The sequence below is a fragment of the Liolophura sinensis genome, chromosome 13 (genome assembly GCF_032854445.1).
Source record: "Liolophura sinensis isolate JHLJ2023 chromosome 13, CUHK_Ljap_v2, whole genome shotgun sequence".
Classification (NCBI taxonomy): domain Eukaryota; kingdom Metazoa; phylum Mollusca; class Polyplacophora; order Chitonida; family Chitonidae; genus Liolophura; species Liolophura sinensis.
The window spans coordinates 19,065,392-19,307,780 of NC_088307.1; the positions used below are offsets into that span (position 1 = coordinate 19,065,392).

The 242,389-nt window shown below is 38.7% G+C and overlaps 3 protein-coding genes across 3 annotated transcripts; 1 reads left to right on the top strand and 2 right to left on the bottom strand.

Annotated features, from left to right (window-relative positions):
* Nucleotides 1–3,636: 3,636 nt before the first annotated feature.
* LOC135480952 (nucleoporin NUP188-like) lies at nucleotides 3,637–49,388 on the bottom strand. Its single transcript, XM_064760883.1, has 52 exons — nucleotides 49,336–49,388; nucleotides 46,683–46,740; nucleotides 45,899–45,972; nucleotides 45,391–45,475; nucleotides 44,725–44,805; nucleotides 44,024–44,161; nucleotides 43,127–43,183; nucleotides 42,492–42,560; nucleotides 41,820–41,867; nucleotides 40,523–40,609; nucleotides 38,228–38,304; nucleotides 37,040–37,111; nucleotides 36,783–36,825; nucleotides 36,362–36,562; nucleotides 35,734–35,857; nucleotides 35,504–35,586; nucleotides 34,371–34,559; nucleotides 33,730–33,862; nucleotides 32,841–32,897; nucleotides 31,984–32,085; nucleotides 31,229–31,361; nucleotides 30,191–30,278; nucleotides 29,819–29,895; nucleotides 27,868–27,982; nucleotides 26,671–26,791; nucleotides 25,818–25,899; nucleotides 24,288–24,413; nucleotides 23,669–23,912; nucleotides 22,931–23,020; nucleotides 21,917–22,033; nucleotides 20,942–21,007; nucleotides 19,829–19,932; nucleotides 19,477–19,549; nucleotides 19,046–19,119; nucleotides 18,830–18,905; nucleotides 18,030–18,158; nucleotides 17,708–17,782; nucleotides 17,076–17,161; nucleotides 16,678–16,826; nucleotides 14,807–14,958; nucleotides 14,156–14,287; nucleotides 13,427–13,495; nucleotides 12,947–13,054; nucleotides 11,381–11,539; nucleotides 10,560–10,697; nucleotides 9,903–9,977; nucleotides 8,816–8,946; nucleotides 8,149–8,227; nucleotides 7,131–7,262; nucleotides 5,913–5,983; nucleotides 4,784–4,913; nucleotides 3,637–4,391 (listed from the first exon to the last, which is right to left on the bottom strand). The coding sequence occupies exons 1-52, from the start codon at nucleotides 49,341–49,343 to the stop codon at nucleotides 4,182–4,184; spliced, it is 5,397 nt and encodes a 1,798-aa protein (XP_064616953.1). The 5' UTR covers nucleotides 49,344–49,388; the 3' UTR covers nucleotides 3,637–4,181.
* A 1,381-nt stretch (nucleotides 49,389–50,769) lies between these two features.
* Nucleotides 50,770–159,264, top strand: LOC135480201 (heparan sulfate 2-O-sulfotransferase 1-like). Its single transcript, XM_064759972.1, has 8 exons — nucleotides 50,770–51,098; nucleotides 84,441–84,514; nucleotides 103,870–104,040; nucleotides 105,411–105,496; nucleotides 141,296–141,434; nucleotides 153,915–154,012; nucleotides 155,082–155,239; nucleotides 156,343–159,264. Exons 1-8 carry the CDS (start codon nucleotides 50,963–50,965, stop codon nucleotides 156,561–156,563), a joined length of 1,083 nt encoding a protein of 360 aa, XP_064616042.1. The 5' UTR covers nucleotides 50,770–50,962; the 3' UTR covers nucleotides 156,564–159,264.
* Nucleotides 159,265–170,668: 11,404 nt separating this feature from the next.
* LOC135480953 (uncharacterized) lies at nucleotides 170,669–191,217 on the bottom strand. The gene is made up of 6 exons (XM_064760884.1): nucleotides 190,867–191,217; nucleotides 180,024–180,065; nucleotides 175,657–175,744; nucleotides 173,187–173,339; nucleotides 172,280–172,402; nucleotides 170,669–170,913 (listed from the first exon to the last, which is right to left on the bottom strand). Exons 1-6 carry the CDS (start codon nucleotides 191,215–191,217, stop codon nucleotides 170,669–170,671), a joined length of 1,002 nt encoding a protein of 333 aa, XP_064616954.1.
* Between the last annotated feature and the right edge of the window lie 51,172 nt (nucleotides 191,218–242,389).

Below are 242,389 nucleotides of genomic sequence, written 5' to 3' on the forward strand. Positions count from 1 at the left end.
TTTAATATATATATACTGTATAAATTGGAGTACAGGGATATGAATCTGTTGACTTCCTTTACAATGAGCAGTGAAGATAATTTGTTTGTGCCATGTTTGAAGTTTTAATCTCCCATTGTCAAATCAACAATTTTTGGTCATGCCAAGACTCCAATGACTTGGCTGCAGCTTTACATCAGCAGACTTGTCAGGTAGCTTTCCTCAATCCCATCAGGTAGCTTTCCTCAATCCTGAATCCCATCAGGTAGTTTTCCTCAATCCCGTCAGGTAGCTTTCCTCAATCCCATCGGGAAGCTTTTCCTCAATCCCGTCAGGTAGCTTTCCTCAACCCCGTCAGGTAGTTTTCCTCAATCCCATCAGGTAGCTTTTCCTCAATCCCATCCGGTAGCTTTCCTCAATCCCATCAGGTAGCTTTTTCTCAATCCTCAATCCCATCAGGAAGCTTTTCCTCAATCCCATCAGGTAGCTTTCCTCAATCGTCAATCCCATCAGAAAGCTTTACCTCAATCCCGTCAGGTAGCTTTTCCTCAATCCCATCAGGTAGCTTTCCTCAATCCCATCAGGAAGCTTTTCCTCAATCAGGTCAGGTAGCTTTCCTCAATCCCATCAGGTAGCTTTCCTCAATCCTCAATCCCGTCAGGTAGCTTTCCTCAATCCTCCATCCCATCAGAAAGCTTTTCCTCAATCCCGTCAGGTAGCTTTCCTCAATCCCATCAGGTAGCTTTCCTCAATCTCATTCGGTAGCTTTTCCTCAATCCCATCAGGTAGCTTTCCTCAATCCCGTCAGGTAGCTTTCCTCAATCCCATCAGGTAGCTTTCCTCAATCTCATTCGGTAGCTTTTCCTCAATCCCATCAGGTAGCTTTCCTCAATCCCGTCAGGTAGCTTTCCTCAATCCCATCGGGAAGCTTTTCCTCAATCCCCTCAGGTAGCTTTCCTCAATCCCTTCAGGTAACTTTCCTCAATCCCATCAGGGAGCTTTTCCTCAATCCCGTCAGGTGGCTTTCCTTAATCCCATCAGGTAGCTTTCCTCAATCCTCAATCCCGTCAGGTAGCTTTCCTCAATCCCGTCAGGTAGTTTTCCTCAATCCCATCAGGTAGCTTTCCTCAATCCCATCAGGAAGCTTTTCCTCAATCCCGTCAGGTGGCTTTCCTCAATCCCATCAGGGAGCTTTTCCTCAATCCTCAATCCCATCAGGAAGCTTTTCCTCAATCCCATCAGGTAGCTTTCCTCAATCCCATCAGGTAGTTTTTCCTCAATCCTCAATCCCATCAGGTAGCTTTCCTCAATCCCGTCAGGTAGCTTTTCCTCAATCCTCAATCCCGTCAGGTAGCTTTCCTCAATCCCATCAGCCTCCGTGGCTCAGTCGGTTAGCGCGCTAGCGCAGCGTAATGACCCAGGAGCCTCTCACCAATGCGGTTGCTGTGAGTTCAAGTCCAGCTCATGCTGGCTTCCTCTCCGGCCGTAAGTGGGAACGTCTGCCAGCAACCTGCGGATGGTCGTGGGTTTCCCCCGGGCTCTGCCCGGTTTCCACCCACCATAATGCTGGCCACCGTCGTATAAGTGAAATATTCTTGAGTACGGCGTAAAACACCAATCAAAAAAAAAAAAAAAAAAAAAAAATCAATCCCATCAGGTAGCTTTCCTCAATCCCGTCAGGTAGCTTTCCTCAATCCCATCAGGTAGTTTTCCTCAATCCCATCAGGTAGCTATCCCATCACGTAGCTTTCCTCAATGCCCTCATTGCTGTTGTATTCATGAAACTTGAATGAGTAAAAACAGCACAATGATCCTGATGCAGACAGATTCACAGTGCTGCCTCACTGGAAGGCCATGCTGAAGACACCAGGCATGGTGTCCAAACTCAATTCCTTCACCCATAAATCTGCCTGCCACGATATAAATGAACAAGAGTTCAGGTGAATGCAACATATGCTCCAAACAATGCATTTGTCTGAAATATATAAAATACCAGCAGCATTGTGGTATAACCCGAAGGAAGTCTTCATGGGTGTTGATGACAGGTATGTAGTTACCATGACTCTGCGCAAGTGGACAAGTGTGTCCACCACAAATGAAAACTTTGTGCCGAACAGAGTTAGAGTGGTAGCCCAGACACGAAATCATTTCTATTTATACAATATATGTAAGGAAAACAGCTACCCGGTTACCATGACAACTGTGGGTTTCCCCCGGGCTCTGCCTGGTTTCCACCCACCATAATGCTGGCCGCCGTCGTATAAGTGAAATATTCTTGAGTACGGCGTAAAACACCAATCAAATAAATAAATAAATAAACCATGACAACTGCGAAACTAGACAAATGTGAGTCGTGACACATTGTTTTCTGTGTACTTATGCATCCACCAAAACTCTGCTTGGAAAACAGCTGATGTTGTAGCCGGGACACAAAATTGTATATATGTATATAGTATACATCAGGGAAACTATATAGCTATCTGGTTACCATGACAACCACAAAAATGGACAAATGTGAGTTGCGACACTGTATCCATCAAAAATTAAAACTCTGTGGAAAACTGTAGGAGTTATAGCTCAGACACAAAATCTTATCCATTTATATAGCACATGTATACCTAGGGAAGATGGCAATCTGGTAGCCACGTCAACCACAGGAATAAACAAATGTGAGTCGCGACACAGTCATCTGTGTATGTATGTACCCACCAAAAATTAAAACACTACACAGACACCAGTTGGAGTTATAGCCCAGGCATGAAATCATATCTATTTATATAGTATATATCAGGGAAACTATCTGGCTATCTGGTAACCATGACAACCGCAGAAATGAACAAATGTGAGTTGCGACACATTGGCATTTGAGTGTCTATGTATCCACCAAAAATTAAAACTCTGTTGAAAACTGTTGGAGTTACTGCCTGGACATGAATACAGAAGTACGGACAGACGGATAAAATCGCTGTAACATAATTTGCTCCGTCTGTTGGCAGGGGCGTATAAAAACTCGTGAGTACGGCGTAAATACAACACTCAAATAAATACTTTTCCTATCCCTTTCTTGTCATCACCTTCATCACCATGAAGCAACGAATGTCTCAATATTGTTAGTTTTAAAGTCTTGTATTTTAAAGGCCGATGCTGGATACGATCCTGAGCTCCCTGACAGTTAGCATGGTTCTAAATATTCAATGGGGAAAAAAAAACTACTTGACTTAATCTTGATTTACTCCATTGGTGTTCACAGTGAGTTTGGCCAGCATTATGGGAAACCCACGACCATCCGTAGGTTGCTGGCAGACCTTCGCACGTACATCTGGAGAGGATACGTCTGGAGAGGGAAAGGCAAGAAACAAAGACTCACAAATACAGTTAATTTACAGTAAATTTCTTTCATTTCTTTTAAATTCTGAACACTTTACTTACAACTATGAACAGACAGGGTAATCAAGGCCTACTTTTTGGGATAGTACCCTCAACAGAATAGTATCCAAAAATAATTTTAAGATTACCACTAACAAATGCACTTTTGTGATTTCCTTGGATGATTTAATGTCCCAATGAAAAATAATGGGACTGTCCTGATTTGCACACAACCCTTTCCTGTCTTTCAATCTGTTTTATTTATATATATATATATTTTTTTTTTGCTGCAGCAGCAATGCCACCACATTGTCACTGTAGAATGGCATGACCATGTGACCCCAAGACTGACAAGATTAGACCCCTCCTGGGTGCTACCTTGCTTCAGGTATCCATCCACTTGTGTCTTTACTGGTAAAACAGCTGGTTTGGAAGATTCCTCAACTTCAGTCAAACACTTCCCGCACAAATGTTTCCACAAGTTTGCTGAACGTTTATGACTGTAATGTCATCTAAATGAATAATCCAAAGGATCATTAACTTGATCGTCACAGATCAGAAGGTCAATCAATAGGGTAATTTTTTGCAAAACTTGCACCTTTACTGGTAAATGTTGTTCCACAGGGCTCTTCCCTGAACGTCCCGCTTGAATGCCTTCATAAGTCTGCAGAAGGTTTATGACAAATACTGAGCGAACAATCCAAGTGATTATGAAACTGATAATCACAGATCAAACTGATCAACTGTGCTGAGTTTTTTTCTCTTCCATATGCTAAGGAATTTTTCTCAGAACAGGACCCTTCATTCATAACACACGTAGCTTGATGGATTCTAGTTCAGCCCAGAACTTTCCGCACGAATGCTTCCACAAGTTTGCAGAAGGCTTGGTCTTGCGCCATGGTGAATGTTGAACTGGACATTGAGCGACTGACACTAACTCCACTCCTAGAGGGCGCTGTACCTCCGGGACTAACAAGACTAGACCCCCCTGGGGACGGGGGACTACCTCGTTTCAGGTACCTATGGTAACTCGTCAGGAAACAGTTCTGAAAAGAGTAAAATATCAACTACATATAAAAAAAACACTATGACAAACTGAAAACTTCATGACCCCTAGATTTAAGTCATTTTAAGTTTTCAATCAGACAACACAGTGTAGTACACATATACGGCTTGCGATGTCAAGGTACAATTTACACTGGCTTACAGGCTGTACACACCGCCTGGGAAATTGTTCACTCAGAGAGTGGCAAATGTCTCATTTGGTCACTTGACTAAACCCATTAAGACAACCTCATTGTAATTTTTATCATATAATGTAATTTAGAGATTCTACAAACTGTCAGTGGCCCTTGAAATCATTTCTGACACAAAAGATTTTAAGCCCTCTTAAACTGGGCTGTGAAATTCCTGATGCTAGAAAAAAGTTCTAACTTACCAATTCTGTGCTCAGTTCTCTCTTCAGCAGTTGTTTATCTCGCGCAGCTAATTCTGGCTCCTTCAAATAGCGACAGGCTTGAGACAGGACTAGATAGAGGTTGTTCTCCATCACAAACTGTACAAGGTTTCTGATATAACAGAGAGTGAAATACACTCCTGAGAATGCTGACAGTGAAACGTGCTTCTGATCAATAGATAGTGAAACATGCTTCTGATACAACAGACAGTGAAACATGCTTCTGATACAACAGACAGTGAAATGTGTTCCTGATATAACAGAGAGTGAAATACACTCCTGAGACAACTGACAGTGAAACATGCTTCTGATCAATAGATAGTGAAACGTGCTCCCGATACAACAGACAGTGAAACATGTTCCTGATACAACAGAGAGTGAAATATACTCCTGAGACAACAGAAAGTGAAACATGCTCCTGATACAACAGAGAGTGAAATATACTCCTGAGACAGCTGACAGTGAAATAAGCTCCTAAGACAACAAAGGGTGAAATGTGCTCCTGATACAACAAACAGTGAAACATGCTCCTGATACAACAGACAGTGAAATAAGCTCCTAAGACAACTGACAGTGAAATGTGCTCCTGATACAACAGACAGTGAAACATGCTCCTGACACAACAAACAGTGAAACATGCTCCTCACACAACAAACAGTGAAACATGCTCCTGTGACAACAGACAGTGAAATGTGCTCCTGATACAACAAACAGTGAAATATACTCCAGAGACAACTGACAGTGAAATATGCTCCTGTGACAACAGGCAGTGGAATGTGCTCCTGATACAACAGACAGTGAAACATGCTCCTGAGACCACAGACAGTGAAACATGCTCCTAAGACAACAGGCAGTGAAATGTGCTCCTGATACAGAACACAATGAAATAAGCTCCTAATACAACAGACAGTGAAACATACTGCTCTGATAACAGACTGTGAAATATGCTCCTGTGACAACAGACTGAAATATGCTCCTGATGCAACAGATAGTGAATCTAGTAAATCCATTCCCTTAAAGCATTAAAATCTAGAAAAAGTTCATTTCTTAAATTCCTAAATTTATGGGCAATCAGATTCAGTAGTCTCAGATGAGTATTTTTCTTTCTTACTTTGACGGGTAGTTTCCATGGCTATGATCAACAGCCGGTGACTTTTGTGGAGATCCCACACGTGGCTCCATCTGGTGACAAAAAGCATTATATCAAAAGCCGATTCCGCAAAGCCATTTCTGATGCAAATTAAAATTTGAAATTCCAATTTTAAAGTTTACTTTTAATCTCTATAAAATGAAATTTTAACAACAATCATCAATATTATCTTAAGTTTTCAATTTCCAGAACCAAAACTAAGCACTGTGAGAAGGTTTTAAATTTTGACTTAAGCTAGATATGGACTGACTAAAATGGCTCAAGATTTGTTTTGTAAACATAGATATTAACCTCTTGACACAGACACCATAGTCACACCCAATGAATATGGCTTCATTTATAGTCACATGCTGGATCGATTCCTTTTAGGTTTAATGGACACGGGACACTCTTCATTCCACATAGGATATTAGGGCGTAAGAAGTGTTCAGGTGAACACAACATACTCCCCAACAAATGCATTTGTTTGAAATGTATTAACGAATACCCTTAGCATTACGGTGACTATAACCCCTTAGGGGAATCTTCATGGTTGTTGATGATAGGTATGTGGTTACCATGACAACTGCAGAAGTGGACAAATGTGTCCACCACAAATGGAAACTTTATCAAAAAAAGAATTAGAACTACACACAGAAAACATGAAACATGAAATTATACCTATGGCAATCTGGTAGCTACGACAACCGCAGAAATAAAAACATGTGAGTCGAGACACATCGTCATCTGTGTATGTATGTACCCACCAAAAATTAAAACACTATACAGAAACCAGTTGAAGTTATAGCCCAGACATGAAATTATATCTATCTATATATTATACATAGGGAAAACAGGCAATCTGGTAACCATGACAACCGCACAAATGAACAAATCGTCATTTGTGTATGCATGTATCCACCTAAATCTGACGGACACAAAGACGGACAGACGGACAAACAGATAGACAAAACTGCTATAACATCATAGACACCTCCTATTGGCTGGGGCGTATAAAAATATTACCGTCGCATTACAAGGTTTTTACTTGATTTTTTCCATCATTTCTTTGATTTCTTGAAAGACAATCCACCTGTTGTCAATGTTCTTTGGTATTCCTTACACAGAGGCTTTTGTCACTCTCCAGTTTTCACACTGTAAGCTTTAACGAACTACAGATCTTAATCATTTGACACAAACCTTCATCAGCATGCTGACACAGGCTGTGACACCTGCCAAGAGGGTCCCGAAGGTGGGTGCACAATCCTGATCTCCAGACGGTGTGCTGAAACTGAGGCCCAAGAATGGTGGGTACTCACTAATGTCCATGCTCTGAAATCCGAGGACACAAAATTAATTAAATTCAAAAGTTCCTTATCACAGGTGCAAGACACAGATGCCTTCGTTTCTCAATACCATTTTAATACTACTGTCAACTAGTAAATGACACGGGCATGAAATGATATCTCACATAACTGTAAATCTTCAACTTTTTGAACCACTAAAGCATTTTTTTCAGTGGAGTTTATGCACATTATTGATCAAAACGATTCATTTTTATCACTAAAGAGGCAAGCTTCATAAAACTGTGCTAAATAAATTCTCTACATCCCACAGCTCTCTCAGAATGGTTTACAATATTGCTAACAGAAGCAGTTAAAAAGGATGAAGAATTAGGGTAGATATGTCAGGGTAGCACAGAAACTGTTTTTTTTTTTGTTTTTTTTTCATGAGAACAATTATTCTTTATTCTGCAGATTCCTGCTCATCAAAGTAAAACAAAACATAGGCAAATTAAAAAGGCAATAATGATAATCATAATAATGAAGTCTTGTGCTATATATATGGAGCTCAGTTGGTTAGCGCGATAGCGCAGCATATGACCCAGAAGCCTCTCACCAATATGGTCACTGTGAGTTCAAGTCCAGCTCATGCTGGCTTCCTCTCCGGCCGTACGCGGGAAGGTCTGCGGGCAACCTGTGGATGGTCTTAGGTTTCCCCCGGGCTCTGCACGGTTTCCTCTCACCATAATGCTGGTCGCCGTCATATAAGTGAAATATTCTGGAGTATGGCGTTAAACACCAATCAAATAAATAAATAAATACATACATGGGAGCCAGACAGCTGTTTCGGCTGGTACATGAGTATGTATTACGGACTTTTTGGTGACAGTTTTCTTGTCCAATTAGACAGGAAATATAAATTCAGATTAGATTACCAGATCGAGCATGATTTCACAGAGGCCTGGCGTAAAATGACGCAAAGTAGAGAGTCCGGCTGCCAAAATCTCCAACATCCTGAAACATGAATACAATTCAACTTCCTTCAACAGGAGTTTCACACATTCACGAACAGCCCATCATGGTTGAGTGGATACCAGATAATACTATCAGGTGCTGATAATCAAAATAACTCTTTTTTTTCCAAACTCTTTAACTGAAGCAGTTCTTCAAATACGACATAAAAAAAGGAACCTATGACAAAAAGGGACATAACCCTGTAAATTTATGTAAAGACACATTACCCATTTTCTGTACGCTTTCACACTGCTGGTGGAAACGAAAAGTCCACAAAATTTGTGATGCAGTTGTGGAAATAAACAGCTAACACCAGAAACTCTAATATGGTTTGTTATTAGTGACAAGGGTTTTTTCTATTTAACCTCTCCGATTGTCAGTCGATAAAATTTTTCTGTATGTGCTGTACGCTAATGGGACAGCTGTGATGATTTATACCCAAAAAAAAAAACACTCTTTTCACAAAGTAACAATGATGGGATAAGACCGATGGCTACATCTGTCATCTCAAGAAAACAAAGAGTGTGGCAGCTCGTCCTTAAAGACCATTTGTCATGTGAACGGAATCCTACTACCGTCATTACTCACAGTTCTTGAACAGGCCTAAGCTGAGGTGAAGGGTTATCAAGGTCATCCGTGGAAGCCTGGGTCTGTAGTGACTGGGGGCGGGACCAAGGCTTGTCACTCCCCTTGCTCCACCCATTGCCACGTGATTGACGCTGAAAAAAAGAAGAAAAAAAAAAAAATTGTCACCAACAGTACAGACCAATTCTAAAAATGCCTTGTAACAATCCAGCCAAGGTCAAGTTAAATTTAAAACGAAATCAGACCACTTTCAAACTAATCCTCTTCATGTTGAGTTTTTCGAAATTCAATTTTTACATTTTACATGAATATACATTTTCATAACATGGATTTATTATTTACTTATGTTTTACTTATAATATCACTGCTGTGTGATAATGGTCAGGGTTTTGACTGGACGCACAATTGCTTCTTGAATTGGAAATTTTTCTGACAGGACAAGCTATCCTAGCCAGATGGAAATTAATGGAACTTCATTTCTCAAGCCATTCTTGAAGTAGTCTGCAGGTGTACGATTCTGAAGGTGTAGGAGCCTGCAGGTGTACGAGTCGGCAGGTGTACAAGCCTGCAGGTGTATGAGTCTGCAGGTGTACAAGTCAGACAACACCAGTTTTATTTTTGTGTTTTATTGGCCAAACAGAGAGAGAAAAAAATTAAAATAAAATGGTAAATCTACCTTTCTACTTTGTCCGATCTTGATGTGAAACAGCTGGGTGGAATATTCAAAATTTTCCACAAATTAGATAATTTTCAAATTTTGTTTTATTTTTTTACCCTATATTGGAAAAAGATTTATTTGCTCGTAAAACAACAATGGGAGACACAAGTACGAGCTACACAGAAGGTGCAAATGACAGTAGAACGCATTTTTGTTTTCTTCTGTGACGTTGCAGTGCGTGTGTTCTTCATATAGATTTTATGAGCACACATACACTGACAACTGTGAGGTAATAACGGAAACAACACATGATTTGGACCATCTTGATAAAGGCAGGAAGGAGTTTTTATCCTTGACACAAAAATGAGTTCCCCATTTACACTGGTGTGGTCTAACCAGCTGGTCATCTAGGGACTGACTGACAATCCTTACCTCTAATAAATGCTGTAGATATCGTGGACGAATGAGAAGTGCTGTAAAACTCTGGAACATGTAACTCATGCTAGTCTGCAACAACAACAAGTCAACATAGCTGAATGGAATGTGACATTTTTGTTGTTGTGGTCTTATTAAAACTTACCAGTCCCTAGTTTTTTTTTGTCAAAACACCAGATATGTTAGCCATTTAAGCATGATCCTAATGTCATGTTTATTATAAAATCTCTGGCTTCTATTCCGGCCGTACGTGGGACGGTCTTCCAGCAACCTGTGGATGGTTGTGGGTTTCCCCCAGGCAGTGCCTGGTTTCCTCCCACCATAATGCTAAGTGAAATATTACTGAGTACGGCCTAAAACTACAATTAAATAAATAAATATTACAAAATATTACATTGATTGCTAAAGTTATGACGTCTACAGCTATTTTTCTACCCTATAAAGAAGTTGTTGTTAACATTAAGATACACAGTTTTAGCAAAAGACAAATTCGAATGAAATACCTTATCTGGATAAAGCAGACTTTTAAATACACATAAAAGTACAATTATGACACATTTATTATTTATGACACATGACACTGTTATACTGTTAAACTCATGGACGTTAAGATTTTTAAACTTATTCATCCTTGACATCTTCTACCAAACCTACCAAAAGCCTGTCCAAAACTTTTGGCAATTCAAGTCTCCATTCTCGAGAAAAATTTGACAACTGGAAAATGAATGTGCAGGTTTTCTTGGCTTCTCTCCAGACTTTTGCATGAAGCGTGGTTCTGGAAATTTCCAATGCCTGAAAAAAATAAACAAAACAACAATGGAGTGTCTTTTGTTGACAAAATCCAATTTCGGTTAATGTATACAATATTATATCCCTCTGAAAAACATCAGCATTTATTATTTATTTATTTATTTATTTATTTTTTTAATCATTGTTTCATGCCATACTCAAGAATTTTTTCATTTCATGGGTGGAAGAAACCAGAGTGCCAAGGTAAAACCCACACCCTTGGACAAGTTACTGGCAGACTTTCCTATGTGTAATGTAGAGATTTGTATGCTGTATTGTTGGGAAAGTCTTAGACTGCGCACACTGACCAAAAAAAGCACTGTGAGTGAGTGAGTGCTTGGGGTTTAATGTCGTACTTTTTCAGTCATGTGGTGATGAAGGAATCCTTAGAGTGCATGTATTGTGCCTCCTTGTTGCAGGACGGATTTCCACTGCTCTTTTATCTAGTGCTGCTTCACTGAGACGCCTTACCGAAGGCTAGTAAGCCTCCCCACCCGAGCCAATATACTGATACGGGTCAACCAGTCGTTGCACTATCCCCTTCATGCTGAACGCCAAGCAAGGAAGTCACAACTTTCTCTTTTCAAGGTCTTAGGTGTGACTCGACCCAGGATTGACGCTGGGTACAGGTGTGCATGGACACATATTTGGATGATACTGATACGGGTGAACCAGTGCTATCTCACCTGTTGTAACCTATCTTGATGAACTCCGACGAAATCCAGCGCATCCTTGAGGAAGGAGTATCGGAGTGTAGCCAACATGGAGGTGTAGAGGTCAATACACAGGCAGTACACCCCCACCCACGATACCTCCTCCCCACCCACGTGGGTCTCATCACCCACCTGAAAATACACAACAGTTCTACATGTCTCCACAGTAGAGCATCTCACGCCATAGACATGAACAAGGGATATAATTTAATAACTTGTAATTTATTAATTTATTTATTTATTCATTCAATTAGTGTTTCAATGTCAGAATTGAAATGTTTTTACTTGATCGTTGTTCAACACAATACTCACACTTTTTTTACTTATACAATGGTGATCAAGACTGAGTGGAGGAATCCGGCGTACTTGGTGACCTCTTGCACATTAATATCAACTTTTCCCACGTGTAACATTCAGATATTGATTGAAGGCAAGTGGTCTTCTTGTGAATGTCAGACTGCTCAAAACAGCCACATAAGTGTAGCTGAATGCTTAGCGTCACCAAGGCTCCGCGTCACCAAGGCCCCGCGTCACCAAGGCCCCGAGTCACCAAGGCCCCGCGTCACCAAGGCCCCACAAATAGTGACATTCTACCTTATAGGAGCATTTCACTTATACAGCCCAGGTTTGGTTTACAGATGAAGGAAACTACACAGATACCAGCCTGTTCCTTTCCAGGTAAACTGACATACCTGATGTACAGCTGGTACAGGCCTGCCAAAACTAATCAAATAAATACATGAACAAATAAATCAATATTTATCTATTGATCTGATAGATGTTTTACACCCAACTCCTGAATATTTCACTTATACAACAGCGGCAAGCACTAGGATGGGAGAAACTCTGGCAGGGCCCGGGGGAAACCCTCAACCATCCATAGGTTGCTGCAAGACCTTCCCACCTATGGCCGCACAGGAAGCCAGCATGAACTGGACTTAGTGACCGCATGGGTGAGAGGCTCATGTCATTGAGGCGTGCTGGCGTGCTAACCCCCTTTGGCATGGATGCCCCAGATAAATAAATAAACTTCTGGTACAGGTGTAAGTGAGTAAGTGAGTGCTTGGGGTTTAACGTCGTACTTAAGAATTTTTCAGTCATGTGACGATGAAGGAATCATTAGAGTGCATGTAATGTGCCTCCTTGTTGCAGGACGGATTTCCACTCCTCATTTATCTAATCCTGCTTCACCGAGATGACTTAGCAAGCAAGCAGCCCCGCCATTATACCAATACAGGTCAACCAGCTGTTGCACTAGCCCTTTCATGCTGAACACCAAGCGAGGAAGTTACAACTTCCTCTTTTCAAGGTCTTAGGTGTGACTTGACCCAGGATAGACCCTGGGTACAGGTGTGGATGGACACATTTGGATGCACATCCCAACAACAGCACCTAGCGATGCTTCGACCTCATAAACTAATATTCGAGGAGTCTAGGTTGTCTGGTACTCAATCTCCCGCTTACGTCAATGGCCCATGATACATGTGATAGATAGGGGGTCAAAAGTTTGACTGACCAAAATGACTCATAAAGTCTCACCCGACTGAAATTTGATATCTGTGAGAGGACCTCTTCATTCTGATAGGCTCCAACAATTGACAAACATGTGTACTCTGTTAGTCCATTCATTCGGATACATTCAGCTCCCTGGTGTGGAAAAAACAGAAAGGGGGGATAACTCATAGCCAAAGCAAAGCACAAAGATGTTTAATTCTTTATACAACATGGAAAAATCATTATCTGAAGAGTTTGCACATTAATTTTACAGTGAAATATTGTAGTTCGCTTTCAGAAGCCCATAAAGCCCTCAAAATGATAATTCTGACAACACTTTCATTTTTCTGAAACTAAATTAATCAGATTTCAAAACAAAACGAAACTCCAAAGTGGCTCTGTGAGGTTGATGAAACAATCAGAATCAAGTAAAATTTGTCACTTGAAATATTCTGAAATACAGAATCATAAAAAGTTTAAATTTAATAAAAATTAAATAAAGAAAACAAAATTCTGTGGCACTACCTTTGGACTAGCAGCAATGGTAAACAACAACATCAGTGCACTCTGAACGTACTGTACACCCTGTTTAGCCTGAAAATTGAAAAATGTTAGTAAGTTTTCAGGATTTAAAAAAAAAAAAGAAAGTGAAAGTGAACGAACGATTACGGATTGAAGCTATAGCATGGCAAAAACATGTTTAAACCAAGAGGGAGCACTTCTACAAAAGGTGTAATGGGACGAAAATTGTATTACTTCACAAATATGAATTTGATTAGTACTCAAGACTTATAAGTCATAAGTATTACTTTTTGTGCTAAAACTTATACTTTTCACATTATCCTACCATCCAATTTAACCTAAGAACACCTTTTTAAGGTGAACAGAAGCTCTCAGAATCAGACAAATCTTCAACTTGGTAATGGCCAGAAGTTTATGTTGTTGACCCTAGAGAGCAAACCAGCACAAGCTAGTCTTGAACCATACTGGTAGTCTACACACAGAGGCCATAAGAGCACTGGCTCAAACATTTACCCTACAAACATGCTTAAAAGCATACATGAATATTCCTGACCTTAATGGAGATAATCTGAGATTAGTGACAACTAACACAGGTTTCCGAAACTGGTGACCAAAAAGTGAATACATGAATTAAAAGAATATACACATAAAATCAAAACATCACACATTGGGAAATCTTCCCCTTGACCTTGAGTGAATGAGTGAGTGCTTGGGGTTTCCCTTGACACTGACCTGGATCCAGGCTTGCAAGGACACCAGAAGAGACGAGATCACCGTGTTCTGTTGTAAGATGGGCAGCCATTGGTCAGAATCTCCCATCATCTGAATAATCTCCTGCATCAGGGACAGGGCTATGACCTGAAGCTGGAGGTTAAAAGTTAAAGGTCAAATGTAAATAGTTAACTGTAAAACAAAAAAACAAAAAAAAAAAAAAAACAAGCACAAACACACGACAGACCTTGCTACAAACTCCAAAAGTGAGCCATAATTTGATTTAGAAATTTTAACCAAATGCATACAACTCTAGTACTCAAGTGTTCTTGAATGATTCACAATGATTAAGAGCAAACAGGCTATGAGGGTCAATTTCATCTTGAAGGACATCTTCAATCCAAGAATTCAAAACTCCTAAGTGGACGGCATGATGAGGCTCTACCTCAACATTACAACTGCAACATGCGGACAAACTTTCCCACATCTGGGGCACATCATATTGGTGAAGACCAGTAGTCTTCATCGAACTGTGAAAATGGGCACAAAGCGTTGTTTGACCACTTTTACTCACCAAGCCCCCACAAGCATTGGGAGCGGGGAAGTCTACAAATTCAGGGACAGGTTTGAACCTGTGTCTCATGTATCCAAGTAAGTGTTTTCAGCACAAACCTTTATTTTGGCATCCATGGTTGTCTTATTTGGCACCTCCTTTGGGGTATCTTGTGATGGGGCACTGGGCACACACAGCCGGGTGCTATGCTGAAGAAGGGGTGCTAGGACAGCCAGCAAACTGGTCAGCACATCAGGTGCTACCTGCACATCTGAAATGAAGTGTAGCCATATAAAAACTGCTGAAGAAGTGCTATGATACCCAGCAAACTGGTCAGCACATCAGTTGCTAACTGCAGATCTGAAATGAAGTGTAGCCATATAAAAACTGCTAAAATAATACTATGACAGCCAGCAAACTGGTCAGCTCATCGGGAGCTGCCTGTACATCTGAAACGAAGCATGGTGATATAAAAACTGAAGAAGGTGTGGTAGGGGCAAAAGTTTCAAATCAGAAATATTGTTTACAGTCAAACATATTGGGCATATATTTTCTTCAACTACTCAATATAACAAACAGTTGAGCGTCGTGATATTTCTTGCATCTTTGCGCCGTGATGCAGCAGATCTCAGCAGGCCTATCTGTACTGTTTTATAACAATTATACAATAACCAGTTGAGCGCAGTGATCTTACTTGCATCTTTGCCCGCTCTCTGTACCAGTGATGTAGCAGATGCCAGCAGGCCTATCTGTACTGTTTTATAACAATTATACAATAACCAGTTGAGCGCAGTGATCTTACTTGCATCTTTGCCCGCTCTCTGTACCAGTGATGTAGCAGATCCCAGCAGGCCTATCTGTACTGTTTTATAACAACTATACAATAACCAGTTGAGCACAGTGATCTTACTTGCATCTTTGCGTGCTCTCTGTACCAGTGATGTAGCAGATGCCAGCAGGCCTATCTGTACTGTTTTATAACAATTATACAATAACCAGTTGAGCACAGTGATCTTACTTGCATCTTTGTTCGCTCTCTGTACCAGTGATGTAGCAGATCTCAGCAGGCCTATCTGTACTGTTTTATTACAATTATATAATAACCAGTTGAGCACAGTGATCTTACTTGCATCTTTGCGTGCTCTCTGTACCAGTGATGTAGCAGATCCTAGCAGGCCTATCTGTACTGTTTTATAACAAATATATAATAACCAGTTGAGCGCAGTGATCTTACTTGCATTTTTGCACGTTTTCTGTACCAGTGATGTAGCAGATCCCAGCAGGCCTATCTGTACTGTTTTATAACAATTATACAATAACCAGTTGAGCACAGTGATCTTACTTGCATCTTTGCGTGCTCTCTGTACCAGTGATGTAGCAGATCCCAGCAGGCCTATCTGTACTGTTTTATAACAATTATACAATAACCAGTTGAGCGCAGTGATCTTACTTGCATCTTTGCGTGCTCTCTGTACCAGTGATGTAGCAGATCCCAGCAGGCCTATCTGTACTGTTTTATAACAATTATACAATAACCAGTTGAGCACAGTGATCTTACTTGCATCTTTGCACGCTCTCTGTACCAGTGATGTAGCAGATCCCAGCAGGCCGATCTGTACTGTTTTATAGCAATTATACAATAACCAGTTAAGCGCAGTGATCTTACTTGCACTTTTGCACGTTTTCTGTACCAGTGATGTAGCAGATCCCAGCAGGCCTATCTGTACTGTTTTATAACAATTATACAATAACCAGTTGAGCACAGTGATCTTACTTGCATCTTTGCGTGCTCTCTGTACCAGTGATGTAGCAGACCCCAGCAGGCCTATCTGTACTGTTTTATAGCAATTATACAATAACCAGTTGAGCACAGTGATCTTACTTGCATCTTTGTTCGCTCTCTGTACCAGTGATGTAGCAGATGCCAGCAGGCCTATCTGTACTGTTTTATAGCAATTATACAATAACCAGTTAAGCGCAGTGATCTTACTTGCATCTTTGCGCGCTCTCTGTACCAGTGATGTAGCCGATCCCAGCAGGCCTATCTGTACTGAAGGAAGAAGATTCTGGAAATTTGTGCATGTCTGCAGCAAGGCTAACTCTAGCTCCTTCAGTACCTGGGACACCATCTTTACTGACCTGGTCATAAAGAAAATTCTGTTTAAATACATATTTATTTGACTGGTATTTCTGGTCACAATGGAAGCCATTTTTATGGCTGGAGAAAGCTGAATCCCTCAGAGAAAATCAGCCATTGTTGGCAAATCACAAAGTTTTACTAAATATGTCTCCAGAACAGTGCTTTCAAATCTTTTGTGTTTATGTTTTTATTTTATTATTGTTTAAATTTGTTCTCAATACTTATATATGTAGTTCACCACCACTTACTTCCCCAAAGGCTTCATCAGTGTGCAGTACATGGCGCTTGACACAGACGCCAGTTTTACATTCAAAGGAGACAAATCTCCAGCAAACTGAAAAAAATAATAAATAAATAAATATATATATATATATATTTATTTATATATAAATCTAATAAACAAGAAATGTGAGGACATCATGATTTAGAATGTCCCAAAACCTTTAGACATTATGTCTTTTCTTCATTTTTCATCAGGAAATGCCAAACAGATTGAGAGAAAAAAAAACATGTTTTAAAATGGATAATACAGATATGACAGAAAACTTTGGTTCATTTGCTGGGCATGAACATCTCTTACTCAACATTACTTTCAAATTGATCATTTCACACAGATGTATCCTTGTAGCATCCTGCTCCAATTCAACGATTAATTTATTTGATAGTTGAATACTTGTGGTCTGTCTGGAGTCTTTGTTGAGTTCCGGGAAACTTTATCACGCAAAACCACACCGGTGGACGCACTTGGCCGTTTTTGTCCCTAGTGCCAAGGATAAGCAAAGCAGGGAAATTCCAAGCACATTTAAAACTGCTTATTTGAGTTTGTAAGCACATTTAGAACCACTAAACTAAGATTTTTAGAGCATTTAAAGCCACTCACCTGAGCCTGTAAGCCAGTCATTAAGTCTGACAAAATCTGATCTGTCAAAGTCTCATCAATCTGGAACTCTTCAGTCTGAGAGGTGGAAAAGTTCACAAAGGAGTAAGTGTAAATAAATACATAAAAAAACTAGCAGTGGAATTCTAATTCTGATATAATGGCTCAAGAAATTTTTGGAAGATAAAAATTCAAAGAAAACATTTGAGTGCTTGAGAGAAAACTGAACTTAATCTTTTTTCACTTTCTTAGAAACACTCCCAAAATAATAAACATATTTGCTGAGACAAAAATAAGATAACACACAAACAAGTTCAAGCAGTACCATCTGAGCAATCAGTGTTATCAGGAAATTTTTCCATGATGACAAGAGTTTTAAAGTTGGGTTGTCCTCCATGGTCTCCGTGACGACAGTACTCTCAGTTCCTTCTTGAACCATTGCATCACGAATGACCTGTAAACAGCGTTTATTAATTCAAATTAATTTTAATTTTCACCACAAAGTGGGACTGAGCCTAATATTTTAAATGGTCATCATATTTGTTTCCCAAAGAACTTTCTTTTCTTTTGATTTGTGTCTAACGCCATAGTCAAGAATATTTCATTTATAAGATGGCAGTCAGGTTTATGGCTGGTTGAAATCGATGTATGTTTCCTCAGACTTCATCTTAACTTCAAAACCTGTTTGAGCCTTTTAAAATCTGAATATTAACTATCTTGCATTCAACTCATCAGGACAGAACTTGTGTCTAAAGTTCAAAACATGCTAAACAGAAAAACCTTATCAGGCTAAGAAAGTACAGCAAAAGCAAATGCAACAACAACAACAACAACAACAGTCTAGCACAGAAATGGTCTTCGTAAGTTGTATTTTGAAGAAGGTCAAAATTGTGCCCAACAGAGGAACCAGGATTCCAAAACTGTTTAAGACATAAGTAAGACTTGGCCTTAACTAAATTCTAAACAGTCAACTTGGCCAAAAATTTTGAAACTTAATATTTGTCTTCAACTATGATGACAAAAATCAAAAAATTAGGACTGAAATTCAAATCTTAGTTTAGGGATAATATCACAGGTGAGAGACAGACTTTTGATTCTGGAGATAGATTAAAAACCCAATCTTACTGATGACCAATGGCCAAGTCTCTTCTTCTCATTGAGATTCTGTAACACTTGGTTCAGGCTTTTGTCCAACTTTGATCTGAAAATAAAGAGAGACTATAGAAAGCCGCGATGGCAAATACGAAATCAGAATTAAATGTTTGTAAAATTATGTCTTGTATACATTTGCATGTTTTTTCTTGTTGTTTTTTTTTTTCTGCAAATGTCTTACATTCTTACCTTGGGACAGAGTAAAACTCTTGGGCTAAAATCTTCATAGCAAACCCGCCCGTCTTCATTGTGCAAATAACAACCTGAAAAAAAAAAAAAAATGAATTTACTCAGCCCTGATATATTTAACAATTCGATGTTTGAGATATTTATGATTTGACTGGTCTTTAATGGAGCACTCAATCCTTATACAATAGCAGTTTATTTGCAGTTTTTCACCGGACATGAAAACTATACATCCATGTTTAAGTACGCAAATTTTCACGAAGCTGTTGCAGTGCTTTAAGACCAGTTGTGTGTACAAAATCGTGCCTACAGACAAAGAGTGAACAATGTATACCCTTCTCCCACTAACTTTATTGCAGGGAGTATAAAAAAAGGTTATGTTATTATCTAAACATAATCACAGTCAAAGAAACAGAAATTCCATTTCCACTCACATCATCACAGAAGTCGGCATTTTTTGAAAAATCTTTCATAAGCGGCGTGACAACATTTGGCCAAAAGGAAGCTCTGCAAAAAAAAAAACAAAAAAAAAAACTAGAGATACAGGTGTCCCAAGGTTCCCAAGCAGACTTCAAACAGAGTGTAAAGCTGAGAATGTCGTCACTCATCCAAGAAAGGGAAAAAATCTTTTCTGAGAATTACTACCTAAGTACTAACCTACTCCTGAGGACTGTCATACCTAATGACTAACCTACTCCTGAAGACTGTCATGACTAACCTACTCCTGAGGACAGTGATACCCTCTGACTAACATGCTCCTGAGGACTGTCATGACAAGTGACTAACCTGCTCCTGAGAACTGTCATGGCCGTCTCTCTCTGACCCGTCCACAGGGCGTGTATGAACTGGAGACAGGCACACTGTAGCACCGGAGGGCACTGGTACGTACCCTGAAACATATATACAGTACAGGAGTGATCAATTGATTTGACTGATTGCTGTTTAATGCTGTGCTTAGGAATTTTTCACTTTCTGCTGATTGCAGGTATTGAGATTTATGGGCGGAGAAAATCGGAGTGATACAGTATAGAAATACAAACCAAATTCCAGGTACATTGCATATAGCAACATGTACACTCCTGAGAGATCATGCAATTTGTTGCTAGATTTACCTCACTGGTGTTTTACGCTATACTCAAAGAATTTCATGCATATGACCACGGCAGGTTTGGAGTTAACTGGGGAAACGACACATGAGAAAGCCAACATGAGCTGGGCTTCTTTGTTAGAAATTCAACGTGGTCACTAGTGCAGGTCGTCTTTCGAGTGGTTATTGTTACAGAGAGTATCAGGGTATAATGTTGTCGTTGTTTACTGCCATATTCAAGAATGTTTCACTTATATAATGCCAGCTAGGATGTTATGCATAAAGAAAAGCAGAGAGCCTGAAGTAAACCACTAGCTTCTGGCAGGTCAAAATGTTGAGCTTTTCTGTGTATGATCGATTTGTATGTTTGATGGCAAGCAGACTGCAGCAAAGTTCTTGCAAGACTACACCAAAGACTGCAGCCAATCATATCTACGATTCAGGGTGAAATTACAACAAGTCCACTAAGAGCAACACCATGTTTTGACAAATAGAATTATGTTCTTTGTTTATTACACACAATGCAAATTCATACCTTAAAAGTTTAAATGGCATGTAAAAACTATTAACACCTTTAAAGTAATGGTGTGCCACTTACATCAAACACCGATAGAAAGATTGTTTGATTGACCGGAGTTTTATGCTGCACTCAATAATATTTCACTTATACGACGACAGCCAGCATTATGGTAGGAGGAAAACGGGCAGAGCTCGGGGAGCCCACAACCATCCGCAGCCTGCTGGTAGACCTTCCCACATACTTGATAGAAGGAAGTGATAATTTTCCAGATACATCAGAAAAAAATGTTTACCTGTCCTTTCTCTTCAATCAAATCGAGTACCGTCTGCAGGCAGCTAAACTTGCCCAGGTCTAAGTCCTGCCAATGAAAAGTTCATCAAAATAAAATTTATTTAGTTATTTATTTTTCTTGAGTTGGCTGTCAGTTTTGTGTGTGGAGGAAACCGGAGTGCCCAGGGCAACAATAGTATCAATAAAACTTTCACATGCAATCCGGGAGAGAAAATGTAAATGTAAAGTGGGTAGCAGGAAGTTTTAAAAAAAAAAAATCACTCGATCAGACAACATTTAAACAGTATTATTTCTTCATTTTTGTCTGAAGACATTATTTTTGGCAGAAATATTTCAGTCATGTACCAGCAGTTGTCCTATCATAGGATCCTTTTCTCACAATTTTTCTTTTGTTAGATTTCAAACACAAAAAATATGGAACAGAATTTTGTGCCCAATCAATCCCTGAAGTGGTCTCATTTACACAAAAAGGGAGTTTTCGGTCCCAACTCTTTTGTCACTAAAGGTAAAAATGGTCCTACTAGATCACGTAACTTTACAAAAATGAATATGCTGACGTTAGTTTACTGATGACCCTGTCTCATCTTGTTCCACAGGCACAAATGACATCTCTTTCCTCCAGGAACTTTTGAAGCTCACAAACGTCCAACTCCTCAGTTTTCTTCATAGTTCGTCTATTAGCACTCTAAATAAGCATTTGTGAAACTTTTTCCATATGCCCATGTTGTATTAAATGTGATCATGCAGTAGTAGTTGCCTAACATTTTCGACGCGTCAAGTATTACAGTAAAACTTTCTTTTACCTTTAGCGACAACAGTTCGAAACCCCCGATTGAAAACCCGCCTGATTGAAAACCCCCTTATTGTAAATACAGCTTACCTTCTTTCCATCCGATGCTGATTTGGGCTGTACCTTTAGCGACAACAGTTTGAAACCCCTCTGATTGAAAACCCCCTTATTGTAAATACAGCTTACCTTCTTGCCATCCGATGCTGATTTGGGCTGTATGTTCAGGAAGAGCTCAATCAGGCCCGGTTGCGTTTCAACACAGACTGTCAGTAACTCCAGAATACACACTTTTAACCTTATAGCCTGAGGAAGACAATTATTCCCTTCTATAAACACCAATATTTCAGCTATAGTGGCCATTATTCCCTTCTATGAACACCAATATTTCAGCTATGGTGGTCATTAATCAGTTATATAAACACCAATATTTCAGCTACATGTATAGTGGCCATTATTCCCTTCTATAAACACCAATATTTCAGCTATATTGGTCATTAATCACTTATATAAACACCAATATTTCAGCTATAGTGGCCATCAATCACTTATATAAACACCAATATTTCAGCTATAGTGGTCACCATAGCCTAGTGGTTAGCGTGCTGGCACAACACGACCTCGGAGTCTCTCATCAATGCGAACGCGATATTGTGATCAAAGATGCTTGACTGAACTCATTTGATGCTGCACTTAATAAGAACATTGACAAAATCAATTTGAATATCTGATATCGGAAAAATCTTAAAATAAAATATATCTGTCTTGGAAAACAATCTTAGTAAAAACTTTAAAACATGTTAGTATCATAGAAATGATATTTTTTCCAATAAAGTTCCGTATTTTTACCTGGAAAATAGAACATAAAAAATTCAATAAACTACATAAACCTATCTCACTTCTATCAGCCTGAACAATAATATGATCGATTTATTACAACATTTTCTCATGTAAATCTACACATCCAGAAATCTGAATCCTGAAAACACACTTTTCTTGTCCAGACAGCTGAAAACACACTTTTCTTGTCTACACAGCTGAAAACACACTTTTCTTGTCTAGACAACTGTAATTCTAAAAGTTTAATTGACCACCCGATAACAATTAGATCAGTCAATATTGATTTTTTGTTCTCAAAACTCACCATTTTGCCAAATGTTAGTAGGTTTTAAGAACATATATTTGTACAAATCAATGCCTTACTTCAGTGGCTGCCTGTAACCTCAACAAATACATGTCTCTGATTGGTTCAGCTGCATCGCCCAGGCAGGCCAGGATTGACATGGGGGATATCTGACAAAAAAAAAAAAAACAAACACTCAAGCCATCACTACATTACAGGACATGCTAGCGTGGCACAATGACCCAGGAGCCTCTCACCAATGTTGTCGCTGTGAGTTCAAGTCCAGCTCATGCTGACTTCTTCTCCAGCCGTATGTTGCAAGGTCTGCTGGCAACCTAGCTACGGATAGTCGTAGGTTGCCCCACCCCCCCCAAGCTCGGACCAGTTTCCACCCACCATAATGCTGGCTGTAGTTGTATAAGTGAAATATTCTTGAGTACGGAGTAAAAAACCAATCAAATAAATAAACCATTCTATGAAACTATTTCTGACATCAGTAAGAATTTAAAATATTCAAGTTGATAAAATCCTGAACACTTAATCAGTGCTGTTCTCAGACAATCTTAAAAAAAAATATTTGAACTTTTGATATAAAAAAAAACACTGAATTTTTAGTATAGGAGTCCTACATATTGACAAGTAAGAACAGTTTTAAATTTAAATTATTAACTATAAATTATGTGTAGGATAAGCCTTTTGAAATAACCAAATATTTAACAGTTTTCATAATATACTTTTAAAGTCAGAAAAAAAATTTCCAGGTAAACTGTTAACATAGAAGCCAGGTGTTTTTTTTTCTCCTTATCACCATAGCTTACCACAGCCAATCGTTTCATAAGTAGCGTTGCTATGGTTGGTAATCTTGGATCATGTCTGTGATAAATGTACTGCGCCATGGTAACCACAATATGACGGTGCTGCTGCCCCGCGGGCTGAGATGCTAGGGCGTGCTCCACAGGCGACATGGGAAGGTCAGGTGACTTGAGGAGGAGGAGACGATTCAGGACGGAGAAAGCTAACTGTGTGAGGTGGATCAGCTCTATGCCAGGGCCTTCAAACGTGCTGACAAGTAAAGAAGTTTTTTGTTACTTTATTATTGTTTTGTGCATTACTTGATTTGATTTGTGTTTCATTATTTAATTCACCAAAAGTTGGTCAAATTTATGAGTCGATGGGACCCACTTTCCTTCACAACCTTCTTAGAGTTCAAAAACGCTCAGTTCCTCAACTTCCTCCATTATTTCTCTACTCTAAATAACTTTATTGCGAAACTTTTTCAGACATTCATTTTATAGTAAATGTGCGTAACAAAAAATAGTTTCTGACAGATCAAATGGTAGAGTGGGGCTACTTTTACCTTCAGTGATAAAACAGCTTGAACTTGAAATTCCCCTATATAGTTAACCAGAGCTCATGATCTCTGGGTTCGATATTTACCTGGTCTGATGAGACAGAGCCACATCAATGTTGTCCACTCCAGCAGAGACCAGTTCTAGCAGTGCCTTGCCAGCCTCAGTGTACAGCAGACAGTGTACACATACCGCTTGTAAGGTGGGCTTATTGCTGCAACAACAACATTACACACTGTACACATACTGATGGTAAGGTGGGCTTACTGCTGCAACAACAACATTACACACTGGACACATACTGCTTAATGTTGTTATTGCTGCAACAACAACATTATATACTGTACACATACCGCTTGTAAAGTTGGTTTATTGCTGCAACAACAACATTACACACTGTACACATACTGCTTATTCTGTAAGACGGGTCGGAAGTTGGAGGTCATGTGACCACCCATTCATATCTAAAAAAAAAATGGCTGCGCAATCTTAAAGCATTGGGGAAAAGTGCACTTTTTGCCACTTCACTAGCAACCACTAAGGCCCAGTTGTACAAAATAACATCACGAAAGCTCTGCAGAAATACTCAGGCTATTTGGAAAGCTGAAAATATACAAATCCAAAGAATACAAGACCACTGACAGCGATTTTAAAAATAGGCATTTATATATGCAATATGCAATAACGTTGGGAGGACCGTTTTCTTCACCCACGCCATTTGTTACTGAGGAGACCATGTGGTCTCTGCCTTCCGATCCATCTTACAGAACATAGAAACTGTCGCAACAACAGCAGTAGACAAGGAACAGTACTTAGTATCACTCTCTACATTCGTCCTAAATCACTGCCATCATTAGCAATGAGGCAGGAAGTGATGTCAGAAAACACAACCAATCCGTCTCAACGTTTGTTTCTAATAATACTTTATACAAGTGCATTCTTTTAATCTGAAGTTTGTACAAAATGATTCTAACCAAAAGCTAAAACAATTTTACTGATGATTGCTGATTAAATAGTTCCATGCGAACACACCAGTGATGAAGTTAGGCCTGAACAAGCCTACATGTATCACACAGGTTCCAAAGGTCAAGCTTGTCTAATGGTGGCAGTAATGTAAAATGAGCATAGAGAGCAGCACATGCGATGTAAGGAGTAGGCTGAATGGTAGGTTCAATTATTGTTAATTTTGCTTTTATCATATGGCAGTTGCATGCCATATGATAAATAATACTTTATACAAGTGCATTCTTTTAATCTGAAGTTTGTACAAAATGATTCTAACCAAAAGCTAAAACAATTTTACTGATGATTGCTGATTAAATAGTTCCATGCGAACACACCAGTAATGAAGTTAGGCCTGAACAAGCCTACATGCATCACACAGGTTCCAAAGGTCAAACTTGTCTAATGGTGGCAGTAATGTAAAGTGAGCATAGAGAGCAGCACATGCGATGTAAGGAGTAGGCTGAATGGTAGGTTCAATTACTGTTACTTTTGCTTTTATCATATGGCAGTTGCATGCTTATAGCTTCATCTTTATTCACTGTTTGTTTATTGGCAAAAACTAAAACAGATCTTTTCGCAATTTTACCTGAATGTTCTTCAGAAGGAACTTTACCTTTCTGTGGCTTGTCCTTTCTGTGATTTTTCTTCTGCCATGAAATCCAGTATTTCATGAAACAGATCGAGGCAGTTCTGTCCTGATGGGAGGGGAATAAGCAGATGATGGATTGATTGATTGATTGATTACTATACAGTGAGAGGTGACCAACTGATTGACTGATTATTGTTTAATGTCGTATAGAAAAAATTGTTACTTGTATGATTTATGGGTGGGGGAAACCAGTGTGCCCCGGGAAAACCACAGATCTTGGACAATCTAATGGTAACCCTTCCCACACATGACTTATAGACTTGTACATCATACTTGTGGAAGACAAGAGGTCTCCAGCCAATGAAAAAGCTGGAACAAGCACTGTTAACCATCTACTATCACAGGTCAAGGGTGCTCCAACAGGTGACGATTCCAAAAAAGCAAAAAAACTTATTAAAAAAAGTTATTTTTTTATATGTCATGAGAATAATATTTACTGTGTTTAGCTTCTGTCATAACATTTTTTGATCTTATTTTCTGTCACAACAAGGTCTTCCTGGAAACTGCGGATGGTCGTGAGTTCCCCCTGGGCTCTAACCTGTTTCCTCACACCATAATGCGGGCCGCCATCATATATGTGAAATATTCTTGAGTCAGGCGTAAAACACCAATCAGATAAAGAAAAATCTGTCATAACAATAAGCTGTTTATTGAGATCATTTCCTTTACAATCATTTCTCTTAAAATTCAGTTTATTGGAGGAAGAAACCTCGTCTGAGAAAACTTCAAGATCTGGTTTTTATAATAATTTAAAAAAGGGGTAAATCTGCACAGCATAAAGCTAAGACCAGTCCACAATTGACCTTTGGCTCCTCACCTATCACCTCCCTTCGACCTTTGTCATAGTAACGCCACTTGTGAAACACTGGGAAGACTTGACGCAGGATGAATAACACTGAGCCAATCATCTCTTCTGAACGTTTCTCTTTTCGAAGGGGCTGAAAAAAAAAATACAGGTAACCCTTACTTCTCCACCACATTCAGTTGGCAATAAAACTGCAAAGAGCAAGTCAATCAACTAAACAAAGAGCACAGGGTTGAACTCAAAATTAAAACTACTTGTGTTTTTCCTGAGTGTTTATTGCATATTCACACAGGGTGCAAAGGTCAAACTTGTCTAGTGATGACAGTGATTTATTCATGTGAAGACAGTGGTGCATATGCAGTGAGGAGTATAACCATATATAGCCCCAGGTGACAATTTCACCCCTTTCTTTATAATGGACCGAGTATCATTCCTACAATTTGATTGGTGTTTTACGTCGTACTCAAGAATATTTCACTTGAACGACAACGGCAAGCCTTATGGTGGGAGGAAACCGGGCATATCCACGGAAAAACCCACATCCTCGGGGAAAACCCACGACCATCTGCAGGTTGCTGACAGACCTTCCCATGTGTGACTGGAGAGGAAGTCAGCATGAGCTGGACTTGAAATCACAGCGACCGCATTGGTGAGAGGCTCTCTGAAGTATGATATGACCTTTCTAAATGTCTGAAGTCCAAACCTTGTCAGCAGTAGCTTTAATTGACTTTCAGCTTGGTCAAATATCCAGACTCCCCAAATTCATGACACGGCCATTGCTAAAGCCACAATCATTTTGTGTTCATCGCTATGATGGGTCTTGACAGAGTTATTGTTCCTGGATGGCACATGAGTGGTAAACTTGAAAAGAAGCGCCCTATCACTGATTTGCTGGGTTGTAAATTTGGGGCTGGCACATGGGTTGTTCCGTATATGTGTCCGTGGAGAGGTAAGAGCCACAGTTAACAGCGTTTGGACTGCAGATATCGTCTAGAATTAACTGACTGTGCAAGAAAACGGGCGTGCTGTGTCTCTGATACTCCACCAATCCATTACAAAGAGATGTGTGAAATAACCACCTGGTGACACCAAGCACAAGGTTTTGCCTCACCAGATGCAGGTCAATTCTAATTTTCATGGAGGGCGATGTGTAGCTTGCAATTTACAAGCCTCAAAAGTCACTTAACAATATCTGATACACGTAGGTACCTTGACCATCTTGGCGAGGAAGGCGAGGTAGGCCTGGGTGACGGGGTAGCTGCCCTGGGAGCATTCCTGAATAGCCAGCTGAGATCCGTATAGGCCAGGCTGTAGGCCCTGACCACTGCAACAACAACAACATCATCATGCATTATGTTTATTGGAACCGATCAGCTTCAGGCATTTCTGTCCTGATTAAGGGTAAACTCGCAGTTACACCCTATATAACATCAGAAAAATGAAAGGCAGTTACACCCTGTCTATCATCCGAAAAATGAATGGCAGTTTCACCCTATCTATCATCAGAAAAATGAATGGGTGTTACACAGTATCATCCGAAAAATGAATGGCAGTTTCACCCTATCTATCACCCGAAAAATGAATGGCAGTTACACCCTATCTATCATCCGAAAAATGAATGGCAGTTTCACCCTATCTATCATCAGAAAAATGAAAGGCAGTTACACCCTATATACCATCAGAAAAATGAATGGCAGTTAATGGCAGTTACATCCTATATACCATCAGAAAAATGAATGACAGTTACACCCTATATACCATCACAAAAATGAATGGCAGTTTATGGCAGTTACACCCTATATACCATCAGAAAAATGAATGGCAGTTACACCCTATCATCCGAAAAATGAAAGGCAGTTACACCCTATATACCATCAGAAAAATGAATGGCAGTTACACCCTATATACCATCAGAAAAATGAATGGCAGTTACACCCTATATACCATCAGAAAAATGAATGGCAGTTAATGGCAGTTACACCCTATATACCATCAGAAAAATGAATGGCAGTCACACAATATCTATCATCAGAAAAATGAATGGCAGTTAATGGCAGTTACACCCTATATACCATCAGAAAAATGAATGGCAGTTACACCCTATCGTCCGAAAAATGAATGGCAGTTTCACCCTATCTATCATCAGAAAAATGAAAGGCAGTTACACCCTATATACCATCAGAAAAATGAATGGCAGTTAATGGCAGTTACACCCTATATACCATCAGAAAAATGAATGGCAGTTACACCCTATATACCATCAGAAAAATGAATGGCAGTTACGCCCTATATACCATCAGAAAAATGAATGGCAGTTACACCCTACATACCATCAGAAAAATGAGTGGCAGTTAATGGCAGTTACGCCCTATATACCATCAGAAAAATGAATGGCAGTTACACCCTATATACCACCACAAAAATGAATGGCCGTTACACCCTATCTATCATCAGAAAAATGAATGGCAGTTACACACTATATACCATCAGAAAAATGAATGGCAGTTACACCCTATATACCACCAGAAAAATGAATGGCCGTTACACCCTACACAACCAAATGACCACGTGGCCAAGCCGGTTTCAAGCCATTTTAGGCATTTGCATTTTCACAAGGTCACATTTAAGCTGGTTTAGTAATTACGACGTCATCATGACCTCCACGCACCCGGGGCATTTAATCCAGTTACCTCTAAGGCCCTAAGTGGGAAGGTCTGCCAGCAATCTGCGGATGGTTGTGGTTTTTTTTCCGGGGATATGCCCGATTTCTTCCCGCCATAATGCTGGCCGCCGTCGTATGAGTGAAATATTCATGAGAACGGCAAAAAACACCAATGAAATAAATAAATAAATGATCCAGTTACCGTTCACACAGCACAGATAAACCAGCTCAAGCCCTGAAACTGGCTTAAAGCCACGTCGCTAGCTGGTGCAAATATATTGGATTAAGCACCCCCACTTTGTGCTCGCACGAGCGACGTCAAACTGGCTCAAAGCCACTTTCGCAAGTTAAACCAGCTTAACTTTGCCTGTACGGGATATAACGGGATACAATTCACCCCGTCAAGCAACTTTGGTGTTGAATATTTCTGTACAAAATGAGCAAAACAAGCAGTGCATGCCCAGTGAGGAGTATGCAGACAGAAATGCTGAAACTTACCTGAGTACTTCAGCCATATTGTCCAGATTCTCAGTGAGGAAGGGAAGTAACCCAGTCTGCTTCAACCCGTGCCATACCTAGTATTGCAATGACAATTTGTGTATTTGACTCGCATTTAATGATACTCACATGCAAAAGTAAAAGTTATGGGTAAAAGATACCAAGTAATATAAGACGAGCACTTTGAAATTCTTCATCTGTTTTTTAGTTTATTACTGAATGATGTGGAACTAAAGTTTTTTTGGGATCTTTCAAAAATCCTGATTGTGAAATTTGCAGAAATGGTACTCGAGAAAAAGCAAATCTACACAGAAAATATTACAATATATGTTCACGATCTGTACAATGAAAATTAAGAACGGAAATATTCACCTTCAAAGGGTATTTCTGCGTGACACAAGCCAGGCAATCCAAAGCACTGGAGAGTAGCTCTAAAGGGGGAGAACTCAGTCTGGCACATCTGAAAGTGAACCATACAAATATGGCCAGTATGTAATTTGTTCAAAATTTCATGGTTTGTTCCCCTTGGATATTATGATGTAGTTACGTCAATGTGGCCCTGATTTATTCATCTGATCTTTAACGATGTCACAAAAGCTGTTTACGTTAGGTGTGAACATGAGCATGACACCCACCAACAATGATTTATTTATTTATTTATTTAAATTGGTAAAAACTCAAGAATATTTCACTATATGGTGGGAGAAAACCGAGCAGTGCCCAAAGGATGAGGAATCCCACGACCATCGGCACCAACAATGATATCATGCTCTAAAAGCCAACAGAAGCAAGGGGCACTTTCCATACAAAATTGTGTAAAAAACACATAATGTATTATTTCACAAAGAAAACTTCCATAATCTTGCAGAATAACAGGAAAGGGCTGACGAAAAAAGCATTGCATTTCACCAGGCGTAGGGAAAAAACTAAGAAAAAAAAATGACTAACTTGCTTTTATTCAACTTACTTCTTCAAGCAAAGTCATAAACCTAGGGTGGCCTAATGGTTAGAGCGTGCGCCTCAAACCCAGGCGGGGTCATACCAAAGACTTTAAAAATGGTATTTGCTGTCTAACTTGGTGCTCAGCACTGAAAGAAGAGTGCAAGGAAACATGACTGGTTCGCCAGGTGTCAGTATAATGTGACTGGGTGGGGTGTCGGGTCTGGTGTCTTCAGTATAATACTCTGGTAGCGGCAGCACTTTGTCGGCATAGACTTGCTTTGCCATAAGAAGATCCATTATTTATACATGCACCTTACTACTCCTCATAGTCGTATCACTGAACATGCATGGCGTTTAAACCCAACCATACATACATAAACCTAGATGCAAGACAAGAATGCATTCCAAAACAATGAACAGCGGCACACAAGTTACAGATTAGAGCATAGTGACTGTTGAACGTCTTACCTTTGAATTAGTTTATATATCAAGCTGTAGCTGCCTTCTAATTGGTCCACAGATGATGGGTCAGAGGTCAGCACCGCCTTGAGGAGTTTAACGACAAGGGTTACCTTGGTGATCTGGTTCACGGACACATTGCCTGAAGGAAAAAGAAAATTCCTTTTTACTCCTTTTTTCAACATTCACAAAAAAAAAGGCACAAAAAAACAAAAAGGCTGCTTTATTTCCAGTCTGAACGAAGGCTTTAAAAAACTGTAGTTTAAACCACATTTTCACACCCCAAGAACAAAGCTGGGGAGATTTTTCGTTCTTTTATGTTAAGCCACATCATATCCATATTAAGCAATAAAAGACAAGCGTTTCATGTAACCTTTAACAGCAAAAATGATGAAATTCTGCGGGTAGTCCTGAAGAATCATATTATATTGCCGTATTTCACCTAAAGTTTAGCACTTTTCAAGCAATTCACCAAAAGTTTAGCATTTTTCAAACCATTCACCAAAAGTTTAGCATTTTTCAAACCATTCACCTAAAGTTTAGCATTTTTCAAGCAACATATTCTGGCTTATACTAACTAATTTATTCTCCGTGCAGTGCCACTTAAGGTATTTTTGTGAAGTTTCATTAACTTCAGAAAATCAGAAAAAAATTTCATCCTTGGCCACAAAAGTGTTTCAGGTCTTTATGTGAGTCCAAAATTACATTTTTACATATCAAACTTTTGGTGAAATGCAGTATTTACAAAAAGTTAAATGTCTGACCTCCTCCATGCGAGAGTTGCTGTAGCAACAGATCAATCTCACACATAAACAAGTTCCAGCCATTGTAAGTCCATGACCACTGAATAATGGGGCTGCCCTTTTCTGAAAATAAAACACATGTATATGTATTTCATGGCCAACTGGACAATGTTAGATGTTCTTACGTCTGGAAAATTAGTATTTATTCATTTCATTGGTGTTTTATGTCATACTCAAGAATGTTTCACCTCAGCCAGCATTATGGTGGTAGGTAACCGAGGAGAGTGGAAAATCTGTGCAAACCCTGAGATCTTGAAGCTGTCTTAGACTTAAGACACACTTTATCTTAAGTTCAAAACAATTTACAGCACTAAAATTGTGGCTATTCTTAGAAATTTTTATGTTAATACCAAGGGTATTCTTAGACTTTTGTGATCAAGGAGAAAATTTAGATCTGAGGTCAAATCTAAGTTCAGAAATAACACTACAACTCAAGACTAAGTTTGACTTAAGTCATCTTTGTGGTCTTGTGGCCGAAGAGAGAACACAAATTTGAAGAAAATTTACTAATAATTTTCACTGAACACATACTTAAAAATGCTTCAATATAGTGTTGAATATGAATAAACATAAAACTGAAAAAAACACTTTTTATTTCGTCTAATGGTTTTTGTTTTTTTTTAATTTCCTCTTTTCAAATCTCTCGTCATGTAATTATGTCTTCGACAAGAAAAATTGCCGAGATACTCTCTCTTTTCCACAAAAGGGTGATTTTTAAGTTTTATTTCTATTTGTATACCCTCCTCCAATATTGAAAACATGTTTATTCTGCCTGTAAAACAACAATTAAGATTCATGTGGCCCAAAAGACAAATTACCTGGCTTGTACAGCATGCCGATGGTGTTCTGTGGGATGACCAGAGAGTAACGACCACCTGAAGGAAGAAAAGAAGAACCATCTTGTCAAAGCAAGAAATTTGTTTATTAATATTTACATTTGATAGTGGTTTGAGATCATACTCAAGAAACTTTCACTTGTATCGTGTCAGCAGCCCAGATTTATGGGTTAAGGAAACCCGCATGCCTGAGGTAAACCCACAGCCTTTGGCAGGTTACTGATCAACTTTCTCATGAACGACATACAGACATGTATAACAATCTTGTAACAGTAGAATAAAACAATTTTCAAAATGTCGTAAACAGGCCGAACGATGGCAAATCTCAGTCATGGGCTATCCACCCTTGAAATTCAAATTTCCAGATGGCTGATAATAAAAGACGAACACATGAGGAAAGCAACGAAAGAATTAACTTTTTATTTTGTCTGTTGTTACCCGAGGAATAAGTGAAATGACACCATGAAGAAAAGATGAATCACACTACAGCCTATGCAAACAATGATGTTCCCCAACGATTGCTTAATTGTGGGTTTGACCATGTAGCCATCTGCTGTTAAGGGGAGATAAACACACAGAGCTCTTTATGTGAGTAGCAATGTAACGACTGGACTACATAAAGGGATACAGAATCGTTTCTAACTGGCTGCTGTGAGACTTACGCAAGCTGGGGCTATGCCTATCCTAAGCTAAATTTTCAGTATGGCAGACTTATTCAAGCATGACCCCCAGTAGAGTTTAACCCAGGACACCCTACTTCCACTGTTAGCCCATCACCATCCATTCTGTATCCCTTTAATATGGCCTTTTCTGGGCTTAAAAATGAAGAGTTCTCAAGGGGAGATAACTAGGTCATATCACAACTGCTCACCCGTTCCATATGGCGTTTTGTTTCTGGTTAATCTCCACAGAGCATCACGATCATCCACGCTGCTTAAGTCCTGCATACTATTACGGTCTAGATACTCTGTGTAAACTTGTAACTTCTGTAAGTGTGTCAGTACCTCAATAAGAAAACAAAAGAAATAGGAATATCACAACTTCTCCAATTTTCTCAAAACGTAAATGTAGTTGCTAACACCATACAGCTTTTGGGACTGGATTTTGGAACAGAAAACAATATTTTAACAAGGTTTATATGACAATATACTACAGCATAATGAATTTATTTTCTTATCCAAAATTTCAATAAAACTAAATAATTTAATTTTTCCGTAATGCCACAATACCACTTCACATAAGCGGTATCTAGCGGTAATACGGCAATTATTGTTGCAAAGAAAATTCCCCTGATCAACATCATGAACTGGGAGAATATTTTTAAAATGCAATAAGCTAACGCCACTCTCTATCAGTCTTTCAGGCAGATTTTTGAAGTTTTAGCTTTTAACACAGGCCTTTGCCTTAACAAACGGGCCTTAGTGCAAGATGACATCAACCTTTGCTGGATGTTGGCAGCTACTGCAACTTCACAGTTTGTCAGTGTACGGTGTAACAAGTCGGTGTACTCACATTCCTAGCACTCTGTTCCCCAGCTGTTGCCATGGCGATGCTGTACTGAAGGAAAGAGGAGAACTCCATGGGGAATTTGCTGAGCGCTCCGTGATAAAGAAGCCCTAATCCGTCCTCTAGTCCTCTCTCCCATACATCCTCAGATACAAACTTCTTCTGTAACACCAATTCTACCACCTGGTTTACACTCTGAAGAAGGTACAAGATAAAAACATGAAAACTAGTAATAAATAGGTCAGAAAGATATCAAATAAACACATGAAAACCAGCAATAAATAAGTCAGATAAACACATGAAAACCAGAAATAAATAAGTCAGAAAGATACCAAATAAACACATGAAAACCAGCAATAAATAAGTCAGAAAGAAATCAAATAAAAGCATGAAAACCAACAAGAAATAAGTCAGCAAGTGATAATATGAACATTTATAAACCAAGCATAAACATATATAAATCAACAATAATTAACAAATTTGTACATGTTTATTTAGAAAGTGGCAATATTTAATGGTATTATCATCATTAGGCAATTATTATACTTTCTAGATATAGAGCACATTTTAGTGTTGAAAGTTGCCTGAGAGCAACCAACTGGACTGCTGGTGATTGGGTCCCGGACTCTAAGATCACTATAAAAACCCCGGAGTGGTAAAAGCCAATTTTCAGCACGAGAATATGTGCTAAATTCAGAAAGTGACAAAATAAACACCCATAAACCAACATTAAATTCTATTCTTCACCTAACCGATAGCAGTTTTTCAAATGACACATTTTAATTAAACACTGGCATGAATTTATGGCATTTATGATAAAATACAGTCAGTCAGAAATTGCAAGCTGTCTCTTCGTACTTGTCACCTACAGGGTAACTTGGTTACCTTGTCCTGTCCTTGCGGAACATCCGCAGTACACCACACAGCACCGTGTACACCTGGTAGTTTGACACAGAAGCTTACCTTATTGTCCCCCAGCCTGTCCTCGTGGAACACCCGCAGCACGCTACACAGCACTGTGTACACCAGGTAGTTTGACACAGAAGCTTACCTTGTTGTCCCCCAGCCTGTTCTCGTGGAACACCCGCAGTACACCACACAGCACCGTGTACACCAGGCAGTTTGACACAGAAGCTTACCTTGTTGTCCCCCAGCCTGTCCTCGTGGAACACCCGCAGTACACTACACAGCACCATGTATACCAGGTAGTTTGACACAGAAGCTTACCTTGTTGTCCCCCAGCCTGTCCTCGTGGAACATCCGCAGTACACTACACAGCACCATGTACACCAGGCAGTTTGACACAGAAGCTTACCTTGTTGTCCCCCAGCCTGTCGTCATGGAACATCCGCAGTATGCTACACAGCACCATGTACACCAGGTAGTTTGACACAGAAGCTTACCTTGTTGTCCCCCAGCCTGTCCTCGTGGAACACCCGCAGTACACTACACAGCACCATGTACACCAGGTAGTTTGACACAGAAGCTACAATCTACAAGAAACAGCACAAATATTGGAACAAATAAAATAAGGATGTACGATAATACCCCAAGCCCCTCTCTTGGCTACATGCATCATTATTGCCTAAAGCAGGTAACTTAATGAGCTGATATAAATTTAACACTGGTTCTTATGAAAATGACGCTCAGTGACACTCATGAAATTATAATCTGGAGATTTCTTTTGGTATATTTTGATGCAACATTTCACATTACTAATACCATAAAATTGTTGTAAATGGTTCATGTTCTCAATTTTGGGGGAAAACCTTCTGTTTGAGGCCTAATTCCCTTGCGCATTGCTGTGGGGATGGGGTGGGGGCTTGGGGAAATTTTTGTAACAAATCTTGACGGAAAAATGTTGTTACTGGCCGAAAACTGTAGCTTGGGCACTTAAATTATGTTTTGGATTGGAGAAAATTTTTGTAAGGCCTTTTTTTTTCGAAAATGTAGTGTTACAGGCTACAAAACACGAGGTGGAGAGAACTGTGGCTTACCGATGTCCCATTAAAAGGCTCAGTGCTGAGGAGATCTGACAGACAGTTGAAGCAGTTCAGTTTAAGGGCCATAGCTCCCATTTTCTTGGTAACAACATCCTCTTCCTCCTCCAGCAGGAGCTGTCGCACAACGACCCAGCCGAGCAGCAGAGGGCCGTGGAATGTCAGAGAACCCATGTCACACATCAACTTGTCCAGTTTCTGTGAAATGAAAAAGGATTTTTTTTTATTTATTTATTTCGTAAAATTGTTGCTTAACACCATCCTAGGAAAAACAAGAACTAGGAGCATGAAGCAGGGTTCACCAAAACCAACATTAGAACTAGAACTTCTCCGCAGTATTTTTGTGCCCGGTACAAAAAGGTTTAATTTACACAGAAATTTTCAACCCATCATGAACAAGCTTTTAAACAGAACTTACCTTAAAAGTCTGCATATCTCTAAACAGGGGGTGGCCATCAAATCTTCAAAAAAGAAAAGAATACAAAATAATCACAGGGTGAAACCTGTTTGTATCATTTCAAACTGAAAGAATCACAGAGACATGAAACACTTTCTTTACTGTCTTTAATAATGTTATATCACTAGGATAACACTCTATCATTAAACATTTTCCACTTTGTAAAATTTAAAAACAATTTTAGAAGAGTTATTGTCCTCACTAAACTTCGACTTTACCTTCCATCCATGTGACATCTTTGCACCAATTCAAAATCCAAACAATCCAAGATAACAAGCACCTGTAAATACCTGTAATTAAACAGAGATGAAAGAAAAATTATACGTACCACACATAAAGGAAAACCATTTATCTTGTGTAAACTATCAGAGGGCTAGTGAAGAAATATGAGATTTCTATTGCCACAGTTATTTAATTGTCTGAATATTTTTGTATCACTTGGTTTTCCAGCCTCACAATTGCCATCAGAGTAAAGGATCCAAATTTTAAGTAAGATTTATTTATTTATTTGATTGGTGTTTTACGCCGTACTCAAAAATATTTCACTTCTACGTCGCCAGCCAGCATTATGGTGGGAGGAAACCAGGCAGAGCCCAGGGGTAACCCACGACCATCCGCAGGTTGCTGGCAGACCTTGACACGTACGTCCACCCTTAGTTATAGAAAGAAGAAAATGTCTTACATGAAGTTTAACAAGGCATTCAGAGAATACTGGTAGCTCACCTCATTGAGCAGTTTGTAAAACTGCATAATGATCAAGTCATGTGATACATTTAAATACTGACCTCTATACCCCCCAAAAAGTAGAATGATTGACACAGTCATACACAGATATTATCCTCCACAAGAACCAACAAGAAAGATCAAAATTATTATACTGTCACAACTGCAAACTGCATACTGCATACTGGATGCGTAAGGATTGCAGAGCAGTGATTTCATATGTTATGGGGTTGTAAATCATTGTGGTGGTAAAAGACACTGTGGTGAGTTTGTACAAATTAACTACGTAGGCCTTTAATATGCAAATTGCATTTGACAAACCAGGTACCGTGGGAAGCAATTGCAACCCTGTGAATAGCTGAGCAAAATGTTGAGCTATGAGGTAAAGGACTTCCTTTGTCTTTGATATGCAAATCACTACCTTTGATTGGCTATCTGTGTACCACGGGTGACCACGGCAATCCTATGATTGGCTAAGAATTTTAACCAACCTCGACACCGACAGCATCTGACAATACCTCTCCTTACTTCTAAGCTAACTTAGAATTGGTAGCAAGCCATCCTACGTGTATCTTTTAACTCCAGCCATTCACTCAACAATGAGATGACAACAAAGACAGCATCAATCTCTTGTGGAAAGTCAGAGCTATTGTGAATTTGCGCTTGCTGACATTCGTACTCACCCTAAGCGTTTCACTAAGTCTTCTGTAGTCTCATCCAGAATACGTTTGTATGTTTGATACTTGGCAAATCCCATCAACTGTAAGTACAACAGCAAACAATGACATTGAAAATGTTCATTTCAAATTTTTACAAGTGTGATTTGTTTTTACCTGCGAGAACCAAAACCTTCTAAAGCTAGTATGCATTCTCCAGGTCTTTTTGGGCTTTTGAGTGAGTGAGTGAGTGCTTGGGGTTTAATGTCGTACTCAACAATTTTTCAGTCATGTAACAACGAAGGAATCCTTAGAGTGCATGTAATGTGCCTCCTTGTTGCAGGACGGATTTCCTCCGCTCTTTTATCTAGTGCTGCTTCACTGAGATGACTTACTGAAGACAAGAAAGCCGCCCCGCCTGAGCCATTATACTGATATGGGTCAACCAGTCGTTGCACTATCCCCTTCATGCTGGACACCAAGCGAGAAAGTTACAACTTCCTCTTTTAAGGTCTTAGGCGTGACTCGACCCAGGATTGAACCTGGATCTACCGCTCCCGAAGCGGATGCTCTATTTGGGCTTTTCACATTACTGAGCATACATATACATGTACTTTTACCTTTGTTGATTTTATACATTCATTGCACTAAGGTTCATGAGTGAATGAACTAAACAGAGACAGGATGAAGACACTACCCTTCATCAGTTCCATGACAATTATCCTGATTGCATTCATTTACTCGATAGGTGTTCTATGCTGTACAAAGGAAAATTTCATGTATATGACGACAGCCAGCATTATGGTAGAGGAAAGCGAGGAAACCCATGACCATCCACGGTTTGCTGGAAGACCTTTCCACTAATAACTGGAGAGGCCAACATCAGCAGGATTTACAGTGATTGCACTGATGCGAGGCTCCTGCTCACTATGCTGCACTGGCTAACCACTTGGCCATGGAGACCCCGGGTCCTGTCTGCAAGTTGGGGCCAAACTAACAGAGGCTTCAAACTAACAGAGGCTTCAAACTAACAGAGGCTTCAAACTAGCAGAGGCTTCAAACTAACAGAGGCTTCAAACTAACAGAGGCTTCAAACTAACAGAGGCTTCAAACTAACAGAGGCTTCAAACTAGCAGAGGCTTCAAACTAACAGAGGTTTCAAACTAGCAGAGGCTTCAAACTAGCAGAGGCTTCAAACTAACAGAGGCTTCAAACTAGTAGAGGCTTCAAACTAACAGAGGCTTCAAACTAGAAGAGGCTTCAAACTAACAGAGGCTTCAAACTAACAGAGGCTTCAAACTAGCAGAGGCTTCAAACTAGAAGAGGCTTCAAACTAGCAGAGGCCTCAAACTAACAGAGGCTTCAAACTAACAGAGGCTTCAAACTAACAGAGGCTTCAAACTAGCAGAGGCTTCAAACTAGCAGAGGCTTCAAACTAGCAGAGGCTTCAAACTAACAGAGGCTTCAAACTAGCAGAGGCTTCAAACTAGCAGAGGCTTCAAACTAACAGAGGCTTCAAACTAGCAGAGGCTTGAAACTAGCAGAGGCTTGAAACTAGCAGAGGCTTGAAACTAACAGAGGTTTCAAACTGACAGAGGCTTCAAACTGACAGAGGCTTCAAACTAGCAGAGGCTTCAAACTAACAGAGGCTTCAAACTAGTAGAGGCTTCAAACTAACAGAGGCTTCAAACTAGCAGAGGCTTCAAACTAGAAGAGGCTTCAAACTAACAGAGGCTTCAAACTAGCAGAGGCTTCAAACTAGCAGAGGCTTCAAACTAGCAGAGGCTTCAAACTAACAGAGGCTTCAAACTAGCAGAGGCTTCAAACTAGCAGAGGCTTCAAACTAGCAGAGGCTTCAAACTAACAGAGGCTTCAAACTAACAGAGGCTTCAAACTAGCAGAGGCTTCAAACTAACAGAGGCTTCAAACTAAAGACTTAGGAATTTAAGGCATTAAAACAGGGACAATTTCAAAGATATAACTAAAAGCTCTGGTCCAAGAAAAATAAAAACCTTACTGTAATTCTTCGCATGTTTACTGTAATTCTTGGCAAGGTTTTTATTTAAACATATTCTGAGGGCACTGTTCTGTGTAAACTGATATTGGCTAACACAACCAATGTAATTTTGCCTCAAAAAGCAAATGAAAAAATTGCACAAATTGCCTCAAAAAGCAAATGAAAAAATTGCATAAATTGCAATTAAGTTGCTCATTCATATGTGAAAAAGTTGAGGATTTAGGGTCATGAGGACAGATTTCGAGGCTAGATGTTGTTCATGTAAGAACTAGAAATGTTTCATGCACACTATAACAATTTCTTACCTTAAACTTCTCAAACAAAGACAGGAATCTTTTCACATCTGGCTCATAATCTTTGAAGTATATGAGCATCAGTTCTAACAATTCACACTGTGGAAAGAAAAATTGGGTACCGGTGAGTTACTTCATTGTCTAAACCTTGATGTGTTTAAAGATAAATGTGCATGAACATATTGCTGACATATACTGTAATTCTTCAACTCTTTCGAATCTTTGCAAAGTGTTTATTTTTAAGCATATTTTGAAGGCATTATTTTGTGCAGACTCATAAAGTTATACTTTGTGTTAAGCCCTGAAAACTGGCCAATTCAACCAATGTAGCTTTGTCTCCAAAATCAAATTAAAAATGTGCATAAAATGCACTGAAATTTGCTCTTTTTTATATGAGAAAAGGTTGAGGACTTAGGGTAACCACAAATGACTGTACTACCAAATGTCCTTCATTCAAGCATAACAGGGGAGTTTTTATTGCTGGAGGTTAAAAACGTCCTATTTGTGGCCTGTCACAAATGTCAAGCAACTGCATTTGATTACATGTACTGTAACATGGACGCCAGAGAAAAGTGTCACAAAAGGTCATTCAGAGTAGACGAAGGATGGAGAAAATTCAGGAGCTGAATCTTTATGAACTTAAAAAAGGTCTTAAAGCAAATGGTTCACTGTGAGATGATTAATGTCAACAAAAGTTGTTTTAACATTTATTGACAAATCACATGATATTTTATCCTTAGCAAAAGAAGAGTTTGAACTGGAACCCTACTGTCTTACCCAATGTCACATCTGCCCGATTCAAATGTAACATGAAATTTAACATAAACTACAACAGATTTTGTTTTTCAGCTTTACTCAGTGATAGTAGCTTTTCAGCACAAATGCCTATGAACCACGGTGCTGGTGCCACGGTCATTTTCTGTCATCGCCTTGATATTTTCACACAGATGCCTTTGTACCTCAAGCCGATGTCCTTTGACTGATTTGAATATTGTCACATAACATTCTCCAACTAACAATAGCAATTTATCCCATGCCATTTCTTTACAGAATTAGTTATTTATCTGATTACAACTGGAGAGGAAGCCAGTATCAGATTTGAAGTCAAAATGACTGCATTGGTGGTGCTGTTGTGCTGAGCTAGCATGCTAACCTCTAGTTCATGGATGACCCTACAATGTTACAGGAGAGATAGACTAAGCAGTCATGAGGTAGAGGAAGGAAAATCACAGAGTTTTTTTTACTTGGAGGACTGTGGTCAGGTTTAAGGGTGAAAGAATTTTCAAAATCTCATTCTTTAAATACAAACCTGCTCCATTAAGTTTTGTCTTGCCCATATGGCCTGCTGATTTTGGGTCTGAAAAATAAAGTACAATTTTCTACAATGTATAAAAATTGGCAGCAAAAGAGACTGACATCATGTGGCAAAAGATACATGCAGAGGTGAGAACTAACTTCTGTCAGAGTGAAATTTCCATTCGTGAACCATGGTGTGGTCTCAACTGCACATGCACAGTTTGATTAGCATATGACTGAATTATCCAGACTAAACTGGAACAACTCTCAATGGCAAATCAACATTTCTGCTTTAATACCGTAATTCTCCAACCTATCAACCACTAAAGCACTAATTGCAGTGAAATTTCTGAATACTCTCGCCATGAAAAAGACCCTAGAATGATTTTCTGGTGTCACTAAAGACACAGGCTTCACAAAATTGTACAAATTATTGCTCTACACCCTATAGTTCTCTCTCAGAATGTTTCAAAATTTTGGTTGTAGAGGCGGTTGAAAAGACTGAAGTTTTCATCTTTTGGTTCTTTTTTTTTTTTAATTTTTTATTGAGAATTGAACTTATTCATCAAATAATGAGACAATGATGACGCCCCTCAGACTGAGCCAGGTTCTCTCCTTTCTCAAAACCAACCTGGATGACATTCTTTCATACAGAATTCTGACCACAACTGTGGCAGTTTATTACCATGAGAATCCCACAAGTACTGGACGTGGGAAGAGGAGTATCACAGCCATCCTCATACTGATCCTGTATCTGGGAAATCAGAGGATTAAATGAGGATTAAATGAGGATTACTGGGTACAGTTTATTTAAAAGTGTATAAGCTAATACTGGTATTAAGTTTTATTTCATATTTAACATTTAACCAAACTCTGCCGCCAATGCAGTTCTTCAAAGTCAAAGAACAGTAGCAGCAGTTTTAGCTCATGTTTAAAATAGTGTTGTGTAATTATTTTTGGGTTAAGAACAAGACTGAAGGCTTGGATTAAAGCTAAATCTGGTATTAAATCTTCAAGCAGTTTTGAGCAACCAGGCCCTACGGTTTAAGAGAGTTACATGATGATAAAACTGAAAATAACATTTAATCATAACATTTTTATCTGAAGACAGGGATATTGTTTTCGGAACGAGCAATAACTGCATCAACAACAACTGCCTGATTTTGGTAAAATTTTACCGGCAAGCTCATTGTGTTGAGCTTCTAATCAAGATCCAAAACCAGCCAGATCCAAGCATACGTTTTGGATATTTATCATGGGTTATAAATTGACTGAATTTGCTTTTTCAGGTTAAGCTCCAAAAAATTTCTGAACACTTACGCTGTTAATAAGTCTATGATTCTCCACAAGGTCACCCAAAAAGTTAGCATACACGTTCTGGAAACAAACAAAAAAAGGGTTTCTATTTATTTGATTTTGATTGATCTTTTTCTCTGCGCTCAGGAATATTTTACTCACAACACAGTGGTTAGCCTTCAATCTGTTTAAAGACTGTTTAAGTGACCTAACAGTTAGAGCGTCCACCTTGAAATTGGGAGACCCCAGGATCAAACCTGGGTCCGGTCATACCAAAGACTTTAAAAATAGTACTTGTTGCTGCCTTGCTTGGCGCTCAGCACTGAGAGGTTATCACAAGGAGACAGGACTGGATGGCCCTACTGCCAGTATAATGTGACAAGGTGGGGTGTCATGTTTGGTGTCTTCAGTATGATGCTTCAGTGTCAGCAGCACTTTGGCAGCATGTACTTGCCACAAGAAGACGCAATTTACGTACACACACCTAATGACTCCTCGTCTTCATATGACTGAAATATTGTTGAGTACAATGTTAAAGCCCAAGCATTCATACATATGTACCTGAATCTGTTAAAACTGGGTGGGTGGCATCTTGTAAATAAAATACTTCAGACTCGCTTTCAGTTTGGTATCTTAGCCATCCAAACAAAGCAACAAAACAACCCTTTCATGCCAGTGAAATGTGAAACATTATTGTCATCGGATAAATTCATTTATACTCTGAATCATTTTAGATAATGCATAGCCAAAAAGCATTTAATTTTTTCTTCTCTGAAAATCAAGGGTACTTTTTTCACCTGGAAAAGATAGTTGCTCTAGAGTACGTTGTTATTAATTTCAAACAGAAAATTGTTAACATTTTTCCACCTAAAAATTCTCAAAGGGCCTCTGAAATGATCTCTACATTTTAATTAAGCAGACCTTGTACGGGTGCTCGGAGTCAACCCCGAAGCTCAGGATTTGCTTGAGGCAGCGGAGTATGTAGAGCCTCTCTGTGAAGTAGAAGTCCCGGATACGGTACATGAGCACTTGTGAGTGGCGGTCGCTGTTGAGGACATGCTACAAAAGAATGAAGAACTCCTTAGCTTTAGATAAATTCATCGTTTGATTTTTAAGGCCATACTCCAGAATTTTTCCCTCATATGATGGTGATCAGTTTTATGGTCCAAAAAAAAAAACAAAAACAAAAAAAGTCTGGAAGAAATTGTCACATCTTGTCAGATGCCCAACAATTGTCAAAACTTAAAACCACAGAAAGGCCTGGATTTGAACTTGAAATGCCATTGATCACTGAGAGTAAAAATTGAAGGTTATGTCCAAATAGCAAAGTCAAAAAAATGTTACATAAAAACATCTTGCAAGTTCAGACCCATCCCCAAACGAAGTTTTGCCCTTCAGTTTGGGAATTGAAAATCCTCTATATCTTTGATGTATGACTCAGGCAAAAAAAAAAAAAGAATAACCAAATCACAAAATTTCACACAATTCATGCGATATGGTTGCAACCTTGAAATTTTACAAAATTCAGGTGAAATGTAGAAAATTACCAATTTACACCCATCTAATTAAGTGAAGTTAATTATCATAAAGGTAATTTTTTTTTTAATAAAATGTACAATTACCTGAAGAGCTTTTTTACTGCTGCGATATTCATATGCCAAAAAAGATAAAAATAGTTCATAGCAAAGTAGTTCCTCCAAACCCTGAAAAAAAAAGAGAGAAAGAGGTAAGGAGGGCTGTTGCAATTCCATTGATTGTTATGGCCAATTGTATTTTGTTCTAAGAAGTAAAATATATAAATAAATACCTGTAATACACACATTTCTTACCTGGTACCTGACTTACAATCTGCCAATGTTTACATGGGCTGGTATATAGAGTATAGATAATAAATGCACAGTTTTTGAGTTACTCCCTAACAACAAAGAGTGATATTGTTCTTAAGTAAGTTTTGGTGCCAAATACTGAGAAAAAAATGATGATATTCTTCTAATATTTTTATTTATACATGAATACTGCTCAATTCAAAGATAGGCAATATTCCTAGGTGCAGAAAAGCAGCGAAGTCGCTCTGCACTAGGATTTGATTTCGTTATTTACTTGGTGTTTTACGCCTTACTCAAGAATATTTCACTTATACGACGGCGGCCAGCATTATGGTAGGAGGAAACTGGGCCAACCCCGAGGAAACTGTTGCTGGCAGGCCTCTCCAAGTATGGTGAGAGCACTAGGGTCTCACCCTGTTGTCATGATAACATCACTTGAAAACTGTGGTCCGTTCTCCTTACCAGAAATCTGGCTAATTTCTGAACAAATTCCAGTTTACGGCCTTCAAGTTTTTTCTCCACAGACAATTGTTCTCCAACTGGTTGCCTGTAGTAATGGAATATAATTTAAGTCCAGTTACATGTACATGTATAACCGCGTCAAAAGTTGTCAGGTCATGGTTTTCTCAAATTCATTACTTACTATACGTCATGACCACAATTGTGCGTAAATATTAAAATACATATTAACTCTGTCACTCCCTGTCAAAGTTTTGGACAAGACCTGAGTTGGGTTTGAACCCTTATCTGTTTCTAATACTGCAAGCTTAACTGATATAGAATATAGCAGTCAGTGGAAACCAGTACCCTTCAACAGGTTCCTGGCAAACTCGATTTAAAGACATAGCTGAATAAGCAAGAACTACATCTGAACATTCATCTTGGAACTTTTCATATGTAGTGAGAGTGCTAACAGCCAGCTAGGGAAAGCTCTGATTCTGCTACTGAATGAAACGCATATTTCATTCACCTCTGTTTGGCAAAGCCTGAGAGTCCCGCGAATAAGCGGTCTTTATTTTTGTTCAGTTCACGGGCAATGACCTCCTGAAAAAAAAAAAAAAAACATACATGTATTGATAATACAGGAAAACATTTTATTGATTCATTCATTCACTGGACATGGGTTTAATCCTATACCTAAATATTTCACTTATACCAAGGCAGTAAGTGTCATGGGTGGAGAAAATCTGACTGTCTGGAGTAAACCGCCAACCTTTGGCAAGTAACTGACAAACTTTGTCACGTACGCTGTATGTCAGAGTGTCCCTATCCACATACATGTATTTCTTTCAAACCGTATTAAGTCAATTCAATTAGGTAAATCTACTTTCTTCAAGATGTGTATTTCGATAATTTTTTGAGTATTTACTTGTAAATTTGCTTGACTGGTCTTTTACATCATAATAAGCATATCTCATTTAAATGATGGTAGACATGGTGGATGGAGGAAAGCAGGCACCCGCAGAAAAGTATAATTCTTTTGATGCAACAGTTGGTTTTAACGGACATCACACAATGATTAATGACAGTATTCCATGGACATCATTAATATTTAATTATATACCTGACTGTTGTTGAATGCCCCACTCAAGAATTACAGAGCTGATGAAGATATTGCTCATAGTATGAGTTGTGTCCCTTAGACCGATATATGAAATAATGAAGTTCTGTGGTAATCGCTCACTCAAGAACTATCTTGATTGCAACTTGGATTAAAAGACAGAGAATGAGGAAGAAAAAAAATGGTTAAATACCTCTGGTCTTAAAACTGCTGATCCACTTATGAAGTTCCATAATATACGGTTTGGGAGACTGTAATCAGAAAAATACAAAAAATTTATCATCGTTTATTGGAGTATTCACGTGCTATGTTAGGCGGATGAGTGAGTGCTTGGGATTTAACACCATACTTGACAATTTTTCAGTCATATGACGATGAAGGAGTCCTTAGAGTGCATGTACATGTAATGTCCTCCTTTTTGCAGGACGGATTTCCACCGCTCGTTTATCTAGTGCTGCTTCACTGAGACGATTAACCGAAGGCAAGTAATCTGCCCCACCTGAGCCATTATACTGATACGTGTCAACCAGTTGTTGCACTATCTCCTTAATGCTGAATGCCAACCGAGGAAGCTACAACTTCCTCTTTTAAGGTTTTGGGTGTGACCCGACCCAGGATTGACTCTGGACCTACAGCATCCCGAAGCAGACGTGCTACCAGTTGAGCCATCAAGGCCAGTCTGCCATATTAGGGAATAGTAGCAGTACACACTCAGATACAGGATAAGATTCAAGATGCTGCTGATATCTTTGAAGATAAAGCAACCTTTAAAGTAAAAGAAAGTTAAAATATGAAGTAATGTTCATCATACAGACAACTTAAACTATGCATAAATATACTTTCATTTATTGTCTTAGATCTTTGTGAAGAGAGTTTAAGCCGTTCAAAGTTTTGAATTCTATGGTGGGCTTTATGGATCACACCATCTGAGTTAAGGAACTCTGACATCCCAGGAAGTCTTCCAACTTTAGTCACGACACTGAATGTTGTAATACCTCTTTCAACCCATGGGGAAAAGATTACTGAAATAATGTTCTCAAAAATTCCTTCCTTCTGGTGAACATCAGGGGAAAAAAAAGGTGATGTGATGTCAGAGTTCCTAAATACCATCAGTATGGCTCATAAAGCCCACCATAGAATTCATTTGAATGCCTTTCAACACTCTTTAAAAAATTTTTAAAAAATAAATGAAATTATTTTTACACATAGTTTTCAGTTATCTTTATTATGAACCATACTTCATATTATTAACTTTCTTTTCCTTTAAGAACTAGGCTTTGAAACAATGCTCTGTACATTATCACATGCATTACGTTTCTTTGAAAATTCTTCAAGCATGGGTAAGCGGAAGTGTACAAATAAATGAGTGATTGAGTGCTTGGGGTTTAACATCAAAAATAAATGATATAAGCAGAAGGTCCAGGTAAATCAAGTGAAATGCTGTAGGCCTTCCTGTAAAGTGTTACTGGCACCCCAAATCGTAAAAAATCTGCCTCTGCTGCCCCCAATTAAGCACAATGCAAGAGGGGTTATAAACCTGGTCCCTTTCTCTTCCCCACAAAAACTGTTGATTGAAAAGGTAAGATTAACATGTACATTAAGGGCCAAAATAGATTTTCTGTACTGATTAGATTGGGGTTTTGTGGTGTATGTAAGTATATTTCATCCTGAAGGCAGGAGTTAGGCTTATGGGTCTACACGGAAAGAAAATCAAAGAGTTGAGTCTGTATGGCGTACACCATGGTGAGAGCTGTAAAGTTAGGTTGTTGCCTAACTTAACAGTTGTGTCTAAATGGCCTGTATGTACCTTCACTGTGAAAAGCAGATTCTTCACTGAAATGACATCATGCATCCTTTACCATAAGAATAATTTAAACTTCACAACTACCTCCATTTCCTCTCAACTAGATGTACGAATCATGGAAAAGATCAGTTTGATCATGAGGTTTTGACTGTGACGACAGGATAAGCCGGCACAAGCATATAGGAATAAAAACACCAACAGTCGCCAGTATTACATGGTTAGCATGAATTTCATATGGTCATTACGGTGATGTGGTAAAGGATATTGACAGTTCATTTCAAAATCTGATTTTCACAATGAACATGTGATAAGCAGGTCAACACCAACCAATGGCCAAGGCAAAAACGTTAATACGGTGCAGATAGCAGCTGCCATAAAATCTCGCCTTTAAACTGCATTCTTCACGGGAAACCTCATCCTGTCTCGTCTCAACCGGTGTGGAAACATGAGATTCCGGAAATGCCGAGTCAGCTTCTATGTGGTTTGCAACGACAGCCATATTTGACGTAAGATTGGGTAGGGGCCTATAGCCCACTGGATGTCTATTGCTCGGAGTGTCATAAGCTGGGTAGAGGCCATTTGCTGGTTAGGGCATACAATGGGCAATATACACAAACCTACCTCAAAGATGGCTGCTGATGGAAACCATCTATTCTCCCAAATCTCTATTTTTATCTTTCATCTACAGTGAAATCATTACTTATGGCGCAATTTTCGCCACACGGTTTTCCATGGATACGTTTTCTTATGTGGATGGCTCAAACGAGTTTTGAACCCATAAACTGCTCTTTAATCATCCCATCCAATTCTCACACTAAAAACAAACCCGAAAATGTGCACATACGAAAGGGATAATGCAGAAACTTGTTAATAACCGGTGTTGTTGTTGTACTTCCACGTGAGGGTTCATAAAAAAACAGAAATTGAGATCACATAAGATGACTTGAAGTGAATCCATACGAACAAATGGGCAGACCGATTTTCTTCCGTGTTCAAGAATAATTTTCCATGATAACCATCGCAAAAATCAAAACAATAATACCTCCCCATCGTTATGCGTTCCGGAGCTTCCAATCCCGCCTTCGTAAAGCTAGGTGTTACTCGGTTGCTGGTTGGATTACAGTGTCATGTGACTTGACCCTGTCTTTCGATTTCAGTGCATGTCTGCAGACATAAACGCATGAAGTCCTACTTCGTTCCTTTGCGACGTTAAAGCAGATGAAAACTGTCTTAATATACTTGTAGGCCTATTCTATATATTTTTTAATTACAACAATATCCTTACACAGTTCCCAAAGTTGCTGTTGTTGATTTGTTGTTCGTTTTTTTATTTAAAATTTATTTTCAGTTGAAATAGTCTATACTGGTACCAATAATACAAGACAATTAGACCTTCCGGCAAGTATTTAAAACTTAACCATTAAAAAAAACAAGAAACATTTTTAAAAACATATAGAAAGGCAAAAGTTTCTAAGGCTTTTGAAGTTTGTAAAATTCAAATCAAGAATCCATTTGTTCAGTCCAATATTCCATCACAATCAGATAAACTGTAAGATAAAACAGAAATCTCAGTGCTCAGTATATTAATATAAGAGCTGATTTATGGTTGTTCATAAATTTCCAATATAACCTCAGGTCTGATAAGTAATTAATTATGTGTTTGAAATTCTATAGATTCTGCTAACCTGGTCTTTAAAAAATAAGATTCTTCAAGAAATCAAGAAAAAAGGTGATGTGACGTCAGAGTTCCTAAATACCGTTATTATCGCGCATAAAGCCCACCACAGAATTTAAATATTTGAATGCCTTTCAAATCTCTTTCAAAACACTCTTTTAAAAAATCGAAAATATAAATGAAAGCATTTTTGTACATAGTTTTCAAATTGTCATTATTTTGCAAACTATCCATGCACACATATGCATTTACATCAGAAAAAAAACAAAGGAAATCTCAAATTTCTACATGTGCAATTCAACTATGTAGAAATTTGAGGTTTCCTGCGTTTTTTCTTACGTACTGATTGTCCACAATCAACTTCTTTCTTATGTTTATATACATATTCCAATCCTTAAACAGAGTATAAAAGTCTAGGAGGAGTTTGGTTGAAATCATCAACCTAAAAAAATGCAACTTAAGAAATTGTTTCATTCACAAAGCTATCCAGTTATTTCTCGTTTTAAATCACCAAAATAAAAACATAGACATGTGGGTTTGCTGAGAATCACGTGAGTTTACTATCCAATCATTTTCATCGGGAGTGAATGGCAAGACACATTTTCGTATGAAATCAGAGGCATACATTCTCGCTAATTCTAAATTCTGATAAGTCTTTCGCATATAGAACCAACGCCTTGATATGAAAACGTAAACATTCATACAAGACATAGACATTATCGATGACAGCGTCTACGAAACAGTGGTGAAAGTGCGGAGGAAGTTCGCATTGGTTGAAGCAGTCGACAGCGAGCGGAACAAAACACGTTGAGTTGTCGAGTTTTGAGAATGGCAGCTGTGTATGGAAGTAGATAAATCGAAACTGCTTATATGCGAGCGATTGTAGTATGTAGGGTTCTCCGGTAGTTGTTGTCCACCGGTGACTGACTGGTAAGGGCAGCTTTTGTCGAAGGAAATTGGCTGTGGATTTTACCTTGAGTGAGACGATGTTGTGATGTTGTTTCGAATGGTGAGAGGGATGCCTTCCCGACAAGTGGCCACATTGGCTGCAGTTTTTGGCTGCTTTCTCCTCTTCTATCTACATCTTATCGGTGAAATCACAAGACTGGACACAGCCAGATTAAAACTAGGTAAGTTTCTAGACAGAGAGAATTTTATTGTTTGACAGGCGCGAGATTCCCATCGAAAGATTAAAGACATGAAGTCGCGATGACACAAAAGATATGATAAGTGAGAAAATGCAAAAACTCGCCAATATTTACTTTGGTAGTTTGCGACAGAACTGTAAGGCTTTTGTTTTCAGCTGTCTATTGGATTGTCTTTATTGTGCTGTTATCCCCAGCTTTATATCTTTGGTTTGTGGAATTGTTGATTTATTGTTATTTTTTTTTCATGCATACCGGTACCCGATAAAAATTAGATATTTCATTTGACAGATGTGTAAAAGGTGAAAATAAATACCTGAAGGTCACATCATTAGCAATAGTTCGAATTGTAGCCTTCTACTATTCTGATTTGATTTGTTTTATGTCTTTATCCTTTGTAATATTTTTCTTCCAAACAGAAAAATTGCAATTTATAAAAGATTATCACAAACTTTACTTACCCTTTTGGAACAATTAAGACATTGCGACATCTTGATGAACAGTTTACATTCAATACACATACGAGATTGCTTCATGTTTAACTTTAATACATATACTTCCTTAAATTCACATCAAGTTGTTTTAAATGTAGAACTATGTGTAACTTGATAATAAGTATTTAATTTCCATTTATTTAAGCTGATGTGTAAATTTTGTGTACAGTAAGGTATACAGTAGTTTTCTGTAATTTTGGATTGAAAGAAATTTGTCAATCCAAAATCGATTGATACATGTAAATGTTTACTAGAGGCATCAGGTTTACATTTTTCTTGCTTTGAACACCAATTTTTTTATATCCTTGGGTGGGCAGTAGTATCTCCGCTCTCCCTTCACCATCCCTCCCCCCCCCCCTTCCAACTCTCGAACTCTTTCACCTTATACTTCTGAACTGAATTTGCCAATACATGTATCATTAATACATGCTTGATACTGGGCTGACAGGTTTCAGACCAAACACTAGTACATACTGCAGTTTGTCTGTTGTCTTGAGTTTAATTAACAACCTTAATCAGTCTAGGAACACAGTTATCCTTTTCTTATAGAGAATTTTAATCCACTCCAGTAGAAACTCAAAGGTGACTCTATGTCAGCCAGATACTGTTTTACAAAGTAAGCCTGGTTTCAATATGTACTTTTACTTACTTGTGCATATATTTGTATGCAAACGCAATCAACAAACTTTTGCCACAGCAAACATTTCTATCAGTCCAGTCTCTATGTGGTCTACATTTTTACTAGACAGTCTTTTCACTTCAGCTGTTGGAACCTTTTCTGCCTTGATGAGAAATGCCAAGGTGAATTAGACCGTTCATCTACCTGCTGTGTTAGACCAGCATCGTGCTTACCAAACTGACAGCAGGGCACAATGGTGGACAGTTACTTTCATGTGTGTCTTGACAGTTTGCCTTAATTGATTTGTACTCTTTTTTTGTGGTATTTCTATTACCTTGGATTACTTATGTCATCGTTTTCATGTTGTTGTTTTTTTTTTAAACCATTGCTTGCAACATGTACAGTGTATGTATATATAAATGTGAATAATAATGTTATTGTAGATATGATTTGTAGTTATCATAAAGAAAGAACTTAAGAGGCTACAAAGTTAAACAAAAGTCAGAAAAGAACATTGTAACTTTTGTAGATTGTTCCTGTATGCCTCTTAAATTTGTAATTTTTACAGAAAAATTTTAGATTTTGGACTATAGATTTTGATATAGCACAATGTTTATATTTTTTGTTTCGAAGAATTGTTACATAGTTTATACTATGTATAAAGTTGTCAGTTAAGACCCCCCTCCCCACCTCAGGACACAGATCAATAGATGTTGCTCTTTGATTTGTTTAGAAGCCCAAAAGGAACAGTTGACGAAAATTTATTTCACAGTATACAGTATGTTAGTTACATCTACTTCCTGTGTCTACACTCCATTTTAGTGTTGTTTGCATAATGAAGCAGGGCGACTGACATGTTGTCTGTAGAACTTTGTAGGCATATGTCCCTTGAACTAGTAATTAGAGGCATACATAAAATCTGATAAGTCAGCAGCTAAATTGAATCTGTATGTATTTAATAAAATACTTTTGCTTTTAATGGCAGTGGTATTTAAATTAAATGTATGCACAGTAGGCGCCGGTGACCCTAGTCGCAAGGATGAACAGTTTTTCATAGCCTTTACGCAGTCTTTCTGAATGTTTTATTTTTCCCAACATTTGGGGACCACAGATGCCAGGCCAGAAGATAAAACCCATCACCAATGTAGGTTTGACTGATATTATTGGCATAGCATTTCACCTAGGACTAAGTTCACCATTTTGCTTGATTCTGAGGGTTCTATAAATCTTTTAAAAGATGTTTTGAGTATTAACAAACAGGTAGGATGGAAACTGTAGATTTTTTATATTTAGTAACAAAAGTAAATGTTTTATGACTTTTTTGTCTTCTAAAAATATTAACTCTTTTTTCAAGAAATGTTAAGTTATTTACTGGATTTAAGTACATATACTTACAGTATGCCAGGGGGTGTCTCTGCATGCATTTAGCCAGAATTTGAAATCTGGCACTGTGTCACTTAAATACTCTTTACAATTTTTCCATCTTTCCAGCAATGTTGATGTTGTTAGAATAAAAGGTGTCTGGAAGACACCAAGATATCTTTTCTGCCTAAGCTTAACTGACTCAGTGTATGTTAACTCTACCTAGTAGATGAAATTAAGGTAAAGAAATTAAAGAGAGCTATATGTAGGTGCACAATGTAAGGCAACAGAGTGCAAGGTAGGGTTACATAGTGTACCTGTAGTAATATACAGCTAGATAGGAGAAAGCTCTTACCCACCCCATCACCCTCACTTCCTCAAAACCTGTCACAGAGTAGGTATCGACAAGAAACAAGAACACAGGGACTTTTTTTTTAATACAGACTGGTATCGGTTAATAGGCTGCAATCCAACACCGTAATCAGTTAGTCTTTCTGATCAGTCACCTCTTCGTTCCTGATTGTCAGTGTAACTGCATGCTGAGGTGCCATCATAAGATAGGCCACTCGATCCCTGGACAGACTCTCTTCTCTCTTTGTCGAATAGTTCCTTTCAGGGCAGGGGGCATTATGTGAGTAGATGATAGGGGCAGAGGGGTTTTTCTTAGCTCATGGGGGTCTCACAATGAAGCAATTTGAGACTGAGGCCAGTCACTTAGAAGTATTTAGGGCTCTGTTGCCATAGAACAATGGGGTAAGTTGAGTTCAAATGGTTTATGGAGGCAACTTGAAACTCTCTCTTGTCAGTCATTTCATCGATCTATCTATTTCAGGATCTATCTATTTCAGGCGGTTGTTGGTCTGTTCCTTTGTAAACAAAGTGGACAGACTTTCAGACACACTTTATGGGAAATTCTGCTAATACATGTACATCTTCACATACATGTACTCACATATACGCACGTATGTACAGACGTATGGGAAGTTTGTAACTTCCCAGCTGTTATTATGTTACTCCGTATGGTACCTCAGACATAAGTTCAAATCCTTGTATTGCCATGGACATATCCTTTGCTTGTCATTATTTACAGAAAGTACATTTTTTTGCCTGGTGCTAGATACAGATTGGTGCAAGAAATAAATATATAAATGAGTTAAGATAATAAAGAAAAATTTTGTGTTGTACTCTAATTCCTCAACATTTTCGCATATTAAAGAACAACTTTCAGTGCAATTTAGGCACATTTTTAACTTGATCTTGAAGCCAAAACTGCATTGGCTGAGTTGACCAATTTCAGGACCTCAAAAAGGATAATTTTATCAGACTACACAGAATATTGCCTTCAAAATATGCTTGAATAAACACCTTGCAGACATGTGGAAAGGTTGAAGAATTACAGAAGTTTAATTGATTAGTTTTAATTTAGTGGATTAGTGCTAATTTAGTAATTCAATTGATTTTTCACAAATGTTAGACCAACATGTTTTGTTATGAACTGTGAACTGTACATTATACCTTTATGCACTGAATCATAAACCTAACATAATTAATAAGACAAATGACAGTGTTATTTTGTTTTTCTAAAATTAGATATGTATGATTTGTAGACTGGGCAAGTAATGCTCAATGTGTGCACCATTATTCATAATCACTGAACTAAACTTTTGCTGGATTTCTTCCAGAAATATTTCTTGCGTGTAAAACAATGAAGAAATGCTTAAATGCTATTGATTTCACCAATCCGCTTCCAAACTTAACAGAGTATAGCGTAAAACATCAATCAGATAAACAAAGTAAATCCAAACTGACCATTGTGAATTGCCCTAGTGAAAATTGAATGGTGATCTTACAACATTAAGTACCTACATGTACGTGTAAGTATACATTTTGAATACACAGAAATTACTGACAGTTTTACAAAAATGAGCCAAATTGCTTCGATTCTTATCTTCAAAACCTTAGGACACAGGAGGCATAATAGACCAATAGGGTCAATGTCAGTAGTGTGTCAACAGACTTCCTAGAACTTTTTAAACGATCTTACATGAAGTTTATCTACTTGCTATCCTGACATGCATGTGCTTTTGTAACTAATGTGTGACAGAGTTTGACAGTTATCTGTATTTGCCAATACACCAGTAGTGTAACTCGAAGAACAAAACGCTCATTTTGACTCATTATTTCAGCACTTTAATTTGCCGTCATCAGGAAAATCAAATTAAAGTGCAGAAATATTGAGACAAAATGAGCCCTTTGTTTTTCAGAGTTACACTACCCTTGTATTTTGTTAAACTAATCAGTTTTTGTACTTGCCAAAGATCGCTGGTTTTAGCTGAGCACGGCTTTAATCTCACCTTCCATAACACAGCTGCTGTTATGTTTATAAAGGTGAAATTGTGGCATTAACCATCAATCAAATAAATAAACACACACCTTTAGATTACCTTAATTTGGGCACACCCTGTATTGTAATTTTTTTTTTTTGGCATCGAAATTTTATCAGCAAATGTCTACTCTGACATTTAGAGGCCGTAAAATGGATTAGCTGGGTTGATCTTGTCATTGACTCTAGAGGTTTCGGAGACGAAATGAACATTTTTGACTTTATACTGTGCGTTGAATGCCGTGAAAATTGTCTGTAGCCCTGTGGATGGCTAATTTAGGCACTCTGTATCTTTGGGCACACCATTTGCTGTCATGGGAAATGTGTCATCTGTGAATTAAGAAAGACCTGAATTACAGGTAAATGTACCGAAATAAATCTGTGTTATCAGATTATACACTTGAACGTCCTGTCTCTCTAGGATAGAAGGACTTGAGTCTTTTCTTAGTACCTATCTAACTATTGTGCTAATCACGTATTTACCTGTCTGCATCCACATCCACTCAATACAAGTATCATTATCTTTCTATCAGTCTACCATCTGCTAAATGAATAACCACTCCGAGAGATATCGACTTTCCCATTAGCCCTGGTATTTTTATCAACAGAGTTGGCTGGTTTTACTATATATGTAGTTAACTTGAGCACAGCATGTAACAACCTTTAATATGCTAAGTTTGTATTTAGGTTTCAACATCCAAGTGTCACTAGCATGAATAATGCAGTCACAGATATACATGTACATCACATGTATGTATCATTATGTATTTGTTTGTCCTTATTGTAAAATAAATCGTCAGCTTTTATTTGTATGTACTTTAATTCTTCTAATTATTAGAACAGATATTACTAGTGTTGAAAGTAGAACATTACATTTTTTACCAGACTTCGGAAAAGTGAAGAAATGAGCATGTTGTTCATTAGGTGGTCAACCATGTGAGAAAAAAGAAACTCAACATTCCTGCTAGAATTACACACATATATATATCGTCTAAAATGAGCAGATCAGGGGATGCTGAATCTTAAATTTAAAATATTTTTAATTCATTAATGTATTTTATATGTTATTTTACTGAATACGACAAGTACAAGTAGATCTTGTATTTACACCAGAACGGAACATGTACTGTATTTACATTATATAGAGTAAAATGAATACTGAGGAAAGAATAAAATACAGTATTATTTTATAGTATGTAGTATTTTATAGTGCATTGCATGTAAGTGTATTTTCAAGGCTCTCGCCGGTTCAGTCACTAAAAGTCTCACTGGATTTAATTCAGATTTAAGTCTGGCCTGACTTTATTAGACTTCGCTAGTTTCAGAAAACAGACACGCGCAAATTTGCATTCGCTGCAACGTCCTGCAAAACACGGATGTCATCTTGCTCTCACGCGCCTCATTGAGTGATTGTCCCATTTTAAAAGATAGAGTGAAAAAAAATAATTAGATTGACTGACTGACTGACTGACTGATTGATAATTAGACAGGCAGACCGACTTGCTCCCGATTAAACATTTATTCATTTTGTATAGTATTATGGCACAATAATACGTTGTTTTTTAGAAAATAAGTTAAAGTATGAATTGTTTAGAAGTTTTGTCCCCATCTATATATGCTTACAGGTAAGATTGCTTAATTTCATATATATATATATATATATATATATATATATATATATATATATATATATATATATGCATGGTTTTAGTACAGCATCTAAAACTAGAATCAATTCTAACATTTTTAAATTGTAACCAGAGTCTTCATTTGCATACATGTACCTGTGTGCAATTATGTTTAGTGCAAATTTCTAATCAAGGCATTCTGTAGACTTGTGACACCTGGCTAGGTTATAAAATGTCACACCTGACACAGGTGATCTGATTACAGAAACACCTAGGCTTAAGCCTCCCTTATACCTTTCTGGTATCATCCACCCATAAAACTGACTACTAAGTGAAAATTCTGAATTTATTTTCTGTTTTCTACTTAAAAGATTTTCACCTACATTGATTTTAAACTTTAAATATTTCATTCTTTTTTGCTCTTGGACACGTTTAAATGGTGTGAAAATAGGTTTTTTTTTCCTGAAAAATTGTTTTTTTAATATGAGTGAAGATGCAGATACCAAAGGCGTCTTTCAACCAGCAGAAATTAAAAAAAAGGACAAAAAGTTACAAAAATTCTGCAGTCTTGTTCCGAGTGTGACAGGGAAGCAGAAGACATTACACTTCCTCATGACAAAAACCACACCTGGTTAAGTGCAGATGTTGTTCCTCATTCATTGCACTGTAGTGCAGTATTGAGTTGACCAGGTGCAGGTGTTAAATGTACGCGCACAGTCTCGTCTGGCACAATACGAACTTGTTAAGTTTGATGAATGCTTCACTGAAACCTTTTGACAAGTTGAAGTGCATCTGATACATCTGTCGATACACACTTCGTGTCTGGGTCTGATGATATCACAAAGACTAGCATTTTCTCATTGTACTCTCCATTCGTACGTGGGAAAGTCTGACAGCAACTTGCGGATGGTGGTGGGTTTCCCCCAGCGTCGGTCCGGTTTCCTCCCGTGGTGATACTGGTTGCCATTATATAAGTGAAATATTCTTGAGTACGGTGTAAAACACCCATCAAATAAGTAAATAAATAAACTTCCAGTTGTTTTCTTCACATGCAGGTACATAGTTTGTGAGGTCAAATTAGTCAGCCATGTTAACACCTGTAAGCTATTGCCTTTGATCTGTACAGTACATATACAACAAGTAATGTAACTTTTTTGAGCAGAATTTAGAAGTCGGTAGGTTACCAAATAGATAAATTAATAATGGGTTAATAAATAAATAAATTTCATGTAACAAATGACTTCGGATTATGATTATAACAATTATATGTAAAGGTAGATAACAACAGTCAACTTCATTTATTCAGCATGCCTAAAGTCCGGAGTGTTAAAGAGAAACATGGAGAGTCTAAAAATGAAAAGCTGTACTGTAATTCTTCCACCTTTTCGCATGTTTGCAAGGTGTTTATTCTGAACGCATTATTCCGTGTAGTCGACTGATTAAATCATACTTTTTTTGAAGCCCAATTTGTTCAATCTAATCAATTTTGATTGCACACAAAGTTTGCTCTTTCATATTCGGAAAGATCGAGGAAATAGGTTACAATAAATGAGTGTTGTACCAGATCAAAATACATCACATGAGCACTCTGAATCGCTTTTTGTGCAATTCAGAATGTAATTATCTCTCGATAATCACAAATACCATCATAATTTTGATATTTCATATGACTGTGTTTTGTGGGAAAAAACAATCTAAATATTGTCTGTTTATTAAACCGATATTTATTTCAAGTGTCAGGGATCACATGATTCAAATTTTTTCCCTCATCGTGATAGCCCCGTTTTCCTTGTAACATACATACTGGCACAGGGGGAAATTTTCACCCTTTTGATTGGTAAATGCAGATAGTTATCATAAATCATATCATATCTTGACTTCACAGACACAGTGTATGTGTCATCCCTTTTTCGAAAGCGTCAAGAAAAATCTTGCCAGAACTTTGCATTTTCTATTTTATGCAGTTGTTCTGAGATGAATGCACTGTTTGCTTTTGGCCAAACACTTTTATAAAACATCTCCTAAGTGACAATAATCCAAAGTCCAGCTTAAATATAGAATAGAATTTTCAGTATGTTTATGTAGAATCTTCTGCTGAAACCAGCCATCAAACTATTGTAGTATTAAAGGAAACGTGTTTTTGTAGTGTAAAACCTTGACATGTTGAGTACCACACACTTGAAATGACCAGAGCTCCAGGTTCGTGAATGAAAGAGAACAGATTTGTAATTCTAAAAAAAAAAAAAAAACCTTTCAAATGTGTCACATGCTGATTTTTTTTTTTGAAGAAGAGAAACAACAAAAAACACTGTGGTCATGTGTATACCATTTTACAGTGTGTATTGAAAACACTACATGTATAGGGATGTAGAGCTGATAAACCCTCTGTGGGAAGCAAAATTTTATGATGGCTTGGCCTGTCCAAACATAGTGTTGGTACACAAGGGATATAAGAAATTTGTTATGTCCTGATTATCTGAGTGTAAAATTAGATGAGGTTCTTTTGTCTTTATCCTTTTTTTTGTTCAGCTCTTTCCACATATTCCAGTATATTTCTTCGAATCTCTATACTGACTTATTCTGACAAGATAATTTCTTTATATTTGTGACATTCTGAAATTTATTAAATTCTGTTTGAATAGTTGTTTTCTGGAGTGACATTTTTGCAGACTGCTCTGTTCAGCGAATTCTCCATTGTGTGCAATAAATGTAGCGAAAGAAAAAATAAAATGAATCCATTAAGAATAGAGAGCGTATCATTTTCCATATGAAAAGGCAGCTTTCTACAAGCTTTTTGTAAACTTTGAAGCCTTAATAATGTTCATTGTCAGTTACACATGTTCACTCTGTTGAATGCAATGGTCTTGTCCATGACCTTTGGGCATGGTAGCATAACATGCAAATTGAGTGGGATCTACCACTCTGCGAAAAAGGGGTGGCCGGCCGTGCCAGGTGCTTGTGTGTAGGCTTGTTGAATGTTCTTTGTGATATTATGTTCGATGGAGTATGAAATAAGGTGATCATTGCTCTGTGAAATTTGCTTTATGGATCGAACAAAGACCGCAGAGTTGCTCCGAAGCTGCAAGGATGCGGAAATATGATAGATTGTAAGACGACATATTGTGATCATTTTCCTTCATAATAGACTTTTACCACACACGCTTGTAGACTTTGTAAAAGTTTGTGGAGGAATTGTGTAATATGCGTGTCTGTGCTGTTGTGTTGGAAAACTTAAAAAAGATGGCTCAAGTACAACTGTGTTAATGGTATTGATGTGTGTGCAAGCAGTGTACAGTATAGCCATGATTATTGAAAATCACATCAAGCAGTTTACATGCGCCATATTTTCTCAACTTTTCCTCTTATGAAAGAACAACTTTCACTGTGGTTTAGGCACCTTTTTGATTTGATTTTAGACAAATCTTGGTTGCTTTGGCCAATTTCAGGGCTTTCACAAAAAAATATAATTTTATTAGCCTGCACTGAATAATGACCTCAGAATATGCTTTCAAGAAAAAACACCTTTCAAACATGTGATTTCAAAAGGTTGAAAATTGACATTGTAGTTATTCAGGAGGCCTGTGTCATTTATTTCATTTAAACCATTTTCATCATGCATGCAGTGTGCTTGGGTGCAGCTAAAACAGAACTGCGTGGATGTGTAACACACATGGGGTGTGCACGAGAGCACTGCCCAAGTCCTCAACCTTTTTTGATATGAAAGGGCAACTTTCAGTGTGATTTATGAACCTTTAGGATATGATTTTGGGGACAAAATTGGTTGGATTGACCAGTGTCAGGGTTTTACAAAAAGTACATTTTTATCAGTCTACACAGAAAAGTGCCTTCAAAACATGCTTGAATAAACATCTTGCAAACATGTAAAAAGGTTGAAGAATCACATGTACAGTGTCATACCCATTACTGAAAACTACTTTTTATCCACCGAAGTGAAAGTGGAAAAATTTGTGCGTGCTGTTATATGTTAGTACATATGATAATTCGAACATTAAGGAATAAAACCAAAGCATTTCATATATCCTTTAAAGTTGACTGGTTATTCTGTACATGGTTGCGGAAGCACACGTGTTACATAAAGGATGAAGCATCAGTGCAATAATGCAGGTTCAGTCTGAAGCTGCTTTGAAGTTCAGGAAATATGAGAAGCTGATTTCTGCTTCTTTTTGCAACACCCGGGTTGAGAAAGCTTCCTGTGGTTCTTCAATACGTATTAACCTGGCATGGTTCCTTTTATTCGCTGTGCGTCTTTACTTTGAAAATGTCTATTTATTCAGGGCCAGATGTGATCGTTGCTGCGTGGCGATCAGCAGCAAGCAGCAATGCATCAGACACTTCTAGCATCGATCGATAAAACACTTGATAATTGGATTAGGCATTAAAAGTTGGTATCCGTGTATCTTTTGAAGCGATTAATGACTTTATACACATCAAGAATGTTGTTTTCTAGCCTGAAGCTGTACACCGTGGCAGAAATCTTACACACAACTGAAAAAGATTTTAAAAGTTATACGTCGCAGCTGGCTGTGGTAGAGTGGTTTTAAGGTGCTTTGCCTTTCACTGGTTTGGCTACACAAGATTCAATCCCAGTCTCGGGCAGGTTATTCTCTGCGATCCCCCACCAGCATTGTTCTTCTAAAGGGCCTTCCTGGCCATAAGCAGTAAACATTGCTCTCTTATCATGTTACTTGAAGTTCGCTGAAAGTCACCTGCTTTGCCTACGACATACAGTACATGTACATGTATACTACGATTGGGTGAGTTCAGTGGTAACATACAAAAAACTGACAGCTATCATAAAAGTGAAAAATTCATGAGTATACATGGGTCCACACAACAATTAAATATATAATTGTTGACCCAGTAAAGATTTATTAATATATTTGAATGGTGTTTTACACCGTACTCATTGAAGTACAACAGCGGCCAGCATTATGGTGGGAGGAAATCAAGCAGAATGTCGGGGAAACCCACAACTATTTGCAGGTTGCTGCAGACTTTCCCACGTACAGCCAGGGAGGAAGCCAACATGAGCTGGACTCACAGTGAAAGCATTGTGAAAGTGGCTCATGAGTCATTGCGCCGCTCTGGCGTGCTAACCACCTTTGCCACGGAGGCCCCCAATCCAGTAATGATTTTTTATTTTTTATTTATTTGATTGGTGTTTTACGCCGTACTCGAGAATATTTCACTTATACGACGGCGGCCAGCATTATGGTGGGTGGAAACCGGGCACAGCCTAAGGGAAACCCACGACCATCCGCATTTTGCTGCCAAACCTTCCCACTTACGAGTAATGATTTAAAAACTCATAAGATCCCACAGTTAACTAGTGCCAAGAATTACTATTACAGAATCAACCCTGGAAAAATGAAAGTTCATCCAGTAACACCACAGAAACCTGCTTCTGCCAAAGTAAAGATTGTAGAATATCAGGGTAAGTGCCAAAATCTCCCCTAGCTAATAAGGCTCACTGCTGGATATACAGATATCCACATAAAGATACATAAAACAGCTTAGCGGAATGTATATGTGTCTGCTTTGGTGGCCTAATGGTTAGAGTGTCTGTCTCGAAGTCGTTAGGCATCGTGAACAAACCCGGATCAGGTCATACCAAAGATTTTAAAAATGGTACTTGTTGCTGCCTTGTTTGGCACTCAGCGCCAAGAGGTTAGAGCATTAGGAAACATGACAGGTTGGCCTGGTGTCAGTGTAATGTGACTGGGTGTCTGGTGTCTTCGGCATGATACTTCAGCGTTGGCAGCACTTCGGCAGCATGGACTCGCCCTGCCACAAGAGGACACAATGTCGCATTTGAGCATGTCTCAGACTTCTCTATGATGTTTGCTGGCTCATAGACTGAATTGAAATGGGTGTTAGTATGTCCTACCTCATATCTACTATCATTGTCATATTTGACTCTTGCATACTTCTACGAACTACATGTACCGGTATTCATATCTGTTATGACATTTGAGAACATGACCCAGGAGCCTCTCACCAACGCGGTCGCTGTGAGTTCAAGTCCAGCTCATGCTGGCTTCCTCTCTGGCCGTAGGTGGGAAAGTCTGCGGATGGTCGTGGCTGTCCCCCGGGATCTGCCCTTTTTGCTCCCATCATAATACTGGCGGCCTTCGTATAGGTGAAATATTCTTGAGTTTGGCGTAAAACACCAATCAAATAAATAATAAATATAATAAGCAGTCATTTATAAGCCTGAAATTGTGGCTATAAATTGTATTATATAAAGTCTTCCTGCTGATGACCTGGCCACGGGATCACAAAGTGATCTTAGATGTAAGTCAAAAGTTCAGATCACTTTAAAATTGTTGTTTCTTATATTACAAGGTGGAACTTTTGCTTGAAAACGTAAATTCTGGGAAAGTTATTGTACAGCAGATTCAGCTAAAATGATGGAAAGGAACATACGAAATTTAATGACTGAAGTTTTTACTTTAATAAACTCTAAGATCGCTTTGTGATCCCAGGGCCTTAGCTTAATTTTAGGTAACTGTTTATGTTTTCAGCTATAAAAATCAAGTGAATGACCAAACATTTTGATTCTGTATATGTTTATGAACACTACTTTATTAATATTTGTTTTCCGTGTTGGTCCTTTGGTAACGTGTGCATTGAAACCGTTTTGTCGACTGCCATAACGAGTTTGATTCCTATACTTGCATACTTTTTGACCGGCCCCGATGGCTCAGTTGGTAGAGCGCTGCTTTGGGGATGGGAGATCCACGCTCAGTCGGGTCACACCTAGGATTTTAAAAGAGGATGTTGTAGCTTCCCCGCTTGTCATTCAGCATTAAGGGGGAATGCAACGACTGGTTGACCTGTATCAGTATAATGGCTCAAGTGGGGTGGCTTGCTTGCCTTCAGTAAGTGGTCTCAGTGAAAAAGCACTAGAAGAGAGGTAGAAATCCGTCCTGCAACAAGGAGGCACATTACATGCACTCTAAGGATTCGTTGTCATACGACTGAAAAATTGTTAAGTACGACATTAAATCCCAAGCACCCACTCACTCACTCACTCTTTAATATTAATTTTCTTCCACAAATGATAGTCTGTTGATCTGTAAGCTCTCATTTTAAAAACAAATTCTATTGCAAGGTGCCTGCATGAAAGGTCTGTCAGTTTTAATCCCTCTTTTATCGTGTTTCTCATTAATATCATCACCGTGACATGCGGTACTAAGACATCATCATTTATTTAAAGATTTACATTATTTTTTCCCAAGTACATGTATTTCATTTTAAACCAAATGCTTTCTTTGACATAGAAGATATACATGTAAGTTGGCGTGCTGCCGTTATCAGAACCAAAGGGGAGCATTGCCCTCGTTTTTATCATGAAACCAACCAATTATAGTAATTATTTCCCGTGCCCCGTTTATATGAGGCGGAAGTTTAGGAATCTCTGTGTTTTTATTGTGGTATAGAGTTCCACTGTTTCTTTCCCGTCATTTGATAGTGCACGCAAACAGTAGAATATCTGGACTAGCACATGTGCAGGAAATGGAACTAGTATATGTACATGTACATCGTAATTCTGATTGGACTTTCTATGACCTCCTGACGTAACAAGGAATATTTGTGCAAAAAAATCCCCCAAAAATTGATTAAAACAGAAGTGCCAAACAGTAGATTGTAGCAAAGAAGTTCCAGTTCATTCGGAATTTAATTTAAGTTGAAATTCTTAAGAGGAAAATGCATGTGGTCCGTTGTACAGAGGGGCAGGAATCCCAGACATGTATTTGCAACGAGCCAACCGTCTGAGCCAGCACAGGGTTATATTTTGGGCATTGTTGAGGGGAATCTGCATGGATTCACACAGATTCGCTCTGCATGGATTCACACAGATTCACTCTGCATGGATTCACACAGATTCGCTCTGCATGAATCCATGAGAATCTTAAGTCTGATACTAGGGCTACTAAGCAGTTGATCCAGTGAAGATTTTAATGCATGTCTAAGTAAAACAGATTTAAGCTCCTCCATGTTCAAAAAGTATGTATATTCGGTTGAAATTTATTATTATGGCTGGTTCCTTACAGGAATCTAAGCAGAATCCTGTAGCTTTGTTTCATGAGAGTCATAGCAGAAAAGGATTCCTGTCAAAAGTAAAGTCCTGAAGCAAGGCCCCCCACATCACTAAAGTACAGTATAATAAGCCACAAAAGAAGTATATGTATAACTTACATGTACGTGTATGTGTGCATGTCCATGTATATCACACAGTATACATGTAGGCCATGTTGCCTCATGTGGCCGTGTTGCCATTTCAGTTTGAGTAAGCTTCCGACAAAAGAGCTCCAGTGGTAATGGAGTGATCCTCTTTTCACTCGTCTCCTCGGAATCCTGGTCATCCTTCACCATTATTCTTCTTGGCATTTGGTGTAATCTTCTCCAGTTCACGATGTCAGTGGGAACACAAGGAGATATTAAAACTCTGCCTGCGATGAAACTACCCTAAAATCCTCAACTGATTTGACCAGTCAGGTGTAACTTTTTGATTCAGTAGGAAATTTATATGATATTGAAGACTAAACACTCCCCGGTACTGGACCATACATGTAAGAAATTCACACAAATATCCATGGACAACATGTATTGTTATTTAGGGTAATTCATATGATATTGAAGACTAAACACTCCCCGGTACTGGACCATACATGTAAGAAATTCACACAAATATCCATGGACAACATTTATTGTTATTTAGGGTAATTCATAAAATATTGAAGACTAAACACTCCTCGGTACTGGACCATACATGTAAGAAATTTACACAAATAGCCATGGACAACATTTATTGTTATTTAGGGTAATTTATATGATATTGAAGACTAACCACTCCCCGGTACTGACCATACATGTAAGAAATTCACACAAATAAGATAATATGTCCAGGTCTCATAATATTCCTCTAATGCCTAAATGCCTAAACCTCTAGACCTCAAAATACCTTTCTAAAATCTATAGAACTCTCAGGAATCAGGAAAAATGGGAAAGTTTGTCATGGACAAAATTTAAGGTTATTTAGGGTAATTCATATGATATTGAAGACTAAAACATATTATCCAGATACTGGCACATAATGATACATGTATGAGCTTCTCAGAAATATTATAATGTATGAATGTCAAGGTCGGGAAATATTACTCTAATTAATATGTCAAAACATAAACTGTCGCTCGTCAGATTTGTTGAAGATTTACGGTAGGTGTTCATGTACATGTACATGTCGCCAGGAGCTGCTCAGGGGCATTTGGCAAAGTATTGTCACGCTGTGGGGTTTTCAAGAAAAGATTGGAAAAACTTTCTTTAAGGCTATAACCATGTACTTGCATAATCTCACTGGTGGCCTTATTTAACTGCAAACCTGTGGATAAACATGGGTTTTCTGGCTGGCTCTACCCGGTTGCCTTCCACTGCTCTACTGTCCTCTGTTGTATAAGCGAAATATTCTTGGGCACCGCAAGGAACACCAATCAGATAAATAAATAAGATTCTTAAAATGCATTGTACCCCCCCCCCCCCCCCCCCCCAAAAAAATGACCAACAAGTTGTATGACTTCATTTAGTTATCACAGTTTAACATTTTGAAGATTGTATTGTTCTCATGGTGGCACAAACTGTATGAACTTCACCGAAATAGTGTACATTTATGCAAATAGAATCGTGTTGATTAAATTAGGTTTTAACATTTATCTAATATGATAAAGTGTGCAGCCGTATGTATGTGGAGCGCTTAGAGTAATTTCGCTTTAAACAGAATACATGTGTTTATATCAGAATTTTTTTTTGCCTTAAACTTAAGTTGGGTTTTCTACCTTGGTGAAATGTTCTGGTTTTAGTCAGCTAATTGGAACATCTGTATGTGTGTCTAAGAAAAATTGTAAAAAAATAAGATCTAGAGTTTCCCCCTGATGAAAGATTGGTTGAATATAAAAACGATTGCTATTTACCGAAAGGATCTTGTTTATTCTCAAGGGTGTACTCTCTAACATAGTTTTCTTCTGAAACTAGTTCCTTCGAAGCATGAAAACAAAAAAGGTAAAGGTAAAAAAGAAACGCATAAGGGTTTGTTAAGGCATTGAAAGCGTAATAAAACCTGATTGCTATGGTTTAAAAAAAACGAGAAGTATTGACTGTTGTGTGCCAAGACGTTAGCAAGGCGATTGAGATTCATGCAATTTTGTAATTGACATTGCCCGGGCACGTGAGAAGGTTAACCTCTTAACCATGATGGCTGTCTCGTGATTGGTTGTTTCAGTCGTTTAATAGCCAGATCAAATGTTGACAACTTGTGTGCATGATACGGACTTATGCCCTAGTTGTCATGGAAATCGTTTGCTCTACAATTCACTGATTGGTTGCCTTCTCGGTTCGCTTCACGTCAAAATTAATCAAGGAGAACATGAAACCTTTTGCAAGAACCCTAACAGTACTTAGCATGTGTCATCAACAGTAAAAGGGCCTTCGTTTAACGAGGCATTACTGTAGTTAGATTCCTAGCCTCTAAAGCTGTAATGAAGAATGCCAATATGCTTGTAATGACCACACTGTTCATTTCATCCTTACTGGCATGGTTTAGGTCTTTTAAACTTGTAGAATGTGAAAATAGATAGTTGGAATTTATGCAAACAAAAGTTATGGTTTAATTTTGATGGACTGAAGTTAGTGTGTTGATTCAAACACTGTGCTGTTCTTGAGACTTTGGTGACAAGAAGTGCCCGGTTTTGACGATGTTCAAAGGCATGTTTTTGCGGTATAGCATTCATTGAAGACCACGTGTTCTCCAGTACTCTGTGCAGCATATTGGTTGACATGTAGATATATCTGTATGTCTCCCCCATGGAAAAGCTTATTAATGACTTGCCAAAAGTCTTTGGTTTTCAATGTTTCCCACTAACCATAAAACAAGTTCTTGATCACTGTATTTAACACCAGTCAAAGAAATTAATAAATAATATATATGGTAAAAAAAAATGTATGTATATGTGTACTCGTTGCTTAACATTAATTAAAACTGTAAAGGCCAAACGAGTTTAAAGTGTTGTTTTATGGGAAAAAGAAATCATATTTCTTGTTTCTAAGCAGAGTATAAGAATGAAATAAAAATCATCCAATTTGAGGGAGGTGTGGACTGTCTTAGCAATTTTTCCTGTTGAGATATTTATGTCATCGGAAGGCTTTGGAAACCGGAAAATCATTAAAAAAAATTTTTAATCAGACAAAATAAAAAGGTGGATTTTCAGCTTTTGGGGGGGATTTTTAGCTTGGGGGGGGAGGGGATTTTTTAGTGTTGCCTCACCTGTAAAACACGAAATAAAATTAGTATCTCTTAATTGTTGAATAACTATGACCTAAGTAACATTCTCAGCCGTATTTCAGCTGTATCGCAATTGTGGTTACTAAGCCTAATGCTATCAGATGTCTAGTACATACTTTATATATGTGTCAGTACATTGTATTAGTACATGTACAGTGCTTTGTAAATGTATAGGGGTTCATTGTAAACCTACTTGTGACACATATTGGCACCAACTGTAAAGCTTTGTCCTGAATGAACAGAAGGAGGTTTGTTTTGGTACTTATCAGTCCTCAGCTGACATCATGACACTTCACTCTTTGGTGTTATTATAAATGAAGAATTGCCCCCTAGGCCAGTTTTGACGTGACAGGTGATGAGGGGCTGTGAAGCTATAGAACAGGCAGGTTTCATTCATAACAAGTATAGTCACATATTTTTTTTTTTTTTTTTGGAACCCTCTGTTTTATCTTAAAATTGCACATCAATACGATCATCAACATATTCACGGGGGCCTCCGTGGCTCAGTCGGTTAAAGTGCTAGCGCAGGGTAGTGACCCAGGAATCTCTCACCAATGCGGTTGCTGTGAGTTCAAGTCCAGCTCATGCTGGCTTCCTCTCCGGCCGTACGTGAGAAGGTCTGTCAGCAACCTGCGGATGGTCGTGGGTTTCCCCTGGGCTCTGTCCGGTTTCCACCCACCATAATGCTGGCCGCCATCGTATAAGTGAAATATTCTTGAGTACGGCATAAAACACCACTCAATTAAATAAATAAATAAATAAATCAACATATACATGTGCTTTCATTCATCGTGCAGATACCATTTGGTTAGTGGTGTATTAGCAGCTGTGTCGGGTGCCACGTAATTCCAACATGATACTATTCATTGTAGGTACATGTATTCTAATAATCTGGTCAAGGTTAGGTCCTTTGGGCCTGTATTCTACAGTATCCTCCATGGCGTAGTGGTTAACGTGTTAGAGCTGCAAAATGACTCAAGAACGTCTCACCAATACGGTCAATGTCAGCCCAAGTCCAACTCATGCCTACTACCTGTCCAGTCGTATACATGTGGGAATGTCTGTCAGCAATCCGCAGATAGCGTGGGTTGCTCCCATCATAATGCTGGCAGCAGTCGTACTGTTATAAGCAAAATATTCTTGATTGTGGTGTAAAACACCAATCAAATATTATAAATAAAGGAATTGTATTAAGACAAGACTGGTATTAAGGTTTGTTAAAGCCTTACTTGATTTTTAATGCCCTTTGGCATTTTAGTCTTACTTGTTCATTTTTCTAGATTCTGGGTATTCTGTTGATTTTAGAAAGGTGCTTTGAGAGATGTTTGGAAGGTAGGGTGATATCCTTAGGAAAATGTGAATTTTAGCACCAAAAGTTGTATCTCATGTCATTTATTTGCCTCCAGAAATGCTCTTTTGTGCTAGAATTTTTAGGTCATATAGGGTATTTGGTTTTGGGCATTATACAGCAGACTTAACCTTCTGTGTAACAAGTGTGCCAGTGTATTAAACAATACCTGCCTGAGCAAACCTACAAGTACTTAGTGGGTATTTATCTTAGTGGTTTTATATCAGGGTCAAATAGCATGCATTCTAAGTGACCTTGTCATTTCCTGACAACAAATACTGTACCAGTAGTGAAACATTTCACTCCCCGCATTGTTAACAAACTGGTCTTAAACTGCAGAAAGTTGGGGACGTCAACTGCTGTTTTGTTAGAAAGTTGCTGAGGAATTGTATTGTTTTTATGAAAGTTGCTTCTCCATTATTCATTTATATACTGATCGATTTATTTATTTTATGGTTGTTTAAAACAATATGGCAGATGATGAGTTGGCAAACTACGATATGGGTAAAAAGAACAGTGACATTTGGTGCGATAGTGGCCAACTTTACCCTTTTGTGACGTGCATGTACGTACGTGTAGATAGTAATGGCGGATTTAGACTAGTGGTCTCGAGCAAACTTCATGCTAGACCACACCAAAGAGAGCATCAGCGACTACTTTTTTATGACCTAGGCTCGGAGAAAATAAAATTCAGTCCCATTATCCATAGGTCTTGCTACATTTATAGAAGAAATTACAGTCTAAAATCACATGTAGAAACATGCATTTCTATTTTTCACATCTTAGTGCTTATATTTTATATAAGATATAAGCTGTTGATAAGAATATTAATTTACTTATTACCCAACAAAAAAAAAGGCCGATGAAAATCTTGGGTGAAGAACTTAAGTTACAAATGGCAATTTGCTGTCATATGAAAATAATAAATGCTATTGTAGATCTGGGAAAGTGACAAATTGACCCTTTTTTTTCCCTTTTTTTTTTTTTGTTGAGCTGTGGTATTAAGTCATCAAATTCTGGTATTTGCTAATATCGATGATGAAGTTTTATCTGCTGGCTGCAAACAGAGTTGTGTGACCAGCAGCACCTCCTGTTAATTGACGAAAAGTAATGTTCGAGCATTCGGGAGCTGTCACTTCCAGCGAGGCAAGCCATGATTCATTTCTCTGAGGTCACATGTTGTCATTTATATCAGCCACATTAACCACTTTTATTACCCAGAGTGCTCCATTAAAAGATAACGAGTCTCGCCGTTTGGACGCGAGACATTTACATACGAGTACAAAGTCATGTCTCTCTTCAGTAATTGGGGGCGGTCTTGGTAGGATTTCTCCAGAGCCAATTTTGTTCCGGCAGCCAGCAACGGGCAAGCTACGACGTTTTTATTTATGTCGACAAAATGTTGGCCTGTAATGACCGTAATAACGGACTTGAAATGCCAGTGGATGACAGTTGATCGTTACATTGTAGCCAGTCTAAAAGCAGACTTTTACGTCATCTGGCGGAAAAGAAAAATGACAGAGGTTAAGTCTCAAGGCCAAAAGGCTCCTCGAAAATTAAAACCCGAAATTAGTTTGTCGTTCCCCGTGGATTTGAATCTGTCCCTTTGGAGCTTTTGCGGCCTGACACTCTTGTATTACAGACATTGTCATAAAGCTCCAGTAGTGCGGTCTGGACGTGGTACAATGAGTGGTATCCCATAGTGATAGAGGCGGGTCAAGGCATAATCAGCGGGGCAGCACGGAACGAAGCGGAAACGATCTGTGCTCATCAACCCTTGATTAAACGGCTAAACGCCTCTTTTGTACTCTAACTCAATTAGACAAGATTAATAAAGAGGGGATTCTTGTACTTCCCATTCCAGTCACGATGGACCCTCCATCGGTGCCCCTCTTCGTCTGCGTGGAATAGAGCACTTATTACTACACCATTATCCTCTGCATTGGAAAGATGCCAGCAGAGAATTTAGACCAGGGCTTTGACACCACTACGTGTAGGAGAATATGCGCTGGAGTCACGGACCATTTTGGTGGGGCTTCGTACATGTAAAGATATTTCCTACAGTCTTCTAGCTTGCCAGAAATGATGTCATTTATACAGAATAAACTCTCTAACACAAAGTTTCAAGAGAGTGCTCTACAAGTAGATTAGAAGTTTTTAATGAAGAACATTGCCTGTTTTATGCTTTTCCTGGTCCAAAGTATGGCTTCAGTGGTAGGCATGAAAGACATCCTACGTTGATATACCATTGATACAAACATATTTTGTGGAAATTGAAAAAGGATCAGAGGAAATAATAAGGGAAATACATTAATGTATCCATAGGGTAAATGATGAAAATTGTACTGATTAGCTTTGTGATCATTCCATGTACAATGTACCAAGTGTTAATTAAGCTCAAGTACATAAATAATAAAGTGGTTGGGACAGACGTTAGAGCAAGGAAATTGGACTGATTGGCCTGTTGTCCGTATAATGTGACTTGGTGAGGTGTCATGTCTGGTGTCTTTGGCATGGTACTTCAGTGGAAGCAGCACTTTGGGCAGCATCGACTCATTGTGCCACAAGAAGTCTCAGTATATGCATACAAACACCTAATGACAGTGATAGATTGATGAAGTTAAAGTATTGTAGGGATTTTGTACACTAAAAAATCCAAATACAGAATTAAGAAAAAAGTCTACCATTTTATTTTATCTAATTTTGAATTTTTTCAAGGCTTTCCATTCATGTAAATACATCTGTATGTCTTCAGTGAGACAGATTGGTGAGACAGTCCACATTTTCCACAAATCAGATGATTTTCATTTTTTATTTTTATATCTTTTTCCAACATTGAAAATTGATATGTTCTGCCTGTAAAACAACAATTTGAATTGGTGTGGTCTGAACGAAATATTTTTGGAAGGACATTTCTTTTTAAAGTGTAGAACCACCTGTATACATGTATGTATATGTACATTTATTGTTTGGAAAAGGATGGTAGCTTACATGTAGTTAGGGATTCTGTAGATTACCATTGTATGCAGTTTTGCTATTTGTGTTCACAATGCTCAAGAACACATAAGTACTAAGCTGATCGTTTGTTAGGTTTCTCCATCATCCAAATTGACAGAGCTAATAACACCCCCCGGGGGAGTCTATGGTCTCTCTCACGCAGTTTATCTGGCCTCCTCCATGACATTTTGAAAAATGACCGGGGCGAAAAAACGCGTCTTTTATCGACGAGAAAATATGTATCATTGATCAAAATTATACAGGCCGGCAAATCCATCAAATTGAAAAAGTGGAGTAAAGAAAAAGGCTGGAACATGAAGTAAATAGCTCATAAAAACCACAAAAGCAGAGGAGTGAGAGCCTCCCTGTCCAAACTCATCTAAATTGGACAGATACGAGGCAATCTGGGAGCTGCGGAGTGAGTTATAGCCAGCCCTAATCGATAGCGAATCCTTGCAGGTCTAATCCGCCACTTTCGTGCTGTTTTTCGACATCGGGGGGCTCAGCGCCGGAAAGTAACGCTACAATGGGTGGCATCTGTCAGCACCTTTTGATCAGAGCACAGTACGACGAATGAATTATGACACTCTTCAAGTCAATACGGATCATATGCTGACGCCATGTTTAATCTGTGGGCTATGAATATTCATGAGCATGGGTCCAGTCCTAGTGTTCCATGTTTCCTGTGCCTCCTATTGTTGGAAAGTTGTATGCATTTTGCTGAGCCGCTGTTTAAACACGCGCCGTGAATGTGCTTGGGGAAAATCCCATCTAGATTAAACACAGTGACATTGATTCCATTGGTTTAACTCAATATTCTTTGACAGTTTACAACCTTGTTATGAAGATCGTTAATGCATTTGATATGCAGCACCATGTAGTACTTTATAGATGTTCTAAAGTGAGGCCATTGTCTTTGACACGTTCGTTTGCTGTACTGTAGCTGGAAGGTTACGGTTGGTTAGCACACTCATGTAGTTACATCTTAATTTGAAAAATATAGGAAACTGATGTGTTGGTTTAATTAATAGGGCTCTTTTTGCTGTCTCACAGTGAAATGGCAGTTTCAAGCAAATAATTACCGTATTACTTTTTGCGTTTAAAGTTATATTTTCCTACATGTACCTAGCGGCCTACCTAAAGCACAGCTGGCAGAGTGTGTTTTGGGAGGAGGTAGATCCAGAACTTGATCCCCGCAGTAAACCACATGTACATGTACCTGTAAAATGTGCATGTATGGAATATGTAGCTCAGTGTAATCACATGTTGTTGGTACGTTCATCAGCGTCATATCTAGAAAAAATATTGAAGGTTCTGATCTCAAAATTGAGAAATTTTGAGAGCCATTTTGACACTGCATACAGAAATTCAGAGAGCTTTGTATTAGGAGATCCGTGAATGTACATGTATGTATATGTGTACATCTATGCTAGGGGTTTTACATCGGAACCTAATAATTTTTCCGTCATATGTGGAATCATAAGGTGTGTGTTTACATATATTGTGTCTTCTTGTGCCGCAACAGAAGTATCATGCTGATGACACCACATATGACACCCCACCCAGTCGCATTATACTGAAACCGGGCCAACCAGTCATTTTTCCTTGCTCTAACCTTTCAGTGCTGAACGCCAAGAGAGGCAGCAGCCAGTACATGTACCATTTATTAAGTCTTTGGTATGACCCGACCCGGATTTGATCCATTTTTCTCTGGACTTTGAGGCAGACACTCAAACCAAATATGTGAATGAGAGAAATTTGTATCATTATTAAACTTTTGTTTGTCAGCTATCATATTTTTGCTTCTGTAATATTTTAATACAGATTGACTAGTTTGGACACGCAACAGTTTGGGGGCCCACATGTTTTTTTGGGACTAAAATGGCTCCAGAGATGGCCGTGTTAATGAACTTGTACATTTGGATGTAGAATACAGTACTAGGTACACATGAATATATGTATTTATGCTGTAGTCTGGTGCAGTTTGTTGTAGACACCCCTTCGAACAAAAAAAAAATGACACAAAAGCAACAAGCTTTGGCTAATACAAAATGCCAGTAGCAAGAAAGATTTATCACAAATGGCATCAGGATAACAGAGAAAAGCTTAATGCTGAGAACATTTGCAAGTGCACGGATTTGTACAATAATGTTTATTCATAAGGACCCTGTTGGGCCAATTTGGGAAAGTGTGTTATCTGCATTAAGTGCTGTTTGTTTTATGTGAAAAAAAAAGTTTGAATGTCAAAAGTCAACTTGAGCCTTTTTTGTTAAAAAAAATGTAAATGTGAAACACTATATTGGTGGTGTTTTTTCCTTTTTCCTCGTCCGAAGTGTCAGTATATGGTAATCAGCAAGGCTCTAGCATGCTTTGTTATTGCATCAGTGTGTTTAAATAACAAGTTGTTCTTCATACAGAAAGGCTGGAAAATGGAGAGTAAATTATGCACAGCTTCAACAACACTGTGCATGTTATAGCAGGCAAGGGATCACATGTGACTGGTGAAATCCAGCCTCTTGTCAGTTTATAGGTGGGCAGGTCTGTCAGCAACCTCTGAATGGTTGAGTGTTTCCTCCAGGCTCTGCCCGGTTTCCTCTCACCATAATGCTGGCCAGCGTCGTACAAGTGAAATACTCTTAAGTATGGCTTAAATCACCAATCAGATAACTCTTGTCAGTTTTATTCTACGTGTATATGTACATATACATGTATTTGAAGGTAAAAGCTGAAATGGTAACTACAGACATTACCATCTGGCACTACAGTTTAAGCTGAAATGGTAACTACAGACATCACCATCTGGCACTACAGTTTAAGCTGAAATGGTGACTACAGACATTCCCGTCTGGCACTACAGTTTAAGCTGAAATGGTAACTACAGACATTCCTCTTTGGCACTACAGTTTAAGCTGAAATGGTAACTACAGACATTCCTCTCTGGCACTACAGTTTAAGCTGAAATGGTAACTACAGACATTCTGGCACTACAGTTTAAGCTGAAATGGCAACTACACACATTCCTTTCTGGCACTACAGGTTAATCTGAAATGGCAGTTACAGACATTCCCCTCTGGCACTACAGTTTAATCTGAAATGGCAACTACAGACATTCCCCTCTGGCACTACAGTTTAAGCTGAAATGGTAACTACAGACATTCCTCTCTGGCACTACAGTTTAAGCTGAAATTGTAACTACATACCTTCCCCTCTGGCACTACAGTTTAAGCTGAAATGGTAACTACAGACATTCCCCTCTGGCACTACAGTTTAAGCTGAAATGGTAACTACAGACCTTCCCCTCTGGCACTACAGTTTAAGCTGAAATGGTAACTACAGATATTCCCCTCTGGCACTACAGTTTAAGCTGAAATGGCTACTACAGACATTCCCCTCTGGCACTACAGTTTAAGCTGAAATGGTAACTACAGACCTTCCCCTCTGGTACTACAGTTTAAGCTGAAATAGTAACTATAGATATTCCCCTGTAGCACTACAGTTTAAGCAGAATTACATGTACATGTTGGTAAAAATAATGCAGGAATGCTGAAGAATGATTATGATGATGTTGATGATACATTGTCCATCAGAATTCCATCTTGAAAGATCGAAAATTTTAATTTGAAAAATTGAAAGTTTTGGAGTAGACATCCTAAATGTAAATTACTTAGATGATACCCGAATTCTTCTAAATTTGGGACAGATAATAGCCGAGTTGAAAGTAGAATATTACATTTCTTTACCAGCCTTTTGGAAAAGTAAAGATATGAGTATGTTGTTCATTAGATGGTCTAACCATGTGAGGAAAAAGAAACTCAGTCTTCCTGTGGTATTAGATATATATTGGGTAAAATGAGCAGACGAGGTGTCCCAAATTGTAATAGAAATAGGGTAGATTGCTGTTTTATGAAGGTTTGTTGATTTACATGTATAATTAAAGTGGCATACATGTATGTACTATGGCGTCATTCAGGGGCTTTGTGGAGCTGTATTCTCATTTTAATAGGTGTGCTCACTCAGGTGGAAACGTTTAATTAAGTTAAAGAAACTTTTAATAACAAAGAAAGTTTTGTTCATTTCATTAGACCATTCTTTGTTGTGGGTAACATAAACGTGTGGAAAAAGTAAGGTTGTTCTGTGGGAATTTTTTTTATTATTATTGTTCTGGCTAATAAAGAAATAAAGATTTTAAAGAAACAAACATTTGGAAGAAAGTGAAAAAAAAGACAAAAAAAACAAAAAACAAAAAACATACAAATTCTATCAAAATCCCACTAAAATAAAACAGCAACCCCCTATTTTTAGAGGGTTGATCAGGTTAGCCCTAACAAACAAATTTTTAATGATGGCCTTAAATTAAAAAAATGAAAAAATCCTTTCTCTTATTCACTGTCAAAGTAATCTCATAAGAAAATTATCTGCAATAAAATGTGATTTATGAGACGATTATAAGCCGCAATTAGTGAACAGTTATGGGGGTAACTGGTACACGTACATTGTGGTAATTAGCACTAATATCATACATGTAATTGACAGCTGACGAACAAGTTAGATGTAATTGTCATTCACATGAAATAACCATGTCATGTAAATGCCTCATTAATTGTTTAAATACGTACAGGTAGGTCTTTACGCTACAACTAAATGTTGCTGACAATCATATCCGACATTCTGTGGTACTGATGTACATCCAAATCGAGTCACTGCACTGCCGTCAAGCTGTGAAAATTTGTCTGTACATTTATGAAGGCTAATCAGTGAAGTTCCTCCACATGTGTAAGTGAGGAAATCAACATGTACTTTGTTAGTTGGCTGACTTCAGTTACTAGTGTAACTAAAAAGGAAGATACGAAATAAGATTTAGATTAAGATTGCATGAGTATAGTGCCACCAGATGATATCTAGTGTGACAGGATGATATTCAGCATGTCAAGATGATATTCTGTGTGCTGAGGTGATATTCAGTGTGACACAGACAAGATGATATTCAGTGTGACAGGGTGATATTCAGCATGTCAAGATGATATTCTGTGTGCCGAGGTGATATTCAGTGTGACACAGACAAGATGATATTCGGTGTGACAGGGTGATATTCAGCATGTCAAGATGATATTCTGTGTGCCCAGGTGATACTCAGTGTGACACAGACAAGATGATATTCAGTTTGACAGAATGATATTCAGCATGTCAAAATGATATTCAGCATGTCAAAATGATATTCTGTGTTTCAAGATGATATTCAGCATGACACAGACAAGATGATATTCAGTGTGACAGGATGATATTCATTGTGACAGGATGATATTCTGTGTGACAAGGTGATATTCAGTGTGACACAGACAAGATGATATTCATTGTGACCAACAGTGTGATACTGCTTTCAGTGTGAGATCTATCATATTCAGTACATGTACATTAACAATTTGATACTCACTGAAGCAGCATGATATTTAGCATGACATCTCTTATGAGATTACTTTGACAGTGAATAAGAGAAAGGATTTGTTTTTTTATTTAAAGCCATCATTAGAAATTTGTTTGTTAGGGCTAACCTGATCAACCCTCTAAGGCCCAACAAAACATTACTCTATGTGACAGCATGATGTTCAGTGTGACATGGTGATGTCCAGTGTGACATGATGATGTTCAGTATGACATGATGATGTTCATTGTAATGTGATGATGACCAGTGTGGCATGATGATGTTCAGTGTGACATGATGGTGTGATATGATGATGTTCAGTGTGACACGATGGTGTGATATGATGATGACCAGTGTGACATGATGATGTTCAGTATGACATGATGATGTTCAGTGTGACATGATGATGTTCAGTGTGACACGATGGTGTGATATGATGATGACCAGTGTGACACGATGGTGTGATATGATGATGACCAGTGTGACATGATGATGTTCAGTGTGACATGATGATGTTCAGTGTGACATGATGATGTTCAGTGTGACATGATGGTGTGATATGATGATGTTCAGGGTGGCATGATGATGTTCATTGTGACATGATGATATTCAGTGTGACAAGATAATAAAAAGCCCAGTTGAATTATACTGCGTTCAGTGTGACGTGATATTCATTATAACAACTATATTTAATGTGACAACATATTTTCAGCCCCACAACACATTACTCTACATTACATGTATGGGACAACATGATATTTAGTGCAATAAGGTGCGACATCACATGTATGGGACAACATGATATTTAGTGCAATAAGGTGCGACATCACATGTATGGGACAACATGATATTTAGTGCAATAAGGTGCGACATCACATGTATGGGACAACATGATATTTAGTGCAATAAGGTGCGACATCACATGTATGGGACAACATGATATTTAGTGCAATAAGGTGCGACATCACATGTATGGGACAACATGATATTTAGTGCAGTAAGGTGCGACATCACATATATGGGACAACATGATATTTAATGCAATAAGGTGCGACATCACATGTGTGGGACAACACAATATTTAGTGCAATAAGTTGTGACATCACATGCATGGGACAATACAATATTTAGTGCAATAAGTTGCGACATCACATGTATTTGACAACATGATATTTAATGCAATAAGGTGCGACATCACATGTATGGGACAACATGATATTTAATGCAATAAGGTGCGACATCACATATATGGGACAACATGATATTTAGTGCAATAAGGTGCGACATCACATGTATGGGACAACACAATATTTAGTGCAATAAGTTGCGACTTCACATGTATGGGACAATATGATATTCAGTGCAATAAGGTGCAACAAGCTTGCAGCATCAATAGGGCACATGTACATGCTCATGCATGTACACATTTCTGCACGTGCTGACACACCAGCAGAGCTCGGTTTAAAAACCACATCCATAAATGTTGTAATCATCCCCCCCCCTCCCCCCCAGAGTAGGAGAGACCACCCTGTCTGAGTGCTGGCTCTCACCACAGAGCTGTGTTAACAACAACATCTGTTGGGAGGCAAAAATAAGCCTGTAAATCTTGACATTACCATGTGTGATGTATGACTGTATTAGTGCACGCGGAATACAGACATTTTCAGAACTGTATCGAGTAGTCTGATCGTAGGGAAAGTACCTTTCAATCACATTTGTCTATGCTAAACAGTATACTACATGTATTCTAAATGACCTGAAATTTCGCCCACAAATGTGCATTTTTTAGAAGCAAATAAATGCCGTAAAATACTATTTTTAGTGCTGAAACTTACAATTTTCCAGTAGAATATCATCCTATGTTCCAAGAAAACCTTAAAATACCTTTCTAAATTCATTGTATCACTCAGAATAAAAGTTAGCCATGGACGAAATTTATGGCCAATTAGGGTATACATACTGTCAGTAAATGACTTGAAATTTCACCCCAAACAACAGCATTTTAGAGGTAAGTAAATGTCGTAAATTATTAGTTTTGCAAAACTTCCATTTATCAAGTAGGATATCATCTTACCTTCCAAACAATTAAGACTTAAAATATCTGTCTAAATTCAGTGGAGTTCTCTGAACCAGGCAAAATGTATATATGTTCACTTTTAAGACCTACACATGTATAATTACGAAATAGCCATTTGTTATAAGTGTATGATGTGACAAAAAAACCTGTAAGTCTGATCGTGGTGTACTATATTTCACCCACAGTTTAAGTTTAAGTCATTTTTCAAGTGACACCTTTTACTTGATTCTGATTGATTCATCCAAACTATAGGGCCACGTAAATTTTTTGTGTAAAGTTTGCTCAATTGGTTATCAGAAATGCATTGGCATCAAAAGTATGGTTTTAATATGACAAGACTCCAGCATAGAAAGTAAAATCAGAACAGCCACGACAGAGTGATAGTTAGCAGGTTAGCTCTGTTACAGATTTATTCTGTTTGTGCAAGTACTTAAATAGTAGAAAAAACCATTCACATACATGTACCTGCCCTACACCATGGCTTAAGCAGAGCTACATGTGCATGTGGGTAATAAAACAACAAGAAAACCTGCAGTGGAAATGCACATGCACCCAGCTTCAATCTTGATACTCGTCGGAATGTACTGTTGGGTGTATGTCATGTCGGTAACATATAACTGTGTATATCAAGTCTACATTTACTTGTGAAAAACAAAGCAAAGCACTGGACATGATTGGGGTCCAATTACAGAGGTACTGTCTCAGTGGCAGTTACGTAAACATGTACTTTTATGTTTATTTCAGTGGTCATAATTTTCTTCGTAGTTATGAAGGTTGTAGGATTACCAGTCTCAATTCCACTACGTGTAACTACAGTCAGTTCAGCTCTTCCTTAATTCACATGCTTATCTCATACATGTACAACTGGGGGCCTCCGTGGCTCAGTTGGTTAGCTTGCTAGCGCAGCATGATGACCCAGGAGTCTCTCACCAATGGGGTCGCTATGAGATCAAGCCCAGCTCATGCTGGCTTCCTCTCTGGCCGTACATTGGAATGTCTGGCAGCAACCTGCGGATGGTTAAGGATTTTCCCAAAACCCAGTTTCCTCCCACCATAATGCTGGCCGTCGTTGTGTAAGTGAAATATTCTTGAATACAGCGTGAAGCACCAATCAATAAATAAAAACATGTACAAGGACTGTAATTCTTCAACCTTTTCACGTGTTTGCAAAGAGTTTATTCAGTCATATTTTGAAGACATTATTCTTTGAAGACTGTCAAAATTATACTATATGTGAAGCCCTGACGTTGGCCAATCCAACCAAAGTAGTTTTCTCTTCAAAATCAAATTACAAATGTGCATAAATTGCACGTAAAGTTGCTCCTTCGTATGCCAAAAGGGTGAGGAATTAGAGTATGTGTAACTTCAGTCAGTGCAGATGTTCCCTATTTCACATGTTTATCTCATACAGGTATCTTTTACTCAAAGTGCTTGTGCTCAGTAAATCCCAGAAGTTTCATCATTTTGTTCAAAATATGATGCTATGATTTCATTTAATAAATTGTGTCAAAAGTTTTTATCTAAAAATCATTTTTATACTAAAACCTAAATTCCAGCCGTACGTTGAGAATAACTGTCCCCACAAAGTACCAAGGTACATGCTGTTAAAAAGCATATACAACAACAACTAAACACCTGTGCATGATATAATTTCACCACAACAACCATTGACAGCCTTATGTATGACTTGTAGGCCTATACATCATGCGATGGTTTTCTATCACTGCTTTGTTTGTCATATATTCCCGCCGGAGCTCCTAAACATTCAGACTTCATGGGGTGGGGGCAAACATGTGTACTGGTGTATACACCCATGATGTGACTGATATTTACATGGTACTGTATTTTCACACATCTGTATTATAGCTGCATACATGTACATCCTGGTGTGACAGGCCAAGTGCCAGTTGGTTGTCAAACAGCTGTACAGGCATACACTGTAAATCATACATGTAGCTGTCCGTTTCTGTCCACCCAGATACATGTATTCTTTAGTCGTAAGGTGTGACCCAGTTTTCCAACCATGTTGCTAGTGAGAACATTTCGCCAACCGGAAGACCTTGACCCAGCAGTTCAAAACCAACTGTGCTCACCTTGTGGATAGATTTATATAAGGTTTTTGGTATTGTGCTCTAATTTTTATTCTGGTGAATGCAAAACTATCAATATTTTGTTTTTTAATGCCATCAAACTTGATTCTTTGTTTCCTGTCATTGACCACACGTCATTTTACATTCCACATCACATCCACCTATAAAATAAAGCTGAAAATAATGATAATGAAAAATTAAAGTTTTTTTCGCTGTTTACACCAATTTTCTAAAATATTCTCATGGGAAACAAAGGATCATGTGCTCTTGGCCTATAATAGTCTATTCACCATTAAGGGAGTTTTGAGGTGGAACTCTTTTGTCATCAAAGGTAAAACAATCCTACTGTGTCATGTAATGTGTGAAAAATGTTACGCAACCTTTGCTGACATTAATTTACCGATCACCCTTTTTTGAGGCACAAATGACACTCCCTTCCTTCAGTAACTCGTGAAGTTCACGAACACTCAGATTCTCCGTACACTTTATGAAACCTTTTTGAATGCCTATGTCATAGTAAATATGATCAAAATTAGTTGCCTAACATTTTTGGCAGGTCACATGATACAGTTGGACGGTTTTTTACCGTCATTGATTAAAGAGCTCAAACTCAGACCTCCTATAGATTCTTCATACATGTATGCTATTGCAGTGAAAATCTCATTTTCTGATTATTTCATGCACGTGATAGGTGCATTCATCTGCATTCTTCATTCATCTGCATGATGTATGTATTGAATGCTTGACTGTCTCTTGGGGGCCTCTGTGGCTCATTTGGTTAGCGTGCTAGCACAGCGTAATGACCCAGGAGTCTCTCACCAATACGGTCGCTGTGAGTTCAAGTCCAGCTCATGCTGGCTTCCTCTCCGGCTGTAAGTGGGAAGGTCTGCCTGCAAACTGCAGATGGTAGTGGGTTTCCCCCGGTCTGTGCCCAGTTTCCTCCCACCATAATGCTGGCTGCCGTTGTATAAGTGAAATATTCTTGAGTACAGTGTAAAACACCTATCAAATAAATAAATAAATAAATAAAGTGACTGTCTCTTCAGTATACTGTACCTGTCAATTTTAATAATGAAAACTATATCGGAAATTTTTGGCAGAAAGTTGATCATCACAGTTCTTATTGAATTTTGCTATTATTTTACAATGGCCCAAATTCATGTAATTACCTTTCACAAAATGTCAGCTTGGTCTGCGTGCAAGTTTCTGTTCAGATCTGCAGTAAAATTCGTAAAATTTGTAAAGAGGGTCGAATTATAACTTTTTCATTCTTCAGAGTGATTTAAGCACTACAATTAGTACTTGTCATGTACAAGCCTGATACCGGTATTTAGTGAAAAGTAAATTGAGCTTTTTTTGATAAATACAGAAAATTGATTTCATTAGCAAAAAAATAATTTAGGACAAAAAACTGCAGTGTTGTGGCTTCTGTAAATGTATTCAGTGTTTGTCATCATAAATGCATGCAATCTCAGTCTTGATTTTACCACGTCCAAGTAAACATCCATGAAATAAATTATGTAACTAATTGTTCTGATTTTGTCTTTGCAGAACGAGCCGTTGCCAAACTTCAGTTGGATAATCTGGATTTTGCTCGCCGACCTTTGTCGTCATCCCGCTTTCAGGTTAGTACATGTAACTGGATCTGTTCAGCTGGTTTTCTTTATGTGACTCGAGCGTTTTGATTTTCCTTACTATTTATGTAGTAAATTTGTCAACTTCAGCCTCAATATATTTGTCAAGTTATATATCCCATAACTTTCGTTTTGTACCACCACATGCACCTTGCACTTTTCTCTACAACATATCAAAAAATCAACCAAGCATGACCACTATTTTTTCAGCTGTGATGGCTGGAAGTGAAGTCATCACATTTTATTACTTTCGTAACTTCTAGTCCGGTAGGAAATAACACTGGGCAAAGTGTTTTGGGTTCTATCCAAAGCCAACAAAATTCTGATGTAAGTTAACCAGACGCAAAATAGTATTGCAGAAATTTATAGTTTATAAACAACCTAAAATATGTTAGTATTATATGTGGCAGTATTATACAATCAAGAATATTTCACTTGTATGACGGCGGCCAGCATTGTGGTGGGAGGAAACCGGGCAGCGCCCAGGGGAAACCCACTACCATCCGCAGTTTGCTGACAGACCTTCCCATGTATGGCCAGAGAGGAAGCCAGCATGAGCTGGACTTGAACTCATAGCGACCGCATTGGTGAGAGGCTCCTGAGTCATTACTCTGTGCTAGCATGCTAACCATCTGAGCCATGGTGTAAAACAGAAATCAAAGAAATAAATAAAAATTAGAAGTTTGTACAGTTTTAAGTCTTTAATTTGCTGTTTTCATAAAATATGTCTTCCATCCAATCCATTATAAGGAGGGAGGTTGAGCTAAAGTGGGATAATTACAGAATAATAGTGAATGAATGAAAGAAAGAAAGAAGGGGGCAATTTTGTCACAGATGAGGCGTACAGGAAGTAATTCGAAACTGAAATACACAATGTGATACATTCTTTGTTTTTGGATACAAAGCAAATTCTGAACGTTTCTGTGAAGGCAAATTGCATGTACAAACATAACAAAAGACAATTCTTCAGATGAAATCTAAGTGTATGTTTTCTGTATTTGCTGTTAATGCAGGTAGAATTCCATTTCCATAAATGTTACCTGCAGATGTCTGTCTTGATAATTGTCACCATTACTTGCGTATGTGGGTAATTGTTTGGATCACATGAGTGCGTGGGTAATTATTACGGTGACATGCTTACCTCTCATTACTTTGCCCGCTGCTTTAACAAGGATGGTGTTACACACATAATGACTGATGTGTTATTCAGTGCACAAACTTATTGACTCCGCGCCGAGTTTTCAGTATCGAGCAGCTGGATGAGAGGCGGTGATTGCTAAACAAACCGGTGCCTACATCGAGGTGGTGCCTTGTGAAAACCATCGAGGGAAACCCCTCATTACGGCATTTGTCCAATCCGTGGAAAAGACTCTAAACTTTCAACGAGTCCTCTGTCTCGGGGTTCAGTTCATTACGAGGTTGTATCAAAATTCTTCCAACGGCTCCGAATTTAGTGTCACTTGTCTTCGGCTAGGAGATGCTAAATACTGGGCTGTGCCTGGAAGGGCGAACTCGGCAATCGAGTGACAATTGATACGATTGCGTTTGTTGGAATTTCCTCACTCGCCTTTTTCTCGCTTGGGATTGATTTGGGGCGCTGATACGGAAAGAAGGTGTCCGCCGGTGAAGAGACAGGGCTGACATTTTTATTGATCCCCTAATTGATAAGTTTCGTGTCGCTGAGCAATGCGGAACAATCCCCCTACCTTTCCGTGACATCCCCTGTTAAAAGAAATCAGCGGCCTCTTTCAATGGCGCAGCCGACGGAAATGGATGCGTCATGAAATTACCATCCTGTAGACTACAATGCCCTCGTGGAATAAGATAGGACACTGTATACCCAAAACTTGAGACCTAACTACCTTGGTCTTGCTCTCAGGGCGGTTACGTTTCTTCCTTTTTTTTTTTGTGAGCCGTGTCCAGTAGCAAAGGTCTCAGTGCTGGCCATCTATCAAAGTGTAAAGCAATCGGACACACAGGAAACCTGAATTCTCTGAGCTCTTGAGAAGGCAAGGATTTCCTTGATGCCTCTTCAGGGTTGCTAAGAGATACCTTTAGAAACACGGGAATTCCGAGTTTCGAATACTGTAAATGATGCCATGGAATGAGATGCACCACGGGCTCACTATAGGGCTGTTGTGTGTAGACAGTTCAGTCTTCCAACAGTGTTACATGTAAATTGAATGAATGGAGCGTATTATACGTTAATAATTATTGTATCAGCAACAAAGCATGAAAGTGAATGAAAAGGTAAATAACGAAAAATGATTCCATTTAGTGTAAACAAGGTCAAAAATGTGAATGTTTTCATTGAAAATGTATGCACGGTAATTCTTCAACCTTTTCGCATGTTTGCAAGGTTTTTATCCAACCACATTCTGAAGGTGTTATTCTGTGTTGTGTTGATAAAATTGTACTTTTTGTGAATCCCTGGAACTGACCAATCCGACCCATCTAGTTTTGTCTCCAAAATCAAATTGAAAATGTGCATAAATTGCGCTGAAAGTTGCTCTATGATATGTGAAAAGGTTGAGGAATTAGGGTAATGAAAGAGATGGGATATGTGGTTGTACACAGAGCAGTTTATATCAAGATTTCTGTGGAGCCTATAAGATTTCTGCCAAGCATATAAGATTTCTGCACAGCACACAATGTATAAGATTTTTGCTGGGCATATAAGATTTTTGTGGAGCATATAAGATTTCTGCACAGCACACAGTGTATAAGATTTCTGCTGGGCATATAAGATTTTTGCGGAGCATATAAGATTTCTGCACAGCACACAATGTATAAGATTTCTGCCGGGCATATAAGATTTTAGCGGAGCTAACATCAACAATGAGCTGGAATACAGGTATGTGCAAGGAAAGTTTCTGCACAATAATGCAAAAGTTTTATTGTTTTGTGTTTTAATTTTCTCATAGTTTTTGATTAAAGTTAAAGAGAACTACATGTATTCAAAACACTTCACAATGTAATTTGTTTCTTTGCCTTCGAGTTTTAGTCAGTAACATGTACACAATGTGAAATAAGCTACATAGGCTATTTAAAAGCAAGAAAATGTTTAAATTTAGAATCCAATTACTAATTCCACTTTAGATTTAAATGCACATTGCATGAAAAAAATGAAACAGTGCAGTGATTTGGGAAAAAGCTATGTCTTCACTTTCTTCTTGCATGATGTGATGCTGGTGGACCTTTTTTTTGTTGTTGTAATGATTAGTTTTAAATGACTCATTATACTAGCAAATGTGTGATTGTTTCTAGTGTAATTCCAATTCTCTGCTCTTGCGTTTCTTGCATTTAATTATAGGTGAGCCGTTAAAAAGCATTTGCGGCTCAAAAAAGGGGAGACAAATGATGGCGGTTTTGTGTGCATTGCGGAATCTCTTCTGAGTACTATTCAGATAACTAAATGCGATATTGCATAAGGAGTATAAAAGGGACACGTCATCAGTCTTCTAATCGTGGAAAGGCTTGAACTAGGCACGTAGCTTTATATGAAAATTGTCATTGCAGATCAGCCTAAACCTCCCCTTTGGCTGTTTGCACATGTGCTGTAATTCTAAGGATTCTATGGACAGTGGTGAAAGATGTGTTCAGTTCCTTTGTGAGTTCAGTGATTAAAAAAAAAAAAGGAAAGATAAAAAGATTTTGTGGGGTTTGAGTGTAATTGAGAAGGACTATATTGGTTGAGATGTCTTGTTGGAGTTCAATCAGTTGGGTCGTTGTTCAACAGAGAGTTCAGAGAGTTTGGTGTGCTTGTGGTTATTCAGAGAATCATTGTGGTTTGATAGGTGTTCAAAGGTTAGTGTGGTTGAATGGGTGTTCACAGGTGAATTTAGCTTGGTGGATGCTCAAAACATGAGTGTGATCGGGGAAGTGTTCAAAGCTAAATGGTTTATTGGATGTTCAAAAGATGTGTTGGGTGGTTTTCCTAAAATGTTCGAGAATACATTGTATGGCTGGGCTGGCAGTTCAAACTGTTGATTATGGGTGGGTGGGTGGATGTGGATGGGTGGATGTGTGTTCAGAGCTGATACAGTGAGTTTGTGAGGGACATGTACACATACCTGGAGGATTTTTTTTTTTTTTTTGATTGGTGTTTTACGCCGTACTCAAGAATATTTCACTTATACGATGGCGGCCAGCATTATGGTGGGTGGAAACCGGGCAGAGCTCGGTGGAAACCCACGACCATCCGCAGGTTGCTGGCAGACCTTCCCACGTACGGCCGGAGAGGAAGCCAGCATGAGCTTGTCTTGAACTCACAGCGACCGCATTGGTGAGAGGCTTCTGGGTCACTACGCTGCGCTAGCGCGCTAACCGACTGAGCCACGGAGGCCCCCATACCTGGAGGAAGATGCTGGTTTGCTTTAGAAGGATTCACAACATGCTCCATGGCAACACATTGTGAAGAGCAGCTTTGAGAAGCATGAAGTTTACATAGCAATAGCCAATGATTACATGCCTTTGTTCTTGTACAGTTACATGTACCTCCCTGTGTGCCTCTCAGATGTCTGCTTGTTGGTAAAGTTATTTATTCATTATTTGATTGGTGTTTTGCGCCATACTGAAGAATATTTCACTTATACGACCACAGCCAGCATTATGGTGGGAGGAATCTGGGCAGAGCCCAGGGGAAACCCACGGCCATCCGCAGGTTGCTGACAGACCTTCCCACATACAGCCGGAGAGGGAGCCAGCATGAGCTGGATTTGAACGCACAGCGTCTGCATTGGTGAGAGGCCCATGGGTCATTACGCTGTGCTAGCTGCGCTAGCGTGCTAACCAACTGAGCCACAGAGGCTCTCTTGTTGGTAAAGTAACCAACCAGACGATTGCTAGCTCTATGACTGGTGCACAAATTAAGCGATTTCAAGTACAACCTGGGAAAGTACACTTTCTGTGGTATAATAAATCATGTAGTTTGTGCATGGCATATCAGGAAGTGTCAGCTCTTGCCAAGTGATACTAAACTCCTATCCTGTCACTCAACGTGCACTGCCTGTAGATGTATAAATGTACTATCTGTATAATGTACTATATGTACAATTGTATGGCTGTATGCCTATGCATACAAGTCCTGCTACACCCAGGCTAGAGAAATCCTGTGAAAAGTTGGTGCAGGTGAACACCAGGGCAAATCAAATTTGCCGTCGCACAGTTTTGTTCAAAGCCACATTGAGTTGTCTAGGGAATCGACCTGATTACTTCCTCAGCACATCTGAAAGGTAAAATTGGTCCCTTGATAGATTCGGAGGCGGGATACACCTTAACACTGGTGTACAATGCATTTACCTGTACACTTCTGTCTCATTAGAACGTAGCTGTGTTGGGAGACAGATCTGTCAAACACGTTATATGTGGAGGGCGATGTCGAAGGATGACATTTCGGAAACCCCTGGGGCCCGTGTTACCAAGTTGTTCCATCGCAACATCGAGCACATTCACCATGGTGACATTTTTCAAATTCGAGATCTGTTTCGTTCTTCCCAGCTTATCTTTTGAAATTGACTGGTGTTTTACTCGTATCCAAGAATATTTCACTTATACGATGGCGGCCAGCATTATGGTGGGAGGAAACCCACGACCATCCGCAGTGGTGTATTGAACAGTGGAAACCAAGAATGAAAACCATGAAAACATGAAGTGAACCATTGAACATGCTAGCTTCCTCTCTGGCTGTATGTGGGATGGTCTGCATCAACCAGTGGATGGTCGTGGGTTTCTCTGCCAGTTTCCTCCCACTATAATGCTAACCGCCGTCGTAAGTGAATTATTCTTGAGTACGGTGTAAAACACCGATCAAATAAATACATATATTAATATACCCTAAATGATCTAAAATTTTGTTCATGACTAAGTCGCTCATTTTTCCAGAATCTGGGAATTTTATTCATTTTATGAAGGTGCGTTAAAAGATGTTTGGAAGGTAGGATGATATCCTACTGGGAAAATGTAAATTGTAGCACTAGAAGTAATATCTTATGACATTTATTTGCCTCCAAAAATGCTCTATTGTGGTGGAATTTTTAGGTCATTTAGGGTAACCTGAAGAGGGGTGGAGACAGGCCCAAATGACCATAGCCATGTTGTTCTGATGTACTTTGTAACACTACAATCATCTTTTAATGTGGAATTCTCTCATATTATAGAAACCAGAAACATGATGTTGCATCACTCATAGACTACCTAAAAGGCAAGCATGACATCAGTGGAAACGGCTGCGGCTGATGGATAAAGAAATACCTTCTGTCTGGTTGGTTAAAATTGAGAAAGTTTGCCGTCGCACAGTTTTGTTCAAAGTCACTTTGAGGTGTCCAGGGAAGCGGCCTAGTTAAGGCGTTTGGATGTTGTCAGTGTGCGCGATTTTGCATACTTTGAACTGCGATATCTCAGTAATGTAACATCATGAAAAAAAAAAAACATTTTTCTTTGTAAACTTCAGCTGGGATCCTTTCTTGATGCATGTACATTTTGTCTAGTATTTGCCTTTCCTGTAGATGTAATAAGTCTGCCAGCAATCTGCTGATGTTCGTGGATTTCCCCTGGTCTTTGCCCAATTTCCTCCCACCATAACCCTGGTTGATGTCATATAAGGGAAATATTCTTGAGTAAGGTGTAAGACACCAATTAAGTAAACAGATGTAATAAGTAAGGAAGTGCCCTAAGTGACCTTAAATTTCATCCATGACTAACTTGCCAATTTTCCTTGATTCTCAGTTTATTGAGTTTAGAGAGGTATTTCGAAGTTTGCTTGGAACATGGGATGATATTCTACTTGAAAATTGTAATGTATATTTTTATTTCCCTTTAAAAATGCACTTTTTTGGGGCGAAATGGTGATTTCGGGTGCACATAATACATACATGTATGTGTCGTTACAGCAGGCCTAGATGTGTTTCAACAAATGTGTAACAACTTAAGGTGTACACTTATCGTCTATAAATGTGTGCTTGATATTGTATACAGGCTAGTACATGTATTGTACACATGTACATGTATGTGAACATGTAAATACATAAGGTGCAAGATATGTGTACCGTGTACACCTACTACTAAAATGCCAGCATCATCAGTGAATATGTTGTACTCAATTAACAGGTCTGGATATGGTTAGTTGTGGAACTTCTGACATTTGCCTGCAAACAGATGTGTGAATGTCCTCTGTTATGGTGGGTTAGCAGGCAGCCAGCATGGGGGTATTAACTTCCACCATTTGTCCTGTTGGGGAGGGGATAATTAGGCACAAGGGGTGGGGGTGGAGTTAGGGTAGTGGGAGAAATTCACTGAAGGCACTGGCCTTGGTAAGGGAGTATATATGTAGGTTAAAGGGCTCAAACTGCAAGCAGCACCCTAACTTTTCAGTGTGATTCATGCGCCTTTTTAACTTTTAATTAACTACAAGGGAATGGCTTTGGATAATTTTGAAGGTCCACATGAAGTAGTTTTATCAGTCTACACAGAATAATGCCCTCAACATATGCTTGAGTAAACATATGAAAAGATTGCCGAGTTAAAGTATACATGCATCAGTTGTTTAGTTTGTCCCAAATTGTTGATGAAGAATTTCTGGTACTCGCAGCAGTAGTACTTTTATCTGTTTATTTGATCACCGTTTAAGGCTGTTCTGAAGATTTTTGACATACATGTATATGTCTGACATATCTCACATTTGTCACATCTGTGAAATCTGAAATAGTTCAAAACTGTACCATCACTCTGATTCAGATGACTTTGGAGGAAACCTGATAGAAGACATCATGTGAGATAATGTTGTAAACACAACCCTCAGATATATGTATTTCTTCATATTCAGATGTCTTCTTAATGATTGTTCCTAATGCTATTCTATTTATTTATTTTAATTATTTCATTGGTCTTTTATGCCGTACTCAAGAATATTTCACTTGTAGTGGCAACAGTGGCAAGTAAAGCAGTGGAAGGAAACTAGGCAGAGCCGGGGGGGGAGGGGGGAACCCATTTGCAGGTTGCTAGCAGACCTTCCCACGCATGCTATTCTAATAACATTGTCAACAGACAGTAAGGAAAAGTTTAGTTGTAAATAGTACTTACATGTTTTTGTTTAAAAGAAAAGACATCAGGTTTATAAAGCATCAGTTTTTATATTTTGTTGTTGTTGAGTAACCAAGATATCTCAATGCAAAGTGAACAAAGTCACACACACTGAGAAAAAAGATAGCGCTGCATCATTTATCCATTTTAACCGACCAGGCCGGACTTGTATGTGTAATCAGAGCAGCTGTTTCCGCTGATGTGAGGCAGATACTGGTTTGCCGTTTAGCCAAGTCGGGTATGGGTAAGCCAACATCTTGTGTCCAGTTTCTCCAAAATGGCGTATCCCATGACCTAGTAAGAATTCCAGATTAAAAGCCGATTTATAAAGTTACGAAACATGCCAAATTAAATTACCGTGTTCGTTCAGGTCTGTTTCAATCCGTCCATTGAAATATCAAAAGTTTATGTTATGTATTATATGCCTTTATTTTTACTTATACAATAACAATCACATTTTATACAAACAAGATGTAAGTTTTCCATATTACGCTGGCTAAATGTTCGTCATCTTTTTGTTGATTGAAGGATTATTTTTACTCTTCTGATGACTATTACATTCTTCAACAAAGAAAAGTTTCGTTTTAATCATTGGCAAAATGTTTCCGTTGTCTCTTTATTCTTAACTAAAAAGGTAGTAAGAAAAGTGTAAGATGTTATATTAAAGGGATACAGAATCATTTCTGATTGGCTGCTGTGAGATACCTATAGGCAAATCCAAGTTATGCCTGGTCTAAGTTGAATTTTGGTTATGGCAGACTAATCAAGTGTGACCAAGCCTGCCAGGTGTTCTTTTCTGAGGAAACCTTATATTTCCACCGTCAGCCAATCAGCATGATTGATTATGCATCCCTGTAAAGTATCCTAAACCTTCCAGGCACCTAAACATGTATCAGTATTAATCTGTATTAGTTTTGCCATCTTGTACCAGGAAACGTGGAGTATATAGGGGGCAAGTGCCATTTGCCGAGGGTCACACATATGACTGTCAAACTCAAAAAGTCTCCGGAAGACACGAAATTGTTAGCTGCTTAAAAAAAATGTGAGAAAAAACTTCCGCAAAACACATGGCTTCTCTTGGGTAATGAATAATGACAGGCTTGATGTGGAGTGATCCATGGTGTCATTATCGCTCAGAGTATATCATACGCCTTCCACCCCTGCCCGTGTATGTCATATTGGAACGATCTGTAGATAACCTAACTTCAACACATTGGCCCGTAGAAACCTGAGATCGTGCCACCTGGAGTTAGAGGGGTGATGGGGTGCAGGCTAATACATGTATGTATGATTATCAAACACATTTTTAGAGTAAATCTTCTTTCTGAAGACTTTATGCCAGAAAGCTGAGTGGTCTAGATGTATTTTGTAATGATAAATGAACAAGGCTAATATTCCAGTGCAATGTTTTTTGGAGTTTACATCTCTTTGGTCATAGGATGAAGTGCATGTGTAACTGGGAAATTAGGTTTTTAGAGAGGTGGAGGAATATTTCCTCCTGTATGAGGTAACTGTAGCAAGTACCTCCTCCATTAGTTAATGAGCATATTCGTTTATCATAATATGGTTAAGAATGATCTTCTCATCAATAAGACAAACGAGTGTGGGTGGTAGTTTTACATGTACATGCACCCCTACGCCTGATGCCAAATGAATGAAATGTTCATTAGTATGGCAGTTAATCACCCTCCTTGCCATAATTCCTTAACATCTTCGCATATGAAAGGGGAACTTTCAGTGCAGTTTATGCATTTGTATAATTAGATTTTGGAGACAAAACTACATTGGTTGGATTGGCCAGTTTCAGGGCTTCACAAAAAGTGATTATTTTATTTTTAGTCTACACATAATAATGCCTTCAGAATATGCTTCAGTGAACTCATTGCAAACTTACGAAAAGGTTGAAGAATTACAATAGTTGAAATTATAACTATAGTACGTTTATACCCTTCAACATGTATGGTGTATAGGATACTGAAGGGTATTCAAAAAGGGCAGATAGCAGCCTCTAACAATGCTTCACAAGATGTGTCTGTAAACAGCTACTTTGGATACTCACAGCAATAGTAATTGTGACATAATTGCTTTCAATTCAGATGTCTCTTCTTTAATTTGAGCTTTGACCTCCTAATCTAATTCAAAATGAAAACCCTACAGTCATACTTGTCCTACAGTTGTTATTAAAAACACAAGATGTTTGATCTATCCCAGCCATGGATAGGGAAATCCTGAAGAATTGTCAGCTTCAATTCACTAATCACGTAGTCTTAAGGGCAATAGTGTGTTGAAAACACTTCTTGGATGTTTACATTGTCTAACATAAGATGTGAAAGCCTGTGTCATACAAGTACACGTAACAAAAAGAAAATATTTGCATTTGTCCTGTGGTGTCATGAGGAAAACAAGTTGTGAAAAAAAAAACAAAAAAACAATTCTGATCTTGGGAGGGTATTTCTTAATGATCCTGTTGTTCTCATTTTTGTGGTACCCTCTAGGACAATAAGCTATGGAAAATGTTCTTGGGGCCTTTTGTGCAATCATGAGGCAGATTGTCTTTCACCAGTATGACTTGGAAGGTGTAATAAATACATAATTGCACGTAAAAAAGAACATAAAATTCTACAGGGAAAAAGTTTATATGTAGGAAAGATCATCAGTAACTTGCCAAAGGTCAATGGTTTACACCTGACACTTTGGTTTCCTCTACCCCTAAAACTGACTACCATGTTACAAATAGGTGTAAAAAATTCATTTCTACAGCAATAAACCACAAATAAATAAACCAAATACTTTCCAAGGACTAAATTCTTCACAAGACAAAATAAACAATTGGCATTTACCATCAATGTTGACTTTGCCGAAATTTGTGGCTGTTCAAAGTTCAAAAGACAGAAGAAAAGAAAAAGTGGAAGGAAAGACACAAAAAGTTGATACAAAGTGGTAGGCAATCAAAGTACACCTTAAAGACATATATATTCTCAGAACATTAAGGCAGCCAGTTAGTATTCAAAGTGAACGACTAGGAAATAAAACGTCTTGATGATTTGATTGAAATGAAATGGAAAAGAGGCAGTCAGCAGAGAAATGGTAAATAAATCATCTAGTCACCCCCACTTCAGAAGGGGGCGGGTGGGGTGGGGGGTGGGGGTGGGGAGTGGGAGGAGGTCAAAGAGGAAAATGGAGGGGAGGGGAAAATGGTGTAGCAGAAAATTATACCCAGCTCTGCAGGATGCCATCTCATCCACTTGAAATTTTTTTTGAACTAATTTATGAGACGCATGGAAGCACCATGGAAGCACCAAGGGTTTCAACCTACATAAATGGCTTTGTAGATTTTTTGCTTTTGGGTCGAAAGGTTTTTCACAGGGTTAAGGGCATTTGGTGCAGAGTCCAATTGGCCACAAACTTCCACCCCATAAACCTGCACCCTCCACATCTATCCCCCCAAAACTTCAGGTTAGTAGGAATGGGTGGGAGTTTTTAGAATGAATGAATGAATGATTGATTGATTGATTATTGCTTAATGCCACATCAGCAATGTTTCAGCCATATCGTGGCAAGAACAAGGTGAAAATACGAGGCTGTTCAGGTTTTCAATATGGTAGTGAGAACTTTAAAAACAAAACAAAAATGTTCGGACATGTTTAGGGAGTAATTAGAGTAAATGTAATACTTAGTATACCAGTTTTGCAGTAAGATAATATCTTTTCACATTAGCCACAGTGCTGACACAAATCTGAAATCCTGATTATGTACATGGGTATGTATGTCTGGTATACATGTACTTGGGCATGTATGTCTGGTATACATGTACATGGGCATGTGTGTCTGGTATACATGTACTTGGGCATGTATGTCTGGTATACATGTACATGGGCATGTATGTCTGGTAAACATGCACATGGGCATGTATGTCTGGTATACATGTACATGGGCATGTATGTCTGGTATACATGTACATGGGCATGTGTGTCTGGTATACATGTACTTGGGCATGTATGTCTGGTATACATGTACATGGGCATGTGTGTCTGGTATACATGTACTTGGGCATGTATGTCTGGTATACATGTACATGGGCATGTATGTCTGGTATACATGTACTTGGGCATGTATGTCTGGTATACATGTACATGAGCATGTATGTCTGGTATACATGTACATGGATATGTATGTCTGGTAAACATGCACATGGGCATGTATGTCTGGTATACATGTACATGGGCATGTATGTCTGGTATACATGTACATGGGCATGTATGTCTGGTATACATGTACATGGGCATGTATGTCTGGTATAACATGTACATGGGCATGTATGTCTGGTATACATGTACATGGGCATGTATGTCTGGTAAACATGCACATGGGCATGTATGTCTGGTATACATGTACATGGGCATGTATGTCTGGTATACATGTAACATGGGCATGTATGTCTGGTATACATGTACATGGGCATGTATGTCTGGTATACATGTACATGGGCATGTGTGTCTGGTATACATGTACATGGGCATGTGTGTCTGGTATACATGTACATGGGCATGTGTGGTCTGGTATACATGTACATGGGCATGTGTGTCTGGTATACATGTACATGAGCATGTATGTGTGGTATACATGTACATGAGCATGTATGTGTGGTATACATGTACATGAGCATGTATGTCTGATATACATGTACATGGGCATGTATGTGTGGTATACATGTACATGGGCATGTGTGTCTGGTATACATGTACATGAGCATGTATGTGTGGTATACATGTACATGAGCATGTATGTGTGGTATACATGTACATGGGCATGTGTGTCTGGTATACATGTACATGAGCATGTATGTCTGGTATACATGTACATGAGCATGTATGTGTGGTATACATGTACATGGCATGTATGTCTGGTATACATGTACATGAGCATGTATGTGTGGTATACATGTACATGAGCATGTATGTGTGGTATACATGTACATGAGCATGTATGTCTGATATACATGTACATGCAACAGACATTTTGCATATGTGTTTATTTATTTATTTGATTAGTTGTATGTGTTCATATACCTGTACACTATATGTTCGATGGTGCATTAAGGAGCTCAGTGAAGATAGGCCCTGAACCAGTAGGGCCACATCAAATTACCTCCGTTGGGGTTGCTCTCTTGTTAAAAGGTGCGTTAAAAGTTTTTTTTTTTGTCTGAACTCTGGTAAGTTGGGACCTCAGTTATTATATTACTAATGACAAGTTTTGGAGTTTAAGCAGAACAAATTAGTTGAAAATCAATCTTTAAAAACAGATTTTAATTATGTAAACAAAGTTGGAAAGCCTAGGAAAATGTCATGATATTTATTATCAATTGAGGCAATTTTAAAATCCTGACCCTAATTAAATACAATAGACAGCTTCACTAAACTCTTTTAAGCTGAAAAACATGGACTTCATTCTAGATATCTTGACATCTGCAACTGTCAATGGTTGAATTTTTTTTTTTTTTTTTACATTTTGTTGGCAAGAGAATATTTGTCTCTGTCGTGACATAACCAACATAACAACATTGTAATAGGCGAGGTCCATGTATCGTAGTTTCACTCATCAAAAATTGTCTTGCGTTATGTCATGGTTACTGTCTGTGAATAATCAAGTAATTCAGAGCAGGCCTATTGAATCTCTTTGTTAAGAATGTATTATTATCATTACAAAACTTCATTTCTGTGTGCAGTTGCAATTAGCAAAAGTTAAGCACTGATGAAGTGACACACTTTACTTGATTCTGATAAATTGATCCAGCTTGAGAGTTTTTGAAAAATTGTATTAATTTCTTAATTGTTGGCATCAAAAAGTGTCATATTTAAGGCTTTATGTGCGTATGAAAATGCATTTTTACAGGCCAAACTCTAAATACAGTACTTTAATTTTTTTATAGGATCATATCGGTTGTTCTTTCAAGCATGTTTGTGAGTGTCTTGGCAGTGTATTTTTCTTTCTTTATTGGTACAGTTGATCTGATAAGTCTAGATTATATCTAGCAGGTTTATGAAGGATAGACATATTCAAATACCATCTGAGATTAAATAATGTAGATAAAATTCAAGTCCCCAACATGATTTCTCTTTTATTAAGATAAAAGACAAAATTGACTAGTGGTGGATTAGAACCCAAAACATAAATGTACACTGAGAATAAGCTGGAGCGCATGTGGCACCCACTTATCAATTCATATGAGTATACTTTAGACAGGGCCTTAAAATGTATTATGAAGAAGAAAACATGTATTTTATGCTGTTTCAGACTCAGATAGGTCCTAGACATGGACTCATCGATAGTTGTCAAATACAGAAATCTTGATATGCCAGCATTGGAACCGAAAGCTCATTTGAACATTGGGAATTTACGTGCAGATGCTATTACTTCCTTATTATTAAGAGAGCATATATGTTGTCATTTTTAGGGTGTTTGAGAACTTTTTCTTGCTTTTTGATTTTTGCATTTGAGAGAGTAAAGTAATGCTCCTGATAAAAAAGAACTACTTTGTTATCTTAAGACAACCTCAACAGATGCTGCTAGCTTGTTTTTTGTGGTTTTCCTTAATATCGTAAGCAATGAAAAAAAGGCAATATTGATAGAGGGTTGATGTATTTTCGGAATACGCAGGTGTACAGTCAACTTATTAGATGAAAATTAATCGAGCTGTCGGTTTTTCCAGCCCCATGTTTTGGCTCAGGTCCTATCTTGAACCAAAATGTGATATTGCAGTGTTCAGGTTATATTAATAAGGCTATAAACCTTGTACCTATCAGGTGTGGACTTGACATCTACACAGCACACCTTTGGCAGACTGTCAGAAGTGATAATGCCACGTAATGCTTCTAATAATTTGTGGTCTGCTTAGGAATCAACTTGGAGTGGGGATGACTGATTATTTTTGTGCTTGTATTTTTTTTTTTTTTAATTCACAGCCAAGTACAACTGCAAATCTTTGTTGTGTCTTGCAAGGCATTGTGGAATAATTTCAAGTGTATTGAAGTAACTTTCTTTTGTAGTTTGAAAGAAAAAACAAAGTATAATATAAATTTGGTTATGTTGGAAGAGGAATGGATAGAAACAGACCTAAAAGGCCACATCCTGTTTTTTTTTTTTGTTTTTTTTTTTGCCTGAATGCGTTTGCGCACCATTAAAATGGTTAATCAACTTTTAATGTGGAATTCCTACAAGGCCAAGGGATATGTCATGTCCAACATCAGGCACATACATGTATGGGTGTCGGAAAGGCAAAACAGTATCGGCGCAATATCAGGAGAATCAGGTGCATTCAGTGCTACAGAAATATCCCATGTCTGATTGGTTAAATTGATAACAGGGCAGCATGCTCAAGTCGGCTTTCTCAATGGAAAATTTTGCCCGCGTTCACTTACTTACTGCGATATCTTGGTTATGCAACATCGCAAAACTAATTTAATAAAAACTTTGTGTGGAAGACTTTGTTGATGCAAACATGCATTTGATCTAGTGTTGTCATTTTAAAGGTATGTACATGTAGCCATTTGTTAATCGTACAGTTTACCTTGCCAGAGTATACGTACTTGGGCCAGGTATGCGTACTAAGGCCAGGTGTCAGTGCACGTCACGTGCATATGCATATTGTGTGACCGAATTGGGCATCATTTCCTGCTGTTTACAGCATGTAACATTTCGGTGTTTCCTGTTTTTCGTTTGGATTTAAAAAAAAAAAAAAAAATGATAATTTATTTCTCAGATATACTCATTTCATTTTATACATGTGAATTTAGCGGATGCTGTCAAACCCAACGTGTTGATGGAACAAATCAGCAGTGAGGGAATTTGTATTGTCTACGCTGCAGCTTCCACTACCCTATGAACTGAATGGTTTCTCGAAAATATGTGATTTTTTTTTTGTACATACTACGAGATAAAGCCCTCGCAATATGTCAGACTAAACACCATGGGAAATGTGGACAGAAACCTACATGTATGCGTGTCAGTTGGGAGAATGATTGTATTACGTAACAGTACCAGACTGCAATGCTGTCAGGGGATTCCCCTTTGGTCTGTAATAGACAAGGCAGCTTCCCACCAGCTGTCACTCACATAGGCTGTATCAGACAGCAGCATCTTGGGGCTGTTGACAGGGTAGACAGTTACCATGGGAGGTCCTAAGACCATGAGCAGGGCGAGAAATATAGGGTGAAGAGCTAAGAGTGTGTGTTCCTTGCAGGGTGGGCTGGGAATGGGAACTTGAGGGCCAAAGGGTGATGCAATAGGCGGCTGATAAAGAGTTAGGGGCTATGCACTTATTGCCCTGGGTGCAGTGATGTAACAGGCTGTGGGTGTTGTTTTTCTAATGCGGATGAGATACGAGGAGGAGATATTTGTGTTTAAGAGATATTGGAATTGCTGTGGAAAATGGCTTGGGTTAAAACCGGACTCAGCCGGTATTTTAATGGAAAAAATTAGCGGGCCTCCGTGGCTCAGTTGGTTAGCGCTAGCACAGAGTAATGACCCAGGAATCTCTCACCAATCCAGTCGCTGTGAGTTCAAGTCCAGCTCATGCTGGCTACCTCTCCGGCCGTAGGTGAGAAGGTCTGGCAGCAATCTGCCGATGGTTGTGGGTTTCCCCCGAGCTCTGCCCGGTTTCCTGCCACCATCATAATGCTGGACGGCGTTGTATAAGTGAAATATCTTTGAGTACAGCGTAAAACACCAATCAAGTAAATAAACAAATCAATTGGAAAAAATGGCTACACTGTCAAAGCCCAAGTTTGGGTTCTCGTACAATGTGTTCTAACATTCGTCTGTTTGAAGGAGTTTCTCATCCCCGCTGTAGAAAATATAAAACAATATTGTCTAATGTTTGAGAATTAAAACAGCATTTGCTGTTTTACTTGCCCCTATACAGTTCACTCTGCTTCATGTCCTCTAGTCTCAAACCAGGTTTTGTTAAGAATTCGCATATACTGTGTAGATTTTTGTCTAAAACACTAAAATTTCTGGTTATTATCAGCAGTAACTGTCAAAATTAAGCTATCGGATATGCACAGTCAAATAATAACAAGTAAAATCATGAAGCCTCTGAACTCCAATTCCAGACTGCAAATCACGTACTTGTATTTTGGATGTACAAAATTTTTAAATTATCATTACTTTTTTGGGCGCCCAAACTAATGAATACCCAAATCGAATACGTGTAAATGGGCTTCAAAATCATCCTAGATTAGACCTTGGCTATAATTAAGAAAAAAATACAAATTGGCCTCTGTGTTATAACGAAGCTAAAACATCAGGGAAGGTTTTCTGTATACTGCCAAGCTTGATCATAAAACTTTTATTTTAATAAATTAAAGGCCTGGAATCTTCAAAGGCTTTGTAAAAACTCATGGTCTTGGTTGAAGAGTTTCAAGGTTGTAAATAGTGAAACTTGAGATGGGTAACTCTACAGATTATAATTGGCAACACAAGTTGTCGTTCCATTTATAATGATTTTTTTTTGTTGTCAAAGTAAACACCCAAGCATATATAATTATTTTTTTGCACATAGAATTTGAAGTTTTTGGATTGTTGCAGAGATCAGTTTGTACATCTACTCGTGAGGATGTCCATAAATCTTTTATGACATGTTTGTTCTCATGAAGATAATAACAAACATGTATAAATCATTAAACTTTACTGACATGGTGATAAATACTGATTTTATTGTTAAATATCGACCATAAATTCCTGGAATAACTCTGTATTGTGGACATTGCCTGCTTATCTTGGTCCAGGTTAGGCCTGCTGCAGTCTGCTTATTGATCAGGGTTTTCTTATAAAGCCATTTGGCAGTCCATGCTGAAATCAACCCCGACATTTAGTATGATTGACGGCTCAGATATTTTCTGCCTAATTTGTTTTTATTGTCAATATGATTTTTTCTTGTCTTCATAACAACTGCAGTTTTATGCTAAAAAGCTTAGCTGTGATTGGCGCCTGATATCTGTATTGTTTTGTTCGTGTTTCGCAATCGCTGCCATTTCCACTTCTTCAAACAGCTTGGACAAGACTCGCTCTTGAAGTTCAAAAGATATATCTGTGGGTTAAAAAAAAATGTGTTCCCAGATTCTTGGAAATTTGTGCAATATGTTTTATGTTTCGTTGTTGTTGAATGCCATCCTGATGGCTTTTTTCACTTACACGATGACAGAACATGTAAGTGAAATATTATTGTACTCCAATCAAATAATAAATAAATACACGATGGCGGTCAGTTTTATGAGCGGAGCAAAATAAACTGAGGTTCTGCTGTAGACCCAAAGACCTCTACCACGTTTGTATGACATGTTACACTCATATATAATTGATATACACATGTATACATATTACACCACCTAAAACTAGATTATTTCTCAGTACCAAATGTTCCTGTTCCTGTGGACCATTTTTGAGAACTTAGTGTTTGTAGTTGGGTGAATTTTAGGGTTTGAGATGGAGAAATGAAACAATTACACAAGTCACAGAAAAATTGTTTTGGTATATGACATGGTAAAAGTTCTGCCCCAAGAAAAGTGCACTTTTAGAGAATATTTTGTAATGTACAATCTTCAATGTTAAAACTATTATTTCTCCATTATTGGTCAGATCAGTTTTGTACATGTATATATTATTATTTATATTATATTGATTACCGGGTTATTCGGGGGATGTGGGATCATACCTGGGTCAGGTCATACCAATGACCTTCAAAATGGTACTTGTTGCTGCCCTGCTTGGCACTCAGTACTGAGTTGTTAGAGCAAGGAAAAAAGACTGTTTGGCCTGCTGTCAGTATAACGTGAATGTGTCTGGTGCCATGTCTGTTGCCTTCGGCACTTTGGCGGCATGAACTCACCCTACTTCAAGAGGACACATTGTATATAGTACACGTTCTGAATGACTCATCGTTGTCATATGACTGAAACATTTTGAAGTATGCCATAAAACCTGAAGCATGCAGATATATATATATATATATATATATATATATATATATTGGTCTGCCATTTGTTAGACAAGACTTTTAACTCTCCAGAAACATCATTTTCTGGTTCTTTTGTTGATCTGTCATTTGTTCCATGAGACTTTTGACTCTCCAAAACAAGGAATATCAGTTGTTGGTTCTTGTGTTGATCCTTCATCCGTTTGATGAGACTTTTTGACTCCCAGAAAATAGATGTGTCAGTTGTTGGTTGTTTTATTGATTATTAAATGTTGATTTTTCATATGTTTGACAGGACACTGATTTGGACGCCGGAGATGACATGATAATAATTTATAACAGAGTGCCCAAAACAGGGAGTACTTCCTTTGCCGGGATTGCCTATGAGCTTTGCTCCAAAAACGGGTACCATGTACTTCATCTCAACGTCACGAAGAATTCACATATTTTATCGCTTTCTGACCAGGTAAAAGGCCTTGCTTTATTCTAATGTTAAATTTTGCTGTAATTGTCAGCCTCTTCTTCCTCTCCGGCCATATATGGAAAGGTCTGTCAGCAACCTGCGAATGGTTGTGGGTTTCCCCTGGGCTCTGCCCGGTTTCCACCCACCATAATGCTTGCCGCCGTCGTATAAGTGATATATTCTTGAGTATGGCGTAAAACACCAATCAAATAAATAAAAAAATATCATCTTCTTGACCACTTTCAAATCCAGCTCTTGCTGTTTTGACCACGGCTTGTGTCTCATAGTTGATTAGTGATTTTGAGCCAGACAGTGCACAATAAAAAGAAGAGGGCCTTGGAATCATCTTGCTACTTGCTAAAAGCACAAAATGTCAAACAAGCTTCATGAATACATGGCTCAGTTGTAAATTGTGAGAGAAATAATTTGCATGCTGGTGCACAAATTGCATCTTGTAAGCAAGCGTTAATCCAATGAAAAGGCTGAATACATAAAATTGTTTTCAGAAGATAATTACTATGTATACCTACTACGTATTCCCATACTTCCTCCTGTTTTTTAAGTGATACATGAAAACATACTATAAATCAAAGAATATGGCTTTACGGAAAGTTAAGAAAGATACATGTATATGTCAAAAAAATGGGGGAAAAAGTGCCCTTTATTAGAAATAAATCTTAATATCTCCTCTCTTTCGTGCATATTTTCCGTCAATGATCCGAAATATTAATAAATGACATCGTCGATGTACGTTCATGTACCAGTAACGCAAAATCAGCATTTCACCCCATGGTCCCCACAGTCTCCGCCTCCCCCCAACACAGTTTTTGGACAAGCTATCACCATTGATGTCAGCACAGCCGACTGACCATTGGGGCCTTAGAAAAATTGTCAGTTTAAAGCCATTTTATGCCACTCTTTGGTACTTCTGTATGTTTTGTGTGTCCTTTAAGCTTCACATATTTGCTCTGTCTTACTGTGTGATTGGTTCCATGTCACAGAGATGCCATGGGAGTCCTGTGTCTCAAAAATTCTCTAGGCTTATTTCATGCTTTGACAGAAATTTATCCTTAGAATATAATCATATATTAACTCAGTCAATTTTTACAAAAATGTTCTTCCCCAAAGCCTTTACAAACAAAAACAATACATAGAAACTTTTATGCACTTACACAAGGGGCAAATATGACTGCTTAGTCCGCAACTGTCTCAACCAGCAGGTGAGGCAGGGTAGTGGAAGGCAGCCCATTACCGACCCCCCTTCCCGCCCCGCTTGCCGGCAGGAACACCATACACACATGTACAAAGCACAAACGAAGTGAATGGGAGACTGAATTGTATGGGATATATATTAGTTTTTCATTTCTTTTCAGTTCCGCTTTGTAAATAACATTTCTACATGGGAGTCAAAAAAGCCTGCAATGTATCATGGACATTTAGCTTATTTGGAATTCTCCAGGTAAGTCATTTGCATCGATTTTGGATGACAATACCAAAATCTTTTTTCAGATTATGTAACTTTACAGCCAACAGCACAGTAGTGACATTTTAAAGTCCAAAGGCTCTTAAATTTCTGGATTGTCTCCTAGAAAATGTGATGTTACACTAATAATTCCATATCCCAAAGGGTATCAATATTGGGTATCAATGATATTATTGACCTCAGATTAGAAACAAACATTTTAAGCCATCGGTGGGGATTGCTTTTTGACTTGATTAACTTGACGTAAATAGTATTTGGCTTAATTAATGTGATTATTCAGGAAACTGAGAGTGCTGAATGAAATCACTGTTGCATTTTCAAGAAACGATCACAAGAAACACCACTGAAAATACATTGTACAGCTGTTGTAACCTTAGATTTTGTTTTTGCTGTATCAGTTGCAGTCAGATAAGATGTTTGTGATTTTCGTTGTGGTCTTGATTCCTCATTATGGCACACTTAAAGATTCCAGAAAAGTGGCTCTAAAAAGAAGATTAATGTTATACGTGGTGGGAACCCCACCACCATGATTAGTTACGCCACTATTTTACCCCAATTCCTCATCTTTTTAGCATATGGAAGAGGAACTTCGAGTGCAATTCACGCACACTTTGATGTTGATTTTGGAGACAAAACTACATTGGTTGGAGTGTCCAATTTCAGGGCTTCACAAGAAGTGTAATTTTATCAGACTACACAGAATAATGCCTTCCGAATATGTTTGAATAAACACCTTGCAAACATGCGAAAGGGTTGAAGAATCACATTTACACTGTGCTCATTTTCCGTCACTTGCTTGTTAGAGATGTTGTCAGGAATGAAGTTCATACTTGAAATGCGAGACAAGCTACTAAAATGTTACTGATTCAGACTCTTAGCCTTGCGATTCAGACTCTTGCCCTGCGGACGTGTTTTGACAGCTATCACCCTTGACATCACCCACACGCTTGATGACAAGCTACTGAATTTCCGGACTGACCACTGAAGCTTTAGGAAGACTGTGGATTAAAGCCATTTTTAGCTCTCAGAACAAGACGGAGAAGCTTTTTTTGTGCTTTTACATGCTGCAACTGGTCATGAACTGCATAGTAAGGAATTAAAAAAAAAAACAACAAAAACTGCAGCTTTTATGAATCATTTAAGCACATTTTGTTCTCCACCAGTCTGCGTGAGAGTAGAATACATATAGCTGTTTTATAAGCAGAAGTGCACATTATTTTATCCTACTGTACATGTATTTTAAATGCTGGTGTAGCAAAAATTCTTAAACATGACTGTATATAATACACAAAAAACCTTGAATTTCACTGAAAATTACTTGTTTTTTTTTTACTGACACTTCTAATGGTATTAACCTCAACTCATCATTTACATTCGCTTTAACCAAATATTTGCACTGATGTGTTTCCATTGTATTTTAACATGGCTGCACATCACGGGCTCATTAATACTACTGCGCTGATGGTCACCTCCCATCCTCTCGACGAAGGACGCGCGAAGAGTGCGGCTTGATCTTTTTTTTAAACCAGCCATGGAGTATTTGTCATGTCCTCCATGAAAGATTGGTGTTTCTGCAGAGAGTGTTAGATTCTGAAACAAGTGGAAAAAGGCTTCATTTCTTGTCAAATTCTTCATTAAGCATTTCTTGTTGTCGATCGTTTTGATGTTTTTCCTTGGAATTGGGATTATGGTTTGATTCAACCTCGTACAGGCAGATCAATCAATGGTCCAATTAGTAGACAAAGTTTTTTTTTCCGCTGCGGAGAAACTTTTTTTTTTTTTTTTTCATTCTTTGATACATGTATATTCGGGTCAACACAGTGATCAGATATTTATGCTGTCTTTCTGTCTTGTTTTTCCACGGAAAGTCCTCAGGGAAAACTTGGGTATAGTGTTGGAAATAGTGAACCTAATTTGCTGACCTATTTCAGTGCTCCTGACAACTATGCTTTCGTGTTTTTTTTTGGTTTTTTTCTTCGCTTTTTTTCTTCCACTTCGAATCCAATGATGTATGATAATTTGGCTAGTTTCTTCATCAATGTTAAAACCATCCTGTTCATTGCTATCATGATCAGCCAATCACAGACTCTGTGACAAATGATCTTGGAAAGAAAAGAGGCAGTCAGTCGCCATGAATCACCGTGGAAACCTCGTGCTATCTATGTGATTTGTGGCCGGTCTCAGTAGAAACTGGAGAGCCCCTTCCAGAAAGGACTGGAGTGTTTCCCTTCGCTCAGAGTTGCTTTTATAGCAGAATGGTTGAACCATGCAATTTGCAGAATAAATACGGTCGTAATTTTCTTTCTGTCCGGCACAGTTTTTGAACTCCTCTCAAGAAGCCTTAGTCTTGCATACTATGTGAGTCATTTAATAGTCAAAGAGGGGGGTTGTCCAACAAAAAGGGGTTTTGGACAAGGGAAAAGGGTGCTTTTCCAACCCCTCTAAGAGGCCAAGATTGTGATGGGAAAGCAATAGAGGGTCAGAGACAGCTGGTGAAATAGCGATGAACGATGAAATTTGATCAAGAAACGGTCAACGGTTGTGCCGCGAAGTGTATAATGGGGACGGTTCAGTCCAAGAGTTTGATCTGGCTGTCAAACATCGTCCTGGGATAGGCATGTGTCAATATTTGGACAGAGCTCATGCGGAGCTTTGGTCAAATCAATATTGCTCGTGACAGAACTAATCATGTAAAGCGATCAATTTCAGTGATAGTGGATAATTACCGAGCTATCTGTCTTGTCCGAGGACAACTCGCTTGGTTCGTCTGCTCCTGATCCAAAAGCGACCATTTTATTTTTTTCTGTGTCGCCATCATTTGTCTGATCTTGTCTAACCCAAATGTCTATGGGCCAAATTGATAAACCAGAATAAACATACACACCAGGGAAGTCTGTGCCAGATATCATTGCAGCAATAATGATACAGGTGATACTGTTGGGTAGCTTGCCAAAATCGTCCACAGCAATTGCTTTTGTGAACGTGCCAATGTCCACTGCGAGGCGATTGGCTTTGGTAACTAATTGTTAAAATAACAGGAAATGATATTTGTTAGTTCGCGCACTTATGGAGCCTAATCAGAACTTTTGTCTCTTAGGGCATGGAATTTACGGACATGATTGGCTGACCTTTTGAACCCAGACATTTTCAAGACAGGGGCCCTGCTCTAAATGAAGCAGGATTTTTCTGTGATGCTTTCCAGCCTAAAGTAACAAAGGTTTTGAAGCAGTGTAGGCTGATGTTCATTCCTGCCTTTGAGATGACGATTTGTGGGCAGACTGGCTATGTAGTACTTACTCCTGCATTACTGGTAATGTAGTACTCCTGCATTACCAATAATCTAGTACTCGTACATTACTAGTAATGTAGTACTCCTGCATAATTGGTTATTAAGTTGGAAAGGGTACCTCATTGAAACTTCCATGTGGTACCTCATTGAAACTTTTCATTGAGGTATCTCATTGAATCTCATATTCATTTAGTCATATTGTGGATATTTTTGAACTGCCAAGTTAACTGTCCATGATTTCCCAAAGCGCATTGTTGATCTTTTCCACCAGCATCAGTTTGCGGCTAAACAACTGTTACAAACATTGCCATGTCACAAACTGCTCTGTGCTGAAGCATAGACTGGAAACCATTCATGGCCACTGTTTGAAAGCTGTGATACTGTAAGCATTTCTAGTTTTATATGTGTACTGGCGTCTGGGGTTTTTGTATTATAGTGCTTGTAGGTAAAGTTAGCATTGAACAGATTGGCATTGCTGTTACATTGATAGCCGAGTAACATTCCCTAGCCATTTGGTTTAAATAGTGCTCCGAGAAAAGATTGTTACAGCTGTACTGAGTGGGCCGAATCGTTATTGATTATGACTTAATTCTATCAGAAATACCAAGGCACCATGAAAGGCAGGCGGATCACATTATTTGTACACTGCGGGCTGATCCCCTTTTTCTGTTGATGGCCATTTGGTTAAAACTTTTGTCCAAGTGACCTTTGGGCAGAATCCCATTAGCACCTGAATTGAAAGGCTGGGATGAAATGTCTTCCGCGGAGAGCGGATCTGCATTTGGTGATTTTTGCGCCGCGGTGTTTTTACTCCCACCTTAAACGCTATCAGATTTTATACTCCCACAAACTTTCCCCAGTACCAGAAGCTCTTGGCCATCCTACTGGTGTATACCTAACTCTGGGGGCTTTGATTGGATTAGACTAAGCCAGGCGTCGCTGCGAATTTACGTCAACAATTTGTGTCGTTTAGCCGAATCTTTTATCTGCTCCAACAGCCGCCTTAGAGTAATGGCCCAAGACAATAGCCTGTTGGTTTTGTAAAATGTCATTATCGACCTTGACAGCAACTAAAACCATGCACGTAGATTTATCAGGAGAGCAAGTATACAGTCTGGTAAAAGTTTTTTCATTGTTTTTTTTTTCCTGTTGCTGGACGTGTATATATCTAAAACTTTTTACATGTATATAAGATAAGCCTTTTTTCCATATTTTTTTATAAACTGTTTAAAACAGATGTTTTTTTCGTCTGTAATTTAATGAGGAATTTTCTAGACACATATGAATATCCAAACAAAAGACTGATTGCAGAGTAGTTCAACTCAGAACTTAGGTAACCGAAAACACGCCAATTTTGTTGGAAGGCACCAAAAGTGCATTGATTCCAGGAGCATTACTCAGATATATGTATGTATGTCTGATTTTTTTCGAAGTGGAATTTCAAGCTATTTCTTATAAACAGACTTTTCTGTTCTCTGTGTACTTGTATTTTTCAGACTCATTAAATTTTATTGCAGCTACCATTATTAGGCAGATTATTGCATTTTACCGATGTGAGTTCAAGTCCAGCTCATGTTGGCTTCCTCTCCGGCTGTAAGTGGGAAGGTCTGCAAGCAACCTGCGGATGGTTGTGGGTTTCCCCCGGGCTCTGCCCGGTTTTCTCCCACCATAATGCTGGCCGCCATCGTATAAGTGAAATATTCTTGAGTACGGCATAAAACACCAATCAAATAAATAAATAAATAGATACTGCATTTTACATATATTTCACTTGAACTAAACTTGGACATTCTTCAGTGGGTTACTTGTTTTCTGTGCAATGATGACTGGGCTCCAAGCCGAACTGACAGTGGTTCTCTTGTATAACTGATACATGCATTATCTGTTTGCATGTTGCTTATGGCTTTGCTTTAAGATTTATCATCAAAACATCATTATTGACGTTCAGGTGTATCAGCTTGAAGTTCGTAAACCCATACTTGACTTTACTAGGCCTTACGCATAGTGTTCCCAGTGTCCGAGTAGACCGTTTTATCTCAGGACATCAAGTTTCCATTTCTCCTTGTACATGCAGTTTATTTGGACTGATTTTATGTCAGTACTTGTTTTCTACACTTGTTTCTATAATTAGACTGCATGATACCCTTCTGCTGCTAACTAAGGCCACAACATATAAATGGTTTTTCGCACTTAGCTACGTGTAGTTCAATAAAATGACTCTTTAGCAGGTACTCGCTCTGTCTCGGTTGTAAAATACCAGCAGAAATAGAATCAATCGACTTTTGTCTCAGGAGATTTTAATATGGTTGTATGGTAAACGACTCACCAGAGAGCCTTAATTAAGAGAGTTCAGCACCTTGGAATATTGAGGTATTAAACCACGGCACAATGGTATGATTTATTATAGGGCTGTATTTCTGATTTGGTCTACAGCTTGGAGTGTGGCACATACCATTGACTGTGGCAAATGGCCAACACTCTGGCTTATACATCTCTGCTGGAGGCATGTGGTTTTATTTTTGTAGGCTGTATCTGTTTAGATGGAGAGGTTAATCTGGTTCTGTTTCGTGTTAAAGTCAGTGGCTGTTATGACTGATAGTGTAGTAACTATTAAACCAATGTTGTATGCAATAGATAATGTATAAAAGTTGGAACATACAACTTTGGTGAGAAGACATTTCACTCTATGCATAGTTGTACACATTCCTGGTCTTGATTAAATTTGAACCTTTGATACATCAATATATACGCTTTTGTGTATGCATCTGAAAAACTAAGTGAGTAAGAAAGGTAACTGAGTTTGCTGACTGATAGGTAACTTTCTTACCAGTATTGCCAGTTAAAATTTTGATGGGGGCCTCCGTGGCTCAGTCGGTTAAAGCGCTAGCGCAGCGTAATGACCCAGGAGTCTCTCACTGTGAGTTCAAGTCCAGCTCATGCTGGCTTCCTCTCCGGCTGTACGTGAGAAGGTCTTCCAGCAACCTGCGGATGGTCGTGGGTTTCCCCCGGGCTGTGTCCGGTTTCCACCTACCATAATGCTGGCCGCCGTCATATAAGTGAAATATTCTTGAGTACGGCGTAAAACACCAATCAGATAAATAAATAAACAAAAATAAAATTTTGATGTACATTGCATTTTTTGCCCCCATGTTGTACAAAGTTTGTTGGACATACATGTGCATGATTTTCCATCATGACTTTGAATCGTTTATTGTGCAGCTCTGCATGTATTCGCTTGGTGTGGATGTGATTTCTCACACAGGCATTTATATTTTGTTAACACCTACAGAACATCATCCTTCTTTTTCAATTTTTGTGAACAATGGGCAGAATTCCAGATAATGATCTGTGTTTTTAGAGTTTTTTTCACTCTCCATCAAATTGAATGGAACTCATTTGCTGACTGCAATTACTAAAAGCAGCCATCTTAATTCTTTGGATTTTGTCGAGGAGCTGTGGTTTAGTATGTTTTTCCTGTCACTATTTATGCACAGGATCGGCCTGAATTAATGGCAGAACAGAAGAGTTCCATAAAACGATCGACGTGGAATTAGTATTTTTTCTTTTTAGCTCTACCGATGTTCATCTGTTAGTCCCCAAAGGTCTGGACGGCTGCCTTTTGTGACTGGCCTCATGATTAGTTATGGAAATCGGAGCACATTCGGCTGACGCCCTTGGTCTCTCGTTACACATGTTCATGACCAAAATGCCTCTCCTGTAATATTCTATGATTCATGTGGCCCTGGCTTTCGCAACCACTCAGCTCCCGTAAATCAATCGCTGCGAAAGCGATACATACAAGTGCTGAGAGGCTTGTGTTTTCAATTTCCAGCTCTGATTCGAATTCCCGTACATATCACTTTTGTGTAAATGCACAGGGCTATTTGTATTTCCCATAAACCAACCCCACCCTCCCCCCGTTTTGCCCTAGTAGGAATTGTAATTACATTTCCCGTTTTCTCCCTTCTCCTGCCATTGATTTAACTGGCAGTTTGTTTAATTCACCTTCAGACTTAACTCCTAAAGTCTTAAGAGAATTGTTGGTGTTTTTTCTTTTGACCAATCATGAATGATCCGTTTATTATTAAACTTAAACTGACCTTGATGAAAAACTGCAATCAACTTTCAAATGTTTGAAATTGGCTGCCGATCACAGCCAACAGGTTAAGGTGCATGACTTTTTATCTCAAGGTCTCACGAATCCACGTTCAGTACCGTTCCCAGACAAAAGAGTTGTCTGCATTCCACTTCTCCAGTTGTTCACTGGACCGTGCTAGAAGTAGGCAGTCAGTGATACTCTTTTATGTAGTCTTACATGAATTTCAGTGGAAGGGACCACCAATACTCCATAAGAACATCTTAGAATGTCTTAAAGGAATATAGAAACAGTTCTGATTGGCTGGTGTTAGAGGTAGGCAAATCTAGGCTATACCAGGCCTAAGCTGAATTTTAGGTATGGCAGATTTATTCAAGCGTGACCAAAGCTGCATAGTTTAACCCAGCCAATCCTATCTCCACTGTCAGCTAGTCGCCATCGTTTCTGTATTTCTTTAAATGGGAAAAATGGCTGTAATACCCCTAAAATAGATGGTTTATCAAGTTTTATATTTATTTTTATAACCTTCCCTGACATTTAAAAAAAGATTTATCCTGCCCATAAAACAAAAATGTGGTAGTGGGTTTCCCTTGAGCTATGCCTAGTTTCCTCCCACCATAATGCTGGTGGCTGTTGTGTAAGTGAAATATTCTTGAGTATGGTGTAAAACACCAGTCTAACAAATAATTCAAAATAAACAGAATTTAACAACAATTTAAATTTGTGTGGCCTTAAAATAGTTCCTAATTTGATATTACAAGGAATGTAAAATATATTTGGAATGTTTGGGAGTTGTTTTTCATGTGATTTTCATGTGATTCTCTTTGTTTTTCATGTGATTTTTTAAGTGATTCTCTTTGTTTTTCATGTGATTCTCTTTGTTTTTGATGTGATTTTCTTTATTTTTGATGTGATTCTCTTTGTTTTTCATGTGATTTTCATGTGATTCTCTTTGTTTTTCATGTGATTTTCATGTGATTCTCTTTGTTTTTCATGTGATTCTCTTTGTTTTTCATGTGATTTTCATGTGATTCTCTTTGTTTTTCATGTGATTCTCTTTGTTTTTCATGTGTTTTCCATGTGATTCTCTTTGTTTTTCATGTGATTCTCTTTGTTTTTCGTGTGATTCTCATTGTTTTCCATTTTCTGCTGTACACACCTGGTTAGAATTACATGTATTACTGAGATGTTTGAAACATTACTCCACTGGTTGGAAAAAAAAAATCAATGCTAACTCTCATCATTATGTATTTACCTCCAGAGGCTTTTCACATTTGATCATTCAGGAAGTCGAACTCTGTACAGAAACAATGGGCATGTGCTCTTGTTTCAGAAATTTGATCTTGCATAACAGATTTTAAACATGTGTTGATCTCTTGTTGCGACTCTGTTGTCAGATTAAAGCCAATGTAATCACATTTAAGAGCCGGCTTGGTTACAAATGGGATCTGATATTGATTGACATGTGGATAAAACCAGCATCTGTTGTATTTCTGTTTTTTTTTTTCTTTTTTTGCTTTCTTCTTTTTTTTTTTTTTGCATGGATCCTGTCGCCATGTGAAATTGACAGGTACATGTCCAATATTTCCTCTAGTGAACTTTTTTTGCTAATTGCCCACTTATAGCCACTTGCACATGTAGGTCATTACCCAGGAAGAAGGAGTTGGGGTGCTGGTCTTTTGGCATTTCAGAATAAATATTACTAACGTGCAGTTATGTAATTACCTGATTGATGGTATATGCCATACTCAAGAATATTTCTACCACATGACGAAGGCCAATTTTTTTTGGGTGGAACATTGCGAAAATATCCCAGTGGATACCACCCATAATTTATTTGACAGACCTCTCAGCTTAAAGCCACAGCTTCCTCCCACCATAATGCTGGGCACCATTGCATAAGTTTAATTTTTTGAAGTATGGTGCAAAACACCAATCAAATAAATAAGTAAATAAATATAGGCGCAGCCAAACTATTGTTTGTATGTATAAATACATACTCAAACCATTGGCATACCACTTTGAAACGCAAGTGAAAATACCATGACCGTCTGTGTTTACGCTGCTGTGTTTCATGAAATACAAGAAGACTTCCCCTCTTTCTTGTTCTAATTGATACTTGTGCTTTCATGTGTATTATACTCTGCTGTTTTAACTCAGCAAAATAAATACACAGTAGTATACTTCTAATTTATTACAGGTGTTGTCTACTCAAAACCACTTCAACAAATATGCAGTTGTTTTTGTTGAAGTGTATGTTATGTAATTGCACCCTCATCCCTCTCTATAGTCTTCGGGCATTAATGGCTCAGTTCCATCAACCAGTTCAGCATTGTGTGTTGTGCTAAAACATAAAAGTGGTTATTATCTGTAATCAGTTGATTGTTTGTAGTTTTATTTAATTTCCCAGCTAATCGTGTACTCACTCACTTAATTTTTATATCCCCCTCAACAGAGTTCAGGGAGGGGAAGGTATTGTGGAATCACCTTGTCTGTCCGTTTGTCTGTCTGTCTGTCTGTATACACACAATTTTTTTCCTGCATCTCCTCCCAAACTATGGTGCTAATTTTGATGAAACGTACAACACACCTTTACTGTAATCTGAACTAGGGCAGGGATAAGTATAATAGCAATAGGGTAATTGTTTTAGCCATTTAGGACTTAGGATAATAGCCCTTTTTCATGTATTTAGAACCTACTGAAAATATTTCAGTGAAATGTAGCATACATCATTCCTATCATCTAAACTTGGGCATGCTTAAGTTTTATTACAGCTGGGTAATTATTTTGGTAATTACTCCGGTTCAGGCACTTAGTGCAATAAAGTGAATTTTCACGTACACATATTTTGTCCATGCTGAAGTATTTGCACCAATTTCGCTGAAACTTTGTATGTATCTTTTTATGTCATCTAAACATCTACATCCTTAATAATAATGACTGTTTCTTATTTTTGGAAATGTTTTTTTTTCCCCAAAAAATCTGGATTCTAGTTTAATTTATAAACCTGGAAAGCTTTTTGTAATATAAAATCCTGAACATAAAATTCTACACCCTAGACTCTCGTCAGTTTTGAGGATTTCTTGAGAATAATGATTTCACAGACTATGAAAGCAGGCCCCTAATTAATGTGATTACTAAAGAAGCAGTACTGGAGATTTTTGGCAAAAATTCCATATTTGCTAATCAGATCTAATTTTATGGTTTTACCAAGCTCAGCTCAAACGATTGCCTTTCGGTGACTATCAATCATACATGTTGTACTCATTGTGTTAAAATGGTTCTAAAGTTATAACGTGACTGGCTTTATGAATTTTTATGAACTGGATTACAGATTTTGAACGGTAACACATGCACAGACGAGGCTGATATTTTGTGTATGGTAATTATTTTGGCTATTTTGAAGTAGCAGCAAAATTTCAGTTGGATTTGTGCTGATTTTTTTGTGGTGGGGGGGGGGGGGGTTTGGGTTGGCCAAAATCACATTGGTTAGACAGCAGGCTGAAGTCAGGATGTGCATGACATACCCTGTGTCTTTTTGAGGTAGTTGTGATAGCAATGGTTAATGGTAATGGTAATGGTGATTGTAGTGGTTAATACTGTATCAGGATTTCCCAACACCCCAAAAAGTTGTCCTCATTATTTAATTATTCCAGAGTATGTTGTAAAAAATAACTCCGATAAATACATATTTCTTGAAGGAACCAGATGTGTGTGTTACATTTAGGGTTATTTTTGACTTACAAACTCTGTTTAGTATTTTCATGATGGAATAATTTAGAAGTTATTCAAGGACATGTACTTGTTGTGCAGAATATTTTTTACCGCATTTAAGCAGATAAAAACAATTGAAGTCGTCTTGGATTACTTTTTCTTTGGGTGGGCTTGGCTACTTCAGAAAAATGTTAACACGTTTTGAGCAGAAATTCCCATGTTGACAACACCATTGGAGCTGCAGCCAGCAAATCCTAAAGTTTGTGTCCCTGGTGAGACGTTCATGTTGAAAACCTGCCGTCAAGGAACAGAAATTTGCCAAAGTAGAGCAAAACACAGACCCAAAAGAAGGCATGTTTCCCAGGTTCGGAGAGTGAGATGGGTTTTGGAGGCAGTCCGCCTGGAATTCAGATCTTCGTTATTATTGCAGGAGTTTTGGATTCCCTGTGTATTTTGACAAGTGTCTTGCATTTAGTTCTGGCTTGCATGTTCATAGTCCCAGCAAGAGTTGATTATTTGTGGCCTTGGATCTTGGCAGGGAGGTACTCTTTACCAGATGCATTCCTTCAGTTACCATTCCATTTTAGCTTCTTTTTTTCGTCTCTCTCTCTTGAGTATTTGTACAGGTATTTTGTTGTTAACTTTTTTTTAACTCTGATTTCTAGTTAATTGTTTATTGGCAGGACAGCCATTAAGCTTCAGTGTATTTGTAGTACATACCTTATACATGTGCTTACTTTTTTTCTTTGCTTTTTTTTTATAGACTTAAAATCCATCAGGTCATTAAATCAGTGATTTTGTGTGTTTTGTGCGCATGCTTACAAGAACAACATTGTGGAAAATTTAGGGGACACATTTTCAGTTGAGCTGGTAATTGAATTATTTGTTATAATGATATGCGATATGCGTAATGAAGGAAAGGTGGAGAATCTAGAAAAAAATTCTGATAAAGTTTTTTGCATCTTCGGCACAGATACAAATAATGCCTTTAGGTTGTACATATAGTGTAAGCTTTGATTGCAGTGACTGTGTAACATTTAAATATTTCACTGTCTGTTTAGTTAATATTTGCTTTAATAGGTAAAGAACAGTAGCCATTGGTTTCAGTGCGTAAGCATGGGCACAGGACTTAGTGTATAGGCGGTGTAAGACATATGCTGGGAGATTGGGCCCCCCCCCCCCCGGATGACTGTTAAGACATCCCAGAAATTCACAACAATATGAAGCTGTCAGACCAAATGCCTTAAAGGATGCTCTGATGATTTATCCACCCTAGCTCCCTCTCAGCCTAACCCCAGCACATCTAAGCCATCACATGTAAATGCTATACACAAGGGTCCGTATTTATCAAATGTCTTAGGACTTAAACAGTTCAAAAATTCAAGCACAGCTACAGTTAAAATAGTTTGCTCTAAGAAGTTTAGAGTTTGTACACTGATCCTTTACTGCAAAGCAGCCTGCCAACCACAGTTTGAGTTCTGTTTTGTTGAGAGTTTGGTTTGTAAAGGAATTATCTCTTTATAACAATTTGCTTTATAACAAGCCCAGCTTTTTACTAACTTATTGCATAAAGTAGGCTGCTGTTTACAAACTCATTACACTGTATTGAGTTTATCAGAAATTATGCACTGGAGAACTGGAAAAGGGTTAGAAACGGTGTTACAGAATTTACATAATTTAAATTCACTTTTATAAGATTTGCATAGTGAAGCAAAATCAGCCATGTGGAAAAGTTGTAATTGGCAAGTTGTTAATAGCTGTGGGGGGTTTGAGTGTGAGAGTTTGGGCTCAAGAAGGATTACTTTATGTGGGGGTGGGGGAGGGATGTGCTGGAAGTGAGGGGAGTCTTGGTTGAGATTGTATCAGCCTGACAGCTTCATTGTTATGAATTCCAGCAATGTCTAACAGCATATTGTGTTATCTCTGGATGCCAGTAGCAATTTTACCAGTTAACTGTTTCTGTTAGGCTACCAACTAAATAAGATTTGCCACACACATCTCCTCTGGCCAGTTCTGCTTATCAGCATTATCCTTGCAGCTGTCAGCTCCAATTTGTAGGGGCGCTGTTTCAGTGAAGCAGACGGCCAGAGGTGATTGAGAGGAAAATCACTGAAGATGCTTCCACACTGTGGTACAAGTGTGAAGGCATACATGTACGTGTTAGGCAACTCCAATTTCATCATGGGAGGAATGCAAACTGTTACATAGCTTTAAAATATTAGAATTCAAAATTCCAAGAAAAAAAAAAAGAAAAAAAGTGGAATGTGTCTCATTGATTTACAGCAGTCCCTAATTCTGATTGAACTAAATCACATTTTAGTGGTCTTTACAAAAGATGTAGAATTTAGCATTTCTCTTTTTGTGAGATGTTATTTTGTATTTGATTGTTTTACTCCTCAAGTTAACACAGTGCCAACAAAAATCTTTGCTCTGTGTTAAACATAAAACCGATCTAGGTTGGCCTTGTGGTACTGCTGCTGTCGGCTAGTACATGACATGAGTGACCAACAAATAGCTCAGGCGCAGTAACGAGGCTCAAACTCGTTAGGGACCCATTAATTATTGGCGGAGTTGATTTTCTCAACCACCAGGTGGTCAGCCTCACAGACCAACAAACTTTTAATTTCGTCTGTCTGCCAGATCATTCCAGCAGCCTGCTATATGTCAGCTATGCAAGGAAATGGTAGACTGACATGTGCTGGCCATTGCTATTAATTAAGATGCCTTGACTTGATGTAAGGGCCGCATTCACAGACATACTCAAGGGTTAATTAGCTACACTTAGACCTGGTTTGGTTCACAGAATTTGAAAGTAAAGAATTTGAACAGGATTAGGTTAGATTAAATTCAGAAATCATTCATAAAACTTGAGAGTGGGTACATTTACTGATGTTTTCATTGACATTTTGTGGATTTTTATCTAGTTCTTATCAAAAGAAATAAAGAAATTGCTTGTAGCATTGTTGATGAACTAGAGGTGGACAGTAAACCCCTGACTGCATAAATGGTGTATATCTACATGAAATACATACTACAGACTTGAGAGATATGATAATATTGCTGACTGGAGAAATAGGAGTTTGTCAACTAACTGTAAAACATTCCAGACCCATACAGTGAATAGAGCAATATTGCTAATTCAGTAAATAGGGTTATATAGCATTGCCTAAGTAACTGTAAAACATTCCAGACCCATACAGTGAATGGAGCAATATTGTTAATTCAGTAAATAGGGTAATATAGTATTGCCTGAGTAACTATAAAACATTCCAGACCCATACAGTGAATAGAGCAATATTGCTAATTCAGTAAATAGGGTAATATGGTATTGCCTAAGTAACTGTAAAACATTCCAGACCCATACAGTGAATAGAGCAATATTGCTAATTCAGTAAGTAGGGTAATATAGTATTGCCTAAGTAACTGTAAAACATTCCAGACCCATACAGTGAATAGAGCAATATTGCTAATTTCAGTAAATAGGGTAATATAGTATTGCCTGAGTAACTGTAAAACATTCCAGACCCATACAGTGAATAGAGCAATATTGCTAATTCAGTAAACAGGGTAATATAGTATTGCCTAAGTAACTGTAAAACATTCCAGACCCATACAGTGAATAGAGCAATATTGCTAATTCAGTAAACAGGGTAATATAGTATTGCCTAAGTAACTGTAAAACATTCCAGACCCATACAGTGAATAGAGCAATATTGCTAATTCAGTAAATAGGTAATATAGTATTGCCTAAGTAACTGTAAAACATTCCGACCCATACAGTGAATAGAGCAATATTGCTAATTCAGTAAATAGGGTATATAGTATTGCCTAAGTAACTGTAAAACATTCCAGACCCATACAGTGAATGGAGCAATATTGTTAATTCAGTAAATAGGGTAATATAGTATTGCCTAAGTAACTGTAAAACATTCCAGACCCATACAGTGAATAGAGCAATATTGCTAATTCAGTAAATAGGGGTAATATAGTATTGCCTAAGTAACTGTAAAACATTCCACACCCGTACAGTGAATAGAGCAATAAAGATGTACACAACAGTGTTGATTTCTGGCGAACACATTAAGACTTGGTTTTCTATGGTGTGGCCCAGTGTGACTGTCAGTAATTTGCCCTATGTCACGGGACGTGTGTTTGTTTGTTTGTGCGCTAGGGTGGGCAAACCAACCACTGTATATACAGGTTGTACCAATGTTGTTACGGGATTCGTACACTCTTCGAGACTTGGCCTTTTTTTTAATCGTCCATCTTCAAGTGCTTCTTTAGGGGAATGTTTTCCCTGGTGCTCGGGGCACGGTAGGATTGCTCTGGCTTGCCCTGAGCATGGGTGTCTGTGCCCTTTCCTTGAGGGTAGGGGGGGCGTGTTTATCTGCCCTCAATCTGCAATGGTTTTTGTTGTGTTGGTAATTGTGTCTGTCTGTCTCGGGTTTAAGAAGGCATATCTGAATTTGGCAGGAACATCTAGTGTATGTGGATCCTGGCAGTAACAATGAACTTCCTGCCCTCACTATAAGTTTATACATATATATTTATATACATGCATATAGATATAATGAAAAAAACAAAGCAAACCTTGTCAAATTTCTACACCGTTGTATTCCAGCTGCAGTTTCAAACTTTCAAACTTGTTAAGTCATGATTATATACAGTATGGTCATTGGTTCCTTGATAACAGTGGTCGCTTAACACAAAACCAGAAGCGTCAAATACTGACCCGAATTCAACACTTTTTGCTTTATGCTAAAAATGATGTACTGTAATTCTTGTCAACTTTTCTGCACATTTGCAAGGTGTGTGTTCAAGCTTATTCTTAGAACATGATTCTCCGTGGACGGATAAAAATACCCTCTTAATGTGAAGTTCTGAAATTGATTAACCCAACCAATGAAGATTTTTCTCTGAAAGCAAATGAAGAAGGTGCATAAATGTCACTGAAAATTGCTCTTTCATGTGCAAAAAGGTTGAAGAATTAAGGCATACATGGATAAGTTTAGTAGCCCTGACAGCAATGACAGTTGATTAAAGTGGAAGGGACATGTTGTTGAAGGTCCTACTCGAAAAAATCAGTTTTTAAAAATTCACTTTGTGGACAGATATAATAGAAAAATACAGCATATGTATGTCTGATTTTAGACTGATAGGGTTTGGTAGCGACATTACTGTATGTTATTGAGCTTAGTCAGGATTGAACTACCTTAATTTCTCAAACTTTCAGTGCAATTTATTCACAGTTTTGATTTGATTTTGGAGACAAAACTATATTGGTTGGATTGGCCAGTTTCAGGGCTTCGCAAAAAATATAATTTCATCAGTTAACATAGAATAAGCACCTTGCAAACATGTGAAAAAGTTGAAGAATTACAGTATTTGCGAAGGCCACTGTGTGTTCTCCCCTGACTTTGCACTCTTTCTCATACCCATTAACTATTGAGGGGGTAAGCATGCCAGGAGCCTCTCACCAATGTTGTTGGTGTGAGTTCAAGTCCAGCTCATGCTGGCTTTCTCTCTGGCCCTACGTGGGAACGTCTCCTAGCAACCTGCAGATTGTTGTGGGTTTCCCCTGGGCTCTGTTGAGTTTGCTCCTACCGAAACGCTGGTTGCCAACATATAAGTGAAATATTCTTGAGTACAGTGTAAAATACCAATCAAATAAATCAAATAAATACACCCGTTAACCTGCCTGCCTTTTTGTAAGTGAAATATTCTTGACTACACTGTTAAACCCTGATGAAATAAATAAATAAAATGTAATCTATTAATGGTTGTGTTCTGGAGAACAGTTTTAGCTAATTGTTTTGTATCCTCTGGACACTTGCTTGATATCAAAAATTTATTATTCTACTCTTATAGTAGCTATTAATACCCTCTTCCCAGAAGAAAATTTAAGTGGGGAGCTTTTTCACCTTACGTAATACCTATCTCTGTATGGCCTGTCAAAGCCAGGTTTCCAACTGAAGCTTACATCAGCCTGAATCCATTAATGCTGGAAATAGGTGGGGCCCAAATGAGCCTGGTTTGAGGATTATCGGCAGGTTGCCCTCGTGCATAATTCAGAATTAATCTGAGAAAACAAAAGTACGACTTTTCCTGGTAATTGTAGGTGAGCTTGAGGCCATGTTAGTACATCGTCATAGATACACAGGCTGTGTAAAGGTTAAAATGCAGTACTGTAATGTTCTTAAAACATTGGTTGTTTACCAAAGTCAGGGAAAGAGGGTATACTTCAAATTAAAATTCCTATGGCTCATACATGCAGCCAGATAACATAATAGTTACACTCTTCTTAAAACATTGGTTGTTTACCAAAGTCCAGAAAAGAGGGTATACTTAAAACTAAAATTCATATGGCTCATACATGCAACCAGGTAAAATAATAGTTACACTCTTCTTAAAACGTTGGTTGTTTACCAAAGTCCGGAAAAGAGGGTAAACTTAAAACTAAAATTCATGTGGCTCATACAGGGCAGCCAGATAACATAGTAGTTACACTCATCTTAAAATGTTGGTTGTTTACCAAATTCCCGAAAAGAGGGTATACTTAAAACTAAAATTCATGTGGCTCATACAGGGCAGCCAGATAACATAGTAGTTACACTCATCTTAAAATGTTGGTTGTTTACCAAATTCCCGAAAAGAGGGTATACTTAAAACTAAAATTCATGTGGCTCATACAAGCAGCCAGATAACATTATAGTTACACTCATCTTAAAATGTTGGTTGTTTACCAAATTCCCCAAAAGAGGGTATACTTAAAACTAAAATTCATGTGGCTCATACAAGCAGCCAGATAACATAGTAGTTACACTCATCTTAAAATGTTGGTTGTTTACCAAAGTCCAGAAAAGAGGGTATACTTAAAACTAAAATTCATGTGGCTCATACAAGCAGCCAGATAACATAATAGTTACACTCATCTTAAAATGTTGGTTGTTTACCAAAGTCCAGAAAAGAGGGTATACTTAAAACTAAAATTCATGTGGCTCATACAAGCAGCCAGATAACATTATAGTTACACTCATCTTAAAATGTTGGTTGTTTACCAAATTCCCGAAAAGAGGGTATACTTAAAACTAAAATTCATGTGGCTCATACAAGCAGCCAGATAACATAATAGTTACACTCATCTTTAAATGTTGGTTGTTTAAAGATGTGAAGGAGTGAGAGAGATACTAGTGTGTGAAAATTAAAACCCAAGTTTCTCATACAGGTGGCCAGATAACATACCAGTGAAATAAATGAATTTCGAACAAAAGATTTCCTACTTTGTTGATGGAAAGAGTTAATATGACTTAATGTGAGTATTTCAGTCATATTAAGTGGAGACATTTAAGTGGGGAGTTTTGTTTGAGATAATGAACCATGGAGTTTAGGTAAATTTTCATGTTTTTAAAGGTACAGGGATTTCCCCACCCCATACACACCTTTGAGTTCCTATCTCTTATCATTAAACAACAATCTATCAATCAATCAGTCCTGACTTAAAACTCATACCAAACCAGCGAGTGCTAGATTCAAGCATATGGCCTTTTTTAATAGTGACATGAATGTCAGTTATCAGAACTAGGTAGCAAAGGATCAGCCATTGGTTTGAAAGCCTCCTTTCTCTACCTAGTGAGTAAATTATTTATATATGGGTAAAGCTGAAAATATCCTAAGCTGGGAATCCACAACCATGCGCAGGTTGCTGTCAGACCTTTCCAGAGAGGAAGCCAGCATGGCTTTATAAGACTAGTAGAACAAAATGAGCAGCTTATAGCCATGGACGAAATTTTAGGTGTTTTACAATACTAGTACATGTTGACATACAAAAATGTCCCTCTTTGTGGTGTTATAATAGTGTGGAAGCATTGGAGGGCTTCCTTTAATTGCAAACGCAGTTTGCCTAAGGCTTTGCTGTGTGTATGCATGTAGCTGAGTCATTGACCATTGTGTTACTCATAGCTTACCAATTAAATAATTCAAGATTGAAATACAAAATGTAAATGCCTGATTTTAACCAAGTCAAAATGAATTTAGACATGGACACTGCTGAAGTTTTGCTGAATGTTATGCACAGATGTTTTCTGGAAACTTTATTGGTTCCTGTTCATGTATATACATACAGTACCGTAGTTCACATGCCCTCTCGGGAGCGGTAGATCCAGGGTCAATCCTGGGTCGAGTCACACCTAAGACTTTAAAAGAGGAAGTTGTAACTTCCTGTCTTGGAGTTCAGCATGAAGGGGAAAGTAATGGCTGGGGCGGGGCAGCTTACTTGCCTTCGATAAGGCGTCTCAGTGAAGCAGCACTTGATAAAAGAGCGGTGGAAATCCATCCTGCAACAAGGAGGCACAGTACACGCCCTCTAAGGATTCCTTCGAGACTTAAAACTGTTAAGTATGATGTTAAATCCCAGGCACTCGCTCACTCACATGCCCTCTTTTTGGTGTTAAGGGAGCATCACCCTGTGAGAATCATGGTTATCATTAAAAGGTAAAGCGCACGAGTCCAATTACTGCTCTGTTTTTCTGACTGTCAAAGAGCTTGCCCAAAGGCTTTGGATAATTATGCTTGGGGTAAAGTGGGAACCAATGAAAACCAGACCCAGTTGTTTGCTTCCGTTTTCTACACAGTTTATTTGTCTTGGCAGACCTCAAGACGAGAACTTTGCTGTACTGTCCCATATTTATTCATGAACTATCTTTTAAACATGCCATTTGTAATGCCACCCGTTTTTGTTCTGGACTAGACGCCCTAAAGGGTGCTTGTCTGTCGCCTTTTCATAACCGGCTGGATTGAAGCTGTCTGCCTTTGGAAACTCACAAAGCGTAATTCCTAGTCATGGGATCCACAAGCGATGCGCTCAGAGTATTTGCTGGGTTTTCCCGTGATTACTTATTCCGGTGTTTTGGTCATATGGTAATTACTGTCTATTGACTCTATGGTTCGGTGTCTTACCGCGAGATTTGGACCTGTTAAAGACTGATCAGCCCCTGGTTATGCCATGTCACACCAACAAGAGAGGGAGCTATTAAGGGAATCGCAAGGTGTGGTGGTACAGGGGGATTGGGAGGAGGGGAGGGGGTTTAAGTAAGGATGCTCAGCCACTGTAAGAAAGAGATGGATGTAGATTTTGAATTACTAGAGCGGTTTCCTTAACAACACACAGATGCTGAAGCCTAAAGATGGAAATTATATGCCCATGAATTTTAATACTGTGTAGACGTATTTTAATCATTTATTCTCCAGCAGCAACTGAAATACACAGCAAGATAACTACATTAATTTGAGATAAGATTTTGTAGGCTTTAAAAGTACTTAAAGTGCCTGGAAGGACGAAAGCTCAGTAAATGAGTGGACAACTCTAATCTACATATGTAAGATGGACCCCTGCAAAACAACATATGGTGTAGAATTTACTTGTACACTTTTCATGATACAAATGTACACCAACTAAGTAAACAACACATAGTTGATACTCATGCTTTTGTAAATGTTATCTCGGCCATTTAGGAAATTACTGAAATCAGAAGACCACAGACATTTCGCTACATTACTCAGCAAGAGGTAAAGAGTACCGTAATTCTTCTAATGTTTGGGACAGGTATTAGTAGTGTTGAAAGTAAAATATTACATTTCTTTATCAGCTTTTTAGATAAGTTAAGATATGAGCATGTTAGATGGTCTAACCATGTGAGAAAAAAGAAACTCTATATTCCTGCTAGAATTGCCTATACATTGGCTGAAATTAGCAGACCAGGTGGCCAAAAAATTAGAAGAAATAGAGTGTGTTTTCCCATCATTATTAGATACTATTAGACTAAAATTTTGCTTTTTGCTATTGAAATTGCACATTTTGTCTGATTTTGTCAGAGAGTACGTATAGCATGATATAATACTGAAACTTAAAGTGTAAGTTTCAGGAAGAGAAGCAGTGTTTGATGGCATTTGTGTTGTGGGAAATATATTTAAGCCAGTTAGCCTGTGTATAAAAACACATGCATTGCTTTTTCCAAAACAAAAAGTAAATGACTAAAATAATAACTATATCATAATATCCAGAACTTCATGTGCTAAAGTCTGGTTTTTTTTTCTTCTAAGTTTAATACCATCAGGCAAAGAAGTTGGCATCCTCTCCAACAAAACTGTCAAATATTTTTCAGGAATGATTTCAACTGTGCTGATATAGAGGAATATGTAATGTAAATATGGAGTATATGATAGATGTTTTTGACATTTCTTATATAGACATCAAAACCTAGATTAATATCTTGTGTTTTTACTATGTCATCATCGCTAGAAGAAGTCTTAAGAAATTCTGGAAAGTACTGGACACATGGACAAGTACTTAAAGGTTTCTGTGAAAGGATTGGAAAAAAAAAACTGTTCATGTGTTTTTCAAGTCCTCCATCAAAAAGACAGGTTTCTCTGGAGAAGGTTGTGGATTGTTATCACCTTGACAGAGATCATCCACAACTGCGATAAAGTTTTAATGAACCTTGCAGAATGAGAGATGATAGAGCGCAAGCTGAAGAGCTAGTTTCAGGCCACTCTGAGTACAGTTTTGTTGTTGTTGGACTTTTATGTAGCAGTACAAATAAACAATGTTTCACATTTTTGAAGTTGTTTTTAAATGGACAGTTCATAAATTAACATTTAAATAGGGAAAATGTTTACACTTTTCATCAAGTGGATATGTTGACAAATTTCTGAATGCTGTCTGATCATTCGAGCACTTGCATGAAGAATACATTTTAGTCTTCAATGTCTTATGGGGGCCTCCATGGCTCAGTTGGTTAGCGTGCAAGCGCAGCGTAATGACTCTTACCAATGCGGTCGCTGTGAGGTCAAGTCCAGCTCATGCTGGCTTCCTCTCCGGCCGTACGTGGGAAGGTCTGACAGCAACCTGCGGATGGTTGTGGGTTTTCAGTTTTATAATTCACTGGTGGAATTTGGTGAGCATCTTGGGGTAAAGTTATCTTATCAATTGTGTTTTCAAATTGTTTTACATGTATATGTACTTTACTGGTTGAATTTGTTAAATGTAAGTATTTTAGTTAAAATCCTCCAATAAGTTGGGTTTTTAAATTGAATCCAAAGTTATACCTGTACTTTACTGGTCGAATTTGTTGAAGATTTAGGATAGACTAGCATACACCAAAAGAAAGAAAGCCCTGATACACTATTCAACTGGCCTAGGGAGCTGCCACCCTTAAGATACCCAGCCCCTGATGGTGTGTAAAGGTATGTGTCCCTGTGAAGCCCCTCACACTAGGGCTCATTGGAGCTGTTAACCATGTTTTAGCCTGTCAGCTTCTGTTAGGAAGGAGTGTTTCCAGACCACAAGCCTCTGACTGTGTCTATACCTTGGCCACTTTACAGTAGGGGTAGCAACCCCAGGCAGATTCTTTTAAACAGCACACAGTTAGTGAGTGGTGTACACCAGGAACCACACAGCTGAGGAGTTGCTGGTTGGATTGTGATGGAAATGCAGAGCTTTGTTGTATAGGACTTTAAGATCACCAGGGGCTGTTTTTTCAGGTCAAATTGAGGAAAGTGTATTAAAAGTGGAAGTTAAATCTTGACTTTTTAGTTTATGCGTGTACCTTATACATGTAACTCTTAGTGCGTATTCAGACTGCTAGAGTGCAGTGTAATTCTGACAGAGGACCAAAATATGCAATAGTTTAACAATTAAACATCCATGTGTAGAGGTATTTAAGAAAGCTGTTCTTAAATGCTGTTTTTTGGGGAAATTTAAGAAAATTGAATAAAGTAAGCCCTATAAAGTGTTTTGGACATTTTACCACAAAGCTGCAATATGAGGTCCTGTGATGATACAAAGACTGTTGACATCTCCTTGGTAGTGGCTATTGGTTATAAATGTGGCAGAGTATTTTTGGGTGTGGACTAATGGTTTACAGGTGTAGCCTAGGGGTTGTACATGTAGCTCTAGCCTCTAGTCACATCATACAGTTTGAACATTCTTCCAGAAAAAAAAAAAATAAATAAATAAAAGGAAAACGGGTATAGTTTGAAAGTGTTGGTGACACCAGATGTAATGGTGGATGTCACCGATGTTCACTTTTGACATGGCAGAGTGAGATTCCACTGTTTATTTCAGGATTACTAACATTCTGACTTTTTTCTTGTATCAACTCGTACGTGGGAAGGTCTGCCAGCAAACTGCAGATGGTCGTGGGTTTCCCCCGGGCTGTGCCCGGTTTCCTCCCACCATAATGCTGGCCGCCGTCGTATAAGTGAAATATTCTTGAGTATGGCGTAAAACACCAATCAAATAAATAAATAAATAAATTGTATCAACTTGGCTGAGAATGACAGTTTATTCAATTGATTTTCCACCTTTGAGCAAAACAGATTTTTAAAGGTGGAAATTCATACTATGCAAAATAAACTATGCACGCGCAACTAAAGAAGTTTGAGCATGTTTTAAGCATTGGAGAGATCTTTAAGTCTCAAGCATGGGTATTCCAAATTTCTGTTGTATCTTCAGCATTGTAATTCAGTGAGGCAGCATGGAAAATATAGTGCCACAATAACGATCCCTCTAAATGTAAATTTGCATGTATAGCCACTCCAAACCCGATACAAAGAGGCTTTAAGCCATAATCATTGGTGCATTCATTCATTCATTCATTCATTCATTGTAAACCTTTTAAAAATGAACAGTCAAACAAGTTTATATCAATCACTTTCAAAGTGCCTGCTCTATAGTGTGTCAGTGGTCTGGGACACCACAGTACTGAGCGGCTGCCACAAGTCAGTACAGTGGTACAGCATTTTGGGAAGTCACTTTTCAATCCCATGAGTTCAAGGTTTGCTGCGGAATGTACATAACCATGTAATCCTAATTTTAAACTTGCTCTCAGGGACCTGATGAATTAAATTCTTTATGCATTCCCTGTAGCACACTGTTTTCATCTGTAGACTTACAGCAATCAGTGTTCTTAGTGACATGTACACATGAGCATGGATTTACAATACATCACAGAGTTGCTAGAGTGTATTGGTTTGTTGGATTTGCTCTGAGGTTTTTCATACTATATACGCTGCACTGATTTATCTGGAAGGCTGTATGGTACATCAGTGCTGTTGAAAGCCTCCCAAAAAAAGAAAGCAGGAAAAATTCCCATACCCAGCTGTCAGCCAGGTAATTAATGTTTCTAGAGCACCGGGTGTCCAGAATTTTGTATTCTGTTCAGGAATTGCGGAGAGAACTTTGTTATCTCACAGAGGTGTATTGTGGGTAGACCACGAGAAAATTGTGGAATTGGCGTAGTGGGAGCGGAAAATTGCATGCCTTCAGGGGAAATATGGTTGACGTGGCTTCATGTTGAGGCAGTGAGAAGAACGGAGTTGCGGCAATAACCTTTCTTCGGACGTCTCATAACTGCTCATTTGTTTTGCTAAAAACAGTTCCTTGATTGGCATATCAGTAATTGTATCAGGGCCGGGCAATTATCCGCCCGTTTTCCCCTAGTAATGGTAATTTCAGTCTGAATCGTCAGCCTCCCAGTGAGAATGGTCTGCCGTTGGTTAGATTGGTTTATGCATGTACCATTTTATATAGGAATGTTGGCTGATTAGGAGCACTTGAGTTACACACACAGTTATTCTGAACCATCCAGAGAGAAAACGAAAAGAGAATTTCCTGATTTTTCAGAGTGTGGATTTAAAAAATTTTGAGATACGTGTAAACTTGGTTTTCAAGAGGTAAAGGTGTAAATGATGTGTAAATTTAGGCGCCTTGTTAATCAGAATCCAGTACTTTTTTTTTACATCTGTGTGCATTTCAGAAAGTTTTGTCCTTCCCACCAGCTACTAGGGAAATTTCCATCACCCCCAAAATGTTGTTTGGGACCAAGTCTTACAACAGTGGTAACAGTTTTTCCAAGCAATCATTTCACAGACAAATTTGTCCTGTTTCCTTAAACAGAATGATAATATTAAAGCCCATTCTACCCCCATATGTATCTTGGACCATTTACAAAGAAGTTATTCTATGGAATAAATCTGTTCTCCTCCCCAATACAATAACCTGCACCCAACCCCTCCCACCTAAATCTCGGACCATTAAGGAAATCCTTGCATTGCCCAAGTGTGCCTCATCTCCAAATACAGCATGATGTACCACAAGAACATACTCAATTCTTGTACTATTTATAAACAATTCTAAGAATGCCCTTTCCTCCATTATGTAGGATCATGTACCACATGATACTAACGTCGAAGGTATTTTTCGTATAATAGTCTAAGCCTCCGAAGGGGTTGTGGTGGTGATTTTGACCCCTATTACATGTTTGCAAGATTACAGTAGAGTTGTTGTATAACTAGATTCATGCTCAGTTCTGAAACAAAAGGAAATAAATGTAAGCACCACTGAGGCTGATTTGAGCATATGACTGTCAGTGGATTTTATGCTTCAGTTTTGGAGCGGTGGCTTCTAAGATGAAAACTGTGCTGATCTAGTTATCGCGTAGATGAGTGAAAGCACCTCGGTTTGAACACAGCCTTTCAGTAATCTCACTTCATTTCATGAAAGAAAACAGAAAAAAAAACATTTTCTGTATACATGAAAGACATACATATAAATTCTTCAGGTGTAATAAATTCAGAGAAAAAATTTGTATCAAGATTTAATTAATTTTAAGCATTGTTCAGTGAGACACCGTCTTCTCATTCCCATAAACCTTCTGCATCTCAAATGAATTTTTGCACTGGCTCTGATATTTCTTATTTAGAAACTGCTGGCTAAATGCTAAAATGAATGACAAAAAATGTATTTGGGGAGATGATGGGGTTTGGGCTGAGACGGTATGCTACAAATTGACATAATTTGTCATACCGTCTTTGAATATTACACGGTTTATAAATCAACTGATTTTACGTCTGTGGTGGTCCGTAAGTGATACAGACCTGCCCAACAATACTTTATGAATAGGCCCTTCGGGGACATGTAACTAAATCGTTGTAAACGATATCAAAATGATGCCTTTTGCAGTAGTTCTGTGTTAGACCCCACAAGCTGATAGGAACACCTTTGATTGGATAAAATTCTCAAGATGGCTCTCTCGATTCCCACCAGCCATTTGGGCAATATTATGATTTTGTTCTACAAGTTGTACAGTGAAATCTCATTAAAATAATAAAGTATGATACTTTATAGAAAGCTTGACTGTCCTGCTTTCGATTGAAATGTGTTTTAGCCAGGTGTTCTCTTGTCCTTTAAGTATGTTTTTCTATCCTCTATTACACATGGGGGGCCTCCGTGGCTCAGTCGGTTAGCGCGCTAGCGCAGCGTAGTGACCCAGAAGCCTCTCACCAATGCGGTCGCTGTGAGTTCAAGACCAGCTCATGCTGGCTCCCTCTCCGGCCGTACGTGGGAAGGTCTGCCAGCAACCTGCGGATGGTCGTGGGTTTCCGCCGGGCTCTGCCCGGTTTCCACCCACCATAATGCTGGCCGCCGTCGTATAAGTGAAATATTCTTGAGTACGGCGTAAAGCACCAATCAAAAAAAAAAAAAAAAAAAAAAAATCTATTACACATGCACCACACTCCACACAAATCTTCCACCATTTATGAGCAATCTTAAAGGAAAAGACCTGTAAAAATCGACACAGGCATCATTTAAGACTACTTAAGACTGTGCAAAAGCATGCTTTCATTTATTTTTTTAGATTTTTGTGAAGAGGGTTAAAGGCGCTCAAACGTTTGACTTCTAAGGTGGACTTTATGGACCATACAGGAAATGTTTCCAACTATAATCATGACTCTGAATGTTGGAATAACTCTTTTTACATGAGTGAAAGATTGCTGAAATAATGTTCTCAAAAATTCCTTCTTTCTGGTGAACATCAGGTAAAAAAGGTGATGTGACGTCAGAGTTCCTTGATGCCATCAATATGGCTCATAAAGTATGACCCCCCCAACGCCCACCCCCATAGAATTCAAATATTTGAATGTTTTTCAAAGACTTTCAAAAAAACAAAAAAAATCTAAAAAAAAAATAAATGAAAGTATTTTTATGCATACTTTGCAGTTGCCTGTCCGATGAACCTTACTTCATATTTTAGCTTTCTTTTACTGTAAGAATGCTCTCCTGTCCCGTAATACAGTATCATGTACCACATCCGACTGAGTTCTAGAACCATGATTAGCAGTCAAGTACATGTATGCCTTCCTGTCCCCTAATACAGCATCATGTACCACATCCCACTGAGTTCAAGAACCATTATTTGCAGTCAAGTACATGTATGCCTTCCTGTCCCCTAATACAGCATCATGTACCACATCCCACTGAGTTCTAGAACCATTATTAGCAGTCAAGTACATGTATGCCTTCCTGTCCCCTAATACAGCATCATGTACCACATCCCACTGAGTTCAAGGACCATTATTTGCAGTCAAGTACATGTATGCCCTCCTGCCCTCTAATACAGCATCATGTACCACATCCCACTGAGTTCTAGAACCATTATTAGCAGTCAAGTACATGTATGCCTTCCTGTCCCCTAATACAGCATCATGTACCACATCCCACTGAGTTCAAGAACCATTATTAGCAGCCAAGTACATGTATGCCTTCCTGTCCCCTAATATAGCATCATGTACCACATCCCACTGAGTTCTAGAACCATTATTAGCAGTCAAGTACATGTATGCCTTCCTGTCCCCTAATACAGCATCATGTACCACATCCCACTGAGTTCTAGAACCATTATTAGCAGTGAAGTACATGTATGCCTTCCTATCCCCTAATACAGCATCATGTACCACATCCCACTGGGTTCTAGAACCATTACTAGCAGTCAAGTACATGTATGCCTTCCTGTCCCCTAATACAGCATCATGTACCACATCCCACTGAGTTCAAGAACCATTATTAGCAGTCAAGTACATGTATGCCTTGCTGTCCCCTAATACAGCATCATGTACCACATCCCACTGAGTTCAAGAACCATTATTAGCAGTCAAGTACATGTATGCCTTCCTGTCCCCTAATACAGCATCATGTACCACATCCCACTGAGTTCTAGAACCATTATTAGCAGTCAAGTACATGTATGCCTTCCTGTCCCCTAATACAGCATCATGTACCACATCCCACTGAGTTCTAGAACCATTATTAGCAGTCAAGTACATGTACATGTATGCCTTCCTGTCCCCTAATACAGCATCATGTACCACATCCCACTGAGTTCTAGAACCATTATTAGCAGTCAAGTGCATGTATGCCTTCCTGTCCCCTAATACAGCATCATGTACCACATCCCACTGAGTTCTAGAACCATTATTAGCAGTCAAGTACATGTATGCCTTCCTGCCCTCTAATACAGCATCATGTACCACATCCCACTGAGTTCTAGAACCATTATTAGCAGTCAAGTGCATGTATGCCTTCCTGTCCCCTAATACAGCATCATGTACCACATCCCACTGAGTTCTAGAACCATTATTTGCAGTCAAGTACATGTATGCCTTCCTGTCCCCTAATACTACATCATGTACCACATCAGACTGAGTTTCAGAACCATTTATAACCAATCCTTCTGTACAGACCAAATCTTCGTTCCTGCCAAATTGAGTATCATAAACTTTATCTAGGACTGTGTACAAGCAATTCTTCTCTTGAACAAAACTATCTCTAGCTTGATATAGTAGCATACACAACATGCAGATGGCCCATATCTTGGGTGTTTTTGAGACCAGAGTTACTTTTCCTCTCTAATACATTCTGAAGACTTCCATAAATCTTGGGTCTTTTTCAAGCATATTTTCCCAAGACCAGAACTGTCTTCCCTAAAACAGTATCATATACACCCTTATGTGTGTTTTGAACAGCATGACTTATAAATAGCTCTCTTTCCCATCCCCCTCCCACTATACACTACATTTAATGACATTAAATCATATCTGCGTCTGACACACTTCACAGCTCAGAATGCTGGGAGGATATGAGGGTCATGGGTGCGGGGTGAAACTACAAAGATCCCATGGGTGCAAGGTTAGATCAGGGTCATCAGCTGGAATTAAAACCATAACAGTGTGATCTGATATCCCGGGAAAGCAATTTGCCAGTTGCCTGATTTGAAACTGTAAAGTCACTTTAAAGGAGTAGGTTTTGATGTCTGATGAAATTTGGTGGATACTTACATGCGTACAGATAAGCTTACAGGTTGTTGCACATGGACACAAGTGTTAATAGCTTTTACTAATCTGGTGATAGCCTGATCACAGGTACATGTGTTCTTGGAGCAGTTTACTTCTGTACTGTTACTACTATTATTACTACCACTATGTAACTACTACTGTAGTTCTGTTTCCGATTTTCATTAATACAAAACCATTTGATAACATTTAGTAACTCTGCTTTTACCCAATTCCAGCCTGGACAACTAATAACTCTAATTGTGATCAACAAGTAAACTTCTACTTTTAGCCAGTTCTAGTCTGATTGACTAGTACATATAACTCTACTTTTAGTCAATTCCAGTCTGATTGACTAGTAACTCTACTTTTAGCCAATACCAGCCTGATCGACAAGCAACTCTACTTTTGTCCAATTCCAGCCTGATTAACAAGTACATGTAACTTTACTTTTAGCTAATTCCAGCCTGATCGACTAGTAAACTTCTACTTTTAGCCAGTTCTAGTCTGATCGACTAGTACCTCTACTTTTAGCCAATTCCAGCCTGAAGAACTAATAACTCTACTTGTAGCCAATTCCGGCCTGATTGACAAGTAAAGGTCTACTTTCAGCCAATTCTAGTCTGATCAACTGGTATCTCTACTTCTATCCAATTCCAGCCTGAAGAACTAACAACTCTACTTGTAGCCAATTGTAGCCTAGTCAACTAGTAACTCTACTTTTGACCAATCCCAACCTCATCAGCTAGTACATGTAACTCTACTTTTAGCCAATTTCAGCCTTATTGACTAGTAACTATTTTTTGCCAATTCTAGCCTGATAGACCAGTACGTGTAACTCTACTTTTGGCCAATTCCAGCCTGATTAGCTAGTACATGTAACTCTACTCTTAGCCAATTCCAGCTTGATCGACTAGTAAACTTGTACTTGTAGCCAATTCTGGCCTGATCGGCAAGTAAAGGTCTTTTCAGCCAGTTCTAGTCTGATCAACTAGTAACTCCTCTATTAGCCAATTCCAGCCTGATCAACTAGTAACTCTACTTTTGGCCAATTCCAATCTCATCAGCTAGTACATGTAACTCTACTTTTAGCCAATTTCAGCCTTATTGACTAGTAACCAGCTTGATCGACCAGTAGCCAGTTCTAGTCTGATCGACTAGTACCTCTACTTGTAGCCAATTCCAGCCTGAAGAACTAACAACTCTACTTGTAGCCAATTCCGGCCTGATCGACAAGTAAAGGTCTACTTTCAGCCAGTTTTAGTCTGATCGACTAGTAACTCTACTTTAAGCCAATTCCAGCCTGATCAACTGTAGCTCTACTTTTAGCCAATTCCAGCCTGATCAGCTATTAACTCTATATTTGGCCAATTCTAGCCTGATCGAGTAGTAACTCTACTTTTGGCCAATTCAAGCCTGATCAACAGAAAATTTGTGCATTCCCCCACTCACACTGTGGGGCCTTAGTGACAGTAATGCATGAGCATTGCTCACACCAGAACAGGATCCCAAAACGTTTTCACCGTCCCGGATAGCACAGTTGTTGAGCACGATGTTAAACCCCAATCACTCACTCACTCACTCAAAACATTTCCCAGAATTAGTATGGCTTTTATAGATACATGGTCCAGCATATCCATTTCATGTTTCAATGAAGGCATTTTTATACCCATAATTTTCATCTAGAATCCACTCAGACATTTGAAAGGTCTAAACGTAAGATGGGACTAAAGTTTATAAACATTGTCAATTTATGTCGCAAAATTTTTATTGATCAATTTAATCTTCTGTAGGATGTTTTGTACATGTATTTTCAACTCCTTCCCAATTTTAGTCCAAACTATGGGATCTTAAAGGATGCCCAAATTTATATTAGCAGGATATAGTTATATGTATATGTCTGTAAGACAATTTTAATCCTATTCTAACAGTGTAATGACCTTTTGATTTGGTAGTTCAGTTTAGGAATAAGTTACTGAGGGATGTCTGTAAGACAATTTTAATCCTATTGTAACAGTGTAATGACCTTATGACTTGGTAGTTCAGTTCAGGAATATGTTACTGAGGGATGTTTATTTTTCACATAGTCCATTAGGGCAACATGCTGAGGGTAGGGTGGTTAAGATAATCTCAGATTGAAAATGGCCTTCAGAAGTATGCCTCAAGCTGATGCTGTGCTGGGTAAAAGCAAAGGGGAAGCAATGTTTGTAATGGAGTGATGAAAACAAGGCCTGCTGTGTTGATGAGGCACATTAAGGTTGAGAGATGAAGTATGCTGTCAGAGGGGGGATATCGCAGAGATGGAACAGCCAGCCTCTCTGTGGTGATCCCATGGCAATCAGTCTCTTTCACCACAGGAATCCTCTGATAGTTTTTCCCATCAACCTGGGCCCTTACTACATTTCCTGGAATCGTCTGCAAAGTCGGGGTTTACTGAGGGCAGAAGAATTCTGCTATATGCATAACTTCTAGTTTGTCTTTTTTGGTAACTTGCATTAATGATTAGTAAGAATTACCTGGCACTTGAGTATACATATTTTTGCGTTCCCTGTTGAATGCTGAATATCTAAACACTTTTTATCTCCGGTAAGATGCTGACTGCATATTCATGTAGCACATTGTCTTCCAGTACTTAAAATTTATTATCTATAACGAGGATGAAAACACGATGAAAGTTTGTCTCCATCATTTCGAGTTAATCTTTGTTGAGTTGCTCTGAACAAAAACATAAATATATACGTAACTTGCACATAGACTCAGTACATGTGCTGTCACTCAAGAAATGGTTTGGAAGAATCAGACATGAAGCCTAGAATATAATTGTTAGAAGCAGCTTTAAAGAGTCTGCTTTAGTACGGCCTGAGTGGCCGAGTTTATGTACTAGTGGCCTTTTTTTAATGCGGTATAAGTACCACTTTATATCCAATCAGTTAACAAAACTGGTAGTCAAGGGTCCCAATAAAAACAAAGAAACCAATGTGAAGTATATGTCAGATGAAAGACCATTTAAGACTGACTTCAAGAATAGCTGGATTTATTTTTTTAGAATTTTTTCCACCCAGTAAACTGTATTTGAAACTTGGAATTCTACTGTAGCCTTTTCTGACCATATTTTAGGACCAGTGACGTCACATCAGGTGTTTGCCACTCACAGACTGCAAGATTTCATTATTCACAGATAGATTTATTAATATATTCGCTAAATGGACCTTGAAAGGAACTATTTCAAGCATAAAAGAAAAATTGATGTGATGTCACTGATACCCTCTCGGTCACTACTGACAACCAGAGAATCTGATGTTTTAAACCCATTGTACTTGCTTGGAAAAATTCTAAAAAGATAATTCAAACTATTTTCCTCTGGACAGTTTGTTTTAATGGTTTATTCATCTAATATACTTCATTTTAGTGTTTTCTTAGTCTTTAACATGATTTCCGTTTGTGGGAAAAGATTAAATAGGAGTATTTGATAGATGAGCAAATTTGTAATAGATGAGTAAATTTGTAATAGATGAGCAAATTTGTAATAGCTGAGTGAATTTGTAATAACTGCAACATTCTTTGTAATGTTTAATGCCATGCACTCAGACCACTTGTTAGGTGAAATGTAAATTATGAGGTAGGATGCACGAGTTAAACAATGTGTGGGATATAAAGATTAAGGGAGTGCTTGGGGTTTAACGTTGTGCCTAACAACTTTTCAGTCATATGAAAATGAAGGAATCCTTAGGGGACATGTAATGTGCCTCGTTGATGCAGTACGGATTTCCACCGCTCTTTAATCTAGTGCTGCTTCACTGAAACGCCTTACCGAAGGCAAGTAAGCGGCCCTGCCCGAGCCATTATGCTGATATGGGTCAACCAGTCGTAGCACCATCTACCAACTGTGCTATCGGGGCAAGTTAGGATATAAAGAACAGAAGAGAACACAGCTAACTTTTAGATGACATAACAAGACTGAGCATAATCTTCCTGTCCTCTCAGGGACCAATATTCAGTCCCATTCCCAGTGATCTGTTTCCCAGTTTTCAACCACAAATACCTGGCCAGTTGGGGACTGATTTCCCAAATACTGCTGGCCAGTTGGGGACTGATTTCCCAAATACTGCTGGCCAGTTGGGGACTGATTTCCCAAATACTGCTGGCCACATGGGGACTGATTTCCCAAATACTGCTGGCCAGTTGGGGACTGATTTCCCAAATACTGCTGGCCAGTTGGGGACTGATTTCCCAAATACTGCTGGCCACATGGGGACTGATTTCCCAAATACTGCTGGCCACTTGGGGACTGTTTTCCTAATTGCTGCTGCACACTTTTCAGATATGCACACCTCTCTATTATTGCTTGAACAATGGGTGTAAGGTATAATATGATGGGTGATGGTTCGTGCGTTTCATTTTCATGAACTTAAATAAATGTATGCATTCACAGGTATTTATTCCAGATACTTGTAATTGTGACCTAGGATATATACTAGTAAATACATGTAACTCTAAAGTACACAGCTAGTACTTAAAAATCATAGCTCTCTGTTACCCTCCCCCTCCCCCCCCCTCGAACAAATGCACTTTTATATTAAAGTTTGCTCAAGAATGTGCCCACAGACCCTTTCTGGCTTTATGGCTTAGTCAAGACAGTCAGTGGTTAAAAGTAGTCCTTGATCAGTAAAGCACCTATTGCTCTGCCTTAGTTGGCCTTGTACATACAGCTTCATTTCGTTTTCCGAAAGCGGAGTAGCTGATGGGGGGAAACTCCCATCAGTTCTGAGGAATTCACTCGGTGCCTATTAACGAGTAGCACCAATGTTTTCAACAGGTACTCTTTGCATTCAATTGTGTAAACATAAGATCAAAACCAACTGCCTAAATATTGTCATGTGCGAATGGGTTTCCATGACAACCTGGAGGCAAAGGCGCAGATTGGCTGGCGGATGTCTTGTGTTCTTTGGTTGACGGCTCCATTTTCTCCCTGCCGTGTTTATTTTCTCCAATTTTCTGCCGACACCCTGCCCAAACATCTTCCACCTGGACCTGTCTGCTGGTTTTGGCCAGCTGTAGCCTGTCCTGAGAGTCAACTTTATCTTGGTGTTTTCCTTGTTCCACCTGCCCAACCACAACACAACCCAGCACCCCCTGATAAGAACAAACAACTTAATTAAGGATTTATCTGGCTGTGCCCTGGTTTATCTTATCTTTGGAATAGAATTAATAACTTTATGCACAATGTTTTCTTTTATTATGGCTGATGGTTAATTTGTTTGGAAGGCAAGATAAGTAAGAAACAAATTTTACTTATTTCTTTATATAACTTTAAGTAGGAGCAGCTTTATCACATATCACAAAGTACAGCAGGAGCTTGTGTCACACCTCCGGCTTCAAAGCCTGCATCCAATAATGGTTCAAGAAATGATTAGGGAGTATTGTGTTACTATAACTGATGTAATCTTGCCTTTGAAGTCTCATTTTCTGACATTTGCAGAGGTGGATATCCATGTACGTGAAACAAAGATTATTTGAATAAATGCATATTATGGTGATTACTCAATCCATGTTAGGTATTAATTAATATTCATAAATAATCAGGTGGCATCTCAAAAAGCTCTCAATTATGTATTGAGCTTAAGGTTTGAGTTGATGCATCTCCTCCAAGGGAGCTGTTTGGTGGTGACCTTACTACATATACATGTACCAAATATGGTGTGAAAAATGTGTTTTAACGATGCTTATGAAACTCCATTTTCCTTTTGTACATGGAGTTTTCAAGAGTTTTAATCAAATTTAGAAAATAATGGATACAACTGTGTTCTTTGTATCTGTGTTAAACATGGTGTATATTGAAAATTGGAACCTGTCCTGTCAAGCCATCAACCCTCATTGAATTACATATGCATTGTTTTTTTTAAATGTGTTTCAGTCATGATACCGAGCTAAACATTTGGATAATGTCAAAAGCTTTATGAATTGGTATCACTTTACAAATTTCTGCCAAAAATATGGATAAAGTGTGTGCTTTGAAAAAACACACTGCACTGAAATTGTACACGTTTGTACATCTTGTGCACTGCAAACATACATGTATGTTTATTCTATCTTGGTGTACAATTTGAATACTGATTTCACTCGTCGAGAACATACATTGCATTTTACCAGCGACAGTGAAAACTGTTGACTTCTCTTTGCATGATTCTGTCCTATTTTTGTACTTTATATACTTTCTTAGTCCTTTGGTGGTTTGTGTCATACGTCATTTTGGGAATTGGCCTGGCAATTATTGGCCTGAAACGTCCTTACTGGTTGATGGCTGGTACACAAATGTCTGTTTTGACACATAAATTTAAACTTTGAAAAATCTGCATGCTGGGTGAATTCTATTTACACCTTCATTGTGTGTTTCTATGTCAAAACCTTGCAAGACCTGACATTGTATCAGTTTATCAGATACTACTCTACACGCATAACCATTTGATATTCGTTCAAATCGTGTATTGCTTCTTTTTTGGTATTTTCCAGATTTGGAGTTCAAAAGAAACCAATATTTATCAACTTGATTCGAGATCCTTTAGACAGGCTTGTATCATATTACTATTTCCTGCGCCATGGCGATGACTTTCGACCTCACCTGAAAAGGAGAAAGGCTGGTAATAGAGAGGTGAGTTTAATAACAGTAAATGAGTTTTAATAACAACAAAACGGCAAGCTTTCGAAGTAACGCTTTTTATATACTTGGCATTTCAGTTTCTCCATTGTTATTATTGCGAATGGGGAGAAGATTTCAATGAAACAGATATGTAATGTGGCAAGCATGCTGCCGCCAGGTTAAAATATAGGCTGCTGAGTGAAAATTAGCACCCAGCTCCCGTGTAAGGCGAGATCCGGCGACATTTCAGTTAAAAGAATGGTGGCCTTCTGAAATGCAAATGTGACTTATTCAGATTCATTCCTTTTGAGGAAGAGCTGAAATAATTTATTCTAGAGTGTGATGGCAAGTTGTTATACATGTACATATACTTGTACCATAATCCATGACAGATTTCGACTGAAACGAATACCTTTATGGTCACGTGATACCAGAAACAGCATCAGCCAACAGAAATACACACTCCGGACAAACTGTAGTTGTATTATGCATTAGTTTGTATACTTTAGCCTTTTGAAATATATACAGGGTTTACATACACACTGGTGCCTGTGTGGTATGTTTGTCGTGTTGTTGTTGTTTCAAACAGGAGTCTACTTACTGCGTAGAGATAGGAGGTGCAATTGGCCGTAGAATTGTTTTTTCGTACACATTTTTCTCTTCGTTTGTAATGTATCATCATTTGTCTTGTGCGTATGTATATAGCTGGTGGTTTGGTGGTGTAGCTATTCTAAGTTGAACAACACCTGAACACGTGGTGACACCCTTCAGCCTTGCATCAAGTATAGAGACTATACCAGGGACTTAATGAGTTGAGGCTTCATAAGAGGTTGTCTAGCTATGCAAAAACGCAAAAATGTAAACAGAATTCGTTGGGGGGAAATGAATGATGTAGGCCTATTTATGCATGCTGACAAACCAGTGATAGTATTTCACCTGGATATATATCTATATTGTACTGTCTTAATTTTTCTGTTCGTAAATAAGTAGACTCCAGGTAAGGCCCTGCTGATGTCATTATTTCTGAGTAATGGAGAGTGATTGACACAAACTGCAGAAGTGTTACCAATTCAATTAAACACCCAAGGCAAATCGTGTGCGTGTAGCTATATAAAAATATATCCCTGTCTGTGTTGTAATATAGGCCTAAAATCAAAAAGTGAAGAAAACACCTATATATAGGCCTACCTTGAAATTTGCATACAGTTACAAGTAGGTGTATTGGCCTAAATGCAAACATAATGATTTCGAGTTGTGTGACTAGAAAATTAGCTCAACATTGCAAGGAGCTTCATATTGGAAAACCTGCAGAGATGATCAATCTTGTCACTGTTGGTAATAAGTCAGGGCGAAATTAATGTTTATCAAAGAGTTCCATATGGTTTGTGAAAAGGTCTCCTGCTGTTCATTTATACTTACGTCTTTATCGCATAAAATTTACCAAAAAAATGTACATGCATTCACCTGTATACAGACATGACCAAATCAGCGGAGAGTATGAGCAGCAAACGCAGATTGATTGCATGTGGATGACTTTGCTACATGTTCATATATCTGCACATTTTATTGTTTAAAATTCAATGCGGTCGCTGTGAGTTCAAGTCCAGCTCATGCTGGCTTCCTCTCTGGCCGTGCGGTCTGTCAGCAACCTGCGGATGGTTGTGGGTTTCCCCCGGGCTCTGCCTGGTTTCCACCCACTATAATGCTGGGCACCGTTGTGTAAGTGAAATATTCTTGAGTACGGCGTACTATCAGTCAAATAAATAAATAAATAAATATTGTTTACAATTACATCTCTTAATATCTTCCATAAATTCTTAGAGTTCTGCTGTATACAGACTACCAAAACTGTGGTTGTTGCAACAACTGGTTTAGCCTAAAAATAATTGTCTTTTAATATTTTAAAAATGAATCAAATCTGGTGCCAAAGGGAAAGGCTATTTATGTTAGACAACTGTATATTTGTTGCTGTGTAAAGTTAGATGTTAAAAATAAGGTGTGTTATACTTCATTTATTGGATTGGTATTCTGTGACAGTCTCGAGATTGTTGCATTTTTTTATGACTTGAGGTTTAATTTGAGGCAGGCAGATAAAAAAAAAAATTATCAGCCCTATCAGGGTGTCCAATAGGCTGATTGCATCCACTCATTTGACCAAGCATCTGTGTTTGCTTTCAGGAAATATTTTGTTTTGTAAGTGTAAAAGATAATTCTTATTATGTTATGTAAATGTTATGAACTTTGTCAGGTACATGTAGCTAGCAAGGTACTGTTGTTCTTTTAGTCTTTTGGGCAACAGACAACCAGTAAATAACTAAAACTAAATAAATAGCTTTACTGTTAAAATAACAGTAACCCTGATCAGTGTCATAGAGGTGAAATATTCTTGTTTGACCAAAAATACCAATCAAATCAAATACTGGTCCCGCAGTCTTAGACTTACGTCAAAATTTCATTCATTAATCTTTGTATGTTCCTTTGGGTTATTTCAGGTGAAATTTGTTTTACAGTAACTTAACCCAAAATTTACATTGTCAAGCAATATTCTGACACTGTTACCTACGAAATAACAATTTTTAAAGTTTCGACTTAAAGTCTAAGATCTTTTCGTGATCGTGGGGCTGTACTTGATGTAAAATCTCAATTATGACTCTGGCCATTGCCTGATGCTGAGAGTTCTATTGATTTTAGAAAGATGATATCCTGCAGGAAGTTCGACTCCAAAAGTAGTGTGTTACGACCTTTTATTTCTCTCCAGGAGCATATGTTTTTCTCTCTTATGGATGTTTACGACAAGTATAGTGTACGGACAAAAAGCTTACGTAATGGCGAAAGCAGAATTACACTGTCTGGGTGGGTGTTCCATGGCATTTTTTCCCCGCAGTAATCCATCAAATCTTGCAACTAAGCTGTTGGCATGTATAGTTCTGTGTAAACAACATCAAGTTTTGCGAATGGATGGTGGTGCCCGACCTTATGTATATTTTTTTCTGACGTGAGTTGTAGATACATCTGTATGTTTTTCAGGAGATAACAGCTACTGTTCCCATTTTGAACAGTCTTGAAAGAAAAAATGAACCATTTGTTCTGTATAAACTGTGTTGTTAATGTTTAGGAATAAAATGTTTAATATACTTTAAATAAAAGTGCATAGTGTACACTAAATAAAAGTGTATAGAACTTAGGCATAAATTTATGAGAAATGAGTTATTATACAGAAGTAGAAGTGTACTGGGTCTAGTTTGATATGATTAACAGGTGTGATTGACTAAATTCTTGTCTCCAAATAATCAGTTTCCTTTTTCCACCTTAAAAGCTGTATTCTTCCGTTATTTTGTAATAAACGTTCGAAGATATGACACTTTATGACTAACAAATACAATATGAAAGCTGTTCATAACCTACGTCTAAATGTTTTTGGCTGAAAAATGTCAGTCAGAATTGACCAAACCTCTCAAATCTCTCAAAAAGCCCTGTGTTTAGTCCCTGTTAGACTTTCTGCCACTTCAATCAGCTGTATTGCAGTCCTGTCCCAGCAACACTAACTTTAGAAGAAAGGAAGTGAAAGTCAAACTCATCAAATACTGTGAGTGAAAGATGCTCATGTTTTAGTATTGTCCAGGGCTGTATTTGAGGCTGTAGAGCTGTGTATAACATCCACTAGGACTAGAGTTAGCAGAGTGGTGCTGACTGATCAGGGGATAAGTGTAGAAACACACCTTGGTTATCCATTAACACTACAGGGAGAAAGCTAGATCCAGGCTCTGTGTTCAAGCCCTTCTGGGAAGAGAATACTATGCCCTGGATATAGTCTTGGACTGCCTTTTTCCCCCTCTACAAAGTGTATAAGGTTGAAATTTCTTAAGATTTGGTGTAATTAGTAATTATGCAACCAAATGACTATACAGTTTTCTTTGGGCTATGTGGGTCTACTTCAAGACCTAGAATTGTGATTTTATCAGCTTGGAGAGCTTTAAATTCCGCCTAACTGTTGTCAAAATATCCAAGACTGTCAAGGACACATGGGAAAATGGAGAAGACTTGAATTACAGAAAGCCTCCTTAAGTCAGATGACTGACAGGGAATATTTGACAGCTGCAACAACAACACATGTTCACCTTTGACTTGCCTAAATATGGTGATAGCCATGTGAGATGGTCGGTCACTTATTCCTGATAGCCACATGAGATGGTCGGTCACTTATTCCTCGGAATTAAGGAATAAACCTACATGCTTAGGTAGCGCATTTACAAAGTAACCTGTCTAGAGTTCTCACTTTTGATACATTTTCTGCCCAAAAGACAGATGTCTTTTCTCACTGTGAATTTAGTAAATTGAAAACAGTTTAGTGTTGTCTGAAAGATGAATTGTAGACTTTTGTTTCTCAGAATTTTATAAAATTTGAAAAGCATCAACTTCTGTATGAAGGCAAATGGTTTAATGTGGTTAAGACTTTATGGATGGACATTGGGCAATTTTTGTAACATTGTTAGGTCATACATAAGGTTACTGCATGCAGGCTTTGGGGAAATTGCCTATAACAGCGCAACATAATGCATCTCTCTACAAGGTACATGTAGTTGTCCAATTGTAGTGCTTTCCCCTGGCATTTACTAAAGCTCTATCACCCTTTGGCCTACCATATGTGAAATACTCCAGGCTGCTGCATAGTGTAGTATATTAAACCAAGACGCTGGCCGTACGTGGGAAGGTGCGTCAGCAGTCTGCGAATGGTTGTGATTTTCTTCCGGGCACTGCCCAGTTTGCTGCCACCATACTGCTGGACATCGCCATATTAGTGAAATATTAATATATTTAAGGGCATCATATGGAGGTATGAAACCTCCTGTGTAAGTACATGTAACAAACACCCTGAAAGACCTTTACTACCCGAATTCCTCAACCTTCTGCATATGAAGGTCAACTTTCAGTGCAATATTTGTTTATGATGATTTTACATTGGTTGGATTGGCCACTTTCTGGGCTTTAAATAAAGTGTAATTTTTTCAGTCTACATAGAAAAAGGCCTTCAGGTAATGCTGGAGTAAACACCTTGAAAAGGTTGAAGATACAATATATTGGGCAATACAGTAGAAGTACATGTGTCTATATAAGGCACATTGACAATCTACGGGGCTTCAAAAACTTCTGGTTTTTTCACTGAAGACTTGTAGGTTGGAGAATAACAAGGGGTGTAATGGGGACCTGACAGCAGAACCTTGACGTCATATTACTGACAGTACAACATTACAACAGAAACTGATACATTGTAACGATTGTTATGCTACAATCTGTTCTTGACGTAAGAATGGCTCGAGGTTCTGCTTCACACTAGCACCACCTAACGAGGTTACAAAATATGCCGCCTCCCCACTGACAGGTACTTGGCATGACTGTGGTTTCTTCTTGGCTCTTTCAGGGTTTTTGCACTTTTAAACCAGACCATAAGAATATATGAGAGCCAGTGAAATATTCTTGAACACAAGAAGTACAGGTAAAAACAAAACAACGAAGTGATGAAATAAATGAATATAATGCATGTATGATAATCTTCAGTTTAATTTGCTTATTTGTTCATTTTACCACTACATTACTAAACACTGCAGACACACCACCAGGAAACAGTGTTGTCTTGCTGCTTTTGGTGGCAACCTGACATGATTTATGGCCTTTAGACATTATTATAAAATTATCCTTCTGAAAAAAAAACAGCTCACCACCATTTGTGTTTGATGTTGATATTATATGCTGGACGTCATACTTGGTAAGGCTGGACATCATACTTAGTAAAGCCCTACCTTCAGGTCTACAGGTATCCTTGATAATTACAGGTGTATCCCTCTGTAATAGACCTGTTTTGAACGTATCTCCAGTGAAGATCTGAGGGTAGCACTGCCTCACTGTCAGAGATGGAGGGTGGGGATTGGATGGTATGGCTTTTCGGGGAAGATTCATTATTTCTGCTAAATGGATATGTGGATAGGTGGCCTGATGCTTTAGTTTGATTCTTGATAGCTATACATTATATGGGCATGTATCATACTATCTTACGTGTAAAACACACTGTGGTGGTCAACATACTTGATCTTCCGTCCTCTTATTAAGCGGAAGACACAAGTTCAATCCTGAGTCAGGACATGCCATTTTATTAGTCAGATATTTACAGTGTTATTTGTGGTCTAGTGGTAAGTTGTACATGCAAAACAGATCAATCACATTCTACAAAATGTACTGTTGTGAACCTTGTGCGTGTGACGAAGACTCAAATTCAAACAGGTTTTAGTATAAGAATATAATGTGCACAATTAAAAGGCTATCATTAGACATATTACGGTAATCAGAACAGCTGTTAAATGGGGTCATGTTAGGCCAAGGCAGACCATGTGGTGCCTTTTCCTTCTCTTCCTACCCTGATGACAGCCATTTGTTCTGCCAAAATATGGACAGGCTAAAACTGCCAGGCTTTCGTAAACAAACTCCATTCAGACAGGAACAAAATGGCCTGTAGATTCTTTTAAACACACACACACATATATATATATATATATATATATATATATATGTATATGTATGTGTGTGTGTGTGTGTATGCCTTAAAATGAGTTTCCGGATGCAGCGATTCAGTATATTAAGATGTGTTTGTGAGTCAGCCGCTGTAGGAACATTAACTATTATCATGTGCATGAATTCTTAAATATAGGGAAAACATTATCTTGAAATCAGTTTTACGTGAATTTTTAAATGCAGAGAAAACAGTGGCGTGAAATCATTATACACGAACTCTTAAATGCAGAGAAAACAGCATGAAATTATTTCATATGAATTCTTAAATGTTGAGAAAACAGTAGCGTGAAATCATTATACACGAACTTTTAATTGCAGAGAAAACAGTAGCGTGAAATCATTTCACGTGAATTCTTAAATGCAGAGAAATCATTGCGAAATCATTTTACATGAATTCTTAAATGCTGAGAAAATGAGAAAACATTGTTGCGATTTTATGTGAATTAGAAAACATTATCGTGAAATCATTGTACAATTCATTGTACATGAATTCTTAAATGCACAGGAAACATTATCATGAAATTATGTCATGCACTTGGTTAAGGAGAAGAGAAAAACTTAAGAAATGTCATGTGCGCTAAAACTATTAAGGCTATTTTAATAGCATGGTTGTAACTGCGAATGTTGTTCTTGAATACATGTAATTCTGTTTGGTTTTTTTTTATTTTAAATGTTAAAGAAAAGTGATAAAATGTTCGGATCTTTTCACAGGCTTGTATGATGCAGCACTCTCACCTAACTTCCTAAACTCTTTCCCTTTTTCCATTTAATTAGCAAAAGTTGAAAAAAAAATTTTCAAACAATCTGTTAAGCAAACCTGCCTGATATTTTGCAACTCAGAATTCAGTACATTTGACACTCCAATGAGAATTAATATTTTACAGAATCAAGGTTTTGACATAATAATGAAGAAAGAAAGGCATCTTTACATAGATTTAACAGATTTATGCTAGATTCTGATCCACATGCTAGGTACTATCCAGGAATGATCTGTGTTCATTTATATGTACCTATTTCCCACCAGTGTGCTTGCTATGAGTTCAAGTCCATCTCATGCTGACTGCCTCTCCAGGCAGAAGGTCTGTGGAAGGCCTGACAGCAACAACGGATGCATGGTCATGGATTTCCCTCGGACTCTGCCTGGTTCACTCCCCCCTTAGTGCTGGCTGCCGTCGTAAAAGTGAAATATTCTTGACTATGACGTAAAACACCAGTGAAATAAATAAGTAAATACATGCACCTATCTACATGTTCCATTGTTGCTCCAGCTTAAAGGAGAAGAAAACATAAAAATGATGCCAAAATCAGATGAAAGAGCGTCAAAACTTATTTGCAAATTTGATCTTTAATATTTTTTTGGATTTTTTTTTTCGAGAGAAAAGGGCATTTGAAAATATTTTGTGTGGCGGGTATTTGCGACCAAATTTTGGTATTTATTGTTGTTGCATAATAATGTTCTAAATAAGGATGTGATGCTTGTCTAATAAATTTATTTGAATGTAAATTTGTTGTTTATATCAAAACATATGCATTTGACCTAAATTATGATAATACTTATGAACATTTTGAAAATATAAATATGATCCAAACTGAGGTTTAATACATTTGTTATCTGAAAAGAACAATTTCTAGTGCAAAAATATTTATTAAACTGTGTTACATCCTCATTTATGACATTATTAAACAAAGACTATAAATACCGAAAGGTGTTCCCAAATACCCACCATACAAAAATTATTTTCAAGTATCTCTTCTCCTTAAAGAAAAATTGGAAAAAATATTGAAGACCACATTTAGGAATAACTTTTCGCACTGTTTATCTGAACTTTATGTCATTTTTATGTTTTCTCCACTTTTAACACCATACTGAAGAATTTCATCATGTTCTTTTACTTCATTTATCATTGAACTACTTCTTCATTATTTAGTTTTGACTACAAAGTATGAACATGCTTTGACATGATTTCTCTTAAGCAATAATCTGGAGACAATAGGGTAATCTGTTTAAGTAGGCTGAAGCACAGGGCATGTTCTCTGACTTGTAAAAGTTACTGCTGGGGTTAGACAAGGTTGCCTGCTTAGACCCCTCTGATAACAGTGTCTGTAAGAAGCCTGCTTAAGAGGCTCATAAACTAGTCTGTCTAGAACAGCATGGGGGAAATGGATAGATAGTGTAAGGGACCAGTCTCTGAAAGATGGAAATATGTTTATATCATCTCCATTGTTTTCAGGACATTTGCTCTGAGGGGAGAAAAGAAATATTCCAGAGGTACATGCAGTGAACTAGACTTATAAATTAACCCCCCAAAAGTGCTTTTTTTGAGGCAGAGAAGTAAACATCATAAAATATTACCTCTAGTACTGGAACATACACTTTTCTCCAGTAGTTTGTCTTCCAAAGTGAGTAACTTAGTTCTGAGCAAAAGTTATGGTCAAAAGCAGTGCTCGAATGTCACATTTTGTTAGTGGCAGTATGTAGTTGAAAATTGGATTTTTTCAATCTGGTAATAAAGCTTGCTTGAAAACATTTGTGAACTATTTTTTTCACGACGGCCCCTATCAATCGATTTACCTGGAACATTAGAGAGCTCCAGCCCATAATGCAGTGGCACCCTAGCTGCTTCCATTATTTTCCAAGACCTGTAATTTGATTTAGTTTTATAGCCTAGTTGTATGGATTTGTTGTGACTGTGAATGTCATACTTGTTTTAAGGAAGAATAGTTTCAATAATACAGGTGTAATTTTTTTTCCATTTAAAACCTGATTTCTAATGGGGCTATTTGTCATATTGACTTGTCAGATTTGTCAAGTAGAATGGAAAATGGGATACGTATATTTCATAGGGGCCTCCGTGGCTCAGTTGGTTAGCACACTAGTGCAGCGTAATGACCCTAGAGCGCCTCACCAATGCAGTCGCTGTGAGTTTGTCTAGCTCATGCAGGCTTCCTCTCCTTGGGAAGGTCCGGTAGGAACTTGCGGATGGTCGTGGGTTTCCTCCGGGCTCTGCCCAGTTTCCTCCCACGATAGTGCTGGCCACTGTCAAGTGAAATATTCTTGAGTGTGGAGTAAAGTACCAGTCAAATAAATAAATAAATATATTTCATAATGAGCAGCATTCCATGTGATTTGTCAAATACTATAATCTCCTATTATTTATTTATTGTTTTTATTCGAGTAGTCAAATTCGACCAATCGACAATTACAATATTGAACGTGGCATTAAGGCATAACATTATAGTTATAACTGACAGACATAACTCTCAGTTATAGCTATATTGTGTTTCCTTAAAGACGGGCTTGAATAGTAACCTCTTTAAGAGGAAATAAAGATCACAGGACATCACATGGACTAGTCATGTGTTTCAGAAAGGTGTATTCAATAATGTTTGTAGAGCTTATAACTTCGAACTATAACAAATAACTCTATAAGCTGCTCTTGTTGGTGGGTCTAATGTTGGTTGTAGTCTTAGGGACGGCCAATGACCAAAGCAACACACAGAACACATGGTATAGAGACCTTTACTGACAGGTTATTTTGGACATATTTCCCTCATGAATATGTATGAAGTAATTAGGAATATATTAAGAGAATTTCTGAACAGTCAGTTGCACTGACATCCTATCTTTTCACATGGTCCATTCACTTAATTAGGGTCCGCAGTGTAAGGCGACATGAAACCCTATTCAAGATGTCACAGCTATTGCTGTCTGACCTTGTTTGTTAAAAAATTTCTCATTAGCATGTGTAGAACATAAAAATATTTGTGCATATGGTTATGTCAGTTGCCTTGCTGACAACTTTAAAGGTAAATTTTTTACTGAGTAGCTTTAATCAGGTCTTAAGATACATTGTACAAATGTACATGTGCAATGTAATTCACTCAACTGCTCAGGTCAAGTCTGTGCAGTTGGTTTGTCTTCATTCAGGATAGATGTAGTAAAGAAGATGTGCAGTGTTTCACAGCTGACCATTGGCTTTGTCTGCCCCTGGGTCAAGTACCTGGGCTTTAATCCGGGCTAGTCCTGTCTGACCCTCCACTGACAGGGTCAAGTTGGCCCTGGCTGAGGGGTGCCCCCTGTCACTTGTTGGCCAAGATGGATGTGGTAACTGCAGTAGAGAGCATTTCTTTTCCTGAAGGAGAGTTTTTGTTCTGACTCTAGCCTGTTAAGTATTTTGATTTTTTGGTAAACAGTCTCAAACATTTACCATTTTTAACCCGCCTGCACTCAAGAATATTTCACTTATGCGACGGCAGGCAGCGTTATTGGTTGGATGAAACTACATGTAGTGTCTATTAGAATCAGTGTTAAAGTTTATGTAGGGATATATCTCAAATAGCACTTCATGTATTGAGATGAAGTTTTGTATACATGTAAAACACAATGGACGATGTTTCATCGCTGATTCACTGTGTGCATATTAATTATTGTAATTACAAAATTCACGACTTAGTCTCTTGTGTAATCAATTATAAAGCATAAATGAAAAAAATGAGGGGGAAGGTGGTAGTGAGGATCTTTAAAATTTAAAGAGGCTATATCAGAGGTGTTTGGCAAGATTATTTGCCAACAATACAGTTAGCTCAAATTATTGACTTTAGACGACTTTAAAAATATCTGACTTTTACGTGTACTATCTATTTAAATCATTGTAAAGTTTGAAAAATTTGTAATGTGACCAGCTTAATAAATTTAAAGAACTTTATAACCGATCTTGAACTGTAACACATGCATAAATGAGGCTATGAGGTAATTGTTTGGGCTATTCTAAAATAATAGCAAAGAGTTTAATTGGAACTGCTTTGATCGATTTTAGCCTCTGGTATTGCCTCTTTGAAAGGCCGAATCTAGATACAAGGAGAACAAATTGTGGAGTAGGTTTTTATCCTTATTTAAGCCCTAGCAACAGCAGAGTTTGGCCCTGTAAGAGGGTCAAGTGTTCCCTGGCTGGTTTTGGCATCAGTTGTGGCTGGCCCCCAGACTGTGGTAGTCCTTGTGTTCCAGCAGGCTCTGGCTTGCTGACAGCCAAGCCCTTAGTGCCTTACCTTCCCCTAGTCCATCTGGCACCTCTTCAAAGAGGAGAAAGTTTATATCTGGACAGCAACATGTGTAGATTGATTGCCAACTGATCTCAGATCAGATAGGCCATGTGTGATAAGGGACTGATGGGAAGCCTTATCGCCTGAACAGGAAGGACAGGGGTTTATAGAGTAGCCTCCCTTGAATTGATGAATGTGCCACTTGTGGCGACACATAAATATGGGAGGGTTTGTGGTGTATAAAACACCTATGAGATTAATAAATAAATGAAGTATACAAAAATACATTATTAAAGTACCATTTTCACTTCCATTTAACTTTGTTATCAGTTTATATATTTCTATAAAATTGACTAGCTACATGTAAGAAACGGATGTAGTATTAGAAAGGAGGTACTTGTCAAAATTTTTTCTTGCACAATAAAATATGTTTAAAATAGTAAACTGTATGAAGAATAATAGTATCTCATGGGCTAGGGCCCAGATTTATCAGTTGCAAGTTGTCTGAGGATTAAGTCAGATTTAGTCTTAACTTGAAAACTGTTTACAGTTCTACAGTTGTGACTCACCTTACAAATTTTTTTTTAATACTAATGGTTAGGACTTCATGATAAAAATGAAAATTAGCCTTTTAAGTTCAAATTTAAGTTCAGGAATAATGCCACAAATTAACACTAAGTCTGACTTAAGTCTGAGACAGTTTTGTGATCTCAGGGCCTGGTTTTAGGGTGTAGGCTGGATTAAGGCCTTTAACCATAGTGGTCAGGAGTGAGGAATGCGCAATTTAACAATTAGTGACAAAGGTATCGTATGTTAACAAATATTACATGTAAGTTGATTATTTATGTTACTTAATTTCTGAATTTATGTTTTTATGTTTCCTGGCAGACATTTGACGAATGTGTGATGAAACAAGGACCAGACTGTGATCCTAACAACCTGTGGATGCAGATACCATTCTTCTGTGGACACTCTGCACAGTGCTGGTCAGTTCTCCTTACCTTCACTCTCTACTCTCTTTCTATGAGTATTATATAAGATGTGCCTTCATTTTGTACTCTCTGTCGCTCTCTCTTTAATAATTGTTTAAAATGTACATTCCTTCCCTACTCTCCCTCTCTCTCCCTCTCTCTCTCTCTCTCTCTTTCTCATTCTCTCTCTCTCTCTGATCATTGAATAAAATGTACCTTCATTTTGAACTCTCTTTCTCTGATCATTGTGTAAAATGTACCTTCATTTCGAACTCACTTTCTCTGATCATTGTATAAAATGTACCTTCATTTGAACTATCTCTCTCTCTGAACATTTATAAAATGTACCTTCATTTTGAACTCATTCTTTCATCAATATAAATGTACCTTCATATTGTGCTTTCTTTGATTTGAATGATTGCAAGATTTTATTTTCTATAATTAGTGTAAATTTTATTGATTTCTTTGACTGGTGAATAAATAATGAGTGATGAGTATGGGTGTATTTTCATTATTTTCCCTTTCCAAGATCTGTATTTACATATCTTCATTTTGTGTTCTTTCTGTGACTGGCATATGCATGTATCTACCTTTTTACATTGCTCTGTCTTTGGTTGCTTGATTGTATAAACAATATTTTCTCAATCTGTGTCATTTTTAGACCAGCTATGTAACCTTCCACTACCATATGTTGTGTCACTGCAGTCGCAAAGCCACACTTGGGCATGGAATAATTTTGAAATTAGTTGTAAAACTATAGCGATTGTGTCCTTTGGTCTGTGTTGTACATGTAAAGAAGCCTCACATGCCTGCAGTAAAGGTAGCATTGTGACCTCACAAGGTCAATGGTGGCTCAATCGTAGTGGAGTAGATTTGCTGATGTTTGTTCACCAAGTGCTAGCGTTTTTCTTCCATTTTCGACATTTCAAATGATTGGAATCGATTCAGGGAACATAAATGCGTCTAGATGCAGTTTGGCAGTTCCAGCGCTGGGGTTCTGCTTTAAGTTAATGCCCCTTAGGCTGTATTGCAGCCTTTGTTGTGGCTGAACTGTAATTTCTGTGTTAAACTTTGTGATTTCCAGGGAGCCTGGTAACCGATGGGCATTGGAGCAGGCCAAGTACAACCTGGTACAGAACTACCTAGTGGTGGGCATAACAGAGGAGCTGGGCGACTTTGTGGCCATACTAGAGGCGACGTTACCCCGATTCTTTAGGGGAGCTGTCGATCTGTATAACAAAGGTGGGGAAAACCTTAATATTACACGTAAATACAATTCATTGCTGTTTGTAGCCCAACAGTACTGAAGTAATGCAAAGTTTTGTGGTGTCTCTGTCCAGTTCATGATTTTTCAAGGGGTCATACTTGATAAAAGGGTAACACTTGCCCTATGGGTTATACACTGTACTTGGCCCAGGGGTAACACTTGACCCAAGGGTCATACTTGGTCTAGGGGTAATACTTGCCCTAGGGGTAATACACTGTACTTGGCTCAGGGGTAACACTTGACCCAAGTGTCATACTTGGTCTAGGGGTAATACTTGGTCTAGGGGAAATACTTGCTCTAGGGGTAATACTTGGCCAAGGAGCAACAGTTGGTCATTTAGCAACACTTGGCCTAGTGGTCATACTTGGTCAAAGGGTAACACTCGGCCTGGGAATCATACATGGTCAAGGGGTAACTCTAGGCATAGGGATCACACTTGGTCAAGGGTCACACTTGGGCTAGGGGTCACTCTTCGCCTAGGGGTCACACTTGGCCAAGGGATCATGCTGGCTTAAAGGAGAAGAAAACTTTAGAAAATGACACTATAGGTTGAAAAGAGCACATTTTTTTTCTATCTGGTGGTGCCTGCTACATAATTTTGCCATTTTTCCTTGGCAAACAGATAAAGCCTTAAAATGGCAGACTGGCATAAATCGCGTCCTCCATCTTTGACACCCTGTAATTTAGGCTGAGGGTGTGTTGCCTCTCAGCCAATGAGAGACGTTAAAACTGCTGGCTTGTTCGTGTAAACTCGGAACCTACATTCAACATTCCGGTTTCCTGATCGTCAAGAGGAAAACGAGCTGTACTGTTCGCAGCCTTTTAGGAAGAAGAGTTCTACCGGAAATGGAGTCACCCACAGCGGATTTTGGCGCTGACTATATTTATTATTTATCTATTTGAGGCACATATTAGAATTTTTTAATGGCATGCACCTGCGAGGAAATGCATACTCTTTTCAATGGTATTTGATTGATATTTACATTTTCTTCTCCTTTAATACGGTGCTTTTGAAATGGTCTCCAGGAATAACTAATTTATCGCCTCACCTATTTCTCTTGTCTCATTGTCTTTGCAGGGGAAATTTCTCGTCTACGGAAAACATTTAACAAGATTTCACCATCAGAGGAAACTGTCTCTGCTATCCATGAGTCAGAGGTGTGGAAAATGGAGAATGAATTCTATGAATTCGCTGTAGAACAATTTCACTTTATCAAAAAGAGAACATTTGGCATACGAGACGGAGAATTTGTTGAAAAGGGGAAACAATTTAATTACGAAAAAATCCGACCAAGGTAGCCATGTTTGGACCCCATGAAGAACTGAATCAATCATGTAATGGAAGGAGGAGGTAGCATTGAAGTGAGCATGTGCCATGACTTTCAAAACAGGAAGTCCTCTTCACCATACGTGAGAACCACATTGTCCAGTGAAGTAAAGTGAGCATGTACCATGACCTTTCAGACAGGAAGTACAATTCACCATACAAGAAAACCACAAGGTCCTGAGGTAAACTGAGCATGTGCTATGACCTTTCAGACAGGAAGTTGACCTCAGAGAATGACCTTTGACACAGGAAGTCATCTGTGAGCATGTATTTAAAGACCTACAACCAGAAGTTCCATGTGAACATTGATAAAGCAACCTGTATCAAGTGTAAAAAATGGTGCGCAAGACAATGAGTATCAGACTTGCAAAGGAAGTAATTATGGTTTGGATACAGTTATGGTTTGTGAAAGTCAAAATATAACATACATATAATCATAAAACTTTCACCATGGTCAACATGTCTATAGTGACTCACCGACGGCCATCTTTGAAACTACATTTTGATTGAAAGGAACCAACAGTTACTTATGGCTTTGAATGACCTCAAATCATAATGCCTGAACTGATGCAGAAATTGTGTTTATGTTCATGTAGATGTTTCATTGTATTGAGAAAGTTTGGAGCTTAACAAACTTTCTCTGTGATCAGAGCATGGGTATAAATTATTAAGCTTTGCATACAACTCCGTCTATAAAGGTCGCCATTAAAACTTGGTTGATTTACATTTTGTGCCAGGAAATTAGTGTTCTTCATGCACAGTCACAAACAGGCCTGAAAGTACAAAAGTACAAAAGTGTGTACATATTAAGTGTGTATGAATTTAGATTTTATGTCATGATGAGCTGACAGGATGTTAATCATGAGTGTGGGTAATATGTGTACCGGACAGACATTTCTGAAAACCTGTCTACTGTCAGGTTCTTGAACATGGTCTTTTTGATTAACAAAAAAAGCCCCACTAAAATGAAGTATAGATAAGATGAAAAGTTATTAAGCACTGTCTAGAAACTTAATTGCATGCATTTTTTTTTTTTTTTAATATTTCCAACCAAGTAAAATGCTTTACAAACAAAGGGGACATATAGGGTATCAGTAAGGTCACAGCCATATGTTAGCTTGAAAGGTGTATTTGGTAATGGCATTCATAGCTCTGTGTGCATACTGAATGATGAAACCTAGCAGTCGATATGTTTTAAGCGGCAAAAACCTGATGTGACGTCACTGATCCCAAAAGGCCACCATTGAATCTAAAGCTGCAAAAAAATTCTAAAAAAATACATAAAACTATTTTGTTGGGCTTTCAGGTGGCAAACGCTTCATGTTGGTCTTTTCTTTGCCTTTAAACATTATAAGACGATGAAAATCCCTTTGGTATGCTATTGCTTTGCTAGTGGCAAATCTGTTGAATGCCACTGGTTTGTTATTAGGGCACTTGTGGTATGCCCATGATTTGCTATTGGTGCACTTGTGGTATGCCCATGATTTGCTATTGATGCACTTGTGGTATGCCCATGATCTGATATTGGTGCACTTGTGGCATGCCCATGATTTGTTATCGGTGCACTTGTTATATGCCCGTAAGTTGCTAGTGATGACACTGTGGTATGGTGTTATACTGGCCGCAGAAAATCTCGGTTTACTGATCACCACATCCACACACCACTGTTTTCGTGTAACACTACACCCACAATAATTGAAGGCTTGTGGAATGCTAGCAGCCTGCTAAAAGTGTGCTAATGGTGATGTTCTGGCATGCCACTGAGAACCTTCATCCACTTTTCAGTGTAACCCTTTCGTTTGATCATGATAATGATCATCTGAAGCTAACTCATGATCACTGTTTGTACAGAATGATCAAGATCAGATGTGTCACAATTATGATATTCTACAGGATGCGATGGCTTCGCTCATGATTTTTTGCAGGATGATCGAAATCATGGAAAATCCTCGGCAAATCGTTTCAAAAGGATGACTGTTTCAAAGGATATCTTATTTTAACAAGTTTCCGCAACCTTCTGCATGTAACCTCTCCGGCTGCAGTCATTTTCAAATTTAATACTTTACCTTCACTGCTAAAGGCTGAATGGAAATTTATATGGCATTCGGAAAGTATCTTCTTTCAACATTTTCATCCTTATAGCTAAATTCTGGGAGACATTAAATGACATTGAATACTGCATTTCACACATGGAAGAAGTTCAGAAAGTATGGTAATGATGTTAAAATTGTTCTGGAAATGTATATACTAACTGGATATATAAAGTTATAATTTGCTATAATGTAATGTGTATGTTCACCACCGAAAGTAGAACAGAATGTTATTTATTAGTGGAATGTGTTTTTATTACGGGAGATAAAATATAAGTACAAGTATATATATCATAGGTTTGAAGGCCTTCCTCCAAACTTTAGATTTCTAGGTGTAATTGTTCTGCTCAGTGCTCATATATGATAATGCTTCCAATAAGACTGAGTTATATTTTAGACACATACAATATATGTAATCGTTTGCTATACAGTACTAGCTGATTCTTCATAGGATTTATACCAGTAGCCCTTGAAAATGTAAATCGTGTGCTCTATTTCAAGTTTGCAGCAGATGACCTGTGGTTATACAGATGGTTTCCTTTGGGCGTTATGGATTGTTTCCTCCAGCTTTTATGGATGGTTTCCTTCATGCAGTGTTATTTGTTTTTTTAGGTTTCCACCTCTTTGAAATCTGACTACTGTCATACAAATAACATGATGGAATACTGCATAAAATACCAATCAGATAAATAAATAGAAGGAAATGCGTTTTATGACTGGTTTTCTCAAAGCCACAGACTTTCCATCAATAAAGCCATGACCTTTACAGTGTAATATGTTCATTCAGCAATTCCCCAATTTCATGAAGTAATTTAATTCTGCGCTTAATGATTTACAAATTCTGCTGAGTCATAATCAAAATTTTTCATTTGATCGTACTTTTTTGACTCAACTTTAGTGTGTATTTAAGAAACCCCAAAATTTAATGGAAGGACTTATGTTGAGTCTGTGCCAAAACGTTCAAAACATATTTAGATTTTTTTGCGTGGAGCTTGGTGTGCCAGTTTCTTGTGTAGAAAACTTTGATGGGATGAGTTGAAGAGCTGACTGTAAAATCATACAAAAAACCTTAGATCATGATGAATTATCTCCCCTTGATTAGGTTCTCCTGGGTTTTGGGTTCAGCATTTGGTTTTAAGCAATTTCACAATGCTTATGTGCAAGAACAATTATTGTTCAATTGGCATATATACAAACATGTATATAGATATACATACATATATATGAATATACTGTGTATTTTCTACTGAAATGGTGTATCATTTCTTTGAAGAACATTGCTTGTACATATAAAGATGCATAGTTTGGTTTGCTACGTTTAAGATGCAAGTTATATTATGTTTTGCATAAAATGTATCTTGGATATTTAGCTTGGGCTTAAACAGGATTGAAATCAAACAATGTATGCAGTGGAGATTCCAGTTATCACTTTAATCAGGAAGGAAGTCCTATCTCTGTATGCTTGTGTGCAATATATATACATGTATTATATTGATATCTTGTGTTTCACCTGAAATTTGGTTGGTCAAAATTCTCTGAAAGGCCTTAAAATGATACTTTTGATGCCAACCCTTAAGTTTACTGCTAAGAAATTAACCACACTTCACAAAAGTGGTCCCATAAAATAGATGAATCAGTTGGAATTAAGAAATACTGTGTGTCACTTGAAAAAAGGTGAAATACAGTACAGGTACTTGGTCCTTTAATTGTGATCAGAGTTTCGTTATACATTTACTAAAAAAGTCTATTCTTCTTATCATTTTACCAGGCTGACTTCTTCTCTCCATCTGCTCAACTCTCACAGCCAAAGTCTACCTCTGGCAAGTGTAAAGGTCCAAGATTAGAGAAAAATCTGTTCGGTAAAAATACTCTGCCACCAAACTGTCACTATTTTGCGTTTGATGTAGCACATTTAGAGAACGTCATGCATGTTTTAAACATTGTCAGAGAGATTGGCATATAAGCCGCCAGGTGTAAAATTGCAGGTAAATATTTGTGTACATGTAAGTATGTAATGACTTACAATGCATGTGAGCTATTAGTGGTGCAACTGTGACCATAGAGTGGTACAAGTACGTACATGTATGAGCTGTTAATGGTACAATTATGTGAGGACCATATGTGGTACCAATACATATGAGCTATTGATGGTACAATTATGTGAGGACCATACATGGTACGAATATATATGAGCTATTGATGGTACAATTATGTGAGGACCATTATGAAGTGGTACAAGTGCACATAAGTTATTAATGGTACATTTCTGTGAGGACCATACGTGGTACAAATGCATATGAGCTGTTAATGGTACAATTATGTGAAGACCATAAGTGGTACAAATACATGAGCTGTTAAGGGTACAATTATATGAGAGACATAAGTGGTACGAATGCATATGAGCTATTAACGGTACAGTTATGTGAGGACCATAAGTGGTACAAATGCATATGAGATATTAACAGTACAATTATGTGAGGACCCTACATGGCAAAGATGCATATGAGCTAGTAATTGTACATTTGTGTGAGGACCATAAGTGGTACAAATACATATGAGTTGTTAGTGGTACAATTATGTGAGGACCATAAGTGGTACGAATGTATATGAGCTGTTAATGGTATAATTATGTAAGAACCATACATTGCACATTTATGTGAGGGCCATAAGTGGTACAAATACATATGAGCTATTAATGGTACAAATAAGTGAGGACCCTAAGTAGCACAAATGCATATGAGCTGTTAATGGTACAATTATATGAGGACCATAAGTGGCACAAATGCATATGAGCTATTAATGGTATGACCACACAGGTCATTAGTGGTAAAAGCACATGTGGGCTATTGGTGGTACGGTAACTTTTGACCCTTACTCATGTGCATGGTGACCTTCATGGATGTAAGCCACCAATGAGGCAATTGCAAAGTCCCACATGGTAACACTTAAAATGTAATCAATCAAATATACAATAACATTAGCAACTGGTACGTCACAGTTTCACATAAGCAAGCTGTGGTGAAATCATCTGTGAACCGTCAATGGTGAACTCAAATGAACCACCTATGGTACTGTTTCATGTTACATGTGAACCACCAGTGGTACTGAACCACCGTTGTACAGTTGAATGACATCCCACCAGTGGTTTCATTTAAAACGTAAGCAGACAGTGTTATATGTACAACCATGTGGAAGAATTATTTGTGAAAATTACACGTAGCCACTATTAGCAGAGGAGTGTGAGAGGGAGATGTGATTGAAGTCAGGTGTGAAACAATGACGACTTTATGTACGTCTTTACCATTGTTCATTTCCTGCCAAACATGTATTCCTTAGTGATATGAGAATGCCTGGATCTGATAAATAAACTATGATTATAAGGTCTCTAGTGTTTTGTAAATTTTGTGTAAAATTTAAATGCAATCAGCAGTTTGTTTTGCGAAGTATTTTATTGACCAATGTAATAATAAAACACACCAAATTTATCAGTATAATTAATACGTACAGCACAGAGAGTAAAACCAGAGCAGCGAAGACAGTGTGATAACTGGCAAATGGTCACACGTAACTGGTGAAATATGACCTCTGGTTAATTTTCCTCTGTAAGAGTTTTAGTTGAAACTGTTCACGTAAATGCATAAAATAGTAGCAAGTACACGCCCCCTGGCACCATGGCTTAGGCAGAAGTAGGTAAAAAAAATGCAGTGATGTTAATTACAATTTATTTATTTTTTTTTTACAATTTTAGACGTCGCTCGTCTAGAATTATTCAAAATTACCAGGGATATGGAAGTTTTAATTGAAGGGAGTGAAAAGCCCCGAGAGCTTGATCAATCCCAGACTGGTTAATAAGGTAATTAAGGATGGCTGATTTCTAGAAATTAACCGAATCGTTGGAAAATCAAAAGAATTCCATTTGATAATCGTTTTTAACGTAACGCAAATTAGATTAATTACTGTCGCATATGCTGGTTATCTGGAATGTTTCCATCCCGATGTTGATTGCAACTTATTAGACGTCAGTGATGTTACCGGTTCTCAAATTACTGTTACACCACACTTGAGGAAAGTCCGAAGGTGTGCGTGCAAGGTCTAGTTTGAACGAGTGAATCAACCTGACAGCAAGATGTAAATCGCAAATGACGACATACACTATACGGGTTATTCCTAGGGTGATGACTCTCTAGCATCAGCTTGCGATTGAATCGTTGTCATCGATATTCTCCGACAATTTCCCACACGGCATTGTAACTTTATTTTGTTGGCTTCATGATTGTGTCTAATTCCGCTCAACCCGGGGCTAGGGGCTGTATATTCATCACGTTGCCACGTTGGATGTCTGAACAGTTGCAATCAAAGCGCAACCGAGATACATATTTTATTATCGACAACTTTTATACTAGTATGGCCTTGAACATGCCATCCAACATCACTGGATACCTCAGCCTGTAACTAAAGTTAATACAACGGTTATATCGTTATACCCTTTTGAGCAACTGGGGAGACCAGAGTTGTGGGCCTTGGGAATTTCATTTTCGGATTTGGCAAATTTGAAATACTTCACATAAAACCAATAATGGAATGAGAGAGAGGCAACTGAGTTTCTAGTCATAGGGCCTCATCCTTGGAAATCTCAGGTCTCTTATCCCATCTATCCATCGAAACAGACATCCGTATACCAGTCGCTAACCAATAATCACCGCAAGACCAATTCCCAAAACGACGTTTAACACAAACCATCAAAGTACTAAGAAAGCATATAAACTACGAAAATGGGACGGTTTTCAATGATGTTGCTAAGACGCGATTAAGGTATGTTTTAGATGACTGAGTGAAATTAATATTCAAATCGTGTACCATGCTAGAATATGGTAATCCCCCCTCGGAATTTCAGAAATTAACCCCGAGCGTCAGTATATATGACTTGACGAGGGAACCTTGACTAAACAGTAATTACAGGATCGGAGGTTGAATAGTATTCAACTGATTGACTGGGAGTGACAGTTATAGAGCTGGCTAATTAAAAAGATAAAATTCCGTTTTGATGCTTTGCAGAGAGTTTGTGTAGACTTGTACAAGTTGTCCCTTCAGACATTGATGGTAATTATAGGAGCGGAGGTTAAAATGTGTTCAGCTGACTTTAGGTCGTACTTTTCTGAGGGCGAGTCCATGCATTCATGCCCACAAAGTTCTGGCGCCTGTGAATATCATGCCGAAGATACCAGACATGACACCCCACCCAGACACATTATTTACACCGAGCTAACTAGTCTTGTTTCCTTGTTCAATCCTCGCATTGCTGAGCGCCAAGCGAGGCAGCAGCAAGTATCATTTTTTTTAGTCTTTGATATTACCCGACCTGGTTTTGATGCCAGGCCTCCCGACTTCGAGGTGGACGCTCTAACCATTAGGCTACCCAAGTGGTCGATATTTATAGTATGCCTTCAGATATTCTGCTGGTTTATAGCTAAAGTCTTCGTATTTAGAACATACGGGCTGTTTACACTGGGGCTTTATATTAGGTTTGTCAGGAACCTGGCATTCGTGTAAGATTTATGTATTTATTTGATTGGTGTTTTACGCCGTACTCTTATTTCACTTACACGACGGCGGCCAGCATTATAGTGGGTGGGAACCGGGCAGAGCTGGACTTGAACTCACAGCGACCGCATTGGTGAGAGGCGCGCCAACTAGCGCGTTAACCAACTGAGCCACGGAGGCCCCTTCGTGTAAGACAAAGAATCACATCCCAGATGTTCCTTGAAGTTTTGCATCTATAAAGGCACCCAAAGTGTCATCTGTCCCACTGCTGTCACCAGCACTTCCTGAGAAGTCTCATCTGCTTATAAATTATAATAAGTAACATAAGTTGCTACATTTTAAACATTTACGTGAACAGGTAGAATAAAATCATAACTGAGAAAAATTGAAAAGAGGCCGTATTTCACCGGTTACAACAGCGTGTTTTCATAACATTTAATACACAATCATGTTGAAGCAATGCAATAAGGTCAAGCAGTAAGAATTCTTTTTCCACGAGGAGAATCTTGGTTTATACATCAATAAAATCTAAAAGCCTATACAGCTCATACACTCAAAAAATTAATCTGTTACTTTTGTCAGAAAATCGGAGTGATGTTAGAATGTGTGCTTACAACACAATCACGTTGAAGCAATGCAATAAGGCCACGTAGTAAGAATCCTTTTTTCCACCAAGCGAATCTTGGCTTATACATCAATAAAATGTAAAAGACTGTACAGCTTATACACTCAAAAAATTAATCTGTTAAAATTTTAACAGAAAATTGGAGTGATGTTAGAATGTGTGCTTACAACACAATCACGTTGAAGCAATGCAATATGGCCATGTAGTAAGAATCCTTTTTTCCACCAAGCGAATCTTGGCTTATACATCAATAAAATGTAAAAGACTATACAGCTTATACACTCAAAAAATTAATCTGTTAAAATTTTAACAGAAAATTGGAGTGATGCTAGAACGTAATCTGTTCTTATAGCACAATATTGTGCCATATTCAACACAGTATCCTGTTAGGTTAATAAAATCTTTGTGTTGAATTAATAAAATGTGTGTAATATTTCACGGAATAATCGGCTAGTAAAATACATTGTAACATCGTTCGGACAACAGACTTTCTGTTGAAATTAACAGTTTACTTTTGTTAGTGTCAACAAACCTTAGCTTCAGCGACAGTATGATAGTTTGTGAAGGTTCACACGTTACTGGTTAGATCCCGCTTCTTATCAGTTTACGTCACTAGTATTATGACTTAATATACACATAGCGGTACATAAGTTGTGTTCAAAGCGATAGCGTCTCCAGTTAAGGACCTGGAGCCTAGTTATCTCCCCTGATCTAACAACCTTACCAGTCAATCGGGTCAGGCGTCTGGACTGATGGCGTCTTCTGCCGTGGACATTAATTGATTGACTGATTGATTGATTTTAAACACGTGTCTGGTATTTGAGTTGTATTCAAGAGGGCCGTGAACAATGTGAGACTCGAAGACGAGCCACACAGACGGTCCAAATGACAGCCGAACGCATCGTTTTGTTCAATGATGTTGCAGTACGTATTTACTTTATATTAGTTCATAATTTAAAGGACTCCCTTCACTCCATGTCTCACAGTGTCGAACGAACCAAACTTTAAAATATTGCAAGTTTAAAGAGGATAAATCCATGACATTTTTCTTGTTATTTGGGAAGATAACACTAAAACTGGCTGCCAGATATGTGCACTTAGTTGTTAGCTATGAGATGTTTTTGTTGGTAAGCTCAGTAACTGGTGATGCAGAATATTTGGTTGGGCCTGTTCTATCTGGGACTAATATCAGTCTGATTAGTCCCAGATTCTAGAAAACAGTCGCAAACTGCGCGTTGCGTAATTTCTATGGCAACATAGTGTGAAGAAATACGACGCCATGATAAATTTGCTTGACCAAGCGTTGTGACAGCTTTGTAGACCGAGACTCTGAGAAAAAATATGGTCCTCTGTCTTTACCCCCGAGATCACAAATTATTGACCTGTAGAGTCATGGCGCGAAACTGAGATTTCATCATCATCAACAACAACATGTACGGTCTTAAAACAATTAGAGTTCACTCACTCAACAAAACCTTATGCCTTTTCCAACAAATTCACCAACTCCAGTGTCCGTATAATGTAACTGTGTGGGGTGTCATGTCCGGTGTCTTCGGCACGATACTTAAGTGGCGGCAGCATTTTGGCCCTGCCACAGTGTATATACAGGTAGGCACAGTGTATACACACACACACACACCTGATGACTCGTCAGATGACCAAAAGATTGGTCTCAAGGTGTCGTAAATGGAGAGTTGACAACCGAGCTGATTCTTATTGGGCAAAAGACCTTGTAGTGTAGAACACTAAAAAAATTCCGGTAAGAAATTTTATAAACTTTGTGTGTTGGCCCTTTCTCATGGCAATCATAAAGTCTCAAGGGCCTTTCCCATTATTGATGTCTACTGAGCGACCTGCGCAACCTGGGGATGGTCGCGGGTTTCCCCCGGGCTCTGCTCGGTTTCCATCCACCATAATGCTGGCAGCCGCCGTCGAATAAGTGAAATATTCTTGAGTACGACGTAAAACACCAATCAAATAAATAAATAAAATATATAACAAAGGACTTCTTATTTTTATGACCCTCAGCTCGTCTTCATTTTTGTTCTTAATTTTTGACTTAATTGTTGTGAATAATAATGGCGGTGCTAGTGTATTTAGAAGTTGATGGAGGCCATTCTTATTATAGTGCTTGGGTATTTCTTTGATTTCTATTATAAATGATCCTGTTTTTGGTAATTTCCTGTAAACCTCCTATTGCTTATGTAAAATTATTTAATTACTTTGTATGTTCTTGTGCAAAGTTCGGTCGCTGTGAGTTCAAATCCAGCTCATGCTGGCTTCCTCTCCGGCCGTACGTGGGAAGGTCCTGCAGCAACCTGCGGATGGTCATGGGTTTCCCCCGGGCTGTCCCCGGTTTCCACTCACCATAAGGTTGGCCGCCGTCGTATAAATGAAATATTAAGTACGGCGTAAAACTCCAATCAAATAAATAAAAAAAAATAAATAAATAAATTGTGCAAAGTTCGCAGGGATCCGTGTTGTAGCAATATGCAGAATTCTCGGCTACCAATAAGGGATTTATGGGCCTGATTGTTCAAAAGGAAATAGGGGAAAGAATGTTCAATACCATGATGGTTTTATAAGGGACATTAAACTTAAAATTCCGAATCGAATGTGTATTTCCCCCAAATTTTTTTCTCTTTTGTCGACTTTTTTTCTCTTTTTGCAACTCCTATAATAATATTACTTTGGCTAGTAACAAGATTTTATATCCGTTCAACACAGTTCAATATAATAAGCAATTGTTAATTTTAACTGCATGATTTCAAATAAAACAACATATACTAAAATTCTAAATTTCATGACAAATTATCCCAAGACAAGAAACACCTAGGTAGCGCATGCATGAGATCAGATGCTGAGATGAACGTGTTTGTATGACTATTTTCAGAAAATGTCACTTATATGACGACGGTCAGATTTACGGTGGGAGCATACCAGCTAGCCCCGGGGAAACCCGCCACAAGCCACAGGTTTCTGCCTGACCTTCCAACCTACGATCGGAGAGGAAACCAGCATGAGCTGGACTTGAATTCATAGCGATCACTGTCTTCCCTGAGAAGGTCTTGCAGCAACCTGCGGATGGTTGTCTTTTTTCCCCCGGACTCTTTCCACCATAATTCTGGTCGCCGTCGTACGTATAACTGAAATATTCTTGAGCACGGCGTAAAACACCAATCAAATAATAAAATAAATAAATCCCGCCTTAGCCACATTGATCTTTTCGTCATTTATGTGAAATTTCGTCAGTTTCCTGCCGAAATGCCATCCACGGTTTTCTCCGGACAATCAAGTTTCCTCTGAATTAAAAATTAGGCCTGCTTTGTGAGTGAAATTTTCTTAAGAACGGTCTTAAGGGTGTTATAACTCAAAAATTAAATTAACAAAGACGAGAGAAAGACATTTTTAGATTCTTCTTCTGTATATTCTTGCTACAGTTTCGATCTTTCGTTCTCGTCATTACTATTTTTTTTTTTTACTTTTACCTAATACAACCGTGTAGAAATTTGTTAATGTTTTTCTTATATGCCTCTTCTAGGTCTAAAGCCTGAAAAAAATGAAGATTTGTTAGCCAAATAAATATATACCGGGTACACTCTATACAAACAGGTACCTTCGAAATCGCAAGATCTTGACAAGCCGTTTGTCAGCATTTGACATTATTGTGCGAATCAGGGCCTTTGTTCTTCCTGCTTAGGTTTGCACACTGTTGCTGTAAATTGTAATTCTAAAGCTCATCAAATATAGATGCTTTTACCCGCGCCGGTGCGGAAATCACCTGCGGGTGAGGTTAAAGTGTTCAATGTTAATTATTGTAAATCGTCAACCTCGATTTTCGCAGGTGTATACCTTGATCTAATTATAAAGCCTGTGTGCGTTGGACAAAATTTAGTGTCTATTTTCGGGAATTTGTCCCAGAGTGTGTATCAGCGTGGGAGATTGACCTAATTTGCTATGCTAAGGTTTTCCCTTAAAAACGAGATACGCCCACGAAGAGGCTACTAAGGGAGACCGTTTGGGTCAAATTACAATAATTAACGGACTGTTTGACGGTATATATGGTCGATTTTGTTCCTTTTCACGTCATGTTTTTTTATTTTTTAAATCAGAGCGAGATATTTTAGTGACATAGGCTAACAGTATTCTATAACCCGATGAATACATCTATACGACAGCCAGAGAATTTGTTTAAAAAGAAATGGGGGCCTCCATGGCCGTGGTGGTTAACACGCCACTGCGGCGCAATGATCCATGACCCTCTCACCAATGGGATTGCTGTGAGTTCAAGTCCATGCATCTCATACTGGCTTTCTCGGTACGACCGTACGTAGGAAGTTCCTGCATCAACCTGCGGAATGGCGTACGTTTCCCACGGATTCTGCAATTTTTCATCTCATTGTGGTTGAGGACGCACGTGTGGCCTTGGTGACCATAAGTGGTTGAGAACGCACGTGTGGCCTTGGTGACCATAAGTGGTTGAGAACGCACGTGTGGCCTTGGTGACCATAAGTGGTCGAGAACGCACGTGTGGCCTTGGTGACCATAAGTGGTTGAGGACGCACGTGTGGCCTTGGTGATCGTAAGTGGTTGAGGACGGTCATGTGGCCTTGGTGACCATAAGTGGTTGAGAACGCACGTGTGGCCTTGGTGACCATAAGTGGTTGAGGACGGTCATGTGGCCTTGGTGACCATAAGTGGTTGAGAACGCACGTGTGGCCTTGGTGACCATAAGTGGTTGAGGACGGTCGTGTGGCCTGGGTGACCATAAGTGGTTGAGGACGGTCGTGTGGCCTGGGTGAAAATAACTGGTCGAGGACGTTCATGTGGCCTGGGTGACCATAAGTGGTTGAGGACGGTCATGTGGCCTTGGTGACCATAAGTGGTTGAGAACGCACGTGTGGCCTTGGTGACCATAAGTGGTTGAGGACGGTCGTGTGGCCTGGGTGACCATAAGTGGTTGTGGCCTGGGTGATAACAGGCGGTGGAAGATGCTCCTGGTAGCTATCGTATGCGTGAAACATTCTTGAGTATGGCGTGAGTCATTTAACAGTCAAACATCATAATGTCGGTTTATTTTCCCGTGGTAATCCCGCACCCGCTAATCACCGTCGAAAAAGGAAAATATTTCTGAAGGTCTCAAATAAATAAACAAAAAAATAAATAAATACTGAATGGTACAAAAGTTGCAGGAGATCACTATCGACTTACTGCTGGTCATGAAGATGATTGATGTGGACGAAAAGAAAGAATTAAATTTAGAATGAAGCTGATAATTGTTTGAATTGGGCACTTCGATATTTATTTAAATCACAGATCCAACACCCCATCTATTTAAGCTCCTCCCAAACCTTCGCTGTCATGTTAGAATTATAACTTTGACACAGAACAAAATATTTTTCGATATGTTTCGTTTTTTTGTTCATTCATTTGCATTTTCAAATTTTAATTTTTACATGTGCTATGAAGGATTTTCTGAATCATTATTTATTACGTTACAGGCTTCATGGTATGTGAAATGACAATTCCTTTTCAATGTCAGAGTCGATACTAAAGCCGGGCCAATCAAAGTTGTTCAGAGTTAATGAGCTTTTCCAAAGCACCAATGAAAGCCAAGCAAAATTTCACAAAGAAGCTATTATTAAACCGCTTTCCACTTATCAGTAACAACCACTGATATTGGTAAACATGACATCTGCATACGTAGGCAAATAAATATAGCACATTTTGCTGTTATTTCGGAATTGTTCCTTCATACCCCATAATCCCTTCCGTAATTATGAATGTATTTTCTTCGTTTTGGCCAGAGTTTGTTCCATTTTCAGTGCATCCATTCTCGTCCGCAGAAATAGGGCATCGTCCATGTGAAATCCCGTCTTGGCACAGATCTCCCGCGAGAATCGTTGCGGCGAAACAAACATGGCTGCCTACAGGAACGCCCACATCCGTTTCGGCAGCACTTTTCCAGGCCGGAACAATCCAAATCTGTGTCACAGGTACTTCCGCAACGCTCCTTCCGGTCAATAAACAAATGCCACGGACAGATGCCTGGTTTTTCATATGGACCTAAAAATAACAGACAAAAAAAAAATGGTCAGAGTATACAGTGTACAATAGCACAAATGGGATTAGAACAGAACGGACAGGAAAACAGGAATACAATGATTTTTAGCGGCGACATAATAGCAAATAGATAAACCGATGTCGAGGAAAGTTAAGACTGCTTTCTTTATTTCTTTGATTGATGTTTAAAGCCATATTCAAGCATTTTCCCCAATACAATGCTAGGCCCAGTTTGTCGTTCGATATTTTTCTCGTCAATATTACCGTCCTATATGTGCGATTATCGCACATGTACGACATCTCTGTCAGATTACACCCTGGCTTTCAGTTTTAAGAAATCGGAAGGTCCGCGAGCTAAACCATCGGCCTTTGGCAAGATACTGACGGACTTCCCACATGTGATGTACAGATATTGACGTCATTTAGCAGACACTTACCACTGACAGCTCTGATACACGTATGTCCAGAACTTTTATCACAGCCACTTACCACTGATAGATCTGATACACGTATGTCCATATCCTTTATCACAGCCACTTACCACTGACAGTTCTGATACACGTATGTCCATATCCTTTATCACAGTAACTTAGCACTGACAGCTCTGATACACGTATGTCCATATCCTTTATCACAATAACTTAGTATTGACAGCTCTGATACATGTGTGCCTACATCCGTTGTAACACTTATCATTAACAGCTCTGATAAACGTATGTCCATATCCCTAATAACAGCCACTTACCACTGAGAGCTCTGATACACGTATGTCCACATCCCTAATAACAGCCACTTACCACTGAGAGCTCTGATACACGTATGTCCACATCCCTAATAACAGCCACTTACCACTGAGAGCTCTGATACACGTATGTCCACATCCCTAATAACAGCCACTTACCACTGAGAGCTCTGATACACGTATGTCCATATCCCTAATAACAGCCACTTACCACTGAGAGCTCTGATACACGTATGTCCACATCCCTAATAACAGCCACTTACCACTGAGAGCTCTGATACACGTATGTCCACATCCCTAATAACAGCCACTTACCACTGAGAGCTCTGATACACGTATGTCCACATCCCTAATAACAGCCACTTACCACTGAGAGCTCTGATACACGTATGTCCACATCCCTAATAACAGCCACTTACCACTGAGAGCTCTGATACACGTATGTCCACATCCCTAATAACAGCCACTTACCACTGAGAGCTCTGATACACGTATGTCCATATCCCTAATAACAGCCACTTACCACTGAGAGCTCTGATACACGTATGTCCACATCCCTAATAACAGCCACTTACCACTGAGAGCTCTGATACACGCATGTCCACATCCCTAATAACAGCCACTTACCATTGACAGCTCTGATACACGAATGTCCACATCCGTTATAACAGCAGCGGTACCCATCTCTGCAGTCGTCGTCGCTTCGACATTGTTCAATACACGGGCCATTTGTGAGACCCGGACAAGGACCTGCAAGCAGATTATAGACAATAGAAATCAGTTAAGTCAAGGAAAACGCAAAATTACGTTATGCCTATTGCAACACCCTGCGAATGTTGCGATTTAAAATTTTCTTATGCCTGTTGGAACCCTTGCGAAAGTTGCGATGCCACATTTGCTTATGTTTAGTGTAACCTCCTTCGAACATTGCCAGGTAACATTTGCTGATGCCTTTACAATCCCTTATGAATGTTGTTATTTAACCTTTGCCTATGCCTTTTGTAATCTCCTACGCACGTTGCGACGTAACATTTACTTATGCCTTTTGAAATCGCTAGCGAATGTTACGACTTAGCATTTGCTTATGCCTTTTGCAACGCCGAACGTCGCGAGGTAACAAGCCTTTTGCAATACCATACGAATGCTGCGATTTAACATTTGTGATGGGTGTTCTAAGAAAGAAAAATAGGTTCTGTATTTTACGTCCTCCGCGTGTTTACTGGTACACGTAACCGCCAAAATAATATACATGTAACGATTGTTCAATCACGTAAACAAAATAAGAACAACATCGGCGTAGCCATGGTAACCGCAATCACTGGCCATGATGGGATTTCTGTAGGCTTTGCCGCAGTTTGCAAACGTACAAACATGAACAGACACAATAACAACAACAACATCGGGGTAACCATGGTAACCGCACTCACTGACCAATATAGGAGCTCTGCACACTTTGCCGCCGGAGGCCTGCACACATAAACACGTGAACAAACACGACAACAACATGGGCGTAACCATTTGTAACCGCACTCACTGGCCATGATGGGAGCTCTGCAGACTTTGCCGCAGCCGTTAGAGCAACATTTCTCATCGCTCTCACATTCCCTGTCCGTTTGACAGTTACTGACACACGACCCCAAGTCCGTCAAATGAACTCTAGGGCAAGACCCAGGCTTAGCGTCGGCCGCTGTGAAAAAAAAAAACAAACAAATATGATAGTGTTGGGTAGAATTCTGCCAATGTTTCTTATCAGGCTTCATAGTAAAGAAAACCTTTAGATGAAATATAAATGAAAAATAAATATTGAGAAATAAGCAATTAGTGTCATTCGCAAATAATTTATATCCCTCCCCTTCCTCACCTCAGACACATACACACACACACACACACACACACACACACACACACACACACACACACACACACACACACATGCCGGTTTTATGAAGAAGTCGAAGTACGTCGGAAAATTGCAGTTGCGGTCACAACATATGCGCACTTCTGTTTTTTTTCTCCTTCTTGATAACTGATAATTAACACTATTCTCGAGAGCATTTCACTCATAAGACGGCTGTCACCGTTGTACGTAAACCCCACCACTCTTTGAAAGATGACTGGATTAAAATGGACGACCTTATAGGTGAAAGGTCAGCGCGTAACTATCTGGGTGTGGAGTTCAAATGAAATACCTGCTGAATATTTCACATTCATGTAAATCGTGTAGGCGATGAGATATGCATCTAGTATATGCGACCGAGACTCAAGAGCTCTTCCGGTTTGGGCCGTTTGCAAAAGAGACTTATCCATTCAGGACAAGTGATCGCTGACCTTTATTAACTTCCTACAGACGACAATGTTAACGTTTATTGGTGTAACTCAGTCCCAAATATCCTGTGGCTAATAAACTTTGGTGCATACCTGGTTCAGCCTGTGAGAAAGCAGTTATGAAAATTTTGACCTAGGTTAAGAGGCAAAATCTGGATCTTTCTATGTCAGCATCTGGCAGGGGTGTCTGGCAACACCAAGGGAACGTCACTCATAGCCTCATCACCAGCGGCCTCCTTGTGTCCTCTCGCACAGAATTTCAAACTTTCGTCACTAAAACTCATATCTGCCCACAGTTTAGACAATTTCCATCATTTTGACTAACCTGTTTTGAGTGAGTGAGTGAGTGTTTGGGGTTTAACGTCGTACTTAACAATTTTTCAGTCATATAACGACGAAAGAATCCTTAGAGTGCATGTAATATGCCTCCTTGTTGCAGGACGGATTCATGAATTGGTATAGAATCAAGTTTACCTTCACAAATTGGTATCGGACCAAGTTTACCTTCACAAATTGGTATAGAATCACGTTTACCTTCACAAATTGGTATAGAATCAAGTTTACCTTCACAAATTGGTATAGAATCAAGTTTACCTTCACAAATTGGTATAGAATCAAGTTTACCTTCACAAATTGGTATCGGACCAAGTTTACCTTCACAAATTGGTATCGGACCAAGCTTACCTTCACAAATTGGTGTAGGATCAAGCATACCGTCATGAAATGGTATAGGATCAAATTGACCTTCCTAAATTGGTATCGGACCAAGCTTACCTTCACAAATTGGTGTAGGATCAAGCTTACCTTCACAAATTGGTGTAGGATCAAGCTTACCGTCATGAAATGGTATAGGATCAAATTGACCTTCATAAATTGGTATCGGACCAAGCTTACCTCCACAAATTGGCATGAGCAAGATTACGTTTACAAATTGGCAGAAGTTCAAACTTACCTTCACAAACTTTCGGCACTAAAACTCATGTCTGCCCACAGTTTAGACAATTTTCATCATTTTGACTAACCTGTTTTGAGTGAGTGAGTGAGTGTTTGGGGTTTAACGTCGTACTTAACAATTTTTCAGTCATATGACGACGAAGGAATCCTTAGAGTGCATGTAATATGCCTTCTTGTTGCAGGACGGATTCACAAATTGGTATAGAATCAAGTTTACCTTCACAAATTGGTGTAGGATCAAGCTTACCTTCACAAATTGGTATAGGACCAAGCTTACCTTTACAAATTGACGTAGGATCAAGCTTACCGTCATGAAATGGTATAGGATCAAATTGACCTTCATAAATTGGTATCGGACCAAGCTTACCTCCACAAATTGGCATGAGCAAGCTTACGTTTACAAATTAGAAGAAGTTCAAACTTACCTTCACAAATTGGTGTAAAAGCAAGCTTATCTTCACAAATTGATATAAAAGCAAGCTTACCTGTATAAATTGGTATACGATCAAACTTACCTTCCCAAATGAGTATAAGAATACGCTTACCTGTACAAACTGGTATAAGAGCAAGGTCACCTTCACAAATTGATATTTTATTCAACGTACCATCACAAATTGGTATAAGAGCAAGATTTTCTGTACAAATTGGTATAAGAGCAAGGTTACCTGTACAAACTGGTATAAGAGCAAACCTACCTGTAAAGATTGGTAGATGAGAGAGCTTACCTTCACAAATGGGTATAGGATCACAAGGTGCCCGTACACACATCACTGGTTTCATCACGCAGGTCTGTTCAGCTGGACATTCCAGGTCCTGATGAGCAAAGACACAGGTTATAATCGTGTCATAGGTATCTGAGTATCTAAAATAGTCATCAAGATTATAAATGGTAACTATCTCCCATGTATGACCGGGTTTTTGCGTCGTACATGACAATTAAAGTTTAATACGATATCACGACGAGGGACTTATTAAGTGTGTTTAATTCACACATAAACTGTGTCTTCTTGAGGTAGGCCGAATCCATGCTGCCACATAGCTGCCGTCACTTGCAGGAAGAATCCATGCTGCCCCACTAAAACATTATGCCAAAGATACCGGGCATGACACTCAAACCAGTCCCATTATACTGACACCGGGCCAACCAGCCCTGTTTCCTTGCTCTAATCTCTCGGAATGTTCCTTTCCGTTGTCTTGGCCGAAATTTGTTTTAGAATAACTTATCCAGAATTTACATAATCAAGCAATGTTTTAACCTTGTTACGTAGGACAATTTTCAAGACATTGGAAATGTTGACTTTAATCTAAAGGCCAGATCTCTGTAGTTTTACTCTTCTTGCTGTTGTCTTTTGTACTGGGTACCTACATCAACCAGGGGGCTTGCTCTCCATGCATTGTTTGTGTGTAAACGTTCATTAAATGTGACGAGAAACAACTTTCTTGGGAAATCTAGACCAGCGATGTTTAATAAATTGCAATTAACATCACTGCAATGCTTTACCTAATTCTGCTTGGGCCATGGTGCTAGGAGGCGTGTAAGTTGCTATTTTTTAAGGCTTTACATGAGCAGTTAGAATAAAACCCTAATCGAGCTAAGCTGACAAGAGACCGGATTTCACCGGTTAGGTGGGAACATTTGCCAACTATCACACTGTTATCTCTGCTCTAGTTTTTGCTGTGTGTATCTGAGTCGAGGAGTGATTAAATGAGCAGTTAAGTTAAAAAGTAAAAAGTGTTAAAAAGTTTGAGAATAAGTGAAGAGATAAGTAAAGGTTTGGGAATGAATAAACGAGTTCCGACGTTAGCGAGTGAATACATACGCAAGCGAATATATGGGCGACTGAATACATGGGCAAGCGAATACACGGGCCAGTGAATACATGGGCGACTGAATACATGGGCAAGCGAATAAATGGGCGACTGAATACATGAGTTAACGAGTCAGTGAGTGATGTGATGTTTGAATGAACTGTCTCTCAGTTTTCTGTGTGATGTTAAAACAGGTTATTTCGCTGCCACATTACGTTATGTTATGATCAACACTTTGCTCCGTTACACCAACAAAAACGTTCTGTTGGAACAACAGAACTAGTCTGTTCTATGACATAATGAGGTGTACTAATGACAAAATCAGAAAACAATGTATTCACTGGGAAAACAGAATATTCTATCATTTAAACAGGTTAGTTTTTATAATGTACGTGAAAAGAAAGTAAGAAAGACAGCCAGAAAGAGATGCATTGTAAACTCTGTTCCATAGTTTTAAACTTTTTCTGAAATATGTTAATTTATTTCTTAATTTGATTGGTGTTTCACGCCACACTCAAGAATATTTCACTTATATATCGGCTGCCAGAATCATGGTGGGAGGAAACCGGGCAGCGCCCGGGGGAAACCCACGACCATTCGCAGGTTGCTGGTAGACCTTCCCACGTACGGCCGGAGAGTGAAATATGTTAAGTAGTGACTGAAACATGATTGGAACAAAATTAGAGGTACAGCCTTTTTTGATTTTCCTTCATTACTTGGGTTGGATTTTTTTTCGCTTGTGAACAGAAAATAGAAACAAACAGAAAATCAACTCCAAGTTAACTGGATATCAAGCAGCATTAAAGCACAGAAAGATTAGTTGAACTCAGTTCGCCGTTCATTTCCGGCCTGTCACTCCTGTCACTGATTCGCCCTCCGCACGAGGACTACAATTCTGAGAAGGAAAAACCCTACATTCTTAAATTATTTCAAGGTTGCTGCTAGATGAATATTAACCAGGCGAAATTATTGGCTTGTTTTTATGGTAAAAACTCATGTCGTCTTTGAATATTGGACATTATGCTTAATATTAAAAAAAAAATGTCCTGTCGACGTGGCAGGTCACACTGTCAACGTGGTAAATTACCTTGTTTGTTAAACAATAAACTTTCCATGAAATCGTTCAAGTTTTGCATTCAACGTTATTTTTTCATCAGATTCTTTTTGAAATCCAGTGTATCACATAAAATACCATTACGCGAGTTTAAATAACATTGCCTCTTCCTGTCATTTGCCAAGGTGATAACGTCTATAGCTTCACTGGATGATTTGCAAAACTGGTAATCTTAGCGATGTGGCGGAGATGCATTTGTGCACATCAATACGTATGGACTTCAAGGGCAGAAAAGTTTGTGGTAAAGTTGCTGTTGGTGTCCATTGCTAGCCGTTGCCCGCCCTTCTGAAATGTTCTTCGTGAAAAGCAGAATCTTTTTGGAAGTAACATCAACGTATTACCTTTTTTTGCCTATTTTTTTACCTAGTTCTGTTTAAGCCATGGTGCTAGGGGGCATACAATTTGTTATTATTTACGAATTTACATGAACAGAGTAAAACCTTTGTCCTCTGTGTTGTTATCCATTAAAAAGAAAAATAATTAATGTCTCTTGTCAAAGATGCTCATAAAATTATATGACATATTTCCTTTATCTCGGTAATGATTGTGACAGATTGACTCTGATTTGCAGTGTAATGTGTTTAACATCACTCTTAAAAGCGTGTTGGGTCTGTCAACAACCTGCGGATGGTCGTATAACACTAAACACCAAAGAGCTAACGCACAGATTCTCTTCATCACTAAAAACTGATTACTGCTTCTCTTTTACATGTTTTCAGCTTTACTTACTATCTACAAGGCCTTTATTATATTTTTACAAAATCCCTTGAGAAGTTATATTGTATGTTAGTTATGGAAATACGTTTACGATTACCAACTTGGAATATCCTATCATGGTCTATGCGTGGTGTACTAATGTAGGACGTTTCGATTTCTCATGTTTTCTTTACTATGTTTCGTTCTGAGGTATCCTTTTAAAGGATTACAGTGCCATAAGCAAAACGGTGACGACAATGTAGGCAAATGTTCACAAATATTCCTGGCTACATTGCACCTCTGGGTCATACAAGACACCAACTTATAACTTATCTCGCATAGGAAAATAAAACAAATATACCATTTCCATTTTCAAACACTTCCTAAACACAAAACTCTTGCAGATGGTGGTTGATGTGAGATTGGCCATTCTTATCGTCTACAATTGTTGATGTTCCTAGAACATCCTTTCTGCAGAACAATTGCGCTCTAATGACTCTGAATGACTCTGAATTGTTAACAATTGTAAACTCAGAAAGTAGGTCATCGATTCTTGAGCTTTTAGACATGAAAACAATTCTGGGAATATCCGCCGAGATCTTTGAATTCAAGAGAGTGTCAAGTTGCAACACTTGACTTCACCTACAAACCTCAAGGGCGTCGCGTGAGTGAACCTTTTCGTCCTTTGTCGTAAACAGTAAACATATTTCGCCTTTAGATGATCACATATCCTTTACAGTAAAGACTAGCCAAGGCTAAAATATGAAGCTAAATTAATCAACCAGACAACTGAAAACTACCGAAAAGTTCTCTTATTTGTCTTTCTAGATGTTTTGAAGAGTGTTAATTAAAGGAAGTAAATTGTTTGAATTCTGTGGTGAGCTTTATGGAAAAATACTGACGGTGTTAAGGAACATCCGAGTCACCTTTCCCCCCCCCCCCCCTTATATTCGGTAGGGAGAAAAGCTTTCGAGAACTTGTGACATCAGTGTTCCCAACATTAGTAGTATGATCCACATAGCCCACCTTAGATTTCAAACGCTTGAATTCCTTTAACTCTCTTAAAAGAATGTGAATAAAGTACATTTATGCATAGTTTTAAGAGGTCTAACCAGTGATGTCCATTTTGATATTGAGCTTAACAGCGGAGCAATACATTTTAGACACACCGCCTATAAAAGTTCACGCGGAAAACCCTGTGATCGTATATTGACCAATGAAAACCAAGAATGACTTCATGAAGTAGAATAACACATCTTAAATACACAACCATTTAAACGCCGCAAAAAGTTCAATTTACTTAAAAACCGTCAAATTAATTAGGGCTCTTGATCCACTGTCGTTCCAATACGCTGACTGAAACGCCTACGGACGGTCAAACTAGTCTGTCATAGGAAAGACCGAATGAATATTTCATGCCACTAATGAATCCCTCCCATCAAAGTTCCCAGGCCCTGTCAACTGAGAACTTACCTGACATGTTGCTGTGGCATCTGAAACTCGAACGAAGTACATCTGTTGGAAGAAAAGAGAGAAAGAAAGTTTTTTTTGCACGTCTTCGTAGCATGTTGTTTAATTATTTATCGAAATCTAATTAAGTAGTATACCCACGGCGGACGGTTTACCATAAAACGGAGGAAGCCTTGGATTCTGTAGTGAAATAAATTTTCCGAAATTTGCAGTGACAAACGACGAAGTATGGAAATCCGGGATCAAACGGTCGGGTCTTACCAAAGATTCTAAAAATGGTACTTGGCGTTCTGCATTGAGAGGTTAGAGCAAGGAAACGGTGTCAGTATAATGTGACTGGGTGGGGTGTCATGTCTGTTGTCATCGGAATTATGCTTCAGTAGCGACAAGAAGACAAAGTGTCTATAAAACATACACCTAAAAAACATAAAATTTTAGATTTTAGAAAATTTGGAAATGAATTTTGCGATTACGGACATGGTACGCTTCTATATTGAACGCCCAACCTCCTGATTTTTAGTATAAGCTAGTCAAGTTAAGCAATGAAGAGCATTTTGCTGCAAAATGGCAATTCAGGTCCAAGCTGTATTCACCATTGTTCTGTTGTAGTGCATGAGTAAAACGTTACGGGTTTGTCCACAGACATGGACCTTGGGGTCGCCTAAGTTCATACTATCTAAGCATTTACATAAATAGGTCAGAGGAAAGCCCTAACTTGTCAAACATGTAGCTCTGATTTTGCTCCTTACGCTGTAGCCCTTTATATAGCAGAAACAACAATAATGAATGAACGAATGAATGAATGTTTGGGGTTTAACGTCGAACTTAATTTTTCAGCCATATGACGACAAGGACTCATTAGGTGTATATACATATACTGTTTCTTCTTGTGTCATGGCGAGTCCATGCCGCCAAAGTGTTACGAAAAAACGATTCTTCATTAACATTACGGCGATGAGACATTAGGTGTGTTTACATTTACTGTGTCTTCTTGTGTCAGGGCGAGTCCATGCCGGCGAAGTGATGCCAAAACAACAATAAACCTGTAGGCTACATAATTTAGGCCTGAATTACTTCAGACAGGAAAGGTCCATCAAAAAAACACACATTTTATTGACCTCTTGTAAAATTACATTATGTCTAGGTATACAGCTGAATTTCCAGGAAAAATTGAAACTCCAAGGCTTTGGTGTTGTTTTCCACAGGCCAGATATACGATGATAGTAAACACGTAAACAAATGGTCACATATATTAACCATATCCCTCATTTTGGTTGACGTTGTTATACGAATGTCTGTTTTGAAGCTTAGATCTATATCGACTATGGCTTTCAATCGTAAACACCAAATGTCAATGTACAGATTCTCAGTCGGTCAGACTGCTTTTCCAGTAATGCCAAGCGCAAGGTGTACTTGTATCAGGTTGTACTTTGTGCTCCGGTTTCTGGGTTCTGGGTGTTTGTTGCCATATAACGGTGACTTTGACTGACCGTGACAAGATTAACATCAATCGAAAACCGCAATTATATCAACAATGCCAATTTTTTTCGTCCAGGGGTCGATTCCACAGTCATAATTCAACCATTTAATTCAAAATTAAATCAAATCGTTTAAAAAATTATCTAAAGTGCAGAACAAACTTCCGTTAAAATGCAAAAACATTGTTAAGTATGTACTATATATCCAAATATATTTTTAAAATATCTTAAACATTTAATTACATCATCTCCAGGGACGCAGTCAATGACTTGTCTTCGACCAGTATGGTGTACAAATGACTTCACATATGGGAAAGTTCATCAGTAACTTACTCCCTGGTTTCCTCCAGTCGTAAAAGTAGTATAAATATCTCCACAAAAACAAATCTAGTTATTTTAATCTCCGTGTCATCGGTTCCTGTTGGTTAGGTTTATATAGACCGTTTGGAAACCAATAGGTAAATCACACCTTGCCTGGATCAGACTTATTTATACTCAAGAATCGCCCCCCCCCCCCCTCCCCCACTCCCCACGTGCCACACGGATGGTACATGGCCAGGGATCTCCGATGAACTTTGAGGCAATATAACATAAAAGAGGACCACCGGAAGTTAATTTGCTCCACGCGTCATGCATAGCTCCGATAACAATGGAATGCAAGAGAATGTAGAATATTACACGACCCCGAATGGGACTGAACCCACCACGGCTCGATTCACCTATAGCAACACAGCGAAAGGTAAGCACCTTATACAGTTGTAAATCAGACATTGGTATACTAGCCGTCAACCAGTATGGACGTTCCGGGTAAATAAATGCAGGTCAATTCCCAAAACGACGTTGAGCACAAATCACCAGAGATCTGAGAAAATCTATAAAGCACGAAATTAAGACGGACTACAAATCATCCAATAAATAAATAAATAAATAAATAAATAAATAAATAAATAAATAAATATTATCTGACAGACAGGACAGGATGTGTCCAGAACACAAGTTCCTGCAGACATTACCACCAAGGCTGAGTAATTCAGCAAATATAGCTATATCTACGAGGTGAAATTTCATCAAAGATAAAACGCCAGGAGCCTTGATTAACGAGTTTATAAGTTTAATGTCTGCTTTTAGTTTGATCTTTGTTATCTCCATGCAGCGCGGAAGATTGTCTATAGATGGCGCCCACAAGTTATTATATTTATGACTTCCTATCACCACATGCTGCTTTGTACCTGGTAAAATAAAATTAATACTGCATTAAGAAATGAAATCACGAAAAGGATATCTATCAAACAGTTTGGGAATGTAAAAAGCTCCACGTCAAATACATACAGTTCAACAGAGGCAGAATTCACAGGACTCCGTTTGATATCAAATGAAGACAAATGGACATTTTCAGCGAAAACAAAAAATCACCATAGTTAATTACATCGGAGTAATCAAAGCAGAAATGATTATGGCGAAGATCACATTGACAGTCTTTTAAACTTGACAGGACGGAAAAAATTAAAATCCCACGCCACTTAGAGTGTCTGAAACGGATACTGAGTGCAATTAGCATTCTCCAGCTGGGGAGGAAGGAATGTTGTTCCATCTATTTCCAACCGTAATATTTGGCCTGTTTTGACCTGGCTTATTTTGCTGTCTATTTCTACCAATTGTTGGGGTCATTTTTTATGGAAAGCTCTGGAGTTTACTGCCAGCTGTTTATTGGTGTGTATTATACATGAAATTTTGGCGGAAGTATATGTACGCACTTCCGGCTATAAAGTGTTCACAACCTGGCCCTTGCTGTGTATGAGGACTGTACGTCAAACTTTCTATAATCATCATTATACCCATCAGTCAAGAACAGGCTAAAAGGGACTAAAACGGAACTTATTCACGGACTATGAGATTGAGAAACAAGAATTAGTGTGAAGTTACTCAGCGTTTAGATAAATGTCAAACATTACTGGATTCCGCCCATTCCACTCCTAGTCACTAGTGTTTTTTTAAAAATAATTTTGACGTGACCCAGGGAAATGACGCCTTCGTCTCGGAAACAAGCTAAGGGAGTTTAGCATTAAAAATTACAAAAAGTGTTCAAAATGTATTTTCTCTGCAATAATAAAGACGTCCAACATACCAATGTGTATAGCTTGTATGATACGTATCGCTGATGAATTTTGTGAGTACTGTACCAGTGATTTTACAGACAGCGACATAAAAGAAGCAGACTGAAGTATATGGAATGTTTTCCTTGCATTATTGAAAACTCTTACATGTTAACAGCTTTATTTTGTAATATTTACATATGATTTTTTCTCATATTCCTTTGGACAAATGTGTTTGAAGTTATTTTGGAAATGGCTCTTGCGCTTTTTGGCTTGAAATTTTCCTTTAATATAAAAAAAACTACAACATACAGAGTAAAACCAGAGCAGCAACGACAGTGTGATAGCTGGCAAATGGTCACATTGGTGAAATACGACCTTTTGTCAATTTACCTCAGTTCAACTTTCATTCCAACTGTTCATGTAAACGCTTGTAGGAAGTAACTGCTTAAACAGAGTTACGTAAAAAACAATATATAGTGATGCTAACGGCAAGATGTTTATGCAATAATAAAACATAAAGACTACAGCGTAGAGAATAGTATCAGAGCAGCACCGACACTGTGATAGGTGGCATATGGTCAAACGTAAAGGCGGTAAGGCACGGCCTCGTTTACCTGAGCGGATTTCTTCGCTTCTGAGGACGAACCTAATCGCCCAGAAATACGGTGACGATATTTGCAGCATAGTTGCAGATAAATTTGGTGGATTTTTCCATTCATCGTTGTCAGTAAGTTATGTCTTGTGAGTTAAAATTTCACAGTTCAACACAATTCCGTGTTGTTTGATGGGTCGACTCGATCGTCTCGATCATCGAAATTCGGCGGCGTATTTCCTCGCTAGTATCCAACAGGTTTGATATAAGCGAATTTCAGAGCGGGCAAGATGGCCTGCGAAATACGGCTTTATTGGCTCAGACACGCTAGGCGGATTTTCTGAAATTCGTAAAATACGCCTCTACGGCCTTAGCGTTTTATTCTAACTGTTCACGACCCATAGTTATGAGTGGTATATGTATATATGTATATATGGTATGGACTTGACCCTTAGATTTGACACATTCACTAATGAAAAAAATACGTTTGAAAACGATAATGGCAACGACGGTGCAGACAAATCAAGAACAATAAAAACTGCTACTAAGAAAACATACCTAAAGTAAGGTTGTCTTAACGAGCCAGTGGAAAGATTTCAGTGATGTCACGGGGCCTCCGTGGCTCAGTCGGTTAGCGCGCTAGCGCAGCGTAATGACCCAGGAGCCTCTCACCAATGCGGTCGCTGTGAGTTCAAGTCCAACTCATGCTGGCTTCCTCTCCGGCCGTAAGTGGGAAGGTCTGCGAGCAACCTGCGGATGGTCGTGGGTTTCCCCCGGGCTCAGTGATGTCACGGATAATTTATCCATATTTTCCAGAAAATTCTCAGAAAACTTTATTTCTCGGGTTCTGCCCCGTTTCCTATGACCATAAAGCTGGCCGTTGTCGTATAAGTGAAATGTCCTTGAGTACGGTGTAAAACACCAATCAAATAAATATATAAACAGTCAGAAAACTTCAATAAAGCTACTACATGTATGACATGTATAATTATGGGCGTTTCCTACAGAACAAGTTCGCGGAGAAAGGTTTGTTTCGTGTCTTCCTGCGTGAAGAACCTAAGCCTTCTGTACACAGAGACTGAGATAGAAATTGGTAATGTAGTCATTTATTGAACACGGTTTAATGTTTGCTGAAGTCAAATATAAAAGTCTGTCATATGTCGATCCAGCGAGAGCTGGGTTTGAGCCACGGACCAATCTGTCACGATGCCTGAATTTTATTACTCTGGGTTAGCGGTAACTGCGTAACAGACCATTGAAAAAATAGACAATGTAATAAAAGACTGTCAGCACAACGAGTAAAACCAAAGCAGCGATTACAAGAATAATGTTAACATTTGTGGTTTAAAAAAAAAAAACGCAAGAAATTAGGCCAGCCATTAGTAACACTGCGTGTATCAGTTTTCTCACCAACCAAACCGGAAAATGACCGGTAAAATCACAGTTTAAGGGGCTTGAAGACAATTCAATGTATAATTGTCACAGTTCTATAATAAAATCACAAATGCACACATCCGGAAGTTTATTCGCACCTATACTATTTCCATTTCCGACCGGAAGTGTGAAGGTGACTCCATATGGTGTAGACTTTTTGTACTTAAGTAAGTGAAGCATTTATGGAATTTTTTTTATTTACGTCAGACGGGAGCGATGGAAAAATTGACGGTTTTTAGAAAGATTCTGTTTCGCTGCATGAGATGGTTCACACTCGCCATGAATATGCCAGCCTTCTATGCGGTTTTCACAAACCAGGCACTTAACACGGCCATGGAGAAGGTGAAAATAGAAAGAACCACAAGGCAATAAGTGATAAGGCTATTATTATCATCCAAACCAATGAATACACAGATAAATTCCTGAACGTCGTATACTGAGGTACTTATTCGGGAAAGGACCACGGTCTAGTGGTTAAGCTGCTTGCGATCCAATCGATAGGGCATGAGAGGAGCGGGTTCAAACCCAATCTTGGACAAGGAGTTTGTAGATGTTTGTGGAGTTTTGTTGACAATAAGAGGTCGATGGCGCTCATTTGTTGAAGACTTGTTTTTCTACCATTATGGTGTGCGTAACTGTACATCACATGATAGTACGATGTCAATCATCCGCTATTTATCAAACAATCTGACCCCGATAGCCCAGTTAGTAGAGCGGTAGATCCAGGGTCAATTCTGGGTCGCGTTACACCTAAGACTTTAAAAGGGAAAGTCGTAGTTTTATCGCTTGTCATTCAGCATTAAGGAGAAAGTGCAACTACTGGTTGACCCGTATCAGTATAATAGATTAGGTCGGGCGGATTACTTGCCTTCGAAAAGTCGTCTCAATGAAGCGCTACTACACATGTACTCCAATGACTTCTTTGTCGTCATATGACTGGAAAAAAGCCCTAAACACTCACTCACTCACTCACTCAAATAAATTAACAAATAAATCTTCATGTTTTGAATCTGACATGTCTTGTGAAACTGTCACACATTAGGACACACAATCATCGTCATAGTTTGAATCCAGTGTGTGATTTGTTACTTGTTCATGCCAATACAGACATTCGTAGTCATACTGTGAATCTGGCATCTTGTATGTAGCTTATACACAAGTCAGTATAGAGGTCAATCATGGCATTTTGAATCCAGCACGTCTGCTGCAACTATCACACGTCTGTACAGACATTTAATATCATGCTTTTAACATTTCCTTTAGGTTTCCTCCCGGTTTCCTTCCACTATAATGTGGCCGACATGGTATAACTGAAATATTCTTGAATTTTTAAATAAATAAATAAGTAAATAGATAAATAATAATAAATAAATAAATTAACATTTCCTCTGTAACATCTACATATTCATTTAGACATTTATCTGCATTATTAAAAAATTAAAAAAAAAAACATTAAAAAATGTTTTTTAAAAAAAGTCTTCTGTTACTGGGTGCATGATGGCAATTTCAGAAATTTACACAAGTATCCACATTCATAAAATATGCTCAGTCTCTCAACTAAAATGCTAGAAATGGTCGGTCAATTCCTTCTGAATACGAGAATAAGAATTTAACGGGTTGTCGTCCGACAATGGTTGATTGTAACAGTTATGTATCGGACCTGCAGACGAAAAAGAGCGTCTAAAATCACCGAGTCTATTTTAAATAGCACCACTTAACCCTTTCCAGAAAATATACACTTATGATTTATTTGCTCGGTACTCAAGAATATTTTACCTATAGGTAGGGGACGAGTTCGGCCTGGCATAGGAAATTTGATTGATTGATTGATTGATTGATTGGTTGATTTATTTGATTGGCGTTTTTGGCCGTACTCAAGAATATTTCACTAATACGACGGTGGCCAGCATTATGGCGGCAGGAAAACCCAAGACCGCCCGCAAGTTGATGCCAGACCTTGCCACGTACGTCCGGAGAGGATGCCAGCATGAACTTGGCTTGAACAGAGCGACAGCGTTGGCCATTACGCCGCGCTGGCAAGCTGACCACCTTGGCCACAGAGGCTCCTGGAATATTTATGATTTATGAGTTTGTAGCGTGAAATAAATCCACGGCCTAATTTACAATCGATTTGTTTTAAAAGTTGTTTTGAGCGAATATATATATATGTATATAATATACATTCCGTTGGAATGGTCTATCCGACGATATCTTATTGTTTCTAAGAAGTGGTTGTTTGAAAGGTCAGGGTTTAATTTTTCATTATTGTTAAGACATTTATCACGACGATGAAATAGGAGTAGGTTACCGTCTCTGAACCTCTTAATGTCAAGATACTATGCACCATCTGGACAATAACTCGGCCAGTTATTAATTTCTTTATTTAAATAAATTTATGACCACACTCTCATTTTGACACTCACGAAGCCTTTTCCACCTGTAGTCTCTTCTACAGCAATGTACGTCTGCAAGTCTGCATGTAGGTCACAGGGGGGTTTGATCCACAAGCTATAGTATTTTTAACAGGTGTTAATCTAAGCGTCAAATTCAACATTCACACCCCACGCATAGAGAATGAATGGGTGTTCCAGATCGATAGCCGCTAGCCGTATTTCCAAAGCAGTAAAAAAAAAAAAACAAAAAAAAAAAAAAACAAAGCAAACATCAGTGCCCAAAAAGGGAAAAGGGGTATAAAAGAAATAAAATACATTAATAGAAAATAAAGCTGGAAACATGCAGGAGAGAATCTGTCCTCATTTATCAATGATTCATTGAAATCTAATTTTAAACTCATAATACGTGAAATCAAATTCATCCTAATGTTTTAATGTTATTTCATGTTGATTGTGATGACACACAGCATTTTCAGTAATTCTAGAAAAATGCCGTCTAATGTATAGTAATTGGCATCACTATATTGTTTTAAAATAATTCTGCTTTTATCACACGCCTGCAAACACATCACACGCCTGCAAACACATCACACGCCTGCAAACACATCACACGCCTGCAAACATGTCGCACACCTGCAAACACATCACACGCCTGCAAACACATCACACGCCTGCAAACACATCACACGCCTGCAAACACATCACATGCCTGCAAACATATCACACGCCTGCAAACACATCACACGCCTCCCAACACATCACACCCCTGCAAATCCGTACTAGGGCCGTGTGATTTGAAGCAATAAGGCTTTCTTTAGTTCTACTCTTTATAAAGGTTACCACTTATGGGATGTAACATTATTTATTGAATTACTTGAATTTCTCAATAATAACATCTATCTGAAATTCGGGGATACCATTTACCAACAGTGCATAGGTATTCCTATGGGTACTAATTGTGCGTCTCTTTTGGCAAACCTATACCTGTTTTCATATGAATACGACTATATGCAGAAATTACTTAAAAGTAATATCCTTTCCATTTACCATGCGGTATACTGATGATCTACTGCCGTTAAATAAACCCCATATTGCTGAAGCGGTGAAGGAAATCTATCTGCCTTCATTGGATTTAAAGGAGACAACAGATGTTCCTGATGGTACATCTTACTTCTATATCTATACCTGTATCTAGATCTGTATCTGTACAAAGACGAACAAGGCCTCCTTTCACGTCGCCTTTACGACAAAAGGGTTAATTTCAATTTTGATATTGTGGATTATCCTTATTTGGATAGCAATTTACCAAAGGGTCCTGCATATGGCGTATACCTAGCCTTGTAGCATTTTTCAGATCTTGCGTAAATTGTGATGACTTTAATCTGCGTCACAAGTAGTTAGTTCAAAAACTAGTTTGTCAAGGATACTCCATCAGACGCCTTCATTCTAAAGTTTCTCAAATTTTACAATGAGTGTAACACTCTCGTTGGCAGGTAAGGACAGAGCGTGATTGTGATCAACCACAAAGACGGCGCTGTTATCCTTATGTACATATCTATCGCGTACATGGTATTTAACAACATAGATGGCGCTTGTTGCCGAGTGTAACCGTCTATGTTGTAGGCAGCTTTTATACAGGCCAGCATAAAGATGGCGCCTCTTGTAGTATGAGATCCTTACTTTTGAATCACAATCTGTTCGGTTAAGGTCTGTAACGCTCGTCATTTTCGAACTGTATCTAATACTGCTTAATCTGGGGCTAGGGGCCGTAAAGGCAGCCATGCTCATTACATCTGCATGATGCCTTTATGAACAGTTGCAGTCAAAGCGCGACTGACATACCTTGTTTAATTGTTATTGGACATGGAACTCATTCATGGGCTACGAATTTGAACTTTGATATGGAATTCATGCCTGGAATATCCACTGTCTGCCCGGCATCATTGAAAACTGACCACCGCTCCTCTCTTTTGTGTTACCTGCTTTATTTCCTATTTGTATAATTTCTTACATACCTTTGTCTTTGGGAGCTAATGTTAAACGTTGTTTTGGAAATGGATCTTGGATCTACGAATGTCGGACATGACGCTTATATTTGCTACTATCTATGCATTTACAGGAACGGTTAAAAATAAAACCTTAACTGAAGTAAATTGAGAAGAGGCCGTATTTCACCCATTACGTGTGACCAGTTGCTCTGGTTTTTCTCTCTGGGCTGTACGTCTTTACTTATATTGGTCGCAGATCGCTGTGTCCACATTTGTCAACATGAGTATAATAATCAATGTAGAATCGAAGGGGTTGAAGTATTTGGTGAAGTATCCTTGGCATACTTCCTAAAATCCTTGGCTTCCTAAATCAACATCTTGTGATGTACATTGAAATCGTTACATTTCACATGTCATTTAACAAATGCTACAAGCCGTACGTGGGATGATGGCCTGGCAGCAATCTGCGGATCTTCGTGGACTTCCCCCAGGCTTTGCCCGGTTTCCTCCCACCATAATACCGTCGTATAAATGAAATATTCTTGAGTGCGACGTAACAGCGGAATTGAGTAAAGGCATTAGATTCACACCCTAGAACGTGCTTTACTAAGTTTCTTACATTTTACAGTGAGTGCAACCGTATTAAGGAAAATGTGGAACTATGCGTCAAAACAAACATTCACACTGAATGAGTGAATCCACGCCTGATAGAAGAACAATATTGTAGATGGCTTAATACAAATGCAAAGTTGTTAAATATTTACCAAGAACATGGGAATACAGGCCAGGATGAAGACGTCTTCTACATGCCTTATTACAAAACTAGCGGACAGGTGTTTGTTAAAAAGAGTCGCTAAATGCTTACCAAAAAGGTTAGAATCTCTGCCTGGACGAAGACCAGGTAGTTTTTGGACAACAACATTGTGTCTGCTTCTTGCTCGTAAATTGCTTCCAAACACAGAACTTGCTCCAAGACTCGTCCTCTTCTCCTTTCGCACCCAGGTGACCAACTGGCTGCCACCGTCCTACTCATCGGGTTTGTATGTGTCCTCCCTAACTCCATTCCCCCCTCCCCTCCCCCTCCTCTCCCCTTAACCCATCCGCACACACCGCAACCCGCAACACTTCCGACCAGTCGTTGTGCAGCGTGCACCAAGTCAACCACGATTCGGTCACCTCCTACGCCTACGTGGTTCAGCCAGTTATAGAACAGCATCTGTAAAAGTCTGGAATTGGCGAGACTATACACATAGCATTTGTATGTCACTACAGCCAGAGCGTCAACGGTTCTCCGCCTGTACGATAAGAGTGAAAGACTGTTAAATTCTGTGCACTGCTCTTTGAATTCAGTCCATGCACAATGCATATTAAACAGTTCTTCTCATAAAGGAGTTTGTCATGGACAACCCATTCTATTCACTGCGTGCTTGAGTTTTTCTTTAAAGAAAGAACGAGTGATTAGCTTTTAACGCCACAATGGCTGTATTTCAGCCCTATCTCCGCGAACACATGCTGGAAAAAGGCCTAAAACATGTGCGTCTCTTTTGGCAAACCTATAAAACATGCAAAAAAGGTCAAATAGTAAATATATGCTTTCAAAGAAACAAAAATCAGTCAAAATTCGAAAATCGCATAAATATACGTAGGTTTAGTTCTTATACAATGTCCATATATGTTTCAAATATTGTTGGATAACGGTTGAATTTAAATCGCTATATTCACCTAGTGCGGAGATAAAAGAGGCCTTTGTTAGAGTCTTAGTTTGTTGTCTGAAGAACAGAACATCGCAATATCTATATTTCCCCTTGAGATGACAGCCCGCAGAGCAGAACGTAGATCGAACTGTACGGTTGTGTATCTCATGTCACAGTTTATGTGAACACCTCATGTCCATCTTATTAAAACTGGATCGTATCAAGTTTCGCTAATCCAAAAACAGACAAGTGATTAACTTGACGATCTGATCAAGGCTGCTTGTATTATTTTCGGTTGCTGATTACGCTAGGATTTATATAATAAATCTGGACAGATCTAATTCTGAATCATGACCACAAACATCCCTTCAACCAAAGTTATATAACATTACGTTTATACTTAAGCTAATTTAGTTAGTTTGGAAAACTAATTAAGGAAGCTTTCCTTATCAACGTTGGTTTGATTCACATTTTATCTATATAAATATTGGCGTGAAGAGGGCCGTGACACAGTGGTTAAGGTGCTCGTCTTTCAACCACACAAGAGTTGTGTGTTCAAAACCCGGTCGTGAATAATGGAGATGTTGAATCCATGGTTCTCCAGGCCTTGGTGACAAGAAGAGGTGGACGACGCTCGTGCGATTCTTTGCGCTGTCTAACATTCGTTAAAGGCCATTTGCCTTCCCAGCAATACGTCAAACATATCTGTACATCACACGTGGGAATTTATGTCAGTAACTTGCCAAAGGTATTTGGTTTACGCCGGGCATTCCGGTTTCCTCCACTAACGAAACTGACCGCCGTCGTATGTTAGTAATTCTTCAGTATGGCTTTAAATAAGTCAAATAAAATAAATAAAACAAGCAGATAAATAAATAGACGGAATGTAGAAGGATTTTCCGATTTAAAGTTGCTTGATGCCAACTTAAAGAATTTTTCACTGATGCGGTGCCTGTTTTATGTTTCGTATAGGTGGAGGAAAAGGAATTGTCTCAGATAAACGACCAACCATCGACAAGTTACTGACGGATTTTATCACTTGCGTCACATTGGTGCAAGGCAAGTGAAATTCATGGCATGTAAGACCGCACAAAGGGGTACTTGATCTTTTCTTACCACCAAAGCCCCAAGAGCAATGCAGGCAGGATAATCCTGAAAGTATACTATCCGAGTTTGGGATTGAACCAACTTTTCCTATGAGATTTATATTTATGTATTTATTTAATTGGTGTTTTACGCCGTACTCAAGAATATTTCACTTATACAACGAGTGAAGCAAGCATTATGGTAGGAGGAAATCAGGCAGAGCGGAGGGGATCACAACTACTATCCGCGGGTTGCTTCCAGACCTTCCCATATACGGTCGGAGAGGAAGCCAGCCGTGGGAGATACCTAGCCATTTAGCGCAAGCACCTTAAAGGCAAGAAGCACGCTAGCAAGAGTTGCATTTCAGATGATAAACCATTAAATATTGCCCTGGGAAAGTAGTTTGATTTATTTTTTTAGAATATTTTTCGACCAAGTAAAATGCATTTAAAACTTTGGATTCTGCTCTGGTCTTTTCTGATTATGGTGGGTCCAGTGATGTCACTTGAGCATTTTGCCACTTGATACAAATATATTGCTATATTTCATTGTACATTAAATCACTATAGAATCCTATGTTTTAAATACATTTTAGTCTGTCAGAAACATTCTAAAGAGATAAATCAAACAATTTTTGGCCACTGTTTAATGGTCTTTCATACGAAAAATACTTTATTTGGTGTTTTTCTTGCCTTTAACGACCTCATGACTGTAGAACGAAATAAAATGATGAGCAACGCCATGGTCTTTTTGACAACAGCAACAGTGTAGCGACTGTTTGCTGGGACATTTTTTTAAGCTTTAGACTTGTTTAAAGATTTTACAAAGTTCGGCAGTGTAATGGAACTGTGGCTTTGTGACCAGTTTGAGGAAATATGGTAAACAATTAACACCCCAGGTGCACAAAAGAAGTTAAGGTGTAAAACGTTCAACAAGTCAATAGCAAATGACCTCATACGCAGTTCAAGCGCTAGTGTTCCTAGTGGTGATAAAGAACGTGCCATGTGTCACACCTTAGCGTTAGTATATCTGATGGTAAAGTCATTTAGCCTTGTGGCTTTGGTGATATGTGATTGGTGACACACGAGTGTGCTTGTCTTCCACCAATATCGTCACTCGTAGGAAAGCTCATAAGTAACTAGGCAAACGCCAGTGGTTTATCCCGGGCACTCCAGTTTCCTCCACCTACAAACCTTCAAGTCCTTTTAAGTAAAAAGTTTTCAGTACGGCGTTAACACAAATCAATCAATCAATCAATCACTCAATCAATCAAATCGTTAAAACACGGAGAGAAACAATGAAACGCAAATACCCATCGGTTGAATTATATTATTAGTTTATATTTCCACAATGTAAATGTTTCTTGAAATGTTTGGATAATGGAAGCATGTGAGAGCTGTGTCTGTAGTTTGCTGTTCATTGTAAGTGCATGATGTCACGTGCAGGAGTTTCACGTGACTGGGCATGTCACGCATTATTTGGAACCCCTACATGGAAAATCAGCTGGTTTAGTGTTTAATAACTGTTTGTTAATACGGACAGTGCTGTTGTTCTATTATTGTAGTAACGCCCCGTTATTGCATGTTAAAGAGGTACAAAAAAGGAACAAAAAAGGATCATCTTTTTCTTATTATTTTATATATATATATATATATATATATATATATATATATATTTGACAACCGAAGGGTCTCCGCTATATCTTATTGGAATAACCAGGACAATTTTGCGCGACAGACCTTCTGTGCTTCCAGTCTGCATGGCTTAGTTTTTAGACTTTCCGCTTGCATTTATACGATGGCGTATGATTCTTCGGCTTCACCCCAAGTTTTCTTAGTTTTACAATGAGTGTGATTCTAATCAGAGCGCCCGGAGTCTTTGCACTCTGCTTTATGACTGTGTTAGAATAAAAACTCTAACTGAGGGAAACTGACAAGAGGTCGTATTTCACCGATTACGTGTGATCATTTGCCAGATGTCACACTGGTTTTACTCTTCATGCGGCACGTCTTTAATTTACACAGTTTTGGGCTCTCAATGGTCTATATATAATTCCGACTCAATCCATGATGCTGCATTGCGCATTTAATGCATGCTCTGTTTCCAAGCTGTAATTAATCTGTAGTAGCAATTACAAAGACAATGCTATGTTCGCTATTTATACTCGCACTAACATGTAATGTGTAACATATATATACATACATAGGCCTATATATAGACCACTTCGATGGCTTAATGACTAGAGCATCAGCCTCGAGGTCGGGATAACCTAGGATCAAACCTAGGACTTATTATAATGGTACGTGTTGCTGCCTCGTTTGGTGCTCAGGAAACAGGAATGATTGGTCGGGTGTCAGTATTATGTGACTGAGTGGAGTGTCATGTCTGGTGTCTTCGAGTTCTCGCCATTTGCTGCTCTCTTCTAAGAAATACCCATGATGTGCGTGTGAATGACCATTAGGGACAGACAGAACCGTTATTGAATTAAATGCTGTTCAGTCTGACTAAAACATTTGCCAAACCGCCTTGATTTTGAATGGCTTGGGAGGGATTGCCAGCTGGGTTATACGTTTATTTATTTATTTCTTTGATTGATTACAGTGTTACTCCGTACTCAAGAATATTTCACTTATACAACGTCGGCCAACATCATGGTGGGAGGACATTCGCAGGTTACTGTTCAGAGAAATGTAAGGAACTGCTCACCTTAAACACGTCGTTGTTCTTTTCTATAAAAATGTTTCCTACAATTGTGCTCATAAAGAAAACAGAAACTCATAACAGATCGCTGATAACAAATAACCAAAAAGGAAAACAAAACAAAACAACAATAAATCTGTGCCCAATATAAAAACACTAATTCATGGAAAGTAAAAACTACAGCAGAGGCGACAATGTGACATGTTGTCAGTTTATAGCAGCTGGAGTTTTATTCTAACTGTGCGTGCAAATACTGAAAAAGTAGCAACTTCATATACAATTATACCAACATGTCTTAAGCAGAATTAGGTAAAACAAAATGCAGTGATGTTAATTCAAATTCATTAGATGCCACGGGTCTAGATGTGTTCAAAATACTGCATTGTCATAACATTTAATATACAATCACATGAAAACAATGCCAAAAGGACAAATCATGCGGTTGCTATATATAAATGTAGACCCATTGATCAACGAATGACTGATATATCATAACTGGATAGTAGAAAAATTGTGGTAGGTCTTTTTCGGCCATCTCTCTTTCGACTATTAAACTTTTAATGTGTTGGTGGGTATGTTTTTAGACAATTTTCACAAAACGTGTGAAAAAACACCGTGGGGAGGATCCTATATTAGCCAAGATTATATCTGAAATTTGATCTTACTCTTAGATTGCAATAGCATTTAGGTTTTAGTCTTAAATCAACATGTTCCTACTTGGTATAGCTTTAATGTGATTTTGATTTCATCTGTGATATCACCGTCGGGTAATCCAGCCATTCGTTTAATGTCCTTACTGTAACAGTTTTAACTGTGGCAACTGGTCAAGCATTTGGGCCAGAGGGCTTTTTCGGATGTGACTGGCCGAGGAAATGTTCCTAATGGCAGGTAATCAAGTTCCGGTTTGACCACTTTCCCTCCAAGACAGCTTCCGGTGACGCAGAGCACAAAAACACATAATGGGTAAATCTGAATGGAGATACCACGTCTGTAGGACTTAACGGAATGGCCGTTGGCCATCTGTCTAAGAAAGAGCAACCACGAACTATATATTACAGGTTATAAACTGACTTCCGTTTGGAGCTGTCCAATCAAAGACAGTGAAAGCCCTCATGGTTAGGTGCAGTTCCCAAAATATTTTCGATAAGGCTTATTTATATTTTGAGAATTGTGTTTATATTATTTTATCATAAGAAAAGACATACTGACGCTTACGTTTTCCAGAAAAAGAACCATAATAATTTCCTAAAAGATTATCAACGCTGTACTTTGTGATGTCGAAAATGAAGGTAAACTATGGTTTTAGCCAAGCTCTTCTTTTCTCTACTTCTGCTACATATCAGATTATACGTGTGTCAGATAACATGCAATGCACACAGCGATATTCCCAGGACAGCTTTTCCTTACTCCACATTAACATTAAAGCATGTTTGGGATTACCTTTATACACTCCTGTTGGCATCAAATTTTGAAGTCAATGTACATCAGCCCAAGTGTAAAATAAACGGACCACCGTCGTGTAAGAGAAATATTCGTGAATACAGCATAAATCACGAATAAAGTAAACATAACAATGAATCGAGGATTTTTCTCGTTTTCACAAAATGTTTTCAAAATTTGTCTTGTTTAATAACTTTCGTATTAGTGGAAATAAAGAGAAAACTGTGAAGAAAAAATATCAGAACTATTTTCCAGGGAATTTTTTTTCAGGCAACAGTTTCATATGGTCTGTTTGTATAAAACTAACCCAACCCCCTCTGTTAAAGCATGATATATACTAGAAGAGCTAAACATATTCTGACAGACAAATGACGATAGGCAGATTGGATTTGCCACAATATGGGGAAAAAACTACAGCACTGGAAATCAGCTGTCAACATCAGATGGTCAGGTTCGGACGGAATCTATGTTGGGACATGTTCAAAATTAGCTGCGACCTTAAACAGGTACATTTATAAGGCCTGTGTATTACATGGGTACTCTGGTCAAGGCTTCTAGTTGAGAACCAACGGTGATCTACCTGACGATCTGATTCGTGGACTGTATTGCGAAGCAGTCGCAAAAACCTTTGACAACAGCTTAGTGAAGATGTCATATTATAGCAGTAAATGTGCTTGGCGTATGGTGTTACTTACGCGTAACAACCATGATAACATTATGTTTGCAGTATTTCCTTCCATTAATTTCATTTATTTCACTTCATTTATTCACATGCCAACCAATCAGGTTAGTAGGAGAGATGCAACATACACACATACACACATAATATGGCAGTTGTACACACATGCATAGCCTACAACTGTCCAATACCGAATTTCATGAAAACATACTTTTCTAAACACGGATGGTCTCTTTAGGTTGGTAGAGTTTTCAAATTAGAGAATACATATTAATTTAAGTTGCAATATGTGTAGTACAAGTAAGGGTACTTTATTTTCTACTTTAATCGTTAGTCCTGTAGTTTTGAGCCGACGAAGAAGAAGTGGTATTCGTCACAAGTGCTACCTGTTTCGCAAGTGGGACAGAGATGTTGAGGCCTGTCGGTGTTAGACCATGCCCCTGTTTCCACTGTAAGCCTAGAACCGTAGACATCCGAAATTTGATGTCATATATATATATATATTCTCTTATCTGAAATATGTTTTTCCATATTTACAGTCCTGGAAAAAAGTTTGGAATATTGTTTTCACTGATGATAGCATTTACCAGAAACATACTTTTGTGCGCCTTACATTGAATGCACACATTCTTGTTTTGGTGGAAAATGTAGTGGATTATGTCCCCTTTCAACTCATACACACCATTATTGCTTGTGTCACCTGAGCAAAATTACAGTTGGGACAAAGCATGACCATCCATTTCTCAGTGAAAAAGTCATGTACGCAGACATGATTATAATTTAACCTTGTAACTCTTATAAAAGCTCGGTTAAGGCATGCCAGTGCTCCAACAATACTGCTGTGATCATGAGACGTCAACTGAGTGCTGCAGTCTGCAACCGTATCGTTGGTATGAGCCTGGCTGGAGCAAAACAGAAGGACATTGCAGCAGCTCTTGGTGTCACTCAGGGAGCCGTCTCCAAAATCTTGAAGCGACACCGACAGACGGGTGACTTGGATGGACACATGAACCAGCACCAACGGATCAACGGATTCTGGAAACGATAATGCTCCCATTTGCTCGGCAACAATTCAGGGCAAACTTTGTGTATCAGGACGACAACGCCACCCCGCACCGGACCGAACTGATACGGAATTTTCTGGAACAGGAGGGTGTTGAGCACATGCAGTGGCCAGCCATTTCACCGGATATGAACCCAATTGAGAACTTGTGGGCGGAAGTTTCCCGTGGGTTGAATAACCTGGATGAAGCCCCAACGAACGTGGCTTAACTAACTCGTGCTGTGCTCACTTGCTGGAGAGATATACCGGAAGAGACTTTGACTTCCTTAGTTGCCAGTATGCCAAGGCGTGTGCGCGCATTGTACAATGCGAGGGGTGGGCACACCAAGTACTAAATTAATTTTCTGTATTGTTAGTGTTTTGCATATTTAACTTACCAAGTATTGTAGACATATTTCCAATCGAATAAAAGTTACAGCTCGTAATAAAATACATAGGTTTCACTGAATTTCTGCACTTGTTTGGGGCGCTTTCAGAATATCGTGAAAAACTCGTCTCCTATAACATTTAGAAATGTTTTGGTTTGAGGAAACTATTGATAATGCATCATAGAGACTAGTCCAAGTGAAACCAATCGACAGATTATTGACCTGAACGCAACGAACCACGCTCTTCGTGGAGATGGTGTGAAATTCACCAATATTCCAAACTTTTTTCCGGGACTGTATATGTGTGTACTTTTTTTAGCTATTATGTTGTTAATTGATGCTTTGAGGCGATCTCCGTAGTAGCCATTAGGCTGTGAGAAATCCTCGTTAAATAAAAAATACATTTTAAAAAATTAATGTCAAGAAATTTTTCTATTTGTGGTTAAAATGTTTGTCTTTCTGTTCCTCTCACATGGGATCTTGATTCATCCCTGGCCTTTTATAATGGTATGTTAAGTTTTTGCTTTCGGCCTCGGTGCTTCAAGGCAAAGAGCACATTAGCGTGAAGTACATGTCAGACGAAAGACCATTAAATATGGTCAAGGAAAACAGTTTGATTTATTTTTAGAATATATTTCGACCTAGTAAAATGCATTTAAAACTTTAGATTCTGCTGTGGCCTTTTCTGACCATGTTTTGGGCCAGTGATGTCACATCAGCTATTTGCCACTTGACACACATAGATTGCTATATTTCATCATTCAAAATGCATCTCCATTTAGAGGTACGAATGTATTCAACAAATGAAGCGAACTATCTCAAGTCAAAAATATTGCTGTGACGTCACTGATACCCTCTGGATCCCACTGAGCCACCATAGAATCCAATGTTTTAAATGCACCATGGTATTCTAAAAAAATAATTAAACCTATTCTCCTGGTCATTGTTTAATGATCTTTCATCTGATAAATACTTTATTTTAGTGTTTTCTTTGCCTTAAAAAGAAAGGAAACGAACAGTAACAACAGTGCCTAAATCGAAAATATTCTTGGGTAGCATATGGACGATGTTTGCAATTTCAAGCAAATCTAGTATCACAAGTTAAATAAAGATACAGCAAAGTCTATGTCAGTGAGGCTAAAACGCTGACTGAGCTAAGTTGACAAGAGGCCATATTTCACTGATTACGTCTGATCATTTGCCAACTATTACACTGTTGTCGCTGCTCTGATCTTACTCTCCATGCTGTGCGTCTATCACACTGCCGTCAATGTCCTTGTCTTACTCTTTATGCTGTGCGTCTATCACACTGTTGTCGCCGCTAGTGATCGAGTTAAACTACGTGGGTCAAACCCAAGGAAACAGCCAACTCCAGTCATTGTCTGAAGACATGAAATTGAGGCAATATGGTTGACCAGAAATAAGATATCATTGAAAACTGCTGAATGCTTCTGTTTTCATACTTTGTATACTTTCCTAGTTCTTTGGTGGTTTGTCTTATATGTCGTTTTGGCGGGGCCTTTGTGATTCAGTAGGTTAAGGCGCTAGCACAGCATAATGACCAAGGAGCCTCTCACCAATGCGGTCGCGATGAGTTCAAGTCCAGCTCATGCTGGCTTCCTCTCCGGCCGTATGTGGGAAGGTTTGGCATCAACCTGCGGATGGTCGTGGGTTTCCCCCGGGCGCTGCCCGGTTTCCTTCCACCACAATGCCGGCCGCCGTTGTATAAGTGAAATATTCTTGAGTACGGCGTAAAACACCAATCAAATAAATAAATAAATAAAATTTATGTCGTTTTGGAGAAGGGGGCCTTGCGATTATTGACCTGGAACGTCCTTATTTGTTGACGGCTGGTTTACTAATGTCTATTTCGAAGCATTGATCAACTGAAAATGGCTGTCTACATAGACCTTTCTATTAGGCTTATTACAGGCTTAGGCCTATTATTTGAAAAACTAGTAGTGATTTTATAACTTCTCTGTGTTTTGTTCGGGCTTACTTGCCTTCGGTAATCTCAGTGAGGCAGCGCTAGATAAAAGAGCGATGGAAATCTGTCTTGCAATAAGGAGGCACATTAATGCACTCTAAGGATTCCTTCGTCGTCATATGACTGAAAAATTGTTAAGTACGACGTTAAACCTCCAAGCACTCACTGTAACTTTGGTTGAAATCATACATATGGTCAACAACTGCAGTAAGGTGATGTTATACATGTGTGTATGGGGAATCATACCGTTGTGTCTTGGATATATTTAAACAGCATGCTTAAGCGAAACGTATACCACAATCATGCGATCTTCAAAAAGAGTAGAGTTAAGGTCACTGCATTTCTTAATCTCATTCTTCTTCATATTTGTTACTTTGGAAAGTCGACCAGGAACATCAAGGGACACAACTCTGCGTGGTGCGTTACGGGTGTCCAATAATAAGCGAAGTATCCAAATCGCCCGAGCCGATACGGGTCAACCAGCCCTTGCACTATCCCCTTCATGCTGAACGCCAAGCGAAGAAGTTACAACTTCCTCTTTTAAGGTCTCTGGATCTACCTCTCCCGAAGAGTACGCTCTTCCAACTATGCTACTGGGGCCGGCACCACAGTTACAAGTTATTACTACTAAAACTGGGTCGTATGTGGGAAGGTCTGCCAGCAAACTGGGGATGATCCTCGGTTTCCCCCGGGCTTTGCGCGGTTTCCTCCCATCATAAGGCTGGCCGCCGTCGTGTAAGTGAAATATTCTTGAGTATGGCGTAAAACACCAATCAAATAAATAAATAAAACAATAGTGTTGTAGTGGGATATTCCACCAAATACCTTCACTCTAAATTTCTGAAATTTAACAGAAAGTACTGGCACTCAGCACTGAAAAGTTAGAGCAAGGAAACAGTACCGGTGTCAGTAAAATGTGACAGGTCGGGGTGTCATGTCTAATATTTTAGACACACTGTATATGTATATGTATGCACACACCAAATAAATCCTCGTCGTTATATGCATGAAAAATTGTTAAGAACGGCGTAAAAACCCAAGCATATATGCAAAGCACACACTTGTCGTATAGTGGCGTTGAACGGTTTTTGTATGGTGAGTATTTGGGACCATCCTTTAGAATATATAGTCTTTGTATTAATAATAATGAGAATGTAACACATAAATATATTTGCACTAGAATTTGATCTTTTCAGCTAACAAATTTGTTAATTCTGGATTTTGATTTATATTTTTTAATATATTCATAAATATTATCATAATTCAGATTAAATGTATATGATTGCATACAAACAACAAATTTACAGTCAAATAAATTTATTAGACATGCATCACATCCTTATTTAGAACGTCATTATACAACGACGATAAACACCAAAAGGTGGCCCAGATACCCACCATACAAAAACATTTTCAAATACCCTTTTCGCCTGTAAAAAAATATTAAAGATCATATTTGCAGATAAGTTTTGACGCTCTTTCGTCTGATTTTGACATCATTTTGCTCGCTTTTGTTGACTATCAGGTTTTTCACCACTAATGAGGTCATGTATTATTTGAACACGTGACCTCGCTACTTCGACAGGTTTGTCAGGTGCTTACCAAAGGTATGCGGACTCTTGATTATATATTGTTCTTGATTATATAATGTTAGATAAAATACAAGACTTACAGCACACAGTGTAAAACCAGGCCAGCTACGACAGTGTTATAGTTGGCAAATGTCAAAAGATACTCGTAAATTACCCCCTAGTGTTAATTTACTTCAGGGTTTTATTTTATTTGTTCATTTAAATACTTGAACAGAACCGATTTACACGTACTCTAAAGCCATGGCTTAAGCAGAATTAGGTGAAAAAAATGCAGTGATGTTAAATGCGATTTACTAGACGTCACTCGTCTAGAATTACTCAAAATGCTGTGTTGTCATCACATTTAATACACATCCACATGAAAACAATGCAAAGGGACTAGACCTCGGGGATGCTTAATCCACTGGCAGAATCCTGGTTTATGCAGGAATACAGTATAACAAAAGACTTACGGCGTAAAGGAGACAGAGCGACGACAGTGGGATAATTGTCAAATGGTAACACGTGACAGGTGAAATACGACCTCTTCTTAACTTATAATAAAAACCTATCAATAAATTAAGCCCTCCCTATCAAATAGCACCGTCTTTTTTCTGTAATTATTGGCAAAATGACCGAGTTCCCGTAAATTCAATCTTAGCTTTAAGTAAAGTGTCAAATAAATAAATGAATAAAATAATTATGAAACGAACAATCAGCATCAAACATTCCAAGGGCAATTTCAGCCAGCAATTAGCACAGTTTCCTCGAGGTGTTTGATAGAACAAAATTCAGGTAAATAAATCAAACAGACAGACAGTGCCAGACTTATTAGGAAGTCAGCATGCTTTTAAAAGGTTAGTGAACGAATATTGTGGGTGTTCAAATAAATTTGATTGATTAACTTACTGATTGGTGTTTAACGACGTAGTCGAGAATATTCCACTTATACACGCTACGGCGGTAATTCAAAGCGGCAGGAGACCGGAGTGCGCATATGGAATGTAAAACCTCCGCCCTATGGCAAGTAACAGAGTAACTTTTCCACGTGTGACGCAGTACTTTCTCACCCACAGTGAGAGATCTTTGTGTACGTCATACTGGAAGAAGGCAAGTGACGTCCAACGAACATCATGACAGACCACATAAATCGCGCTGCTGCTTTTGAAAACGTATATAACTCAACAGAAACACTTTGAAAACACATTTCTGACAATAAGCAGTGGAATTGAAAGTTCTTTATATTAAAGAGAAACAGATTTATCAGGGGACAAACTACAGAAGAATATAATGTCCCGACAAGAATACATCTCAACCACTCACGGTGTCCTCCTTGAAGTCGGGAGATCTGGGATCAAACCCAGGTCGGGTCATTACGCAGACTTTAAAAATGTTACTTGTGGCTGCATTGCTTAGCACTCGGCACTAAAACAGTACAAATACACACACACACCGAATGACTTCTCGTCGTCATATGATTGAAAAATCGTCAAGAGCCACTTAAAAGCCCAGGCATAGATATAAGCATGCTTACAAACGCAACATGTTACCAATATCAATATTTTTTCCCTGTATTATTTAAATTAAAAAATGTTCCCAACTTCAGTATCTTGTAATTGCAGTGTATGCATATCGGTTTCTACATTATCATTCTTCCAAAGAGTGCAAATTATACCAATCAATTTTGCAACTTCTAATAGCAAAAGTTTTATGATATGTGCATAATAAGACAAAGCTTCCGGCTGTCGACGTGCTATGACTTTACCATGATGTCCTTGGCGATTATTTTCTTCGCAGTTTGATACATTGACAGGTGCACGGTAATTTTCTTCGCAGTTTGAAACACTGACTACCGGGCTGCTGATGTAATAGACATGATTTCATGGTGGGGTGTCCCGCCAAGAGTTATTGCCAATCCACATGGGCAGGGACTGGAGAACATTATTGAGGTGACCGAAGAAAGGAAACTCTCGACAGGTACACTTGAGCTGAGGGCGTATAACCATCATCATTTTTTTCACTAGGACAAAGAAAGTTTTTGTTCTCATTCCAACAATTTTGAAAACACTTTTTTGTTTTCTTTTGTACAAATGCTGTTTAACCTCTCAGCAGAGAATGTGTGTTGGGTGTTCTTTTATCGACAGTCACATGTGTGATGCGATAATAAAGATGGTGAGTGGGAAAATGTGTTTTTGAGTTTATTTTTTGTACTGGTTGTCGAACCTAATTGTAATGTCCCTCACGTTGATGGACGTGGGTTATAGAAAAGTTTGATTTCATGGAGAGGGAAAAAATTCTTGGTAGTTATTCGTATATTACTAGAAACTTCAGTTTGCAAATATATGCAACAAACACGAATTCAAATTTCTAGAATATGAAATTACAAAGGATAAGGGCAGAATTTGAGGAATACTGTATCCTCGAAGAAATGTCACCTATGAAAGACACATAGGCCTATTCTGAACTTGGAAACAGCAAAATGGAGAGTCAACAGATCAGTACGCAAATGAACTAAGAAACCTGGTTAAAACATGTGAATTCGGCGAGCTTTCTGAATCACTAATGAAGGACAACATCATGATAGGAATACCAGATAATTGCTTACGAGAAAGGCTACTGAGAGAGATCTATCTCACCTTCAAGCAGATATGTAGCGCCACAAAGACTATTTTAAAAACTGTGTAGAGAGCTTCATATTGAAGATTCAACTCCAGCACATGCAGATGTGACGTCAAAACAAGGATATGTAGGTTCGAAACCTAAACAGGGAAACACAGGACAGAAAACCAAAGGCAAATATGACAATAAAGGAGAATACAGTCGCTGTAGTACAAAACATGAGCGCAGGAAATGCCCAGCTCATGGGAAAGTGTGTACACTCTATGGTTATAAAAATCAGTAGCATGTGCAGAAAGAAAAACCCCTAGCCGTGTTCACTCCGTTCGGCAAGACAACAGTGCCCAGGCATTTCAGAGCTTCCATGCTGACTCAGTGCAATCTAGCCAAACTAAGAAGGAGTGAATAGTTCCAATGAAAGTAAAGAACTGTATAATACCCCTCTAGCTTGATACTGGAGCTCAAGCCAACATTTTGTCAGAAAAAGACTATATGTCCATACGGAATAGACCGAAACTGAATAAATCAAATGTGAAAATTACTGGTTATTCAGGTTCTGATATTTCTGTTAAAGGTCTCTGTATTGCTACTGTCGGCTAGCACAAACTCTCATTTCTGGTTGTACTCAGCTGTGTTCAACCCATTCTAGGTATATCTGCCTGTGATAACCTTGACCATGTGAAGAGAGTGTAAACCCTAGAACTGGAAAAAAACATCCTCATGTATTCAGATTGTAAATGAATTCCAGGGTTTATCTGAAGGCCCAGGATGCTTACCTGGAGAACATAAGTTTCACATAGATCATGAGGTAAAGCCAGTAAACCATGCATGCAGAAGGATGCCATTTGCCCTGCATGGCAAACTGAAAGCAGGACGTGAACGCATGGAACCGTTAGGTGTGACAGAGAACCAGGAAAGAACAACACATTGGGCTAACTCCCTTGAGATCGTTGTAAAAATAAAAAGATGGACGTATCCGCGTGTTTGAATCCGGCCACAGAACACCATTAGTTTTCCATAAGCGACAATGTTAACGTTTAGCGCTGTAGCTCAGTCCCAAACATTTCGTGCCCAATAATCTTTGGTGCATACCTGGTCCAGCCTGTGAGAAAGAAGCCATAAAAATCTTGACATAGGTTGACCGTCAAAATCTGGACCTTTCTATGCCGGCAGCTGGGAGGGATGCCTAGCAACGCCAAAGGAACGTCACTTAGCCCTCATCACCACCTGTCTCCTTGTGTCCTCTCGCCCAGAATTTCAAACTTTCATCATTAAAACTCATATCTGCCCAAAGCTTAGACAATTTCCATCATTTTGATACCAAGCATGCACCTCTACACCAGAAACGGCAGGCTGGCAGCAAAAAAGACTTTACACCCTAATATACACAGAACTACAACTAGAAGTTGTGATGGGGGTCTGTGTCCATCCGCGTGATCTGAATAAAGCTGTGAAAATTGAACACATTAATCTTCCTACACGAGACGAAATTACGTCCAAGTTTGCGAGCGCTAAATATTTTAGCAAATTGGACGCATCATCGGGATTTTGGCAGATGAAACTTCATGCTGATAGCTCAAAGCTGTGTACTATTTAACACCGGCCAATGGGCCGGTACAAATTTCTCCGATTTCCCTTTTGTATTAGCTCTGCCCCAGAAGTATATCACAGAACTGTGCATTCCATATATGAGCCTGTTGATGGAGCAGACACATCAATGGACGACATAATTGTATGGGGAAGTTTATCAGACGAGAATAACACCAGACCACGAGAAACACTGAAAGTGACTCGCTAGGCTAACCTGAAACTAAACAAGGACAAATGTGTGTTTGGTGTAAAAGAAGTTGTATTTCTGGGAGACGTGTTGTCTGTATAAAATAAATGCTATGGTGAATATGCCTCAACCACAATGTAAGGCTGACATTCAGAAATCTCTTGGGATAGATAACTACCTGGGAATATTTATCCCAGACCTGTCAACAATAAGAGCACCTTTAAGACAACTGCTTGAGAAAAACACAGTATGGAACTGGGCATCAGAGCATGAAAAATACTGGTATAAGCTGAAGGATGTGTTGACTAATGAAACTGCACTGAACTTCTATGACCCAAATGGACCCATTAGGATCTTTTTTAGATGCATCACAGATCAGCCTAGGTGCTGTACTTCTGCATTTGCATGATGACAACTGGTAACCAGTGGCCTACGCTTCACGCTCCATAACCGATGCTGAACATCGTTTTGCCCAAAGTAGAAAGGAACTGTTCACTATGACATTTGCTGCTTAACGTTTTCATCAGTATAACTATGGACAAACATTTGAAGTAGACACTAATCATAAACCATTAGTACCTTTATGTCTCATGCCGCTACATGACTGCCCATTAAGGATTCAACATCTTATGATTCGTCTACAAAAGTATGACATGCTGGTATCCTACACACCAGGGAAATTCATGTATGCAAATGATGCGCCGTCCAGAGCAGTGGTGAATCAAAATGCGACGTCCGCCGAAATCAGCTGAGAAAACGAAGTTTAGGCTTTTGTGAATACTATCATGGAAGCTATACTGATGTCTGATAAAAGACTGGAACAAGTCAAACATGAAACAGCTAAAGATAATGTTCTGAAAGTCTTATCCAAAACTATCTTGAATGGTTGGCAAGACAATAAGTGTGGTTGTCCAGAAATTATTTGTGAATGCTGGGAGATTCGTAATGAATTACCTGTAGTGAATGGTCTTGTGATGAAAGGGTGATCTCTCACAGTTCGCGAAAGGGCATGATTTCAAAATCCATGAAGGACATTTAGGTACTGAAAAGTGTAATCAAGGCGCCCGTGAGGTTATGTATTGGCCTAGAATGTACCAAGACATATCCAACTAAGTCACGAGTTGTGCCACATGTCTGAGGTACAAGCCCAGGGGAACCGCTCAATCAGCAACCAGTACCTGAGAGACCCTTCCACAAACTTAGCTTGGATCTCTTTTCTCACGACGGGAAACACTTTCTGATAGTAACAGATTATTGTTCGAACTACCCTGAAGTCATTGAATTAATCAGCCCAACGAACAAGACAGTCATTGCAAACATTAAAGCCATGTATGCTCGTCATGGAATTTCTGACGTGATATTCGCAAATAATGGCCCTCAGTTTGACTGTGAGGAAATGCGAATGTTTGCTACTGAGTGGGGTGTTTAGCTACGCAAATCAAGTCCACATTATCCATTATTATATCACATTATCCATAGTCCAAAGGATTAGTTGAACGGTCTGTCCAGGTTATAAAAACAATCTCGGTAAATCCATGGATAGAGACAGCGACTACCTCGGACTGCTAGTATACAGAAGTACACCACTCGACTTTGACCAATCTCCAGCCCAGCTGTTAATGGGCCGAAGGATCAGATCCAACCTACCAGTGCATTCAGATCTGCTGAAGACAGATAACTCTGAAATTGTATGTAGTGAGACGGTGAAGCGACAACAGAAACGGAAGAAGTAGGGCCTACTATGATCGTAAAAAAATGAAGAATTATCTCCCCTGAAACCAGCTGATCTGGTCGACATACCGGACTACAAAAGCTACCAGTAGTCATTACGAGGTACAGTTCGTGAGAATGTCGCTCCTAGGTCGTACACCGTTGGCACAGAAGAAGGAAGCTTGCTACATCGGAACCACGTTGACATCAGACCAGCCCAAAATGAGCTCACAGCCAATCCGCCCAATACTTCAGTGGACTTAAATGTGCCCAAAACTCAAAAAGTATTTATTCTTTATCATCCTACTCCAAGAAAACGCAGTTAGCAATATTATTGGACTTTAAATGAACTTTATTTCTTAAGAAGGGAGATGTACTGATATAGCTTTGAAATAATGACTGCTCCCTCACTATGGCAACCGTGCCTGCAACAGGTGTCACATGTAAACCATCAGCGTGTGCCAATATAGAAGTTCGACTGCATCTTCAACTTGAGTTAGCTTTATCTTGTGTTTAAAACACAAACATAACATCCCTCGTTTGGGCTCTTCCTCACAAATATTTGTTTTGACCCCTATCATCGTTGACGTCACCACTGCAGGCTAAATGCAGACTAACCGATGATGGCCTTAGGGAAAATCTGTAGCTTTCAGCCATTTTTACGCCCCATGCGGAAAACTGAAAAGCTTTTTGGTACGCTTGTATATTAGGACACATAGCACGTATCCTTTAAAACAACGAGGCCTTGACTTAAACCCTGTTGTTGTTGTTTTTTTTGTAAAGACAATAAAAATATTATATCTCTCCTCATCTGCATTCATGGGTGTTTTTTTTATGTACCAGTACAAGACGTCAGAGCTCATCGGTATAATATATGCACAAGCCCTCGTAACGGTGCAACACAACAGGCCCAGCCATATAGTACTATATAGAAAGACAAGATCGGAAACCAAGTTTCATCGTTTTAGAAATAAAGCTTCTCTCGGCTAATTTTGCACTCATCTGGGGCTACTTTCACAAAGCGGCGTGCGACATTTTTTTTATCCTACATTTGTCGTACGATATTTTGTACGTCGCTGTTTACGTACCTTTGTCCAATATGTGCGAAATCGTACAAGTACGACATCTCTGTGAAAGTGGCGCCAGTACTTCATGGCGTCCTGTGAGTGTAAGCTGGCATTAGTTTGTCAAAAATATTGACCATGTGGACATAACCGATAAAAACATCAGAGTGTCGATTTGTGCCTTATCTGGACACAGCGCTATTGTTTGCAGACTGTTCCATCGCACAGTATCAGTTACGCCATGTTTTTGTGAATAAGGGGCCCAGAGGTCATCAAGTAACATCTGGCGTAAAGGCATTTTTGCTGTCTTTCTGCGACCATTTATACCGTAAAGGTCTTTCTATTAGGGTCTACCTGCCTGGCCAGTGAGGCAGAAACTGTGGTCTTTTGCGGCTAGTTCTATTGCTTTCTAGCGAATTGTAAAGAATTCGTTATATAAAAACTTTTTCAAAGCTGATTGGTGAATGGAGGCGTGCTTGGCGAAGTAAGGTCAAAGTTCATGTGCCGCGCCAGATTATAGAAAGACTTTCACGGTATAAATGTTCGCAGAAATACCTTTACGCCAGAAGTTGATGACCTCTGGGCCACTCATTCACAAAACATGACGCAAGTGATATTGTGGGATGGAACAGTCTGGAAACAATGTTGCTGTGTTCAAATAAGGCACTAATCAAAGTGCTGACTTTTTGATGGAGTATGTCCACATTTTGGACAAACTAATGCCGGCTCACAATTTCACCGAATCAGGTGACGTCATACGATCGATATAGTATCTGCGGACACCATGTGTAGGCCTACGTGCTGAATTTATTCTTCGTATGCAGCCATTTTATCGATGATGTGTATTATAGCTACTGTATGTAAAGACAAAACGTATGTTGCCGTGTTTAGCTTCAATAAGTATCATTTCTTCGAGGTGTCGAATCACGTAGATATCTAATCATGTCGACTTACGCCTACACTAAGCGCATACAGTGACATAACACACACTGTGATTCAAGGGCAGCCACTGCCTTACATTCTGAATGGATATAGAGTTATTTCCCCCTCTTATAGTTTCTTGAATCGAAAGACGACATATGATTTTGATTGATTTTTTTTTTTTTGATTGGTGTATTAAGCCGTACTCAAGAATATTTCACTTATACGACGGCGGCCAGCATTATGGTGGTGGAAACCGGGCACAGCCCGGGGGAAACCCACGACCATCCGCAGGTTGCTGGAAGACCTTCCCACTTACGGCCGGAGAGGAAGCCAGCATGAGCTGGACTTGAACTCACAGCGACCGCATTGGTGAGAGGCTCCTGGGGTTATTACGCTGCGCTAGCGCGCTAACCGACTGAGCCACGGAGGCCCCGACGACATATGTACGGCATACTTGTTCAATATACTGACACACTGGATATGAAGAGTTGCAGGCGGTTCGGCAGAGATAAGCTATTTTCTATAATACATGCATATAAATCAAACACTTTCCGTAAATGACTAAGCTTGGGACCCTTTAAGGGTCGTCGTCTCTTTCTCAACATCTAGGCCCCATATATTGCACAAAAGCCCATTCGACAAAATCGTACATACGGCCTTTAGTCCATTTCTTTTAGAGAGTCTCGCCTATCTCCAGCTGTCTGTAAAATCCGTCATAATCACTGCCAAGATTGCCTTTAGTTAGTGACACTTAACAACATAAGCTTTACACACGGATAATTTTGAAGTTCATATTCTTGCTGGGAAAATGAAGTAATAACGCTTTTTCTAATTCATAATGTTAAAGTCCTTAATTTCGGTTTCGATGGCAAGAACCAATTGCCTCGGGTCACGTCATAATTATTCACAAACCAGCATACTGGATATTGGGCGAATTTCATTATGTTTCAAAGAGGGGAACACCAGTTACCTGAACTGCTGTCGACTGCAGTAAACCGTGTCTCTGACTGCCATGTTTGAAATTCTTCGCATGTTTTTAATATAATATAACCTTAATAAATGAATTTTACTTTATCTCTTGTAGTATATGATCTAATGGCAGTATAGTTTTAGAGATGGATGTTCGGGAATTAAAGCCATGTAGTCTATTCTCAGGGGGGCCTCCGTGGCTCAGTTGGTTAGCGCACTAGCGCAGCGTAATGACCCAAGAATCTCTCACCAATGCGGTCGCTGTGAGTTCAAGTCCAGCTCATGTTGGCTTCCTCTCCGGCCGTACGTGGGAAGGTCTGCCATCAACCTGCTGATGGTCGTGGGTTTCCCCTGGGCTCTGCCCGGTTTCCTCCCACCATAATGTTGGCCGCCGTCGTATAAGTGAAATATTCTTGAGTACGGCGTAAAACACCAATCAAATAAATAAATACATAAATCTATTCTCAGAGACAGTAGTGTAGGCTGTGTTACTTCGTAGAGTTTGTTCTAACCGCTTGTTGGTGCAACAATTGTTAAAACAAATTACTCTCCACGTCCATTGTCCAGCATGCAACTTGTTTTTGAATAATTATGACGTCACCCGAGGCAATGAGCCATTGGTGTCGAGACTAAGCTTATGGAATTTAAAAGTATGAATTAGGAAAAGTATTCCAACTGCAATTTCTTTGTAACAACATGGACTTCCAAAGTATCAGTGTGTATGAGCTTGGGTTGTTACGTGACACTGACTAAAAGCGATTTCAGAAGCGAGTATGACAGATTTTTGACAGCTGAATATAGGCGACTCTGTAAAAGAAATGAACTTAGCTGCTAAAGCAGCAATGCCGGGGTTCAAGCAGGTATTTCCATCCTAGGCAACTTCACTTCCGGTTAACTGAACGGTGTCTGTATGCAATCGATGATAAACAACTTAACTAGAATGTGCATATTGTTCCTAGCCATCAATGTACATGGGGAATATTTTACACAATATGTACTTGCAAATATGCCAAACATAGTAAAGCTGCCTTTTCACATTTGGAAACCTTATAAGCTCTGTATTTATTGACACAGTTTAGCGATTTTAAACATGACAAAAGACACATGGAAATTTGAACGGAATAAGTTTCAACTAATACAGTTTGCTGTCACGTAACCTCCAAAATTGAAAAAAATTGCACTTTTCTACACGTTGGTCGCACTTTACGACAAAACCATAAAGCATAGAAAAAAAAGAACTGATCTGCGATCAACATGTCAAATTCCTGCCAGGTGGTATAACGCATAATATACAAAATCAGAACAATTTTGGTCACGTCACGAATTCGGTTATCAGTGCATCTTAACAGCTTTCTTGATAAAACTGTAGGTTTTTGTCCGAACGTGGTTTATATGCATATTAGGTATCATTTTAATCGAATTAACCGTCATGGCAAAAAAAAAGATATCTAAACGCTTTTGCTGATGGCAACATGGTGGCAATAATAGATGGTCACACAAAGCGGTGACGTACACTACTGGTACTGCACGTGCACCTGCATGGCGGGAAATAGTTGAAACTTTTATCTAAGATGAGTTAGTCGGATGTGCCTACCTGGAAGGCCCTGAGTTTCAATCAAAATTGGCTGAAGTTGTTGCTTAACGTCAAACCGCATCAAATGATAAAGGCGCGCACTTTCCTTCGTCACCACTGTATGTAATCTGATTAGCATACTTTATACCATGAACGAATTCACGTTGTCAAGCAAAGTGCCCATGTGTGAGAGGCCCCAAGTGTGAGGTGCCGTCATTGTGAGGTGTCCGCAATGTGAGGCGGCCTAGGAATGAGATGTCCTAAGTGTGAGGTGCCGTCATTGTGAGATGCCGCCATTGTGAGGTGCCCTTAGTGTGAGGTGTGCTCAGTGTGAGATTCCCTCACTGTGAGGTGGCCCAGGTGCGATGGTGTCAGATATCCATGTGTGAGATGTCCTAAGTTTGAGGTGCCCTCATTGTGAGGTGGCCTCATTGTGATACAGCCACAGTGTGATTTGGCCTGGGTGTGTTGATGTGAGATGCCCATGTGTGAGATGTACTAAGTGTATGACGTCCTAAGTGTGAGATGTCATCATTGGGAGGCGCCCTAAGTATGAGGTGACCGCTGTACGAGCTGTTCTCCGTGTGAGATGCCGTCAGAGTGACGTGCCCACAGTGTGAACTGCGATACAATAAAGCCTTGTCATCGGGATCAGTAGCGTGTTCCTGAGTTACAATCTAGCAACAGGCCTTAGGACGCGAAACTGACTATTTCACAGGAACTAAGTGCTGGCCGAGTGGTAAAAGGTGCATGTCTCAATCACAAGGGCACACGACACGAGGTACCGGTTCGATTCCAGCCTAAAAGAGGGAATTTATATATTAATTTGCCTCCACTCTCCATGGTAATGAACGACGGTCCTATGACCATTAGCGCAGGCGCGTTAAGTCAACAGGCAAATCAATAAAAAAAGTCAATATAGCAGGAAAAAGTAGAAAGGAATCATTTAACATCACCCAACAGACCACTTAAAACTATGCATAAATATACCTTCATTTATTTTTTTAGATTTTGTCAAGAGAGTTAAAGGAGCTCAAACATTTGACTTCTATGGTGGGTTTTATTGACCATACTGTCATAGGTTAGGAACTCTGACGTCACAGGAAGTTTATCCAACTCTAATCACCACACTGAATGTTGTAATAATACTTTTTAACCATGAATGAAAGATTACTGAAATAATGTTCCCCAAAATTCCTTCCTTCTGGTGAACATCAGCAAAAAAGGAGATGAGACGTCAGAGGACCTCGCTACCGTCAGCATAGCTCATAAAGCCCATCATAGATTTCAAATATTTGAATGCCATTTTAAAACATCTGAAAAAGTAAATGAAAGTTTTTTTAGGCATAGTTTTCAGTTGTCTTTATGATGAACTTATCTTTGTATTTTAGCTTTCTTTTACTTTAATTCGATTCATGACACGCGTTTGTTTACTTGGTAAGGTGAAGTTGTTTACTTAATATATATGGCGCTATTCTCTACATCACGTGCTGCAGGTATTGGCTCTCCTGGAAACATGTTGTCTAATGCGGGAAGCAATTAAAAATTTCGCTACTTCATGAAATGTACTAAATAAACACACTGATAACTATGATAATAGTTCCCCGCACCTGTTGACACTTACACTATCCAGCTTTTGTTCACAGACAGGGCCATGATGTTCTTCAGAAATCGGCAAACTGCTGTGTGTTGAGATATTACATGGACACAGTGGGGAACTAACGCTTTGTGGTCGAACAGCTAACATTTCAGCCACAAAAGCGGTACCTTGCGACAAGACACAGTATATGTACACATACTTAAATCACTTCTCGTTGGTTAATGGGGCACAACTTTAAGTTCTACCCAAATACATGCTTAAGTTTCACGAATTTCCGACAGAGGCAGAATAAGGCGAGGGGCACTTCCCATGGGCCTGGTGTCAATATGTTGAATAAATGAGTGATTGATTAGGGTTTAACATCGGCAGTATTTCAGCCATGTTTTGGCGAATAAACATAATTTGAGTGGGTCATCATATTTGGTGTCTTCGCCGTGGCGTTCCAGTGAGACAACGCCATAAAAATTGTGTGCCTTCATGACATGATTGGGACAGGCCTTCTTAATCTTCTTAATCGTCGTGGTTATGGCAGATACGGGAAGAAAAAGAAAGAAACAAACAAAAAGCTAGGTTGACCGTTGGAGGTACACAGTTACAAATACAGTCTAATATTAGTTCTTTCCAAAAAATAATGTGTTACAATGAATGGGAAGTGTTATCTCAGTGATGCTAGAATATATTCTGTTATTGCAGGAGATTATTCTGTTAAATATAACGCACATATTCTATCAAATCAACATAATGATTTTGTGAGACTAACGTTGAGAGATAGTATGTTGAATATTACACAAGATCTTGTAATTATAGCATATATAATGTATACTATACATTCTAGCATAGCTCAGACAACAGACTTTCTGTTAAAATTAACAGATCATCTTTTTAGTGTATTATTTCAGAACAGCCCAGGGCCCGATTCTCCAAATCCCCTTTCCTGACTTCAGTGAAATTTTTGGCACTGGAATTTAGACATTTTTATCTTAAGACGACAACTGATGAGGGGAACAAACTTTTGATATCTAAAGTTCCAAACCTAGCCTTCAGATCGGATTTCAAATTTTGACTTTTGTCGTAAATGGCTTTGTGGAACCCGGATAATTACTTTCCTAAAACATCAGCCTCGTCTTTGCTCATGTTATATTGTGCAATACCGGTAAATAATATTAATAAACTTTAAAAAGCGGCCCGCATTATATTTCTTTTTAAAACATTATCGTTTTCACTCTATAAACAACGCGGGTTACCGTTCGAGTCTAATATTTACTGAAAAGGAATCAGCGGGGCCCGTTGTACAAAAGTGTATTAGCAGTTAAGTCCAGTATTAACTTAAGTCTGGACTAAAGTCGCATTATTTTTTTGTATTAGTCCAGGACTGGTATTATGTTGTTTTAAGTCTTAACTTCTAATACAATAACAACCGGTCCCTGAGAGCTGTTCTTGTTAAATACAGAAAATTTGATATGATTAACGGATATGGTTTTAACTGCAAAAAGCTCCGGCATATAACTCGAAACCACTTGGTTTCTATCATGTACAAACTGACCGCCATTTTACAAATGGCATTTTCTTTAAAATATTTATTTATTTATTTATTTGATTTGTGTTTTACGCCGTACTGAAGAATATTTCACTTATACGACTGCGGTCATCATTATGGTGGGAGGAAACCGGGCAGAGCCCGGAGGAAACCCACGACCATCAGCAGGTTACTGACGGACTTTCCCACGTACTGATGTTAAATAACAATGGAATAAATAGATCAAATAAATCTGTGTACTTTTGTGTTTATATTATCTACTGAGTTACCTCTTTATTGTTTGAGACACAAGACTGGAGAATATCGCCCATATGTTTCTAAAGCTGCAGACGATTGTTATAGAAACGAGTCCAAATCAATCCGTATAACGACATAAACGGCATATAAAACAAATTGTCCGGATTTTTTTACTGCTATTTGGATATAAATATATGATTAAACTATAATAAGTAAATCACATTTCGGAAACCCTGTTCAATAATATTTGGCATTAAACTTGAAGCCTTTGCATCTAATTTTTGAACATTTGAAAAACCAGGAGATACATTTTAAGGGCTCCTGTGCTGTGTCTAACCAACACACTATTTTCACATGTAACACTTTCGACCAGAGCAGAACTCATGTATTGTATTGGATATGAAAATTCTTCAGTTTCAAAATCTAATTTAATTATCTGCTATCAACAGTTGAATTTATGTCCGTTCCACTGTTGGATATATAGTTCACCATTTTCCATGAAACGTATCCTTTATCACTCCCGCCCCTCTCCCCTCCCCTTAGTTATACTCAGCATTTTGCGACCAGCGATTCCCATTCTTCTGCCTTTATATCGTCCTAAATACCACTATCCTAGGCCTGTACATCAGGGAGAGCGATACACTTCAACTCTTGGCTGTAAACTGCTTGAATAGATTTTTCTTCCATCGATATAAGAAGAACTAATACCGCTTCGGTGACCTAATGTCCTCGAAGTCCGAAAAGTCGAGATTAACCCGGATCGGGTGATACCAAAGACTTTAAAAATGGTACTTGCTGCTACCTCGCTTGGCACTCAACACAGCGAGGTTAGAACAAGTAAACAGGACTAGTTGGCCTGGTGTCAATATAGTGTGACTGAGTGAGGTGACATATCTGGCGTCTTCGGCAACACTTGGCGGCATGGATTCGCCCTGCGACAAGAAGGCAAAGCCTATGTAAATACACTTGGTTATTCCCCTTCGTCTTTTGACTGAAAAATTGTAAAGTACGACGTAAAACCCAAAGCATATATACATATATACACAAAAATAGACTACAGAACATAGAGTAAAACCAGATCAGTGATGACAGTGTGATAGCTTGACAAATGGTTACACGCGAAAGGTGCATGAAATACGCCCTCTTGTCAGTTTACCTCAGTTGGGGCTTTAATTTAACTGTTCTTGTAAATGTTTAAATAGTAGCAAATTATGCACCTCATAGCACCATGGTTTGAGAAGAATTAGGAACAAAATACAGTGATTTTAATGGCAATATATATATATATATATATATATATATATATATATATATATATATATATATATATATATATATATTTTATTTATTTATTGATTTGATTGGTGTTTTACGCCGTACTCAATATATATATATATATATATATATATATATATATATATATATATATATATTACACGTCACTGATCGGCACAGTACTTGAAATGAAAGCACGACTGAGACAGAAATCAAAGACTTCAAAGACTAAATAATTTTAACGGTGCTGGCACATGTTATGTGCCGTCAGTTTCTAAATTTAGCTTGCCACTGTTTACATACGCTGGGTTCAGCGCCTGCTGTCTGCCTCTACCTTAGAATATTCCAGAATGCGCTCAGTTCGGTGCCTGTTTGTTTACATCAAGTGTTCAGGAATTTTCTTATTCTAGCCATCTCTTTATAATACAGACAGTTTGGGTCGTAACATCCAGTAATATCCATTGTGAATTTATAGCCAAAATGAAGATGAGTCATAAAATAATAAATCACAGTAGAGTGAGTGAGTGATTGAGTGAGTGCTTGGGGCACTTTCAGTAGAATGTTCTTGGGTACATTACTACATAAATCATGAGGCGATTTTGGTGTTGTATAACGTATACAGTAGCAGGTTTCAAAGCTGAGACAATGAGGCCGACGCTGGCTAAGTTATCTAGTGGACGACAGGCCCTTCATCTGTGAATTCATCTGTAGCTGGTTTTGTCAGGGGAGGGCCTCGCTGGCTCAGACTGCTAAAGTGCTAACTATCTGCGACTTTCAGAACCTCGAACAATGGGGTCGAGTGTTCGAACCCAGCTCTTGCTGTTTACCGATACGGTGTTAACAGGAATCAAGAAAACTCAGGATTTCATAGCGTCCGGATCATTACGTAAGTTATGGCGGTGTAATCTGGCCTCTTGTCATTTCACTTCAGTTAGGGTTTTATTCTGTTTACGTAAATGCTTTGATTTATTTATTTATTTAATTGGTGTTTTTAAGTTTTATTGTTGGAGGAAACCAGAGAACCCGAGGTCAAAATCACCAACAAATTTTCCCACATGTGACGTACAGATATGCACAACATGTTTCTGAAACACTAGACTGCGCAAACGGGCTTATTGTCACCTAGGTCCCACAGGCAGTGAGGACGGGGAACCTGCAAATGCCCTGCCCAAGGCCGGATTTGAACATGTACGTCGTGTGCCCTATATATCGACAGAAAGACAGGCGTCTCTAACCACTATCCCCATCCTGTATCGCTTATGTTTATTTATTTGATTGGTGTTTTACGTCGTACTCAAGAATATTTCACTCATACGAGGGCGGCCAGCACTAAGGTGGAGGTGGGGGGGGGGGGGGGGGGGGGGAATCCACGGTCATACCTACACTGCTGCAAGACTTTCCCACGTATGTAAGTCTATATGTGTGTACGCGTGTTTTATGGATATGCATGCATGATTGATATTACTAAGAATAAAGGAAGACACATTTGTCCTTTTCTTTCTCCTGGGAAGTAAATAAAGAAGCTCAGTCTTACAGTACTTGTAAAATGCCACTACAGACCCCAACTGAACACGCAATAGGTGTTCAGAAATTTCGCCGATTTGGAGTGCTCAAAATCAAACCACACTATGCGTCCGTGTGAATAAAGCTATATAGCGCATATAATGAAATAAAATCCTAATAAAGTATACCAGAAAAAACACTAATGATGACAAAAAATCTGGTGGTTATCCTACCCATGCAAAAGAGGACTTTGTATGCGACTGTAGGCCAATGTACTGATGATATATGTACCACATTCTTCCAGTCAAGGGCTCTGTGTCGTGTGATCTATATTCAGTTTCCATGCGGTTAACCATGGTAACTAGGTCGCATTGAAATAGAAATGATTATGCGCTATTCGACTTGATCCATACATATACAGACCCACATTCTTGCCCCACTTCATAATAATACCCCAAACGTTTTCTTATATTTCTTATTTAATTTACCGCTTTATTTTTATGAAGAAATGAATTTATTTTCGTCCTTCTCGGCAGCCTTATGCTATCATTCTATCACTGCAACAGAAAAAGTAAGCCTGGTAATTTATCAGATACACCTCCTACTAACCGATGCTGGATTCCTTTATAGGTTTGATTTAGCTGACTGTATATACCGAACACGGAGCCAGTGGTTCCGTGACGGTGGGTTCGTGCGATAAACGGAACAGCCGGCGTGGCCTTGTAATCGAGGCCAGGCTTTCGGGTTAGAGGCTGCAACAACAGATTACGCGCGTGCCATCGGGTGTAATCCCCTTCGTGGAGAATGGACGCCTGACTTATTGACGTAGTTGCGTAAACAAATTCTTCGCGCTTCGCTAGGTTTTCTTTGTTCTCAGTTGTTGTTTAAGTCTCTGTAAATCAGCTCAAATCATCAAAACAAGGGATGACTCGTTGTGAAAGGACTTTTGGTGCATAGCAAAGGCTCTTGATTGAAAATCGATATGTTTCGTGGGTCCGTTAAAACTCCAGAAAATTCTCTCGCTTCAAAGAAGAGTCCTTTTTCTGAATTTTGTCTCAAATTAAAATGTATCAATTTAAAATGGACAAATTGGATGCTTTTTGGTTTGCTTTTAGCTTTTTCTCAAACGTACAGTTATGTAGACCATATGTGAGACCCAGGAGTGTGCCACGCATCACACAATTCTTTGAGTGTGTTTACTAATCACAGTTCATTTAATTAAACTACAAGATGTTCAGTTTGAGTGGTATTTGTCAAATCAGACACTAAACTGTACTCAAAAGGATATGTGAACAGTTCTTAACTGTATGTGAATGAACTCACTGCATATCATTAAGCGAATTTTGAATAGCTCAATTGATATGTTGGATTATGCTTTAAATTTAATTAGACAACTACAACACTTCTTGTGACAGATACTATACACCTAGTCGTGACTAATAAGTCAGTTTTATGTATAAAACCATATTCATATGGTTTTATATATTCATATATGTATGTCTGGTATTAAAATGTTGTTAGGATTAATTACACTGTTCTACAGTTAATTGAAGGTGAAACAATTAATTGAAGGTGAAACAAGTAATTGCAACGCTATCAAAATCTATACATCAGAGATATCTATTCCACAGACAAAAAAATCACTAGAGATAGAAAAAATAACTGATTTCCAGTGATGTTTCATAAGAAGCAAATACAATCATCAATAACAGCAAGAACTGGGAAGAAGATAAGATTTATTTATTTATTTATTTATTTATTTATTTGATTGGTGTTTTACGCCGTACTCAAGAATATTTCACTTGTGCGACGGCGGCCAGCATTATGGTCGGAGGAAACCGGGCAGAGCCCGGAGGAAACCACGACCATCCCCAGGTTGCTGCAAACCTTCCCCCGTACGGCCGGAGAGGAAGCCAGCATGAGCTGGACTTGAACTCACAGAATAAGATAAGAAGGTGGAGAACGACTTTACAGCGATAATTCCTTAACGGCAAAATATAATCCGCAGAACAACACCTACTTGATGCCTGAAAAACGCTTGTAAAAACCTTTTCATATACAGTCGCGCGCATGCGTGCTGTGTGACCAGACAGTCCTCAGCAAGGAATAAGTCCACAAAACATACAAGAAGAAACAAATACATGATAAAAAAGAACAGCCTAGAGAGTAAAACCAGAGGAGAAATTTGTAATCTACGACATTGTATTTATTTGCCTACAGTTTTGTTTTGATAAAATCGCAGTTTTAATTAAGCTAAACTCAGAACAGTTTCAATCTAACGATACTGAAAAGGACGTAACCGGACATAGATGGGCGAAGAAACTTTTGAGCTTCGCCGTGCAGCTGCAAAGATTCCTTTCAGTGTTAAGTACCATTCTCAGCAACTGCATAGGGCGAATTCCCTCAAACCCCGGTTTTCATTTATAAGTGAGTCCAAATCTGAAACGATATCTTGTTTTCTATGTTCTAACATTCTGCTGGTGGCCTAAGTGTTCCTAAGGCCTGGTTCCTTTGGATTGTTTTAATACTGGTGTTTATTTACTAAACGTGACGTCAAGATAGCATCCTAAGGAATTAAAGATCAGTCAGGTGTAATAAATTACTATAATCACCATTGCATATTTTATTTATTTTACCTGATCCCGATTATGGTATGCTACTGAGGGACACTTGCACCTACTGTTAGGTGCAAGTGACTAAGCATTTACGTGAACAGTTATAATAAAAACCTTGACACATTTACCAACTATCACGCTCTAGTTGCTCCCCTAGTTTTGCTCTCTGTACATGCTGTAATCTATAGTTTTACTCTCCATATCGGTGTCTTTTGTATTGAATGCCAGCATAAACTGGTATTCTCCTGATCGACTGTAAATCCCCGAGATATGGACTCCTAGTATTGTTTCCACGTAAACAGTTTTGAAATATGATCAAGAGATATCACTTTAAGCTGGGACTAACATAACACATTTTAGTAATTTTGGACCAGTGACGTGTAATTATTGTATTGAATATCAATGGATTTGTGTTACCTAATTCTACTTAAGCCATGGTGCTAGGGGGGCGTTTGTGAATTACAACTACAAGTATTTGTGCATTTACATAAACGGTTAGAATAAAACCTTAACTGAGGAGAACTGACAAGAGTATTTCTTCGGTTACATGTGACCATTTGCAAACCATCAACTGTCGTTGCTGCTTTTTTTTCACTCTCACTGTAGTTTTTTTTGTGTTTGTGGTAATGCAATTTTTCAGAGAGTTTTGAGAAAACCAAAGTGCCTCGAGTAAACCAATGCCAGAGAAGAATGTAAAGAAAATTTAAATTGAACCTAAAACAGATATCACTTGAATTCGTGAATTCGGTCCAGTTGTTGGTTCAGAAGCTAGCTTTATTGCATGCCGTTCTGCACGGTTAGCGCTTTCTCATGAGTGTGTTCGTGATATGGTTATTTGAACCCATGTGGTTATTTCCCTTTGGTCTTATGAGCAATCGGGCTGTGAGAGAAGCATGTGCCAGATTCAACAGGATGTTCTAACAACACCCCGACACGCAGTTCGTGTCGTTTTTATCAATGCTTCTTCTTCAAATTGTATTTTTGAACAACTTTCTATATACTCAGATACTTGGGATAACGAATAAAGACTTACACACCATGGAGTGTAAAACCAGCACAGCGAGGACAGTGAGATAATTGGCAAATGGTCACAAGTGGCCGGTGAAATACGATCTGTTGTCAGTTTATTTCAGTTAGGGTTTATTCTACCGTCTTTTAGACTAATTTGAATTATACCAAGTTGTATAGTTCGTTCGTGTAGGGTAAACATCTGTGCCGTATTGCTACAGGAATGAGTGTTCATTCTGGAAATTATGCTGCGCTGGCCTGCTAGTGACTCAGCCATGGAGGTCCCTAACTACAAGAAGTTTTTTTTTTTATTCTCCGAACCAGTAATCTCCAACGGACCTTTCAAAGCAAATCTTATTAAAAATTTGAAAGCACATGCCTGAAATTAGTTAAATATAAATAAGTAAGATGTCAGTCTTTTGTAGTCAAAGTTATCTCAAATAGAATTGTAATTATATAAATTTTTAGCTTAATATCACAGCATAGACCACAGATCTCTAGAATCATGCGTGAAAGCCGTGCTTAATGTGAGATTAGGGACTGTATAAACATGGCGCGGTTTCTGTAAAATCGCTGAACAGAAATCGTTGACGCATCGATAAGTGATTTTGAGACGCCCCCTTTCCTCTTCGAAAGAGGATCTTTCGTTTGAATTATGTCTGTTTATACAGGTATATTTTATGAGGACATTAACAATGCAATTCCCGGAAATGCAAATACACATCTGCGAGACATGGGTGTAGTTCACTGGTGTTTTTCTCTTTTTTCTTTTTTTTTTTTTTCATACCCCCCTCCCCCTCCCCGCCCTTCCCCCTCCCATATGATTCCTGTCACGCATTGCTGTCATGATTCAGGTATATTTAAGTTTCGTATTACAGCTATGGTTCATAACATCATCCGGACAATTTGACATTTACCTGCAGCGGTCTTCTTTATATTTGCTCAGTCTTGGCTCTCTAACACTCGGCGAAACCGTCAGTATATAATGGATGTGCTATAGACATCGGCCTTCATGGCGAATATCGATTTCGAAGGTAATTCTACGATTGACAATATACAGCTACATCGCCTGTTTTTCAGTCGTCAGGATACTGGAGATGAGTGTTCAAATCCGACCTTGCCGGGGCAGGACTGTCATTGTTCGTGGGTCCTTGATGACAATAAGTCGTACAGACTTACAGTAAAGAGAGTAAAACCAGAGCAGTAACGATAGTGTGAGAGTTGGAAAATATTCACACGTGACCGGTGAAATACGACCTCTTCTCTGTTTACCTCAAGTATATGTAATGTTTTATTCTAACTGTTAGTGCACAACTAAGCTCAGCTCATGCTGGCTTCCTCTCCGGCCGTAAGTTTGAAAGTCTGCCAGCAACCTCCGGATGGTCGTGGGCTTCCCCCGGCTCTGCCCGGTTTCCTCCCACCAGAATGCTGGCCGTCATCGTATAAGTGAAATATTCTTGAGTACGGCGTAAACACCAATCAAATAAAATAAAGAAATACAACTAAGCTCGAGTGTCTGTTTGTAATGTCTAACATTCGATAAAGAACACTTGTCACCTACCAAAAATGTATGCACATTTGTCCGTCACGTGTGAGAAAGTTCGTCGGTAACTTGCCGGTGGTCTTACTACGGATCTCCGGCTTCTCGGCTGCACTTATAATACTGACTGCCATCGCAGAGGTGAAAAATATGATTAAACCATGTATGCTGATGTACCGTAATAAATATAGATGCTATGTAATCACAGATTCTCTTGTTGACCTTTATTGTTAGAGTTTATTAACGGGCTCACGTGGCCGAGTGACTAACGTGCTAACGCCGCGTATTGGTGTAGGAGCCTCTATGCAAACGCGATAGCTCTGAGCTCAAGTCCTGCTCATCCTGGCTTGGGAATAATCTCTTAATGGTTGTGGGATCTGTACGGTTTCCTTCCATCATAATGCTTTCCACCGTCGCCCATGAGTGAAATAATTTTGAGTAAAACACCAAAAGACATATACAAATCACTGAAATCTAATTTTACTGGTTATATTTTACTCGGCAAACTTTAGCATAAACAATTTAGATCACAGCGGGAAAATTATATCATAATTGTAACAAAAAGTGCTGACTCATCTGTGTTCTTTAATAATACCAGTTTTGCAGAATTTGCATCTTGATATGAACATGAATTTCAGGGTTATCATCCGATAAAGCGATAATAATCCTGAACTACAGAAAAAAGTATACCTTGGCTGGCATTATGGTGACACTACTGACTGTGTGGAATACTTGCATTTACGTCGTGGTAAAATACGCGGCTAGACATAAGCTTGTAAGTTACCAACTACCATGCAGTCAATGGTGTTTTTTTTTTTAAACTTTGAAAAAAATTCCATCTATAATTACTTTGATTTCTTCCATCTGTCTGAAAAACAAATTGCCCTCTTGCTTGACGCTGAGGATAAGGACAAAGAGAAAAAAACAATGAAAAATTTTGTTGACATTTCTATCATGGGCAGTTTGTGTATACGTGGGATGTATAGATTGGCCCGTCTATATCCCGGTTAAACCAGTTTCCTTGGTATTGTATTTGTGCTTTCTCCACCACTCGAGATTTGTCTGATCCTGGTGCAGCTTAGTTAGGACCCCGTGTTTCCGTAATGTGACATCCCGTACCACATTCTCTACGGTATCAGCCCCTTAACATTCTTCTCGAGGCCCGGTCAGAGTGAACCCAACTCACGTGCTTCCTGTGTGCTGTGGTGGGTCAACAAACAGCCCGACAGAATTGTTCTCAGGTATATAGAGGGATCGAGGAAGTCCTTGATGCATCTTGTAGAAGTGTTCAGAATCCAGCCTGGTGATGCCGCGACACCCCCCGCGCGACCCTCTCTCCCTTTTGTCGGCGATGTAGGTACTATATAATGGCTGCATCTGTTAGAGTTCTTCCTATCTTAACCCGATCAAAAATTAAAGGTGATCCCAATTTTCTTCTGCGGAATTAATCAAAAGAAGTATATCATGGGTAAAATTGATCCAGTAAACGTACAATTTATGCCAACCCTGGTTTTTGACATGCTGAAACCTTGTACAAGGAATTCTGTACCCGGCGTCAAAATGGAAATTCTTCCAAGCCATTATTTATCAAACATAGGCCTACATACATTTGTCAGGCTTTCAAACACCCTAATCTCCCCACTCCACTCACATGTGGTATATCATCTTAAATTCAAGACGTGCATTCTGTTGGGAAATTCACATGGGCTATGGGATGAATAGTAATGGTGTTATTGACAATCGCTGTACATACTTGCGTGTATCTGCACGGTACATCTGCTGCCATGCGTACGTGGATTCAAATGTCACCCTACCTACATGTATTCGAGGGAGCGACAAACACTTGAAGTATATGCTGCACGTGCTTTTTCGCACAACCATCCGCAGTTGCTTTAATTTTGTCATAGATATCAATGACAAATATACGCTTAGAAACCATCCACTTTGGACATTTGTTTTCACCACGGAGAAATGTCGTATCTATTTAACTGAGTTTATTAAATTTAGAGAGGAACCTGAAGTATTACGGGTAATTTTGTCTGTTTTGGCAATCATTTCTGGCGGTACCGCACAAGGAATGCTCGTTACAGCCAGAGTCATGGTCACGTATAATCGGATCAGCTTAGCAATTTATTTTTCTCAGATGCAGAGGATGAAGAAAATTTTTTTCAAGGTCAAGAAACTAACAGCCACCGGGCTCGATGGTATATTTATTTATTTATTTTATTGGTGTTTTACGCCGTATTCAAGAATATTTCACTTATACGACGGCGGCCAGCATTATGGTGGGTGGAAACCAGACAGAGCCAGGGGAAACCCACGACCATCCGCAGGTTGCTGGAAGACCTTCTCACATACGGCCGGAGAGGAAGCCAGCATGAGCTGGACTTGAACTCACAGCGACCGCATTGGTAAGAGGCTTCTGGGTCATTACGCTGCGCTAACGCGCTAACCGACTGAGCCACGGAGGTCCCGTACTCGACGGTATATATAATGAGGTACTTTAACTGGTGGTTAATAGATGTTGTGGAAAAAGATTTCCTTTTTTTTTAAATCGGAAAACCTTAAATTTGTTGAGTAAAAATACAACTGGGTAACTCCGCACAACTTTGAAACTTGTGTTGAATTCCATGACTTAAACACGTTGTTTTGGATTATCCTAGAGGTTGAAGAAACAATTTTTCTACGTCTGGAAACTAACAGTCACCAGGCTAGACTGTATAATGGGGCCCTTCCACTGGTGGTTAATAGATTTTGTGGAAAAATATATATATAAATTTTCTTAAATTGAAAGACCTTAAGTTTGTTGAGTTGTGTAAAAATGCGATTTGGTAACTCCGCATAACTTTGAAACTTGTTTGGAATTTCATGATTTAAACACATTGTTTTGGATTAGCAGAGTTTCTTTGCCGATGGTCATGTAGAAAAAATAGCTTCATGTTATACTCTGTGTTTTTTAATGTTCATTATTTCTTCGAAATATTAATTAATTTGAAAATGCCAAAATGGAAAATGGAAAAACAAACTGTGTCTTCTGACCATATACATATGTTAAACTGTCACTCGCACTGATGAAAAAAGCTCACAGATTCCTTTTTGTTGGAAATGATATTGTATAGGCAAATTAAACTACGCTACAAAGCGGAGTATTTTTTAATGAGAAATACTGCGAAAACATTTACGCATTATTGTGAACGTGGGTAACAAATTGTTCAGCTGTATATACAGTTCAGGTCAGTCGTGGTTTTGTATTAATCTGTTCTGATATAGCAGACGAATATGGGACAATGGCACAGTTTTTATTTTGCATGCTGAGTTGACATAACAATGAGAGACTCGAGGGCGAGCTACACAGAAAGTCCAAGTAACAGCAGAATGTATTGTTTTCTGTGACGTTGCAGTGCATGTGTACATCACACATGTTTTATGAGCGCACGTACACCGATAATTGTGACGTAATAAAGAAGAGAACAGATGAGTTCACAGCTTTGGACCGTCTTGATACAGGCGGGAAAGCGTTTTACGAGTTCCCTATTGCAGGTTATATGTTTTTTAGCGCTTTGCTCCATATACACACCGGGAGACCATGGAATTAATATTCATTTATTAACTCATATTTTGCACACACCTGAAAAACAACGATTGAAACTCAAAGGTGTATTTAAAGAAAAACAGCTTTATCACTGGACAAACTACAGAATAGTTTATCCTGGACGGAAGATGTCTTACCATTCTCAAGTGTTATCCTTGTCTCAATTCAGCGATTTGTTTTGTCTGAATTGTGTAAAAAATTTCATCAACTTCTATGCTATGTGTTCTTAAGTTGTGTTGGTATAATGGATAGATATTGCCTGTAAAGACAGTAATAAGTACTTCACAACATTGAACCCGTCCTGGTTTAAAATGAATAAAAGACAGTATACAACATAGACAATAAAATCGGAGTAGTGGCGATTGTGAAACAGTTGGCAAATGGTCACATATATTACCGGTAAAATTTGGCTACTTGCCAATTTACCTCAGGGACTCGCTGGCCACTTAATCCGTCTAATGCGGTCTTCCAATTCCCCAAGACGACCACCAACTGGATGATTTATTTAAAAATGCATCTTGAGCTAGGAAAGGCAATCTATTTTAACGATTTTTAGATCAGTGATGTTTAATAAACTGCAACTAACAACACCACATTTATTTATCACATAATTTCGTTTAGACAATGGTGCTAAGGGACATGTGCGTTGCTACTTTACAAGCATGTGCATAAACAGTTGGAATAAAAACACTGTGGTTTTACAGAGAGGCTCCGTTGCCAGCATGGTTAACGTGCGGGCATGGCTGCAGCTCATGCATGACGAATTCCTCTTCCGCTGTATGCGGAAAGGTCTTTCACCAACCTGCGGCTGGTCGTGTGTTTCCTCCCGGGCTCTGCCAGTGGTTTCCTTCCACCGTAATGCTGCCCACCGACCTACAAGTGAAATATTCTTGAGTAGTTGTTAAAAAAAAAAAATCAAATAAATTAAAATCCATGCTGTAGTCCTTTATATCTATATGTGCTAGACTGTTCAATTCCTTTTCACAATCTATATTTTAGTCAATTTTATCTAGTTTATCGATCTAATTTATTTGTCCTCGAATTCAGCACTGATCTATCTTGTGGCGGGGTTCTGATTGTACCTTCCTGGACACTGCGAAAACTTTAACAATAAAGTCGCCGGTTCAAATCCAGTTTGAGCTTTACCATTTTACATTTATATTTATCTGGGATTTACATTTCCCTGGTATGGATCCTTCCGGTTTTGAAACACCAGTCCTAGTTTCGAACCAGGGATCTCCGGGTCAAGTAAAGACGGTTAACATGTACTCCCGGGGCAGTATTAAGTGCCAAGTTCAGGTTGTTAGTTTGAAATCAGGAACAGCCTCTGCCAGTTCTCAGCACGATAGAATCTGTGCTATGCATAGAAAGTATAAATCTAACATAACGATGTTACTGTCCTACTACAATCCTCTTTCTAAATGACATAGTAGGACCCTCATTGGCTCAGGTATATAAAACGTTGGCTCGTTACCACCACCTGGCCCTTAATCTATGGGTTGCATGTTGGAATCCACCTTTCGCTCCTTAGACTTACTGTTACATAATCCAGTCCCTAAATAATATAGCATGAGCGTCAATGGCTCAGGTACTTAACACGCTTAACATCGCTACCCCATGACCAATGGGTCGCGTGTTCGAATTCATCTATCGCTCTACAGACCACAGCTTTAAGTCAAGAGGTTTGCTAGGTATACACCTGGCGTACGATATTTTACTTCGATTTCTTCTACCCATAAACCCGAGCGCTGTCATATACGTCCCGACGATAGCGACACTGTGCGCCGAAATACAGGATATCGAAAAAAGACTTCCGTTTTTGGTGTTGGTGCGTTTGTTGTATGCAAAACTGATCTGTGGTTGTAAACTTCATTTTGAATGCGTGACATGTTGAACTGATGGAATTCATGCGGTATCGAAGTTTTCGCAAGACAGTGCGCGTAGGCACTGTCGAACACTTGTCCCTGCCACTACATATAAGATCTAGATTAGAACAATGGAAGTAGGGAATGGTAAAAATCCGCATGGCTGTGAGTGGTATCGAACCCACGTCATGGGTGACCTAGACATGGACTGACAATCACCTCAACCATTTATCAAAAAATCATGAAAGATTCTGTTTTGACTGACAGGTGAGTGCTGCAAGCCCCACAACCGGAAGCGCTGTAAGCCTTCTACCATAATCATGTCTTGTTCGAATTCGGCCCTTTTTTCACATGGTGAAACTTATATTAATAAAGTTTTGTTTGTGTATAAGTATTGTATTGCAAGTACTCACTGTAGCCGTATCTTCTTCTCTCCATTTGACATATGTTATCTGTAATTTGCACCGATCAGTTTGGTAGCAAGAGTAAGATTTACATCTGTATGCCAGGTGTTTCTTTGTCATGTTACTTTTTATATTTCGGAATCTTGCTGGCCATTTGCTTTTCATTTGTCAATGAAGTCCAAGAATTATCTTGAGGTGTGTCCAATACTACAGTTTAAGTGCTGTCTTCACCTGTGTGGCCAGGTGCATGTCTGATGCAATTGTTGTTATCTCGCTGATTGGAATGTGTCGACTTTTGTGCCATTCTTGAGTTTTGCTTTAATGTCACGAATCAGTTGCGAATCCTACATTTGTATGGGAAATATACTCGGTCTTCGTGAGTGGAAAATTCATGCAGAGCGTTCAGTATTTATTAGGCGCTCGGACAGATATTGTAGATCGCTTTACCGATGTCCTTTTTTGCTTTGCTCTTACACCTTTTTCTTTGCTACTCTATCGATTAAGAACAGTACATGGCACAATAAAGATTTGTGCTATACCGATGTGCTGTCATAAGTATATTTTTCTTTCTGCGCTTGTAATCCATGGTGCTACGGAGTGTCTGAGTTGCTGTTTTTGAAACATTTACATCAACAGTTCGAATAAAATCCTGAGGTAAAGTGACAAAGAGGTCGGACTTCACCAATTATGCGTGTGTGACCATTTGCCGACCATCTCCCTGTCGTCGCTGCTTTAGTTTTACTCCAAGTATTATTTTCCAATCAGTGTCATTACCAGAATAGTGTAGAATAGCATTCTTCGTTCTGGAGTGTTTTCCATCTTTCATAACCGGTACTTTCACTTTTTGTATAAAATAACCGAGTGACATATATATATGTATATATATATATATATATATATATATATATATATATATATATATATATATATATATATATATATATATATCGTTGATCATGACTGCCGGATATATAGGGACCTTATATCATGGTGCAGACGTTCAAGCCTATAATATATTCGGTTTTTCATCGGTGAGGGAAAGAGTTCGAATCCAACTCTGGAAGGGCTAGCTAGCTAAAGCCATTTGTCACGAAAATCTATAATAAACAAATGCGCTACTGACGCGTTTCTTAAAGCCGCAATGGTTTTCATTTCTGGAAATACCTCGAAAATATGACAGACGAATTGCAATTACAAGACAATTAACAGTGGAAAAGTCAGTACATGTTTTTTAAATTTTTTTTTAATTCTAAATATCTATATCATAATGTGATTGCAATAGTTTTTAACGCACATACACTCAATCGTACCTATATTTCGCCATTTAAACCTCTATGTATTATGTAACACGATACAGGAATATATTATATTTCTGCTAGGGTACCTCCATGGTCGAGAGGAATAGCACGCCCGCGAGGCGCAATGACCATGGAGCCTATCACCAATGTGGTCGCTGTGAGTTCAAGTCCACCTCATGCTGCCTTCCTCTCTGTTCTTCCAGCAACCTGCTCTGTTTCCTCCCACCACTTGTAATGCTCGCCGTCGTCGTAGAAGTGAAATATTCTTGAGTACGGCGTAAGTCTTGTTTTTCGTATTACTGTACTTGGCAATGAGTAAATAAATTATGTCATGTTGAAATACACACTTATTCAACAATCAACATTGTAGTTTTTGCGCTGTGACAGTCCAGGTTGTTTTTGGAGTTACAATCCTCAGGGACGTGTAAATAAATTATACCATGTTAAAGTACACTTGTGCAACAATCAACATTGTAGTTTTTGTGTGTATCGTCTTCGGTCAGTTCGCATTTTATACTTAGTCATGAGCAACTAAATGCCATATTGTTTTAAAGACCATACCGGTGCGTACGAAGTACAGGATTACGATTGTGTATGTACGGCACGCACTTATATAGGCGATCAGCTATGGATACCTGCCCTGTGACAGCGTCTCTTTACGTCTTCCTAATGAATACAATGTATATCAGCAATCGTGTTGCAAACCTGTTAACCCTGTAGGTATTATGCCGGTATATATAAATAGTTAGACTTTGAGTGTCTTAGCTGTGGACTACGTATGCTTCACTATAGCCTTCAGGGTCACTAGATCGTGATAAGTTTCTGCGTGTTCGTGATATAGGCCTGCCACAACACCGTCAACACAGCGTTGTTAAAGTGGGACGTCAAAAGTTGACTTAAAACCCACTGAATCAAAGCAAGTCCGTATCCGCACAGCATGTGTATGTATGCGCAGACAGGCTCTGGTGGCTTCTCGTGTATGTTTCCCCCCAAAAGACCCCAAAATACGTCAATAAAATATATCATTTCCCCCCAAAATCGGCATGGTTGTAGAAAGATCGCATTGTGCTCGGGCTGTTTACAAAATCACACGGCCGAGTAAGGTGTGGCATTGGCGGAAAAGGGACAAGTCCAGCTTGCAATGTGGCGATTTTCAGAGAAGACTGCCGCCATTGCTGTTCAGCCGAAGTAGGTCATAGCGAGAGCGATAGATGAGGCAAAGTGTCTCTCGGCGCAAAGGCCGTCCGAAAGCGCCAGCGAAGCAGTGAGCGGGACACCGTGGTACCTTCCGTCACAGCCGAAGACGCTCCACGCTGGCAGACGGGGGACTTGGCCTGCTACAGCAAGCTCGCTTTGTTGAACGTGTCAGTTTGCTCTCCTAAGCACATTAGGGACAGCGTAGTTTTAAACCTTAAGGGCAATTTGTAGATGGACTAGATTACAATGTATGGCTTCGAAACGTATATGGAAAACAGCGTCGTTGAAATCGTGTTGGAATATACAGTTTGTCGTCATAAAATAAAACTCAACGTTGAAAGACAGTATGGCGATTGGTTCCAACGCTTACTTGACGAAAATTAAGGCAAACTTGGATGCATGGAAGCATAGTATAGTATAGGCCTAAGCGATATTTTACTGATCGGACCTTAAACTATACAATTGATTTCGTATAAACTTACATCTATATATTTCCGAAAACGATACTCAAGCTATACGGCAAATGGCTGCAGCGGGAGTTAGGCCAAAGAAAGAGCGACTTCATATACAGTGACAATAGCGCGGTAACGCGTTGACTATATAACTATGGCACTGAAATGTCATGGTTGTCTGTTTACCGCCCCACCCCCACCCACCAATACAAAAAACAAACAAACAAAAAACAACAACAAAAAACCAACACAAAACAAAAAAAAAAAAACAACAAACAAAAAAGAAGGAAGGGATGTTTTCGTAGAAAAGTCATTAAAGTGATTTGACAATGAAGATATGTCACTGAATAGCGTAAGTAAAAACATGTTCTTCGGAATTTTTGCCATTTCTATATAAAGAGGACAATTCTTCTGTATTTTTCTTAGTATACATTTCCTTTCAAGTGTTTCCTTCTTCCGTTGTTAACAAACTAAAAGCGCTTCATGGAAAACAAGGAACAAAGACTGACGTAAGTGCTAGTAAAAAGAAAAATGCTACACGATTTTTTGAAAGAAATTCGATACATCGTTAATCGAATTTCATGGAAACCTGTGAAAGTTACTAAAAACAGTTTCATTGCTGCAAAGATGTAACATGCAAGTCCAGAGGATATCATATTGGCATTAGTGAAAACCCTTCCCATAGTCTATATATAGTTGCATATGATTGGGCATGTACTGTGTTCTGTTTATTGGTTAGTTCATTGATCGACAATATAAACCGTATGTGCCTACATTTCCATTCCTGTTTATCATACAAGAAGAATTCAACCTTCCACATTCACCATCAACTTTGAAATTAATCAAACATCCATGCAGCCAGAATCCGCTACATAAAAGCAGCCGCGCCTTTTATGTCAAACATTAAATTAACCAATTACTGATAAACCACACACAGTCATACTTTTGTTCCACAGCGCTTAACTTTGTTCACTGGTGTAAATATGTGCATTTTTATTTGACTAATACAACTCCCCCCCCCACTCTACCCGCCCTACCCCCGCCTTTCTCTTCCGCCATCTACATACCCCTCTTATATATCAAATCAATCAAGGCATTATAAATATAAGTGTGGAGAGAAATTTAATGTAAACTTCTTGTGAATAGGTGAACATAAAATATAGGACTACAGGTTTGTGTTGGTATTTAGTATACGAGTCATAAGAAGATATGCAAAGCATGCCACGGACATCCGTGGGTTTACTATTCAAAATATGTCGCATAGTGGCTATAGCTCAATGTAGATGGTCTATATATCCCTAGGTACATAGTGCTGTAACACTGAATATATATTTCCAGTTCATGAAACTTGCGTTCAAAAAGTTCTTCACTATGTCAGTTGCTTCCCTTATGGAATAAGAGAAATAACTAAACAAAGCACACATCAGAACCGCGATGTTTATTAAATGGGGAAGCCCAAGTCCTATGTAATAACATTAGCAGCTATATCCCAAAAGCAAATGGCCGCCGTCTGAAAAGTATTTTTCTGTGGAATAAAAATTATCTGGCGCATTTGGCACATTGTGGCTGCACTGCAGGGTAACTAGGTGGTGTTTCTTGTTGTCTAAAGCAGTTTGGTGGGATGTTACAGTGGTTTAAATAAAGACAGGCATAAGGTAGGGGTTTTGTGTGGACAGAAGGTGTATCTGGCGAACGACATTGGTTAAGCCACATCAACTATGCAATTGTACGGGGGGTGGAACTAGGTCATTGGAAGCGCCGGAATTCTAACCTAACTAGGGGACCACCTATGGTCTAAGTCACCTCAAAACAGAGATATAATACAGTTATGCCTGCTAACCTGTGACTTTTAACAGCAAAATGAGCAGACAAAACCACACACTGAGGGACATACGTTACTAGGCGTGCTGAAGCGCGGGAAATTCGGGTTTAGAGGCTATATTTTTGTTGCGCATGCGCAGCAGCATGTTGTAGACCATGGCGGCTTTGCAGATCGAAGGGTGCCAGGTACTGTATCTTGTGTTTTCTGAGTTACTACCGATGTGATTGCTGGATAGAGGGTGTCCTTTAAGAGATGGTTCACGGATCTTACGAACGATCTATTCAAATTTGTTCCAGTGGGGTTTTCTTTGCCGGGTGCGTCGTCTAAAGTGTACTGGGGTCGTGTTGGAGTCGCCCAGCGATAACCATCGTGGGAATGGAGCTTTGATTGGTCAGAGCTCTTCGCCGAAGGCTGGAAGCCTTTTGCAAACTTTGGGGGCGGTTTGCAGAACTTCTTTGTACCAGATCGCACCAAACACTTGTTTTAGCGATTTCTTCTTTCCCATTTGCATTAAGACTTTCTTTTAGTAATTCAAACATGGCTTGATAGTCGTAACGAGACATACAGTTTTTAGTCAAGGCATGTTGTTTGCAAATTTACGACAGTCGAAAGACTTCCGATCTTTTGCATGCCAGCAACGAGAGCAGAACAGCCATTCATTGCGGAAGTAACTTTGTCATAAAGAATGCACTTCAGCTCTACATTTGAAATGTTGTTCTGAAAACGTGAATGCTAAGGCACACTATGCCTGTAATTTGTTTTCGAAAATGTTTCTGATGGCATGTATGGATGATTTAGTGTGTAATATAAAGTTATTAATTCTGGAACAGTTTGCAGACACAGGTGTTATATAAAAAACAAGTCTTTCGTATCATGTGATTTTTGGACAAGTATCGAAATTTTTTTTTATATCATTACTTTTCATGAAATACAAGTTCAAAACCAGCATTTGCACATTTTTTCCACTGATTTTTGTCACATGGTATATAGTACCTTTTCTTTCCAAGTCATTGTGATCAGGGTGGTTACACATTACCCTGGCTCATCATAAATTGTATGATAAAACATATGAGATGCAGGTTCAATCCTTGCCTTGGTCACATAATTCGTGGATTCCCCTACTGTGCACATTTTTAATTTGATTTTGGAGATAAAACTACTTTGGTTGGGTTGGCCAATTTCTGTCAACATGGAAGAATGCCTTCAGAATTCATGTATCGTGCCTGAATAAACACCATAGAAACATGCAAAAAGGTTGAGGAATTTCAGTCATATCATGAAATGTTGGTCAGTTTCTTATTCTCTCATGTCACTTCAGTCAAATGAATGAAAACATTCTCAAACAAATTTATTTTCATCAAAAATGTATAGCATCAAGTAAAAACCATATTATTTGATGATTGTTTATGTAGGTAGACACTGATATGGTCATTGGTAACTGATCTGAACGTTATTAAATCACAGGCCAGTCTGACCGGTGATCTGGTGCTCCAGCTTGTTTAACTCCACTGGCCGCAATGTCCAAACCAACAAACCATTGTAAACTTTGAGTCCTTAGAAAGGCCGTATGATTTCAATTTAATCAAGGGCTACAGATCATTTGAGCCTTCGTAGTTTGATTTCGGCGTCATGTAGGTTGATAATATTTAAGTGTTTCAATCTGTGCACTTGGCCATTTGGGAAATTGCTACAAATAACATTTGTTGTACATGTATGTAAATCTCGTGCGACTTATTCATCATTTCCTCTGATGTAATTTGAGATGATGATGAGAGTCAGTATTAATAGAATAATCATAGATGTACATGTATTATCGTTAACATGCGTGATATCCACCCGCCAATGCGGTCGCTGAGAGTTCAAGTCCAGCTCGTGCTGGCTCCCTCTCCGGGATGGTTTGCCAGCAGCTTGCATATGGTCATTGGTTTCCGCAGGGCTCTGCCCGGTTTCCTCCTCCCACCATAAAGCTGGCCGCCATGGTATAAGTGAAATACATGTATTCTTGAGTACGGCATAAGACACTAATCAAATAAATAAATAAATCAAAAGGGCAGCACATACATGTTCTTGTAGCATAGTGCTTTGTGTAGTAATTGATCAGAAAGTTAGTCGAAGCATTGATTTCCTGGTGACTTTTTTTTGCCAGGATCTGTAATTTATCAGTCTTGGTAAACATTCATGTCAGTATTTGCGAAGAATATACCGCATAGAGTATATACAGTGAGTGGCTCTTTATATGAATTTTATTGAAGGAGTGGTGCAATTTTCAGATCTTGCAAGCCTCTGGTGAGGAACAAACGAAAATTGCTTCACGAGTTTAATGAATTCAATGTATTGGGTCACGAATAGCATATCCTATTTATCCCATAATTTAATTTAAACGGTTCTAGATGGTTGATAGAGAAGACAATGCCTGTTTGTTTTGACAAGCATGTAAATGAGATGTGTACTGATATGGATATATGTGAAACGGTTGGAGCTGAACCACACATTTCACTGAAAATACTTGCAGAAAGCATTGAAGAAGTCTGTGATTTTTGTGATTTCTGTTAACAGGAAACATAGCACATTGCATTAGTGTGCGATAAGATGATGAGCTTTGACTTTTTTTTTTGAAAATATCAGCATTCGTAATCGCTCATTTATTGAAACATTTGGCTCCAAACTCATGTCATGTGATGACTTACAGGGTACAAGGAGCAGTGATTTCGAAAATCAAACTGAACAAAATATTAAATATTTAAATTTAGGCTTTTACTACGCACAATTACCCCCAAAACTTATTTACTAAGAAACTACCCACAATTGAACGTGGAGAATGCAACAAAACAAAATGCTGGATTTTGGTTCTGTTTTGGACTTTTCGTGTGGTGGTGGACATGATGTTGAATGAAAAGGGCACAGAGGGCCCAATTATCGTTTTCGATGTGGCAAATAGAATGGACTAAATCTAAGAATAATGTTACGGTACATCAGTTGCAGACCAGTTCATACATACGAGACTACTCTTTGGTGGTCTTTAAAGTGGTATGGTAAATTTGTAGGTGTTTTATTTTGTGAAAATCTGATACCAAGGCATGCTGCTGTCGTTCACGGATGAACTTGTATTTGTGAGTAGGCCTACCTTGTTTTAGGCTTCATTTCCTTTTGTTCACAGTTCATGAAGATAAATTTTATGCCTATCCAGTGTCCAGAAAATTTAACCATTTGGTACTAAGAAACTGCTGTCCTTGTGTAGCAGGTCATCACTAGCCTGGCTTTTTTATTTTCCCCAAGGCAGCAAACAATAGAATTAGTCCAGTAAGGAGTAGTGCTTATTCATTTGATAAACTTGTCAATGGAAGTTCAGGTGACCAATCAAGTTTGGCTTATTTACAAAATGTGTGGTATATTTAAGATTTACATCACTGTTGTTATATCGCTGACATGGTCAAATTTTGGGAAAAATGTATTTCCCATTTTGGTGAAATTAATTAGCTTTGCAGTTCATTTAAATTTTGTTGAATTTGTAAAACAAAAAAAAGCAAAACAAAACCCAACATGTAAATGATGGGAAAGGGTAGGAAAACCTGCAAAAAGAAAGTTTAAATGTACACTATACTTAATATCCATACATGTACTTAGCAAGTGAATTTATTTGTCAACCTTATCAGATGAAGACAGTATAATCGAGAGCACTGGAATATTTGATCAATATGTGTAGAACTTTACATTACTGTTGAACAGTTTATTGGACCTCAAAATATTCAGAGGTGAAACCACTTTAAGGAGTAAATGGGTTTTCGATGCATTTATTAACACATACATGTATTGGTATACATAAAAATTACATGCATGTTTGACCATCTGCACGATTTAAATTGTCAACATTTATGACAGTGGGAAGAAACAGGAGTCTTTACCAATGACTAGTCAACTAGTGTAACAGTACACTTATGAGGAAACACTAATTGTCTGTTGACTGCCTTTGTTGTGACCCCAGCCCAAGTCACAAGATACTGCCGGGGCAACCTGTTGGATGCCTGCCTTCAGGAAATGTACATGTACTTCAAATATAGATATATATGTATGCATGCATAGGTAAAATTCTGCTACTGTGTAGGGGCTGGGCATTGTAGCTGTAGTAGTCATGATTAACAGTAGAGGGGTCTTCTACAGACCAAAGTAGGTCAGGCAAGCATGCCACTGTACGCATATATTACCTGTCTCCATCCAATGATGTGTCAGCTTGTCTCGGGGATTCTTTGTAATATAGAGTGGCTGTCTCTGTATCTTTGTGTATATCTGGCTATCTGGCTACCTGTGTCAAGGGTAGTTGTGCAACTATGTTTTGTCTGACTTAGAGGAAGAATAAAAAAAAAACAAAGTGTAGGGCTTCAAGTCGAAGAGAGACCAAATTCATGTTCTGGTGGATAGACAAGAGTAATTGTTGTACATGTACAGTGTTCAGGACAAAAACATGCATTAATTCATTGTTACTTGTAAAGCCAGGGCCATCATTACTTGTGTCCATCAGGTTGAATAATTCTTTTTGCAACCGTTTTTCAACCACTAAAGCACTTTTTGTTTTTTTTTTCAGTGGTATGTATGCATACATGTATTATGAAAATTACAGTGAAAATGATTTGCTTGTGTGACTAAAGATGTGAGCTTCATCAGACAGTGCAAATTATTTCTCTACACCCCGTAGTTCTCTCAGAATATTTCAAAATAGAGGTTTGCAGAAGTGGTTGAAAGAGTTGAAGAATTAGGATAAATCATCTCCATAAAGTTGTAAAGACTTGGTTTTTTCTTTTGTTAGTCTATGAGCATCTTCTCAGATGCACATTGTGAAAAGCTGGTTCTTCGATGAATTGACATCACTTGGCCAGGTGATAGCAATCTGGACTTCCCCACATAGCATACCTGTTCTGTTCACCTTGTATTAATTATGTGTTTCTATTCTGAAAGCATACATGTACGTGGGAAAGTCTAGCAGCAGCCTATGGGTGGTTGTGCGTGTCCCTGGGCTCTACCTGGTTTCCTCCTACCATAATGCTGGCTGCCGTCATATAAGTGAAATATTTTTGAGTACAGCAAGAAACACCAATCAAATAAATAAATCTGTTCTGAAAAAACGCATGATTTCAAATTTTTGAACACTCTCAGCCTTTGCTCTTACATTTATACACCCATGTCTATGAATAATTTATTTCAAGAATGTGTATGTATATATGCTTTAATTGTTTACCACTTGGATTCACGAATGCAATTATCTGTGATAGCCTGAAGGAACTTCTCTCAAAACACATGAATCATTGGGGTTTAACATGAAAATAAGATTTCTGACTTAACAGTTATAACACTGACACGGTTTTAGGAACCATTAGAAATTTTGTCTTCATATTTAGTCTTTCACAACCAGATTGGCGGGCTGTAGTAGCATAATGGTTAGAGTGTTGGCTTTGTATACCGACTATGCTCGAGAACTGTGGTTTAATCCAGATGAAGGTTACATGCAGTAGCCAAGGCGCTAAAAAGGCATTCGTATTCAGGGACTAATTGGATTGCTGTTATTAGTCTGATGCTAGACAATACGGCGTATTGAATTTACTGCTTTTTTGGGGAGGCACTACAGGTATGAGGGCGTTTTGATATAGTTGGTTGATGCGAAAAGTTGAAATTGATGTTAAACATAGGGAATATTTTTTAAAAATCTAGGGTGAATGGTGTACAGTTGCTGCGAAAGTTGATCCTTGTATCACAGACCTTGAAATAAGGAAATGGAATGGGAGTGGTGAATCCCTGCATACAGTTTGCTAAGGGGAGTCCCTTGGGAGCAGTAAATCGCTCCACGTCGTGAACTAAGGGGAGCAATGCAGACATGAATCACACGTACCTGGTTTTCTATTGTCAGGAAAACATGTGACCTCAGATTCTTGTAGTCTTAGCTAAAGTACACAGTGATTAGGTGTATGAACATGTGACAGGAATCTCATTCCACGACATCATTTAATAATGACACACTGATAGGTAGAGATACCATGGTTTGGCTCAAAAATGCATAAAGAATATCTCATTTAAATTCTTCACAACAAGCTGTAACCATAATAATTAAAACTCATTTGCTCAGTTGGTTAGCGCGCTAGCACAGCGTAATGACCCAGGAGTCTCTCACCAACGCGGTCGTTGTGAGTTCAAGTCCAGCACATGCTGGCTTCCTCTCCGGCCGTACGTGGGAAAGTCTGACAGCAACCTGTGGATGGTCGTGGGTTTCCCCCGTGCTCTTCCCGGTTTCCACCCACGATAATGCTGACCGCCGTCGTATAAGTGAAATATTCTTGAGTACGGTGTAAAACACCAATGAAATAAATAAATAAATAAATTAAAACTCATTTAATCGTTTCGTTTATTGTTGGTAACCTACGTCAACTGGAAATGTATGAATTTTAGCAATACACAAAGACACAAGAAAACATGTACTTAATGAATGCAAAATCACATTTATTGAAGAAACACCAATGTAACATATTTGTCATTGTAACAGCAAACACCATGCTATCACAGCCATATAATCTTACCGTTGACGACAAATGCCTGGTCACATTGTGCTTTGTCACATAGCTTGTCCCGTTAATGTATGTGCCGATCTCCCCACATGCTTTCCCCCACGCAGTCTACTGTCTGCACTGACTTTATTAAAGTATTTTCTGCATGTTCTGTGATGTACTTTAGTCTCCAAACACACTCTTGTACATCATTCATGCCATAGCCAATGTCACTTGCATTCTACCCCAGAAAAGTGGATAAATTCACAAAATTTCCCTTGTTGCCTCTCTCGGTTATGATGGACGCCATCACGTTAAGGTCTTTCGGTTCATAACATTTTCAGTGCGCATGCGTCGCTTCTCAAAGCGGCAAAGCTTCCAGATTGTCGGCTGTCCTGTATATGAGCAAGCCTACGTATGTTCGTTACAAGTTTGTCTGGACATTTCGTATGATTTTTGTTTCAAAATCTTGTTGAAATAAATACTGAACACTTTACTGCAAAGGGTGCTATGAATCACTTGCTCAGTGTAAGGTTTGGGTGGGAAACGAAAGGCGCGCGATCGCTCTCATTCGCAATCGCGCACCTTTCGTTTCAAGGTCTAGACTCATTGTTGGGTTGTGCACAAAATCTTCAGTTCAGTTGCAGGAAAATATGGTGCGGAATTCCTTGAAACATAACTATCATGTGCTATCG

Bases quoted from the DNA above. Each gene is read 5' to 3' on its own strand.
- LOC135480952 (XM_064760883.1), bottom strand. The intron at 18,159-18,829 runs GTAAGATTGGGT...CGCTGTTTACAG, and splicing joins GACTTGGCCATTGGTCATCA to GTCATTCGTGATGCAATGGT. The intron at 4,914-5,912 runs GTAAGAAAGAAA...CTGTTATATCAG, and splicing joins CATGGAAACTACCCGTCAAA to AAACCTTGTACAGTTTGTGA.
- LOC135480201 (XM_064759972.1), top strand. From the start codon at position 50,963: ATGTTGTTTCGAATGGTGAGAGGGATGCCTTCCCGACAAGTGGCCACA. The intron at 51,099-84,440 runs GTAAGTTTCTAG...TTGTCTTTGCAG, and splicing joins CACAGCCAGATTAAAACTAG to AACGAGCCGTTGCCAAACTT. The intron at 105,497-141,295 runs GTAAGTCATTTG...GGTATTTTCCAG, and splicing joins GCTTATTTGGAATTCTCCAG to ATTTGGAGTTCAAAAGAAAC.
- LOC135480953 (XM_064760884.1), bottom strand. From the start codon at position 191,217: ATGCTGTTCTATAACTGGCTGAACCACGTAGGCGTAGGAGGTGACCGA. The intron at 180,066-190,866 runs GTAAGCATTTAG...TTCTTCCAACAG, and splicing joins CAGAGATTCTAACCTTTTTG to ATGTACTTCGTTCGAGTTTC. The intron at 173,340-175,656 runs GTAAGCTCTCTC...TTTTTTTCACAG, and splicing joins TCCTATACCCATTTGTGAAG to CGGCCGACGCTAAGCCTGGG.